The following is a 223,038-nucleotide window of genomic DNA, read 5'->3' as shown; positions in this document are numbered from 1 at the left end:
ACCACCAAGATGATTGTTTTAAAATTATCTTGTTAAATTTTTATTTAAAAACTTTCATTATTCTGTACGAAGGCGAGATGAGACAATGCCCCGACCACCAGCCGGCTGGGAAACAGAGGAGTAGCTGGTGCTCTATATTTTTAGTAGCTTCCATTGCAGTGCATAGGAGCTACAGAAACATCATAGCACAGCAAGCTATGCTGTTCCCGAGTTATTTAGGGTGACCATACGTCCTCTTTTTCCTGGGTATGTGCGCTCTCCAGGACCTAGAAAAAATTGTCCGGATGGGATTTATAAATTCTCTAGAGGGGGGGGGGGGGGGGGGGGCACCATAATCTGCAGTGTGATTAGTGCAGAAGGGGCCAGAGCTCAGCAGTGGAGAGAAGTGATAAGGACCTGAGATGATGTCACCATCATGTGTGAGTTGTTTTCTGATATCCCATAATAATGGCCTGGACATGCTGGGAGTTGTAGTCCTCTCCTCTTATACTACCTTTCTGAATTGTCCTCTGATATCCAGTTATAATGGCCTGGACATGTTGGGAATTGTAGTTCTCTCTCTTAGTAAAGGCAAGACAACCCTTTTAAGACAATCATTTATTTTAAGAAAAATATATATTTTGTTTCCTATTCTTCCTGGCACTATGGGGCTGATGGAAATGGCCAAGCCAGTGCTCGGCAATTTTTGTCACTCCCATAGAAATGAATGTAGAGTGGCTGCGCACGTGCAGTCCGCCCTCCGGCACTTTGCGGGCTCCATTCAAAAGATAGGTGTGGGACCCACACCTTTTAAACATTGGGGACATATCCTAACGATATGCCCCCAATGTCCAAGATGGGACAAACCCTTTAAGTAAACCTTTCTTTTATTCCTTTCCCGACCGCCCTACGTAAATTTACATGGCAGCGGGGCATTTAAAAATGGCTGCCACGAGTGCCATAAACGCCAGGTGTCTAGATACCCGGCACTAATGTCTGTGACTTTAAACCCTTCAGATGCCCTAAATCCCAGAAGCGTGTGCTTCCGGCTGCCCCCCGGCGAGGCTCGAGGGAGCCGGAGCGTGTATGCGGCAGCCCCGTCGTCCTGTGTGACAGGAGACTGCTGTATTAGTCTCTTTGGAGCCCCTGCCTGTGGCAGGGCTCCATAGGAACATAATAAAGTACTCATAGACTCCACAGCAAAACAGAAACAAAAATCAATATAGGCGAATTGCCTTTTTTTTTTTTTATTGTTCACAAGAAATTAAATAAAAAGTGATTAAAAAGTCATACACACCCCAAAATGGTATTGAATAGTACAGATTGGCCCGCAAAAAATGAGCCTTCACAAAGCTCCGTACACATAACTACAAAAAAATCATAGGGGTCAGAATATGGCGATGAAAAGAGAAAATAAATAAATAATTTCAACGTTTTTTTTCCCGTATTAAAACGCAAGAACAACTATACATACAGTCGTGAAAAAATTAGGACACCCTTTGAAAGCATGTGGTTTTTTGTAACATTTTTAATAAAAGGTTATTTCATCTCCGTTTCAACAATACAGAGAGATTAAAGTAATCCAACTAAACAAAGAAAACTGAAGAAAAGTCTTTTCAAGATCTTCTGTAAATGTCATTCTACAAAAATGCCTATTCTAACTGAGGAAAAAGATAGGACACCCTCACATGTATTCCCTCTTAAATTGGCTCAGATCTCACACAGGTATATCACACCAGGTGCACATAATTAGTAGATCGTTACTCTGCATGTTGAATGAGGCTTGCCCTATTTAAACCTCAGACATTTAGTTTGGTGTGCTCCTGACTGTTCAAGTGAGAGTGAGCACCATGGTGAGAGCAAAAGAGCTGTCAGAGGACTTCAGAAAAAAGATTGTAGCAGCCTATGAGTCTGGGAAGGGATTTAAAAAGATCTCAAAAGATTTTGAAATCAGCCATTCCACTGTCCGGAAGATAGTCTACAAGTGGAGGGCTTTCAAAACAACTGCCAACATGCCCAGGACTGGTCGCCCCAGCAAGTTCACCCCAAGAGCAGACCGCAAGATGCTAAAAGAGGTCTCCAAAAACCCTAAAGTGTAATCTCGAGAACTACAGCAGGCTCTGGCTACTGTTGATGTAGAAGTACATGCCTCTACAATCAGAAAGAGACTGTACAAGTTTAACTTGCATGGGAGGTGTGCAAGGAGGAAACCTTTGCTTTCCAAGAGAAACATCGAGGCCAGACTGACATTTGCCAGAGATAAAGTTGACAAAGACCAGGACTTCTGGAATAATGTTCTTTGGACAGATGAGTCCAAAATTGAATTATTTGGACACAACAGCAGAGGACATGTTTGGCGTAAACCAAACACAGCATTCCAAGAAAAGAACCTCATACCAACTGTGAAGCATGGAGGTGGAAGTGTCATGGTTTGGGGCTGCTTTCCTGCAGCAGGACCTGGTCAGCTCACCATCATAGAATCCACGATGAATTCTACTGTGTATCAGAAGGTGCTTGAAGAACATGTGAGACCATCAGTTAGAAAATTAAAGCTGAAGCGGAACTGGACCATGCAACATGACAATGACCCAAAACATACTAGTAAATCAACCAAAGATTGGCTGAAAAAGAAGAAATGGAGAGTCCTGGAATGGCCAAGTCAAAGTCCAGATTTGAATCCCATTGAGATGCTGTGGGGTGACTTGAAAAGGGCTGTACGTGCAAGAAACCCCTCAAACATCTCACAGCTGAAAAAGTTCTGCATTGAAGAGTGGGGTAAAATTTCCTCAGACCGATGTCGAAGACTGGTAGATGGCTACAAGAACCGTCTCACTGCAGTTATTTCAGCCAAAGGAGGTAACACTCGCTATTAGGGGCAAGGGTGTCCTATCTTTTTCCTCAGTTAGAATAGGCATTTTTGTAGAATGACATTTACAGAAGATCTTGAAAAGACTTTTCTTCAGTTTTCTTTGTTTAGTCGGATTACTTTAATCTCTCTGTATTGTTGAAACGGAGATGAAATAACCTTTTATTAAAAATGTTACAAAAAACCACATGCTTTCAAAGGGTGTCCTAATTTTTTCACATGACTGTATGTGGTCTCGTCCTAATTGTACTGACCTGGAGAATTAAAGTAACAGGTTTTACCTCATGAAATGGGATAAAAAAAAACACTCTGGCATGTTTTGTTTTTTTATAATTCCACCCCATTTGGATTTTTTTTTTTCCTGCTTCCCACCACATTTTATGCAACTGTAAATGGTGCCATTAGAAAGTGCAAACTCTGGCCAGGTTATGAAAATGCTAGGCTTTGCAGCGCTGTTTCCATAACTCTCATAACAGAGAATGGAAAAGCCACAAACTGAAACTGCGGCCACCCCCAGCCAGCACTCACTCAGGTGATTCCCATCTTGTCCGTGTAATGCTGACATGGGAATAACCCTTTAAGGATGCATTCACACAGCTGTTAAAAACGGATAAATTGTCCGTTTTCTGGCCGTCTATTTGTTTTTTTAACGGCCGTTTTGCATCCCTTTTTAATAGTTCTTAAAAACAGATGAATTTTATTGGCTTTTTATTTATTTTTTATCTCAAGCCCTGCAGTGGCCTCAGTATACATTATGCCCCCCCCCCCCCCCTCCAGTGCTCTGTGTATATATCACCCCCACCCACTGTATTTCATGGCCCCCTTTAGTGCCCCCCTGTATATTTTATGGTCTCCTTTATGCCCCCATATATAGCTTATGGCTCAACACCCCCCACCCCACCCATGATAGTACCGACAAAAAAAAAAGGCAAACACACACAAACATGCCAGGACCTGACTCTCCCGGCGTGATCATGTGACATCACGACACTTGGAGCTTCACGTCCTGCTGCCTCCAGTGCGGAGCAAGTGTTCCTGGTATGTTCGTGTGTTTTTGTTTATTTTTATTTTGTGTTCCCAGCTTGCCTGTGGTGATTTTTTATTTATTTTTTACTTAGCATATTCGTTAGACGGGTGCACGTCTGTCTAAACAGCGGTTAGAAACGGGGCCATTGATTTTGATGGGGTCCGTCTGGCCAACAATAGGACACTATTGTAGGCCTAGCTCAACTAAATGTAACAATACATTTCACTTAGTGATCCGTTGCTTTATTCTAAAGAAACAGTATTTTTAATCTATATGCAAATGAGCAGTTAAGTGCACCAAGGGTGGGCCCAAGCCACTATGTGCACCCTTGCTTCCTTGGCCAGCCGCTCCCTCTCCATGATTGACAGGGTCAGATGAGATGACTATGCAGGAACCTGTCCCTGCCAATCAAGAGGGAGGGGCAAGAGTGCACATAGCTGCTCATTAGCATATGTATTAAAAGTACTTATTCTCCAGAATGAAGCAATGGATCACTAAGTAAAGGACATCATTATATCCAGCTGAGCTAGCCTTACCGTGGATTTCCTGGTGAGAGACTCCATGTGACGATCATGCTTGTGTAGTGTGCCATCTAGTGGTTATCAAATGTCCTTTCAACACAACATGGAAAATCAGGACCACCATGGAACCCCAGGACGGGAAAGTCTTGATTGGTGTCACAAAAGCAACATAGACTAATAAAATCTGTTGTCAGCCATGACTGTTAATGATAGGTTTATATGATTATATCCGGACATGTGCACAAAATATCCATAAAACAATCGTCCATTGCTACAAAGGTGACCCCAAGAAAGCTTAAAGGGGTTGAACCAGGACATAGGCTCCCCTTCACTCATTTAGCCTGTATGAGTGGAGCATCAGAGTATTTCTTGCTCCAATGCTCCCCCTTGCCCTGCGTTGCATATCGCATGACAAGGGCTGTTTGTGGCTTCCGCCTAGCAGTGATCCCGTTGACGTCACGGTCACTAATGGGCGGTCTTTAGGTCTGCCCTAGACTGTAAAACAGTCTAGGCAGCGCTAAAGCCTGCTCATTTGTGCCAGTGACATCACTGGGCTCAGCGCTAGGCGGAAACCTACTCCTAGCATTCCTATGGGAAACCCGGTACGTCACTAGTAGTCAAGAAAAAGCCCTTGCGATGCAGTGCAGGGCAAAGGGGAGCATCGGAGCAAGAAATGAAGGGCTAATGCACACTAAAGTATTTTGTTTCCGTGTCTGTTCCGTTATTTTTGCGGCCTGTATGCAGAACCATTCACTTTTATTGGGTCTGCAAAAAAAACTGAAATGACTGTGTGCATTCCGTATGTCCGCATGGCCATTCCGCAAAAAAAAGATAGAACATGTCCTATTCTTGTGTGATTTGCGGACGAGGATAGGCATTGTAACAATGGATCCACAAAAAAAAACGGATGTCACACGGACGTATTTTTTGCGGACACGGTCGTGGCATGAGCCGTAAATGAGTGAAGGGGAGCTTATGTCTGGATTTAGCTCTGGACCTGGACAACCCCTTTAAACTTGTGCCCACAATTCATCATTACCATGAAATGTACCACAAAGTAACAGCGAATTACATCAGACGCAATGTTTCCATTAATAACAAGCCTCAAAAATCTTCCCACATAACAGTGTTTCAAATTGCATTTTAATTAATTCTAAATTTTAATAAAAACTGTGGGATCAAGACTGATTTGATTTACTCTTGCTTCTTGCGGGATCTAAAATTAACTACTACAGGCAAATCTTCATCGAGCAAGCATTGTTGTGACCTTAATCAGAGGTCAGAGATTGTAACCCTTAATTCTAGGCTTCAGTAGGAGATCCATTAATCAGATAGACATTGATGGCACTGACACACAGCTCCAAATCCTCTGCTTCCCTTTACACAGTGATAAAGGCTATGGACACTGCGGAATGCATTTTCTTTTAATTAGGCCTCATGCACGCGGCCGCGTTCCACTGCCGAGAGCGGTCCGTGATATCCCGGCCTGGCATCCTGCTGACAGCAAGAGTGCACGGCGTCATTGGTTGCTATGACGCCGTGCGCTTCATGCCGCCGCTGCACTACAGTATAGATTATACAAGTGTATTACTGTAGTGCAGCGGCGGCATGAAGCGCATGGCGTCATAGCAACCAATGACGCCGTGCGCTCTTGCTGTCAGCAGGATGCCAGGCCGGGATATCACGGACCGCTCTCGGCAGTGGAACGCGGCCGTGTGCATGAGGCCTTACACTGTTCTTTTTTTTTGGATTAAAAATCAAACATTTTTTTCAATAGGTTTTTATTGAAAATGTTCAATCCTTTGTCTTTTTTCACATATATTCCAGGCAGCTCTTTCTCACTTACATTTCACTGTGAAGGAAAGGGCAGCCTGAAATATACAGTGGATATAAAAAGTCTACACACCCCTGTTAAAATGTCAGGTTTCTGTGCTGTAAAAAAATGAGACAAAGATAAATCATTTCAGAACTTTTTCCACCTTTAATGTAACCTATAAACTGAATTGAACTCAATTGAAAAACAAACTGAAATCTTTTAGGTAGAGGGAAGAAAAATATAAAAATAAAAAAAATATGGTTGCATAAGTGTGCACACCCTTAAACTAATACTTTGCTGAAGCACCTTTTGATTGTATTACAGCACTCAGTCTTTTTGGGTATTAGTCTATCAGCATGGCACATTTTGACTTGGCAAGATTTGCCCACTCTTCTTTGCAAAAACACTCCAAATCTGTCAGATTGCGAGGGCATCTCCTGTGCACAGCCCTCTTCAGATCACCCCACAGATTTTCTATCCGATCGATCACCCCACAGATTTTCAATCGGATTCAGGTCTGGGCTCTGGCTGGGCCATTCCAAAACTTTAATCTTCTTCTGGTGAAGCCATTCCTTTGTTGATTTGGATGTATGCTTTGGGTCGTTGTCATGCTGAAAGATGAAGTTCCTCTTCATGTTCAGCTTTCTAGCAGAAGCCTGAAGGTTTTGTGCCAATATTGACTGGTATTTGGAACTGTTTATATAAGGCCCCAGTTCCAGCTGACGAAAAACAGCCCCTTGGCATGATGCTGCCACCACCATGCTTCACTGTGGGTATGGTGTTCTTTTGGTGATGTGCAGTGTTGTTTTTGCGTCAAACATATCATTTGGAATTATGGCCAAAAAGTTCAACCTTGGTTTCATCAGACCATAACACCTTTTCCCACATGCTTTTGGGAGACTTCAGATGTGATTTTGCAAAATGTAGCCTGGCTTGGATGTTTTTCTTCATAAGAAAAGGCTTTCGTCTTGCCACTCTACCCCATAGCCCTGACATATGAAGAATACGGGAGATTGTTGTCACATGGACCACACAGCCAGTACTTGCCAGATATTCCTGCAGCTTCTTTAATGTTGCTGTAGGCCTCTTGGTCGCCTCCCAGACCAGTTTTCTTCTCGTCTTTTCATCAATTTTGGAGGGACGTCCAGTTCTTGGTAATGTCACTGTTGTGCCATATTTTCTCCACTTGATGACTGTATATAATTTTTAGCAAAATTTTTTTAAAATTTTTTTGTGTGTAGGTGAATCCAAAGATTAGCTCATTCATTAAGGCACTTGGGGGAGAGATTTATCAAAACTAGTGTAAAGAAACCATAGCAACCAATCACAGTCCGCCTTTCATTTTACAGAGCTTCTTTGGAAAATGAAAGGTGGAATCTGATTGGTTGCTATGGGAAATTAGGCCAGTTTTTCTTTGCTCCAGTTTTGATAAATGTTCCTTTTGGTGTTTAAAGGGAACCTGTCACCAGGATTTTGGGTATAGAGCTGGGGACATGGGCTGCTAGATGGCCGCTAGCACATCTGCAATATCCAGTCCCCATAGCTCTGTGTGCTTTTATGTAAAAAAAAAAAAGATTTGATCCATATGCAAATGAACCTGATATCAGTCCTGTGTCCGGAGATGAGTCCAATTTTATGAGAGCAGCACCGCCCCGCGTCCTCTGCATGCGTAGTTCATTCCCTGTGCTGATGCCAGCACAGGGAATGAACATGATGCCGACACTGCGCATGCGCTAGCTCGCGCATCGCAAGATTTCGGCGCTCCAGCTCTGTGACGTCGGCCAGCAAGGAGGAGATTCGAAGGACGCGGGGCGGTGCTGCTCTCAGAAAATTGGACTCATCTCCGGACACAGGACTCACATCAGGTTCATTTGCATATGGATCAAATCGTTTTTTTTACACAATAAAAGCACACAGAGCTATGGGGACTGGGTATTGCGGATGGGCTAGTGGCCATCTAGCAGCCCATGTCCCCAGCTCTATACCCAAAATCCTGGTGACAGGTTCCCTTTATGGGATGTAATGGATGATGATACAGTTTCATACTGTGGCGCAGGTGGCAGTATTTTATGCTGCACTGTGGTATTTGGTTCTGCTGGGGAGGTATTTTGTGCTGCACCACGGTACTGCTAGCATTTTCCCTGCCTTCTTGTGTTGTCCCGCCTTCTTTTAATAAGGACCCGCCTACAACATGAGGCTACTTTTAGTTTTTTTCCCAGAGCTACTTTCAGTTCCCGGTCCTCCCCTGGATGGAATAACAGAGCACGTTACAGTAAACCTTCCACCAAGACAATGAAATAGGCCAGGAGTTCAGACGAGAGCAGCCTCTGTCTTCTGCAGCCTTTGTGTATTCTCATACAATACAGGCTGTTTGGTCTTGTTCAGTGCAAAATCCATCAGACAAGCTCTTTGACAGCTCGTTCTGTAGCCCTTCTTTCCTCTCTCCTGAACACAAATCGCTGACATTTTAACAACCAAATAAAATACCAGTCAAAAGCGATGTCGGCTGTTGAAACATTCAGGGGATCAGAGAGGGTCTACAGACCGAGCAGTCAGAAAGCTTAGATACATTTCACATGGAGCAGGACTGAGCAGCCAAAAAATACATTCATCTTAATATAAAATGCCCCCAAAAAATGACCATAGCTTTTAAGTGTAGGTATGAAGAGTTGCCTCATCATAAATAACCCTTTCACATAGGAGCCGCTGCCAAACAGCTCATTTTTTATGCTGGAAACCAGCCAGATGTGACAAATCCATGGCATGCATTGGTCGAAATATGCCATTCCGTGCGTTGGGGTCTGCAATTTGCAGTCACCAACGCATGGGCACCATCCATGTGGTTGCCGCAGACAGATGCAGATCTATTCAATTTGAATGGGTCCGTGATCAGTCCCCATGGCAAAAAAATAAAATAGAACATGTGGAAGCAGAGAGAGAAACCCCACGGAAGCACACCATAGTGCTTCCGTGGGGTACCGTGACTCGGTTCCGCACCGCTCAAGTGAATGGGTCCTCATCTGTGATACGGTGTGCACACGGCCGGTGCCCATATATTGCAGACCTGCTGTTCGAGGGCCGCAATATGGGCATGGCTGGCCAACGGCCGTGTGCATGAGACCTAATCCGCATGAAACGTGGACTTCAGTGGGAATTTTGGTGTGCATCTTGAGACGAGTCCCACAGGGTATATTTACCATAACTTTGTCTGTGACCTTAGCCTTAGGTTCCACAATCTCTCTGCATCAAGCCTGCACCGGTATCACACCGTATATATGTCAACATACAGAATATGCATACTCCACACCGCAATATGTATGGATCATATAGCTTCCGTGTGACATCAGTCTTTTATTTGCCTTACAAATCCCAAATACGGAACATCACAATGTTGATCACTATCAACTACATTATGTGTCACCCCCAATTCCTCATAGATTGTAAGCTCTTGCGAGCAGGGCCCTGACATCTAGGGTTTCTGTTGTATATTAGTTACTTTTGTTTTGTACATGAATCCTATAAATTTGTAAAGCACGGAAAATATGACGCTATAGAAATAAATATTATTATTATCAGGCAGAGGCAGATACATTCATACTTAAATACTCTGTGTGGACTTAAAGGGTTTTTTCAAGTGTTTAATACTGAGGGCCTATCATCAGTATGTGATCAGTGGGGGTCCCACACCCTAACAGAAGCATTTCTGCTGAACCCAGTAAAAACACAAATGTGAAAGTAGCCTTAACCACCCAGCCTCTTTAAACAGGCATTTTATATCTATAAAATGGTTAAAAGTATCTATCTATCTAATATCTATCTATCTAGCTATTTAATATCTATCTATCTATCTATCTAGTCTATCTATCCATCATATATCTATTACCTGTCCATATGGGCACTTCCTTTTTTTATTTTTTATTACCAGTGTCTTAAAATTCCATTAAAGCCATTTTGTAATATCAATGAGACAGTGGATGCCATTAAAATGAATATGTCCGATATGTAACTTGTTTCCCAGCAATTGAAGAGGTTTAGTGCTGGATTATGTGATATTCTGCTGAGCAGAGTCCTATGAGGGAACGCTCCATTAGATAATGCTGGTAAAGTTCTTTTAAATTCAAATGAGTTCAGAGTAGAAGCTTCTTAAATCATAAAGTATTCAGATTCTCACTGTCATAAATATAGCGTTATCTATCAATGCCAGGGCATGAGACATTTAATCTATTCTTTGGTTATGTGGGCTGAGATTTACCATTTGCTCCTTAAATATCCCTCATGGTTTAGTCTCCAGAGCAGGTGGCTTAATAGCAAAAATGCAGCAATGTAAAGATGTAGCCACATGTGATTTTTCACTTTTTTCTGACATAACTTGCACCAGAAAGCTGATAAACCACTCAATGTGAATATAACCTAAGACTGCATTCACACTGGTGTCTTACAACTTCATCTAAGAGCCATATGTGCAGCACTAAAAACAGGTCAGATTGCGGTACCGCAGAACAGGGTAACTGCAAAGGGTAAATTGTAGTATTATTAAGGAAAATTTTCTAATTTAGGGCTAATGCACACAAACGTATTTTCTTTCCGTGTCCGTTCCGTTTCTTTTGCGGACCATATGTGGAACCATTCACTTCAATGTGTCCCCCCCCCCCAAAAAAACCCAGAAGTTACCGTATGTCCTTATTTCCGTTCCGCAATAAAATAGAACATGTCCTATTATTGTCCGCATTACGGACAAGGATAGTACTGTTCTATGAAGGACCAGCTGTTCCGTACCACAAAATACGGAATGCACAAGGATGTTTTTTGCGGACCACAAAATACATACGGTCGTGTGCATATCTCATACAATTGTATGGATAAGTCAGGGTTAACACCTTGACTCAACCCCCTAAGATTGTCATGAGATGGACCTGGGTCCACCCCCTGCCCAGGGAGAGAGAGTTGTTCTGTGCTAGCTGAGGAAGAGAAAGGACCTACATGTGCTTACTCCTCAGAACTAGGCCTGAGCTCAGAGAATCATCACCTCTGAGGTTTCTAGAGCTAAAGAACAACTGCTGCATTAAAGGGAATCTGTCATCTACTTCCACGGTATTTAACTAATGCCTGTGCAATGTAGGTCAGTCTACCATCATTAAAACGAAACTTTTGTCAGGGTTATTCATCTTTTTTAAATCTAAAAAATCAACTTTTCGGTATGCTAATGAGGGTCAAAGTGCCCGGGGGGGGAGATCAACAGTTCCAGGAGCCCGAGCCCATCTCCTCCAAGTGCACAAGCTTGCATCCAGCAAGAGCCCAAGCCCATCTCCTTCAAGAGCCCAAGCCCACCCCTTCACTTGTTCCCAGTACCTGCTCTTGCATCTTCCAGTCCGCCCCCTCCTCTGCAACATCTGTGACATGGTAGACCCAGGAAGTGTTGAAATCTAGTAGAGATATTCCTGGGAAACCCTTGCTGTATGTGAGCGTTATGCTTCTGAAAAATGCCACTTGGAAGCTCTGCCATTAGAGGACATGTAGCCGCCGGATGTCCTGCTCATATCTCTGACCTGTTATTGTCCCTCGTATAATACTACTAGAGGTGACTAACTGTCGTATGCGATGGCTCCCAGATCATCACACCAGCAGTTGGGGCAGGGTGTAGCTCTACAGCAAAGGCCGGATGGAAGCGCTCACCATGAGGCCTTCATACTCAAAGCTGACCATTGTGGGATCCTAAATAGAACCTGGATCCATCACTAAAGATGATATGGCTCCAGTCCATAGCAGACCAGGTTTATCATTCACGACAACACTGCAAATGAAGGCGATGGTGACTGACTGTCCATGGCAGAGCATGTAAAAGGGCTCCAGGACACCTGGAAATGGTCCTGGCAGAGACAGGGGTGTGAAATTAAGGTGGCACCTGTGTCTGGGTGGTGGACAACAAAACTGTGGGAGCTGCTTGTGCTTGTCACTGGATCAAATGATCCTCTCTACTGGTGGTCTGTCTGAGTCGTGTGGAGCCTTTTCACTGTGTGTAACCATTTCCCCCAACACCAGCTAGTTATTCAATAAAATCTATCTGTATAGCGCCACCTGATGTTTGTTCTTTTTCTTATTTCTTTGTCTTGCTCACTTAGAAGGCCGCACATGCTCCGTTTCATCCTTCAACTGCCTCCTGTGCTGTGATAGGTAGAGCTGAGACACGCCCCCTGAGCTGTGATAGGGAGAGCTGAGACACGCCCCCTCAGCTGCAGCAGAAAAGACACGCCCCCTGAGCTGTCAGCTTGATATAAATCTAGCAGAGCAATGAATGGGGAGATCTCTGGATCCATGTGAGGTACAGGGCTGGACTCCCCTGCATAACGGAAACGGGACGGATCCGTTTTGCAGCCCATAGACTTCTATTATGACACAATGAATAGCGGAAGGCCTCTAAAGGCATTCCGTTATGCATTCCGTCATAGAATCCATAACGCAATTCTGCTTTTACCACCAAACGAAGCGTGAACGAATTTCAAAATATGAAATTCGCTAATCTCTAGTGATAGGTAAGAGAGCGGCAGCAGAAAGAAAACACCTCCTAAGCTGTAATGGGGAGAGCGCTGCATCAGAAAGGACATGCCCCTGAGCTGTGATAGGTAGGGGAGCTACAGCAGGAAGGACAAACCCTCTGATAAAGGGCGCCCCCTCTGAGCTGCCAGCTATAAATAATTCTAGAAGAACAATGAATGGTGAGATCTCTGGATCCATGGGAGGTACAGGGCTGGTTCTAGCTTTGTTAGAAATAGACTGTCATTTACTAAATGATGTCTGATTTTTTTCATTTTCTTGCATTAATCATGGGATGAGCCCTTTAAGTCTTCATAGAACTGACTGAAGGGAGGGAATAGACCTGTTTGGACTGTGAAACTGGATGGTGTGCACTACCTCTGTGTGCCTGTGTGTTACTCTAGTGACTATACCGATCAGATGTTGTAAGATGAATATTCACATTATGTCTTCTTGTCGTTACCTTTCATGCTAATAACTAGAGAGCATTTGCAAATCTTGCATTCGCTGTAAATGCTGAAATCTACATCAAAGGTCTGCGTGTCTGATGGTTCTCCACGTTGCGGAGCGGAGCAGAGCGCTATTTTTATGTCAGCAAATAATGAAGGCAGGCAGACACCCAGGACTGTTTAGCCTGGAGATTCTCTGATGTGGCAAATCTGACAGATATATGCCCTAAACTCCTGTCCCGTGTCCCTGTCTCAGCTGCTCTGTTGCAGGATATCAAACAGCTGTCATCTAGCACCGAAAGCAATGCCGGCAATGTCTGTAGCTTCTAGGGAAGGAGCTGCTGAACTACAGTCACTTTTCCAGATCTCGGGCTCTTTCATCACGTCTCCACAAGCCCTTTGTAATTTATTCGCGGGGAAAATGATGAATTTATTTAAAATAATAATAATGCAAAATCTCAACAGGTTAAAAAGGAACGAATAGAATTAGAGTCTACATAAATGTGTAAATTGGTTACATCAACCTACAAAACAGTAAGGGGAGATTCACACAACCAATGAATTATATTGTAAAACTGGAGCTGCCTGCAGCCACCACTAGGGGGAGCTTTCTGCATTATACTCAATGAGACCTTTGTAAATCAGGATTCAGCACCCATTATGCTCCCCCTAGGGGCAGCTGCGGTTAGCCACAATTTTATGATATTATTTTGGTTGGAGGGCTGTATCAGGAAAAAACTGACTTCTCCTTCCTTAAATTTAAATCACACAAATTTAAGTTAAACACAATTTTGTACCAAAAACCCAAGTTATGTTGCAAAGTGGACACTCACTTCAAAGGGGTAGTCTCACTACAAGAAGTGGCATTTATCATTTAGACAAAGTTAATGCAAGGCACTTACTGATGTCTTGTAATTGTCCATATTCACTCCTTTGCTGGCTTGATTCATTTTCCCATCTCATCATACACTTCTCTTATCCATGGTTACTTACGACCACCCTCCAATCCATCAGCGGTGGTCATGATTGCACACTATAGGAAAAAATGCTGACCTATGTGCGCTCAATCGAGCAAAGGAGTGAATATGGACAATCACAGTACATTAGTAAGTGCCTTGTATTAACTTTGTCTAAATGATAAATGCTACTTTATGAGACTACCCCTTTAAAGTGAGTGTCCACTTTGCAACATCTCTTTGGTTTTCAGTACAAATTGTGTTCTGAATAAATTTAACGGTCACATGAACATTGCAGCCAATCACTAATTGTGGGGAGACCTGGGACCTGCAGGGCCAGCGGGACAGCCTGAGCCCAACGGTGGGAATCGGGTGAGTATGATCACTATGGCGGGGCCAGCCTCGCTGTGGGGTCTGTATAGAACATCATAAAAGTGAACAACCTCTCAAAGAAAGTGACCCAGCATTTTGCTAAGAGGATCTGTCAGTAGACTATGCTGCCCTCAGGACAGCAAAGACTGGTGACAGATTCCATCTAACACCTGAAAGATACAAAAAAAAATATAGAAATCCAGTGAAGAAACTAATAAAAAAAAATACCCTACATATTTGCCACTGCTCAAAATGTCCAAACTTTTATGGAGCATTATCACTACTGGATGTACTGTAGGTGGCACTATTACTATTGAGGGCAGTATTGAAGCACTTTTATTATGCGGGACTATCTGTATAGCACTGTTATTTCTGCAGTATAGTATTTGAGGGCATCGTGGAGTACAGCTGACGCAGTATTATGGATGGCAGCAGGATAACTTTGCGGTCTATGAAGAGGAAGATGATAGAAAGATAAGATGCCGAACCCAGTCATTTAACCCCTCTGATGCCTCTTTCAATAGCGACCATGGTATCTGTGGGGATAGGCCTTCCGATCAGAGCCTCTGTGGCAAAATCACTGCGTTATGATCAGTTGCTATGACAACCTGGGGCCTTGTGGAGGTTCCAAGGCAGACATGGTTCGGCAGGCAGTCATTTGGAATCCTATAGACTGCAATAGTATTCTATTGCAGTCTATGTCGAACAAGCAGTCACATGTTCAAGTCCCCTAAGGGGGATAAAAGTTACTGTGTATAAAGTTGAAAAATAAAATAAAAAATTCTAATCACACCATTTTATTTACAAAAATAAACATAATAGGCATCTTAAAATGCCAAAATAATAAAATATAAAAATATTTTTCCTGTGTGGAGAAAGCCGTAATGGGGGAAAAAAAAAAGAGAATTCGTCATTTGCCTTTTTTTTTGGGTGACCTTGTCCACCCCTCACCTCCATCCCCCCCCCCCGAAAAATAAAAATAAAAAAAGCAATCAATTCAACCCGCAAAAAAACACCTCATACAGCTCTGTGGACTGAAAAATAAAAACGTAATGTTTGTCAGAATATGGCAATGTAAAGGAAATTTTGATTTTTTTCAAAGTTTTTTTTAAAACAAAATAAAAACTGTAGAAATCTGGTATCACCGTAATCGTACTGACCCGCAAAATAAGGATGTCATGTCATTTTTAGAGCACAGTGAATGTTGCAATATCAAAACTCAAGTAAAATCTTGGTGAAATTTTTTTCCCGTTTTCCATTACAAGATACGGTAATTTAAACGATGCCATGAAAAATACAACTTGTCCTGCGTAACATAAGCCCTTATATGGCTGTGTGAATGGAAAATTAAAAAAGCTATGGCTCTTGCAATGTGAGGGGGGAAAAAAAACCTGCTGAAATAAAAATGTGCCTGTCCTTAAGGGGTTCACACCACTCCAGCAGTGACTGAGACGTATACTGCTATGGGAAAACGCATGGCTGCTGGTGGTAACAAACTGCCCTGTAGGATTTGTAAATTGGCCTGAAACTTTTTTACTTTTTAGCGACAAATGGCTGCTGATGTTTGTATACGCACACTGCTTGGAGTCATGTGTTCCTTCTTCTTCATCTGAGAAATTGCCATATTGATAAAAGATAAAAGAATTGTAGTTTGCCCCGCTTTTTTTTTAATTCGATTTGCTCATCTCCTATTACAACGGTCAGTAATTTTTTTATTTATTTTTGACCATGGTATATTCCCTCTATAAGGCCTCATGCACACAACTGTATGTATTGTGTGGATGACATTGATGTGACACCCGTGTTGCATCAGTTTTCTTTTGCGGATCCATTGTAACAATGCCTGTCCTTCTTCGCAAAATGGACAAGTTCTAGCTTTTTTGCTGAACGGACACACGGACCTACAGACACGAAGTGAACACGGAGTCATTTCTGTTTTTTCCAAGCCCCATTGAATTGAATGGTTCCGCATACGGACCTGTAAAAAAACGGAAAAGAAATACGATCATGTGAATAAGCCCCAAGTAACATGGAGGTGGCACAAAACAAGGCAAAGGGGACATATGTTACCCAGTTTATTTGGAGGGCGGTGTTCAATCTAAGTGCATATGTCGGGGGTACACTGTACAGTAGAGTTAATAATAAGCGTGCTAATTATAAAGTCCTCGCTGATAACGTGCAGTGGGAGCTAATTTAGTTCTTTTTTTTCCATTTGCTTGTCCAGAAGCCGAGGACTGCGGGCGACCTCCACATCTCTGATAGTGGATACAAGTGCACTGGGCGATCAGTGCTGGGAAGTTAGGGGAGTGTCAGCCGGAGGATGATAAACTCAATGGGACTCTCTATTTTTAACCTCCTGTTCTTTCCTCCTGCTCGTGTCATCAGGGCTGGCTGAGCCTTCTCCTCAATGATTTCAAATATCCCTGGTCACTACTTTTACAAGTGGTCGTGGTAGAGAGGAAGGGGGCCTTTAAATCTCAGATCTTTTCTGGAGAGTTTGCAGGTTTTCTCTTTGGGACATCATGCCTGGCGAAGGGAATCCAACCGGACAGCTATCAACCACCACCGTCAGTTCTGTGGCCATCCAAGCCGGGGAATGTAGAATTGTGATTGCTATTCTCAAGGTAAGCGCTGTAGGGTTAACCCTTTCTATGCTGCACATCATCATTGCCTATTATCTGCAAGCTCTGGAGGAAGGGGTTACATTACCCTATAAATACTTACTGCTCGTGACCTTCACCAGCAATGAAGCAGTTAATGCATGTTATGGCCGCACGCTGGCCTAGCAACCGTATCGCCTCTGCTGGTATTTTTAAGGTGTTGTATTTTTTATTTTTTTTGAAGAGTATTCAGATAGTTATGTATGGTGCGTCACGTAGTATTATTAACCTTTAGCGTCTTGGTACCACTGATGTCACGGGGTGAACTTGCACATGGCTGCGTAGAACTTCACGTATACTTTTCTTCTGCCCTGGGGTTGGCAGCTTTTTCCTAAACCAATCAATGAATGATTTTCATGTTACAGCACATTTAATAAAAGCCTGCATACAAATAACAATATTTTACTATTCCGTATATTTTTCCTCTATTTTTGGTGATGGATATCCCGTTTAGGGCTCATGCACACAAACGTATTTTCTTTCCATGTCCGTTCCGTTTTTGTTTTTTTTGCGGACCGTATGCGGAACCATTCATTTTAATGGGTCCACAAAAAAAACGGAAGGTACTCTGTTTCCGTATTTACGTCCCGCAAAAAAAAGAACATGTCCTATTATAGTCCGCATTACAGACAAGGATAGGACTGTTCTATTAGGGGCCAGCTGTTCCGTTCCGCAAAATACACAATGCACACAGGAATTTCTTTCTCTGTCTAAAAGAAAAAAAACGGATCTCAGACGGAAATGGCTCAAACAGATACCTAATGTGCAACAGGAACAGGATCCTGTGAAAAAACTGATCCTGTGCATAAAGCCTCTTTCCCACGGGCGTGTGCCCCCCGTTGCCGTATTGCGGACCGCATTTGCGGATCCGCAATACACGGGTGCCGGGGGCATTCCGCATCACGGATTGCGGACCCATTCACTTCAATCGGTCCGCAAATCCGGAGATGCGGAATGGTGCGGAACGGACCCACGGAACGGAACCCTACGGAAGCACTACGGAGTGCTTCCGTGGGGTTTCGTCCCGTACTTCCGTTCCCCAAAAAGATAGAGCATGTCCTATCTTTTTGTGATTTGCTGCGGCTGCCCCACGGACTGTGCTCGTGCATTGCCACCCGCATTTTGCGCACACGCCCGTGGGAAAGAGGCGTAAGGGCTCATGCACACGACCGCGGCTCTGATGCGGACCCATTTTTTCAATGCGGCTACAAAAGATGCGGACAGCACTCTGTGTGCTGTCCGCATCTGTTGTTCCGTTCCTTGGCCTCACAAAAAAAAAAATCAAACATGTCCTATCCTTGCCCGTTTTATGGACAAGAATAGGCATTTCTATTATGGGCGGCCTGTTCCGTTCTGCAAATTGTGGAGCGCACGCGGACAGTATCTGTGTTTTGCAGAATCGCAAATTTGCAGACTGCAAAACACGGCGCGATCGTGTGCATGAGCATAATTGATGCACAGGATTCATTTTTTATTTTTTTTACAGGATCCTGTTTTTTTCTTTCTGTTCTTCTGATGGAAGAGAAACGGAGATGTGAACTCTCCCTCATATGTATTTCCGGACATTTGATTTCACGTAACTGTTTTGATGTTCATCTGTTACATGTATGCAATGTAATACCCAAACTACAATACATGTATATACACACAGGGGATAAGCAACTGTATATCAGACCACATGTCACACAATATTACCTCTAGAGGGAAGTCCTTGAGTTGCAAATCCTGCAAGCTGGATAGTAACACAGGTAGATACAGCGGTTGTGACGCAGCTTTCTAAGGGTACGACCAAAGCCAAAACCGGGAGTGAATTCATAAAAGTAGAGAAGTGGTATCTGTCCATACTGCCTCTCCTTTTATGATCCACTCCATATTCTGACTACCAAAACTGCATGCAGAAACCTGACCGTGAGGCCGTATCTTTACAGCACGGAACCCCCTAGATACGCAGATATGGAATGGATACTAAAAGTGTGGCTCCTGCTGCTCAGGTGAATGAGAAAGCTTGGTAACAACACTTGAAGTGGTGGCCATGTTGGGTGTCACTACAGAAGAAACTGCTGAACAGGACACGTCAGGAATTACGATAGCTGGGGATGGAGATGGCTCTTTCCAGTGGTGGACGACATTTTAGGGCTTATTATTGCGTGTGGCAGCCGCATAGGGATCGCGGCCTCATTCACTTGAATGGGTCCGCGATCCCTCCGTTCCGCAAAAAGATAGCGCAAGCTCTATCATTTTGCGGTCTGGAAGCACGGAACGGAACCTCAGCAATCACTCTGTAGTGCTACCGTAGTGTTCTATTCCATGGTTCCATTCCACATCTCCGGATTTACGGACCTATTGAAATGAATAGGTCCGCATCCGTGATGCGGAATGCCCACGGAACGGGACCCGTGTATTGCGGATCTGCAAATGCGGTACGCAATACGGGCACAGGCTTCACACGGTCGTGTGAATAAGCCCTTAAGGTGTGTATTCACACATCAGTGATTTAGCACGGTCCGTGGGTCAGTGTTTTTCACCCTGCTCTATTTTGTCCGTGTTCACGGATCCATCACGTCCATTATAGGCTATGGGTCCGTGAAAACCACGGATGCAACACGGATGCCATTCGTGTTGCATCTGTGTTTCACGGATCATTAAGAAGAGACCCTTTGAAAATTATTTTTTAGCTGTTCAGTGTCAGTAAAACACGGATGCAACACGGACCCAACACGGATCCTTCACGGACAGCTTCATGGATGCATCACTGACCACCTGCTCACGGATTTGAGCACGGACATGCTGGAAGTTGTAGTTTCACAGCAGCTGGAGTGCCGAAGGTTGCTGATCCCTGTTTTACGCAGACCGATGTATTAGGCCAGGCATGCTCAACCTGCGGCCCTCCAGCTGTTGCAAAACTACAACTCCCAGCATGCCTGAACAGCCTACAGCTATCAGCCTACAGCAGGGCATGGTGGGAGTTGTAGTGTTACATCAGCTGGAGGGCCGTAGGTTGAGCATCCCTGTATTAGGCAATTATCTTAAATGAACCAAACTTTCCTGATAATTGCCTGATGGTCAGCGGAGATGACAGCAGCATATACATGCATCTGTGACCTCCACTGTACGAGGACGAGCGATTGCTACAATTATTGCTTGTCCCCTTTGAAAATCCTTGTTCCTGAGCGGCAGATCCCTGTTTACATAGCACGGTCGGGTGCACAGAAATGAAGATCTAAGGCCGGGATCAGCAACTTTCAGCACTCCAGCTGTTGTGAAACTACAATTCCCAGCATGCTCCATTCATTTTTATGGGAGTTTTGGAGAAGAGCAGAGTAAGTATGCATGCTGGGAGTTGTAGTTTCACAACACCTGGAGTGCCGGAGGTTTCCTACCCCTGATCTAAGGTGTCGACTGAAAGACAGGATCACCAAATAAACAGGAGTTTGCTTGTACATCGGGTGATCCCCGACACCTTTTACGTAGGCCAATTATTGGGAACAAGCGTTTCTTCAAACCCTCATAATTAGGGCTCGTTCACGTGTGCCGTATTGCAGACTGCATTTGTGGATCCGCAATACATGGGCACCGTTCCGTGTGCATTTCACATCACGGATGTGGACCCATTCACTTCAATGGGTCCGCAAATCCAGAGATGCGGAACGGAAGCACGGAACAGAACACTACAGAAGCACTACGGAGTGCTTTCTGGGGTTCCGTTCCGTGCCTCCGCACCGCAAAAAGATAGAACATGCTCTATCTTTTTGCGGAATGGAGAGCTCGCGGACCCATTCAAGTGAATGGGTCCACGATCCCCATGCGGCTGGGCCACGGTTGGTGCCCGTGCATTGGGGACCACAATTTGCAGTCCACAGCACGGGCTTCACACGAGCCCTTAGCCCGATTATCGGCCTGTGTAAAAGCACCTTAATGCGCAAATCTACAGCAATGCACAGACCACACTAAGCCAACATGCAAGCACTCCATGTGCCACCTTGGCGTTCCTACATAGGGCATTCAGGCAACATTTCTAGAAGAGAGTACAGCATGTGATGGAGCTGATGTCTTAGGCCCCTTTCACACGGGCGTTGCGGGAAAATGTGCGGGTGCGTTACGGGAACACCCGCGATTTTTCTGCGCGAGTGCAAAACATTGTAATGCGCTTTGCACTCGCGTGAAAAATATCGCGCATGTTTGGTACCCAAACCCGAACTTCTTCACAGAAGTTCGGGCTTGGGATCGGTGTTCTGTAGATTGTATTATTTTCCCTTATAACATGGTTATAAGGGAAAATAATAGCATTTTGAATAAAGAATGCATAGTACAATAGGGCTGGAGGGGTTAAAAAAATAAATAAAATTATTTAACTCACCTTAGTCCACTTGTTCGCGTAGCCTGGCACCTCGTCTGTCTCCTTTGCTGAACAGGACCTGGGGTGAGCATTAATTACATGAACAGGACCTGTAATGACGTCACTCTGGTCATCACATGGTCCGTCACATGATCTTTTACCATGGTGATGGATCATGTGATGGAACATGTGATGACCGGAGTGACGTCACCACAGGTCCTGTTCATGTAATTAATGCTCACCCCAGGTCCTGTTCAGCAAAGGAGACAGACGAGGTGCCAGGCTACGCGAACAAGTGGACTAAGGTGAGTTAAATAATTTTTTTTTTTTTTTTAACCCCTCCAGCCCTATTGTACTATGCATTCTTTATTCAAAATGCTATTATTTTCCCTTATAACCATGTTATAAGGGAAAATAATAATGATCGGGTCTCCACCCCGATCGTCTCCTAGCAACCGTGGGTGAAAAATCACAGCACATCCGCACTTGCTTGCACGCCTAAGCACGCCTCTCCTCCGCTCATACACTATGCCCTCAGCAGCGCCGTTGCTTTGCCCCTGCTATGTCACTAGCAGCCAATAACCCTGCCTACCCTATCCCTTCAGCATAGCCAACAGGTGCAGTGTCGAACACTGCCTGCGCCTGCGTTCTTCCAGTTCAAATGAGTGCATCAGCTTCAACTGTTTCACCGGGTATGTGCTGAAAACGTCACTGGACAGTCCATGGCCACTCATTGCAGAAACTTCCTGCAAAGTGGATTCAGCTGAACACAAAAAAAAAAAAAATTAATCGAGTTTACAAAATTTGGTTACATGCACATAAATGTATTTTGTTTCCATGTCTGTTCCGTTTTTTTTTTTTGCGGATAGGATACAGATCAATTAATTTCTATGGTTCTGCAAAAAATGCTGTCCGCATCTTTATGTCCGTTCTGTAGCCCCATAGCCTCGCAAAAAATATAGAGCATGTCCTATTCTTAACCATTTTGCGGACAAGTATAAGCATTTTACAATGGATCCGCAAAAACAAAAACGATGCAATATGGAGGCCAAAAGGAAATAATCTGTACATACGGTACATACGGTCATGTGAATGTAGCCTTCACCCTGCTTTCACACCTGAGCGTTTCTCAAACGCGCGTTTTACGCGCGTTTTTATGCGCGTTTTTTGTAATAGTAAACGCGCGTTTGACGCGCATTTGTGTGATTGACTGCAGTGTCCTATGGCCACAAACGCGCGTCAAAACGCCCCAAAGAAGCTCAAGTACTTGATTATGCGTCGGGCGTTTTACAGCGCGATCGTACGCGCTGTAAAACGCCCAGGTGAGAACCATTCCCATAGGGAAGCATTGGTTTTCATGTGTTGAGCGTTTTACAGCGCGTTTGAACGCGCTGTAAAACGCTCAGGTGTGAACTTATGGTCATTGCCGTTCTGTCCTAGAAACAAGTGCTGATGCCTGGAGTGTCAGGTGCTGGATGAAAGGGACATTTCTGTAATTGGGCAGACAAAATGGAAATCTCCCATTCATTTAAAACCCGTCATCCACCCCCCCCCCCCCCCCACTCCCGTGGGTATTTTTGTAGCCTGAGATCCTTGCTTAGAACGAGTTACAACGGTGAAAATGTCTAGAACAGACCCACGCTGCAAACAGCTGCAGCAAGACATAGCAAGGGAGGCAGTGACTATTTTAAGTGAGAATGGAATGTCTTAAAATAGTGTTTTCCCTGCTATATCTGTGGGCTAAGGCTAGGTCTACACGACGGCGACGACGACATTTGTCGCACGACACATAGGGCACAACTACACTGCGACATTGACAATTTTTATAATGATAGTATATGGTGTTGCACTGCAACATGCGACATGCTGCTACGCGACAGTCGCAAAAAAAACATTCCGAATGGATTTTTTGCGACTGTTGCAGTCGCAGCATGTCCCAGTGCGACACCATAGACTATCATTATATAAATTGTTGCGCGACATTGGTGCGGCATCAATGACGTCGTGTAGACCTAGCCTAAAACTTACAGCAGTCGACTCATTTAAAAAACAGACGATAACTACTGCTCCTAGTGATGTCTGCAAGAGAGTTCTACCTGCTTTTCCTATGTTGTCATCGGATAGCAGTAGCACTCATATACAGTGCGGCAGACAAAAGCAATGTGGTAAAAAATAGGAATACTGGAAACGAATTGCAATGTATTTTATTAGGGTTCCTACACTATTTTACCACTTTAAAAATTTGAGAATAAAATCTTGGCTTTTTTTTCGACCACCTGCATTTTTTTGCCACATTTTGTGGGTTTTTTCTGGGTGTTTGTTTTTGCAAACCATGGGGGTCATTTACTAAGCTGAAATACACCTAAATTAGGTGTATTTCAGGCGCAGATGGCGACACAATGGTTAGTTGCGCCGCTATCTGCGACTTCTACCCTCTTGCGCCAGTTCTAAAATTGTGGGCGTCTTGGCCAGTCTCATTCATCATTTTCTACACCTCGAAAATGGTCTAAATGTAAGACAGCTCAGAATCTGCCTTACATTTAGAATTGAAACAGGATCCGCCGAAGTTATGGACAGGTCAGCGCCTCTTCATATAACTCCGACGGATCCACCGCCAGGTATCAGGCTTTATTAAGACCGGCGTCTAAAACACCAGTCTTAATAAATGTGCCCCCATGTGTTTTGCCCACTTGCATTTCTTCATGGTATTTTTCATCTATAAAGGAGCTGATGTCAAAATGCTTGAAAAAATACCAATAGTTCCAGCGGGCTGAGTTTTTGAACAAAAAAAAAAGCAAGAAAGACAAAGGACACCCCCCCTCCCCAATTAACAAAAATGCCGGTGGCACAAAAGTGTTTGTGTGCTTTGTGTTTCTAACATCTGAAGCTGGTGGTTTTTTCTAGCAAAAATCCTGGAAAAAAAGCAGGGGCAAAAAAAACGCCACTAAAGATGAAGTACAAAAAAGCGCCAGCAAACACATACCGAGTGATGTACTAAGATATCTCCAGCAGTCCCATAGAGAATGAATGGAGTGGCCTGCTGCTCCATCAGGATGGAAACATGGGACCCCTGGTCTCAGAATTGGTGGATGTCCCAGTGGTTAGACCCCCACTGATAAGTTGGTTATCCCCTAGCCTGTGGATAGGGGATAACTTTCATACTTAGCTTAAGTCACTGTGAAATGTGAGTGAGGATATATTATACAGTGGATATAAAAAGTCTACACACCCCTGTTAAAATGTCAGGTTTTTGTGATGTAAAAAAATGAGACAAAGATAAATCATTTTAGAACTTTTTCCACCTTTAATGTGACCTATAAACTGTACAACTCAATTGAAAAACAAAACTGAAATGTTTTAGGTAGCGGGAAGTAAAAATATAAAAATAAAATAATATGGTTGCATAAGTGTGCATACCCTTAAACTAATACTTTGTTGAAGCACCTTTTGATTTTATTACAGAACGGTAATGGCACATTTTGACTTGGCCAGATTTGCCCACTCTTCTTTGCAAAAACATTTCAAATCTGTCAGATTGTGAAGGCATCTCCTGTGCACAGCCCTCTTCAGATCACCCCACAGATTTTCAATCGGATTCAGGTCTGGGCTCTGGCTGGGCCATTCCAAAACTTTAATCTTCTTCTGGTGAAGTCATTCCTTTGTTGATTTGGATGTATGCTTTGGGTCGTTGTGATGCTGAAAGATGAAGTTCCTCTTCATGTTCAGCTTTCTAGCAGAAGCCTGAAAGTTTTGTGCCAATATTGACTGATATCTGGAACTGTTCATAATTCCCTCTAGCTTAACTAAGGCCCCAGTTCCAGCTGAGGAAGAACAGCCCCAAAGCATGATGCTGCCACCACCATGCTTCACTGTGGGTATGGTGTTCTTTTGGTGATGTGCAGTGTTGTTTTTGCGCCAAACATATATTGGTTTCATCAGACCATAACACCTTTTCCCACATGCTTTTGGGAGACTTCAGATGTGTTTTTGCAAAATGTAACCTGGCTTGGATGTTTTTCTTCGTAAGAAAAGGCTTTCGTCTTGCCACTCTACCCCATAGCCCAGACATATGAAGAATACAGGAGATTGTTGTCACATGTACCACACAGTCAGTACTTGCCAGATATTCCTGCAGCTCCTTTAATGTTACTGTAGGCCTCTTGGTAGCCTCCCAGACCAGTTTTCTTCTCGTCTTTCCATCAATTTTGGAGGGACGTCCAGTTCTTGGTAATGTCACTGTTGTGCCATCTTTTCTCCATTTGATGATGACGGTCTTCACTGTGTTGCATGGTATATCTAATGCCTTGGAAATTCTTTTGTACCCTTCTCCTGACTGATACCTTTTAACAATGAGATCCCTCTGATGCTTTGAAAGCTCTCTGTGGACCATGGCTTTTGCTGTGGGATACGACTAAGAAAATTTCAGAAAAGACAAACTAGAGCAGCTGAACTTTATTTGGGGTTAAACAGAGGCACTTTAAATGATGTCAGGTGTATGCTGACTCCTATTTAAGGCCCCTTTCCCACGGGCCGCAATGCACGAGCACAGTCCGTGGGGAAGCCGCAGCGGATCTCGGACCCATTCACTTAGTACGGGACGAAACCCCGCGAAAGCACTCCGTTCATTCTGTGGTAACGTTCCGCACCATTCCGCATCTCCGGATTTCCGGACCCATTGAAGTGAATGGGTCAGCATCTGTGATGCGGAATGCCCACGGAACGGCGCCCGTGGAAAAGAGGTCTTAACATGATTTTGAATGTGATTGCTTAATTCTGAACACAGCTACATCCCCAGTTATAAGAGGGTGTGCACACTTATGCAACCACATTATTTATTTATTTTGTTTTCTTCCCTCCGCCTAAAAGATTTTTGTTAGTTTTTCAATTGAGTGGTACAATTTATAGGTCACATTAAAGGTGGAAAAAGTTCTGAAATGATTTATCTTTGTCTCATTTTTTTACAGCACAGAAACCTGACATTTTAACAGGGGTGTGTAAACTTTTTATGTCCACTGTACATGAGTGCATGGTATTATATCTATGCAGTTGAGTACTTCTCTATAATGACTTCTATGCTGCTGCTGCTCCTCTTAGCAATATTGTTATTCAGCAGAATCTCCTGTTGTTTTTGTTCTGCATATGGGAGACATCATAGCAGCAAGTCTCCTCACAGTATCTCAGGGAAAATGACCAGAGAAACAGGCTAAAAGTATAGAATATAAGTCATGTAATGGTCGGGTATAGTGTTCTTCCTGATATACACACTCACACAATAACTTACTCTAATAGTCATGGAAAAGACAGTGAACTTTCTAAATAGTCTTAATGAAAAATGTCTTATTTTGGTACTGTAGAGTCTGAGCAGCTCATTCAAATAGCTTAGAGAGGAGCAAATCTTTTAAAAATTTTATTCACCGATTCGCCGAATTTTAATGAAAAAATATGGTTTGATCCGAATATATTCGCGCCGAGTTTGGTTAAAAAATTTCCTGGCTGCAGAGAGCCTTTACAGTGGTGCCTTGCAGTAACACGCATAGGGTGTCTGCTTTGGTAGTGAAATAATACTGTGAGTCCATATGACATGCAGATGACAGGAGTCACTCTTAGAATCACTGCACACTTCATTTATTTGGGCAGTCACTGTGCCAAAACTGACCAAATAACTCAAGTATGAATTCAGCCTTACAGGTCAATGTTAGTGCTAAGAAGAAGCGAACTCCTTTTACACCGTCGTCAGCTGATTCCACATAGATGTCTACAGAACCTGTTCTATTAAACGCTTATACAAGTACAGCCCCCCGACAAGTTTGTGTTGACATCACTGATTATTTTGCCCTTCCTCTGATCCATCAGAACAGTAACCCACAAAAAACTGATCCTGTTTGTGGAGCATCCGCCTTCACTCGGTCAGCATTTGGTCAGTAATCCATCAGTATTGCTAATGCCAAAAAAAACAGGAGTGGATCCAAAACAGAGATGACACGTGAACTGAACATTTGCATGTCTTTTGTGTTTTGTACCCACTCCTGCTTATGGCTACCAAATCATAAGCCAATTTTGATTGGACCATACAGGCCTTACAGCTGCTACACAGAGAAGATCGGTTGTGCCTGTCATTTTTCCTTCCTTCTGACAGATCAGGAGAAGGGTCAAATAAATGATGATGTCAGCCAAGCCAAAAAGGCTAAATAGTGGCCCAGTCATGAATTGAGGAGGGTGGGAACAGCGTGAGAAGTCCACAGAGTGGCCCTATGACATAGTGGTGAGGTGGCGGCAGCATAAGGAGGCCACAGAGTGGCAAGGTGACATAGTGTGGAGGTGGCGGCAGCATCAGGAGGCCACAGAGTGGCAATGTGACATATTGTGGAGGAAGCAGCATCAGGGAACTATAGTGGCAAGGTGACATATTGTGGAGGTAGCAGCTTCAAGAGACCACAGAGTGACCCAGTGACAGAGTGTGGAGGTGGGTGGCAAAAACAGTACCCGCTGAGGATGGTGGGTATAAGAAGGAGCACTTGGCATCAGTAGCTGAGGCAGGTAGCCAGAAGAAACCTGTCTCTTTTGTCAAAGTGTTGGTGTGACACCATGGATGATCTAGTCTGATGCATCAGGCATTTGTGGGTGGAAATCCTGGCTGATCCACGCCTGATTCATCTTGACAAAAGGTCAGTCTCTTCACATTTAGGGTGGACAGGCGAGTTCTCTTTGGGGTAACTATGGCTTCCGCCACACTAAACACCCTCTCTGATGCCACACTACTGGCTGGGCAGGACAGCTCTTCCAGGGCAAACTTGGCCAGTTGCGGCCACAAATCCAGTTTGGCTTTCCAGTAGTCCAGCGGATCTTCAATGGCGGCTGGCAGGGTGCACTCCAAGTATGCCACCACCTACTGGTTCAGGTTCTGCTCTATGTCTAGCTGCTGGTGAGTAGTTTCATCACTACGCGGGTGAAGAAAGCTGCTCATCAGCGACTCTAGACTCAGGCTGCTGCTGATGGAGCTGGTACTGATCCTGCCACCCCACCCCTCCCCAGCAGCCATGGCAGTGGAACGTGAACACAGAGGGTCCCCCCGGTCAGACCTGCGAGAGGATGGACAATGGAGCAGATAGGCAGCGGCCAGCTGACTACATAGGATGTCTCTATAGTAGTTCAGTTTGTCCTTCCTCTCAGCGGGTGTAATAAAGGCCCCCATTTTGGATCGGTAGCGAGGGTCCAACAAGGTGGAGAGCCAGAAGTCATCCCTCTGCTGAATGGTGACAATTCAGCTGTCACTACGCAAGCAAGTGAGCATGTAGCGGGCCATTTGCGCAAGTGACGGTGTGTCTGGGTCCTCTGCCTCGTCTTCCTCATCGCCCTGTAGCTCCTCCGGCTGCTCCTGCTCCTCCTGTCCCGTCACCTGTGTAGAAAAACCACCCATTTCGGTACACATTGCTTGTGCCCCAATGTCCTCCTCCTCCAGTTCAGCCCCCACAGGCTTATGTGGCTGTGAGATGTAGGCGTCATGTCTCCAGTCCCCTGACCAGCCGGATTTACCATCATCTGTTCCAGGACATGAAGCAGTGGAATGCTGTTGTTCATCCCGTACTCCTGGCGACTGACAACGTTGCCTCCTCAAAGGGCCTGAGCAAACGCCAGGTGTCACGCATGAGCTGCCACTGACTGACATCGAAGTTACACAGGGGAGTACTCCTGTCCGCTTGGATCATCAAGAAATCGTTGATGGCCTTTCTCTGTTCGCATAGTCGGTCCAACATATGGAGGGTGGAATTCCAACGGGTGGAAACGTCGCATATCAGCCTATGTTGGTGGATGCCGTTCTGCCGCTGCAGCTCAAGGAGGGTGTGCTTTGCGGTGTACGAGTGGCTGAAGTGCATGCAAAGTTTTCTCGCCGATTTTAGGATGTCTTTCAGATGGGTGGAAGACTTCAGGAACCGCTTGACAACCAGATTAAACACGTGTGCCATGCAGGGCGCATGGTTAAGCCCTCCTTGACGCAGCACCCACACCATGTTCATCCCATTGTCAGTCACCATGGTTCAGATTTTGAGTTGTCGTGGAGAAAGCCAGAACTTAATTTCTTGCTGAAGGACACGGAGCAGTACCTCCCCTGTGTGACTCAGGGCGCCCAGGCAAACCAGGTGCAGAACAGCGTGAGAGTGATGAGAGGGGTCGCACATGGCTTGCATACACTACATGCCTCCAACATAATTCTTGGAATGCTACATGAAAATAATGTATTTGCTGTAAATCGCGAGAGGAGCATAGTTGGAGACATTGACTTCACAAGAGATACAGAGCCACCTCTATTTGCTTCCCGCTGTTTACTGCTCCTGAATTAAAATTGGGGCAACCGGCTTCAGCTTCCTCTGATGTGTATGCCTACAGAGTCCTTTTGTTATGGCTTTGCACAGGGAGCAAGAATGTTACGCACAATTCTGATGGAATTCCTGATCTTAAGAAATTGGACTTGGACTCCAAAGCAGAGGCTCTCCTGTCATGTTCTGTGTGCTGTGGAGATCGAAATCAGACAGAGCAGATAAAAACAAATGATTTTTTTAACTTAGGCCTCTTTCGCACTTGCGTTGTCCGGATCCGGCGTGTACTCCACTTGCCGGAGGTACACACCGGATCCGGAAAAACGCAAGTGTACTGAAAGCATTTGAAGACGGATCCGTCTTCAAAATGCTTTCAGTGTTACTATGGCAGCCAGGACGCTATTAAAGTCCTGGTTGCCATAGTAGGAGCGGGGAGCGGGGGAGCGGCATACTTACAGTCCGCGCGGCTCCCGGGGCGCTCCAGAATGACGTCAGAGCGCCCCATGCGCATGGATGACGTGCCATGTGATCATGTCATCCATGCGCCTGGGGCGCCCTGACGTCACTCTGGAGCGTCCCGGCAGCCATGGTAACCATTGAGAAAAAGCTAAACGTCGTATCCGGCAATGCGCCGAAACGACGTTTAGCTTAAGGCTGGATCCGGATCAATGCCTTTCAATGGGCATTAATTCCGGATCCGGCCTTGCGGCAAGTCTTCAGGATTTTTGGCCGGAGCAAAAAGCGCAGCATGCTGCGGTATTTTCTCCGGCCAAAAAACGTTCTGTTCCGGAACTGAAGACATCCTGATGCATCCTGAACGGATTTCACTCCATTCAGAATGCATTAGGATAAAACTGATCAGGATTCTTCCGGCATAGAGCCCCGACGACGGAACTCTATGCCGGAAGAAAAGAACGCAGGTGTGAAAGAGCCCTTACTGAAGCTGCTTGATTTAATTGTGAATAGATGGTAAAGGCAAAGTCTGCTGGTGTGTTGTCATTAGCATCTTCATTATGTTTACTGCAGGACCCACGATGATGTAATTTGGTCCATACAGCAAAAGTAAGTATACAATCATCCATCAATTTTCCCCAAAAAACATGTTTGAAATAAAAAATTTCACCAATGAAAGAATAATAAAATTTGGTTCATACAGAACAAAGTCTACTATCACCCATCAATTTTCCCCAAAAAAGCCTGTTTCACTTAAAAAAGGTCACTACATAATTCGGTCCATACCGCAAAAAGGGCTTTAGCACATATAACTGCACCGCTGAACGGCAAATAGGCCCTTATTTTTTTTCCACTTTTCCACTACACACGGCTTTTCAACATATAAGTGCAACACTGAACGGTGCATATATTTTTGTTTAGCCACTAATACACGCCAAACAGGGATTTAGAATATAGCACTGCACCGCACAAGGGCAAATATATTTTTCTTTTGCCACTAATACAAGGGTAAATAAGATGCACTGTAGAAATATTTCCTTGTAATAAACCCTGTTAATGGCTGTATCAAACAGCACTTGCACCCCAATAATAAGAACGGTTCTGCTGGAATGAGAGAGCTGTGTAATGGCAATTTGGATCCCCAGTCAGTGCAGCAAGGTGTAATAGGATTGTTCCTATTACCCAGGCTGTAAACTACCCTACTAAACCCTGTTCTACATCAATGCTGTGGAGTAATTCCTCTCTATCCTTTCCCTGCACTTTTAAATCGTTTTTTCACCACAATCAAGTCTTTTCTATCACTGTCCCTAGCGCCTGCTGACGTCTCTCCCTGCACTAAGTTTGCTGCTAAATGGCAGAATCCAAGATGGCTGAGGCTATTTATAGGGCTGTGACATCACAGGGCTGGCTGACTGCTGATTGGCTGCATGCATGGCTTTATGGGGGATCCCGCCTTCCCAGAGTTCCTTGCTCCATGTCCTCACAAGTGTAGCAGCCATTTTAGCGTGAGGAAATTCAGCTTTGATTCGCGTATCTCTAATTACTGTCCTGCAGCACACTACTCCCATTTCTGACATCTCTGCTCTACCTTATCTTCCTCTTAGTCTTGATTCCAGCAAGGAGAAGGGAGGAGTTGTACACAACAGCTCAGAGTCTTGGGGTGAGGGACAGCATCCACCTTTTCTGGGAGAGAGGATCATATAGGTTGTACCATATTGGAATGTACTGTAGATAGGGAAGAAAGTGCACAGGACGAACTACAGAGTTAACTGGAAATTATACAATCCTCGGAATCAGTTTCTGTCAGCATAAGGAAAAAGAGATCCCTCATGGGCTGGAGCTGTGGGAATCAGTCTATGAATGAAGGTGTATTCGTACATGACATCTAGTGAAAGCAGCAGTATTGTGGACACACAGTCCTCATGTCCTGCATTCATTACTGGGAGGGAAAATCTGAAACCAGGAGCAGGTTTCACATTGAATATCAATGGGTCTGAAAATGAATTATGAAATAGACTGCATGCTGAAATTCAGTGCAACCTTTTCAAATCAGGGTAACCTGAACTTTTCCTGCCAGAGATGTCTATAACCTTTAAAGCTCTATTCTCTAACCCTTTTTTGGTTTATGTTCCCAAATCTCCCAATGTGTGTGCAGAACATTTTTACAATTATATATCATACAGATGCTCACAACACCCTTAGACACATTACAGCAATGTTAGCATTTCTTTGCAGGATGCCTCTTCTGAAGAGTGTAGTTCACTATGCTTTTCTGTAAAGCAGAAAAAAGTATGCAGTCCCATATCCCCTGAACATATGTCAAAGGGCACTCTAAAATAGAGCAGTCAGTGGGTGCCTATTCCACAACGTGATTTAAACACAGGCTCAGGCTGGGTTCACACCTGAGCGTTTTACAGCGCGTTCCTACGCGCTGTAAAACGCTCAACAGGCAAGAACCAATGATTCCCTATGGGAATGGTTCACACCTGAGCGTTTTACAGCTCGTATGATCGCGCTGTAAAACGCCCGACGCCCCAAGAAGTACATGAGCTTCTTTAGGGCTTCTTGTCGCGCGTTCCCATACATAGACTTCAGCGGGAACGCGCGACAATGGGCGTTCACTTGTTCTGGAGCCGCGTATGTGAGACGCCCGGAGAATCGGGCATACAGAGAGCTCCATCGCGAGCGCTCAGGTGTGAACCTAGCGTAACTCGTTGCTCTGTCTGTTCTGATTCTCACAGAAAAGAAGATTGGCGGTAAGGTTCTTCACCCTTAACCCCTTCAAGACCAAGCTAGTTTTTACCTTCAGGACCTGGCCATTTTTAGCAAATCTGACATGTGTCACTTCATGTGGTAATAACTTTAAAACGCTTTTACTTATCCAGGCCATTCTGAGATTTTTTCTCGTCACATATTGTACTTCATGACAGTGGTAAAATTGAGTCACAAAATTTCTTTTGTATTTATAAAAAAATACCAAATTTACCAAAAATGTAGAAAAATTAGCAAATTTCCAAATTTCAATTTCTCTATTTTTATAATAGAATAGTAATACCTCCAAAAATAGTTATTACTTTACATTCCCATATGTCTACTTCATGTTTGGATCATTTTGTGAATGCCATTTTATTTTTGGGGGACGTTAGAAGGCTTAGAAGTTTAGAAGCAAATCTTGAAAATTTTCAGAAAATTTTCAAAACCCACTTTTTAAGGGCCAGTTCAGGTCTGAAGTCACTTTGTGAGGCTTACATAATATAAACCACCCAAAAATGACCCCATTTTAGAAACTACACCCCTCAAGGTTTTCAAAACTGATTTTACAAACTTTGTTAACCCTTTAAGTGTTCCACAAGAATTAATGGAAAATGGAGATGAGATTTCAGAATTTTACTTTTTTGGCAGATTTTCCATTTTAATCCATTTTTTTCAGTAACAAAGCAAGGTTTAACAGCCAAACAAAACTCGATATTTATTACACTGATTCTGTAGATTACAGAAACACCCCATTTGTGATCGTAAACTGCTGTACGGGCACAAGGCAGGGCGCAGAAGGAAAGGAATGCCATATGGTTTTTGGAGGGCCATGTCACATTTGAAGACCCCCTGATGCACCCCTAGAAACTCTAAAAAAATGACTATTTTGGAAACTACGGGATAAGGTGGCAGTTTTGTTGGTATCATTTTAGGGTACATATGATTTTTGGTTGCTCTATATTGCAAGGTAACAAAAAATTGCTGTTTTGGCATAATTTTTTTTTTTGTTAATTACAATGTTCATCTGACAGGTTAGATCATGTGGTATTTTTATAGAGCAGGTTGTTACAGAGGCGACAATACCAAATATGACTACTTTTTTTGTTGTTTGTTTCAGTTTTACATAATAAAGCATTTTTGAAAAAAAATATTTTTTAGTGTCTCCATATTAAGCCACAGTTTTTTTTTTTGGGCGACTGTCTTATGTAGGGTCTCATTTTTTACGGGATGAGATGACGGTTTTATTGGTACAATTTTGGAGTGTGTATGACTTTTTAATTGCTTGGTATTACACTTTGTGATTTAAGGTGACAAAAAATGGCTTTTTTGACAACGTTTATATTTTATTTTTTTACGGTGTTCACCTGAGGGGTTAGGTCATGTGATATTTTTATACAGCAGGTGATTATGGATTCGGCGATACCTAATATGTATACTTTTTTTTTATTTATTAAAGTTTTACACCATAACAGCATTTTTGAAACAAAGGAAATCATGTTTTAGTGTCTCCATATTCTGAGAGCCATAGTGTTTTTATTGTTTGGGCGATTGTCTTAGGTAGGGTCTCATTTTTTGCGGGATGAGATGACTGATAGATTGGTATGATTTTGGGGTGCGTATGACTTTTTGATCGCTTGGTTTTACACTTTTTGTGATGTAAGGTGACAAAAAAATTGTCACCTGTGTTCACCTGAGGGGTTAAATCATGTGATATTTTTATAGAGCAGGTCGTTATGGATGTGTCAATACCTAATATGTGTACTTTTTTTATTTGTTAAAGTTTTATACACTAATATTTTTGAAACAAAAAAAAACATGTTTTAGTGTCTCCACAGTCTGAGAGCCATATTTATTTTTATTTTTTGGGCGATTGTTTTAGGCAGGGGCTTTTTTTTTTGCGGGATGCGTTGGCGGTTAGATTGGTACTATTTTGGGGGGCATACGCCTATTGGTGTTGCACTTTTAGTGATGTAAGGTGAGAAAAATGAGTTTTTTTTAGCACAGTTTTTATTTAACTTTTTTCACAGTGTTCACCTGAGGGGTCAGGTCATGAGATATTTTTATGGAGCCAGTCTATACAGATGCGGCGATTATTATTTTGGAAACTTTTTTTTTTTACTTGAACTTTTTTTTTTTTCTTATTACTTTATTTTGCTTTTTATATTTGTCTCACTGTGGGACTTCACCTTTTCAGGGTTTGATCCCTGTTTCAATTCAGTACAATACATTCTGTATTGTACTGAATTGAACTGTCAGCGTCTCATCGACCCCCTGCCAGCGCAGCGTGGGGGGTGATGGAGTCAGAGGGAGCCCCCTCCCTCTGTATACCCCACACGTGCTGTGGTCAGTGCTGACCGCCGCACGTGAAACAGTTAATCCGCCTGGCATCACCGCACACACCGATGCCGGCGGATGCAGCCGGCTATCAGTAGCAGCCGGGCCCGTGCTGCCGATCGGGCGGGTGAAGCTCCTGCACCCGCCAGATCCCATCACGTACATGGACGTGAAGATGCGACAAGGAGCCACATTTGCTCACGTACATGTACGTGATAATGCAGAAAGGTTTTTTTTCTGAGTGCAGTTTTGGGAGCCAAAATCAGAAGTGGATCATAAGAGGAGAGAAAGTATAGAGGACAAATACAACGTCTCCACTTTTTTAAAGTCATTCCAGGTTTTGGCTCCCAAAACTGCATGCAAAAACATGACCGAGTCCCACAAGTAAATATGGATTTTTCAGGTTGAATTCCCAGGTCATAGTTAGTGTTCATCGCCAATATTTTAATCGCAAATTTTTTTCACGAATATCTGCACTTCGAGAATTTGCAAAGATGTAGAATATAGTGCTATATATTCGTAATCGCAAATATTCTAGATTTTTTTTTCAGCAGAACCCTCACTGCTTCTTGCTTGTGGGCCAATGAGAAGGCTGCAATATCCTTGTCTGAGCTTAGCAACATGTAGCGGTCAGAGGAGGGAGAGACCGCAAGGCAGGATTCAAGTACAGTACAGTGGACAAGGAGACTGAAGCAAAAGCCGGCTTTATTAAAGAACCAGATATAACTGCCGGAAAATCGGATTAACAGTATGAACAGGTTTACACAGATTGCAAGAACACGCGTTAGAATAAATGCGTTCCACAGTATACACATCAGAGTCCAGGCTACACTCAGCTAATATACTCCTATCTAGCCCTGCTACCCAGGGGACGCTTCTACAGCGCACTGACTAAGTCCCTGACTCTATAACCTATCACAGACAAGCACCGGTGCCACTCACAGTTCTGCAGATTCTCCTTGATCCCATAAGATGCAGTCTGGATCCAGGTCCGGTCGCTTGCTTGTCTGTCTTTCTCTCTCTGGTTACAGCAGATGCAGATCTTCTTCAGCTCTGGCAGGAAGGATCTGGCTTGTAGGATCTGGCTTGTAGTGGTCTCTGACACACGGTCCCAATCCTCTGGCACACACTGTGCAGTCTCTTTCTCTGGGTCACAGCTGCAGCACTTCAGTTCAGAGTCTATCTTGGCCTGTCTCCAGCACAGCCAGCTTATCAGGACTCCATCAGTCAGGCTCCATGTCCCATCACTAGCCTTTACTTGGCTCCTAACATGGCAGCCATCCTCTCCCACCTCTAGCCAGGACTCAAACCCCGGGAACTTCTGGCTCCTCCTACCTCTTGTGTATCTCAGAAACAGTTCAGCTTCCTCTTTCTCAGAGCCACAGTGACCTCTAGTGTCTGAAATAAGTCATTGCAGTCATGTGCACCATATTGTAGATATCTGTGGAAAGAACAGTTATTCTAGGGGCTGACCCTTACAAACATTCCTAGCATCCAATAGGAAAGTTGCCTACCCCTTACTATATAAGAAATTCTACAGCAGCCATTTTCTGCTGTTTTTTGCAGTTCTGAGAGAGAGAGAGAGAGAGCAGTGACATTGCTGTGTTCTGTGCTTTTCTGAGTCATCTGGAGCCTTATTCAATTACATTAGATAGTTAGTTAGCTCATATACACTACAGACCAAAAGTTTGGACACACCTTCTCATTCAGAGTTTTCTTTATTTTCATGACTATGAAAATTGTAGATTCACACTGAAGGCATCAAAACTATGAATTAACACATGTGGAATTATATACATAACAAAAAAGTGTGAAACAACTGAAAATATGTCATATTCTAGGTTGTTCAAAGTAGCCACCTTTTGCTTTAATTACTGCTTTGCACACTCTTGGCATTCTCTTGATGAGCTTCAAGAGGTAGTCACCTGAAATGGTCTTCCAACAGTCTTGAAGGAGTTCCCAGAGATGCTTAGCACTTGTTGGCCCTTTTGCCTTCACTCTGCGGTCCGGCTCACCCCAAACCATTTTGATGCCTTCAGTGTGAATCTACAATTTTCATAGTCATGAAAATAAATAAACTCTTTGAATGAGAAGGTGTGTCCAAACTTTTGGTCTGTACTGTATATAATACAGATAGTTAGTGGGAGATAGTCAGTGTAGGTTAGATCCTGATATAGTGTAGCTGATTCCAGAGCAGGGTGTTAGGTAGTGTGATAGGAATTACTGTGCTGTGCATTTTCTCCAGTCTCAGGAAACTTCTAGCAGCTTGAAAATTGTAGCAAAAGTGCCACGCCTGTATTGCACACTCAATACGCGCATATTGCATTGCCGATTTTCGTAATCAAGAAAATAATGACTGGAGATCACGAATTCTAGAATTTGCGAATTTATGGCAAATATTAGGCCAAAAATTCGCGAAATATCGCGAAAACGAATATTACCTATGCTGCTCATCACTAGTCATAGTCCCCAGAGTAGTTCCAATTGGCAGCAGGCTTTGGGGTGAAGCTCCTGCACACAACCATATCCATTTTTGCAGTCCGCAAATTATGGATCCACAATTTTTTGTTTTACTCCTTGAGAAATGTACTATACTTATACAAAATAGACCAGAATTGGACATATTCTATTTTTTTGTGAGGTTGCGGAACGGACTTCCGGTTTGTCCGCATCTCTTTCTGCCCCATTGAGATGAATGTGTCCGCATATGATCCACAATAAAAGCGGATGGGATGTGGACCAAAATCATGGTCATATGCATGAGCCCTCAGAGTCAGAGTCCAAACACAATAACCTGGTGCTTCTTGGGAAGGAACGGTTCCTTCCCAATAATTGCCTCCTCAGTCGGCGCATCTAAACATTGTCAAGGTCAACCTATTTCTTTTAGTAAAAGCCAGCATGTCCACATTAGTCCCTTCTGCTTTACCTGTTGTATGTAAAAGCACTAAACAGTTTAAAACGCAATTAAATTATACAATATACAACAACAAAAATGTTAAATTATCAACCATGTAACAACTGTATAGTATATTCGCAAAGCTTTTTGGGAGCTCAGCAAGTGTTGTAATCACATTTCATTGGAGAATGTGCACATTTGATGACATATTAGTAGCCAGTTAATAGACTCGTTACTATGAGATGCCTGATGAAGCATAAGATTCAGTAGCGGAGTCCCATTAGTGTTTAGTCTTGAGTTAGTGCTATTACTATTCAGTGGTAATCCTTTCATGAACAGACCTTTCCCTCTAATTATTTATTTACACCGTCTCCTTTCCTCTAGTGCTTCAGTTTATACCACACGCACAGACTGCCGTCTAATACTGTTTTGATACATGAGTTGATGGAGAAACCATTCCTCATTTGCAAAGCAATAGTATAAATTGAGCAATAAAGAGAAATAGATCCATAATATCAGTATACAGCCAACAAACAAAACAATAAAGCATTACCACTCCTACGCCCTGCTTCTATCTGTGTATGCTAATATATGTCATCTTGTGTATTTATTTCAGGTCCTTTACACTGTGCATTTCTAATGTCTGCAACTGTTATGTTTATGTGTAATGTGCCTGGTTCACCAGCAGGTGGCAATCCATTCTAACCACCCCCCTTCTTTGTGGAGGAGTGGGTGTGTCCCATTTCCTGGAGGAAGGTTGGGGACCGGTGAGAGTTAGTCTAGCTGACCCCCTGCCAAGGGAGCCCCTTTTCTTAAAAGGGTTCTCATTACCTTTGCTGCTATTCTTTTCTACCCCATGTGGATTACAAAAGACATTGTGCCTTATGTGGATTACAGATAATGACATTACTATTTCCCGTGGATTACAAAGGACTTTTGCACTTCATGTTCCAGTTTGGTGCATTTCATCTGCCAGCACTAAAAAAAAAGGACTCAAATGTGATTTAATTGCATTATTTAATTGCATTGCAGTGTATTTGCACTATTTCCGCCGTAACCTTTTCAAGTTTTCAGCAACGTTTAAAGTATTGTGCCCATTGTGTGTATTCCTTTACAGGTCCTGCAATGTGATTGTATGCAGCTTATTTGGATCTTTGCACTTAATCTTGTTAGCCAGATAGTTAGCACCTTACTCTAGCTCATATGGACTGCCTCTGAGGATGTTAATACACGTTACAAGTAGATTTTACACTTTCAAGGGTAGACCCGCTGCTAATGTGTGTTTAGAGGGAATAACACTCATGGAGATATGGGAGAGAATCGGCTCTTCCTCCTAGTCTGTCAATGTCCTAAGGCCTTGTGCACCGCCTTAAAGGGAGTCTGTCAGCAGATTTACCCCTTTTTAACAGTTGCCATACCGCTGTAGCCGCTAAACAGATGATTAACACGGTACCTTTATATGCTTTGGTGGACTTTTAAATATGCCAAAAACGAACTTTGATGAGGGCTCGCAAGTGCCCAGGGCGGAGTCCATCGGGTTGGAGCCCAGGCAGCTCTGCCTCTTCGGCTCTTATCCCCGCCCAGCCTCCTCCTCTGCTCGCCTATCTGTTGTCTCTCCCCCTCAGCGAGACTGACGCGATGACGTCCTTGGTCGGGGCATGCGCATAAGCTACTGCGATGCCGTGTCAGCAATGGGCATGGCAGTGCGCATGCCCCGGCCAAGGAAGTCATCGCGTCGGCGCGGGATCTCGCTGAGGGGGAGAGACAACAGATAGGCGAGCAGAGGAGGAGGCTGGGCGGCGATAAGAGCCGAAGAGGCAGAGCTGCCTGGGCTCCAACCCGGTGGACTCCGCCCTGGGCACTTGCGAGCCCTCATCAAAGTTCGTTTTTGGCATATTTAAAAGTCCACCAAAGCATATAAAGGTACTGTGTTAATCATCTGTTTTGCGGCTACAGCGGTATGGCAACTGTTAAAAAGGGGTAAATCTGCTGACAGACTCCCTTTAAGGAAAATTTTGTAGCTACCTGTTAGTCATCAAGGTGACCCTGTGAAAAGCTATTTATAGACCTTGGTGCTTGGAAGGGAATACAGGATAAAGCCACCCTTCTATTTGCGGGCGTCTCATAGCATTGTGGAGGGATTACAGTACATGACACCGCCATGCTCCATATACAACTATGGCCACGTCATGGAGTATTTGAGCGCTTTGTGCAGTCTTGTTGGTTCACTGACTATTACCGAGAGGACAAACTGTGAATAGACACCCTACTCATAAGGGCAGGAACCTAGTGGTAGCTGTTGCTATGTCAGTCTATATATGTATGTAATTGTCCACATTCCCAGGCAGCACTTTAACTTTTCCTTGGATACCCTTAGAGCACCTCCTAAGCACAAGCCAAGGGTGTCTTGGTTTTAAGTAAGGGGGAATGTACCGCCCGAGTGTAGCCTTACCACTCCTATGCCCTGCTTCTATCTGTGTATGCTAATATATGTCATCTTGTGTATTTATTTCAGGTCCTATACACTGTGCATTTCTAATGTTTGCAACTGTTATGTTTACGTGTAATGTGCCTGGTTCACCAGCAGGTGGCATAAAACACGGCAGAGCTATGCTAAGGTAGAATGGAGCTTTCCATTCCATTCTAACACCCCGCCCCCCCTTTGTGGAGGAGTGGGCGAGTCCCATTTCCTGCAGGAAGGGTGGGGACCAGTGAGAGTTAGTCTAGCTTCCCCCCTGCCAAGGGAGGGTGTGCTGGGCCAGAGCACCCTAAGTTCTGCTGGACATGGAGGCCAAAGCTTGAAGCCTCAGGAGCCAGGAGGAGGGTTCCCTGGCCAAACATAGAGTCAGACTATCAAGTGCTGTGCAGCATAAAGAAAAAGCAAAGTCATACAGTCAGCTTGTCTGTGCAGTAGAGCCAGAGAGCAAGAGATGTAGCAGAAACAAGTTTGCCTGCCAGAGTTTTAATGCTAAAGCCTGCTGGGACCAAGACAAAGTTGGAAGATTATGTCTGATAAAAGTTTACTCAAGTAAAGCTGCTTTTTAACTGCATCTTAAGGTCTGGACTCAAGTTATTCTTTTATCCCTTTAATTATTCCCCCTATTTGTTTGCTTCTGAGCCAAAGCCTGGGGTCCATCCGAATCCAGGTAGGAGCACGTAACACATTTTAAAAGGACATTTTAGGCCGCACTATACCACTCGGCATTCCCTACGTCTGGGTCACATCTAAAAGGGCCCTAGGGGGAGGCCGCCCGTTGCACAGTCAATGAACCTAAATTGGCATATGTGTAAATCGTATACATATGGCAGACCTTGTCGGGGACAGTGTGACAAGGTGAAGAAAGGCAAAGAAATTAGGTGTAACAGAGACACATCATTGGGGCACATTACATTCTGCTGTTTAGGGGGATTGGATCCATAACGAACCTGTAGCATAAAACTTGTCCACAAGGGAAGAGATCTTATTGTTCAGCCAGTTCCATGAGATCAACATCCACATCAAATACTGTGTTTAGCTATAAAATGCTAAAGTATATCCCTAATTTAATATAACTTGATGTGGAGATGTTCCTCATGATGCGTTAAAACCTGTTTTGTTTTATTTTTACTTTTTTGCTCCAAACCTTCTTTAGATTGTATTATGTTTAAGGCCTGATTCATACATACGTAAGCCATGTGTCCCCAGGCACCTGGATTGCTGCGCGGACCCATTTACTTAAATGGGTCCGTGATCCGCAATATACAACAAAAGATAGGACATGTCCTATCTTTTGCGGTGCGGAGGCACAGACCTAAAATCCAAATTAAGCCCTTTCAAGTGCTTCCATGGGCTTCCAGTCTGTGCCTCCACTCCGTATCTTGCAGATTGTGGACCCATTGAAGTCAAGGGGTTTTCATCCTTAATACTGAATTTGCACTACTGGTGCCCGTATATTGAGGTTACGCCATTTACAGTCCACAATACAGGCATGGACGGCTTACGGTCGTGTGAATGGGCCCTAACCTAAAGCCTAACAGGAGACGTTAGCAGAGACTATGCATCTCAATGAAGCTTAGAGACTCTGGGACTAGATAATAGCATGGCTGGTGTAATCTACAGTAGCTACTTCATAAAAATTACAGAAAATTAACCATTAATAAAATATGTTGTTTCTACATATGGTAAAATAAAGTGGATCTATTTTTACAGAGTGGAGAACTAGTCCAGTTGCAGGTGGGAGAAGCTGTACCAAATTTACTAGAGATTGGGGAAAGCCACGATGAAGCCAAGAAACTGCTTCAAGACCACAGTGCACTTCTCTACAAAATCAAGGTAAGAGGACATGACAGAAGTATTCATTGACCCAAGTTCAAGTTGCTTTAATGCTTGTTCTCGATATTCACATTGTCATGTTTTTCTGTGGTCTTTGGGTTAAGGAATAGTGGATGTAGATGATGAAAAGAAGCAGGAACCTCCTATGTTCTGTAAACAGAGTAATCTGGTGCAGAGTTGGACTTGAATACCAGAGTATTAGAGGATTCTCTACTGAGTCCAGACTGACGTAATAATGTTGAGACCAAAAAGTCAAGAAGAGGTGAAACATTTGGAGCTGACTTTAGAGAAAATCACTGGAAACGAATGTCCATTACTTTAGAGATGGAGGGTGAGCCCTTAGAATAAGTTTCTCTGGCTGGCACAAGGAACTCGAAACCAACATTGGTATAGGCCAGTGATGGCTAAACTCCGGCACTCCAGCTGTGGTAAAACTACGACTCCCAAGATGTATAATTGCTTGGCTGTTCTCAGAACTCTATAGGAATGTCACGGTGAGGAGTGGGGGAAACCCCTCACCGTGCGATGTTAAAGGAATAGGGAAGCTGCTAGGCCAGGACGACAGGATCAGGGAGCAGGTCACCTCCTAGCGCGTCCCTAATTCTGACCCTGACTCCTAACCGTTTGAGCCGACCCAGATGGTAGGAGGGCTCATACTCCGGAACCTCGGGTCCCTACTAGCCCTCAGGAAATCCCTGGACTAGGAGCAGGGTAAGATGACCCATTCCTCCAGATCACGGACGAACAGGAGTATCAACTGGCCAAGCTGCAAGGAAAGGATAACATATACAGCATATGGAAATGGCAGGTAAGTGAAACCAGTTCCACACCTACCTACCACAGACACACTGACTGGAACCCGTGCACAAGTGCTGATGTCCACACTCACATAAAAGGACACCGCACACAACACAAATCACACAGGAAACCAGAACCATAGCTGCAATAAGGATAGACACCACACAAACGTAAACTTAACATCCATACATTTGTTTTATGACCACAAGGGTGGCCCTCACTGAGTACCCCTCAGCTTCAGGTCTCCAGCGGAAGCTAAATAGCCCAAGCGGCCACACCCACTCACACACACTAGGAGGGAGTTAACCCTTGCAACACCAGAGAGGGTAAGGAAGCCACTTAAAGGGAAATGCACACACACTAAACCCCGTGCACACCAAACAGACAAAGTGCACACCTACAAAGACAGGTTGCCAGGTGCAACCGCATGCATTTGACAGCAAGCCGCCTAGCAACCAGCTCAGGCTGCTATACTGCCAATAACATCACGTTGCCAGTGGCAACCACACGTGAGGCAACAAACTCAACGCCCTCACCTGCGGTACACAACCAACCTAACCGCTGGCAACTGCATGCGGCTCAAAGAGTCACGACCATAGGCTGTGACAAGGAATGAATGGAGCATGCTGGGAGTCGTAGTTTCACCACAGCTGTAGTGCCGGAGGTTAGCCATCACTGGTATAGGCTCACAAAGACTCGTAATGTGATTAATTGTAAGTATATCCTTTATAGTGTAGGAGAGTCCCCGGAATAATAATGGACGGACGATACGTGCCACCAGAGGTCCTGGCCTCGGTGGAGTAAGAACCGGATCATTGCGGTTACAGCGGCGAATGCTGCTGGCGCAGCGTGTCCGGGCCGGTTCTTACTGGGATCAGGTAAAGAGTGGGGGGGTGCCTGTTCCCGACGGCCAGCCCAGGTTTTTGGTGGAGCTGGGCCTTTAAAGAACCCAGCCTGCTGATGATGGGGGTGGGGTGTGTCTTGCTGTGCTGGAGATTTCCAGAGACAGAGTGAGTGCTGATGAAGGAGAGTCTGGGCGCAGCACACATTGAAGGATAGCCCTGGGACCTGTGGTGCTACAAGCCGAAGGGGTTCTGGCCTGAGGGAGACAAAGGCAGATAGCCTAGAAGCCTGCAGAACTGCTGTGGTCTGTCCAAAACAAGGTGACTCAAACCTGCTGTTTATTTTCTATGGAAGGACTTTTGTTCTATGCACTATGTGGATATGCACCTGTGTGGTCTGCACATTGCCTGTTATGCCGTTGGTGTGAATAAAGTCACAGTGTATCACAAAGACTGTCTATGATTGCCTCAATACTGCCGCCGCTACCGTAGCCTACCACGAGCACATCCCCACAATAGATATTAAGAACACCTTTAAGCTGCTTCAGTCGCCTAATCTGGGATCTGTAGTACGTGGTATGAAGATTTAGGAGACAAAAATAATCATGGGTGGAACTATAGCCGTAGCAGCCATAGCACTTGCTATTGGGCCCAGAGGTTGGCGACTGGGGCCCAGTCAGATTTGAGAACATTTGGCGTCATTTATCAAACTGGTGTAAAGTAGAACTGGCTTAGTTGCCCATAGCAACCAATCAGATTCCACCTTTTATTTTTCACAGCTTCTTTGGAAAATGAAAGGTGGAATCTAATTGGTTGCTATGGGAAACTAGGCCAGTTCTACTTTACACCAGTTTGATAAATGACCCCAATTGTACCTTTTTGTGGGAAATAACAATGTGGGATTCGGATATATGGTGCTATTATACCTTTAATTATTGCTATTTATGCTGCTGGTTTAATTTTCTTACACTAGGTGGTGGGGGCCCCATCTTATTTTGCTATGGTGTTCTACGAATTATAGTTACACCCCGAAAATAATACATCCTTTTGGTGAAAAGCTGAAAATAATGTAGAATGAAGGTACAGGGGTCAGCAACCTCTGATACTCCAGCTGTTGCCAAACTACAACTCCCAGCATGCTACATTCACTAACATGGGAGATGTGAAAAGAGCTTAGCAAGTGTGCATGCTGGGAAGAAAAAAAAAAAAAAAAAAAAAAAATATTCTAGTTAATTAATTAACTGTGTCCCAGTCTTTCCATAAGTTACTCCACTTTAAGTAGGATCCTCTTTGTTTATGAAGTATCTTCTCGTAGCTTTTCACTTTCTCAACTAAATTCAACCAGTTATTACAGTCTGGGGCGGAAGAGGAGAACCAAGCTCTAGAAATGAGTAATCTAGCCAGGAAGATCACTTTAATCAAGAGGTGGCTTTTTGTGAACTGGTAATTAACTTCAGATAGGTCTCCTAGGACCCATATCTTGGGGGACATAGGGACAGAAATTTTAAGTTTACGCGCGAGGTTTTTTTGGACCAAACTCCAATACCTGCTCACCATTGGGCAATCCCAGAACATATGTAAGTGATCTGCCTCGGAGTCACCACAACGTGGGCATTCGGAGGAGACCCTGAGTCCTCTTCTATATAGCCATAAGGGTGTCACATAAATTTTGTGCAAAATATTAAATTGTACAACAATGTGGTTGAAATTGTGTGAAACCAGCTTTAAGCTTTCCCCTATCTTATCCCAATTTGGATGACCCACCTCTGCAAGGAGAGAGGACCAAGCTCTCTGCCCTGGAGAGAGAACATCCAAAAATAAATTATCCATTAAGTGTCTATAACAGTATGATAATTTAATTCTCGTGACAATTTTCCTACAAACTAAATCGTGTAAAAAAATTTTTTTTTTTTTTTTTTATTCCTGCAAGGTTGGGAGGGTGGGTGGGGTGAGAGAGGGGTCTACTTTATTTGTCTGGCTTGCTCTATATGTATTGCACTGGGGAAGAATGTGAAGATATATTTGAGCACATGAGGATCTCTGGGAATGTGGAGGATGGGGGGATTTCCGGTATTAAAACAAGGGTTGCAACCTTTGTTTATTCAGAAGGCTACATATATCTGCTTACCAGGTTCCGGATCCTGCGATCCTCCTCAGCTAGAGTCCTCCATTTGAATTTTAAAATATTTACACAAGTATGGATATTTCTATGCAATTATTGTTAATTAAGTCCATAGACCAGATTTGACGGACTGATGGACTATAAATTATTAGCTATGTATTTTGGTTATTTATTTTGTATTAAAACAATAAAAAAAAATAATAAAAAAAAAAGTGTGCATGCTGGGTGTTGTAGTTTCACAACAGCTGAAGTGCCAAAGTTTGCTGATCCCTGCTGTACCATATCCTAAAATAGCAGTTAGTTGCAAGAAAGCTAATAAATGGCATAAACAGGCCATGCTATGGTAGGACTGCAGGCATTCCTTACTTGTATCAGCTGGTGATTGGTAAACCAAGGATTTCAGGTGTATTTCTGCAGGAAAGCTGGTGCTGTCTTACAAGATCGCTGCAGAAACCAAGCTTCTTCATAGGAAATGTTCAGCCACGTGCTACGTTCCCCAGTGATATTGGAAGATTGGTAGGTTTTTCAGAAGACAGACTAAAAGCCAGATGACTTCTTTAAAACGGGGTTGTCTTGATGAGACAACCCCTTTGAGTAAAAGCAGGTTCATTTTTCAGAATTTGGAGAAGTGGCCACAAGTGCAGCTCCTCTGTATTGGTATGAATAGGTTTTCTATAGATGTGTGTGCTTTTATATAATATACAATCTTGAGCTAGCTGTAGATAATGCTCTCACTAATGTTATTCTTACTGACCACCGCTAGAATGACTCTTCATCATGCATCCATCATGGTCATATACACAGCTGAGTCACATTATTATGAACCCTTCCTACTTTTGGCGTGAAGGAAGTCACACGTGTGGTGAGCTGGCTTGGTGGGTATATAAGGTGTGTGCTAGGCTGTCATGGGTAAAAGGAGTGATTTATCAGAGCTGCAAAAAGGGATGATTACTGTCTTTCGGGCCAAGAGTGGCAGTAGTTCTGAAACTGCGCAGCTTGTGAACTGTTCCCATGCTGCTGTGGTGAAAGTGTATTGTGAGTGGACAAATGGCACCATTACCAATAAGTGATGTGGAAAGTTTGGAGTACCACCTGCCACTGATGTGAGAGGTGAATGTCAGCTACTAAGGTGTGCGAGGGCGGCCCAACACACTACAGTAGAGCAGCTCTCTGCCAAAATGAACTAGGGGCTCCAAAGAAGACGGATGTCACTGGCAGAAAAGACATTAATTATTGGGATAGTATCAGAATTGGACCTCTGCTGATCAACAAAAGGTCACATTTTATGCTTCATCGAACAGTTGGACATTGGCATGTCAGACGAGAAACATCAGAGAACAAACTCCCATTGCTGGAAGAACACAAGCTGGTGGTGGCAGTGTTATGGTCTGGGGAATATTTTCGAGGCATTTTCTCGGCCCACTCCTCCATGTGGAAGACACTCTCAACCGATTTGGGAATCCATTCTTGCAGATCACATACACCCATACATGCTGATGGGAACTTCCAGCAAGACAATGCTGCATGTCACACTTCTAGAAATGTCCAACATTGGTTGGAAGAGCATGACCAAATCTTCCAAGTACTACCCTGGACCACTATTCCCCCAGATTTGAACCCAATTGAGTACCTGTGGGTCCACCTTGATCATGGTGTTGTCACCACCAGACATCTGAAAAGCTCTGACAGACGTTCTTCAGAATCTCCTACTTGAGGTTTCTTTTGTTTTGCTTTCGTTTCCTCATCTCGTTAGCCTCTCTCAGCTGTCATGTAGTTGCACTGATTGCATCCCTTTAAATCCCTTCCCATACTGCATCACTTTGCGGTTTATACAACTTCCTGGAGTGTGTGCATGCTGGATGCTACTACTGAGTCTTCTACAGATAAGTTTGTTCATTCATTTGTGTTTTCCTGTTTGCTGGATCCTAGGTGACCCTGACTCCCTCCGTATTAAGTGTAGGAAGCCGGTGGTCGTGTCCCCTTACTATTATAGGGTGTTCAGGTGTCATACAGTCGAGGAACGAGGATTTGCAATCATCTACCATAGAGATTGTTGCATAGGCTGACCAGTAAGGGAGAGAGCCAGGTCTGTTACAGGGCTTACCCTTTGGTTCCTTAGCTTTGGATCCAGTCAGTCGGATCTTCATTTTGTGTCTTCTAGTTTCTGTACACCTTCCGTGACAGGTGTTCGCTCTATGGATCCTCCCCATGCTCCCTCCAGAAGTTGTGGGGTGCTCTGCAGTCAGCATGACTCGAGATACCTCTGACAACCTACCAGGACTTTATTGAGTCACTCCGAGCCCATCTAGCTGTTGTCCATGCTGCACACAATGGTTACTCTGGATATTAGCTGGTGGTCATAATAATGTGACCTTAAACACATGCATTTATAGATTATGTTCACCATTGATTTATGGTGCTCCTGGGAGCTGTGCCCCAGTTCTACACATGCAGTATTTACCTGTCCATGAACAATATCAGAAAAGTGAAGCCCAAGCCACTTCCAAGGGAAGACAGTGCTTAGTTCTTACCAGCTATGATCTTTTTATTGTGAGCTACGTCCTACAAAATATTTGTTCTTACTCTGTTATTTTTATCCAGCACTGAATTCCAAAGGCTTGGTGACATTATGAAGATTAATTATAAGACCAGCGAGACTTGAATTTTCACATCCACTCCACCGCTGTCTATTATTCTGTAGACTAATATAAAGTTTAAGAAGATGTGGACAAAAGAGTGGTTTCCCATGACAAGCAGTCAGTGAAAACCTGTTCTCTTTCCTGCCCTGCTTCTCACACAGGGTATTGTATATTAGGAAGTTTCTGCAAGAAAACTTCTAAAAAGGGGTTCTCCAATGTCTTAAAATACTTGTCACAGAGTTCAATATGTGGAAAAGTGTAATATACTTATCTTTTAGATTCTATGATGATATGTTGTACAGGACATATGACCGCTGCAGCCAGTCACCAGGGACAGCAGTAAGTAACATCATTATACACAGCACATCATTGCTCTATCCAGTGTGATACATCATTGCACAGGACTAGAAGATTTGTCACAAATCCCTATAAATTAGGTATATTCAGGCCACTCTGCCTTAGGGTAGGGCCACATGGAGTGGCCGTGCTGCCTTTCATGTAATAATGAAGACCACACTATATAATCAGTCTTCATTATCAATGGCTGTGTGGCACCTTTAATGCACCTTTAAACAGGGCCTGTACCCACTTCTCCAACCTCAGCACTCTTCTGCCCTACAGGTGGGAGCCCTTCTGCCATCTGCTTTTCCTCCTTTTCCACATCATATAATATCAATCACAATAAAAATCTATTAAAAAGCAAAATTTAGCCACCTAACATAGGCCTAACTAACTGGACAAAGTCCTCAAAAATAAAAATACAGCCACAAAATGGGATATTTTTAAAAGCATCCTAAAATCTAATTGTGAGCGGTACATACCATATGGGAATAAAAGGTTAAGGAACAAGAAAAAAACAATGTGGATAAATAGAATTGTAAAGAAAGCAATAAATGACAAAAAGAAAGCATTTAAATCACTAAAACAGGAGAGGAGCGAGAAAGCACTGAAAAACTATATAAAAAAAATGAAATATGTAAAAGACAAATAAAAGCAGCCAAACTAGAGACCTTGAGATTAATTGGCAAAGAGAGTAAAACTAACCCTAAAATGTTCTTCAATTATATAAATGGTAAAAAGTATAAATCTGAAGGTGTCAGCCCTTTACAGAGTAATGAGGGGGGAGTTGCAGAGAGCAATGAGGAGAAAACAAAGCTATTAAATCTTTTCTCCACTGTATTCACTGAGGAAAATAAACTGTTAGATGAAATGCAGGATGTAAAAGTAAAATTAAAAGTGCCCTGTCTGACCCTGGAAGAAGAACAGCGGCGTCTTAAAAAGACAAATCACCAGAACCAGATGGCATACACCCCCATATTCTAAGAAAATTAAGTAATGTCATAGCCAGACCCTTATTTCTGATATTTAAGGACTCTATACCGACAGGGAGTGTTCCACAGGATTAGCGTATAGCAAATGTGGTGCGAATATTCAAAAAGGGTCCAAAAACAGAGACTGGAAACTATAAGCCAGTAAGTTTAACATCTGTCGTGGGTAAACTGCTTGAAGGTTTTCTAAGAGATGCTATCTTGGAGTACCTCAATGAAAATAAGCAAATAACGCCATATCGGCATGGCTTCATGAGGGATCGGTCATCATGTCAAACTAATTTAATCAGTTTCTATGAGGAGGTAAGTTCTAGACTTGACCGCGGCGAATCAATGGATGTCGTATATCTGAACTTCTCCAAAGCATTTGACACTGTACCACATAAAATGTTAGTATATCAAATGAGAATATTTGGACTGGGAAAAAATGTCTGTATGTGGGTAAGTAGCTGGCTCAGTAATAGAAAACAGAGGGTGGTTATTAATGGCACACACTCAGATTGGGTCACTGTCACTAGTGGGGTACTACAGGGGTCAGTATTGGGCCCTATTTTCTTCAATATATTTCTTAATGATCTTGTAGAAGGCTTGCACAGTAAAATATAAATTTTTGCAGATGACACCAAACTGTGTAAAGTAATTAACACGGAAGAGAACAGTATACTGCTACAGAGGGATCTGGATAGATTGGAGGCTTGGGCAGATAAGTGGCAGATGAGGTTTAACACTGACAAATGTAAGGTTATGCACATGGGAAGGAATAATGCAAGTCACCAGTACATACTAAATGGTAAAACACTGGGTAACACTGACATGGAAAAGGACCTAGGAATTTAAGTGAACCGCAAACTAAGCTGTAGAAACCAGTATCAGGCATCTGCTGCCAAGGCCAATAAGATAATGGGTTGCATCAAAAGGGGCATAGATGCCCGTGATGAGAACTAGTGTTGAGCGTGAATATTCGAATAGCGAATATCGCAACTTCGCTTATTCGCAAATATTTTGAATATAGTGCTATATATTCGCTATGTCGAATATTCGTAATTTTTTAACATCTGAAAACATGATTCCTCCCTGCTTCTTTCTTGTGGGCCAATGAGTCATTGGCCCACAAGCAAGTTAAACAAGAAGGAATCATGTTTTCATATGGAAAAAAAAGACGAATATTCTAAATAACGAATATATTGGCTATATTGCTATAGCTTTTGTTTTTTAAATATTCTTCATATTCTAAAACAAGAATATATAGCAATATAGCGAATATTCGTAAAATACACATATAGACTGCAATTTAGCTAAAATAGTGCTATAGTATTTTTTTTTAATAGTGTAAATTATTTCCAAATCTCATGTTCAGAAGAGAAAAAAAAATGAGACTAATTTTTTTTATAGCATTATATTAGCTAAATTACAGTCTATATGTGTATTTTACAAATATTCGCTATATTGCTATAACTTCGTTTTTTAGAATATTCGTCATATAGCGATATAGCGAATATTCGTAAAATACATAGCCATTAGCCAACCAATAGTAACGTTGCCTTAGACAGTTAAAATTGCAATACGCAAAAAATTAAATCGCATATTATTCGCGATAAATAGAATAATGACGACTATTCGATTTCGATGAATATAAGACAAATATTAAATCGAATATTCGCTAAATATCGCGAAATAGAATATGGCACCTCCCGCTCATCACTAATGAGAACATAGTCCTGCCACTACAAATCACTAGTCAGACCACACATGGAGTACTGTATACAGTTCTGGGCTCCTGTGAACAAGGCAGACATAGCAGAGCTGGAGAGGGTTCAGAGGAGAGCAACTAAACTGGAATGGGTTGACTACAGTACCCTGAAAGATTATCAAAATTAGAGTTATTCACTTTAGAAAAAAGACAACTGAGGGGAGATCTAATAACTATGTATAAATACAAACCGGATTCCAAAAAAGTTGGGACACTATACAAATCGTGAATAAAAACTGAATGCAATGATGTGGAGGTGCCAACTTCTAATTTTTTATTTAGAATAGAACATAAATCACGGAACAAAAGTTTAAACTGAGAAAATGTACCATTTTAAGGGAAAAATATGTTGAATCAGAATTTCATGGTGTCAACAAATCCCCAAAAAGTTGGGACAAGGCCATTTTCACCACTGTGTGGCATCTCCCCTTCTTCTTACAACACTCAACAGTTGTCTTGTGACCGAGGAGACCAGTTTCTCAAGTTTAGAAATAGGAATGCTCTCCCATTCTTGTCTAATACAGGCCTCTAACTGTTCAATCGTCTTGGGCCTTCTTTGTTGCACCTTCCTCTTTATGATGCTCCAAATGTTCTCTATAGGTGAAAGATCTGGACTGCAGACTGGCCATTTCAGTACCCGGATCCTTCTCCTACGCAGCCATGATGTTGTGATTGATGCAGAATGTGGTCTGGCATTATCTTGTTGAAAAATGCAGGGTCTTCCCTGAAAGAGATGATGTCTGGATGGGAGCATATGTTGTTCTAGAACCTGAATATATTTTTCTGCATTGATGGCGCCTTTCCAGACATGCAAGCTGCCCATGCCACACGCACTCATGCAACCCCATACCATCAGAGATGCAGGCTTCTGAACTGAGTGTTGATAACAACTTGGGTTGTCCTTGTCCTCTTTGGTCCGGATGACATGGCGTCCCAGATTTCCAAAAAGAACTTCGAATCGTGACTCGTCTGACCACAGAACAGTCTTCCATTTTGCCACACTCCATTTTAAATGATCCCTGGCCCAGTGAAAACGCCTGAGCTTGTGGATCTTGCTTAGAAATAGCTTCTTCTTTGCACTGTAGAGTTTCAGCTGGCAACAGCGGATGGCACGGTGGATTGTGTTTACTGACAATGGTTTCTGGAAGTATTCCTGAGCCCATTCTGTGATTTCCTTTTCAGTAGCATTCCTGTTTGTGGTGCAGTGTCGTTTAAGGGCCCGGAGATCACGGACATCCAGTATGGTTGTACGGCCTTGACCCTTACGCACAGAGATTGTTCCAGATTCTCTGAATATTCGGATGATGTTATGCACAGTTGATGATGATAGATGCAAAGTCTTTGCAATTTTTCGCTGGGTAACACCTTTCTGATATTGCTCCACTATCTTTCTGCGCAACATTGTGGGAATTGGTGATCCTCTACCCATCTTGGCTTCTGAGAGACACTGCCACTCTGAGAAGCTCTTTTTATACCCAATCATGTTGCCAATTGACCTAATTAGTGTTAATTGGTCTTCCAGCTCTTAGTTATGCTCAAATTTACTTTTTCCAGCCTCTTATTGCTACTTGTCCCAACTTTTTGGGGATTTGTTGACACCGTGAAAATTTGAATCAACGTATTTTTCCTTTTAAAATGATACATTTACTCGGATTAAACGTTTGATCTGTCATCTACGTTCTATTACAAATAAAATATTGACATTTGCCATCTCCACATCATTGCATTCAGTTTTTATTCACAATTTGTTTAGTGTCCCAGCTTTTTTGGAATCCGGTTTGTATATCAGGGGTCAGTACAGAGATCTCTCCCATCGTCTATTTATCCCCAGGACTGTGACTGTGACGAGGAGACATCCTCTGCATCTGGAGGAAAGGAGGTTTGTACACAAACATAGAAGAGGATTCTTTACGGTAAGAGCAGTGAGACTATGGGACTCTATGCCTGAGGAGGTGGTGAGGGTGAGTACACTAAGAGAGTTCAAGAGGGGCCTGGATGTATTTCTAGAGTGTAATAATATTACAGGCTATAGCTACTAGAGAGGGGTTGTTAATCCAGGGAGTTATTCTGATTGCCTGATTGGAGTCAGGAAATATTTTTTTTACCCTAAAATGAGGAAATTGGCTTTTACCTCACCGTTTTTTTGTTTTTTTTTTGCCTTCCTCTGGTTCAACTTGCTGGATAACATGCTGAAATTGGATGGACAAATGTCTTTTTTCAGCCTTATAAACTATGTTACTATGTTAATAATATGTAATCAGGAACATCCAGCTCCTCCTGTCTCTGCATCTTGCTGACATTTCTAGGACATGGAGACTTTGACCAATTATTTGGAAGAAGTAAAGCCAGCAAAAGATGAGGATGAGGTCATCATTAAGATCTGGCCCCCCCTAAGGGGTGCAGACCGGATGGTATTGGTTGGCACGCTGGCACTGGAATGATAAAGGCTTCTATCTTATTGGTATTGGATTACATATCTTAGTTTATGGCTGATGTAGGAATAAGACCCTCCAATATAAAAGAGCCACAATTGGTACAATATGTGCAACACCGTACCTAGAATCACCAAATATTCAAACACACACATATAATGTAAAGTCATAATTTATTGATGCAATTTAATACAATACTCAATGAAAAACCATGATGAATTTTTATTTTATTTTTTGCAGCAATACATGAAGCGCCATGACAAAAGTATTCTCCCTTCTCCCCATAGATACACCTGGTCATATGTTAACTATATCTCACATGGGTGTATAATATAATCAATATGCAGTGGTTACAATAATCAGTCATATACCACACTGAACATACTCCACACTAATACTGCCCATGGTATTGAAAAATACAATAAAAGAAGGCAACCCAAACTATTACAAGAAACCAAGTCACAATGATATATCCCAATTGGGCAAAAGGTTATTACATGTGTAGTACAATCCCATAAAGGTAATGTAGATAGTTATAATAGCATGGATATCACATACAGACCGCGGACCTGGAGAGGACACCAAAACCCGACGCGCGTTTTCGCTGACGCTTCATCTTGGGGGGCTCCCAAGGTGAAGCGTCAGCGAAACGCACGTCGGGGTTTGGTGTCCTCTCCAGGTCCGCCGTCTGTATGTGATATCCATGCCTTTATAACTATCTACGTTACCTTTATGTTTTTCATTAAGGATTGTATTAAATTGCATCAATAATGACTCTACATTATATGTGTGTGTTTGAATATTTGGTGATTCTAATGTAGGAATAAGTAAATCTATATATATATATATATATATATATATATAAAGAAGGATGTATGTATGTGTGTGTGTGTGTATGTGTGTGTATTTTCCATGATCACTCAAAAACGCAACCATCGATTTCTCTTCATATCCCAACTGCCATACACACGGTCACATGTCCCTTATCAACCAATAGAAGCTCGCAGGCCTTTAGTCTCTACATACACACAGTTTTACTCCAGGTTTCCTTAACAACCCAGCCATTTTTCTTCACTGCTGTAGGTCATCTTTAGGCTAAGGCTACACGACGACAATAAATAATAAATTCATATGAAATAAAAAGAGATGCTAAAAATGGTAAAACTGCTCATCAATGACAGCACCAGTCTCCAGCTGGAAGAAAGTGGAGCCAAAAACTGCATTTCAGGAAGTAAGAGTGTTTCATTCATATTGATGTGGAGTGACATAGTGCAGGGCTGACAGTCTGTTTTGGGAAATGTTATATTTTAAGGAAACATATCCGCTTAGAATTGATGCTTTTTGACATAGTGGAAAAGGAGCTGCCAACTTTATGAACACGTGAAGGCTGTATCATCTGCCTGTCTATAGATAATAAGGAATTGGGGATTTTGTGAGAACTGCTTCCTCATGGTCTCGGATCCTCGTCAGAATCCCAATGCAAAAGCCAATAAATAAAAAGCAGGATCTGGGACACTGGTCACAAGAAAGGGAATTTAAAGGGGTTGTCCCATAAATTATATTCTACAATTTTGAAACCAGCACCTGGATCTGGATACTTTTGTAATTGCATGTAATTAAAAATGTACGGTCGTGGCCAAAAGTTTTGAGAATGACACAAATATTAGTTTTCACAAAGTTTGCTGCAAAACTGCTTTTAGATCTTTGTTTCAGTTGTTTCTGTGATGTAGTGAAATATAATTACACGCACTTCATAGGTTTCAAAGGCTTTTATCGACAATTACATGACATTTATGCAAAGAGTCAGTATTTGCAGTGTTGGCCCTTCTTTTTCAGGACCTCGACTGGACATGCTCTCAATCAACTTCTGGACCAATTCCTGACTGATAACAACCCATTCTTTCATAATCACTTCTTGGAGTTTGTCACAATTAGTGGGTTTTTGTTTGTCCACCCGCCTCTTGAGGATTGACCACAAGTTCTCAATGGGATTAAGATCTGGTGAGTTTCCAGGCCATGGACCCAAAATGTCAACGTTTTGGTCCCCGAGCCACTTAGTTATCACTTTTGCCTTATGGCACGGTGCTCCATCGTGCTGGAAAATGCATTGTACTTCACCAAACTGTTGTTGGATTGTTGGAAGAAGTTGCTGTTGGAGGGTGTTTTGGTACCATTTTTTATTCATGGCTGTGTTTTTGGGCTAAATTGTGAGTGAGCCCACTCCCTTGGATGAGAAGCAACCCCACACATGAATGGTCTCAGGATGCTTTACTGTTTGCATGACTCAGGACTGATGGTAGCGCTCACCTTTTCTTCTCTGGACAGGCCTTTTTCCTGATGCCCCAAACAATCGGAAAGAGGCTTCATCGTAGAATTTGACTTTGCCCCAGTCCTCAGCAGTCCATTCACCATATTTTCTGCAGAAGATCAATCTGTCCCTGATGTTTTTTTTGGAGATAAGTGGTTTCTTTGCTGCCCTTCTTGACACCAGGCCATCTTCCAAAAGTCTTCGCCTCACTGTGCATGCAGATGCGCTCACACCTGCCTGCTGCCATTCCTGAGCAAGCTCTGCACTGGTGGCACTCCGATCCCGCAGCTGAATCCTCTTTAGGAGACGATCCTGGCACTTGCTGGACTTTCTTGGACGCCCTGAAGCCTTCTTAACAAGAATTGAACCTCTTTCCTTGAAGTTCTTGATGATCCTATAAATTGTTGATTGAGGTGCAATCTTAGTAGCCACAATATCCTTGCCTGTGAAGCCATTTTTATACAACACAATGATGGCTGCACGCGTTTCTTTGCAGGTCACCATGGTTAACAATAGAAGAACAATGATTTCACGCATCACCCTCCTTTTAACAGGTCAAGTCTGCCATTTTAACCCAATCAGCCTGACATAATGATCTCCAGCCTTGTGCTCGTCAACATTCTCACCTGAGTTAACAAGACGATTACTGAAATGATCTCAGCAGGTCCTTTAATGACAGCAATGAAATGCAGTGGAAAGATTTTTTGGGGATTAAGTTAATTTTCATGGCAAAGAAGGACTATGCAATTCATCTGATCACTCTTCATAATATTCTGGAGTATATGCAAATTGCTATTATAAAAACTTAAGCAGCAACTATTCCAATTTTCAATATTTATGTAATTCTCAAAACTTTTGGCCACGACTGTATTATAGCTGCTAAGTTATTCAATGAAATCTATCTGTATAGCGCCACCTGCTGGTGGCTCTTTTTTGATTTTTTTTGTCCTGCTCACTGAGATGGAAGAACATGCTCAGTTCTTCAAAAAAAAGGGGGTCAGTCAACACATCCCAATGTGCAGGGGCACGTTGCTATGGCTGAAAACAACATTGTAAAACAAAACATGCAATGCAACAGCTCTCTGTAAACCAAATAAAGTACAAAAATGCATTATAATTGCTAATGCTAATTAGAGATGCTTGGCAAATCATTTTGTACAAAATTTATTTGAGCCCGTCTGCCGCACGTCAAGGCGATCTCTGTAAGACGGGTTGCTATTCCTAACACTAAATTCTACCTGTTATGTGCCATGACGGCTATCATACAATTCAGGGAGTGCAGGTTCCACATGCATGCTGGGCCTGCTTTAATTTCTGTCATCTTTGGTGCCAAAGTGGCCTCTACTATATCCAAGGAATGCAGGTACCAACATGCATGCTGAGCCCACTCCACACCACTCCTGGTGCCAAATGGCCACCTAAGAATGCAATGAGAGTCCACCATATACCTCTCCTGGTGCCAAATGGCTTCCAGTGAATAAGGGAGAGCAGGCTAAGCTATATACTCACACTGATTAAAATCAGCCTATGGGGCAGACAGGCTGGTCAGGAGTGCATGACTGAAGTGTCAGCCACACCTCCAGTACAAACTGCAAAGAAAAAGGGGGTCAGTCAGCACATCCCAATGCACAGGTGCACGTTGCTATGGCTGAAAACAACACTGTAAAACAAAACATACGATGCAGAAGCTCTCTGCAAACCAAATAAAGTACAAAAATGCATAATAATTGCTAGTACAAAATTATTTGAGCCTGTCTGACGCACGTAAAGGCGATCTCTGTAAGACGGGTTCCTAACACATTTGGCACCAGGAGTGGTGTGGAGTGGGCTCGGCATGCATGTTGGTACCTGCATTCCTTGGATATAATGGAGGTCACTTTGGCACCAAAGATGACAGAAATTAAAGCAGGCCCAGCATGCATGTGGAACCTGCACTCCCTGAATTGTATGGTAGCCGTCATGGCACATAACAGGTAGAATTTAGTGTTAGGAACCCGTCTTACAGAGATCGCCTTGACGTGTGGCAGACGGGCTCAAAGGATTTTGTACAAATTGATTTGCCAAGCATCTCTAATTTATAAGTATAGCACTAGCAATTATTATGCATTTTTGTACTTTATTTGGTTTGCAGAGAGCTGTTGCATTGCATGTTTTGTTTTACAGTTCTATACTTCAACTGGCACTAGCTGCAACAAGTAAGACACGTTTCTGAGGAAGTGCACGCTCCTAAACTGCTAGCTGAAATAAATCTAGCAGAGCAATTTCAGCAATCAATATCTAATAAGTTAATTAGATATTCTAACTAGGATTTATGGGAAATAAATGAATTTATTTTTTTATTTTTTTGTATAACTTTAATGGTGATCAGACTCCTTCGATTCCACTGGTCAGCAGAATAATGGCCACTTGTTTAACCATGCAAAGTGACTTGTGGTATGCCTGGTACCGCAGCTCAGACCTCAGGATCAGTGTTTTAGTCCTTGTTGTGACCATCTATACATTTCTGCATAAATTTGACCTAAAACTACATAAGATTTTCACACAGGTCCTAAAAGTAAATAAAGATAGCCAAATCAAATATTAGACATGGTCATGTATTGATTGCTCATGTCTGTAAATAGCAAAAGTATGTATGTGAACCTTTAGAATTAGCAGATAATCTGAAGGTAAAATTAGTCCAGACATGTTTTTAATCAATAGGATGATAATAAGGTGTGAGTGGGCAACCTGTTCTATTTAAAGGGATTATCTGGGGTTTTTGATATTGATGACCTATCTTCAGGGTTTGAGGTCTGGCACCCCCGACATTCAGCTGTTTTAAGAGGCTGCAGTGCTCTGTGAGGCCATGGGCCCAAGCTGCCATACTAAGCACAGCAACAATCCAATGGACAGCACGCTGCTTGGTAAGCTGTGAGGAGGCTGAAACATTCACATGAGCTCTGGTAAGAGTGGCAGCCTCTCTTTAAGCAGTGGATTGGTGGGGGTGCCAGGGTCAGATCGCCTCCGATCTGATATTAATGACTTATTTTGAATATAGGCCATCAATATCAAAATGCTGGATTACCCCTTTAAAGAACAGGAATCTATCAAAGTCTGATCTTCAAAACACATTTGCAAAAGTGTATCATGGCACAAACAAAGGAGATTTCTGAGGACCTCATAAGAAGAGTCATTGATGCTCATCAGGCCACAAAGGAACCCATGGTAACCTCTAAGCAACTAAAGTCCTTTGTCATATTAGCTAATGTTAATGTTCATGAGTCCACCATCAGGAGGACACTGAACAACAAAGGTGTACAAGGCAGCATAGCAAGGAGAAAGCAGCTACCCTTAAAAAAGAAAATGGTTGCTGCCCATCTGCAGGTTTGCTAAAGACAAAGAAGAATACAGTTGAAGTATTGGAATGGCCAAGTCAAAGTCCTGTCCTTCATCCAACAGAAATGTTGTTGAAGGACCTGAGGCAAACAGTTCATGGGAGGAAACCCACCAACAAAACAGAGTTAAAGCTAAAATTCCTCCAAGCAGATGTGCAGGGCTAATCAAGAGTTACCAGAAACGTTTAGTTGCAGTTATTGTTTCACAAGAGGGTCACACCGGATACTGAAAGGAAAGGGTCACATACTTTTGCCACTCACAGACATGTGATATTGGATCATTTTCTTAAATAAATTAAAACAATTATATTTTTGACTCATTTGTTGGATTTCGTTATCTTTATCTACTTTTAGGGCTTGTGTAAAAATCTGATATAGTTTTAGGTCAGATTTGTGCAGAAATCGAAAGAATTCTGAAGGGTTCACAAACTTTCAAGCACCACTGTATAGCATGTAGTGGATCTCTCCACATTATACCATAACCAGAACAGAATTGTCAGGTATGAGGCTGCTAGAGAACCTCATAAAAGTGGCCAAAAGGGACAGTGGGAGTAGATGTATGTCCCCAGGGTTAGACAATGATGAACAGAGAATGTGTATCTCTGAGGGATGATTATTCTTGTTGCAAAGCCAGGAAGCTTCTGGTGATCGTTTTCATTAGTGTTCTAGAAGCCTCATACCTGTCTATAGGAACTATATTTTATTCCTTTGCATTCAAGGCTTAACATCCTGTATATGAAGCACTGCGCAACAGACTGTGAACCTAGCCAATAGGGCCAGCTCAACTACTGCACTCCTCCCAGGAATAAAATGTCAAACATTGGTTCGGGCAAAATGTCTCCAAGTCCAAATATATCAATATCACATGCCTAATTTTTAGCAAAACAAACTCCAACCACATAAAAGGTCCAAAAATATTATTTATGTTCACAGATATAAAATTGCATGTAATCATATTTTCAAATCCACATGGCACCTTAAAACTCTCCCGATAAACTAAAGTTTAGCCTGATAGTCGGCTTCTTTCAGGACATGACATCCTTGCCATGGAAGTATATATTTTTTTTAAAGGGTGATGCCGGAATTGATGTAAAAAAATGAAAATCAGACATACTGTATAGTAGATGACAATATCTTTCTAACAAAGCTAGAACAGCCCTGTGCCTCATGGGTCCACATTCACTGCTCCAACTGCTCTACTAGATTATCTTCAGCCAGCTCGGGGGGTCCTTTCTGCTGCGGCTCTCTCCCTGTAACTGTCACAGCTTCTAACAGAACATATGACTGGTGGCAGTTAAAGATTTAAACTGAGCATGTTCGACCAGCTCAGTGAGAAGGCCCAAAAAATAAGAAAAAGCAGGTGGCGCTATACAGATACATTTTATTGAATAGCTCACTGGATATTTTTAATTACATGCAATTGCGAAAGTATTCAGATCCAGGTGCTAGTTTGAAAAATGTAGACTCCTTTAAGTCCCAAATTACATTATACAGTCATGTGAAAAAATTAGGACACCCTTTGAAAGCATGTGGTTTTTTGTAACATTTTTAATAAAAGGTTATTTCATCTCCGTTTCAACAATACAGAGAGATTAAAGTAATCCAACTAAACAAAGAAAACTGAAGAAAAGTCTTTTCAAGATCTTCTGTAAATGTCATTCTACAAAAATGCCTATTCTAACTGAGGAAAAAGATAGGACACCCTCACATGTATTCCCTCTTAAATTGGCTCAGATCTCACACAGGTATATCACACCAGGTGCACATAATTAGTAGATCGTTACTCTGCATGTTGAATGAGGCTTGCCCTATTTAAACCTCAGACATTTAGTTTGGTGTGCTCCTGACTGTTGAAGTGAGAGTGAGCACCATGGTGAGAGCAAAAGAGCTGTCAGAGGACTTCAGAAAAAAGATTGTAGCAGCCTATGAGTCTGGGAAGGGATTTAAAAAGATCTCAAAAGATTTTGAAATCAACCATTCCACTGTCCGGAAGATAGTCTACAAGTGGAGGGCTTTCAAAACAACTGCCAACATGCCCAGGACTGGTCGCCCCAGCAAGTTCACCCCAAGAGCAGACCGCAAGATGCTAAAAGAGGTCTCCAAAAACCCTAAAGTGTCATCTCGAGAACTACAGCAGGCTCTGGCTACTGTTGATGTAGAAGTACATGCCTCTACAATCAGAAAGAGACTGTACAAGTTTAACTTGCATGGGAGGTGTGCAAGGAGGAAACCTTTGCTTTCCAAGAGAAATATCGAGGCCAGACTGACATTTGCCAGAGATAAAGTTGACAAAGACCAGGACTTCTGGAATAATGTTCTTTGGACAGATGAGTCCAAAATTGAATTATTTGGACACAACAGCAGAGGACATGTTTGGCTTAAACCAAACACAGCATTCCAAGAAAAGAACCTCATACCAACTGTGAAGCATGGAGGTGGAAGTGTCATGGTTTGGGGCTGCTTTGCTGCAGCAGGACCTGGTCAGCTCACCATCATAGAATCCACGATGAATTCTACTGTGTATCAGAAGGTGCTTGAAGAACATGTGAGACCATCAGTTAGAAAATTAAAGCTGAAGCGGAACTGGACCATGCAACATGACAATGACCCAAAACATACTAGTAAATCAACCAAAGATTGGCTGAAAAAGAAGAAATGGAGAGTCCTGGAATGGCCAAGTCAAAGTCCAGATTTGAATCCCATTGAGATGCTGTGGGGTGACTTGAAAAGGGCTGTACGTGCAAGAAACCCCTCAAACATCTCACAGCTGAAAAAGTTCTGCATTGAGGAGTGGGGTAAAATTTCCTCAGACCGATGTCGAAGACTGGTAGATGGCTACAAGAACCGTCTCACTGCAGTTATTTCAGCCAAAGGAGGTAACACTCGCTATTAGGGGCAAGGGTGTCCTATCTTTTTCCTCAGTTAGAATAGGCATTTTTGTAGAATGACATTTACAGAAGATCTTGAAAAGACTTTTCTTCAGTTTTCTTTGTTTAGTCGGATTATTTTAATCTCTCTGTATTGTTGAAACGGAGATGAAATAACCTTTTATTAAAAATGTTACAAAAAACCACATGCTTTCAAAGGGTGTCCTAATTTTTTCACATGACTGTACATATATTACTGCATTATCAAATTGCTAAAAAACCCTTCTAAGGCAAGTTTTTCATGCCCCAGCAGAAGTCGGATATTAAGAAAAAATTTGAGTTGGACAGAATGTTTTAAAATGTCAAAGATTTTGTGTATGGAATTATTTTGAAGTCCCTAGAAATTATCAGTTCAGTTTTTGTATGAACTTTAAACACATAAACCATTTTAAAAAAATGTATCCCAACTTACAGCACAGTAAAATAAACCACTTGATTTTTGGATCCACACAGATAAAAATCTTAATTACAAGATTTCTTTAATATCATTATTCTCACACGCTCAGAGTGAAGTGTCAGGTGGGATGAAAGAACTACAAATAATTTCATAATCACATTATCGTTGTTCTTTCATGTAGATCTGCAAATGTATCAGACTTCATGCTATTTCTTTCAAGTTTTTAGGAGCTGAAATCTTCTTTGAAAATACCTAGTTATCTGCTGTTTGGAGGAAATGTTAAGTACATTGCAGTCTATGATTGACTTGGGATTAAAGTATGTTGTAATACAATTGTAGCAAATAAAAAAATCTGTGGGACTTAATAAGATGTATTACAGTAAAACGCGGCTGCAGCAGGTTTTGCTGGATACCGGAGAAGTATTACAAGTATAGCACCAGTTACATACTAAATAACCATTTTTTCTCGTCTTCAAATTGAAGTGGACATCCTCTTTTCAGCACAGCATAGATATTATCTGTAAAATGCCTCCTGCACATGACTGTAAGTATTTTGTGGTCTGAAAACCGTGGATCCACAAAATACGGATACCGCAATTTCTGCGGGCCCCATTGTCAAAATGCCTATTCTTGTCAGCAAAACACACATGATAAGAACATGTTTTTTTTTTTTTTGCAGGATAGACATGTGGACATACAGATTCGGACAGCATACAATGTGCTGTGCACATTTTTTGGGGTTCCATTAAAAACATTAAGTCCAGATCCAAACCTTAAAAAATGCTGACTGGATGCAGAAAAAATTCAGTTTTGTGCACGAGGCATATGTTGCAAATATACAAATGCATTGCTTTGATCATGTTGCTCATCCTGAGGAACATCATGCTCATATTTTGTCCTGATTCTGTCTGCTGCTCATCCTGAATCTCCTTGTCCTCCCTGCATGTGCATAGTTTGCTTCAGCACTAGAATTGTATGGGAAATATTAAATGCTGCACAAATATACTTTTTTTTTCTAGTGGCCCTTCTGGCACTTGAGGTGTGGTTTTCGGCCACATGCTCTGGATTGGGCATTTTCCCCTCATTTTCTTGCATTTTTGTCACTAAGATATCCATTTTTAATTTATTTTTTGCCCTGTTGAAAAAAACGCGAGTGGCAATGTGTGTTGGTGTCTTTAATGGTATTTTTGTATGGTGTTTTTACTGCTCAACAAAAGAAATGACATTACAGGGGAAACATACTTTCCTTAAAAAAAAAAACAAAAAAAAACCAGGAGGCATACAAAAGTGCCATTAAAATTGCCAGGTGGTAAAATACACAATGAGCAAAAAAGCCACAAAAACACTTAAAAATCACTGCAAAAACCATGACTCTATATCTATTTTCTGCTCTAATGCTCTGTGATTTCCAACAAGAGCATACACAGATTTCATAGAACCTCATAGCAAAACATATTACGGGGCCCCCAAAGCCCATTTTATGGCTCATTCACATGACCATAGTGTTTTGCGGTCCGCAAACTGCGGATCCGCAAAGCACCGATACCGGCCCGTGTGCGTTTCACATTTTGCGGACTGCACATGGCCGGCACTATGATAGAAAAGGCCTATTCTTGTCCGCACTGCATAAGATGAGTATTCCGATCCCAACCATGAATGACTGAGATAAGAATATACCTTTGGGCTATGCCTTCTTGGAGACCATGGCTCTTTTTCTTGTCTCTTTTTTTGAATTTTGGCTAAAAGCTGATGTAAACTTTATTTTTTTTAAATATGGGCAATACAAATTTTCCTGTTTTTAGTTTTAAGCGCATACTGTAAATGTGTCCCCTCTCCCAACGACTCCTGACTGCGTATAGTGTCAGGATGTAGGCGTGCACTATGACTGATGTGTGCGTTGTCAGGTCACGGTGTGGAGCCGGCAGAAGACCAGGGAGCGGTGAGTGCAGGAAAAGCACGTCATCCGGAGAAGGAGTGGTAAGTTCATTTTTTTGTTTTATGTCTGATCAGAGGTCTGATACAGATTGGGGGTCTGATAAAGTTTGGGGGTCTGATACAGATTGGAGGTCTGATCTCAGGTTTAATAAAGATTGGGGGTCTGATGAAGACTGGGGGTCTGAGCTGAGGTCTGATGAAAAATTTTAAAAAAATCTGATTTTCCTTCTCTAAAACCCAGGTGCATCTTATAAAGTGAAAAATATTCGTCTCCCAGTAATATGAACAATATAATTTTCACTTTGAGGATTTATAAATTCATCCATATAATTCAGCATCGTTCATAATCCAAAGTAGTCCTGCAGCCATCCACCAGCTGCTGAGGGTTCGGCCTTATTTTAACTGGATGACGGTGTTATTGTAGCCGTCTTGTTATCTGTGGTCACCACATTCTTCATATATCTTTACAAGCTCTGCAACTTGTCATAGTAAAGGCCATGATGATTACATTAGTGCTATGTAGTGTCTGAAATGTAGCTATGTGGAATATTGATGGGTTGGCACAACACACTATTACTGGCTGTGAAAATCAAACCCTTCAGCCTTACGCCTGCAGATAAATAATGACAGACTTTTAGCAGGTGGTTGGTCCAGTGATTTTTTTTTTATTGTTAAGGGAAAAACTGTACTGAAAACATGAGTTTTAGTTAGAAGGCTCCTTCCACCAGCTGATCACAGGACGTCCTGCTGTTGTGACTCCCCAGTGACCAGCTGTAACCTGTAGGGGGCAGGCAAGTGTTCAAATGCAGCCCCACCGAGGGGCATATACAAAACTCATAGAGCTCTATGGCGAAAGTTACTGGGAGGGCCATCTTCCACTGATAGCCCTGACAAACTTACAAACAAATCTTTGTAAGAGAGCTTTGTTCATACTGATGAACCATCTGACATTTTCCAAGAATTTTTAAGTAGAAAAATTGAGAATTAAAAAACAACAACTTTTTTTTAGCAAATTATTCACCCTCCATGATATGCTGAAGCTCACCAATTTTGGAACAGGTACAGATATGGCACTTAAAAATGAAAAAAAAAGTAGATCCAGCTTCCAATAAAAGTGATGACCTTTATTCCTCCAAGCAGTAAAATCCATTGAACACAATGTACAAATAACGTCTACGCGTTTCGGATCATAGAACGTGTAGATCCTAAGTAAGGATCTTGACTCCTTGATCTGAAACGCGTAGACGTTGTTTGTATGTTGTGTTCAAATGGATTTTACTGCTTGGAGGAATAAAGGTCATCACTTTTATTGGAAGCTGGATGTACTTTTTTTTTATTTTTAAGTTGCCTTGTTTTCCCGGTCCCAGGCCTCTCCGTGCTTCCAAAGTGATAAGCAGGTGAGCACTGCTGAATTTCTGTAGATAAGACGCTATTTTCAATGTACTTGTATCACATAACTGGTACTCCATACAGCTCTGAATGACCTGCTTCCCTTCACATGGGATCAAAGAGGGTCTGCCTGTAGCCACCACTAGGGGGAACATATAAAGTTAGACAGTTACCATTGAACCCAATGTAAGATGTAAAATAGGCACGGGGCTCTTCCCAATGGTGACTGCAGAAAAAATGTTGACCTCTGTGGAAGATCTATGTCAGGAACCAAAAAAGAGTCTGTGTGAGTTCTTACCATGGATGGTATGGTCTACGTTTTTGGTGAGGACGTCCCCACCACAGGGAAAATATGGGATCACACAGTGTCCACTGAGATCAAGTGCCGAGACCCATTCAACAAGATGTGTATTTTGGAGTCACACTGCTCTCCAGCTAATAGAATGCTCATTTTGTATATATGGACAAGAATTCATTTCCATTGTTTTCTTTCTCTGTAGGCTTTGGAAGACAATGTATGGGATTTGTTATGTGAAGCAGACAAGACAGCAGAACAAAATAAAGACCAAAGCCAAGTATATGACGCTATGGCACTGACCCTAAAGGAGGCATGGGACGCCCTCATCCTCGTGCTTGAGAGAAGGAGAGCTTTATTGCAGATGGCGGCCGAGTTCTTTGGTATTGCACTACAGGTTTGTGCTTGACAGATAAATGAGTTCATATCATAGACCCAATATAAAATGCATTGTGCCTTAATATTTTTTCCGAAGGAAAGGAACATTTTCATGAATCAGAACTTAAAGGAGACTAAACTGATAAAAGGCATGAAACGTCCTTTATTGGACATTAACCAATTCAGGTCCAGGGTATTTTAGGACCAAATACATTTGTGTTGGTCCCATGTTCATATGTGCCTACATTGATGAGATTAATTATGTTTTAATATATGCAAATGAGCCTTTAGTAGCAATGAGGGCGTTGCCATAACACCTAGAGGCTCCGCTCTCTCTGCAACTGCTGTGCCCTCTCCACTTTGATTGACAGGGCCGGGTATTGAAAACGTCATCATATCTGGCCCTTGTCAATCAAAGTGCAGAGAGTGTGGTAGTTGTAGAGAGAGCAGAGACTCTAGGTGTAACGGTAACGCCCCCGTTGCTCCTAGAGGCTCATTTGCATATATTAAAATAGTATTTTTTCTCAGCAATGTGGACACATATGTACATGGGACCAACACACATGTCTTCAGCTGCCAAGTGCACATGTAACAGGTCAGATAGTTTCATAACTACAAATCTGAGAGATGCCCTTTAACAGCTATGACTATTTTAGTTGTTGGGCTAGTGATGTCATTATTATGGAATTTTTTTCATGGCCTCTGCAGGTTTCTTTCTATATCATTTTATATACATAATCTGCCTGATTTTTTCTTTAGAATATTTAGGTTTATAGCTTGAAAAATTTTGAAAAATATGTTTTTTTTGGTAATCATATAGTGTTACTCTGTAACAGACTTTGTTTTTATCATATTGAAATAATTTTGATATTACACGTGTATTATGGGGTAATTGGGTTAGTACTAACATTGAGACAATGGGAGATTTTTGTGAAGACCGGCATGTGGTATGCTAGTCTTGATATCCCCTGCACTTCAGTCTTCATTTACGCCAAAAAACTGATGTATAAGATGATAAATGTGCTTGATGGGCCCATCCTCCTCCCCACCCTCGCCATGCCCCCCCTTGGAAAGGGTCCGAATAGCAGAGAATGCCATGTGCAACTACATTTAGGGCTCATGCACACGACCGTTTGAAATGAATGGTTCCGTATACGGTCTGCAAAAATAAACAGAACGGATAAGGAAAGAAAATATGTCCATGTGCATGAGCCCTTACACACAGTGGTGTTTAAAAACAGAGGTATGCGCACTAAATAGAGTGCAAGAAAAGTCTGTGCAAACGTGCCTTCAATCAGTGGATACTCATCCTCAGGTATATAGGGAATGCTAAATAAAAATTTATTGGGCCGCTCACTAGGAGTGGTTTGGACTGGAGCACTGCTGGCCTTTTACCAATGGCGTTAACAATAATCTATACATCCACAAAATATGCCCACCTCACAGTTCAAGCAACAAGATTTATTTTCTGTACCTTACATCCATACTGTTCTGGAAACAGTGGTAAGTATTAGTGATGAGCGGCAGGGGTCATATTCGAATTCGCGATATTTCGTGAATATTTTGTAGAATATTTGTCGAATATTTGCAAATTCGAATATTCGTTATATTCTACGATTTTTTTACTCGAAAAATCGGCAAGGTAATGATCGTGTATTATGCGAATTTTCGTAATGCAAATTTTTCAACTTACAACTATTAGACAAAGAAGAATATAGCACTATATTAGCTAAATTGCTCTATATTCGTTTTTTTTTTCGAATATTCGCTATATTTCTATAACTTTGTTTTTTCGAATATTCCTAATATTCTAAAACAAGAATATATAGCGAATATTCGAAAGAAAACTAATCTAGCGCAATTTAGCTAATATAGTGCTATAATCTTCTTTGTCTAATAGTTGTAAGTTGAAAATTCACAATAAAAGTTTGCATTACAAAAATTTGCATTACGAAAATTCGCAAACAACACTACTCCTAAAGTCAAATATACTGCAGCCTTCACATTGGCCCACAAGCTCGAAGCAGGGAGGGATCATGTGTACTGATTAAAAAAAAAATCCAATATTCAAAATTGCAAATATATATCACTATATTCGAAATATTCGCAAATTTTTATAGCAAATTTTCGAAGTACTTATATTCGCGATAAAAATTTGTAATTCGAATATTCGTGATCAACACTAGTAAGTATATCTTTTATTAGCACATTTAGGGGACTTCGGACAACCACTAACACGTCACCTAGCTTCATTACCCTTCTACCCACCAGCAGTGTACACGGGAATGCAGCAGACCAGAAGCAGGTTTCCATCCATAGTCAAATCATAAACTTCAGCTGCTCATGAAGTCAGAAAAGTAAATCCAAAGAGGATAACCATAGAAACAAACTTGTCAGTCCTGGGTCTCATTTCAGAATCTTGGAATATTTTGATGTTGTTAATTCTTCGGCTGTGCTGCTGAAGGTTACTTCACCTCCAGATGAAATCCTTAGGGTCCCGCAGCAGGGCAATCCCTTTAGAGCAGGGATGCTCAACCTGCGGCTCTCCAGCTGTTGTAAAACTACAACTCCCACCATGCCCTGTTGTAGGCTGATAGCTGTAGGCTGTCTGGGCATGCTGGGAGTTGTAGTTTTGCAACAGCTGGAGGGCCGCAGGTTGGGCATCCCTGCTTTAGAGAAAAGCAATGGCACAAGACTAAGGGGTTATGCACACGAACATACTTTTTTCTGTGTCCGTTCAGTTTTTTTTTTGCAGCCCGTATGTGTAACCATTCACTTCAATGGGTCCGCAAAGAAAACGTAAATGACGGTATGGCCGTTCCGCAAAAAAAAAAAAAATAGAACATGTCCTATTATTGTCCACATTACGGACTATTCTATTAGGGGCCGGCTGTTCTGTTCCACAAAATATGGAATGCACACCTCCAATATCCATGTATTGCGGATCTGCAATTTGCGGACCTCAAAACATCCAACGGGCGTATGCATGATCTGTCATAGTGAAGCACCATGAATTCAAGATTCAAAACATGCAGGATTTATTGGACTTACAAGATAAATTCAATATCATCAATTAAAAACAGCAACCCAACTCTTTCAAGTCTTGGAGATCGCCCAACTCGAGTTTCACTTTCTTTTGTGATTTCAAAATGATATCCAGGATTAGCGAGTTTCTTGGTCTGATTATCTTCTTTGTATTTATTTGAGCAGCGCAAGTTTATTATTGGATTGCAGTGGTGACATCACATTGACAACATTTGCCCTGCTGGGGCCAGTAGTTGGCTGCTACGGTCACATATGTTGATGTGATATCTTCTCTGCAGTCAAGGTCTGCAGCGAGAACTGAAGTGGCAGAGCCGGATCTAATAGGTATTTATACTTTTATTATTTTATTACGTTATCCACCGTGGTCCATTTTTTGTTGAAACTGGACATCCCCTTTAAGCTTTTTTTTTTTTGCATAGAATTGGAAATCCTCCCTTAAAGGAACAACATTATAAACCACAGTGATCATGAATTAGGCAGCATATCCTTTGACTACAGCATCTATGACTTTTAATGTGGTTGCCTAATTAATTAACTTAGATGACATAATAAATTTTTAGTTGCTTGTACAAAAATATGCTAGACTAGTGGATTTTTTTTAAGAGAAGAGGTGTCCACCATTCAACTAGATAATTTCATCTTTTGCCAGATACTACTTTATGGTTTTGTCACGGCGGACAGGATATCAGATACACAGAAAAGTAAACAAACAAGTTTCTAGCGAGAAGCTGAGGATAACTGTCACCTCCTGGCAAATCCCTACCAGCTCTCCCTATACTGCTATGCCCACGTTTAGACCCTTAAGGTGGGAATAATGTGTCCTCGTGCCTGGGCTGAAAATACCCTAAAATCCCTAAGATGGTGAAAGGGGAATAGAGGCAGCCTGCTCCCTCAGAACCTGGAGGGGACAGGCGTCTCTCTAACAGCCTAGACAGCAAACCACCAGATAACAAAAACCCAGGAACAGCCAATCCTTCCTTCCTTGCTTTCACAGAGACAGTCAGAAGCTATAACCCGCACGGAACACTGGGAGTGGGTGTAATTTAAACCAATGACCCCACCCAGTGCACCTGAAGGGAGGCGGATCTAGCTCGACTCCAAAACAAAACAAAAGACTAGACACGTGCTGCTAATCTGGAAGACCTCCGCACGTAGCCCGAGCAGGGCATGACAGGTTTCTGTATTTTTAGATATTTACAAAGATTTCGGGTAATAAATGGGTTATTATAAAAATTAACTGCTTGCATCAGGGATAACATTTTGTAACAATATGTGCAATGCATCTAATACATATATATAACATTTATTGTGGGCTTGGAACGTGAGGATTTATTCTTGCTGTGAAAAATGTACAGTCGTGGCCAAAAGTTTTGAGAATGACGCAAATATTAGTTTTCACAAAGTTTGCTGCTAAACTGCTTTTAGATCTTTGTTTCAGTTGTTTCTGTGATGTAGTGAAATATAATTACACGCACTTCATACATTTCAAAGGCTTTTATCAACAATTACATGACATTTATGCAAAGAGTCAGTATTTGCAGTGTTGGCCCTTCTTTTTCAGGACCTCTGCAATTCGACTGAGCATGCTCTCAATCAACTTCTGGGCCAATTTCTGACTGATAGCAACCCATTCTTTCATAATCACTTCTTGGAGTTTGTCAGAATTAGTGGGTTTTTGTTTGTCCACCCGCCTCTTGAGGATTGACCACAAGTTCTCAATGGGATTAAGATCTGGGGAGTTTCCAGGCCATGGACCCAAAATTTCAAACGTTTTGGTCCCAGAGCCACTTAGTTATCACTTTTGCCTTATGGCACGGTGCTCCATCGTGCTGGAAAATGCATTGTTCTTCACCAAACTGTTGTTGGATTGTTGGAAGAATTTGCTGTTGGAGGGTGTTTTGGTACCATTCTTTATTCATGGCTGTGTTTTTTGGCAAAATTGTGAGTGAGCCCACTCCCTTGGATGAGAAGCAACCCCACACATGAATGGTCTCAGGATGCTTTACTGTTGGCATGACTCAGGACTGATGGTAGCGCTCACCTTTTCTTCTCCGGACAAGCCTTTTTCCTGATGCTCCAAACAATCGGAAAGAGGCTTCATAGGAGAATATGACTTTGCCCCAGTCCTCAGCAGTCCATTCACCATATTTTCTGCAGAAGATCAATCTGTCCCTGATGTTTTTTTTTTTAGAGAAGTGGCTTCTTTGCTGCCCTTCTTGACACCAGGCCATCTTCCAAAAGTCTTCGCCTCACTGTGCGTGCAGATGCGCTCACACCTGCCTGCTGCCATTCCTGAGCAAGCTCTGCACTGGTGGCACTCCGATCCCGCAGCTGAATCCTCTTTAGGAGACGATCCTGGTGCTTGCTGGACTTTCTTGGACGCCCTGAAGCCTTCTTAACAAGAATTGAACCTCTTTCCTTGAAGTTCTTGATGATCCTATAAATTGTTGATTGAGGTGCAATCTTAGTAGCCACAATATCCTTGCTTGTGAAGCCATTTTTATGCAACGCAATGATGGCTGCACGTGTTTCTTTGCAGGTCACCATGGTTAACAATGGAAGAACAATGATTTCAAGCATCACCCTCCTTTTAACAGGTCAAGTCTGCCATTTTAACCCAATCAGCCTGACATAATGATCTCGAGCCTTGTGCTCGTTAACATTCTCACCTGAGAGACGATTACTGAAATGATCTCAGCAGGTCCTTTAATGACAGCAATGAAATGCAGTGGGATTAAGTTAATTTTCATGGCAAAGAAGGACTATGCAATTTATCTGATCACTCTTCATAACATTCTGGAGTATATGCAAATTGTTATTATAAAAACTTAAGCAGCAACTTTTCCAATTTCCAATATTTATGTAATTCTCAAAACTTTTGGCCACGACTGTACTTCCATATCAATAGCAATTTTATGTACAATGAAAAACTGCCTACCAGGGGGCGCCGTGATACTCTCTTTGTACTGGATTTGGGCTGGATTTTTGTTACATGCAGCGTAGGCTTAAATGATCAGAAGATTAAAGTTTAGGAAGTTTTTTGATCTCCTAAAGCTATTACTAATTAACCTAATTGTGTGTTTCTAATAGTTTGTACCTTTTTTAATCAGTCGCCTGTTCATGCTGTTTTCTTTTACCTTTAGTTTTCTGATGCCATTAATACTGCAGAGACTTTTCTTCAGAACACGCCAGATACTGCTGATTCTACTGTAAAAAATCTTGAGCAGCTTCAACAGCATACAAAGGGCAAGTATTTAATGGGCACATGTATCACAGGTCCTGAATACAGTGAATTCAAAAATATATGGGGCCGGGGCCAGGCCCAGGCTATACTATTATGTGGGTCCAATTTTACATGGAGGTTTTGATTTAAAAAATAAATAAATAATATATATATATCTATCACATAGTCCATCACAGGGCACAGACCTGTAGAGAACTCCATGCATCAGAAGATAGAGCACATGCTCATGGCATTACTGTGTGCATGAAGCCTTCAGAGTCCAATTGACCTACTTAAACATTGGCTCAGCTCAATATATTTATAAGGAGGATAAGTGGGGGTCAGAGTCCCCTTGCTATGTTTATCCAGCCTTTCATGGTTCTGTCATGACACTAATGTGAGCACACCCTCACTAAACCAGGTGCACATGCTGTGGATAAAATCTGCAGGAAAGTCCAAACTAGCCTTAATCAGTTCTGATGTTTTCCACTAAATATCAATGTAGTTTATCCTATTCATTTCCCTGTAAGAACTTAAAGACTACGGACACCTTTGGGGGCGTTTGTTATGATTGTATTTTACTCATTTTAGGCTAAAAAATTTTAGTCGCCAGATAGCTAGCAGGGGACACCGCAGCTATTACATGCAGCATGGGGAAGAGCGATCGCTATGCCATCTCTTGTCCCCATGTAGGACAGCGGGTGTGCCGGTAATAACACAGCACGATCTGCCGCCAGCAAATCCAGATCTTTCAGCATCTGTCCAAACGAGCTTGTTTTGCTCGTTCATTGTACAATCAGAGGCAGTATTACACTGCCAGATGATTGCTAACGAGCCTTCATAGGAACGCTTGTTATCGATTATCGGGCAGAAAATCTGCCTATCTAATATACCCTTTATTTAAGCCATATTCCTATCAATTTGATAAGAATTGAGCTATAATGAGTGCTTATCAGGTCAGCAGATCAGAGATAAGTGGTAAACAGGAGCTGTCAGAATGGGATTTAAAGATAACAGAAACCGACAGCTTGCAAACAGACTGATTGTTAATCCTGTTTCCCAAAAACAGCTGAACATTTTTTTAAAGTCTAATTAAAAAATGATTTTTAGCCCAAAATAAGTAAAATGCAATCATAAAATAAGTGCCCAGAAGGTGTTCACGGTCTTTAAATGGGTATTCCCATCTCGGAAATTCATGAAATATCTACAGGATATCTACAGCCACAAATGACTGAGGTGCAGATCCCACCTCTGGAACCCGCTCCTGGAGAGGTGGCCAAACATGCGAGGCTCTCTCCATTCACTAAATAGCACTTCTATAAACAGCCGAGTGCTCTGATTCTGCTATTCTCTGAAGTGCTATTGAAGTGAATGGGGAGAGGCATGCATGTGCGGCCACCTCTCTATTCCTGTCCAAGCTCAACAGAGCCTGGAGTGACTACTACACGATGGATGGAGCTGCGTAGCCCCCCCCCCCCCAAGAAAAATGTGCAAAGGAAGACTAAATATCAATTATTTTCTAGCTTTGCATTGATATTTTCCTGCTCACTCGATGACTAGTCAGATTTACCAATCAATAGTCTTGGAAAGCTGAGTAAGGACCCTTGTAGAATTCTTCAGAAACAGAGCTAACTAGGAAATTAGAAGAAGTAACAGGAATAGCTCACTCCTATGCGATAAGGACCAGGTGCTCTAGGCCAGAAAACTGTATCACCCGTACAGAAGAAAATATTGAAAATAAATAAATTGGACTGGCACTCTGTATGTGTGGTATAATACGGATAAAAATAGAATAAAATGCAATATAAAGTGATCACACAATTAAATTCCCAAAAACTCAAATTACAATAAAATCACCAAAATACATGATTATAAAACTCGATATAAAGATCGATATAAAAATAGGGTCTGTGGTTTAAAATAAACTGAAAAACTGCAACAGCAATGATGTATGATAGTTCATAGAAATAGTACAATAATATTGGGTTCTTGTGGTCAAATAAATCCAATAATATTCCTTTGCATGAGGTTCCTTTAATAGGAAAAAAGCAGGTTAAATGTCCTTCCTCTCAAAGAGTGTATGTATAGAGAGGAATACCGCTTGATTGTGCAGTTGTGAGTCCTGTCCGCAATTGGAAGAGGGCTTTATAAAAAATCGGTTCCCAAGATAGCTTTAGTCGCAACCCAATTCAGTGGGTAAATAAAGTGCTGTGTGCTCTGAGGTAGAAAAAATGAATCTTACCTTGGCCCAGATGATAGTTCAAAGTAGGGATTGATACCGCGTACCTGACTTTTATTCCTCTGTGATGTACACAGTCCCGGGTTGTTTAAGTCAACGCCGAAGTCGCGTGGTCTGTGGCGTGCTTCTGACTTAGTTCGTAGCGAGGTATCGTGGGAACTGATGGCCGGACTGTTCGTATCCCAGAACGCCCACGCCTCACGTGATCTGTGACGTACCTCTAGTCCGTGACTATAGCGAGGTATCGCGGGAACCGTACTCGGCGGTTTCTATATAAAAAGATTTTTCCACTGGAGTGCTCCAATTTTTAAAGAAGAATATTCACAGACTTTGTGTCATCTGTAAAAAGGCCTTGGTCGAAGTGGGAGCTATTTAAAAATTGGAGCAGTGGAAAAATCTTTCTATATAGAAACCGCCGAGTACGGTTCCCACGATACCTCGCTATAGTCACGGACTAGAGGTACGTCACAGATCACGTGAGGCGTTCTGGGATACGAACAGTCCGGCCATCAGTTCCCACGATACCTCGCTACGAACTAAGTCAGAAGCACGCCACAGACCACGCGACTTCGGCGTTGACTTAAACAACGCGGGACTGTGTACATCATAGGGGAATAAAAGTCAGGTACGCGGTATCAATCCCTACTTTGAACTATCATCTGGGCCAAGGTAAGATTAATTTTTTCTACCTCAGAGCACACAGTACTTTATTTACCCACTGAATTGGGTTGCGACTAAAGCTATCTTGGGAACCGATTTTTTATAAAGCCCTTTTCCAATTGCGGACAGGACTCACAACTGCACAATCAAGCGGTATTCCTCTCTATACATACACTCTTTGAGAGGAAGGACATTTAACCTGCTTTTTTCCTATTAAAGGAACCTCATGCAAAGGAATATTATTGGATTTATTTGACCACAAGAACCCAATATTATTGTACTATTTCTATGAACTATCATACATCATTGCTGTTGCAGTTTTTCAGTTTATTTTAAACCACAGACCCTATTTTTATATCGATCTTTATATCGAGTTTTATAATCATGTATTTTGGTGATTTTATTGTAATTTGAGTTTTTGTGAATTAAATTGTGTGATCACTTTATATTGCATTTTATTCTATTTTTATCCGTATTATACCACACATACAGAGTGCCAGTCCAATTTATTTATTTATTTATTAACTAGGAAATTACTTGCATGGAATATTTAACAACCTGACAAAGAAGTATCTTTACTAGTCATTTTATTTATCAATCACTTTTGCTATGTTATATGGAAATGGCCCTTCTTTATTACTGACCTAGATTCACTTTCATTGATTCAGCTCTCCTGACACAGTCTTTGGCCTTGCTAAATAAAAGCCAGGAACTGACTGAATTCATACAGCAATCTAAAGCTCACCGGCCAGTGGTAAATTGTGACACCATGAAAGGAGCCCGGAGCAGCTGCTCCAAAGTGGAAGGACTACTGGAATCTCTACAAGACAGGAGGCGGCAGCTGGACAGGCAGATGAGACAACACCGACAAAGACTGGAGCAGGTCCTGAGCGTTAGTCAGTGGCACCAGCAGGAGGACAAGGTAACATGGCGAGACAATAAACTAGACACCTGTTACTCCAGGTCACAGCTGTGGAGATAGCATCAGGGCACAATGTTGTTTCATGGGAAGCAAAGAGAATATTTACCCATCTGTGGGCCTGGTCATCTCCCTGCACAGTGGCATGTGAGAGGCCTTCAAAAGATCACCATCTGGTGTGTCTGTGTGCTTGGCCGGCAACATGGCATAACTTCTACATTTCAGACAGTAGTTGGGATTTACAGGACACGTAATGTACATTGTATTGTGAGAGAAGAAATCAGGAAAATGATAAATTATCTAATAAAGAGAAGGTTGGAAGTTATTTATTTATTTACCGGTATATATATAATTTATTTTTAAATTTATTATAATCATATGAATATCTTGCGGATAGTGACTATATACCTTCACGATTAGGCCCCATGCACACAACCATATCCATTTTGAGGTCCACAAATTATGGATCATTGCATCCACATTTTTTGCAGACCCATTGACTTCAAGGGGTCAACTGTCCGCATTTTGCATACAAGAATAAGACATGCAGAACGGATGTACAGATGCGGAAAGCATACGGATCATCCGTATGTCCGTTCCGCAAAAAAATTGACTATGTCCGCAAAATGCAGACCAAGGACCCATTGAAAACAAGGAGTCGGCAAATAAAATGCAGACGGCATATAGATCCCACACATATTTTGTGGATCTGCAATTTGCAAACAGAAAATGGAAACGGTCATGTGCATGGGGTCTAAATTATATTAGAAAAACAATGGTGGGCAGTAACCCTCACATCCCCTTCTTACGTCAAATTAACATTTATTGTCTTTGAATGCCCAGATGTCGCCCCCTCCCCCGTGTAGTAAAGGGCTAGCAGGCAACTCTACAGAGTGGCAGTGCCAGACCCTGCTAGTATTGCTTAGCACCTGGAAACATTTTCTTGGCTGCTATTTGCAGAAGGGCTGGATGGGGAAAATGTGGATCTTTTCTCTGTCCTGCCATCAAAGGAATGGCTAGACACGTTTTGGGACTGTGGCAGTCCCTTCTTCAGGGTATATAAAGCACTCTGCCGAATACATATAATTCCTTTGACGACAGCATCGGAGAAAAACGTCCATATTCACCCTGTACAGCCCTGTACAATTCTGGTCTTCAGATCCAAAAATGGATTTTTGGCTGGAGCTGAACCAAGGAGGCTATACAGTATATGTTCATATTGATCGGTTGGTGAGTGTGATTGTATATACCAGGCATGGCCAACCTGAGGCTCTCCAGCTGTTGTAAAACTACAATTCCCACCATGCCCTGCTGTAGGCTGATAGCTGTTGGCAGTCTGGGCATCCTGGGAGTTGTAGTTTTGCAACATCTGGAGAGCCTCAGGTTGGCCATCCCTGGTATATACCTTACACCAGTGTTGGGCTGGGATGCCTAGGGCCCACCCATAAAACTCATTCTGGGGGCCCACTGTACAGCGACATGCAAATATTACCTGCCCACACAGAGGGAAACAGCAACAAGGTGCTACAAAATGATTGATTATGGGGGTCCCTGCAACAACTTCAAAAGGTGGTTCCCAGGGAAGAGAATATACTGGTTGGCCTGCCTCTTTTTCTAGAGGCCATCTTAACCTTCCAGTGCGCCTATAATAATAAACTGGATCGTCTACCCAGTTTCTTATATTAATGTCGGTTATTTGAGATTCTGTGCTGGTGGACTGGGGGCCCACCTTTCTTAGGGGCCCACCGGGGGATTCCCCTGTCGGCCAGTCCAAGCCTGCCTTACACTTACAATGAAATAATTAGACTCCTGAACATGAAGCGCTCTTCTCTCTTTTGATCTGCAGGAGGAGGAGATGGCGTGCATCAGTGCTGGCCATTTGTACTGTACTGGCAAGTGACATGGCAAGTCTTGTCACAGGGCCTTATACTGTTGCCATGCTGGCACTAACCTGTATGTAATTGACGTTCACTTTAGGCAGGTCATTGTCACATAACTGCAGATCAAACTCTGAGAGTTTGCAGAATGGCACTGTAGTAAGAGCAGCTGTTATTCATCCCAGCAGCTTGAAATAAGTGCCTACGAGGCACGATGCAAAAGGTCTACGCTGCCAAAATGGAGACTGGATAGACTTCATCATTTGTTTCCAATCTAGTTTTATCTTCAGTTAGACAAGTACCAATGTGGTAAAGAAAAAGCAGGAGATAATTATTATACTATATACTGCCACTTTGCTACCCTCCTAGTATGAGGTCGTTATACATGGCTGTCAATTTAAAGGCTATGTACTCCTTTGGGGGCAATTTTGTTTTTATTGCATTTTACTAATTTTGGGCTAAAATATTTTCAATTGGTCTTTATTAGAAATATTCAGCCGTTTTGTTAGAAAGGGTTAACTGTTTGTCTAGCTGTGTGAATCATACTTTAAATTTTACATTGTGCCATCTAATAAACCTTGTCTCTAAATTACTAAAAGGTCATAAATGCTTATTTAAGCCATCTTCTTGTCGGTAAGATAAGAATTAAGCTATAATGAGTGTTTATAAGGGCAAAGATTAGAGATAATGGAGCCATCAGCTGAGCTGCCTGATGGAACAGAATTAACATTCACAGACTGCTAATAGAGAAACTCAAGGCTGCACAGAGACAGGGGTTCAACATTTTTAATAAAGGCCAATTGAATAAAAAAAATTTAGCTCAAAACTACTATAATGCAATAATAAAAAAGTTCCCCCAAAGGTGTACATAACCTTTAGGCATAATTACCATTTGTAGTGATATGATTTTAGCATTACATTGAACAGTATTGGTATCATACTAGTCATAGACATCTGTCGTCTGAATGATCATCTGCTTTGTCTATGGATTACACATCTGTAAATTAACAGTGATGATGAACCATTATTACGGGTAACCAGTAATGAGTCCTTTGTTGAGGCAGGTTTCAGATGAGCGTAATATGGGCAGATTTTTGTGGTCCTTTAAAGGGCTCATGTCTGTGGCCATTTTGTTTTTGTTGCAGCCCCGTATGCGGAACAATTCACTTCAATGGGGCTGCAAAAAATGGAAATTACTCCATGTGCATTCCGTGTCCGTATGTCCGTTCCGCAAAAAAATAAAACATGTCCTGTTATTGTCCGTATTACAGACGAGGATAGGACTGTTCTTTTATGGGCTAGCCGTTCTGCAATTTGCGGACTGCAAAACAACGGTTGTGTGCATGAGCCCTATGATCGTAAATCCCAGCCTGATCTATCCTAGGCTGTCATTGGGCCCAAAGTTGGGTTGGGACTTGGAGCTGACATCAGTATTAACCTTGACTAAAAGCGATCTCTGTGTTTATTGCTGAATGGAGAAATCCTGACTGATGACAGTAAATTAACTTTTTCCATAGGTTACTGGCTGGCTGAGGAAGCATATAGACTTATATCTAACAGATGTTCAGCTCGGGGCATCACTGACAGAAAATGAGGAGCTGTTTCACAAGCACAAACAGCTTGAACTTGACTCCAAGGTAAGGTCATGATATAATTATGCATTAATAACACCCTTATTACAGTGCACCTAGTTCAATGTGCAGTAAGCCCCTGAGGAGGAGGAGCAGAAGATGGGAATGGTAGTAGCTATAAGGGTGATGAGTAACGGTGTACTGCCTTGGGATCGGTGCATTGAAAAGTCATATAAGGAATCGGGCCAGAAGTAGAAGAATAAAAGTCCCTCCTTACTAAGTGCAAAATAGAAGTTGTAGAGTACATCCAGTAATACAATGCGATTTCCCTTCCCAGATGATAAGGTATGGTGGCTGGCAAAGTGGCAAATAATGGCACCTCTGGTATGCTATCTTGCTGATGTCTCCCTCATGAACTTCTGGCTAACAGCTGTAAGCTGGCACTTGTGGCTTTAGGTGTTGACTGCGTAATGCAGGCCTTTATGAGTTGGTCTGGCCTGGATGTGATCTAGGTGAAGGGTGTCTGGCCATAGTCCCTCACCTGCAGCAGGGTCTGTATAGCTATGGTTACTGGAAACTCTGTGGACTGTAATGCTGTAGCCCTTTCAGAATATCTGCAGTTTTTGTCTTTGAAGTCTCTCACAGATGAGTTGGTTCTCTGGTCCCTAAGTCTCTAGGAGAACTTGGCAGCTGAAGGCATCTATGTTGGTCCCATGTTCATATGTGTCCACATTGCTGAGAAAAATAATGTTTACGTATTTGCAAATGAGCCTCCAAAGAGCAACGTTGGCATTTATGATGTGGCAGTTACAGAGAGGGCAGAGCCTCTAGGAGTAATGTCAACGCCCCTGTTGCTCTTAGAGGCTTATTTGCATATATTAACCTCTTAGTGACCACCAATATGCCTTTTTACAGCTTTCACTAAGGGGCCTTTTTACGGCAGCCTGGTCTAAGCGCTGCATGAGTCCCCAGTGCAGCAGAGAGTGGGGGGCTCGACTCTCACATGAGAGCCGTGCTCCTCCTCCAACAGCCCGGGCCGGCAGGAGTGCCGATCCGGGCTGTTTAACCCCTTACATGCTGCGGGCAATGGCGCCCCACCGCATCTAAGCGGTGACAGAGGGAGCGGACTCCCTCGCACTTGTGGGATGCCAATGTGTGTAAAGGCTGGCTGGTACCTGGTATAGGGCCCAAGCCTGCCTTCAGTGTTTTCAAGCAGGCTGCGTCTGACATTAAAATGCAATGCACTATAGGGATAGTGCTTCGTATTTTAAAAGCAATCAAGCTATTGCCTGTTATATTCCCCTTGTGGGGAATACATACATCTACATAGACGGAAAAATAAAAAAAGTTATAGCTCTTGAAAGGCGATGATGAAAACAGGAAGAAAAACATTTGGTCAGTAAGGCCCAAAACTAAATGAAGAATTGGGGCTGCACAATGTAAGTTCAGTATCTAAGGTCCCTTTCACACGAGCGAGTGAACGCATAGCACCCGCACTGAAACTTTACAAACAACATCTCTTAGCAACCATCAGTGAAAAACGCACTGCATCCGCACTTGCTTCCCGATGCAATGCGTTTTTCTCGCAGCCCCATAGAAGTGAAAAACGCAGAAGATAGAACATGCTGCGTTTTTCACTTCTATGGGGCTGCGTGAAAAACGCATTGCATCCGGAAGCAAGTGCGGAGGCAGTGCATTTTTCACTGATGGTTGCTAAGAGATGTTGTTTGTAAACCTTCAGTTTTTTATCATGCGTGTGAAAAACGCATTAAAATGCATTGCATCCGCGCAGAAAAAACTGAACAACTAAACGCAATCGCAGACAAAACTGACTGAACTTGCTTGCAAAATGGTGCGAGTTTCACTGTAGGCCTAAGGCTACATGCATGCGCACGATCGTTGTTTCCGTGTCCGTTCCGTTTTTTTTTGCGGATAGGATGCGGACCCATTCATGTCAATGGGTCTGCAAAAAACGCTGACAGCTCACCGTGTGCTGTCCGCATCAGTATGTCCGTTCCGTTGCTCCACAGAAAAAATAGTGCATGTCCTATTTTTTTCTAGTTTGCGGACAAGGATAGGCATTATTACAATGGATCCGCAAAAAAAACGGATCCGCAAAAAAAAAACTGATGCCATACAGAACGTCACCCGTTTTTTTTTTTTTGCGGATCCGCATTTTGCGGAGCGCAAAACACATCCAGTCATGTTCATGTAGCCTAATTCACATGATAATTTTGTTTAGCAACGGGTAATGCCTGAGAATTCTAACAAGACAAATATGAATAACACAAAAAGTATCTAAATATTACATCAATAAGCTAAAGAATGAAATTACTTTGTAATGTGTGATTGCTGGAGGCACAATACATCTCATTGATGCCAGCCTGCTATTTGCACATACTGTGTCCCAGACTGTGTGCCAGTACTGCCATCTGCTGGCTGTCTTATATATTTCTATCTGCTTTTATAATATATCTTTCCTTATAGTGAGTACATTTTACAGTTTTCTGGAATGCGTGTTGCCAAACTTCCCCCACCGATGCACGTTAATGTATCCCGCTGTTTATTGTTATATTTCATAAACTATATTTGCATGAATAATAGACTATGTTCACGCATCATTTTTGTCTACATTCGGTATGCTATATGTATTATTAGGATATACTCCCAGCACACTATATAGAGCAGACATGTCCACTGGGTATAATAGGCCTGATATATGCCTTCTGAGATGGTATGTGTCGGCTTACCTTTTTTTTTCACTTATACTGTACATATATGTTTAACCCCTTCAGGACCAGCCATTTTTCACCTTAGGGACCCAGTCTAATTTTGCAGTGTGTCACTTTATGTGGTTATTTTACTTATCCAAGCCATTTCGAGACTGTTTTCCTCCTCCGCCCATACAATCAGAATATACATGTGCTGAAAAGGTCCAGAAGAGATTAAAGGGGTTTTCCAGGATTTTGATATTGATAGCCTATTCTTAGGATAGGTCATTCATATCTGATGGGTGGGGTTCAGACTCCCGGCATGCCTGCTAATCAACTGCTTAAAGAGGCTTGGTAAGGGAGGAGGCCATAGTTCTCTCCGAAACTCCATGGGCATTTCAAATTGCTGACTGGCGGGGATGCTGGGATGCTTTATGACCTATCTTGAGTATAAGCCATCAAAATCAAAATACTGGCCACTAACCCCTTTAAAAAATATATATTTTCTGTTTCTATAGAGTTGGCTCTTCTTGAGGGGGTCAGATGTACTTTACCCCATTGTTTGGGTCTTTACCTGTTTTTGTGCTGTGCAAACTTCATATAATAACTGCTGAGTGTATTTCCTGTAGCTGTAATATTTCAGATAAGTTACTAATTCCACAGTTTGTGTAAAGATTAGACAGTTCCAAATACCTTATCAGAAAAATGAGCCCATTTCCAGTAGTAAACGCACATGATAAAGCTTTATTGTGAATGAAAACCACGAGATAAGAGGAGATAATGGTGTAACCCGAGACAAGGTAAACCTATTTTTTTTTTTTTACAAGCTAGCAAAAAGTAATGAATGTTCATGAAACAAGTAATGAATGTTCAGGAAATAAGCCTTAATTGTATTAAGGTATAATAAACATATAAAATATGCACATGTTCCATGTCTCTTTCTCTCTCTGTCTCTCTGTTACATATATATATATATATTTTTATATATATATACAGTTGCAAGAAAAAGTATGTGAACCCTTTGGAATGATTATTTTCCCATCCATTCCAAGACTTTACCGATGCGCAGCCATTATTGGCATCGGATCAGGAAGAGGAGGTATCAAAGGTCGCCACCCAGAAGTCTGACAACAGTACCCAGATCAGCCCACGGAGGATGGTCCCCGCTGTTGCTGCCTACTCCGAGATCTCAAATGTCAATGGTGGTGAAGGTCACGAATCCGATGATGATGTGTCGATGGACGTCATGTGGGTGCCCACAAGAGAGGAAGATCAGGGGAGTTCAGAGGGAGAGATGGAGCAGCAGTTAGGGAGGAGAAGGAGGAGAAGCAGGCAGAACTCACAGGGCACAGTAGGCAAAAAAGCAGACTGCTAATGTATCTGGAACGAGCCATCCACCATGCACGGTCACATCACGCTCCCAGGACGCCGGAAGATGGCTCCGCAGTGTGGGCGTTTTTTAACGTGTCCGCTGCTGACAATAGTGTTGCCATCTGCAGCCTGTGCTGTCGACGCATAAGTTGCGGTAAGCCCAACACTCACCTAGGAATGACTGCCTTAAGAACCCACAAAGACACACTCCCAGCGCTGCACGTCCTGCCTCTTCTCCTTCTCCTCTCTCCTCCCAGTTGTCCTCCACGCCACCTTCCACTGTGCCGTCGTCGCATTCATCTGGAAAAAGGCAGGCTTCCTTGCCCCAAATGTTCGAGCGAAAAAAGATGATGATGCCTGTGACGAATAAAACACCTCGTGCCCGCTTGACGTCAACTACGTCGAGCTCACGAGTGCGGTATTGTCCCTGGTTACCAAAAACGTAACGTTACGCCCTCCAGAGGAGCAGGTAAGGTCAGGTTGGTACAGTTTACACACACAACTCCTGTCCACGCGGGCACAAAGAGGCAACAAGCTGAGAGAGCCTTTTCACTGCCGCAGTGAAAACAGCGCTGTCTCAGCCTGGAAAATCTGCCACCAGCTTCTCGTTTGATATAAGCCTGGTCCGCTAATGGGATTATATAGGGTGAGAAACCAACCCGCGGTAGCTTATAACTAGGCCAAAACACGGACGTGGGGATTCGTGATCAAGGTACAAGATAGCACAAGATTAAATTATATATTTAATCGCCGTATGGGCACACTAGATTTAACAAAATATACACAGATAATATACACAGTGGTCTGAGGTTACAGATACGGGTTGTATGGGTACAACAGGGTTAAGCAGTGTAAAAGTCAGTTACCGGGTAAGATGAAAGTTCCTTTTGGTTGCGAGATGTTCTTTGCTGGAGTCCACATGAAAGGCCGTGATCTCAGCTAGTTACTGGGTCCCTCTTAACACATTACACAATGTGACCCTTCTTCAGAGAAAGACCGGCCCGCTTCCTGGCACAAGCCTTTTAGCCTGTAGCCGGCCCCTCCCCTCCCGGCCTCAGGGAGGGGTCCACTCCCCCTTTTTCTGGGCTGGCAGCAAATGACTCACAAAACCCTTTAGGGTTTATAGCTCCAGACCAGAGGGTCACAGGGAGATAGTTCTGGGACCAACGGACCTGCCTGGGGTCCGGCTACAAGTAGAGTCCAAACCTGGTACCGTTATTTGGTTTTTGTGGGGAGATATGGATATCCTCCCTACTGGGCACCCTAGTCTAGAGCCAGGACTACGTGGATGTTTGGCTTTGCCCCAGGATCGCATAAAAATAACCGAATTGTGCCTGGGAAGGATGGACGATTCATGATTCCTTATAACTCGCCGGCCCCAATATGTCTGCTAATCTGATTAAACTGGGGAAGGATGGGGACCCCTTACTGAAAGATCCTTCCTGTTACCTTGGCCTGGCTCCTAGCTGCTGGAAGAGGTGTGACCTTCTCCATCCTTGAAGCCCGGGCCCATGGGGCTTTCTTCCTTTCCAGCTGACACTCAGATGGCTGGGGGGTGGGAACTTATTTTGCATGTACACTGATGAACATGCCAAGAGGTGAATCAAATGACAATCAGGGCTGGGGCTTTGAAGCAGGGCCCTCCTGTGGAGTTCACTACCTTTGCTATCTGTCAGCAAATGGAGGTGTGAGGGCATGGCTGACAGTAAATATTAATCGATATTCCTCACAATACCGGATAACCCTCTTGCCTAACGGTTGACCACTGGCTTGTCAGAACTGCTAGCCCGCCAACTACTGCCATATAACCTGGTGGACTCGGAGGCCTTTAGAAAATTTGGAGCCATTGGAACACCACAATGGAAGGTCCCCGGAAGGAAATATTTCTCCCAGAAGGGCATCCAAGAGCTATATGGCCACGTTCAGCGGCAAGTGAATGTATTTCTGGCACACAGTGTCGGTGCCAAGATATATCTGACCACAGACACGTGGTCTAGCAAACAAAGGCAGGGAAGGTACATAACTTTTACTGCCCACTGGGTGAACCTTCTTACGGCCGTCAAGCATGCAACCCGTGGCACCCGTGTAGATTTGGTGTTACCATCACGGATTGCATGCAGGCCTGCCTCTTCTCCTCCTCCTCCTACTCCATCCTCCCTCTCCTCCTCGGCTGACTCCTCATTTTCCGCTGCTACCGTCTCTTCCGCTGCGCCCCCCAAGCTCCCCAGAACCTATTTGACGTTCCAGGTGAGACAATGCACTCCTTTCAGCTTTGCGGTCACAGGCCGATCAGTGGCTAATCCCGCTCGGTGCCAATCTGCTGAGCATGCTGAAACAGGGCAAAATGACACAAAATGACAAAAAAACAATCTCCCCAGAACCTGTCCTGCCGCAGAGTTCGTACAGGTAGTCGTTAACTGCACATTTCTGCTGGAGCAGCCTATCAAGCATATACAAGGTGGAGTTCCATCGCGTCGAGCAGTCACAAATCAGATAATGTCAGCAAGGCAAGCCATGGGCGGGTAAGATCTTCTAAAATGGCCAGAGATTTTCCTGGCCTGCCGCAAGACGTCCTGGACCCGGGGGTATTTGGCAACGAATTGCTGCAGGACTAAGTTCAGGATGTGTGCCATAACGACTACCTGTACGAATTCTGCGGCAGGACAGGTTCTGGGGAGATTGTTTTTTTTTCACAGCGCCAGTGGCTGCTCATGCGCGATGCATGCAGACTTCTGCGCCCATTTGATGAGATCACCAAACTGGTCAGTCACAGCCAGGGCGCCATCAGTGACATCGTACCTTACGCCTTCTTTATGGAGCGTGCATTGCGTCGTGTCATTGATCAAGCCATCGAGGAGCAGGAGCAGAAAAATGAGGAAGTTGCAATGCTGGATAAATTCCCAGTGGGGGGGGGGGGGGGGGGGGCTACTCCATCTGAGACAAGTCAACAACAGGAGTCTGAAAAGGAGTCAGAGGAGGATGGTGCAGGGGCGGAGAAGGAGCAAGAAGAGCATGCTTTAAACGTTTTTGGGATCCCTGGTGTTGTCCGTGGCTGGGGGGAGGAGAATGAGGACGACATTATCCTGGATGATGAGCAGGAGCCAGGCCACTCCACTGCTTCCAGTGTAGTGCAAATGGGGGCCTTCATGCTCCAGTGTTTGAAGAGGGACCCCGTATAAATAGAATAAAGGGCAAGGACCAGTACTGGGTGTCAATTTACTTAGACCCCAGTACAAACACAAAATGGCGGACATGTTACCACTATCACAGAGGGCTGTCAGAATGCAGCACTTCCAGGCCTTGCTTCGAGAAATGCTGCATTCTGCTTTTGTGGGCGCTGGCAGAGGAATTTCCATTCACAGAGAAACAGCTGCGGGTACCAATCCCACAGCGCAAGAGGGCGGTTTCAAGATGTGTTGGTCACTTCGGATATGAGATCATTCTTGCAGCCAACCCATCGACAGCCGTCCTCTGGATCCAGACTCAGGGAACGCCTAGATCGACAGGTGTCCGACTACATCGGGTTAACGGCCGATGTGGATGCTCTGAGAAGTGATGAACGCCTCGACTACTGGGTGTGCAGGCTTGACCTGTGGCTAGAGCTGGCACAATTTGCCATAGAACTCTTGGCTTGCCCCTTGTCCAGTGTCCTGTCCAAAAGGACGTTCAGCGCAGCAGGGGGGGTCGTGACCGATAAGCGCACTCGCCTATCTCACTACAGTGTGGACTACCTCACATTTCATAAAATGAATGAGGCATGGATCTCGGAGGAATTCAACACATGTGACGATTCAACCACGTTTGATTGAATTTCTTCATGACAGCCCACAAATATCCGCCACCAACCAGAACAAATCATGGTCCCTGTCTTAGGTAAATACAGTGGCATAAAAGGCCTTTTATGTCCGTTGAATGCCTAATTTTTGGGGCCCGTACTGGCCGACAGTTACATTTTTATCCTGTGACTGCCTAATGTACCTCCAGCCACAGAATCCAAAGTTCTGTGCTGTCAGGTGAATGCCTATTGCCTAATTTTTGGGGCCTGTACTGGCCGACAGTTAAATTTTTTATCTCTAGCCACATAATTACACCCTTGTCTCACTCCTCTGCCTCTCATTATGGTGGCGAATGAACAGCATTCACCATAAGGACCTTCTAATGTCACAGGGTCATGTTACTGTGCCCCCACCCTGTACTGTGCCCCTCACCCCGTACTGTGCCCCCTTATACCCTGCATTGTGCCCTCTTACCAAACCCTGTGCAGTGCCCCTAGTCATTCCCTGTACTGTGCCCTCTTATACTCTTTTATCCAGTCACTGTATGATGGTGTTATCCGGTCACTGTGCAGAGGTGTTATGCGGTCAATGTATGGCGGTGGTATCCAATATCTGGATGGCCATAACTGTATCCCTTTCCCTGCACACGCCATCCTTTTTTAGACCTGGCATGAGTGAAAAAAATATGCAGATTGCGGTGCTAAGGACCTTTGCGCCATAATCTGTCAGAAATACGCCTACATAGACGTATTTCTATATAATAAATGATCACCTAATTGTATTATTATTCAGGGGTAGGGCTAATATCTTTATATTATATAGATTTGAGTGTATTATACTGTGCCCTGTATTTCCCAGTAGAAAATGATCCTTGGGAAACACAGTCCTCATCCCTGACCACCAGGACCAGTTAGCGCTCTGTCAGTACATGACGGCCTCCCCTCTCCGCCACGCTGCTCCGCTGTATACTGGTGCTTATTCTGACACTAGAACTAGGTTCAGATCCTATTTTTGCCATTCATTTAGTGCATACCAAAAATGTATGCGTTAACAGATGCCTCAGACTGATGCCGTACAGTGGTGTCCGTTCACTATACAGTTCAATGGTAGAAAAAAAAATTTACTTATGCATTTTTTTTATAGACTCTGCAGGATACAAAAACGTGGAGTGCTGTAAATTTGTATACATCAAACCGATAGGAAATAAAAAATTTCTAGGCTCCAGCAGGGCACATTTTTGAGAGTTTCCCTTTAAGACGCATAAAAATTGCCCCTGAATAAAATGTATATTTTTTGTGAGAAATTTTGCCAATGATCCCCCTCTGGTATATCACTGTCCATGTTGTGGGACTATTTGTGTACTTCTAGTAAGTGCTTGCTGGCTGAAAATATAAACTGAAGGTTTTTCAGGTTTGCCTGCGATTAAAATGAATGGGGCCCGCCGCGAACTTGCGGTTCGTGAACATTTGATTGCGTTCGCGCGATCGCGTTCGCGAACCGTCCCAGCCGATGTTCGTCTCTAACTAATCACTAACATGATCAATCACTGTTTTTGGTAGAAATTATATTACTTCATGGCAAATTATTTACTAGCAGGTGTAGTAGAGTAATAGAAATCCAACAGACCCAACAGTCATGACATGCATGATGCTGCTGATTCTGTGTAATTGAATCACTAATTGAAAGGGGCATGTTCAAAATAATAGCAGTGTTGAGTTCAATTAGTGAGGTCATTCATTCTTTGAAAAACAGGTTGCAATTATTGCCCTTATTTAAGGAAGGAAGGCAGCAAATGTTGTACATGCTGGTTACAGTGCATTTCTCTCTGAAATTCTGAGGAAAATGGGTAGTTCCAGACATTGTTCAGATGAACAGCGTACCTTGATTAAAAAGTTGATTGGAGAGGGGAAAACATATAAAGAAGTGCATAAAATTATAGGCTGCTCAGCTTAAATGATAATAAATGATCTCAAATGCTTTAAAATGGCAACCAAAAACTGAACGACGTGGAAGAAAATGAAAAACGACCATTCGAATGGATAGAAGAAGAATAGCCAAAATGGCAAGGACTCAGCCAACAACCAGCTCCAGGAAGATCAAAGAAGGTCTAAAGTTACCTGTAAATACTGTTACAATTAGTAGACGCCTATGCAAAGCCAAGCTATCTGCAAGAAGCCCCCGCAAAGTCCCACTGTTGAAAAAAAGACATGTGCTGAAGAGGTTACAATTTGCCAAAGAGCACATTGACTGGCCTAAAGAGACATTTTGTGGACTGATGAAAGTAAGATTGTTCTTTTTAGGTCTAGTGGTCGGACAGTTTGTCAGATGACCCCCAAACACTGAATTCAAGCCACAGTACACTGTGAAGACAGTGAAGCATGGTGGCGCAAGCATCATAATATGGGGATGTTTCTCATACTACGGTGTTGGGCCTATTTATCGCATACCAGGGATCATGGATCAGTTTGAATACATCAGAATACTTGAGGAGGTCATGCTGCCTTTTGCTAAAGAGGAAATGCCCTTGAAATGGGTGTTCCAACAAGACAACGACACCTAACACACCAGTAAACGTGCAACATCTTGGTTCCAGACCAACAAGATTGATGTTATGGAGTGGCCAGCCCAATCCCCGGATCTTAACCCAATAGAAAACTTGTGGGGTGACATAAAAAATGCAGTTTCTGAGGCAAAACCAGGAAATAGAGAAGAACTGTGGAATGTAGTCAAATCATCCTGGACTGGAATATCTGTTCACAGGGGCCAGAAGGTTGTTGACTCCATGCAACACAGCAGTTCTGAGAAACAGTGGTTATACAACTAAATATTAGTTAAGTGATTCAAAGGAAAGCACAATCTTCAAACATTTTTCAGTTTACATAGTGAATGTTTTAGTTTGTAAAGAAGAATACAAACACTGCTATAGGAACAACACAAATTTGATAAATTTTTCTTCATGTTTTGATTTAGAATAGAATGTGTAGTGTTCCCAATGCATTTGTGTGTATTGAAACGAAAGCTATTAGAAGGATTTTAAGGGGGTTTGTCTTTAAGGGAGCCCATCGAGTACCAGCGCTGCTGTGGCGGGGACTCGATGTCTCAGAAGGCAGCCCGATGCCGTGCAGAGGCTGCCCAATGCCTTGCACTGCATCGGGAACTGCCTTCTACAGGAGTCGAGGAGATCCAGCCTCAGGCTGGGTCTCCTAGGCAACCTGTTTGTGTACTACTCACTGTAGTACACGAACAGGCAATGCATTACAATACAAATGTATTGTAATGCATTGCAGAGGGGATCAGACCCCCAAAAGTGAACATCAGAAATAAAGTAAAGAAAAAAAAAGTAAAAAAAAAATGTGTTATTTATAAAATTAATAAAGTAATAAAAAAAAGGGAAAACAAACACCCCTTTCCCCTTATTTTATAATAAAAAACTAAACCACACATATTAGGTATCAACGCGTCCGTAATGACCGGCTCTATAAATATATCACATGATCCACCCTGTCCGATAAATACCATTAAAAGAAAAGGTGCAAAAAATAATAATATATTTTTGTCACCTTACATCACAAAAAGTGCAACACCAAGTGATCAAAAAGGCGTATGCCCCCCAAAATAGTATCAATCTAACCGTCACCTCATCCAGCAAAAAATGAGCCCCTACCTAAGCCAATCTCCCAAAAAATAAAAAAACTATGGTTTAGAATATGGAGACAGTAAAACATCTTTTTTTTTGGTTTAAAAAATGCTGGTATCGCTGCATCCGTAAGAACCTGCTCTATAAAAATATCACATGAACTAACCCCTCAGGTGAACACCGTAAAAAAAAAAATTGTGTAAAAAAGCCATTTTTTGTCACCTTACATCACAAAAAGTGTAATAGCAAGCAATCAAAAAGTCATATGCACCCCAACATAGTGCCAATCAAACCGTCATCTCATCCTGCAAAAATCATACCCTACCCAAGATAATCGCCAAAAAACTGAAAAAACTATGGCTCTCAGACTATGGAGACACTAAAACATGATTTTTTTTGTTAAAAAAATGAAACCATTGTGTAAAAGTTACATAGATAAAAAAAAAAGTTGACATATTAGGTATCGCCGCGTCCATAATAACCTGCTCTATAAAAATATCACATGACCCCTCAGGTGAATGCCATAAAAAATATATAAAAACGGTGTAAAAAAAGCTATTTTTTGTCACCTTACATCACAAAAAGCGATCAAAAAGTCATACGCACCCCAAAATAGTGCCAATCAAACCGTCATCTCATCCCGAAAAAAGAATTAGCCCCTACACAAGACAGTCACCCAAAAAATAAATAAAACTATGGCTTTCAGAATGTGACGAGACTAAAGAATCTTTTTTTTTTTTTAAATGCTTTGTTATGTAAAACTGAAACAAATAGCCCAAAACAGTAGTCATATTTGGTATTTTAGAATCTGTGACAAGCTGCTCTATTAAAATACCACATGATCTAACCTTTCAGATGAATGTTGTAAATAAAAAATAAAAATGGTGCCAAAACTGCTATTTCTTGCTACCTTGCCTCACAAAAAGTGTAATATAGAGCAATGAAAAATCATATGTACCCTAAAATAGTACCAGCAAAACTGCCACCCTATCCCTTACTTTCCAAAATGGGGTTACTTTTTTGGACGTTGTACTCTAGGGGTGCATCAGGGGGGCTTCAAATGGGACATGGTGTCAAAAAACCAGTCCAGCTAAATCTGCCTTCCAAAAACCGTATGGCATTCATTTCCTTCTGCGCCCTGCCGTGTGCCCGTACAGCAGTTTACGACCACATATGGGGTGTTTCTGTAAACTACAGAATCAGGGCCATAAATATTGAGTTTTGTTTGGCTTTTAACCCTTGCTTTGTACCTGTAGAAAAAAGGATTCAAATGGAAAATCTGCCAAAAAAGTGAAATTTTGAAATGTTATCTCTATTTTACATTAATTCTTGTGGAACACCTAAAGGGTTAACAAAGTTTGTAAAATCAGTTTTGAATACCTTTAGGGGTGTAGTTTGTAAAATGGGGTAATTTTTCTATTATGTAAGCCTCACAAAGTGACTTCAGACCTGAACTGGTCCCGAAAAAGTGGGTTTTAGAAATTTTCTGAAAAATTTCTAGATTTGCTTCTAAACTTCTAAGCCTTGTAACGTCCCCCAAAAATAAAATTGCCTTCCCAAAATGATCCAAACATGAAGTAGACATATGGGGAATGTAAAATAATAACTATTTTTGGAGGTATTACTATCTATTATAAAAGTAGAGAAATATGTGACATAAAAACAATCTCAGAATGGCCTGGATAAGTAAAAGTGTTTTAAAGTTATTCACACATAAAATGACAGTGGTCAGATTTGCAAAAAATGGCCTGGTCCTTAAAGGGATTCTGTCACGAGATTTGAGGCCTATAACCTAAACATATGGCCAGGTCCCTTCCTCTACGCTGAATCCGAAACTGACCTTATTAAACGTGCCTGTGGCTCTATTAGCATATAAAACAGGTTTTCATAACCTGTCATTCATCTAACTAAGGTGCCCAAGGAGAAGGTCTCTTCATGCAGGGTGCCAGGCTGCAGCCATCTCCGTCTGGTGCCCAGCGCCGCCTTCCCACTAGAAATCGCCGCCCTCCCTTTCAATAGAGCCGCCTACCTCACCTCAGCGCCGCCTCCCTCACCTCAGCGCCGAAATTGTCCGCTCTCCTCAGCCAGATCCCGTGCGGCTGTGAGAGGATGGCTGCAATAGGGCGGTCAAGGCAGGTTTGAGCGAAGTGCGCCGGCCAGCGCACTTCGCTCAACGAGGCCGCTGCCAGGAGTCCGCACGGGCGCATCAGGTTATACCTAGTGCGCACACGCGGGATCTGGCTGAGGAGAGCAGACGATTTCGGAGGCGGCGCTGAGGTGAGGGAGGTGGCGATGAGGTGAGGTAGACGGATCTATTGAAAGGGAGGGCGGCGATTTCTAGTGGGAAGGCGGCGCTGGGCACCAGACGGAGATGGCTGCAGCTGGACACCCTGCATGAAGAGACGTCCCCTTGGGCACCTTAGTTAGGTGAATGACAGGTTATAAAAACCTGTTTTATGTGCTAATAGAGCCACAGGCACATTTAATAAGGTCAGTTTCGGATTCAGCATATTAGTAGGGACCTGGCCATATGTTTAGGTTATAGGCCTCAAATCTCGTGACAGAATCCCTTTAAGGTGAAATATTGCCATGTCCTTAAGGGGTTAAGGGAACTCGGCAGGGAAGTTGTTCCAAACATCTTGGAGATACTTATCCATCATACAATACCATCAGGGAGGTGTCTGATTAGTTCCAAATTTATTCTGCAGCAGGACATATATACTATCTTCTATATATACATTGCAATGGTGTAATATTAAGGGAACTTGCAAACAAAAGTTGTTTTAGAGAACACTCTAAAACCTTGTACTACCCAGCTCAAATCCTCACCATCCCTTCACTGTTATTTTAAAGCATACCTGAGTTAAAAAAAAAAAAAGTTTTCATAATGGCAGTGCTTTATTGTACAATCATAACTGTGAAGAAGCAGATCTTTTTTGAGGCTTCCCTTATGTCTTGTTCATTCATGTTATTCCCTGTTTTGGCAGCACGGCTAAGTGCATTTCACTCAGGGGTTGATCAGCAGGGGGCAGATCAATTCTGTGGAATCTGCCAGTACTGTACTGCTGTAATGTTTTTTCTCTTAACTTCCCACTCTGTTTGTTCAAATTAGGTGGAAGTGACATCCCTAGTGGCCATGATTTACACCTTTTTTTAGGTGGTCGCAGGCATATTTTTAAATGAAATGATTTAGAAATTTGATAGTTACATCATTCTGTATTAAATTAAATTGTGTGAAAGTACAGTGACCCTTTAACTTCTCTATTAGCATAGCTCTATGCCCTAGCTGAACATTTAGAACTCCCATATCTCTCAGCCTCAAAGGGTTAAACATAGCTTTCGCAAGACCTTTGTTTTTTGTTTTTTTATCCAAATTAAATTTGAATAATTGATGTATTTCTCTGAACCACTTTGTTGGTATTGACATCAGAGTGCACCATAAAAAATACATTGTCTTGGGAAGTAAAGTCACTCTAACGGTCTTAACCCTTGCTATCCAAGAGAGTTTATATTTATTCAGGTGAGAAATCTTACACTGCATAAACTTCAAAAGCTGTATTAGGCTTCGTTCACATCACCGTTCAGCCTTTCTGTTCTCCTGCTCTGTTTAGGAGCAGGAGAACGGAAAGGATGGATTCGGCACATAACTGAGCCAAACGGAGCCTAAGGACCCCATAGACTATAATGGGGTTCGTTATGTTTCAGCTCAGAAGATGATTTTGAAGCGGAGACAAAAGTCCTGCAGGCACAACTTTTGTCTCCGCTTCAAAATCATCTTCTGAGCGGAAACATAACGAACCCCATTATAGTCTATGGGGTCCTTAGGCTCCGTTTGGCTCAGTTATGTGCCGAATCCATCCTTTCCGTTCTCCTGCTCCTAAACAGAGCAGGAGAACAGAAAGGCTGAACGGTGATGTGAACGAAGCCTTAGATTTTTTCCATCTACAGTTGAGACCAGAAGTTTACATGCACTATATAAAAAGACACACATGCATGTTTTTACCAATATCTGACATAAAACCAGAAAAACCTTTCCTGTTTTTGGTTAATTAGGATTACCATAATTATTATTATTATTATTATTTGCCAAATCCCTGAATAATGAGAGAATGTTTTAAGACATTTTTATTACTTTCTGCAATGTCAAAAGTTTACACTAAGATTACTAGTGATGAACGGCAGGGGCAATATTCTAATTCGCAATATTTTGCAAACATTTGGGCGGATATTCATCATAAATTCATGGATTCTCGAATTCACGATTATTTTCTTGATTGCGAAAATCGGCAATGTAATATACGCGTATTGCGTGCGCAATACAGGTGTGGGTCACTTTTGCTGCATAGCAAAGTTAACCTAAGGCTACGTCTACACAACGACATTTGTCACGCAACATTTTGTTGCACTAATGTCGCACGACAATTTTTATAATGGCAGTCTGTGGTGTCCCACTGCAACATGCAACATGCTGCGACTGCGACGCAACAGTCGCAGAAAATCCATTCAAGATGGATTTTCCTGCGACTGTTGCATTGCAGTCGCAGCATGTTGCATGTTGCAGAGCGACACCATAGACTGCCATTATAAAAATTGTCGCGCGACATTAGTGCAACAAAATGTTGCGCTACAAATGTTGCAGTGTAATTGTGCCCTGTCGCGCAACTTATTGTCGCGCGACAAATGTCGTTGTGCAGACGTAGCCTTATAGAATGTAATCCCCCTCAAACTTCCTAATGATATAAGTGGTTTTCAGGGGCGTAACTACCATAGCGGCAGACCATGCGACTGCTATGGAGCCCAGGGCAAGAGGGGGCTCAGTTGGGATCATCTCCTCTTCTACTGGGGGTAAAAACTTGGTTAGGACTTTACCCTCTAAGGAACAACTTTTAGCAAATGAAGCAGTGGAAAAAATGGCATTGAAAGGGGTTTTGGCGGAAACCTTACTGTCCTGTCTGGGGGGGCCTGGTTTGATCCTTGCTATGGAGCCCTTACTTCTCTATGTACGCCGCTGGTGGTTGTTCACATGTAATTATTATATCATCCATGTATAGCCCTATAGTATATTCTTTATTGCGTATTTTAACCCCTGAGATGTGTTGATTGCGCCTAACTGATTTAGCTAATGGATCCATTAAAAATGAGCCGGAAAAGGCTCATTGGAATCATTTATGGTTATAACAGCAGATGAGTTAGAGTATATAGACAGTATAGCTTTCATAATGGCACCAGAAAAGCCAAATGTATTTAAAGGGCTTCTGTCACCCCACAAAAGTCATATATTTTTTTTTTGGCTAGTTACATTCCTTATAGCGCGATATATGAGAATATAATGTTGTCACTTACTTTCATGCGGCCGTTTCTTGAGAAAACAAAGTTTTATAATGTGCAAATCCGGTCTCTACCAGCAAGTAGGGCGTCTACTTGCTGGTAGCCGCTGCAGAAAACCGCCCCCTCGTCGTGTTGATTGACAGGGCCAGCCGTGATCTACTGCTCCGGCCGGCCCTGTCAGTATTTCAAAAATCGCGCGCCTCTGTTCATTCGGCGCAGGCGCTCTGAGATGAGGAGGCTCGTCTCCTCAGAACTCCCTCAGTGCGCCTGCGCCGATGACGTCTTCTCTTTCGGTGATGTCATCGGCACAGGCGCACTGAGGGAGTTCTGAGGAGACGAGCCTCCTCATCTCAGAGCGCCTGCGCCGAATGAACAGAGGCGCGCGATTTTTGAAATACTGACAGGGCCGGCCGGAGGAGGAGATCACGGCTGGCCCTGTCAATCAACACGACGAGGGGGCGGTTTTCTGTGGCGGCTACCAGCAAGTAGACGCCCTACTTGCTGGTAGAGACCGGATTTGCATATTATAAAACTTTGTTTTCTCAAGAAACGGCCGCATGAAAGTAAGTGACAACATTATATTCTCATATATCGCGCTATAAGGAATGTAACTAGCCCAAAAAAAAAATATGACTTTTGTGGGGTGACAGAAGCCCTTTAAATGTTTGTTCTATAAAACCCCAGTGATCCTATCAAACGCCTTCTCATCATCTAACGATAGTAAAACACAGGGGATATTATTATTTTTTTAATAATATGTTGCAGGTTACCTAGCTGTCTGGTTGCATCTCTAGCCTGTCTCCTTTAATGAAACAATCCTTCATATGGTCACCTAAATGATCATTTCTAGGCAGCAGATCATGCTTTCTAAACAGCGATCTGCTGCCCAAAAAATGCAGCTGTATAAGGAGAGGTGATCGCTGTAGCCATGGCCCGTCCTCATGCTGTGGAGATAATTGCTGCACGTAAATGTTTCACCCCCACTAAAGAGCAACCAATTGTCGAGGAGGAACGCTTTCTTCCCGACAATCGTGTGCTCGATTGCTGCAAGTAACCTTGGGCGGAATGGGAACTTAAAGGGGTTCTCTGGGAATTGAAAACACTTAAATATTACTTTAGTATAAATATATTCCCAAATACATTTCATCAGCTATAATGGTTCATTTTGTCTAGGGAGCAATCATTAGGAGAAATAAAATGGCCGCCGTCCTATTAGTATACACACAACCTGTCCTAATCACACAGCAGGACAAGTTAGGCTGGGTTCACACAGGCTTCACGTTTTGGCTCAGGATGCGCCCCGGGTGCATAGTGGCAAACCCGCGCGAGTAGGTACGCAATTTCAGTCAGTTTTGACTGCGATTGCGTTCCGTTGTACAGTTTTTATTGCGCGGGTGCAATGCGTTTTGCACGCACGTGATAAAAAACTGAATGTGGTACCCAGACCCAAACTTCTTCACTGAAGTTCAGGTTTGGGTTCGGTGTTGTGTAGATGTAATTATTTTCCCTTATAACATGGTTATAAGGGAAAATAATAGCACATTTTAATACAGAATGCTTAGTAGAAGGTCAATTGAAGGTTAAAAAAAAAATAAAAAAATGAACTCGCCTCCTCCAATTGATCACGTAGCTGCCGGTCTCCTGTTCTTTCTTCAGGACCTGTCAAAGGACCTGTGGTGATGTCACTTAGCTCCTCACATGGTCCATCACCATGGTGATGGATCATGTGATGCATCATGTGATGAGCACAGTGATGTCACCACAGGTCCTGAAGAAAGAACAGGAGACTGGCAGCTACGCGATCAATTGGAGGAGGTGAGTTAATTTTTATTTATTTTTTTAACCCTCAATTGACCTTCTACTAACCATTCTGTATTAAAGAATGCTATTATTTTTCCTTCTAACCATGTTATAAGGGAGAATAATACAGTAAATAGACTTTCATCTTAGCAACCATGAGTGAAAATTGCACCGCATCCGCACTTGCTTGCGGATGCTTGCGATTTTCACGCAGCCCCATTCACTTCTATGGGGCCTGCGTTGTGTGAAAAACGCACAATATAGAGCATGCTGCGATTTTCACGCAACGCATTTCATTTTTTTATGAAATACACAGCTACAGTGAATCTGCAGGAAGGTGAGATCAAATTTTTTAAAATTGATTATTAATGGCTGCACAGTTTATCTACTTTTTTCATTTGTTTATATAGTACTTAGGCTACATTCACACGTCAGTATTTTTCTATATCCCGAATTTCGGTCAGTTTTTTGCGGATCCGTTGTTCCTGAAAATGTTTCCGTATGTCATCCGTATGTCATCCGTTTTTTTGCGGATCCAAAAAAAACGGAAACATGTATACATTTCACAAAGCAAATAAAGTTGTTTGGATTTCTTTGAAAAATAAAAAAAAATAAAAAAGTGAATAAGTGATTTCTGTGGGCAGGATTTAATTTCCAGGAACGGATTCCGCATAAAACGCATGACATACGTAATGACATACGAATGTCATCCGTTTTTTGCGGAACCATTGACTTTGTATTGTACCAGGATCCGATTTTTGCGGAAAAGAATAGGACAAGTTTTATATTTAATCGGACATGCGGAACGGAACAACGGAAACGGACAGCACACATTGTGTTGTCCGATTTTTTTCAGGACCCATTGAAAATGAATGGGTCCAGAACTGGTCCTGATCTGTTCCGCAAAAAACTGAACAGATCAGGAAAGAAACAACGGACGTGTGAATGGACCCTTATATAGTTGACAGGGATTGTCGTTACTCAGTTACTCAGTTTTGCAGGTAGTGGCCCTGATCACTACGTAGGGACTGTCTCAACCTAAATTACTGAAATCTGGTTTTATTTTTTATTTTATTTTTTCATTTGTTTTTTTAAAGGAGCAGACTTCAACTTTCCAAAAGCTAAATGCCGAGGCTAATCATCTGTCAGCCATGAAGGACTGCCCAGATATAGAAAAGCTAAACAATTCTTATGAAAAATTGAATGCACTTCATGCAGAATACTGGAAACGGATGGACCGGAGACAAGCTCTATTACTGGAAGCCAATCACTTCTTTAAATGCGTTAACAAGGTAAGCAGACTGGAAATGTGGTGCTTGGCATGCAGATCTAGTAATGGAAATGCTTTCGGTACAGTAGCTGCATAGCAAATGCTGGAAGTTTTATAATAACTGTGTGATGTGAAGTTATATAAAGTTATGAAATAAATCTTGCTACAGTTCCTCTTCTAGTGAACCATGCCATCATTCAATACAGCCAAGAGGAATGATATAACCTAGAGTCCCCAACATTTTCATGGACGCAGGTTCCCTTTAAAATGTCCAAATTTCCCCAAGATTAATATCTTAGGGGATCAACACAAAAAAAAAAATATCTGTACTGCCAAAATCCAAAATGTGCTCCAGTCTTTTGAAGTCTTATGGTGGTCCCAGCCAGTAGATTAATTACACTAATAGCACCCATTTTCATGGTATAAACATACAATAATGGTTTTAGAAATGTTTGGCCTTGAAAGAGAAAAAGAAAGAAAGGAACAATATAGATTTTTTCCATGAGTCTAGGGCGGAGTATCATCCATGCCAGAATAGTGTCCCTTTACACCAGAGAGTTTTTGATAATTGGGGGTAGGATGGATATTGTTATGCAATAATGCTCTAATATTCCATGGGGTGGGCAAAGTTTCCTCGGTAGATCAGAGTAAAATGATGTCCTATGCATTTACTCTAGAAAGATGATGGCTTAAGCATGCCACATTATAGCATCGTACGTTGGGGAAGCCAGTCCCCCCCACCTGATCCCGACTCAGCTTTAATTAAGCCAGCGAAATGTGTGGACGTGCCCCTCTCCATATTAACCTGGAGAAAGCTGACTCCAGGCCGCTGATATGTAAGTGTTTGAGTAGCAGTGGGATGTTCCGAAGGGAATAGAGTAGTTTAGACATGCTCATCATTTTGATGAGGTGGCAATGACCATGTAAGGATAGCAGAAGGGTTTGCCATTGTTCTAATTGCCCTTTTATCTTTTTGAGCAATGGTGGGTAGTTAAGGTTGTATAAGGAGTGTGGAGCTTTCCCTGTCTTAACCCCTAAATAGGTGAGGTGAGTCTGTGTAGTCGCAAACTGTGATTTTCAAGGGCTAGTAGCTATACGATCCCCTCTTGTCGACAATGGAAGCAGTTTACATTTAGAGATGTTAACTTTGTACCCTAAGTACGAGCCAAATTGAACTAGCTCCCTAATGATGGGGCCCACTGCTTTCCCAAGGGGAAACGGGATAATATCATACGCAAATGGTCTTTCTATTCCCCACCTGTATCCCTTCCAACAGAGTCAAGTCACAAAAAAATCTAGCCAGTGGCTCAATAGCCAAATTAAATAGTAAGGGGGACAGTGGGCATCCCTGTCTGTGTCATGGAACCATGAACCAGACGTACAACAAGAGATAAGTGGAAATAAGAAGGCTTTATTGAAAATCAAGCTGTAAGCAAAAGTCCAAACGGATGGCTAAACCGAAGCAGGGTCTTGCGTAGACAGAGGTCAGGAACCAGAAGGGTAGTCAGACGAAGCCTGGATCAGGAACCAGCAGGGTAGTCAGACGAAGCCAGGATCAGGAACCAACGGGGTAGTCAGACGAGGCCAGGATCAGGAACTAGAAGCAGCAGCAGTCTTAGAAGCATGTGAACACAGGAGGACCAAGCAAGGAACTGAAGCCACAGACCTCCTATATATATGAGCTAGGCATCCAGCTCCTCCCAGTGGGAAGGAGAAGCCGCAGGGTGGGAGGCTACAAGAAACCCAGAAACCAAGATGGCCGCCAGCACATGTCAAACGAAGGAGAACAGTAAGAAGGTAGGACCATGACAGTACCTCCCCCTCAAGGGCCCCTCCTCCGCGGAGTAAGGAACGGTTTCTGAGGGAAGCGTGCGTGGAAGGCTCGGAGCAAAGCAGGAGCATGGACATCTGCGGAGGGAACCCAGGAACGCTCCTCTGGACCATAACCACGCCAATGGACCAAAAACTGCAACCGACCGCGGACCAGGCGTGAGTCCAGGATATTGCTCACCTCATATTCCTCACGATTGCCCACTTGGACCGGACGGGGCCGAGGAACCGAGGAAGTGAAACGATTACACACCAATGGCTTCAGCAGGGAGACATGAAACACGTTGGAGATCCGCATGCCAGGAGGAAGCGCAAGGGCATAGGCTACCGGGTTTACCCTGCGAAGCACTCGGAAGGGACCAACAAAGCGAGGCGCCAGCTTGGGAGTGGGCACTCGAAGGTTGAGGTTGCGGGTGTACAACCATACACGGTCTCCGACCTGGTAGGAAGGAGCGGGCGCTCGTCTGCGATCAGCCTGGAGTCTCTGGCGCTGCGCAGAGACCTCAAGGGACCTCTGGATCTGTACCCAAGAAGCACGTAGGACGGAAAGGTGATCCTCCACAGCCGGAATATCCTGGGGAGAGAATACCTCCGGTAACACGGCAGGTTGGAACCCATAATTGGCCATGAAGGGAGACGTCCCAGAGGAAGAGTTCACCGCCGTGTTCCTGGCAAACTCAGCCCAAGGCAGGAGGTCAACCCAATTGTCTTGGTGATCGGAGACATAGCAACGAAGGAATTGCTCCAAGGCCTGATTGGATCGTTCTGCGGCCCCATTGGACTGAGGGTGGTAGGCCGAGGAGAAAGAGAGATGAATCCCCAACTGGGAGCAAAAGGCGCGCCAGAACCTGGACACAAACTGACTCCCCCGATCCGACACAATCTCCTTGGGCAAACCGTGCAACCGGAAGACCTCCCTGGCGAAAATCGTGGCCAACTCTTGTGCAGAGGGTAACTTCTTGAGAGGAACACAGTGGCACATTTTGGGAAACCGATCCACAATCATGAGAATGACCGTATGGCCTCGGGATGCAGGGAGGTCCACAATGAAATCCATCCCCAGGTGTGACCATGGGCGCTCCCCGGTGGCTATGGGTTGCAAAAGGCCCAACGGAAGGTGCCGAGGGGACTTACTCTGGGCACAAACGGAGCATGCCGCTACATATGCGGCGATGTCGGAACGTAGAGAAGGCCACCAGAACAGACGTGAAACAGCCCAGGACAGCTGATTCTTTCCAGGATGTCCCGCGGCCTTGGAGTTATGGTAGGTTCGCAACAACCGAGTGCGCAACTCCTCAGGCACAAAACACCTGCCGTTGGGTCTCCCAGAGGGAGCACCAGATTGAGCCGCCAAAATCTGCTCACCCAGGGGAGAGGTCAGGCTGGTGCGAATGGCGGCCAGGATCTGATTCGGAGGTATGACCGAAGTCGAAATCGACTCCTCCCCGGACAGCTCGGAGTACTGCCGTGATAAGGCATCCGCTCTGATGTTCTTGGAACCGGGTAGGTAGGAGACCACGTAATTAAAACGTGACAAGAACAGAGCCCATCTGGCCTGACGTGCTGTCAATCTCTTGGCCTCAGAAAGGTAGGTCAGATTCTTGTGGTCCGTCAGGATGAGAACCGGAACCATCGAACCCTCGAGCAAGTGCCTCCATTCTTTAAGGGCCTGCACGATGGCCAATAACTCCCTGTCACCAATCTGATAGTTGCACTCCGCGGAAGACAGTTTCCGGGAGTAAAACCCACAAGGAAGCAGAGGACCCTCTGGTGTTCTACGCTGAGACAGAAGGGCGCCTACTCCCGTCTCAGACGCGTCCACCTCGAGGACAAAGGGCAACCCAGGGTTGGGATGCGACAGAATCGGAGCCGACACAAAGGCGGACTTTAGAGCCTCAAAAGCTCGGATGGCCTCGAGCGGCCAGACCTGGAAATTACTGCCCTTCCTGGTCAGATCCGTGAGAGGCTTGGCTAGCATGGAAAAGTCCCTGATGAACTTCCGATAATAATTGGCGAAGCCCAAAAAGCGCTGCAGGGCACGGAGACCACTGGGCTGGGGCCACTGTAAGACAGCCGAAACCTTCTCAGGATCCATGGAGAACCCCTCAGCGGAAATGATGTAACCTAAGAAGGTTACCTGGGATTGGTGAAATTCGCATTTCTCAAGCTTACCGAACAGCCTGTTCTCTCGTAACCGTTGCAACACTCGTCTGACATCCATAATGTGGGCCTCCATGGATTCAGAATATACCAAGATGTCATCCAAATAGACCACCACACACTGCTGCAACAGGTCACGGAAAACATCGTTGATGAATTCCTGGAAGACTGCGGGCGCATTGCACAACCCAAAGGGCATAACCAAGGATTCATAATGACCGGTCCTGGTATTAAACGCGGTCTTCCACTCATCGCCCGCCTTGATCCTTACCAGGTTATATGCCGCCCTCAGGTCGAGTTTGGTAAAGACCGTGGCCCCTTTGAGGCGATCGAACAGCTCGGAAATCAAGGGTATCGGGTAAGTGTTCTTGATCGTGATGCGATTGAGACCCCTGTAATCGATGCAAGGCCTCAACTCACCGCCCTTCTTTTTCACAAAGAAAAATCCAGCCCCTGCCGGGGACGAGGATTTGCGAATGTGTCCGCGTGAAAGCGCCTCCCTCACGTACTCCTCCATGGCCTCATTCTCCGCTACCGACAGTGGATAGACTTTGCCACGAGGAGGAACGGCACCAGATTGTAACTCTATGGCACAATCGTATGGGCGGTGCGGAGGTAGGGCAACCGCGCGCACCTTATCGAATACATCCCGGTACTCTTCGTATTCAGGAGGCAACAGAGAGTCCGAGGAAGTACACAGCAACTTGACAGGCCCATGGATGCAACTAGCCCCACACTGCGGTGACCACGAGAGGATCTCGGCCGATCTCCAATCGAAAGTCGGATTATGCTTCTGGAGCCAGGGGTACCCCAAGACCACCGAGTAGTGTGGAGACGAAATCACCTGGAGACAGACCGACTCTCTGTGAACGGCACCAATGGCTATCCCCACTGGAAGGGTCTCATGAGTCACGTGTGGCGGCAGAAGGGGTCTGCCGTCTATTGCCTCAAGAGCCAGTGGGGAACCTCGAGGCTGCAGAGGAATGGAATTGGCGGCAGCGAACACACTATCAATGAACAAACCACCAGCACCAGAGTCCACCAACGCCTGGGTCGTCACCGAGCCCCCGACCCAGGAGAGGACAACAGTGATCAGTGGTTTGTCAACACGGGAAACCGGGGACGAGGAGACTCCACCCAAGATCTGCCCCCGACAGGATCTCAGGTGCGAGCGTTTCCCGGACGGTTCGGACATGCCAACCGAAAATGCCCACCGAGACCACAGTACATGCATCGGCCCTCGCGTCTCCGGAGTACCCTCTCCCCCTCGGACAGGCGAGCAAACCCCAGCTGCATGGGTTCACCCCCAGACAAGTCATCCCCAGGAGGCGTGGGAGGAGAGGGAGGCACGGGTGGGACAGCAAACGTAGGCGCCAATCTGTTAGAAGACCTCCGCAGGCTCTCCTTAAAGGAAGGTCTCTCCCTGAGTCTGGTGTCAATCAAAATCAGGAAAGAAATAAGAGACTCGAGCTCCACTGGTAGGTCCTTAGCTGCAACCTCATCCTTCAAGGCATCCGAGAGACCATGAGAGAAAGCAGCGACCAGAGCCTCATTATTCCAGCCCACCTCTGCTGCCAGGGTACGAAACTCAATGGCGTATTCAGCTACGGATCATGAACCCTGTCTGATGGACATAAGGAGCTTCGCAGCAGAGGCAGCACGAGCCGGCACATCGAATACCTTCCGAAGAGAAGCAACAAAACCGGAAAACTCGGCAACCACCGGATTGTTGTTCTCCCATAAAGGGCTGGCCCAGGCCAAGGCCTTGTCCGAGAGCAGCGAGATCAAGAAGCCCACCTTTGATCTCTCAGTAGGAAAGGCATGTGGCAGCAACTCGAAATAAATGCCCACCTGGTTAAGGAAACCTCGGCACTGAGTTGGCTCTCCCCCAAAGCGCTGTGGAAGGGGGGCAGAACCGATCATACCCCGAGACACCGCAGGCGCAGCAACAGGTGTTGGGGTAGACTCTGGCGCAACAACCGGAGCGGCAGTAGGAGCGGGCCCAGGAGCGACAACCGACCCATCGGCAACGGAAGCGAAATGAGCCGTGCGTTCAAGCAGGGTTTGCAACGCCACAGCGAACCGACCCAACAGGTGATCCTGCTGATCAAGTCTGGCAACCAGCGTAGGTAGCGAGGATGGCCCTGTACCGTCAGAATTCATGGCTTGGTCCTAATGTCATGGAACCATGAACCAGACGTACAACAAGAGATAAGTGGAAATAAGAAGGCTTTATTGAAAATCAAGCTGTAAGCAAAAGTCCAAACGGATGGCTAAACCGAAGCAGGGTCTTGCGTAGACAGAGGTCAGGAACCAGAAGGGTAGTCAGACGAAGCCTGGATCAGGAACCAGCAGGGTAGTCAGATGAAGCCAGGATCAGGAACCAACGGGGTAGTCAGACGAGGCCAGGATCAGGAACCAGAAGCAGCAGCAGTCTTAGAAGCATGTGAACACAGGAGGACCAAGCAAGGAACTGAAGCCACAGACCTCCTATATATATGAGCTAGGCATCCAGCTCCTCCCAGTGGGAAGGAGAAGCCGCAGGGTGGGAGGCTACAAGAAACCCAGAAACCAAGATGGCCGCCAGCACATGTCAAACGAAGGAGAACAGTAAGAAGGTAAGACCATGACAGTCTGGTCCCTTTTTTCAGACAAAATAGGGCAGATAAACGACCTGGAGACCTGGAGTATATATCCAGGCCCTAGGGTTCTTATAAACCCCCAAAAGATATGTCCGAAAAGCCCCACAAATCCCAAATCTGTCTAGAATGGTCTCCACTCGTTGCTCCGTGAATTAGGGTGAACTCTGTCCAACACAGTTAATACTGAACTTACATTACTCACTGCCGACCGGCCTTGGACAAATCCCATCTGGGCGGGTGCTATCAGACTCGGCAGGATGACCACCAATCTGTCTGCACGAATCTTAAGGTATCTTTACAAGAGGCAATTATCGTGTAAATTATCATTAAATTGAGTGAAACTGCAAGATTATCGAGCAGTGTAAAAGCAATGAATCGTTTGTGTGGGGACAAAATCATCGTTAACAATTGTATACGTGTAAACAGGAATCGTTCACTGCATGCATGATTACAGAAGATTACAACCTGGGTGTGTTTAATCAAGCCACTCAAGTTATCGCTTTGTGTAAATGCAACGGTCTGCTTTAAAAATGATGAAATATGTGATCGAAATTACGATTTTCGAATGATAAACGCTGTGTCATTGTTGAAATGTTCAGAACACCAAGAAATGACTCGTTTGACACTGAATCGTACCTATCATCTACTTGTGTAAAGGTACCTTAAGACAGAATTTTGGTATCTACGGTAGGACCTAGGACAGTAGGACCCAGGGTCTAGAGCAGGGTTTCTCAACTCTGGTCCTCGGGACCCACCTAACAGTCATGTTTTCAGGATTTCCTTACTATTGAGCAGGTGATATAATTAGTGTCCATGCATCAGGACTTACCACAGGTATTCATTCTGTGGGATATTCTCAAATCCTGACCGGTAGGTGGGTCCCGAGGACCAGAATTGAGAAACCCTGGTCTAGAGGATCCTTTCCAGGATTAGGCAGTAATTTGATGTGGGTTGTGTTAGTCCTGTCCAGGGGCTCCTCACCTTTGCATCGAAAAGAGATAAGAGGGGGGAGTAACTTCCTCATCCATGGCCTTGCAGAATTCGCTGATAAAGCCATCTGGACCGAGGGCTTTGGCATTTCCCAGAGACCTTATCACTCGTACTATCTCATCTCCATTTAAGAAGGCCAACTGTTCAGGTGAAATGCTAGGAAGTGATATATCCTTCAGCAATGTGTCCACTGGCATCTGCAGTCCCCCATATCTGTAAACCTGCTTGTGGTAGGAAGCTAATAAGGCGTTTTTGGCCTTTGGATCAATTTTTACTGTGCCTCTATTTTTGCTATGTGGTGAAATGGCTTTCTACCTTTTGCCAAGTTTGCCAGGAGTTTACCGGATTTGTTTCCAAACCTTTGGAGCTGAGCCCTTAGAGTGGTCTTATAAAATGTCTCTTTTTCTGCTACCCATCTGTCAAATTCCTTCCTCGCACTTTGCCACGCTAGTTTGTGGGAGGGGGTAGGGCCACTTGGAAAAAGCGCAAAAGACTGCCTGACCTTATGGCTGACAATGTCTTACTGCTTATGTGCCATCCTTTTCCTATTGAGCACATATGCTAAAATACGTCCCCTCAGGACTGCCTTGGCCATTTCCCAATAAAGCCCCGGTTTCTGCCTATGACCCTCGTTGTGGCCTGTGTACTCCAACCGCCAACCTTACAAAATTCCTTGTCTGTGGTGAGATAGGAGGGGAACCTCCACAGATAATCAGAGCCCCTAGGAAAGAAGTCTCACAAGTCAAGGAGTACTGGAACGTGGTCCGAGATAACCATGTCATCATAATCAGTTGACTCCACCCTGGGCTGTAGAAGGGGGGTAATGAATAAGTAATACATGCGACCAGGAATTCTGTGAATGCGAATAAAAGGAGTAACTACGTTCATCCGGGTGGAACATATGCAGACATCAATTAAGCCCATTGAGCTAAGTAGTGGAGGCAGAACCTTATCCCCTTGCCTCTGGTTGTGCCTAGTAGCCTGATAGTGTCACCTATCCTCTCCCCTGTTCACCACTGTATTAAAATCTCCCATCACTATTTTAAATGATGTCTGGACTGCAAGAAGAAGATCTTCCAATTCTCTAAAAAAAAAGGGGTGATTGTATAGACTAATCTGGTCTCCCTGAATCTCGATGGCTAGCTGAATCCATCTGTCTTAGTCATTGTTGGTAATTCACGTGATTTTACAAGGAACTTACTTATGAATCAATATGAGCACACCTGTTTTGCGGTCGGTCGACGGGGAACTAAATACCTGCCTTAACTATCCTCGCAACTGACCTAGGCAGAATAGTGAGAAATTCCTCTATGAGGATACTAAGAGAACCCGAGGCCGCCCAACTCTCAATCCCAACCAACAGAAAACAGTGCAAATAACGAGAGCAAACTCTTTCACTGAACTCCCTACCCTAGCTTCATGGACTTCACTTTTTTGGGGTTAAACCTACTCCAGACTAACCCTAACCCAGTGCCCTCTAATACAAAATAGAACTATACTGCCAAGTGAGGATACCCCTCCCCCTTCCTTAGCCTAAGGAGTCCTCAATACAACCAGCCAATGCTACGGGTCTGCTCCCTGTTATGTGTGCCCTCATTTTGGCAGGCTCCCACCACCCTTAATAAGATGCATAAGAATTAAAGGATAGTAAGTAATGTCCATTGATGGTGCCAGGTGACTTGCTAGGTTTCCCCGCCCTCGGGGTTCATTGGCTTCAGGGCTGCGTGTGTCCTTGACCACAGCATGCTGTGATTTCACCACCTCTGACCACGACAGACCTGGAGAAGACCTTTGGATGCCTTCTTTCTTGGTCCTCTGAGGTTCAGGTGACTTCTCCCGTTGGTCTGGATCTAGGGTCAGAAGAAATTACTCGACTGCTTGTGGCGTCTGGAAGTTCAGGGGTGGTCACCCGCGGATTTTTTTTTTTTTTATCGACGCGTTTATAATTTTTGTGACATTGGAGGAGCTTGGACAAATTAGCCTTGATTGTAATTCTCTACATTTGACAGTTCACATTAAAAGCTGTTAAAGCGTTCATATCCACATTTTGAGTTACAGACATCTATCACATCTGCATGGGTCATTCTGGTTTTCCAATGTATCTGTAAATGTTGGCTGTACATAATTTTTGGATAAGTTGTCCAGAAATCAAAGAGTGTATCGGAACAAAAAACATAACAGTAACAGGAATGTAGTAACGTAAGAAGGTCAGAAGATGGAGCCCTGACTTTAAGGAAATGTGTCACTAAAAATGTTTTCTGCTAGTTAAATCCAGATAGTAACAAATATCCTTTTTATCTAATCTTTATTCATTTTTATTTTCTGATTGCACTTTTTTAATTCTATTTTCTGAACATGACTATGGGGGTGGCCATCTTGCTGAGCTGTTCTTAACAGTATTTACACAGCATTAGAAAAGTTGCTTTACAGCAGCCCCATGGTCCATAGACACAATAGTCAGGAGGGGACCTCATTGACTTCTATGGGAGAGTTTTCTAGGCATGCTCTGTGACCTGTGCAAAGGTCATTGTACAAGGAAATAATAGATAAGATGTGACAATTGCCTATTGTAAATGGTGGATACTGTCTTATCTGTCATTCTAATTATGCCTGTAATGATATCACCTATGTGTATAGATAAGCAGATAACTGCAGTAAAGTGATCTGTACAGACCAAAAAATGGCTCCTGTTATTAGGCTTAGTGGCCAGTGCGAAAACACTGGATTTTAAAGTTTTTATTTAAATATAGATTTTGAAATGGAAAATTAAAAATAACATCATCAAATATTCTTTAAAAATATGTTAAACATAAAAACATGATGTAAACAATAAGCCATTTTCTGATGACACATTTCCTTTAATAATGCCTAACAGTCCAGTGGTCTTGGCTCTTCTAAGAAACTTGTATGTTGATTGTGATCTCTATAGGCATCCCCAGCCCACTCCATTACAATATGTACATAGACTGGACCTCCGAACAAACACCATACATCAAAATACAGTCACAACTATGCTCATACACTATGCTTCATATTAAGGCCTTATGCACATGACAGTATGTATTTTGAGGTCCACTAAATATAGTTACTGGTCGTGTGCATGGCGCAATTTTCATTATCAAAATGCCCCATTTAGATGAACGGGGTAGTCACAGAAATGTCTGCAGTAAATCTGCTGTGTGTGAAAATATCCAAATCGTACCATGTATAGTGCATTTTTTGTTTCAAAAAGTTATCTCTTTCTCTGTAAACATATATCTCCAACAAGAAATTAAAACATAAGCAAAACATAATAAAAAGGGTTGTCTGAGATAATTAAAAGTCTCCGACAGGCTCCGCCAGTACTGTCAAATGATGGTATTCTTACCTCTTTCTCTGGTACTGTTCTCTTTACCGCCGGTCCTCCTGTCACTGCTTGATCTGTCTTCTTCTTTTTTAAATCAGATGATTTTTATTGCTTTTACAAAATTTTTGTTATACAAAAACAACAATAGAAACCCTCCCCCCCTCAACCAAAGGCACAGTTACTGCGATGATGCATATCATAGTCCATATCAGTAATCGACAAGTCCATCCAAAAGAATCATAATATAGTCTCCTACACCATCTTATAGGACATCCGAACGCTCTCACATTTCAAAATCATTCCAACTAACATATCACTCCACGCGCACCTTACATACCCCCATTCGTACCTCACCCCACTCACATACACCCAACCCCCTCACTTCTGACCCGCCAGCTCTCCTTCCATTAACATACATTAGGACGATTCAAAGTGAGAGATCCACGAGGACCAGATTGCCTCAATTTTTTTTGCTGAGTTCCTCCGTAAATACACATATTCCTCCAGCCGGACCAGAGTATGCACCCTATCTATCACTTCCTGAACCACGGGGGCTAACTCATCTATCCAATGAGCCGCTATGCATTTCCTTGCTTGATATAAAATTCTCATTACCGCTATTTTCTTTTTCATCATGTTCCTAGGTACTTTCACTAATCCCAATAGACACGTCAGTGAGCTAGCCTCCAATCTAATGCTAAACACCCTATTGATAAGTTCCACTACTCCATCCCAGTACCTCCTTAAGCGCGAGCAATTCCACATGAGGTGAATCAAGTCTGCACTCGCAAAATTACAGCGTGGGCATACATCATCCACCCTATACCCCATTTTAAACAACAGTACAGGTGTTCTATAAACTCTATGTAAGAGATATATCTGAGATAGTCTATAGCAGTGTTTCCCAACCAGTGTGCCTCCAGCTGTTGCAAAACTACAACTCCCAGCATGCCCACACAGCCAAAGGCTGTCCAGGCATGCTGGGAGTTGTAGTTTTGCAACAGCTGGAGGCACACTGGTTGGGAAACACTGGTCTATAGGACTCACTTAGTGACAACGTTGGTACATCACTGAGGATTTCTTTCCATTGCTCCTCCATTAATTCCCCAACATCTCCCTTCCATTTTTCATACAATTTCAGCGGGTTGGACTTGTCAACTTCCTCCCTGATTGTGTTATAGTAGAGGGATATCACTCAGCTAGTAGTCCCTGCCCGCACTGTATAATCAACAATAGGACACCTAGCTGCCTGCTGGATCTTCCCCTTCTTTTCCTGCGTCTGGATAGTGTGTCTCAACTGCAAGTAGACATAAAAGTACCTGTGCGGAATGTTAAATTCCTGCCTCAGATCCTCGAAGCTCTTCAGTGTCTTGTCTGAAAATAATTGAGCCATCTTGCCCAGCCCGTATTGCCCCCACTGTTGCACTCCGCTAATCTTATCTAGTTCAGAATATAGAAAATTAGGCCATATAGGTGTATGAGTGCTATACCCTACAATATTCGCTCTCTCTTTTGCTTTCCACCATATTTTATGCATCAATCGTAGCAGTGGGTATTGAGTACAACGGGAATGAAACGCACTCTCCTCCAGGGCCGACAATAGACACGAATGATGCAATAAGTGCTGGACAATACGCCCCGCACTATTCAATTTGGGTTCATCTCCCCATCCTCTGAAATGCTGCAATTGGGCTGCAATATAATAAGACCAAGGATCCGGCACCGCCAAGCCCCCTTGCGTTTTGGGCCGCTGTAAGGTTGAAAGTTTAATCCTAGGGACACCTCCCCTCCATATTAAATCTCTGAATATTGCGTTAACGGTGTTAAAAAACCGAAGCGGAATCCATATTGGTGCATTATGTAAAAGGTATAGAAGTTTCGGCATTAATATCATTTTTACAAGGTTAACTCGACCAATCACAGATAAAGGTAATTTGCTCCAGGCCTGTACTTTCCTCCTAAATTCAGTGAGCAGTGGATTCAGATTCAATCGTTCATAATCGTCTAAATTTGCAGTTACCCACACCCCCAAATATTTTGTAGACGCCACCACCTGCAACCCTCCCGTGTCTGGAGGGGCCCCACTGTAACTACTCCCTAAGGGTAGAAGGGCAGATTTTGACCAATTAATTACCAACCCAGACACATTACCAAAGTGGTTTATGATCGCCATTGCAGCAGGTAGAGAATGAGCCCAGTCATCCAAAAATAAAAGCAGGTCATCGGCATACAAAGCCACTTTTTCTACTCTAGATCCATATGAAAGTCCTTTAACCGCTTCCGCCATTCTCAGCGCTTCCGCCAAGGGCTCCACCGCCACCGCGAAAAGAAGCGGCGACAGTGGACACCCTTGTCTAGTACCCCTAAACAGCGGGAAGGGGTCCGAGAGATCCCTGTTAACCCTCACCACCGCTCTAGGGCATGCATATAATAATTGAACCCATGCAATAAATTCAGCTCCAAAACCCATTTTCTTAAGCACCAACCATAAATAACGCCATTCCACGCTATCAAACGCTTTGGCCGCATCAAGAGATGCGACCGCCACGGTCGAGGCGTGAACCTGGGTCGCTTGTATGTTTAGAAAGAGGCGTCTAACATTCACTGCAGTTGACATATTGGGCATAAATCCTGCCTGGTCCTGACAAATCAATGTGGTAATTACCGCGTTCAAGCGATTTGCTAATACTTTCGCTAAAAGTTTGACATCTACTGGAAGCAAGGAAATGGGCCGATGTGATTCAGGTTCAAGTACATCCTTACCCGGTTTAGGTAGGAGCACAATGACTGCGTCATTCATGGACTCCGGGAGCCTACCCCGCTGCTTGGTGTCATTAAACACCTCTACCAATTGGGGAAGAAGAACACTGGAGTACCGTTTATATATTTCAGCTGGTAAACCGTCTTTACCTGGGGCTTTATTATTGGACATCGAACCTAAAGCTACCTCAAGTTCTTGAACAGTAATTGGACTATCCAACAACACCCTATGCTCGCTTGCTAAGGAGCATCATTTTAATGGTTGTAAAAAGCGGACAATCTCCTCATCCATAACTGTCAGCTTAGAACGGTATAGTGTAGAATAAAATGAATACATGACCTGGAGCAAATGTGACGACTCAGTTTGAACCACACCACTCGAATCCCTTAAGGCTGCAATGTATGTAGGTTGTGACTGAGCTCTAGATAATAATGCCAAAAGTCTACCGGCCCTCTCTCCTACCTCATAGAAGGATTGCTTTTGAAAAAATCTTTTGTTTTTCGCTTGAGACAGCAGCCGCTCATTTAGTCGCTGCTGAGATTCCTTCCATTTTTCTTTAGCACCCTGTAGTGGATGTAAAATATACTCCGCTTCTGCCACCTCCACTTCCATAATCAGCTTTTTCGTGTGTGCCCTAGTTTCGTTTTTTTTCCTATTAATTTCCACTATAAGCAATCCCCTCAAAAACGCTTTCATAGTCTCCCACACCATTGATTTGGTTGCGGACGGTAAATTAATTTGGAAAAACTCCCCGAGTTTTTCACCAATCCCGCCAGCATCCGGCAGGAGAGGTAGCCAATACGGATTAAACTTCCAACCCCCACTACTTCGGTTTCTGGTCATACGAAGGTCTAACACTGCCAACACCGGAGAATGATCAGAGATCCTGCATGGTAAATACTGTATCTCCCCTACATATCGCCCTATATGGGCGTTACCAAGAATGAGATCAATTCTGGATAGAGAGTTATATGTGCTAGAGCAGCAAGAGAACTGGCTCACTGGGTTTCTTAACCTCCAAAAATCTAGCATCATAGCTTCTTGCATCAGAACTCCAAAAGATGTCATTCCGGTCACATGAGAAGTATGACCTGCCCCCATTCTATCCATATTGTGATCAATGACGTTGTTGAAGTCTCCCATTAAAAGAACAGGAACCTCAGGAACGTCTGCTATAAACAGTAGTATATCTCTAAGTACCACTGGCGAATATGGTGGCGGGATATACACTCCCACTAGTATACATGTTGTTGCAAATATCACACAGTGTATACATACATATCTACCTTCTCTATCTACCTTTTGGGATAAGCATGTAAATGCAATTGATCTATGTATCAGAAGGCTCACCCCCCTAGCAAAAGATGAAAAAGTGGAATGAAAACAGTGTCCAGCCCAGCCAGGGGTAAGCACTTTAGTCTGGTCTGAGGTAAGGTGAGTCTCCTGCACACAGCAGATCAATGGTTGGTACTGGTTCAGGCAGTCCATAACTGCTCGTCTTTTAACTGCATCCTTAATCCCCCTTATATTCCAGCTAAGCACATTAACCCTCCCCGCCATATTTAAGCATCCAAATAAGGTTACGCCCGGCGTCCCTCCTACTTGCGTCCGGAGAGCAAATATAATAACAAGTCCTATCATACACAGACAGTAGACTACTACCTGCCTCCTCATATCCAGTGCGTGCAATAAGATTGAACAGAACATTACCCTCCCCCTCCCCCCCCCAACATTCCTTACTGAACATTCAATTCACTACCCCAACCAGCGACCAACCCAATAACGGGTCCCACTAAAACACCTAGATAAGGCCCGTGGGAATCAACACACAACCCGCTTCCGGACTCAGTCGAGTGCACAACACTAACTACCTAGCCCGGGAGTAGGGCAGGGCTTCCTCCTCCATTTCTCCTCGGACCGTTACAGGAAAATCATTGATACATCTGCACCAAAGGTCTCCCTTAGCCAGGACTCAAAGAATTCTGTTGGATTTCCACCTTCCACTTTCTCCGGTGCCCCCACCACCCGCACATTGTTTCTGCGGGAACGGTTTTCAAGATCGTCCTGCTTTGCAGCAATAGTGTCCAGTCTTAGTGAATGGTCTCTCACAGTATTAGCCAGGGGTGACACGGCGTCCTCCATTTCACCCACGCGCCCCTCCAATGCAGTCGTGCGGTCTGCCAGCTTCCTCATATCATGTCTCACTATGGAGATATCTTCCTTAATGGCCCCCACTTGCATGGTTAACGTGTTCAGCGACTTGCCACACCTAGCAATGGCCTGCATAACGTCTTTAAGGGTCGGTTCCTCTGAATCAGAGTCTTGAGTCTCAGAGGGCAAGCAGTCTCTTGCGGAGGCCAACGCGCCAAATCTATTTGATCGGGCCGGCAGAGTGCTATCCGATCCAGGCCCTTCAGCATCAGAGTCCATGTCAGATACTTCCTCATTTGCTGCTACTATTTTAGGTGTACCTTTCCCTGAGGCTGCGTTCGAGAGCCTGGCGTACTTCTCCAGCTTGGCAGCAGCGTCTTTCTGAAGAGCCGTGACGCGGCCTGACCGCCCTGGAGTGGCATCGGCGCCATCTTGGCTGTCCTTCTCCGGCGCTCTCTGCTCCTTCCTGCGGGTCATATCGGCCTGTTTCAGTCCTCCCCACAGTTCGGGTGAGTGTTCTAAAGTTCGCCTACTAAGGTATCGGCAGGATAAGCTGCGAACCAGGAGACTTTACAGGATAAACTATCCGAGGTGCCGGAGGAGCTCTGCACCGCGCGTCCACTCACATCCTCCGCTAGGCCACCCCCCCCGCTCGATATGTCTTCAGTGATATACTGCTGAGGACATCGAATGGCTGCAGTGGTCACTTGCCGTATACCTGTATATCACTGCTGCAGTCTGTGAACAAGCAGCAGGAGGAACAGAATGGTGGCACAGAGAAAAGCGGTGGAGAAGGAGGTGAGCATACCATCATTTTTTTTTTTTTTTTTACACCATTCAGGGTCTAAGATTTTTAATTATCTCCTACAACCTCTTTAACAGCAATGTCCCCCGTCTGAACTGAAAAAGATGACAAAGTAATGAAGAAAATACCACTCTCTTCCTAAAAAACTCTCGCCTTCTACTCAGGCTACGTCAAGCATATCTTCTTACTTCATCATTATGTATGAAATGAAACCACATCCCAATTTTTCTCCAACTCTTCACTCCTATCTAATCTAATGGCCTCTATTTACCCCACAAATATTATCCATACCATTGATTGTATTGAGAGATTATTGTTTTCCTAGTGTTTGGCTGAATAGACATTGGAAACCATAGAAATATATTGTAGTAATTCGTGTTTTTTTTTGTTGACCATCCACATTGCTTTAAAGGGGTTGTTTGATTTTCTAATATCGATGACTTATCCTCAACATAGGTCAGCAACGTTCGATCGGCTATTCAAATGACTTGGACAAAGCAGTTGTAATAATTCTGCACCGTCGTTACAATGTTGACGGATTGCAGGTAAACAGTGAAGGAGACGCAGCACTTAAACAAGTGCTTCGACCCCTTCAAACTGCTGATCAGCAGGGGTGCCAGGAGTCGAACCCGCGCCAATCTGATATTGATGACCTATCCTGAGGGCAGCTCATCAATAACAGAAAACTGGACAACACCTTTAAGGCAAATAACAAAAATTGAGTGGGCAATGTTCAAATCTCCTCCCAAAAACATCTCTCATAATATTGGATATCTTCTTCCAAAATGTTTGTACCACTGGACAGGTTCTCTGTATATAAATCATGGCTCCTTTCTCTCCTCCACACCCTTTGAAACATTTTTGAGATGTTAGAGGTGCCCTATGGATAGATGCTACGTGGTATGGTGCTGAATTTACTAGTCCTAATATCAACAAATCAAATGTGCAGGTCCTGACTCTGTGAACTTTCTCCACCAGTCTCTGAAGTACCTGGTATTTTACTATTTTTTTGAAATACGGTGCACAAATGTTAGAGTTTCAATGTCAAATCCATCTTTGCTACATATGTATAAATTGGGGGACATGTGGTTTTCATCAGTCTCATGATAATAATCCATGGGATTCTCTATGGTGGTCGCAAGGTCATTGACATCTCAACTGGATGCATTTTACAGGCTTTTGACAAGCTTGGAAGCATGGAGTCTTACCTGAAACACCAGAAGACGCGAACTCTTAGTGAGCTTGAACCCGCAACAAAGCAAAGGGAAGCTGAAGCTGAGATCCAGAGGTGTACTTCTGAGGCTTTCCACAAGGGGCAGGCTCTTCTCAAGAAATCACCTTTCAGGTCATTATGTTTCTTTCTTTGTAAAATATTGATAATGTGCGAACATGATGGGTGAAAGTTACATGACAAGGATGACTGATTCCAATATGGACATTTTATTTTTAATTGTAGCCTATGTAGAAAATGAGAGCATACAAGGGGTTAGATATATAGAAAACAGGACCTAGTCTGTACAGTACATATAATCTACCAATGCCTAAACCTACAAAGTAAAGTTATTAAAGGGGTTGTCTTATAAAATCAAAACCCTTATCTAAAGAAAGCCAGCCTGGGCATCAGCTGATCACCACAAGTGGCAATTACATAAGCTCCCACTGGGAAACTTCAACATGTTAATGTCTATAGCAGTGGTTCTCAACCTGCGGTACATGTACCCCAAGGGGTACACACTGGAGGTTGATGGGGTATGCAGGACTGCCCTGGCAGCCAGCAATGTTTCATTGATGCTTGCTGGGGCCTCTTGATATTCAACTGTATAGCCATCCTCGGACAGTGATACAGTTAAATGCTTCAGCGGGGCACCGGAGCGGTCTCCCGACCCTGCCATTCACACTGAAGAGATCCAAGGAAAATAAAGGGGAGGTGGTGCTGCTGTATACCCAATGCCAATGACATGATCAATATATGCTTTATTAGTTGTAGAACAACGCGTTTATGAAACCGGAAGAAGGGGACAGTTTGTCCTTGAAACGTGTTGTTCTACAACTAATAAAGTATATATTCATAATTTTATCAGTGTTGGGTATATAGCAATGCTGCCTCCCTTTCTTTTGCTTGGATCTCTTCAGTGTAACTCCAGGCCAGGCTCAGACTTGACAGGATGGCATGCAGCAGTGGACCCATTTACTATTCAGGCCTAAAAAGGCGTTTCGCCCTGAGCGCAACAATCCAAGGTGAACAGCCCCTTGTCACTTACTACTGTATTACACTATACAGCCCTACTCATGATGCGCTTCTATCTCTTCCTTTTATGACCTGCCGTTCACTGAAGCCTAGTGACTGTAGCCTATTAGAGGCCGGGGTAGGTGGCACAATGACATCGTCATCACCATGCCGCCTGAGCGGGGCTGCAGGCAGTTCAGGAAGAGGCCTATATCATCCTGCAGGGGGCATTTTCTGTACATGCACACATGATAAGGGGGCTTTTTTTCTCTACTGGCACACATTATAAGGGGTCATTTTAGGGGGCTTTTTTTCTACTGGCAAGACAAGGGCTTTTTTATTAGCATTTTTACTTCTAGGCCGAGGCTTCCGCCTAGCAGTGTTGCCGGTAATGTCACCGCCACTAATGTGCGGGCTTTAGCACTGCCCTAGCCTCCATCTATCAGAGACCCGGTACGTCACCGGATCTGCAGAAAAAGCCCTTGCCCTGCACAGGGCAAGGGAGAGCATTGGAGCATGAAATACTCTGATGCTCATCTCAAAGAGGCTGCCTGGGTGAAGAAGGGGATATGTCCAGGTTAGGCTCTGCGGTTTGCGGCTTTTACCTTATCCGGCGGGCAGCGGGCGGCGGTGCCATCGGGTCCCCATGCGGCTGTAGGGGGAACCCGATGGCATGAAAGGCATCGCGATGTCTAAGGAAGGCATTGTGCTGCCTTCCAGTGATGAACCTGTGAGATCCAGCCCCCTGGATCTCACAGGCCGGAAGCTGTATGAGTAATACACACAGTATTACTCATACAGCCAATGCATTCCAATACAGAAGTATTGGAATGCATTGTAAAAGGGATTAGACCCCCAAAAGTTCAAGTCCCAAATGGGACAAAAAAAAAGTTGAAAAAATATTGTTTTCCCCCCCAAAAATTAAAAGTTTTAAGTAAAAATAAACAAAAACTTCATTTTCCCCAAATAAAGTTAAATTTTTTTTGTAAAAAATAGGAAAAAAAAATGTATACATATTAGGTAACGCCGCGTCCGTATAAACCTCTATAAACATATCACATGACCTAACCCCTCAGATAACCACCTTAAAAAATAAAAACTGTGCTAAACTTACCTTACATCACAAAAAGTACAACAGCAAGCGATCACCTCATCCCGCAAAAAATGAGCCCCTACCTGAGACAATCGCCCAAAAAATAAAAAAAACTATGGCTCTCAGAATATGGAGACACTAAAACATGATTTTTTTTTGTTTCAAAAATGATATTATTGTGTAAAACTTACATAAATAAATAAAAAGTATACATATTGACCGGCTCTATAAAAATATCACATGACCTAACCCCTCAGATGAACACCGCAAAAAATAAAAACTGTGCTAAATAAACCATTTTTTGTCTCCTTACATCACAAAAAGTGTAATAGCAAGCGATCAAAAAGTCATATGCACCCCAAAATAGTGTCAATAAACCGTCATCTCATCCCACAAAAATCATACCCTACCCAAAGTAATTGCCCAAAAACTGAAAAAAATTATGGCTCTCAGACTATGGAAACACTAAAACATGATTTTTTTTGTTTTAAAAAAGAAATCATTGTGTAAAACTTACATAAATAAAAAAAAGTATACATATTAGGTATCACCGCATCCGTGACAACCTGGTCTATAAAAATATCACATGATCTAACCTGTCAGATGAATGTTGTAAATAACAAAAAATTTAAAACGGTGCCAAAACAGCTATTTCTTGTTACCTTGCCTCACAAAAAGTGTAATATAGAGCAACCAAAAATCATATGTACCCTAAACTAGTACCAACAAAACTGCCACCCTATCCCGTAGTTTCTAAAATGGGGTCACTTTTTTGGAGTTTCTACTCTAGGGGTGCATCAGGGGGGCTTCAAATGGGACATGGTGTCAAAAAAACCAGTCCAGCAAAATCTGCCTTCCAAAAACCGTATAACATTCCTTTCCTTCTGCGCCCTGCCGTGTGCCTGTACAGCGGTTTACGACCACATATGGGGTGTTTCTGTAAACTACAGAATCAGGGCCATAAATATTGAGTTTGGTTTGGCTGTTAACGCTTGCTTTGTAACTGGGAAAAAAATATTAAAATGGAAAATCTGCCAAAAAAGTGAAATTTTGAAATTGTATCTCTATTTTCCATTAATTCTTGTGGAACACCTAAAGGGTTAACGACGTTTGTAAAATCAGTTTTGAATACCTTGAGGGGTGTATTTTCTTAGATGGGGTCACTTTTATGGAGTTTCTACTCTTGGGGTGCATCAGGGGGGCTTCAAATGGGACATGGTGTAAAAAAAAAACAGTCCAGCAAAACCTGCCTTCCAAAAACCGTATGGCATTTTTTGCCTTCTGCGCCCTGCCGTGTGCCCGTACAGCGGTTTACGACCACATATGGGGTGTTTCTGTAAACTACAGAATCAGGGCCATAAATATTGAGTTTGGTTTGGCTGTTAACCCTTGCTTTGTAACTGGCAAAAAATTATTAAAATTGAAAATCTGCCAAAAAAGTGAAATTTTGAAATTGTATCTCTATTTTCCATTAATTCTTGTGGAACACCTAAAGGGTTAACGATGTTTGTAAAAACTGTTTTGAATACCTTGAGGGGTTTAGTTTCTAGAATGGTCATTTTTGGGTGGTTTCTATTATGTAAGCCTCACAAAGTGACTTTAGACCTGAACTGGTCCCTAACAATTGGGTTTTTGAAAATTTCTAAAATAAATTCAAGATTTGCTTCAAAACTTCTAAGCCCTTGTAACATCCCCAAAAAATAAAATATCATTCCCAAAATGATCCAAACATGAAGTAGACATATGGGGAATGTAAAGTAATAACTATTTTTTGAGGTTTTACTATGTATTATAAAAGTAGAGAAATTGAAACTTGGAAATTTGCAATTTTTTTAATTTTTTTTACAATTTTTGGTAAATTTGGTATTTTTTTATAAATAAAAATGATTTTTTTTCCTTCATTTTACCAGAAGTACAATATGTGACGAAAAACAATCTCAGAATGGCCTGGATAAGTCAAAGTGTTTTAAAGTTATCAGCACTTAACGCGACACTGGTCAGATTTGCAAAAAATGGCAAAGTCCTTAAGGTGAAATAGGGCTGAGTCCTTAAGGGGTTGAACAGCTGATCAGCAGGGCTGGAGGGAGTCAGACCCTCAGCATTCTAAAATTGATGGTAAGTAGGGATGAGCGAACTCGAACTGTATAGTTCGGGTTCGTACCGAATTTTGGGGTGTCCGTGACACGGACCCGAACCCGGACATTTTCGTAAAAGTCCGGGTTCGGGTTCGGTGTTCGTCGCTTTCTTGGCGCTTTTGTGACGCTTTCTTGGCGCTTTTTGAAAGGCTGCAAAGCAGCCAATCAACAAGCGTCATACTACTTGCCCCAAGAGGCCATCACAGCCATGCCTACTATTGGCATGGCTGTGATTGGCCAGAGCACCATGTGACCCAGCCTCTATTTAAGCTGGAGTCACATAGCGCCGCCCGTCACTCTGCTCTGATTAGCGTAGGGAGAGGTTGCGGCTGCGACAGTAGGGCGAGATTAGGCAGATTAACTCCTCCAAAGGACTTGATTAACTGATCGATCTGCAGCTGTGGATCATTGAGCTGCTGATCCTCAATTGCTCACTGTTTTTAGGCTGCCCAGACCGTTTGTCAGTCACATTTTTCTGGGGTGATCGGCGGCCATTTTGTGTCTTGTGGTGCGCCAGCACAAGCTGCGACCAAGTGCATTTAACCCTCAATGGTGTGGTTGTTTTTTGGCTAAAGCCTACATCAGGGTGAAGCTGTCACACCAAGTGCATTTAACCAGCAATAGTCTGTTCATTTTTTGGCCATATACAAAATCAGGGGCAAGCTGCGCCTGTCACCAAGTGCATTTAACCCTCAATGGTGTGGTTGTTTTTTGGCTAAAGCCTACATCAGGGTGAAGCTGTCACACCAAGTGCATTTAACCAGCAATAGTCTGTTCATTTTTTGGCCATATACAAAATCAGGGGCAAGCTGCGCCTGTCACCAAGTGCATTTAACCCTCAATGGTGTGGTTGTTTTTTGGCTAAAGCCTACATCAGGGTGAAGCTGTCACACCAAGTGCATTTAACCAGCAATAGTCTGTTCATTTTTTGGCCATATACAAAATCAGGGGCAAGCTGCGCCTGTCACCAAGTGCATTTAACCCTCAATGGTGTGGTTGTTTTTTGGCTAAAGCCTACATCAGGGTGAAGCTGTCACACCAAGTGCATTTAACCAGCAATAGTCTGTTCATTTTTTGGCCATATACAAAATCAGGGGCAAGCTGCGCCTGTCACCAAGTGCATTTAACCCTCAATGGTGTGGTTGTTTTCTGGCTAAAGCCTACATCAGGGTGAAGCTGTCACACCAAGTGCATTTAACCAGCAATAGTCTGTTTATTTTTTGGCCATATACTACATCAGGGGCAAGCTGCGCCCGTCACCAAGTGCATTTAACCCTCAGTAGTGTGGTTGGTCAAGCTGTGACACCAAGTGCATTTAACCAGCAATAGTCTGTTCATTTTTTGGCCATATACTACATCAGGGGCAAGCTGCGCCCGTCACCAAGTGCATTTAACCAGCAATAGTGTGGTTATTTTTTGGCCATATCCCAGTCTAATTCTGTCACTAAATCCATACCGGTCACCCAGCGCCTAAATACTAGGCCTCAAATTTATATCCCGCTAAATCTCTCGTTACCGCTGTCCTGTTGTAGCTGGGAAAGTTATTTAGTGTCCGTCAAAGCACATTTTTTGTTCTGGGTTGAAGTACAATTCCCAATTTAGCAATTTCATAATTTAGTGGTTTCTGCTATATCAGAGCTATTTGAAATCTATCCCTAAAAGGGTATATAATATTCAAGGTGCACATTGGGTCATTCAGAATAACTTCACACACACCCGCTACTGTGTATTTTCAAGTCTAATTCTGTCACTAAACCCATACCTGTCACCCAGCGCCTAAATACTAGGCCTCAAATTTATATCCTGCTAAATCTCTCGTTACCGCTGTCCTGTTGTAGCTGGGAAAGTTATTTAGTGTCCGTCAAAGCACATTTTTTGTTCTGGGTTGAAGTACAATTCCCAATTTAGCAATTTCATAATTTAGTGGTTTCTGCTATATCAGAGCTATTTGAAATCTATCCCTAAAAGGGTATATAATATTCAAGGTGCACATTGGGTCATTCAGAATAACTTCACACACACCCGCTACTGTGTATTTCAAGTCTAATTCTGTCACTAAACCCATACCTGTCACCCAGCGCCTAAATACTAGGCCTCAAATTTATATCCTGCTAAATCTCTCGTTACCGCTGTACTGTTGTTGCTGGGCAAGATATTTAGTGTCCGTCAAAGCACATTTTTTGTTCTGGGTTGAAATACAATTCCCAATTTAGCAATTTCATAATTTAGTGGTTTCTGCTATATCAGAGCTATTTGAAATCTATCCCTAAAAGGGTATATAATATTCAAGGTGCACATTGGGTCATTCAGAATAACTTCACACACACCCGCTACTGTGTATTTCCAAGTCTAATTCTGTCACTAAACCCATACCTGTCACCCAGCGCCTAAATACTAGGCCTCAAATTTATATCCTGCTAAATCTCTCGTTACCGCTGTACTGTTGTTGCTGGGCAAGATATTTAGTGTCCGTCAAAGCACATTTTTTGTTCTGGGTTGAAATACAATTCCCAATTTAGCAATTTCATAATTTAGTGGTTTCTGCTATATCAGAGCTATTTGAAATCTATCCCTAAAAGGGTATATAATATTCAAGGTGCACATTGGGTCATTCAGAATAACTTCACACACACCCGCTACTGTGTATTTCCAAGTCTAATTCTGTCACTAAACCCATACCTGTCACCCAGCGCCTAAATACTAGGCCTCAAATTTATATCCTGCTAAATCTCTCGTTACCGCTGTACTGTTGTTGCTGGGCAAGATATTTAGTGTCCGTCAAAGCACATTTTTTGTTCTGGGTTGAAATACAATTCCCAATTTAGCAATTTCATAATTTAGTGGTTTCTGCTATATCAGAGCTATTTGAAATCTATCCCTAAAAGGGTATATAATATTCAAGGTGCACATTGGGTCATTCAGAATAACTTCACACACACCCGCTACTGTGTATTTCCAAGTCTAATTCTGTCACTAAACCCATACCTGTCACCCAGCGCCTAAATACTAGGCCTCAAATTTATATCCTGCTAAATCTCTCGTTACCGCTGTACTGTTGTTGCTGGGCAAGATATTTAGTGTCCGTCAAAGCACATTTTTTGTTCTGGGTTGAAATACAATTCCCAATTTAGCAATTTCATAATTTAGTGGTTCCTGCTATATCAGAGCTATTTGAAATCTATCCCAAAAGGGTATATAATATTCAAGGTGCACATAGGGTCATTCAGAATAACTTCACACACACCCGCTACTGTGTATTTCCAAGTCTAATTCTGTCACTAAACCCATACCTGTCACCCAGCGCCTAAATACTAGGCCTCAAATTTATATCCTGCTAAATCTCTCGTTACCGCTGTACTGTTGTTGCTGGGCAAGATATTTAGTGTCCGTCAAAGCACATTTTTTGTTCTGGGTTGAAATACAATTCCCAATTTAGCAATTTCATAATTTAGTGGTTCCTGCTATATCAGAGCTATTTGAAATCTATCCCAAAAAGGGTATATAATATTCAAGGTGCACATAGGGTCATTCAGAATAACTTCACACACACGCTTCTGTGCATTTCCAAGTCTAATTCTGTCACTAAATCCATACCGGTCACCCAGCGCCTAAATACTAGGCCTCAAATTTATATCCCGCTGAATTTGAATACAATACATTGGGCCAAATAATATATTTGTTGTTGTGGTGAACCATAACAATGAGAAAAACATCTAGTAAGGGACGCGGACGTGGACATGGTCGTGGTGGTGTTAGTGGACCCTCTGGTGCTGGGAGAGGACGTGGCCGTTCTGCCACATCCACACGTCCTAGTGTACCAACTACCTCAGGTCCCAGTAGCCGCCAGAATTTACAGCGATATATGGTGGGGCCCAATGCCGTTCTAAGGATGGTAAGGCCTGAGCAGGTACAGGCATTAGTCAATTGGGTGGCCGACAGTGGATCCAGCACGTTCACATTATCTCCCACCCAGTCTTCTGCAGAAAGCGCACAGATGGCGCCTGAAAACCAACCCCATCAGTCTGTCACATCACCCCCATGCATACCAGGGAAACTGTCTCAGCCTCAAGTTATGCAGCAGTCTCTTATGCTGTTTGAAGACTCCGCTGGCAGGGTTTCCCAAGGGCATCCACCTAGCCCTTCCCCAGCGGTGAAAGACATAGAATGCACTGACGCACAACCACTTATGTTTCCTGATGATGAGGACATGGGAATACCACCTCAGCATGTCTCTGATGATGACGAAACACAGGTGCCAACTGCTGCGTCTTTCTGCAGTGTGCAGACTGAACAGGAGGTCAGGGATCAAGACTGGGTGGAAGACGATGCAGGGGACGATGAGGTCCTAGACCCCACATGGAATGAAGGTCGTGCCACTGACTTTCACAGTTCGGAGGAAGAGGCAGTGGTGAGACCGAGCCAACAGCGTAGCAAAAGAGGGAGCAGTGGGCAAAAGCAGAACACCCGCCGCCAAGAGACTCCGCCTGCTACTGACCGCCGCCATCTGGGACCGAGCACCCCAAAGGCAGCTTCAAGGAGTTCCCTGGCATGGCACTTCTTCAAACAATGTGCTGACGACAAGACCCGAGTGGTTTGCACGCTGTGCCATCAGAGCCTGAAGCGAGGCATTAACGTTCTGAACCTGAGCACAACCTGCATGACCAGGCACCTGCATGCAAAGCATGAACTGCAGTGGAGTAAACACCTTAAAACCAAGGAAGTCACTCAGGCTCCCCCTGCTACCTCTTCTGCTGCTGCCGCCTCGGCCTATTCTGCTGCTGCCGCCTCGGCCTCTTCCTCCGCCTCTGGAGGAACGTTGGCACCTGCCGCCCAGCAAACAGGGGATGTACCACCAACACCACCACCACCACCTCCGTCACCAAGCGTCTCAACCATGTCACACGCCAGCGTTCAGCTCTCCATCTCACAAACATTTGATAGAAAGCGTAAATTCCCACCTAGCCACCCTCGATCCCTGGCCCTGAATGCCAGCATTTCTAAACTACTGGCCTATGAAATGCTGTCATTTAGGCTGGTGGACACAGACAGCTTCAAACAGCTCATGTCGCTTGCTGTCCCACAGTATGTTGTTCCCAGCCGGCACTACTTCTCCAAGAGAGCCGTGCCTTCCCTGCACAACCAAGTATCCGATAAAATCAAGTGTGCACTGCGCAACGCCATCTGTAGCAAGGTCCACCTAACCACAGATACGTGGACCAGTAAGCACGGCCAGGGACGCTATATCTCCCTAACTGCACACTGGGTAAATGTAGTGGCAGCTGGGCCCCAGGCGGAGAGCTGTTTGGCGCACGTCCTTCCGCCGCCAAGGATCGCAGGGCAACATTCTTTGCCTCCTGTTGCCACCTCCTCCTTCTCGGCTTCCTCCTCCTCTTCTTCCACCTGCTCATCCAGTCAGCCACACACCTTCACCACCAACTTCAGCACAGCCCGGGGTAAACGTCAGCAGGCCATTCTGAAACTCATATGTTTGGGGGACAGGCCCCACACCGCACAGGAGTTGTGGCGGGGTATTGAACAACAGACCGACGAGTGGTTGCTGCCGGTGAGCCTCAAGCCCGGCCTGGTGGTGTGTGATAATGGGCGAAATCTCGTTGCAGCTCTGGGACTAGCCAATTTGACGCACATCCCTTGCTTGGCGCATGTGCTGAATTTGGTGGTGCAGAAGTTCATTCACAACTACCCCGACATGTCAGAGCTGCTGCATAAAGTGCGGGCCGTCTGTTCGCGCTTCCGGCGTTCACATCCTGCCGCTGCTCGCCTGTCTGCGCTACAGCGTAACTTCGGCCTTCCCGCTCACCGCCTCATATGCGACGTGCCCACCAGGTGGAACTCCACCTTGCACATGCTGGACAGACTGTGCGAGCAGCAGCAGGCCATAGTGGAGTTTCAGCTGCAGCACGCACGGGTCAGTCGCACTACAGAACAGCACCACTTCACCACCAATGACTGGGCCTCCATGCGAGACCTGTGTGCCCTGTTGCGCTGTTTCGAGTACTCCACCAACATGGCCAGTGGCGATGACACCGTTATCAGCGTTACAATACCACTTCTATGTCTCCTTGAGAAAACACTTAGGGCGATGATGGAAGAGGAGGTGGCCCAGGAGGAGGAGGAGGAGGAGGAGGAAGAGGGGTCATTTTTAGCACTTTCAGGCCAGTCTCTTCGAAGTGACTCAGAGGGAGGTTTTTGGCAACAGCAGAGGCCAGGTACAAATGTGGCCAGCCAGGGCCCACTACTGGAGGACGAGGAGGACGAGGATGAGGAGGAGGTGGAGGAGGATGAGGATGAAGCATGGTCACAGCGGGGTGGCACCCAACGCAGCTCGGGTCCATCACTGGTGCGTGGCTGGGGGGAAAGGCAGGACGATGACGATACGCCTCCCACAGAGGACAGCTTGTCCTTACCCCTGGGCAGCCTGGCACACATGAGCGACTACATGCTGCAGTGCCTGCGCAACGACAGCAGAGTTGCCCACATTTTAACCTGTGCGGACTACTGGGTTGCCACCCTGCTGGATCCACGCTACAAAGACAATGTGCCCACCTTACTTCCTGCACTGGAGCGTGATAGGAAGATGCGCGAGTACAAGCGCACGTTGGTAGACGCGCTACTGAGAGCATTCCCAAATGTCACAGGGGAACAAGTGGAAGCCCAAGGCCAAGGCAGAGGAGGAGCAAGAGGTCGCCAAGGCAGCTGTGTCACGGCCAGCTCCTCTGAGGGCAGGGTTAGCATGGCAGAGATGTGGAAAACTTTTGTCAACACGCCACAGCTAACTGCACCACCACCTGATACGCAACGTGTTAGCAGGAGGCAACATTTCACTAACATGGTGGAACAGTACGTGTGCACACCCCTCCACGTACTGACTGATGGTTCGGCCCCATTCAACTTCTGGGTCTCTAAATTGTCCACGTGGCCAGAGCTAGCCTTTTATGCCTTGGAGGTGCTGGCCTGCCCGGCAGCCAGCGTTTTGTCTGAACGTGTATTCAGCACGGCAGGGGGCGTCATTACAGACAAACGCAGCCGCCTGTCTACAGCCAATGTGGACAAGCTGACGTTCATAAAAATGAACCAGGCATGGATCCCACAGGACCTGTCCGTCCCTTGTCCAGATTAGACATTAACTACCTCCCCATAACCATATATTATTGGACTCCAGGGCACTTCCTCATTCAATCCTATTTTTATTTTCATTTTACCATTATATTGCAAGGCTACCCAAAGTTGAATGAACCTCTCCTCTGCCTGTGTGCTAGGCCTAAATATATGCCAATGGATTGTTGCAGTGGTGGCTGACGTGAAGCCTCATTCTCTGCTATGACATGCAGACTGATTCTCTGGTGACATGAAGCCAGATTGTCTGTTACGGGACCTCTCTCCTCTGCCTGGGTGCTGGGCCTGAATTTATGACAATGGACTGTTGCAGTGGTGGGTGACGTGAAGCCTGATTCTCTGCTATGACATGCAGACTGATTCTCTGGTGACATGAAGCCAGATCCTCTGTTACGGGACCTCTCTCCTCTGCCTGGGTGCTGGGCCTAAATTTATGAAAATGGACTGTTGCAGTGGTGGGTGACGTGAAGCCTCATTCTCTGCTATGACATGCAGACTGATTCTCTGCTGACATGAAGCCAGATCGTCTGTTACGGGACCTCTCTCCTCTGCCTGGGTGCTGGGCCTAAATTTATGAAAATGGACTCTTACAGTGGTGGGTGACGTGAAGCCTGATTCTCTGCTATGACATGAAGACTGATTCTCTGCTGACATGAAGCCAGATCCTCTGTTACGGGACCTCTCTCCTCTGCCTGGATGCTGGGCCTAAATATCTGACAATGGACTGTTGCATTGGTGGCTGACGTGAAGCCTGATTCTCTGCTATGATATGAAGACTGATTCTCTGCTGACATGAAGCCAGATTGTCTGTTACGGGACCTCTCTCCTCTGCCTGTGTGCTAGGCCTAAATATATGCCAATGGATTGTTGCAGTGGTGGCTGACGTGAAGCCTGATTCTCTGCTATGACATGCAGACTGATTCTCTGGTGACATGAAGCCAGATCCTCTGTTACGGGACCTCTCTCCTCTGCCTGGGTGCTGGGCCTAAATTTATGAAAATGGACTGTTGCAGTGGTGGGTGACGTGAAGCCTGATTCTCTGCTATGACATGAAGACTGATTCTCTGCTGACATGAAGCCAGATCCTCTGTTACGGGACCTCTCTCCTCTGCCTGGGTGCTGGGCCTAAATATCTGACAATGGACTGTTGCATTGGTGGCTGACGTGAAGCCTGATTCTCTGCTATGATATGAAGACTGATTCTCTGCTGACATGAAGCCAGATTGTCTGTTACGGGACCTCTCTCCTCTGCCTGTGTGCTAGGCCTAAATATATGCCAATGGATTGTTGCAGTGGTGGCTGACGTGAAGCCTGATTCTCTGCTATGACATGCAGACTGATTCTCTGGTGACATGAAGCCAGATCCTCTGTTACGGGACCTCTCTCCTCTGCCTGGGTGCTGGGCCTAAATTTATGAAAATGGACTGTTGCAGTGGTGGGTGACGTGAAGCCTGATTCTCTGCTATGACATGCAGACTGATTCTCTGGTGACATGAAGCCAGATCCTCTGTTACGGGACCTCTCTCCTCTGCCTGGGTGCTGGGCCTAAATTTATGAAAATGGACTGTTGCAGTGGTGGGTGACGTGAAGCCTCATTCTCTGCTATGACATGCAGACTGATTCTCTGCTGACATGAAGCCAGATCGTCTGTTACGGGACCTCTCTCCTCTGCCTGGGTGCTGGGCCTAAATTTATGAAAATGGACTCTTACAGTGGTGGGTGACGTGAAGCCTGATTCTCTGCTATGACATGAAGACTGATTCTCTGCTGACATGAAGCCAGATCCTCTGTTACGGGACCTCTCTCCTCTGCCTGGGTGCTGGGCCTAAATATCTGACAATGGACTGTTGCATTGGTGGCTGACGTGAAGCCTGATTCTCTGCTATGATATGAAGACTGATTCTCTGCTGACATGAAGCCAGATTGTCTGTTACGGGACCTCTCTCCTCTGCCTGTGTGCTAGGCCTAAATATATGCCAATGGATTGTTGCAGTGGTGGCTGACGTGAAGCCTGATTCTCTGCTATGACATGCAGACTGATTCTCTGGTGACATGAAGCCAGATCCTCTGTTACGGGACCTCTCTCCTCTGCCTGGGTGCTGGGCCTAAATTTATGAAAATGGACTGTTGCAGTGGTGGGTGACGTGAAGCCTGATTCTCTGCTATGACATGCAGACTGATTCTCTGGTGACATGAAGCCAGATCCTCTGTTACGGGACCTCTCTCCTCTGCCTGGGTGCTGGGCCTAAATTTATGAAAATGGACTGTTGCAGTGGTGGGTGACGTGAAGCCTCATTCTCTGCTATGACATGCAGACTGATTCTCTGCTGACATGAAGCCAGATTGTCTGTTACGGGACCTCTCTCCTCTGCCTGGGTGCTGGGCCTGAATTTATGACAATGGACTGTTGCAGTGGTGGCTGACGTGAAGCCTGATTCTCTGCTATGATATGAAGACTGATTCTCTGCTGACATGAAGCCAGATTGTCTGTTACGGGACCTCTCTCCTCTGCCTGGGTGCCGGGGCCTAAATATCTGAGAATGGACTGTTCCAGTGGTGGGTAACGGGAAGCCAGATTCTCTGCTATGATATGAAGACTGATTCTCTGCTGACATGAAGCCAGATTGTCTGTTACGGGACCTCTCTCCTCTGCCTGGGTGCTGGGCCTAAATTTATGAAAATGGACTATTACAGTGGTGGGTGACGTGAAGCCTGATTCTCTGCTATGACATGAAGACTGATTCTCTGCTGACATGAAGCCAGATTGTCTGTTACGGGACCTCTCTCCTCTGCCTGGGTGCCGGGGCCTAAATATCTGAGAATGGACTGTTCCAGTGGTGGGTGACGGGAAGCCAGATTCTCTGCTATGGAACCTCTCTCCAATTGATTTTGGTTAATTTTTATTTATTTAATTTTTATTTTAATTAATTTCCCTATCCACATTTGTTTGCAGGGGATTTACCTACATGTTGCTGCCTTTTGCAGCCCTCTAGCCCTTTCCTGGGCTGTTTTACAGCCGTTTTAGTGCCGAAAAGTTCGGGTCCCCATTGACTTCAATGGGGTTCGGGTTCGGGACGAAGTTCGGATCGGGTTCGGATCCCGAACCCGAACATTTCCGGGATGTTCGGCCGAACTTCTCGAACCCGAACATCCAGGTGTTCGCTCAACTCTAATGGTAAGCCATTGTTACCCGAATCCTGGACAACCCCTTTAACTTTAAGGAGTGTTGCAGCTGACTAAGGGGCCATAGGCCCTCAAAAACTATCCTAATGCTGGAATGGTCAGTTGACCCACTACCATTGTGTAGGTATATTGCAGTTTGAAAGGTACAAGTGAAGAAGCTTTTTTTTTTTGTCAATGAAGTGACGACTGGTAAAGTGTATCCATAGTGTTGATGAGAAGGTGGGGTACATGGCGTGGCCATATCCTGCTGACAGTACAGAAGTGGTGAGAGCAGCACATGAAGCTCCTGCTCCTGTCAGTTCACTGTTATGACAGGCAGCACAAATACCACATCGCCTCCATGAACTGTAATGTCAATTAGTATACAGTGACAAACAAGCTCCAGGACAGTCAATACCTCCAGGACGTGGCAAACAGGAGAATTATTCTCACAAAACTGTGTTTTACACACGAAGGTCAATAAACCAAAAGCTAAAATGTGACTTGTGTAATAGATTGGGAATGCAGATGAACTAACGTTATTAGTTTTTCAGCTTATTTATGGTGTATATTTAGGGTATGGCCATGCGATCAGGTTTCCTGATGCAGTTTTAGAAGCCTAAATCAGGAGTGGATCGTAAAAGGAGAGAAAAGATAAAGGACAAATACAGCTTCTCCTCTCCTTCTTATTTCACTTCTGTTTTGGCTTCCAAAACTGCATCAGGAAATCTGATCACGTGGCCGTATCCTAACACAAGCTTTTTAAATATTGTGTTAGTTAAATCATGAATAATCAGTTAACAGATCCTTCAGTTCTATAGAAGAACTCTGCTGCTAAACTAATAAAACAAAAACACTACCTGGATGAACCCTTAAAGTGCTCATTCGGTCGAGAGCTATCTGTCCTGACAACACAGCCCCTAAACATGCATTTTCAGCCAAGCATGTATGTATTTTCAGTGGGGTGAGATGAGAAATCCCAGCGTATAACCTATTCAGGACATAAAAGGGCTTTCCGAGATTTCAGAACTGTCGCACCCCAACTGATAAGTCATCAGTTAAAAAATCTCAGAAAACCTCTTTAACATCTCTAAGCTGGGGCGTAAATACCATAGCGGCAGACCATGTGACTGCTATGGGGGCCCAGGGCAAGAGGGGGCCCAGTCTTAGTTGGGATCATCTCCTCTTCTACTGGAGGTAAAAACTTGGTCAGGACTCTACCCTCTAAATGAACAACTTTTAGCAAATGAGGCAGTGGAAAAATAGTCCAAAGGTCATTGAAAAGGGTTTAGGCAGAAACCCTTCTGTCCTGTCTGGGGGGCCTGGTTTGATCCTTGCTGTGGGGCCCTTACTTCTCTATGTACCCCACAGCCTCTAAAGCTTAATAGGATATCTGGTGGTTATTAATTCCAGGGTCAGTTCCAAATTATCTTCTCCTAGACCTGTATTATCAGGCCTTTTTCACATATTTCCATTTTCTGCCCTTTATGTGTCATACATATTCCACAGATGCTGCTCAGCTGAAAATTAATTTCCATAGAATCTCCTATCAGTGGTCAGTGAAAAAACGGACTGCAAACGGACAGATGGGTCTGTGTGCTGTCCATGATTTTCATAGACCCATAGACTCGAGTGGGCATGCTTGATCTGCAACCTGGATCAAAATAGTGCATGCTTCCACATTTTTTTTTTGAACTATGGACCATAAAAATTTGCAAATGTGAACTAGTCTATTATTTTACATGGATCAGTATGCTGTCTGCAGAAAATGGCAAACTACCATGGAAAACGGAAATGTGAACAAGGCCTAAAGGTCCCATTATTCTGTTAGAGCTTGGGCCACCAGAGGATCCTCTGATACTTTGGTGGACCAGTCTAACCCTGAGACAGCCACTATCAAACTCCTCAGGTGGTGGATTATCCCCTGGAGAACAAAAGGATCAAGCTACATGTGGCAAGCAAGTGACAGCTCATCCAAACCATATCCCTGGAAGCTGTGCATCTTTCTACAACAACATCTAAAAAGTCATCAGTGATTTTGTAAAACATACACCCAATTAAAAGGGTGCCTATATTTTTCAATAAACAAATCTGAAATAAGTCAGATGAGTTTTGATGTCAAGGCTTTACGTCTGCAGTGTTTTAGGGCTGGGTTTGCCAACTAAACATAAGTTCTCAAATAGTGAAACTTTTTGCCATTAAACAGATAAATAGATATAATACCCATTTCATTAGTGAACTTTTTAAGGGTAAATTCAGAAGCGCTGTAAAAATCTTTAGCCGATCTTGTTCAACATTTTGCTGCAGATTTAGCCCTTGGCATTAAAAAAGAGAAATCCGCAGGAAAGAGTTTGTAATGAATTGAAAACATACGGGTATAGGCATACAGTGAATTTGAAAATCTGAAGTACGTCCCCGGACTCACAGTAGTAAAATTCATGAAATTGTTGCAGATATTCCGCACATAATCTGTTTAAAAAATCTGACACCCAGAACCCTAAATGAACCACTGATCTCAGTAGCCATAGCCATCTGAAAAAACATATTGGGTGGAAGCTAGAAACAGATAACTCTACCCACACTATTCTGGGAGCTATGCTGCAGTACCCCGGCTCGGCCATACACAGTGGACGTAGCTGTCTGCTTCATCCACTGTTTTTTTCCGGTGCCAGTGGCTGCTGAGAATAGCCAATTAATGGCCCCCTTCCCCGATTTGATATTGATGACATCAGTATTTAGAGCTCAGATTAATAATTTTAATATTTTTTTTGTTAAAAATGGAACCAGTTGGATATTTCTTCCTAGTGAACAGTTATTTTTTTATTACTGCTTGTTCCAATTTTGTATTCATCACCTTTCAATGTCATTATGACATGATTATAATTATACAAAATTTTCCAAATGATTAAAAGAATTCTGATTAATTATAGCTGCCCATTTTTGTAGCATAGACATCATGAGGACTGCTAAATTGGCGGAAAAAAGAAGGTCTTTGCATAACGTGGATGTGTCAAGTTTCTAATAATGCGTTTTAATGTACTGCAATTAAACATTTAGCACTGAGATTAGCACTGTGTTAGTTTGTTTCATCGGCTCTCGTGAGAAGAGCACTCCACTGCTTCTGCTCTTCCCACTTTGGGATTAAATAGGATTTCATCAAGAGCAACCAGTTTATTTAATTATTGAGATAAAATATTATTACTGTAACCATTAACCGTTATATTAACATCTGGCTTGGAGCTACTTTTTTACATAAAATCTTGTGAAATTAAATATCCAGATTTTTGCTTTAATTAACTGAATTATTCCTGCTGGCAGCGGTAATGATATGAGAATACAAAGCAGAGAAGAAACTTCTAAATTTTAAACCTTTTGTGTTCAGCATCAGCAGGGCTTAGACTATTACTAGAACCTGTAGTCTGTTTTCCATGGGCGGGGGGGACGGGGGTTCTGTATGTTCAATAGATAGCCCTTCTTGAAGATTTCTTTGGCCTCAATTACTTGCCACTAGGATCTATTTCTTATTTCATATTTAATTAATGCAACAAAAATTACAATAACATTTTGACTAATTTGCACAAGCGTTAAATGGCGCATTTCTGCTCCAGCCAAAAATCCCAGCCCGAACATCAGTCTAATGCTCTAATTACCCACACTAACAGCATCACAGAGATCTAGGGTGCAGTCAGTTTGGGCCATTAGACCTGCTGTCAGACCAGGACACTGAACTGGAATACAGGGACAGAAATGCGCCCATGTTACGCTCATATATCAATAGAAGGCATAATTCCTGATGCTGGTCACAAAAGCTAGCACATGTGATCACAACTATAGAATGAGCGAAGTTACGAAAAATCGATTCGGCTGCTTTGCCGAATTTCAAAAAGAAATTTGATTAATTACAAATTGATTCCAAATTTCATGACGGGAGCAATGACATCATTGAACCCCTCAGGTGTTGCATTCATCGCTGATCAAGATGGCCGCAACGGCCTCTTCACGAGCAAATGGTTGAGGTCAGTATGTTTATTTTATTTTTTTCTGCCATTTCAGGAAAAAGTGATTCGTTACCATAAAGCGCGAGGAAAGTCGGCTTTGTGGCGAATCTAATTTTTCTAATTTGGATCTAAGTCATTTTGTTTCACTTCAATTCACTCAACACTACTCACAACCTTACTATGAGCATGCAGGCTTATGTTTATGGCATATACAGTCATGTCCATAAATATTGGAACATCGACACAATTCTAACATTTTTGGCTCTATACACCACAACAATGGATTTGAAATGAAACAAGATGTGCTTTAACTGCAGACTGTCAGCTTTAATTTGAGGGTATTTACATCCAAATCAGGTGAACGGTGCAGGAATTACAACAGTTTGCATATGTGCCTCCCACTTGTTAAGGAACCAAAAGTAATGGGATAGTTGGCTTCTCAGCTGTTCCATGGCCAGGTGTGTGTTATTCCCTCATTATCCCAATTACAATGAGCAGATAAAAGGGCCAGAGTTCATTTCAAGTGTGCTATTTGCATTTGGAATCTGTTGCTGTCAACTCTCAAGATGAGATCCAAAGAACTGTCACTATCAGTGAAGCAAGCCATCATTAGGCTGAAAAAACAAAACAAACCCATCAGAGAGATAGCAAACACATTAGGCCAAAACAACTGTTTGCAACATTCTTAAAAAGAAGGAACGCACCGGTGAGCTCAGCAACACCAAAAGACCCTGAAGATCACGGAAAACAACTGTGGTGGATGACCGAATAATTCTTTCCCTGGTGAAGAAAACACCCTTCACAACAGTTGGCCAGATCAAGAACACTCTCCAGGAGGTAGGTGTATGTGTGTCAAAGTCAACAATCAAGAGAAGACTTCACCAGAGTGAATACACCACAAGATGTAAACCATTGGTGAGCCTCAAAAACAGGAAGGTCAGATTAGAGTTTGCCAAACGACATCTAAAAAAGCCTTCACAGTTCTGGAACAACATCCTATGGACAGATGAGACCAAGATCAACTTGTACCATAGTGATGGGAAGAGAAGAGTATGGAGCAGGAAAGGAACTGCATACCACCTCATCAGTGAAGCATGGTGGTGGTAGTGTCATGGCGTGGGCATGTATGGCTGCCAATGGAACTGGTTCTCTTGTATTTATTGATGATGTGACTGCTGACAAAAGCAGCAGGATGAATTCTGAAGTGTTTCGGGCAATATTATCTGCTCATATTCAGCCAAATGCTTCAGAACTCGTTGGACAGCGCTTCACAGTGCAGATGGACAATGACCCAAAGCATACTGCAAAAGCAACCAAAGAGTTTTTTAAGGGAAAGAAGTGGAATGTTATGCAATGGCCAAGTCAATCACCTGACCTGAATCCGATTGAGCATGCATTTCACTTGCTGAAGACAAAACTTAAGGGAAAATGCCCCAAGAACAAGCATGAACAGAAGACAGTTGCAGTAGAGGCCTGGCAGAGCATCACCAGGGATGAAACCCAGCGTCTGGTGATGTCTATGCGTTCCAGACTTCAGGCTGTAATTGACTGCAAAGGGTTTGCAACCAAGTATTAAAAAGTGAAAGTTTGATTATTATTCTGTCCCATTACTTTTGGTTCCTTAACAAGTGGGAGGCAGATATGCAAACTGTTGTAATTCCTACACCATTCACCTGATTTGGATGTAAATATCCTCAAATTAAAGCTGACAGTCTGCAGTTAAAGCACATCTTGTTTGTTTCATTTCAAATCCATTGTGGTGGTGTATAGAGCAAAAAATGTTAGAATTGTGTCGATGTCCCAATATTTATGGACCTGACTGTATGTTTATTTCAGCAAGAAGAAGGCAGCCGTTTATCTCCCATTCCAACATGGTCAATCCTTTTATCTAATGGAAGAAATAGAATATAAATGCCACATATAATATGAAATGAGGGACCTGAATGGCTGTACCTATTTTCACAATTAAGACATTTCCAGCTTTTGCAGATTAGTGAGAACATTCCCCCCATATCACAACTATAGGTGTACAGATTTTTTATTTATTTATTTTATGCACTTATATAGCGCTACTATATTCCGCAGCACTTTACAGACATTAGCATCCAACTGTCCCCAAAGGGGCCCCCATCTAAGTTCCCTATCAGTATGTCTTTGGAGTGTGGGGGGAAATCGGAGTACCCGGAGGAAACCCACCGAAACACGGGGAGAACATACACACTCCATGCAGATGTTGTCCTTGGTTGGATTCAAACCCAGGACCTGATAAGTGAAGATATGGGTATTAATTTGGTTAGGTCTTCACTTACTGACTGCTGACTTTAACCTGACTAACAAATCAAGATCATGGCAGGACTACATAGTTAGAAATGGATGGGCTTGTTTTTACAGCTTTCTTAAAGGGAATGTGTCATCAGAAAATGACCTATTGTTTAAATCAAATTTTTAGGTTTAACATATTTTTAAAGAATTTTTGCTGAGGTTATTTTAAATTTTCCACGTCAAATATCTATATTTAAGGAATCAATTGTATTGCGCTATCATCTGGTAAGTTCCACTATCCTTTACTCTTGCACCCCCCAACCCTCCCCCATAGAACCGTAAGTGACGTGACCTGTCTCTTTACTGTCCTTGTCTCCGATGGTGCTGTGCTGAATGCTTCTCCTTTGCGGCAGTATTAATCCAGAGTAATGGGATAAGTGTGTACGGTTTAATTCACGGCTATACTAAAAGCCTGAACTCCATCAGAACACTTTCATGCCTTCACTACTAGAGCTACAGGTACCGACAAGGACCATATAGTCCAAAGAATTTTGGAAAAAAAAGAATATGCAAAAAGGGAGTCTGTTTGGCACATGTCAGGCGACACTACAACACAGGGCATGTATTGGGAAGGAGCGTTCTCCCTCCCAATAATCACCACGAATGTCATCCCCTATTAAAGGACATTTAGGTTTTGTCATATCATTTGTGAAGACTGTTCATTGTATGCGCTGGGAAAGTTAGGGAGTGCACTCAACGCATCATTAGGGCCCTATTCACCAAGAGTTTGCAAAAAACGGTGTCTGTTTGGCAAGTGTTTTTTTTTTTACTGTGGGGCCTTATCAGTGACATATGTCACATACTTCATAACCTTCCAGTTAAAGACTTAAATGTTATGTGAATAGAGCATTACACAGCTTTGATGATGATTTTTATGCTTTTTCTTTTTTTTTTTTACCCCCAAATCTGGGAAAAGTATATACTTTTCCTCTCCTTGGAACCACTACATTTTTATGGCTTTAAAAAATTGGTCTGTGTGAACTGCAATAGGTGAGACAGACTTGAAAATACCTTTTTTTTTATTAAATACAATTTTATGCATGAAAAAGACATGCACAATATTATTAGAAATTGCACTGTGTGAACTAGACCTAATACTTGTAATCTTCATAAATTAGTACAACATTTAATGATGGCCTGACTTATGTAATTCTATTATTAAAAGTGAAATATTAAACACCCGGGGAGTGCTCGGACATTAGTTATTGCAGTTCTTGGAGTCTTGACGTCTTCTAGGTAATGTTATTCTGATCTCATGTTTATTATCTTGGCTATTATCCAAAGCAATGGAGGTGCTAACAGCTGTATGGTTCATATTTAGCCCTGGGATGACTGGAATTCAGGAAATGATTGGATACCTTCAGAAAAGAGTAGACCAGCTACTCGGCCAGTGCCCTGTACCTGTGGAAAATTCCCTCAAGCAACAGGAGATCATGGCGTCATTAGAGGATCATCTTAGAAAGGTACTACGCGCAGCATTTACAACCACAGCAACTAATGTACAGTGTGCACAGGAGGTAAATTACTAGGAAAGTGCTCACTATACTTGGGAAGATGTATATATTTAAAATTGTGCATGCATTCAGGGGGGCATTGAGGGTGTTAATTGCACCATTTGAACCCCTTGCCCAAGGTTCATCCCCCCCCTTCCTCCCCACATACTCAAACACAAAAGGCCAGATAAGTACAGTTTGGTGGTGGTTTTTATGTTTTTTTATTTTTTATTTTAGCCAAAAAGAATAAAAGTATGATAATTAATAAGGGTTAAATATATGTCTACCATTGGTACCCTTGGAGAGAAGGAGTCAAGCCCTGGTTGGTCCCATCTTCTTTACCATAGGCTTAACTATAGCCATAGCACTTGCTATGGTGCCCAGAGGTTGGGGCGGGCAATCAGGTGCAAGAACATTATACCTTTTTAAGGGGAATACCAATCTGGTAACTTTGCTACGATCTAGGTTTTCTGATATATTGCGCTATTATACATACCTTTAAATATTGCTTCTAATGCTGCTATTTTAATTTTCTTATACTAAATGGCGGAGCCCCATCTTATGTCATCATGGGGATCTATAAATAATAATTATGGCCCGTGCTTTACTATTAAGTGGCTGCTACAGGTCCTTTGGAGAGATGTGTCCAGTCGTGGCAAGGGGAGATTGGCCCAAGGTATATAGTAAGGGCATCGAGTGGGGAAACTCCACCAGGCAAAACACGCCACAATAATGGAGCACCCAATTTGATCTTTTCTATGCCCCCCCTCTCCCCTTATTATATGCATGTCAATGATGCTAAGGCTTAGCATTGTCTAGTACAATATTACAATATACAGTATATTTTTTGCTTTGTAGATATCTGCATGGATACAGAATATAAATGCAGATTTGGAAAGACACAGCAATCCAGACAGTATCGGTGAATGTGAGGACGTGCGGTATAAACTTGGAGAACTGGCTAAACAAACGAAGGTGAAACAATGCCTAACACACAGTAACTGTAAACTGAGTGCACTATATGTTACACTGGCAAATACCTAAATACTATTTCAATAAGAAAGAAAGAAATTCTTGTAAAGTTTAGTTTTATTTTATTTTTTTCTGATTTTTAAAAGGAAGCATCTAAATGTATGGCATCTACGGCACAACTCATTAGGGAGGTAACACAGACGGGACCCTCAGGAGGTGAAGCGTTTTCTGGCCAGTCACGAGTTCTGGATGAAGAACTGAAAGCTCTGGATCAGAGCATTGAAGAGAAACTAGAAGTTATAAATGTCTACATTGCTTTTATCAAGTCTTCAGAACAGGTAAATGAAGTGTGGAAGGGTAAAAACATAAAATGGAATAAAGCTATTTTGCAGGGAAGTAGCTAAGCTTTTCATCACCTGGTGCAAAAGTTCAGTTTACTGCCTTTGCACCGTGTTTAAATTCTTTAGCCAAGACACATTGGCTTGTTGACGCCCACCCTGGCACCCAGTGTCGGACTGGGTTGTCTAGGGCCCAGCATATGGATACATCCAAATATTACCTGCTCACACAGCAGCGAGACCCTACAGGATGATTGATTATGGGGTCCCTGCAGCAAATTTGAGAAGGAAGGTCTCTGGGAAAGGAGGACACTGGCTGTCCTGCCTCTGTACTGTACCTAGAAGTCATCTCAGCCAGTTTATTATTCTACCCAGTTCTTAAATGAAATTAGGCTGGCTGTTGTGTGCCACTTGTGCAGAGGCTGGAAGACAAGGGGCACACCTTGCTCAGAGGTTTACCGAGGAATTCACCTGTACCCCTGTGGGCCAGTCCGGCCTGCTGGCACCCATCACCTGGGGCAAGCATCTACCAGCTCCCTCCCAGTTCTGCCAGTGCTTTACTGATAACATTACAAGGTGGATATGTCCTTAAATACATTCATTGAATATACTATACCATATAGATCTCCTTATACTTACTTTAAAGTACTATTTGATATATAGTGCCATTATTTCCTCTAAACTAGGAAACCCAGGAACATTAAAGGGGTACTCTGGTTAGAGAAAGTTATCCCCTATCGACAGGATAGGGATAACTTTTAGATCAGTTGAGGCAGGGGCGTAAGCTAAAGGCTCATGGGCCCTGGTGCAAGAGTTCAGCTTGGGCCCCTCTTCCCTCAGTGCTTTGTGGTCAGGAACAGGGAGGCATATAGCCTTTGTGCTGCCTGAAGCAAAAATTTAAACAGCACCCCCTCCCATACCAAATTCTTGACCTAACCCTTTCCCTCCAGCCAGAGGTGTAACTTGTCCAGCATGCACTTTCTATAAAACTGGTGTCTTCTTATGTGGCACAAAGGTCTATGGGCCCCCTCAGGCTCCTGGGCCCGGTAGCGACTGCTACCTCTGCACCCCCTATAGCTACACCCCTGATTGGAGGTCCTTCCTCTGGGACCCCCTTTGATCACAAGAATGAGTGCCCCATACCCTGTGTATCTCATTTCTAAGAGAGCGGCAGAGATAGCCAAGTACATCGCTCCTACAGAAATGAATGTAATGTAAAATGTTGTTAATTTCCCTGTCCAGTTTTCAGCTAAATTTTACCACAATAAAAAAAATATTTTTATAAAAATTAAAGCCCATCCTTGGTATATAGTGAACAAAATTTTAATTTATTAATGTTATGATATTACTAGACTTTGCATACTGGATTGCTAAAGGGGCCATTTATCATTTGCGGTTGGTTTTGTGTCAGTTTTATGTCTGTTGTTGCTTTGTGTGTCTGCGCCTTAATAATATATGTGGCGTGAGTGTAATGTGGTTTACACCTATATGTGTAAACAGGGCTGGGACAAGGTCCACCACCAACAGAGGCTGAGCTACCCAAGTGCGCCCCCCCCCCATCTACCCCCCCAGACATTTAGATGTTATTTATTCCTGCAGCTCTAATGCTCTGATGATCACTGATCAGTAGATGACACAAGTCAAGCCCCCCCCACGCCATTTAGATATGTATGTTTGTTATTAATCATCATCCACCCCAACCCCCCCCCCCCCCCCCTTCCCTGGGGCATTCCTTGTAATTTTACCCCATCCAGCACCCCATCAGACCTCAGATCAGAAGGAAAAGAATATTATCTTTATTTAAAAACTATCTTACTTCACTGCCCGGCAGACTCTCACGCTCTATCCCTGCTGGGGCCTGGGCTGGGTCGTGACACACTGTACTGCTGCCCGCGCTGCTCCTGGTCTCCAGAGGGCGCACATGTGACCTGACTGCGTACAGCGCGTCAGGTCAAAGTGCGCGCTGTACGCAGCCAGTCAGGCAAGCGACTGAGCAGAGACCAGAGCAGCGGAGCGGCCGAGCCAGGAGGCGGAGCGGGGAGGGAGCATGTAAGTCAGTGCCAAGTGCTCACTACTCCCTCCGTCCTCCAGTGCGGCCGGCAGCCTGGCAGGCGCGGCAGCAGCAGCAACGTGGTCAGTGGCCTGCCTGCCGCCCAGAGCCTGGGGAGCTGGCTTGCGCCCTGAGGCTGGAGCCTCCCCAGCCTCTGTGTCGGCCTGGCCCTGTGTGTAAATGTACACCAGGGGGTTGCCTGGTGAGGGTTGGGATCTTTTTGCGACTTAGGCTACTTTCACACTAGTGTTTTGGCTTTCCGTTTGTGAGATCCATTCAGGGCTCTCACAAGCGGTCCAAAATGGATCAGTTTTGCCCTAATGCATTCTGAATGGAAAAGGATTCGCTCACAATGCATCAGTTTGCCTCCGTTCCGTCTCCATTCCGCTTTGGAGGCGGACACTAAAACGCTGCCTGCAGCATTTTGGTGTCCGTCTGACGAAACTGAGCCAAACGGATCCGTCCTGACACACAATGTAAGTCAATGGGGACAGATCCGTTTTCTCTGACACAATCTGGCACAATAGAAAACGGATCCGACCTCTATTGACTTTCAATGGTGTTCAAGACGGATCCGTCTTGGCTATGTTAAAGATAATACAAATGGATCCGTTCTGAACGGATGCATGCGGTTGTATTATCTGAACAGATCCATCTGTGCAGATCCATGACGGATCTGCACCAAACGCGAGTGTGAAAGTAGCCTAAATGTGTCATAATCCATGTTTAATCTCACTTTTAGCTCATAAACATAGACCCCTTTGAATAGTGGCCCGGTATACCAAATGTCGCAAAATTTGACCAAATGACACCGAAAATGCAACATTCGACATGAAATGAGACAATTTAAGCCAAAAAAGCTGATTTCATAAATGTCCCCCAAAATGTGTTATATATCAGTAAGGGTCTATTCACACTGGCCTTATTTGATGTGTATGTTACGTGTACACACTGGAAAATGATCTCAGAGCATACAGTGAACGTATTTATATACCTCAATGAGTATTAGGAATGCCAAAAGAAAGGATACTTGGCATCTGCCTGGTATGTAGTCAGGGGCCACATAAATATGTGCAAATACTTTATTCTTACAATGTCATTTTTTTTACTGTTGGATTTATAGGGGTAGAAGAATATTAGAAATATTGCTGTTTAAAAAAAAAAACACAACAAAACACTGTAATGCCTGTCCATTGGCGGTTCCTGGTATGGCCGCTTATCTGAAGTCAACTGAACAGGACTGAGATGCAATATCAGACACAGTCTGTGGATAAGTGTGGCGCTGTTTCTGAAAAATCCCTTGTCAACTCCTTTGGCTTTCTCTGTTTCGCTCTTTCATTGTCTATATGCCTAACAAAGCCGTGTCTTTTTAATGTATCCAGCTGGATTCCCACATCCAACACCTAAAAGAACAATATACACCAAAGCCAGATGAAGTATCCACAGCCACGCTGGAGACAGCAGACAGGCAGATTCAGAGCGTCCTGGATGAGCTTTTCTCTGTTCAAGATATGGGACAAAATTGTTTGAACATTATAAAAATGGTAAGGATGTAAGGTGTTTTATAGATGTCCAATATATGCTGGACAAACGGTCTATGCTGTAAAACTAAAAAGTGGCATAGTCAGCAAATCTTCTTGAAAATGAAATATATAGTTTGGAGGGCACTCAATTATCTGATGTTGCACAGAATCACCAAATATATAATATATGTAAATAATTTAATCCAAAATAACACTTTAAAATAATTTATATAAAAATGGGAAAATAAAACACAGACAAGATGAAAATGTCAAAATAACTAAATGATATCCATATGGCATATAATATGCCGCCTCATAATAGGGGGGCAGCAATTTGTCTATATTTTATGGGGATGCAAATCTACAATACATAACAAGAAAAACAAACGCCCTTATTATTTGATCAACACTAAAGAAATAACACTGTAACAATGACTATAATAGCAATAAGGTCTCCTGCAATACTGTTCATAAATATCAGAAAAATAAAAACACTTCAATTGATGTTTAGCCAGCTAGTATAAGGTGATGATAATGACCAGATGTCCAATTTGGGCCTTCAAACTATATATATTTCATTTTCTTGTTGTTTGACCGACAGTGGGTGTGTTGTGGAGAGTGCACAATAGACTATAGATTTGGGTGGGTAGAGCCACTGTGACGGTCCTAATATTGTTACACTTCTTGCTGCTTCGAATGTCCTGATGTCACTTTGAAACTATTAGTATGCTTGACACACCATTGTATTGTAATAAAAAAAAAAGGATCTGTCAACAGCAGTTTGGTGACAGTTTCAAAGCAACGTCATCAGGACACTTAAAGCAGCAAAAAATTTTTTTACGAAGATATATATTATCAGAATGCTACTCAGATTCAAAGCAACATCAGGACATTTGAAGAGGGTGAGTCACCATGATCACGTCACCTGACTATACTATGCTGAATCCGATTGGTCGGAGCCCTCACTGCAGCTCCAGTCTTTACAATTATTAGGAACCCAGTACATCTTTGATGTGGTTGATGTGTCTGCACTTTACACCTACAATCTGCCTAAAAAGTAGCAAAAATTGGCACAAATTTGAAGCAGTTTGGCACAACTATAATTTCTATGCATTATTCTGACATGCAAAGGGGTGGAGCAACACTTGAAAAGGGGCATGGTCTCATAGCGCTGTTTTGTGCTAAAATTGTACCGCAATTCTGTTGTCAAATTCTGTCTTAAAGTAAGCCGTCCAATATTTGTTGTGGAGTAAGAAAAAAATGTCTGTGGCTGCACCACATTTACCATCCAGCCTTAGCCCCTGTGATAAATCTGGTGCAGGTCTAGACAGCAGAAGTTTAAACCATCTATAGGATTAATAAATCTAGGCTAATTAAAAAAAAATTAAAAAAAAATCCCAGTTTATGTGGCAGTATTTCATTCAGTTTTTGAGCCATATCCAAGGGCCTATATGTCTCCTTCCTGCTGGGTTTACTTCTGACTTTGGCTCTAAAAACTGCAATGGCATGTGAGAAACCAACTTTAGACTATTTTGCTGAAATGAAATGGATGTGGCAGATGCTAAACTGGCATTTTAGAAATCCTTTCAGAAAGTGGCCAACCCCTTTAAAAGAACACAATACATAGAAAAAGCGTAAAAAAGGTAAAAAAAAAATTTGCCAGCACCTCATCCCTTCACTTATATAATGTGGTCTTATTTCTGTCTCATATTACTGAGAAATATACTGCGCAAAGAAATTTTCTGGTGGACTGCCATGACCTAAAACTATATGCAATCACAACTTTACTATATTATGCGCAGTACAGGAAAGAGGCTTGCCGGCAGTTCTTTTCTGCAATTCAAGCCTCTTTCATGTACTGCGCCAGTGCTGGATACTGTAGCGCACGGCACAGCGTGAAGTTAGGAAAAGTCAGAGCCAGGCTTGCTTACGTTTACACTGCCTGACCCTGTCAATCAAAGCAGCAGTTGCAGAGAGAGCTGAACCTCTAGGTGTAACAGTAACTCCCGTGTTGCTCCTAGATGCTAATTTGCATATATTAAAACAAAATTTTTCTCATATGAGAACATGGGACCAACACAGATGCCTTTAGCTGCCAAGCGCATATGCAACAGGTCAGGGACTAACACAGATGCCTTCAGCTGCCAAGCACACATGCAACAGGTCAGGAAACAACACATATGCCTTCATCTGCAGAGCGCACATGCAACAGGTCAGCCAGTTTCATAGGTACAAACCTGCTGACACAGGCTCTTTAACCCCTTCAGTACCAAACCATTTTTCACCTTAAAGGGATTCTGTCACCTCGTTTTAGGTTATAGAGATGCGGACATGCACGGCTAGATCGCTGCTAGCATGTCCGCAATATACCGGTCCTATAGGGCTGTGTGCTTTTATTTTGTTTAAAAAAAGATTTTAGAGATATGTAAATAAGTCTTGTAAGTTGCCCAAGAGGCTGTACGAACCTTCCTGGTGCCCAGCCACGCCCCCCTGTGAAGGAGCCCAGCACCGCCTATGTCCTCCGAATCTCCTTTATGTCTACTTTATGTTCGCATCACTTTGTATATGTCATTTTATTTTTTTAGGACGTTAGAAGGCTTAGAAGTTTAGAAGCAATTTTTCAAATTTTCAAAAAAATTTGCAAAACCATTTTTGTGAACACCAATTCAGTTATAAACTGAATTTGAGGGGCTTAGGTAATGGAAACCACCCATAAATGACCCCAGGCCTGTGTGCCAGAGATACAGAGGTATATACCTCATTAGGAAGCCACAATATATTGTAGCCAGTAATTATCTAGCAAATGTACCTGGGGAAACTGTTGGGGGTTTAGTGATAGTGTCTTTGCTTTAGACACTCTCACTTATTTAACCCATGCGGTGGTGAAGTTGCATATGCGGGCTTATCCAGTTACCCCACTAGCTCCCAGACACACTGCTGGTTCCCTGATTGGTACATTGTCCGAGGATCAGGTTTGAGTGTTTGACGTCACACTCTCACCATACATCAGTGGGATCCTGGACGTAATTGGATTTTAGTTGAATTATCCAATTATTATAAGGACTATTAATAAAAGTTATATTTTAGCGACAGCCAGTTCTAATAGTTAATCGCATACGCCTTTTTGATCATTTGGTGTTGCATTTTTAGTGATGTAAGGTGACAAAAATTTTTTTTTATGTTTTTATTTTATTTTTTGACGGTGTTCATCTGAGGGGTTCGGTCATGTGATATTTTTATAGAGCCGGTCGATACGGACATGTAGATACCTAATATGTCTACTTTTCTTTTTTCCCTATTTAAAAAAAAAAAAATTACTTTATTTTGGGAAAAGGATGCTTTTTTTTTTTGCTTGAAACTTTTAAATGTTTTTTTTTTTTTTACATTTTTTTAACTTCCTTTTTCACTAAATTTTTTTGTCCCACTCTGGGACTTCAACTTTTGAGGGTCTTATCCCCTTTACAATGCATCACAATGTATCTGACCTGAACCCCATAAAGAATCTATGGGGCATTGCCAAGAGAAAGATGAGAGACATGAGACCGAACAATGCAGAAGAGCTGAAGCTATTGAAGCATCCTGATCTTCCATAACACCTCAGCAGTGATAGCATCCATGCCACGCCGCATTGAGGCAGTCATTGATGCAAAAGGGGCCCAAGCCAAGTACTGAGTACATATGCATGATTATACTTTTCAGAGGTCCATCCTTTTTTTTATTGATTTCATGTTATATTCTAATTTTCTGAGATTGTGAATTTGGGGTTTTCATAAGCTGTAAGCCATAATCATCGAAATTATAAAAAATAAGGGCTTGACATATCTCGCTTTGCATGTAATGAGTCTGTCTCATATATTAGTTTCACCTTTTAAATTGCATTACTGAAATAAATAAACTTTTGCACGATATTTGAATTTTTTGAGTTTCACCTTTTAGTAGATTTATTATGATAAATGTTATTTGAATGAGACTTATCTATTTGATGTAAGAATATCATCAAGTGAAGCTGAGAGCATAAATTTCCATTACCATCAAATCAATGCATTCTTATATGGCTTACAGATGAACAAGAACACGATTCTGAAGGACAAACACGTCCAAAAGGTGGAGAAGACAATGGCCTATTTAAATAAGGAAAAAGCTGAGATAACAAACTTGTGGTCAACCTGGAGACAACATGTCAATCAAATAAACTCTTCTAAGCACCAATGGAGAACTATTAAAGATCAGCTGAAATTGGTATGAAACAGAATAATGTAGAATATGGATGTTTTCTAGTATAAACTCTTTCATAAAGTGTCATATTAAAAAAAGATATTTACATATAGCTTTTTACAAAATTACATTTGGGCAAATACTTCAGCTCTTGTGCTTTAAGAGGGTATTCACCTTACACATATACAGTATAGTATATTCCCAGGATATGCAATTATTGTCTGATGTGTGTCCCGCATCTATCTCAATACCCCCAACCTCTGCCCCATCTGGTGAGGAACCATCAGCCACCACTCAGGAGGAGATTTGATGAAGAGGGGTAGGATTGAGCGAATCCAAGTATCCGAAGCGGACTTCGATCCAAATTTCAGGGAAAGTTTTATCCGCCGCGAAGCCGAATTTCCTTGTGCTTCTTGATAGCTAATCAATTTCCCCTGAAATGGCAGTAAAAACAACTAAACATACTCACCTCATCCATTTAAGCGGGAGGAGCCCGCAGTCGCCATCTTGATTGAAGATCCCACTCAAAATCTCATGCACAGTGATGTATGACATCGGCCAGCGCGATGACATCATCGGCCAACTTCGCACTCAAATGGATAAGGTGAGTATTATTTTTTTTACGGATTAACCCCTGAAAGCTCTCACTATTATTCTCAGATGCTGCGGTCAGCGATGAACGCACCATCTGAGGGGTTCAATGACGGGGTGGTGGTGCAATCGCTGTTCCCTATCATTGCGCCTGTTACAGAGAAATGCACTTCATGACAAAGTAATGCTTGTGACTTTTTCCATTTACTTCTGTGGGAGTTACTGAAAGGGGGGTCTAAACGTGGGACCTACATCTATCAGACATTTATGACATATGCTATGGAAATACCATAAATGTTTAAGGCTAAAATACTCCTTTTTTTCTCCTCTGATTCCATTCTATTACCATTTTCAGGTGGCAGAACAAATAAGAAATATTTTCTTTGGCTTACCCTAGATTGTTGAAAGGTTTACTGACATATGTCTGTCCACCTATACTGTTACATGGATGTAGTATGTACATAGATATTAACTTACCTCTTTCTGACTGCATGAACTTGCATATGTCACCTACCACAATCTCCACCACTCCTCCCATGATGGGCATGGGGGTGAAGTTCACAAGATCAACTGGAAATTATGATGCAGCTTTAAACAGAGTCTTATAAATCGTATATCTACATTTTACTGAGGAACTGCAAAATTTGGTTTTCTGGCATTGTGCTGATGGGTACATTTTCTATAACTGTGTCATATTTCCTGCAAATAAGACAATAGGCTAAATATATTTTAATATGGTTCCTTATTATAGCCTCCATTTTTGTATAGGAGGGCTCCATATATATGGCTCCATATTTTGAAATTTTGTCACAGAAACATTGGCGAAGAAAATTTTTACAGATTCATCAGTCCATTTCAAAGATAGGGCAATGTAATTTCAGAAACTCTGGGGATGATTCTTGCATTCTTATTTTTTAGGCTAATAGCAGATTACAGGAACTGGAGAAGGATCTTCAGCCTCTGTCTTCACTTATTCAAGGAAATGACACCCAAAATATTGTTAATGCACAAGAAAATCTGTATAACATCAAGGCAAAGTTCCAGGTAAGGCTAACTCTACATACTATGTGTGTGCTCTGAAAATCAGTTCAGGTCAGTGTCAAATATTTCTAGAAGCCGAAGGAAAGAAACACAAAGATAAAATGGCATCCTGATCCTTCGATATTGGTAAAGTTTTACATTGTTGCTACTGTATGCAAAATTAGAGGTACTGTATACTTTGAGGTGGACCTAAATGTTTCTCTAGGATTCTAGGCTTTTTGAAAATGTGGAATTGTTGGGAATTAATTTGACAGTAAACCAGTGTCAGGCAGTTGCTTCCAAGGTCAATAAGGTTATTGGGTACATTAAAAGGGACATAGATGCATGTGACAAAAATATAGTCTTGCTACTTTATAATTCATTAGTCAAACCACACATTAAGTATTGTGTAAAATTTTGGGCTCCTGTGCACAAGAATACATAGCAGAACTTTAGCTGGTTCAAAGGTGGGCACGTAAAGTAATAATTAGAATGGATGGACTACAGTAAAGATGATCAAAATTTGGATTATTTAGATCTAATAACCATGTATAAGTATATCAAAGGTCATTACAGAGATCTCTCCCATGATCTATTTTATCCATGACTGTGAGTCTGACGAGGGGACATCCTCTGCGTCTGGAGGAAAGAAGGTTTGTACTTAAACATAGAAAAAGAATTTTACTGTTAGAGCAGTGAGACTATGGAACTCTCTGGAAGGAACTCACTAAAAGAGCTCAAGAAAAGCCTGGATGTATTTCTTGAGTGTAATAATATTACAAGTTATAGTTATTAGAATTCTGGAGAAAGGGCATTGATCCAAGGAGTTATTCTGATTTCCTGATTGGAGTTCCTAAAAATTAGGAAAATTGGCTTGTATTTCATTGAGTTTTTTTGCCTTCCTCTGGGTCAACTTTGCAGAGTAATAGACTGAACTGGATGGAATGATGTATTTTTTTCAGCCTTACAAACTGTTACAACTTTCTCAGGCCAATAGTTCTTCCATATTTAACATTTTATAAACTCTTTGAAGCCATTGTGCCAATGAGGAGGAATAGTACTAGTGATTGAGACCTGCAAATGAAAACTAAAGGTGGGTGCTCATAGAGTGCTCGTGGTTAAGGTATGAAACATGAAGAATCTATAGCACTTCCAACTGAAGATTTTTTTACAATGCTTTATAAAATCCAGGGTATAAGTATATACGTTCTATAGCCACTTATAAAGATCTGGACTTTTGTGGCTCTTTGAATAGCAGGAGAGGACGGTATTAAAACCCACAGATAAACTGTTAATAAAAGTCAAACATGACCAATACGTCTGCTAGATCTTTATAAGTGGTGTGGGGATTCGCTCTGGTAGTTAGGACCAGTGGATGCAGTATAGAGGCAAAGTACACAGTTCTTTAATCAAACAGCGGTGTTTATTCACACATTGGTGTATAACAAAATGCAGATAATGTGTATCACAAAACGAAGGTGGCTTGGTGTTTGTTCACACACAAGGAAAGAACCATAAACAATAAAAGTCACCTTTTCTCCTGGGTGTTAATTCACACCCTGTTAGCAGTTCAGCCTCATCAAGTCCATAGTCGGCCTGTGCGCCTTTAGCAGGGCCTGAGTCCTCCAGCCCGGCTGAAACCTCAAACCCCAGCACAGCCCTCAGTTCACAGCACACAGACTCCTTAGCTCCACTGTCAGAGAGAGGTAAATCCACCACACCTGGCAGTGCTGGATGGTTTTTATGCCTGTCAAAACCCGGCCTGGAACATGGGGAGTAGTCACCCACCCAGCACTTTGACTACTCCCAGTAAGAGCCATCCAGGATCAGCTATGACAGCCATGCTAAATCTCAAGGTGTCAATTAGCAATAGCTGCTGCTGACACATAAAATACTGGCTCTTACTTCACCAAGGCCAGGAACCTCGCTGGCACATACCTTCCATCCACGATGATTCCAGGTACCTTCTTACAGTGGCTATAGAACATATATACCTACCTAGATATAACTTGCTTTGTGTATATATGTTATATATATATATATATATATATATATATATATATATATGTAAAAACACAGAATTTATTGAAGCATTGTGAAAAATTCTTCAGTTGGAAGTGCCAAAGATTCTTCAAGTTTAATGAGGAGGATGAGGCTTGGATCCATTTAAAAGAAATCAAAGTTTTGGCTGCTGACAACAAATCAAATACAGTTTGGGTATGTTTCGGCATGGAAGGGAGGCGAATAATATTGATGGCGTGAGAGTTGTATTGGTAGCAGATTTTCTGAATAAGGGATGTAACTTTAGACCCCAAAAAAATTACTGCAACAAACTGACAGATGTAATTTTTACAGATATTGTGGAACTCAGTAAATATGTAAATCATATGTTTATCTTTTCTGCCGTTTATGACCGTTACCAGTTCCCTTGTGTCTTACCACCACACTATGCCATGCATCTGACGGCATCTCCCATCAGGCCATGTTGTGTGCATCATGTTTTCTATTTAGGGAATGTAATTCAGATAGACAATCTTTACTTGCTTGCTCACTAAAAATAGACCTAGAAAAATAACTGTCCCATGAAGAATCCATATCTAGAATTCCTAAGTATCGTTATAGATTAGCAGTATCCAACCTCTGGCATTCGAGCTGTTACAAAACTGCAACTCTTAAGGTGGCCATACACATTAGATAGAAGTTAGTTGATTGTTGAGCAATCATCTGGTGATCCTTCGTTTTGCAGACATGGCCATACATTTTTTAGTCCATATCAAGCTTACATTTGTTCAAACTGGCCATACATGTTTAATGAAACCAGGAGATGAATAAAAGATCTTTCTGGGAATGTTCTTTCAAAAAAAGTTCTTTCATTGATAATTGATCTTTCTTCGAATTAAAGGTCTTCCAGATTAAAAATCTTTTCACCAGACAAATTATCGTTTCGGTTGAAATTACCTATTGTGATTAGGGATGAGCGAATCGACTTCGGAGGAAGCATCGGAAGTTGATGAGCATAAAACTTTGTTTCAATACTGTACGGAGCAGGAGCTCCATACAGTATTCGAATGTATTGGCTCCGATGAGCCGAAGTTATTACTCTGTGAAGTATTGCGAGACTTTGCATAATAACTTTATAAATTGATTTCTACTGTTAAAAAAACATTTCCCGAACTTGGGTTCGGTTCCAAGGTACCTGCAAATGACAACCAAAGTTTTATGTCCATCTAGGCAATGTATGTAGTTGTAAATTCTTATGGTTGTCTCACCAGAAACTCAATGATGAAATGGAGCAAGCTGTAAAGATCTCTGAGCTTCTCACTCGAGAAGGAATGAATGTAAAAACAGGGAAGGTTCAAGACCTTGCACAGTATCAGCAAAGATTGAAGGACACTATCATGGAATATGAAGAATTTTTTATCAAAATTGTGTCATTTCATAGAATGAAGGCAGAAGTAAGTAGTCAAATTCAAAACTACATGCCATGTCTTTCTTCTATTTCCTCTCAGCTATTTTCATAGAAAATTATTTAAAACTCTGTGTGATGAAACAATAAAGCTTGATAGCTTAATTCTATGATCTTAACAAGACTTGTAGACAATACCATATTGCCATGGAATCCTAGTTTTAAGGTACCCATACACATTAGACAAAAGTTGATTAAAACTGGTGATTTTAACCAAAACAATTGTCCATACTTCATACTATACTACTTCCATAATGCAATCTCTTAAGGTCCCTTTACATGGGATGACAAAGCAGCAGATTATTGGGAAGGAGGCATTCTTTCCTGGAAACATGCAGCAATCTCCTCCAGAGTATTGGGGGGATTGATCGCTAATGCCATCGATCTTCCCCATACTAACTCGTTGTTTACTGACAGCAGATCGTTTTTACACAGAACGATCTGCTGCCAGAAAACAATTTTTATGTACGCACAAACTATCAGATTACCAGATGATTGATTGTTTTGCTTATCATCGTGTAATCAGCATTACATTCACACTGCCAGATAATCACTTATGAGCGTTAGCCTTTAGCTATAAGATTCACGGCCCTTGTAAAGGGCCTTTTACCAAAGCACCAAACGTTGTACATTGAAATGTACACAACTTCAGGAACACCATGTGCTGCCACACAGGCACTGTGCTTACAATTTCATGCATGGCCCCTGGTTTTCTTGGACTTTTTATTCACTCTATCCTTGCTATAGCTTAAATCAGCTCTACATGCATTGGATGAAAGGAATTTTCCAGGCTACTGACATTGGTGACCTATCCCTACCCATCAGCTACCTCCTGCAGCCTCCGGCGGTGGAACTAGCGATGTGAATGGAATGGGAAGGACAGCTTCATTCAAAGTGTAGTGGACATGTTGGGTTACTGCAGTTCAGCTCCAATGGAAGCTAAGCTGCAGTAACCCAGAATGGCCACTACACTTTGGACGGAGCTGTCTAATTCCTTCTCCATTTAAAACTCTAGTACCAGTGCAAGACGCTGCAGGGAACAGCTCATCAGAGGGGGTGCGAGATGTTAGACCCTCACCAGTCAGATATAAATGATTTTTTTTTTAGGAGAGGTCATCAATATCAGGAGCCTGGAAAACCCCATTTAATGGTGATCTTCTGCTTATACACATAATCTATTCTGTCTTTTCTTTTTCCTATTTCTTTACTACTCAGCTCACAAACTTTTTTGAACTGTTACCTATTCAGGGTGTTCATTTTACAAAAGCTTTAGGCATTATTTTTCACCAGCTTTGGGGGATTATGTTCCATTATATTTTGTTGAAAATGAAAGAAAGAAGAAAGTATCAAAAATACAAAATAAATTAGCTATTTTCTTAATAAATGAATGTAAAATAAAAATATTAACTAGATGGTGTCGTTTCGGAAGAAACCACAGGATGTTGGCTTGAAAACGCTAGAAATATTAGCAAAGTCTGTTTAACCTGGTTTATTAAAATTTGAACCCAAGTCACCCAATGACTGACTGTGTCAAATTTGAGTGTGGCGGCAAATACAATTTTTCCATATAAAACTAATGGCTGAAATGTGATTTGCCTTTGGCTTTAAAACTGTGAGAATGGCAGTATTTGAAAGTTTTACATTGAAGTCAATAGGTGAACTCTGATTGGCTGTTAAGGCTCCACCTACTTTTCCTACATATTTTTTTTCATAATTGTGAACCACAGTCACCCAGTGACTAACACTTTAAAGTTTGGGAATTAAGGCATTTAACTTGTAAAAATGGCACCAGTTTTATTTTTTTCCATAGAAAATCAATGAGTGAAATTTGATTGGTGTTTCCACTTTTTCTAACCTTGAAGTGGAAACACCCAATGACCACGTTTGTGATATTTGAAGTACATGACATCAATAATGTGAGAATGGCAGCATTTTTTATTTTTCCCATTTATATCAATCAAAGAAATCTGATTGGTTGTTTTTGGTCCCGCCCACTTTTCAGAATTTTAATCCCAGTCCTCCAGTGACCAACTGTGCCAAGTTTGAGGACCCTGCCATTAACAGTCTAAGAGCAGCGGCAGTTTAAAATTTTCCCATGGCTGAAATTTGATCGTCGATTGTAGACTCCGCCCACTTTTCATACATTTTAACTCGAGTCAACCAGTGACCCACGGTGCCAAGTTTGGGTATTCTAGCCTAAATAATGTGAGAATGACAGTTTTTAAATTTTCTCATTGAAGTCAATAGGGAAACTCTGGTTGTGTGTGGCTCCACCCACTTTTTAGAGTCCCCAACATGTGACAGAAATTTTCAGGTTGACCGCATGACTAAGTGACCCAAGTTTGGTGAGTTTAACTTCAAAGCAATGAAAGTCTATGGCAAAAAGTGGGGTTTTCGGTAGGGATCGACCGATTATCGGATTTACCGATATTATCGGCCGATATTCCGGATTTTGAACACTATCGGTATCGGCATCTATTTTGCCGATATTCCGATAGTGTATGGGGAACACAGATCGCGCTGCTGACAGCGCTCTCCGTGTTCCCCTTAGCAGCACAGGGGAGAAGGAGCAGTGTCTCCTCCCCCTGTGCTGCTGCTGCCACTGCCGCCAATGAGAGGACAGGGGACAGGAGGAGGGGAGGAGCTATGGGCACTGCTCCACCAATGAAGATTAATCTATCATTCATTCATATACAGGAGGCGGGAGCTGCAGAATCACATAGCCGGCTCCCGACCTCTATGAGCTGTAGCTGCGATCTGCGGTAGTTAACTCCTCAGGTGCCGCGGATCGCAGCTACTGCTCATAGAGGTCGGGAGCCGGCTATGTGATCCTGCAGCCAGCTCCCGCCTCCTGTATATGAAATTAAGCTTCATTGGTGGCGCAGTGAGCCCCCCCAAGCCCCCCAGTATCAGACATTGGTGGCGCAGTGCGCCCCCCCCCCAGTATTAAGCATTGGTGGCGCAGTGCGCCCCCCTCCCCCCCAGTATTAAAGCAGTGGTGGCGCATAGGGCCCCCCACCCCAGTCGCAGTGCGCCCCTCCACAGGATCCCCTCTACCTTGCTCCTCCGATCGGAGCCCCAGCAGTGTAATGCTGGGGCTCCGATCGGTTACCATGGCAGCCAGGACGCTATTGAAGCCCTGGCTGCCATGATAAGCTCCATGCTGCTGTGTGCACAGAGCACACAGCAGCAGGGACAGTGTGAGCTCCTATTCACCCTGATAGATCTCTATCAGGGTGAATAGGACAAGGGTTCTAGTCCCTAAGGGGGCTAAAAGTTAGTTTAAAAAAAAAAAAGTTACAAAAAAATAATAAAAACACCAAAATATAAATGAAAAAGAAAGATTTACAAAAAAAAAAGACACATTAACAATAAACATTAATTTTCAGCAGATTTGTGGGAATTTTAATTTTTTTTTCAAAAATGAAAATTCCCAGAATATCGGTATAAATTATCGGCTATCGGCCTGAAAGTTCACAAATTATCGGTATCGGCCCTAAAAAATCAATATCGGTCGATCCCTAGTTTTCGGGAGGGTTAGATCGGTTAACAAAGCACAAGCAACCTATTTGAGTATGTGCCAAACAAGTGTGCAAAATTTGGTAATTGTACTCCAAAAACTGTGGGAGGAGTAGCGTATAGAAAATATCTAAATTCTCATTGGCCGTTGCTAGCAATGCCCACTTTGGGGTGTCCCCTCAAAATATACCCTTTTATTCGGGTTGACACCAACAATATGTGCGATTCACACCAGACATCCCAAGAATATTGCTGAACTGAAACAGTTCTGTAGAGAGGAATGGTCAAGAATTACTCCTGACCGTTGTGCACGTCTGATCTGCAACTACAGGAAATGTTTGGTTGAAGTTATTGCTGCCAAAGGAGGTTCAATCAGTTATTAAATCCAAGGGTTCACATACTTTTTCCACCTGCACTGTTAATGTTTACATGGTGTGTTCAATAAAAACATGGTAACATTAAATTCTTTGTGTGTTATTAGTTTAAGCAGACTGTGATTGTCTATTGTTGTGACTTAGATGAAGATCAGATCACATTTTATGACCAATTTGTGCAGAAATCCATATAATTCCAAAGGGTTCACATACTTTTTCTTGCAACTGTATGTGTGGTTGGGGGGGGGGGGGGGCAGGCACATTCTTTGCACAGGGGCACTCTGCTGCCTGTGTCCGCCCCTGGTGACATCAGAGCGGGTGTTTAGTGTGGCGGGGGCCATAGTTACCCCAAGGAAAACTCCCCTGTCCACCCAAAATGTGGTGAGGCTGACCTTTGTCAAGATGAATCCGGCATGGATCAGCCAGGATTTCCACCCCCAATGCCTGATGCATCAGATTAGATCATCCATGCTGCCTCACCCAAACCTTGACAAAAGAGACCGGTTTCTTCTGGCTACCTGCCTCAGCACTATTCTGATTCCACACATCTAAAGCCAAGTGCTCCTTCCTACAGCCACCATCATCAGCAGATACTGTTAATGCCACCCACCTCCACACTCACTGGGTCACTTCTACTAATCTGTCAAAAGGAAGGAAAAATGAGACACACAATGGATCCTGTCTGTGTAGAAGCTGTAAGGCCTGTATGGTCCCATCAGAATTGCCAAAAGCAGGAGTGGGTACAAAACACAGAAGACAAAGCAAATATTCCATTCACGTGTCATCTCTGTTTTGGATCCACTCCTGTTTTTTTTAGCATTGGCAATACTGATGGATTATTGACCAAATGCTGACCGAGTGAAGGCGGATGCTCCACAGACAGGATCCATTTTTGGGGGGTTATTGTTCTGATGGATCAGAGGAAGGACAAAATAATCAGTGATGTCAACACAAACTTACTGCTGACACCCTCTCTGTTAGAGGGCTCTACTTGTATAAGCGTTTAATAGAACAGGTTCTGTAGACATCTATGTGGAGTCAGCTGACGACGGTGTAAAATAAATGCGCTCTTTCACGCTATATGAGGATCTTGGGCCTCTGCACAGTTCTTTATACCAGATGCTAACATTGACCTGTAAGGCTGAGTTCACACTTGAGTTATTTGGTCAGTTGACCAGTGACTGCCCAAATAAGTGAAGTGTGCAGTGATTCTAAGAGCGACGCCTGTCATCTGCATGTCATACTGACTCACAGTATTGTTTCACTGCCAGAGCAGACTCCATATGTGTGTTACTGCAAGGCACAGTGTTCTTCACCACTATACAGGCTCTCTGCAGCCAGGAAATAGCTGTTTTTAACGTGATTCGCCACAAACTAATTAGGATCGAATAGAATCTTTTCGGAAAATTCTACGAACCGATCAAATTTAATTTTCAATTCGCTCATTTCTAGTTGTAATTCTTTTATGCTTTTTTTTTTTTGATTAGCTGAATATTCTGAAGACAGAGTTGGAGCAATCGACACGTACCTGTGCCATGCCTGATAACCAGCCAGTAAAAAAGCAGGAGCAGCAAGCAAATATACAGAGTTTATATAACATCATCCTTAACTTGGGAGCGCAAATCATTTCTACAGCACAACATTTTGTAAGTAAGATTTTGCTTTGTATGAGTTTACTGTTATTTTATTTGCTCATCCCAAAATACTCTAAGGCTGAGTTCACACGGGCGAGTTTTCCACGCGGGTGCAATGCGTGAGGTGAACGCATTGCACCCGCACTGAATCCGGACCCATTTACTTCTATGAGGCTGTGCACATGAGCGGTGATTTTCACTCATTACGTATGCGTTGCGTGAAAATCGCAGCATGCTCTGTATTTTTTCACGCAACGCAGGCCCTATAGAAGTGAATGGGGCTGAGTGAAAATCGCAAGTATCCGCAATCAAGTGCGAATGCGGTGCGATTTTCACGCACGGTTGCTAGGTGACAGTCTATTTACTGTATTATTTTCCTTTATAACATGGTTATAAGGGAAAATTATAGCATTGTTTAATACAGAATGCTTAGTAGGTGGTCAATTGAGGGTTAAAAATTAAAAAATTATTAACTCACCTTCTCCTCTTGATCGCGTAGCTGCCGGTCTCTTCTGACTTCTTTAATCGTAAGCTCCCGGCTAAAGGACCTGTGGTGACGTCAGATCACATGGTCCAATCACATGGTGATTGGACCATGTGATCTGACGTCACCACAGGTCCTTTAGCCGGGAGCTCATGATTAAAGAAGTAAGAAGAGACCGGCAGCTACGCGATCAAGAGGAGAAGGTGAGTTATTATTATTTTTTTAACCCTCAATTGACCACCTACTAAGCATTCTGTATTAAAGAATGCTATTTTCCCTTATACCATGTTATAAGGGAAAATAATAACATCTACACAGCACCGATCCCAAACCTAAACTTCAGTGAAGAAGTTCGGGTCTGGGTACCACAGTCAGTTTTTTATCACGCGCGTGCAAAAAACTGAACAACGGAACGCAATCGGAGTCAAAACTGACTGTAATTCGGTACCTACTTGCGCGGGTTTGCCGCAGTACACCCGGGACGCATCCTGAACATATCCGTCACGCCCGTGTGAACTCAGCCTAAGGATTTTTTTTGTACATGGCTGCATCACAAATCAGGGTTGTATGGATTCTTAATCTGGTGCCTCCTTCTGATAAATCTGCAATGTAAGAATGCTTTCAAACACAGAAGTTTTTAATACTTTATTTTTTATTAATTAGCAAAATGCAAAGTGAATGAACAAGAGAGAAATCTAAATGAATATTTGGTGTGACCCCCCTTTACCTTCAAAACATCATCAGTTGATTTGGGGAATTTATCACCATTTAGAGCTATATCTATTCTATACATTCTTTTTTCAGAAGTACATTACTATATCCTTACATGACCTTCAGCACCAAATTAAGGACTTGGAACGTGATGGCATGACCTGGAACACCAATGTTAAAAACCTGGAAGTAAATGTATCAGGCAATCTACACGGCATATCGCTAGAGGAGGTCAATGAGGTAGGTTGAAAACAAGTGCCGTTATCAGACGTGCCAGACAGTGTGTTAGGGACCACCCAATAACATGATGTAAAAAAGAACAGGGGGGGGGGGGGGGAAATAATCAATGCAGTTGATCTTCTGGCATACTTGGATTAATCACTTGAAGACCAGACCATTTACCCCTCTTTTTGACCTGGTGTGCTTTTCATTTATTTTAGTACACAAGCCTTTGAAAGACATTTCTTTCCATTCTGTTATGTAAATATTTTTTGTTGCCTTTTTTATGTAATTTTTATTTTAGCATTTTTTAAAATTATTTTTCTTACTGGGAAATGTAAAAAAATAAATAAAAGAAAAAAATAGTTTGAGCAACTAAAATACTTTTTTAAATAATTTCCCCTTTCCGTAACAGCTGTTTTGATATATGGGAATATTTAGTTTATCATTGCCGGGGGCAGGTCTTGAAGCTGCGGTGTGGCGTTTGGTACCTTTTTTTAAATCTTTTTTTAGTTTTATTAAAAAAAATTTTTATATTTTGTGCCCCTCCCCATAAGGCCAAACAAAACCTATGCTGATCATTTATCATTACCTTTTTTTTTTTTTTTTGCTGATTTCTCCAGTAAAGGGAGACATATTAGCCCCAATTACCGAGAATACAGCCCCAAAAAAGGCTGTAAAGGATTTATTGTCTCACTGCAGAGCTGATCTGGGTCTGCTAAGGCACAGCAGCTCATGCAGATACAGTGCCAGTCTAAATGTAAGACAGCATCCGATCTGTTTTACATTTAGGCCTCTTTCCCACGAACGTATTCGTTCCGTGGCCATATCGCGGGCCGTATGTGGCGGTTCCGCAATACACGGGTCACCAGCCCTGTGCATTCCACATCACGGATGTGGACCCATTCACTTGAATGGGTCCGCAAATCCGGAGATGCGGTGTGGAACTTGTTCTATCTTTTCGCGGAACGGACAGATCACGGACCCCATTCAAGGGAATGGGTCGGCGATCTGCATGCGGCTGCCACTCGGTCAGTGCCCGTGCATTGTGGACCACAATTTGCGGTCCGCAGCACAGGCCCGGCCAGCACACGGCTGTGTGAAAGAGGCCTTATACCTTTTTCTATGCCTAAAACAGGCATAGAAAATGATGAATGAGATGGGCCTACCAGCCCATCCCCTTCCCCACCCACACAGACGTTGCGCTGTAATCTGCCCCTGATATAAGCCTAATTTAGGCGTATTTTAGAATGATAAATAACCCCCCGAATGTCTATTAATTATGGACCTATCTATAACTGAAGGGGGGCCCCCTGAGGTGGAGTAGCAGCACTGCTTGCAATAAGTGGCCTGAAGCTGTGAAGTTAAACTACAATATTTTTTGTGCCTGCAGTAACTACTGGGGGTGATGCTTCTTTCTTGTTCTACATCTAGTATTGAATTCAGTAGGAGCTCTTTAACTATGTCTGTAGTCAGTTCCCCTCAGGTGGCTGCAGGCAGTCAATTCTTTTTCTCGAAGCATAAGGGTTTAGTAGTTTTGGTTTTAGACAATTTTCATAAATCTGCCCCCATTATGTAGTAACCCCAAACTCACTAGGGAGTTTACTATTACTATGAACTCTTTATTTGACCCCTAAGCCACCATATGTAAAAACATGTATAAAGTTGGCAAAATGAGGGGAAACTCCATTGTGGGGACCAACAAATCCCCTTGCATATGGCCTTTTTTGATTTTTATGCAGAAAAAACAAGGTGGGTGGGTTCTCCATTTAGATCATCCCATATATAATACTACTATTCTTCCTTTGGTTGCTACTGAAGTTAAAGTTGTTATGCTGCTGTTTACATTTCTACAGTTTGGTTTACTGTCAACAAGGTGGAGGCCCATTCCCATCTTTTATAGGCTCTCATAAATATTAGATACACCCCTGCATGGTACATGACGTGTGCCAAAATAATTATGGGGGTTATTTATTAAGCTGAAATCTGCCTATATTAGGCGTATTTCAGGCGCAGATTGCGGCACAACAGCTAGTTGCACCACAATCTGCTACTTCTCCCCGCTCACCCCAGGTAAAAAAAAGTGGGCATGGAGTGAGCAGAGAAGAGGCATGCCCATCTCATTTACCATTTTCTATGCCTGTAGAAAAAGGTCTAAATGTAAGACAGCTAGGAAGCTGTCTTACATTTGGTACTGGCGCAAGATTCTGCCTTTCTTGTATAGCTTTATCCTGTCTAAATTTAGGACAGTATTAATTAATCTGTCGGCGGACTTATAGTCTCGTTGGAAAATGTTTCGAAATGTTAGTTGCTGTGCACGTCCAGCTGTCCCTGTCACCACAGTGTATGCTACTTCCCTGCAGCCTATGACTGCCCATGCCTGAAAAGCAACCAATGCTTGTCTTGCAGAGAAGACATTTTTGCCACCATTAGAGGCTGTAGAAAAGGCACAATAGGCAGGATGTGCCACATTTATCCAGAAAGTCTCAAATCTTAATGAATCAGGCGAACCCTAGACATGTATGTTGATAGTGAGTTATACCATAGTTGTTGTGCTTTTGCAACTTCTTTTGTGACTTTAAAAAAAAAAGTCACAATGAAGAGCTTTCTAGAAATGTATTAACATACTATACCAGGTATGGCCAACCTGCGGCTCTCCAGCTGTTGCAAAACTACAACTCCCAGCATGCCTAGACTGCCTACAGCTATCAGCATACAGCAGGGCATGGTGGGAATTGTAGTTTTACAACAGCTGGAGAGCCGCAGGTTGGCCAGCCCTGTACTATACCATGCACGCTTTTATACCACATTTTAGTGGTGAGGGTGAAGCAAAATGAGAAAAAAAGTCACAAAGCTTGGGTCTAAGTTTGTGACTTTCGTGCACCAGAAAACTGATGTATAAACTTGATACCTTTTCCTGTAGCGCAATTTTGAGACTGCATGGCAAATCCAATCTGGCAGCTTCAGTCCTTATTCAGCCCAAGAGGTAGGTAGACCCTGCTTTTGTAGAGTAGGCTCTAACAAAATTAGGTGGATCAGAGTTCTGAACAATGTGAGCCAGTCTACTGGCCTCTTTAATCCAATTTACCCAGGGTAGGTAAGGTGGCTCCTAAAGGGCTTCTCCTGGTTTTAACCATTAATAGGATAGGTCATCAATACCACATTGGTGAGTGTCGTCATCGCACACTCCTGCCGATCAGCAGTTTGGGAGTAGCTCTGGCACTGGAAATGGGCGCTAGACCTACACATCTCTGTGTTTTATGTAGTGAACTGAGCTGATTAATAAGGTGCTGCTCATGAATGGAAGTAGTGCTGCAGTCAACATTTCTATCCACAATGGAGATGTGCATTTCTTGGAAAACCCCATTAAGCATTTAATTCTTCCAGAACAACGAGGATGTGCAACAATGTAACTGTCCGGGGACAATACAGGAGCAATGATTGTTGCATGCAAATGCAGCTAACGACATTCCCAATCACTGCCTGCTTTATTGGACCAGTTTGCCACACATCTGGCAATGGAAACAGATCCTTAGGGTCCATTCGCACGTCCTTAAGTATTTTGCGGATCCGGATGTGCACATGGCCGGCACTATAATAGAAAATGCCTATTCTTGTCCGCTATTGCAGAAAAAAATAGGACATGTTCTATTTTTTTGCGGAGCCGCGGACCAGAAGTTCGGGGCTGCGGAACAGAAGTGTCCGCATCTTTTCTCGCCCCATTAAAAAAAATGAATGGATCCGCAACCGTTCCGCACCATTCAACGGAAGTCTGAATGGAGCCTTACAGACAAGGGAGGAAATGTGTATCCTTTTATAGGCTCAAAGAACTCTGGTTAATACATGTTTAATTTTATTAGTTAAAAATTACGTTTCTCCTACTAAAGGAAAGTAGCAAAATATAAAAAATTCTACATATATAACATTAACATGTATACTATTAACTGTAATAATTAGAGATGAGCGAAGTGTTGAAAAATTCAATTTAGCTGCTTCGCTGAATTTTACTAAATAATTTGCTTTGTGATGAATTACTTCGTCACAAAGCGCATTTCTTTGTAAAAAGTGGGTGCCATGACAGGGAGCGGCGATTGAAGCATCTGATAGCAATAATCAGGTGTAGAATAAAAAAAAAAATGCAATCATACCTCCTCCATTTGCTCATGACAGGCCGGCCGCCTCAATTTTGATTGAAGATCTGGCGCGAAATTTCATGTGGCCCGTGATGATGTCATCATGCAGGCCAGCGTGGTAACATCATAAGTCACCACGCACGGGATTTCATGTGAGATCTTCAAGCAAGATGGCGGCGGCTGGCCCATCACAAGCAAATGAATGAGGTGATTTTTTCGTTTGTTTTTTACACCATTTCAGGGCAAATCGATTCATTACCGCGAAGCATGAGAAAATTTGGCTTTGCAGCTAATCAAATTTTCCCTGAAATTCGGATCAATGCTAGTAATAATCCATATCCATATGGTAAAATGTTATTAAGGCCCCACAGTGAAAGGTGTAACAAAAAAATCCCAATCTACAATTGTCGAATTGCTGTTTTTTTAAATTGATTCTCAAAAAAAAATAAAAAATATCAATTGCAACACCAAAATGATTTTATGCAAAATGCAACTTGCCTTACAGAAATAGGCCACCGTGACTGATAATGTGAAGGGTGATAACATAAGGCTCTATGAGATGCATTACCATTCTTAGCAAAATAGCTGTTTATATAACAAGGGCATCACATACTTTTCTTGCACGGGGGCTCTATGCCGTCTACGTCCACCCTTGCTCCAAATATACCCATATGAACAAGCCTATAACAGGAATCGCAAAGCGTATCAGTAACAACTCTGGGAAATATATAGGACACTAGATGTAAATGTAACTTGTCTGCACCAGTAACCTCTGTTTCCTTGCCTACAAATTCCTCCGAGTGCAGATAAAGGATATTTTGGGCAGTCTGCCTCAGTGATGCTTGTGTAACATAGATTTTATTTGCATAACATATTTTTTCTAGAACAGAGTCATAGCTTGGCTTTTTTTTACCTGGAGCCAAGAACCAATGGGCTGACCTACCCATCGGTGGCAGATATCAGCTGTATCATACAGGCTTGGGTCGGATAATAGCGACTGTGTAATCTAAGGTGGGGGGGCGTCACCAGCACACTAGCAATGTGAAGGAAGGGTACTTTTGGGGTGTCATGTCAGGGGTCTAATGGCGACCACTGGGTCTGCCATTTATGTACACCACTTAAGCCCTAACAGAGGATAAAGTATCACAGTGTATTATAGGAATGATCAAGCTCATAAAAGTTTCCGAGTGAGACTAAAATTGAAAGTAACAAAAAAAAAAACAAGCACAAAAAAAGTTAAGTTACTCTTTAAATTGTTATCTCCGTGAACTAAACTATCATGCTATTTCACCCACAAGTGAATGTTGTAACTAGAGATGAGTGAATTATATGAGAGTGCAATGAGAGGGAGCTGCGATAGAGCTGCTCCCCGTCATTGTACCCTCAGATGCCGCGTTCATACATGATTGCGGCATCTGAGTGTAAAAACAGTGTAAAATTAACATTAAAAAAAAAGTTTAATCAAACTTACCGCCTCCATTTGCTCTCGATGGGCCGGCCGCCGCCATCTTGCTTAAAGATCTGGCGCAAATTCTTGCGCAAAGCAAGATGACATCATCACGCTGGCCGGGGTGGTGACGTCATACGTCACCACGCACGGGATTTCGGCCGAGATCATCAATCAAGATGGCGGCTGGCGACCCGTCACGAGCAAATGGAGGATAAGTATGAATTTTTTTTTTTACAGTATTTCAGGTTAAATTAATTTGCTAACACGAAGCACAAGGAAATTCGGCTTCACGGCAAATTAAATTTATCCTGAAATTCGGATCGAATTCCACTTCATGGGATTCGATTTGCTCATCTATAGTTGTAGCAAATGAGATATGCCAAAATTGCTTTTTTTGGTCTCTTCGCCTTCCAAAAACAAAGGAATAAAAAGTTAACCAAAAAGTCATATGTATACCAGTGAAGCAATGAAAACAATCTATATTGTAGCAACGGAGCAGTGTAACAGCTGTAATTACATAGCACTTCTACTACAATGTAGACGGCATGCAAGCAAACATGGAACAATATGGTGTTAACTAGAATTCGGACACTGTTGTGGTTTCTATTTAGCACAGTGATGCACCAGGTACTGTCCTTCTCTACTTTACATCTTAAAGGAACATTCTAGGAAAAGCTAATGGTATGACTGATGCAGGGCTGAAGAGGTCCTGCACTATGCCTTTGTCTCTGGGTTACATTTTGGGGTTCTTGATTGAAATCTCATTGATTAAGTTAAACCTCTGTTAGAGAAACTAAGAAAAATCACATAAAAGGGGGTTTGCTACTTTTTTTATACTGATGACCTATCCTCAAGGTAGATCATCATAATCTGATCAGTAGGGGTTCAGCACCCCAGGACCCCCACCAGTCAGCTGGTTGAGGAAACTGCAGAGCTTACCTCCTCACAGCTTACCAAGCACAGCGCCGTACATTGTATAGCGGCTGTACTTGGTATCGCAACCTAGCTGCACCTAGGCCGTGTGACCAATCAACGTGTTGTCACTGGCTTAGGGTAAGCTGCCCAGAGGCTGTGGCCTCACAGGAGTGCCGTGGCCTTCTCAAACAGCTGATCGCCGGGGGTCCTGCATTTCCGACCACACCGATCAGATACTGATGACCTATCCAGATGAAAGGTCATCATTCTAAAAAAAAAAAGTCTTTAAACAACTTCTCAAGTTCAACTTTTTCCTGCAATTATAAAATTAATATATGATACTGCCTATAAATCTACTACACTTTTTGACCAGCAACTTTTTGAATAATGAAAGATTACCGACGTACTAGATGTACAGTACTAGATGTTTCGGGATTATGCTGCTCTGTCATAAAACTGCTAATGGTGTGCAAGTGAAAATTATAAGTACTGTATATCTGTGAGACGATTCATGACAAGATCCCTGTGATGGTAGAGAGAGAATGTGAAATCAGAACTCCAGGTCTCAGAGAAAAAGTCTCATGTGTCAGAGTTGCTTGCAGCTGCTCTCCCCTGTCTGACAGCAATCTAAAAACTCTAAAGCCTTTTCCTCCTGCTCCCATTTCTGCCCTATAGCATGTGTACAAACAAATCCATCTCCCCTGATCTTTTTTAAGTGGCTCCATGCTAAGTATATCACCTTAAAACTTTTCACCAGCTACTTTTATGTTCTGACTGGGAGTATTCGTTATTGACCAAAGGGATCATTTCTGTCATGGCCGTTCTGCTGTATAGGGGTCCTGGATGACTAGTCCTCATTATCCATACATTATCTTCTATACTTACATGTAAACGAGTCATAGATCATAGATGTAAACATGTTTACCAAATAATTTTTGATCAATGTTCAAAATTATATAAGTGAGTAAAATAAATAAATAACTAAATTATTTCGAATTGATGAGAACCCCAGAGACAATATGAGTATCAGTATACTGAATGTGCCTTCAAGGTAAATTATTGTTCAGTGTCCAACATGTCCAGTTAATTTTTAAATTGGGTGGGCCATGAAAAGTAGGGAATCTTAAGGGTGTTGGCCCATCTGGCAATGATGGCATATCACTAGTGTACACCATTAACATCAGATAGTTACAGGTCCAACCACTGGGAGATCAGGACAAGCGCGGCCATCTCTCTATCCACTGCTATGGGATTGCGAGAAATAGCCGATCCAGCTCTATTTTCAGGACTCCCATGGTGGTGAACAGAGGAGGGTCGTGCATTCTCAGCTGCTCTCTGTCCTCTTCAGGGGTGCCGTTCCAGAGACTGAAGCGGTTCCAGACATGGGACCAGCACCTATCTGACATTAATGGCATATCCTAGTAATATACCATCAATATCTCAAATGGGATTACTCCTTTAAATGGGTATTAAGGTTTTCTGCGTCGTTTTTCTTCACGGTACTCCGATTTCCTCCCACACATCAAAACTATACTTATAGGTTCATTTGGAATTTAGACTGTGAGATCCAATGGAGACCATGAGCGATGACAATCTAGGTGCGGCACTGCAGAATACAATACATTGATGCTATGGAAAACCAATGAAAAAAATGCAGAAAGATAAAAAAAATTGCCTTTTTTTTTTTTTTATAAAACAACTTTAAAAAGAAGCCAAAGAAATTCAAATGCATCCACAATGCCCCACGAGGATGAGAATGGATTCTTAGACACTGGTTTGAATGGAAAGAAACATTTATTTCTATTTACTGCATGTGCCAAGTTTAATCAATGTGTTTGATGTTTGTATTGAAAATATTTTAAGATCTTATGAGGAGGAACTAAAAAAATTATTTTACCTTACTGTATCTTAGCTTAACAGGAAATTGTTTATCCTTTTAGCTGAAAGAGTCATTTAAGGATCTGAAGAAAAAATTTAATAACTTGAAATTCAACTATACAAAAAAAGCCGATAAAGGACGGAATCTGAAAGTAATTAAGAACCAGATACAGCAAGTTGAAATGTATGCAGAGAAAATTCAGGTATTTTCAGCTGCCAGTATACATATTATTGTGCTGCATGTAGATATTTAGTTATCTTGTTTCATATAATATATGGACAAAATAAGTGGGCATGTGTATAGAGAAGTTATAAAAAATTGCAAAAATAGCTATGACTATAATCTACTATAATTACATAGCAAATCTGACTTTCTGTGAGATAGGCATAAAACTACTGCTCTTGAAGTGGTTGTCACATTTCAGTAAATGGCATTTATCGTGTAGAGAAAGTTGTAACGGATCTCCTAGCACCCCGACCGGGTACCTCCGTTAATGGATGCTCCCAGTGCCTCCCGGGGACTCCAAGCACTCCGCTCGACACCGATACCACCACAGGAACCAGGAACAGGAACAGCTCTTACAAGAGCTAGTAGTAATAGCCAGGAGAGTATACACGTATAGCAATCCCCACAAACATGAGACGAGGCTCTATGTTGAATGTAAAAAAAGCAACACTTTATTGAGGGCTACCCGCCCGTATTTATGCAGGTCCCCATCTGGTTGACACGCCCCTAGGGGACCAGAAGGAAGATTGCGACACAGGACAGATACAACACATCCCCACAATGCATCATGGTTTCCTCCTCTTTGTCCTGGAGACAACCGAGGAGCAATCCAATTATCTCTCAGGACAAAGGGAAATCACCAATACACATGTGGAGACAACAGGACAGACATCACCATTTAAACACATAATGGCACAATGGGACAATAGAACAATGGGACAATAGAAACACACCCAGCATATTCCTCCCCTCTGTCTATCCACTCAACTATCTCCCAAGCTGACAAGTTACACTTATTATAAATTGTTACAACTTTGTGAGTTTACATTGTCCATACATATAACTTACATCAATTTAACCAGTATAACCTGGGGACAAACCTATCCAAAAGTATCTCAAAGGGCCGTAATCCTGGGGCAGTAGGCTGGCAAACAGCCCCCTCCAAAACACAGTGGCGAGGTTGGTTTCGTCACAAAAGTTAATACAAGGCAGTGGTCGTGCTTGCACACTACAGTGGTCCCTCAAGGTACAATATTAATTGGTTCCAGGACGACCATTGTATGTTGAAACCGATGTAAGTTGAGTAATCGGTTCCAAAGCCCTAAAATTTCATCCAAGATAAGAGAAAATTAAGATTTATGAAAAATAAGCAGATTACTAAGACAGATAAAACTGTCAACTAATTCAGCTATTTTACCAGAGAAGTGACCTTGATTGGTTGGATCTGAGTCTGAAACATTATATGTTAAGTCTGGTTTCAACTTACAATGGGTCAGAAAAGACCATTGTATGTTGAAAATATTGTATCCCGAGGCCATTGTATCTTAAGGGATTACTGTAAAGGAAAATGTGCCAGCCTATGCATACTTCTGTGGTCCCAGGAACCAGTGAGCCCGTCACCGTTTCCTATAGTGTGCAAGCACGACCACCACTGATGGATTGCAGAATGGTCATAACCCCTGGATACGAGCAGTGTATAATGTGATGGAAAAATGAATCAAGCCAGCAGAGAAGACAATAAGGACAATCACAATACATTAGTAAGTGCTTGTATTAACTTTCTCTACATCATAAATGCTATTTGCTGAAGTGAGACAACCATTTCAGAGCAATAGTTTTATGCCTATCTCACACAAATTTGGCAGTGTATAATGTGATGGAAAAATGAATCAAGCCAGCAAAGGAAACAATATGGATAATAATAATACATTAGTAAATGCCTTGGATTAACTTTGTCTACATGATGAATGCCATTTACTAAAGTGAGACAACCCCTTTTAATTCTTAGTTCTGAAGTTCCAGATTTGGGTTACATTCATAGTACATTAGGGAATTTTTAGCACTGGCTAAATAAAATTGTTATATTTATTAGTCCTGTAGATGGAGTGAACAAGTTCCTAACTGCCTCCGCATCAGAGGAGGTGAGAGCTGCATTTACTTGAAGCAACCATCTCCTTTCTATAGGGACTAGCAGTTGCTACAGTGATCTCTTGTCCCCACAGAGAATCATTGTCTCTGGGCAGAAGATCACTGTTTACATGTGCTGCCCGATAGACATGTTTGTCCATTGGGTGATTGTCGACATTCTTTACACATCCCAATTATCATAAATGAGAGTTTCCCAATAATTGACTATCGAGCTGTGTAAAAGGACCTTTAGACAGGCAGTTTAGACATCCACAAGATTTATCACAGCGGCTCATTCTAGATGATAAATTTGGTGGAGGACTAAATCCTAGAGCAGGACTAAATACTAGATCAAATGACCCTGGGAGGCGCCCTGGCTGGCAGGCTTTCCTATAATGCATTGCAGTTAGTGTCACCTCCAATCAGGAGGAATTATATTGACTTGCCTATTAGGCATTATGTAAGGTCCCAAGTAGAGACACCCTTCTGAGCTTAGTCACTGATATGATAGGACTGTCTATCACAGTCACAGCAATTAGGCATAATACATCCAGTTTAGGGTCTTCCAGGGACAGTGTTAGGAATTAGGTATATTTAGTTAGGTAGATTAAATGACTTGATAGAAAGACAGGTTTTAGCACTAGGGACAGAAAAAGGTGAGTTAGTTTATTCTGTGTGTTACATGACTTAAACTGTTAAAATATATACTGACTCTACTACGCTGCTCATCAGCTTTTAAAGAGACAGTACTCTTTTTTTTTTTTTATGTGCACGAACCAGCTAGCTGCTGAATTAATGTAAAAAAAAATAATAAAAAAATTTGGCCGATATTTTAAGTATCAAAGTTACACTGGACACTGTACAGTTCCACTTTTTTTCTCAAAAGCTGTTGCATATGTTCTAGAGTTAATAAGTGTACAATAGGCTATTTTCCAGCACCACCGGTAGCAATATTTTGGCTGCAGATATTGCAAATTTTCTAAAGTTAATTATTGTATAAAATACAATTTATGCATTTACAATAAACTTATTTTCCAGCATCACCAGCAGCAAATGTTTTGGCTGCAGACATTGTGCAATTGCGCCTTTTTTCTATTGCAAATTTTCTAAAGTATATTTTACTGTGTGATCAGAAGGGTGTATTGTATATTAGTAACGCTCTCTGCATTTAAGAGTTTGAAAAGGGGGAAGAGAGAAAGCATATATAAAAAAAGAGAAAGACAAGAGCGAAAAAATATGGGAGTCATTTATTATTGTTTTTACGCCACTTTTTGCTGTATTTCTGTTGCTGATTTTGTCACAAAGGTGTTTTGCGGCACTTTCTGCGACTTTACCTCACTCCCACCACTTTCCGAGGCAGCGGAAAAAGGGGGCGGGGAAGAGGGACAGCTGGGCCAGTCTCATTCATAATTTTCCATGCCAGTTTACGGAGCGGAGGTCTTAAGATACGCCAGCAAGGTTGCTGGCATAGTTTAAAGCTGGTTGCACAGCCGGTGGCACCAAGAGCCAAATTTATTCAGAGGTTCATCCGCCGCCAGCACAGGGGAATTATTAAGTCTTATAAATGACCCCCTATGAGTCCTAGGAGACACACATTTTCAGGCCAATTAGGGTACGTTTGATTTGGGTCAAATTTATTTGTACCTGAATCAAATCTTCTGTCCAATTTTTTTAAATCTGACCCAAAACAATTGTCAAGAGATTCAGTCACCTCCAGCAGATACTTTTTCTAACTTTATACCAAGTATTGGTTGGCTCACAGAACTCTATACCAGAATTGTGGTGCAACGGTGGCACAAAATGTGACACCTTAGGCCACACACCCTTTCTCACTAAGCCATGCCCCCTTTTTTGAGCTAGATGCAGAGGATTTTCCCAAAACTAGATGCGTCAAATGGTGCCAATTTGCACAACATTTTTGGTGCAGTTTATGACGCGGTCTCGCTGTACTCATGTTAGCCAATCTGGGCATTGTCTATATTGGGACATTTTAATGTGGGAGCAGAGAAAAAGATTAGAGAGCTGTGAGGAAAACAAATTCCCAGCTGTTGCTCTGCAGGATATGTCACTATTGCCACTCCATTCACAGACTATAGGCTTCAAGAAGTCTGATGAAGATACCTGCAGGTCTTGTAAAGCTTTATGTATTCCCACAGCTCTGCAAGCTCATCATTCTTACTTATAAGGACTGATGCCAATATTATGATATAGCGAATATCTCTGATATATGATATCTAAAGTGATTTTGTGATCTGGTTTAGAAACACCATGTTCAGATACCCTATTAGGTAATGCTGATTTATTAGACTCTGTTTAGGATGCTCTTCTCATAGCCAGAGCAAAGAGTGAATACCTAGAGCTGAGATGCCCAACATGCGGGCCTCCAGCTGTTGCAAAACTACAACTCCCAGTATGCCTGGACAACCTAAAGCTATTAGGGCATGCTGGGAACTGTAGTTTTGCAACAGCTGGAGGGCCGCAGGTTGGGCATCCCTGAGCTAGAGCATCTGGTGGACCATTACACAGATGGTTCATAGAGTTTAATGGGAACTGTGTAGTACCTAATTTCTCCTATAGTGGTGCTGCAGGGGAATTCAATAGTTGCTGTTGCATTGCCCAGCAGATTACAGATGATCACTGAGGGGCGGGAAAATCAGAGATCAGCTTATTGTCTGTACAGCCTTCTAAAAATCCAGCATTGCCCAAAGCAGAGCACCCCTTTTAAAAATGTTACCTACTAATATAAAATTTCCCTTTGCCCTCTAAATGTTGCCGTCTTATGCTTCACATTAACATTGCCAGCACCTAGAGAATACAATTGATTAATCAGAAGGTCTTTCTTCATAATCTGTGCATGTAGGTTTACCAACAAAGCAGCTATGAGAAGGACGATATACATAGTGATCCCCCATGTGTTTCATAAGCACATAGGAGGATATTTATAAAAGGGGTTATCCCCCGAAAAATATTCTACAGTTTTCAATCCAGCACCTGGATCTGAATACTTTTGTAATTGGATGTAATAAAAAATTTGGTATAGCCACTGAGTTATTTAATTAAATGTATCTGTATAGCGCCACCTGCTTTTTGTTCTTTTTCTTATTTCTTTGTCCTGCTCACTGGGAAGGCCGCACATGCTCCGTTTCATCCTTCAACTGCCTCCTGAGCTGTGATAGGTAGAGCTGAGACACGCCCCCTTAGCTGCAGCAGAAAAGACACTCCCCTTGAGCTGTCAGCTTGATATAAATCTAGCAGAGCAATGAATGGGGAGATCTCTGGATCCATGTGAGGTACAGGGCTGGTTCTAGCTGTGTTAGAAAGAGGATGTCATGTGCTATATGATGTCTGATTTTAATTTTTTACATTATTCATGGGATAACCCCTTTAAGACTGGCGTTAACCTCTGTCCCGCTGGCATGAAAGGCTTTACAATTATTAAAGGGAGTCTGTCAGCAGATTTACCCCTTTTTAACAGTTGCCATACCGCTGTAGCCGCAAAACAGATGATTAACACAGTACCTTTATATGCTTTGGTGGACTTTTAAATATGCCAAAAACGAACTTTGATGAGGGCTCGCAAGTGCCCAGGGCGGAGTCCACCGGGTTGGAGCCCAGGCAGCTCTGCCTCTTCGGCTCTTATCCCCGCCCAGCCTCCTCCTCTGCTCGCCTATCTATTGTCTCTCCCCCTCAGCGAGATCCCGCGCTGACGCGATGACTTCCTTGGTCGGGGCATGCGCATAAGCTACTGCGATGCCGTGTCAGCAATGGGCATGGCAGTGCGCATGCCCCGACCAAGGAAGTTATCTCATCGGCGCGGGATCTCGCTGAGGGGGAGAGACAACAGATAGGCGAGCAGAGGAGGAGGCTGGGCGGGGATAAGAGCCGAAGAGGCAGAGCTGCCTGGGCTCCAACCCGGTGGACTCCGCCCTGGGCACTTGCGAGCCCTCATCAAAGTTCGTTTTTGGCATATTTAAAAGTCCACCAAAGCATATAAAGGTACTGTGTTAATCATCTGTTTTGCGGCTACAGCGGTATGGCAACTGTTAAAAAGGGGTAAATCTGCTGACAGACTCCCTTTAAGAGGAGCACATCTCTTAATATTTTTGGCACATTATTGCAGGTCCATGCTGCAGAACTGAAATCTATACCAGCAAGGGAGCTAGTATAGATTTCAGGTATAATTTACGCTAGTTTCCTGGCACAAGTTCCAATCCCTACCCCGCTATGCCTAATTTTTGAAAAAGTGGTGAATGGTAGCAAAACCCTGAAAAGTTGCAATTTTATATGCATGGGGTTGACAAATGTGAGCAATAGTCTTGTCCTAGATGTTTTACATCAGTTAACATGTTCAGTCCTACATGTATGTTAAATGGCCATAGTTGTATTTTGACATAACATGACTACAAGAAGTCAGATGAAGTGATAGGCAAGTATACATTGGGAGTAGTGTTAAACGAATCGAAGCCAAACAAACTGACTTCGATCCGAATGTCAGGAAAAATTTTATTTGGCGCAAACCGTGTTAACAAATCTATTTTTCCTGAAATGGTGGCAAAAAAATGTCATGCTTGGCTAGCGTGATGACATCATCACGGCCTCTCTGAGAGAGAAAATGGATGCGGTGAGTATGTTTTTTTTAACCGTATTAACCCCTGAAAGGCCTTATTTTTAATCTCAGATGCCGCGATCAGAAATGAACGTGGCATCTAAGGGGATCCTTGGGGGGGCTGTGTGATCGCCCGCTACATACAAAGGAATACGCTTTGTGACAAAGTAGTTAGTCACAAATCTAATTTCTTTGTGAAATTCGTCGAAATAGCCGTATAGAATTTTTCATAACTTTACTCATGGAGCAACTGGACATATAGCTCATAAGGAAAGCCATGCTGTAACTCGTATTGTAGCACAGATAATACACTGTGCCGTACAGCTCCCATAACCTGTTGTGTACTCATTCTGAATTTCATATGAATTTGGATCCTTCTAAATGCATGCATCCTATGACACAATATATCCCCTCTCACATGTGCTCAGTGTTTTGCACCCAATTTATGAAAAATAAATTTCCTCTTTAAGTATCCAACTTGATCATTAGGAATTGCTTTGGAGATGCTCCAAAAGTATGTCGTCTTGCATGAAAACATATCTATTTGGATGATAGTAATTTCCATAACTGGTGCAATGCTTTATTTATACATAGATTATATTTTCATTTACTCCATTTATGTTTGAAGGCTTTAAAGAAGAAAATTGATAATTTAGAAAGGAAGATGTCAACAAGTAATGTTTCTCAGCAAATGAACAAAGAAGATATTGTTCAGCAGTCAATTAGTGATCTGCAGACGCATATGAATGAATTTAGTGGCGTGGTGAAAGATTACAAAGTGTACCTTGAAATGGCTGAAGACCTACAACATTTAATGGAGGAGGTAATTACTTCTGCTTTGTTTCATCTGAATAGAGGTAATGGTATAGTGTGATGTTGGAAATATGCCAAATCACACATCAATTTATTTGTACTGCTTCATCAGTTGATAAGAATAGTATTAGCAGTAGTTGCCCACTGCCTAATGACCCTCAGACTGTTCTGTCCTGGAGACTCCGTCAGTGTCCTGTTGACTGGCCCCTGCCTTAGACTAGGGGGCCCTCTTAGTGATAAACTGGATAGTGTATTAAATAAGCTACCCAGTTTTTCATATGGAGGCATAGGCTGGTTGAGGTGCTGTGTGTTGCCTATGTATATGTAGTGTAGTCAGTGTGCTGTGCCATGTGTCACTTGTGCAGGGGATGAGGGACTAGGGGCCCACCCTGGCTGTGCCCACCAGGGAATTCACCTGCTCCTCTGTTAGCTAGTCCAAACCAGAGTATTAGTATATGTAGCAGCAGAACATTTTAAAATGAGGCCAGGTACAAAGACCGGGTTCTCTAAGTTATGTTCAGTAGAAAATGAGTCTCGACAAACTTAAGTGAAGGAACTTTGACTTGGTCTGGGGACTATCACAACTGCTACATTACTGCTGTAAACGTATCTTCAATACTATCTATTACCTTGGGTAACATACAGTAAATTTGTATAGCTATGAGCCTGATGCTTGGGTCCATTTATTATTTAAAGGGCACTTGTGTTGGTCCCATGTTTATATGTACCTGCTTTGCTAAGAAAAATGAAGTTGTAATATACGCAAATGAGCCTCTAGGAGCAACAGAGGCTTTGCCATTACACCTAGAGGGTCTGATTTCTCTGCAGGTATGATGATGTTTTCACTGCCTGGCTCTGTCAATCAAAGTGGTGGAGAGGCACAGAGTTGTAAAGAGAATTGAGCCCTTTTCACGGTGAAGGAGTCAGCAACAGAATGGAAATTGTGGCCAAGTATTAGTTAGGATGCCACCTGCTCATGTCATTTACATTAAGTCCTAAGTAGTGTTGAGCGAGCATGCTCGGCCGAACTGCTGTTTGGCTCGAGCATCGCTATGCTCGGCACATTGCAGTGCTCGGCCGAATACTGTGGGTGCTCGAGTACAATTTAATACAATGAAAGTCAATGGGAGACCCGAGCATCAAACCAGGCACCCCCTGCTCTGAAGAAGTGAGGGTGTCTAGTTCACAAAAAAAAGGTTAGAAATTGATGGAAACCCCATCAAAATGGTTTGGTAACAGCATTAAGAGGAGGGCTGGATGCGTCTTGGACTCCTATTATCATGGATAGATTGTTGGCTTCCACATAACTGGCTTTTGGCATATAGCCTTTGTGTGGTTGTCTATTGTATGTCATAGATAATAGGAGTCCAAGACGCATCCAGCCATCCTCTTAATGCTGTTTCCAAACCATTTTGATGGGTTTTCCATCAATTTCTAGCCTTTTTTTGTGAACTAGACACCCTCTTCTCTTCCGAGCAGGGGGTGCCTGGGGTTCTCCCATTGACTACCATTATGCTCGGGTGCATGGTAGAGCACTCGAGCATACCGATATGTTCGGCCAGAGCACTGAGGACACGAGCACTTTGGTGCTTGATCAACACTAGTCCTAAGGCATCTAACTTTAACTGTTTAACCCCCCCTTCACCCCAACAATGCTGTTTTTATTCAACGGGATCTTAATGTTTTTTAGATAGTTCCTATCTTCTTTAGGATCACTTATTTTAAGCAGTTTACATTGTTTTCTCTTTGTTTTTTGTCAAGAGTCACTTTTGGTGTGAAGAAGCTTGTGCCACAGTGGTCAGAGTGGGACGTTATTCTGCAGAATGTAAAACAAAGGAATCCATAGAGGTTCTCCTGAAGCAGTTTAACAAGTTTGTGGAACCCACTGTCCCACAACAAGAAGAAAGAATCCAGCAAATGACTAATATTGCAAAGCACCTTTATGGTGAGGACTTTACCTATTGTTTGTTGTTCCCAGTGCTGTAGAACACCATTACTCCGCATTACACATACTGTTTGAAGTGAGAGTGGCTTGATGACAGTAGGTCTTGGTTTGAGCAGATCAACAGAGAAGGATCTTATGGTTCATGGTTATTTTACCAAAGTTCTCAATACACTTAGGTATGGGCTACATTAAACTCTGTTGGTTGATTCATACCATACGCTGTTCCCAGGGCTGTAGTACTAATGGAATCTGGATTAGCCCCATTATTTGATGTAGGATGATTTTGATAGACTAGGTCTTGGTTTGGGTGTATCAGAGGCAAGAATATTTTGGTCTATTGTTTGCTTTTGGAAATATGATTAAAGCTTCATGCACATAACCATATTACTAAGTTATACATGGGTTCCACACCTAAATTCTCATCAAATCTGCTGAAATTCCTCTTCCAGCATATAGGCTGAATGTCCATGGCAGCCCTTAGGTAAAGTTTAAAAAGTTCTGAAATTTAAATATTGATGACCTGCCCTCATAGGAAGTCATCAATACCATATCAGTGAGGGTCTGAGACCTGGCACCCCCATTGATCAGCTGTTGGAAGATGCCACAGAATTCCCCTCTTTCCTGGCCTTTGGCATCACATCCATTGGTCACATATCCTTTGTGCATCTCAGTCGCATTCAAGTGAATGGGATAGAGCTGCACTATCAAGTGCAGCCCCTCTACAATGCCTGGTACTGTGCTTGATACACTGTGAAGAAGCAGCAGAGCTTGCTTGAGTGCCACAGAACCTTCAAATAGCTGATTGTCAGGGGTCATGGGTTCCGACAGTCACATCACCAACAATCAGATATTTATGACCTATCCTGAGGATAGGTCATCATGAATTCCCCAAATAAACCTTTAAAGGGAACCTGTCATCAACTTTATGCTGACCGTACTGAGGGCAGAATAAAGTAGTGACAGAAATGCTGATTTCAGTGGTGTCACACATCAGCTAAAAAAGTGGTTGCTGAGAAACAGCATCATAATCATTGCAGCCCAGGCCCTGAAAAGAGTCAAATGTACCTGAGAAGAGTCCTGGTTATTCATAATCTCCTGCTCTCCCGCCCATCTGCTGATGATTGCAGTTTTCTCCTAGAGAGAAAGGGAGACAACTAAGTAGAAGACGGTCAGTCATCAGCAGGTGGGCAGGAAGAGCAGGAATTCATGAAAAACCATGACTCTTCTCAGATAGATTTGATTCTTATTAAGGCCTGGGCTGCAATGATTATGATGCTGGTTCTCAGCAACCACTTACTTTTAGCTGATGTGTGACACACCGCTGAAATCAGCATTTCTGTCACTACTCTATACTGCCCTCAGTACGGTCAGCATAAAGTTGATGACAGGTTCCCTTTAAGTCAAGCTTAAATTGCATATAAGTTACTTGATTGGGCACACTACTGCAAAGTACAAAAAAATTAGCTTAACTTTATATTTAGGCACACAATTTGGTTTAAGCTTCCACATTACATAGCAACAAACACAGGAGTGTATCTATAGGGGGTGGAGAGGTAGCAGTCGCTAATGGGCCCCGGAGCCTGAGGGGGCTCAAAGACCCTTGTGTCACATAAGAAGACACCAGTATTATAGAAAGTCCTTGATCGTCACATCTCTGGCTGGAGGGAAGGGGTAAGGTTGAGAATTTAGCTTGGTGTGCCCCAAGCTGAACTCTTGCACTAGGGCCCATGAGCCTTTAGCTACGCCCCTGAACAAACAAGACAACAATTAAATCTAGAGGAATTAAGGCCGTGCTCGTAAGAGCTTACAATCCATGAGGAGATAGGGGAGACACAAAAGGTAAAAAAGCTTGTATTAAGTAGATATAAAGCTGCATAAGCCAGTCACCAGCTGATATGTGTAGTGCTTCTGAGTGCATGGGGTGTGGTGGATACAGTTGGATGATGATCAGGCTCTGAAGGTTCAGGGGAGTGGGGATGAATGTAGAAGAGTTAGATTAGGGGATGTGAGGCCACTGTACTTATACTGTATAGGCAACTAGTGCAATGATGGGCACAGGGTGGAGTCATCGGGGTAGAGGTTAGATAGATAGATGAGCCTGGCTGCTGCATTTAGGGTGGATTGAAAATGGGAGAGACCAATTAGCAGTGAGTTTATTATAGAAATGCTTAAAGGGGTTTTCCAAGATTATTTATCTGATGACCTAGCCTCTGGATAGCTCATCAGTATCTGATTATGGGGGTCCAACACCTGGGATCCCCAACAATCAGTTGTTTTGAGATTATCGCTAACAATTGTTCCTACTAATGCTTGTTAATGATAATGTGCCCGATGTTCAGGTAGAGTAAAGTCCCTCAAGAAACAGTTTGAAGACCTTCAAGTCTTTTATACTTTTTTGTAAGTGACAATGCTCACACCTAAATGTTTTGGTTTTAGGAGCAGACGATGGAATGAAATATGTTGAGAAGACTTTGCTAAAACACAAGGAAGCCATTATCTCTGTGAATGATTTATGTACCTATTTAAAGGAACTAGAAGAGAAATTGCAGGTATATATGAGGAGCCAATGTTGTTTTCTGAGCATCCCATGAATGTATACCATGATAGTCTGTACTATAGAATATATAAAAAATTTGTGATTGCTTTTGTTCATTCAATTAGCAAAATAATATGCTTACGTAAAAAATGTAAAATCCAAAAATATTAAATAATTGGTTGTATTTTTGTTAACTGTAAATATTTTCTTTCCTTGAAGGAGCCTCAGAAAGTGCCCGTAATTTCCAGAAGCGGTGAAACTGGAGAAACGGTTGATCTGCCAGTAACTTCCAAAGACGGTAGTATGCAAGCAGATACAGACTTTCAGCCTGAAATGCTAGCAGAAGAAGCTGTATCGGGGGATGAATATGAATGCATATCCCCTGATGACATCTCCTTGCCTCCGCTTGCTGAGACTCCTGAATCCAACCTCCCCCAGTCAGAGACAGAGCAGGATGAACAACCTTGCTACAGCTCACACAGCATGCATGTCAGCTCCTACAGCATGCAAATGCACATAAACACAAGTGGCAAAAGGGCAACGGACAGTTTTGATTTCTTAACACCTGCCACTTACACTGATCTGCCAAGAAAGGAAAAGACTTCTAGTTACACAGAGAGATTCTATTCACCCACTGTTGGATGTAAAGTAGAGTCTCCTTTCTCCCACCATTCGACAATAGTCAATGAAACCCGCTATTCTCTAAGCACTTCCCCTGCCAGAACAAAACCCATTCACCACATGTTGAACGAGGTGCATGAAACTCATTTGCAGAGATGTTCTGTTTACGAAAACACGGAAAAAACAGAACATTTGCATGCCTCAGATAACACTGCTAGAACTATAGATAGGGCGCATGCTACCCCAGATGAATTCTCTGGTCTCATGCTACAGTTAGACCCTGCCACAAGCTGCCAGAGGCATATGGTTACCCAAGAGGCGATTAGAAGTGTTTCAGAAAAACACAACAGTGTTAGTCTAGCAGGTCAAAGTCCTGCCTTCTCCAAGCAGCTGAATAATGTCACAGTTAAGGAAGGTTCTCCAGTTACTTTGGAAGTAGAAGTTACTGGATATCCGGAGCCTACTCTAACATGGTGGGTAGCCTATAATGAAGATAAAATATAGACTAACTTATTTTTGTATTCTTATCTTCTTATTTTGTGTGCACTAGGATCAGCAGATTGTGTTTGACCTAAATGTCCATCTTTGGTGGTTTTAAAACCGTTCCTCAGGGAACTTAAGCCATTTAGATAAAATTGTTTAAATTTCATATACGTAAGGCATCACATTATAGTGGTTAGTTAAGGCCACATGCACATGGTGCTTATTACGCACAGATTTTCATGTGGAAACCTCCATAATACAAAATAATACAGTATACCACCTAAGTAGATGAGCTTTTTCAAATTTCATCTACAAAATGAAAATGGAAATGCAAAGGGTGATTGCTGGGGCAAATCCTTGTCAAAATGTGTGACAAACAGGGGTGGACTAGGAACTTAATGTGGCCCTGGAAAAAAAGCCTAAACGTGTCCCCATATTGTGGGCTGGTCCAAATTGACAGAAGGCGGGCAACAGAAGTAGGCAGGGACAATACAAGCATATGTGTCTAACACAAGTAGGCAGGGTCAATAATACCATAGTGCACCACAAAATACTGTCCCAGCAAAACCAAATACCATAGTGAAGCACAATATACTGCCCCAGAAGCTGTCCATTTGTGGTGGTTATCAGTAGCTGCCATGTTCTGTCCTCCTCCAGTGGCCTCTAATTAAAATATGGAACAAGGGGCTTAGAAGGTGAGATGCAAAGTAAATACAAAGAATAAATAATAACATATCTAAGAGGCTGAAACTACTTTGGGCTCTTGATGTATATGAAGCTCCCTGAAGACCAATTTGAAGACCACTGTACCAGTACTAAAGCATGGTTCCCTTTTTTATATCATACATACAGAGTATTTAAACATTAACTCAGGTTGGTCATAGCCCGGTTCCTCATCTATTGTTCCTCTTCTAACACTACATTCCACAGTGCCATTTAACTTGAAAAGAGCCCATATTGTGTGTTTGTGCCCAGGGATATCTCTACAGAATACATGTTTTTGGCAGGATACTAAACCATTTCACTAGTAAACTTGAGCTTTTGTTTTTGTGTGCTTTGTGCAATACATCAAAATGTACTTTGGGTTTTGTCCATCAGGTTGCTTGTAACCTGTGAGATGTTCAGTCCATGAATTACCCTCTTTTATGGAAACTAACGTTCTTGTAACTATGTAAGGATGGCACTAAAGCAATATTTGTAAAAGCCACCACTATCAAAACTAGAAACTACTTGGAATGTAATACGTAGATTTTTAACAAAATGTGTTAATAAATATGATATCTGTAATAAATGGGTTTTCAGCAAACGTAAGCAGTAAACTTGTCATAATATAGGTGTTTTTTTTTTACAATAAGATAGCCATAGGTGTGAAGAGTATTCCCTCATGATGGTAGTTTCACACTACATTCGCAGAAAGGCTCATTCCCGATAATTGACATGTGTAAACAAAAGTGCCTTCATTCACCCGATAAACAAATGCTTGTTCATCGGATGTTCATGTCTTGTATAAACAAGATCACAGATCTGAAAAATAAGTGTAGATGATTGCTTCTTGTAAATACAGCTGCCAGATGACCAGGCAGTTACAAGGAAAAATGTGTTCATTCCCAATAATTGCCTGCTAAATTGGTAAATGTAAAATGACCTTACCACTGACAAGTGAGAAAATTTTGTGAATGATAGGTCCCAACCAATAGAGAGAGATTTTTACATTTTTGTAATCTTTAAATCTATGGCCAGATTGAGAGTGCAATCATCTAAGGCTACTTTCACACTCACGTTTTGGGCGGATTTGTCATGAATCTGCAAAAACGGATGCGTTACAATAATACAACCGCATGCATCCATCATGAACTCCATTGAAAGTCAAAGGGAGACGGATCCATTTTCTATTGTGCCAGATTGTGTCAGAGAAAACGGATTCATCCCTATTGACTTACATTGTGCGCCAGGGTGGATCCGTTTGGCTCAGTTTCTTCAAGCGGACACCAAAACGCTGCAGGCAAACTGATGCATTCTGAGCGGATCTTTTTCTATTCAGAATGCATCAGGGCAAAACTGATCTGTTTTGGACCGCCTGTGAGAGCCCTGAACGGATCTCACAAACAGAAAGACAAAACGCGAGTGTGAAAATAGCCTAAATGGGGAAAGTGGATCAAGTGATCCAATGTATGTGTAAAGTGACCTATGCAAAGGTGAAGGGCATTTACCAAGAGACTGTTATGCTATGATTGATCTATGGGAGGATATCATGTGCAATGGTGCATGCTTGATTTTTTTTCTCAGAGATCCTCTATGAAATTAGAAGTACATGGAAATATAGCCTGGGCACAAAAATGCTATGGCTACCATATTACTATACTGCGCAATTGATATCTATGTGTTAGTTGCTACATTCATATGTTTTACCAAAAGTGTAAATACCTCAAATTTTGAAATGTTTGGCTGCAAACAGTTAAGAATGCTATAACTTGTTACCCACGCAAACTTGTCTCATTATAATTACTTAGGAAGAACATTTCCATCATTGTCCTCTATGCTCATATCATGAAGTATGCTCTCCCTTGATAATTCTTTTGATTATCCATGCCTTCTTCACAACTCGAGAACTAGAAGAATCAAAGTTGATGACAATCTACTCTTAATAAAAAAATCTGAAAAACAATACTTTAGACTGTGTTCACACTGGTGTCATGAGTTCCACTTTTACAGGATCCATGATGGATATGACAGCTCCATTTGGACCAATTTGTAACAGGTCCTAAGAGGCTCTGATGGACCCCATTAACCTCAGGTTTCTATTTTGTTACTGGGAGAAATAATGAAGTAGATCACTTTGTTCAGCCCATATGGGGCAAAGTAAACCGGAACAATATCATTAGTTCAGTGGCCTCGAGTTGGCCAATATTTGTAAATTACCATCAAACTACTTAAGTAAATGTAGACTTCACACAAGTGCTTATCTCAAGGATCTTCAACTGTGGGAGAGGATGGAAGAGGGAGAGTGTCAGTGTTTGTCTACATCTGTGATAACATATATGTGTATGGATATATCCTGCAACACTGTTTGTTGCCTGAGCCTTTTCCTGGGACAATGATCTGGAACGAATATATATTCCTAGGAATGGAACTTTCATAATCAGCATGTACAAAATACCTTTTTAAAAGCACATTTTATTTTCTGGCCCATTACAAAGGTCCATGATGTGAATTCCAGTGAGGATAATTTTCTCACCTGTGGCTGTAGTTGTGAGTTATCCACTCTCTTCTGATCCACGCTGCGTCATGGGGCTGACATTCTGACTATCCAAATTACATAGGGGCACCACACCACGCCCACAATTTTAGAACTGAAGTGAGCCGGCAAAGTCGCAGAAAGCCGCACAACTAATCATTGGCTGCCATCTGCATCTGCGTATTTCAGCTTAGTAAATGACCCCCATAGTGTCTTATGTGTGGACAGGAAGTCAGTTTCTCCGTTCATTCTTGAGACTGACATCAAGGCTCTCACAGGAATGAACAGAAGCTGACTTCCTGTCCACACATAGGGCACTGTGTCATTTGGGAATGATTTGCATGACACAGAAAATATTTCCCAACAACAGCCAAAGATTATCTTCACTATAATTAACATTATGTACCTTTGTAAAGGACTCGCTTCTCCAATGAGTACACTGATATATCATTATATATCAGTGTTGTTTTGGGAACATCTCCTAGCCAAGTTTTATGGCGTTATTCATGGCCAAGAATTCTCAAGATCCAAGTATAGGAGGCAAAAAGAAAAGGGAAACAGGTCCACGTTAGGTTTTAAAAAATACCTCATTAAAAGGACTGTTGGAGGAATCCGGGAGTATTTCAAACCAAGTTCAAAACATCCAACCGCCCAGATTATTCATCATCATCTATACAAAATTATCAAGCTTAACTTTCATTCTGAATTGCTTCATCCAAAGATTGTATGCAGTTGGTGTGCATTGCTATGATGGAAAGACTCTAGTAGTCTGCCGAGTACTTATTTATATGTTAATGGCCCTCACACCATCTTGCTACTTTAGGCTCTGTGCATTAATGGAGTTTGGTGGGGTTTCCATGAGGCTTTCCAGTATGTTTTATGGCAAGAATGACACAGTCTGTCTGCAGAACTAATTCTGGATCATCCAAAGAAACCTTAGCAACCCTGTTAAAGTCTATGGGAGAGTGTACCTACTGCAACTGTCCTTACTCTGTTATAAAGTGAAGCTATGACACTAGTGTGAACAGAGCCTTAGTGACGTATTTACTTCTGATACTCATGAAGATCTGCACTAAAAATACAATTTGCTGAGTGTTGCATAAATCTACAGTACATATTCTCTGTCACCAATTCATTCTTTCCAAAATGTCTGACACAACAGGATTATTACAAAATAAGGTAAATTTAAATATCTAACATTTAGATGATGCAAACAGACTAGACACTCTAAAGATGCACCAGATTTAAAACAGTCGCTGACGCTGGATGATAAATCCGACATAACTTCAGACAGTCTAGCCTAAAGGCCGCTTTACGCCGTCCGATTCTCAGCCAGATAATCTCTAACAAGTTTTCATAGGAATGCTCATTAGCGATTATCTGGCGGTGTAAAGGTGCCGCCAATTACATGATGAACAAGTGAAACGCTAATTTATCGGGTAATCACATCTTTCATGTAGACACCTAAATCGTCATTTGCAGGCAGAAAATTGTGGTCTTGTTACGGTCCCTCAGGTGACTGATATCAGGAAATCAAGGAGATTGGCTGAGCATGGAGTAATCTAACAGCCTTCTTGATTTCTCTTGATTAAGTGTTGATAGGGTTAATGACCACTTCCTTTTTCTCAGCTGTTGCCCAGTGGTCATCACTTCTACCCTTTATAGTCTGACCCCACCCTTCTAACTATGCGTTAGATAGCTTCATATGGCTTTGGCTGAGCTGGTGTGAGGTCGTCTTTGGTGTTCCTGTTCTGCCATCTCTACAGAAGTTAAGTGTCGCGTTTGTTTGCATTTTTTATATTCCCTGTTGTTGTATCTGGGCCTAAGACAGAGACTTCCATTCGTCCATCTGGGGAGGAATGGGTTGTCTCTGGTCCTAAACCTATTCCAGGGCCTTATAGGGAAATCAGGGCCTAGGTATACTGCATATATTTATTCCTACCTTCAAGGTCTATTCATATTGATAGGTAGTCAAGGCCCGGATTAGGGTTGTCTAGGAGGTGACCTGTTTCTTCCCTAGTTTTCAGGCCAAGTTACCCCATCCCCCACACACTGATCGTGACAGGTGTCTAAATATCACTCTCATGCTGGCAAACAATGATTCTGTATGAGGACGAACGATGGCATTAGCGATTGCTCCTCCCCATACTATGGAGGAGATCAGAATTTACATGCAGCAGTCATCTCCACTGAGCAGGAGATTACCAGAAGGAACGCTTTTTTCCTGAAAATCACCAGCTGAATTGTCGTGTAAAGGGACCTTACGTTTATTCCACCTATAAGGTGGCTTACATTGTGGAAGAATTTTGTGCCTGAGTCTTAAAGGGAATCTATCACCATGATGTTGGATTATTATCTGCAGTATTACATGGGTAGTGCTGCACATAAGAAGCCCAGATCACTATTCATTTTATTTTCCTACTGCCTCCCATTCTCCACCTGTTAGGGTTTAATGCTACTTTGAAATGCATTGTTGGGACTGCTGTGCATGCGCACATGGGTCCTCCCCATCTTGTTAGCACAGTGCAGAAATCTGGACTTTCAGCGCAGCTTAGAGTGCTGACAGTAGGGAACAGGGGCAGTGGGAAATAAAAAATGGCAATCTGGACTTATGTGCAGTACTGCAATACTCATGTATTACTGCAGATAATAGTCCAGAATCGTGGGGACAGATTCCCTATAAGTCACTCAGCTCATTCCTCTTTTCACAAAGCTTTGCTCCCTTTTTGGAACAGCCAAAAAATGTCGAATACACTTCGTAAATGTGGCCCTCGGCCTGTTAGTGTGAGCCAGAATTCTTGTGCATTTGCAATAATAAATCTGTAATGCTGCATTTTATATTAGTCTCTCCTGTCTTTTTCGATGGTAATTCTATTAATTATATACTTTTGTGGTAATTATATTACTAGTCTTTCAGTGGTCAGTTTAACTATATAGACCAGATTACCAGCACTATAAGCGTATTATGACAAGATGGGCAAGCAGCTTATATAAAAACTTTCTTTTGACAGCACTCAAGGTTTAAAAATCAACAAGGGGGACATGCACCATGTATAGATCAGGAGTACTTCATGACACCAGAGATGACTTCCAGATAAAGTAAGGTTGTGGATAGCTAAGCAGATTTAAGCTGCCCAAACTCAACATGGCAACGAATGGTCAAATCTATAAATGTACTATACTCATTATACCAGGGATGCCCAACCTGCGGCCCTCCAGCTGTTGCAAAACTACAACTCCCAGCATGCCTGGAAAGCCTACAGCCGAGCATGGTTGGAGTTGGAGTTTTACAACAGCTGGAGGGCCACAGGTTGAGCATCCCTGCATTATACCAAATCACTCCTGAAGAAAGCTTAGGCTGATTATGGTATATTGTTATTTAGTGAAGTCTACCTAATTCAGGAGCTCATTGTAGAAATCAGAGACAAAAAAAAAGGAGAAAGGGATCCATAGCAGAGATCAGACTGTCCATTCCAGGACAGAAGGGTCCCCGTTTACTACATTTCGTGAGTCTTAGACCAATTCCCAAGGAGAGTTTTATGAAGGTCCTTACCACCTAATAGCAAAGGGGATGGGATGTACCCAGACTGGCACCTATTCTACAAAGGCCCCATAGCAGCTTCATGGGGTTCCTCTATAGTACATTATACCCTTAGCAATAACACAGAAGATGATGATAACCTTTCATGGCCAAACAGACAAATCATCTTCTTACTCAGTTAGTGATACAAAACCTATCCTCCTATCCTAGTCAAACAAGTCACATTTAGTAATATTCCCATTCCAATGCACCTGCCAACCCAAGATTGTACTTATAGATGTTCTATTCCTAATGTCCTATAGTAATTGTAATGACACCTGATTCATTGAATCTAGCACAATTCCCTAAGACAAATGAGGTCCAGTCTTCTTTTCTTTTTTAAAAGACAGCCAATTTTCATACTCTTTTTCCAGAAGAGCATTGCATGGCCTATAAGACTTCGTACACCTACTAGGTGCTCTCCACAAGGAGAAATAGTACTCCCCCCCATCGCTAATTTAAATAAAGTGCAAGTATGAACCTAAGTAAAGCCATTTCTAACATTATTATTACATAAGCTGGGCAAATTTCCTGCCCATAATCAACATTTTTAATAATCCTTTCAAAATCAAGATCGAGAACCAGATTTCAGGGGTGTTGGTCTAGTCAACTCCCATGTCGCTGCCATAAACCAGCAATAGAGTATGCAGCCTAAACCTGCTTAGCGCAGTGTGTCACCGTATTTCAGTCCCTGTATACTCACCATTGCCTAATCCAGCACAGTCCTGTTCAGATTTACATACATAGATTTTATGTGATGCATAATATACTTAGTATTGCATGCAAATATACAAGAAATGGTCGATGCACTAAGAATTCACACATCGCCACTGCTGCACAAGTCTTTATGATAATATTAACATGACACGTTTATCTGCAGGGTAAGAAAAATCTAAAATTTACGTAAATAGTTTTGTATTTCACTGATTGCTGCTTTATGAACCTGCTACAATTAACAACTTTCTGCTTTAGGTACAGAAAGAATAAGGGACATTCTACAGGTTATGAGCTTGTCGACCAGGAAAAGCAACACAATACGCAGGAGGTGTCGAAGGAGGAAACTGGCCAATTAATAGCTTGCACCTCAGTCCATAAAGCATCCGTCACTTCCATCAGTGATGCCAAGCTGGCAGAAAGGCGACTACCATGGGTTTCAGATGTTGATTGGATAACACTGGTTGTCATCTATATCTGTGTGTCTGTCGTGTATTGGTTATTGTGTTAGCATGTGCACTGCTTGACAATAATTTTAGAAACTTTATTTTTATTTTTATCAAACTCTATTAAAGGGAATCTGTCACCACTATATAGCCATATACAGCACTTACATGGCGCTGTAGCACACCTATACAGGATTCTAATGGTACTTTTGTTATTTTCTTTAGACATCCAGAAGCAGGAAAACCGGCGTTTATTTCATATGCAAATGAGCACTCGCAAGTGCCCAGGGGCGGTGTTCCGTGTGTAGGTGCCCAGGCTGCCCTGCCTTTTTAACCGTGCAATGCCCATTTTGGGTACGGCATCAGTTCAACTAGTGCACATGCGCCAGCCGGCGAAGCAGTGTGCAGGCGCGGGATCTCGGCCAGACCTAGCGATGATACAAGGGAATAGGAGGGCGGGCAAATAAAAAGGCTGGGGGAGGAGTAACGGTTAAAAAGGCAGAGCAGCCTGGGCACCTACACACGGTCACCGCCCCTGGGCACTTGCGAGCGCTTATTTGCATATGAAATAAACGTAGTTTTTCCTGCTTCTGGATGTCTAAAGAAAATAACAAAGGTACCATTAGATCATGTATAGGTGTGCTACAGCGCCGTGTAAGTGCTGTATATGGTCATATAGTGGTGACAGGCTCCCTTTAACTTATTTTTTTCTTTAAAAAGGTAATTCATCTTCTGGGGGTCTTTTGGCAGACCCCCACTCCTAGCCAGACCTGCAGAGAGTATCATACGTACCTGCTTCCCCCACTGGGTCCTAGCTCCCTTTCTTTCCTGCCTCCTCTGCATTGCTCGGGTCACCCACTGTCGACATCCAGTTTGACTCCATTGTGACCAATTAATGTGACGCAAGCAGGTCACCACAGGAGTGACAGATTGCATGTTGACAGCTACCTGAGCACTGCAGCTTTGGTGGGGGACCAAGGGAGACAAGACCGAGCGGCAGGGAGCCAGTAAGTATGCTTCCCTCTGCAGCTCAGGCCATGAGGAGTAAGTGCAGGGTCTGCCAAAAGACCCCCAGAAGATGAACAACCCCTTTAAAGGTGGCCTATAACCTCAAAAAAATAGTGAAGTAGCTCACAGTGTGAGCAATATATATATATATATTTTTTTTTTCAAATTAGGCACATCCATGTGCCACTGGTCACTAGGGTCCCCCACTTCTACATGCTATCATAGAATGACATGAGATCTCTCTTTTAAGGGGTTGGAAATCCCCTTTAAAGTAAAGCATATGATCACTTTTAGTATGATCACCTATTTTTTTTATTTATATAAATAATTTCCCTTTGCAAATACAGTGCTAGTACAGTACATTATATTTTAGAACTTATCACATCTTGATAGTGTTTCCACAGCCTGTATTATAATCCAGAGCTGCATTCACAGATCTTCAGAGCTGAAATCTCTTGAGGGATTTGCATTCAGGGACAAAAAAGATGTTGAGTATCTTTACAAATGCAGTACTAGTATGGTACAATATATTGTATCACATACATCTCGATCATGTTTTAAAGTCTGTATTATGGTCCAGAGCTGCATTCACAAATCTTCAGAGCTGAAATCTCTTGAGGGATTTGCATTCAGGGACAAAAAAGATGTTGAGTATCTTTACAAATGCAGTACTAGTATGGTACAATATATTGTATCACATACATCTTGATCATGTTTTACAGCCTGTATTATGGTCCAGAGCTGCATTCACAGTTCTTCAGAGCTGAAATCTCCTGGTTTTGCATGAATCGACATGTAACTTTTACTCTATGTAACATCATTACTTCTATTTTTGTTAGCCATTAAAAGGTATCAAACCTGCAATACTCTTATTTTTTTTTCTCTTATAAGAGCACTAAAGTACTTTTACTCCAAGCACCACACAGTAATCTGATATAGAAATACTATCTCTACCACTCCGACACAGTTGCTTGAATAACCTGTTGTGTCTGTCAATAAGCTTATTAACTTTTTCCCTTAATTGTGAGGCAGTAGAAACAAAGCAGTTACTTTATGAACTTGTTCAGCCTTTTGTGGAACAAAATAATATTTAGATAATAATATAACTGTATATATAGTAGTTTGAGATGTGAATATGCACTTATATCATACCCATATCATGTAAGCTGTACACTATGCCTCATGTCACTTGCCTATTTACATATAGTTTTGTATTTATTTCTAAGATTAAATGGTCAAACGACCTATAGCCTTTAGAAGATGAAATTCCTTGCAATGTCAAGGACGTAAAATGATGTTTGAAGGTCATACAGGTATCAATTGTCAGCAAAAAGATCAAACTACATGTTCCAAACATGAGATTGCACATTTTGCATGATTCAATGTGCACATTTCCCTGTGGAAAGGCTGTGGATGGAATATATGCCACATTAGCGCTGCATCCCCTAAGGGGGGTCAAACTATCCAATCTACGGTATTTTCAAACCATGTAATTGACATGCCTCTTACGTGAAGACTGAGCATAAACTTTATATTACTCTCTGCAGAGCCCACTGTGTTTCTATGACTGTGACACTGTGACACTATGAAAAATAATTGTCCAGGTAAATTGTATCCATTTATTGCTCCAGAGAAGTAATATATGCTAACAGTCTGGTAGCAGCTCACCACTGATGCCTCCATATATATTTAAATGTGGCCAAGCTAAACAATTGTGATAATGTGGGAATCGCTGGTGTAAATTGTATGATTTGTTTGCCTACGATGAATGGATATTTAAAGGGAACCTGTCACTTTAAATCTGGTGTCTGATCTGCAGGCAGCATGTTATAGAGCTGGAGCAGTAGCCATCGCTCATCCCCATACAGTCGAGGTGATCACTGGATGTAAATGCAGCTCTCTCCTCCGCTGACGAGTAGGCAATTGTCAGGAAAGAACGCTTCCTTCCCAACAATAGGGCCATACAAACCGTTAGAGTTGCTTGAAGGGGAACCTGTCATGTTACACATGGTGCTTGAGCTGCATGGAGCATTTTATAGAGCAGGAGACGCTGAGCAGACTAATGTATAGTTTTACAGAAAAAGATTCAGGACAAGTTGCATTTTACTCATTTAAATCTCTGCTCATTCTTGGCTTTGAAGTCCAGCAGGCGGTCCTATCAGTGATTGACAGCCTTCCCTCTATGACTGTCTATACAGAGATATCTGTCAATCACTGATAGGACCGCCTCCTGGACTTCAAAACCAAGAATGAGCAGAGATTTAAATGAGTAAAAATGCAACTTGTCCTGAATCATTTCCTGTAAAACGATGCATCAGTCTGCTCAGCGTCTCCTGCTCTATAAAATGCTCCATGCAGCTCAAGCACCATGTGTAACATGACAGGTTCCCCTTCAAGCAACTCTAACGGTTTGTATGGCCCTATTGTTGGGAAGGAAGCATTCTTTCCTGACAATTGCCTACTCGTCAGTGGAGGAGAGAGCTGCATTTACATCCAGTGATCACCTCGACTGTATGGGGATGAGCGATGGCTACTGCCATCACTTGTCCCCAGACAGATTAATTGTTTCTGGGCTGCAGATCCCTGTTTAGACAAAATGATCTGCTGCCCAGTAACGATGATTTAGGTGTCCACATGACAGAACGCTTCACCCAATGAATGAGCGTATCGCTTGTTTATTGGGTGATGTGCGGCAGCTTTACATGGGTAGATTATCGGGAACGAACGTCCGTATAAACATTTGTCCCTGATAATCTGCCTGACAATCGGGCTGTGTAAACCCACCGTAACACTAAAGTCATTCACGTGTAAAAAAAACTGCCTTTGAATACCTGCTAATATTAGTTGCATTTATGTATCTAATTGTTCCCGGAGGTGATCAAAACTGCAGATATGTCAGATGAATTAGTGATCATGGATATGCAGTATACTTAAAAAAAAAAGGACATAGGTCGAATGCCTTGTAAGTTTTATTTTACGAAAGATGAGTGGAAATTTGCTTACATGTGAAACAAAAAAAAACAAGCAGTATGTATATATATATTATATATATATATTAGGATTCAGGTTAGAAAACCGGGTTGCAGTTGTATTCTTTTCGTCATTTACAATGTCTTCCCAAAACATATCCAGGGTTTTGTCAGTCAGAATTGTGCAAGAAAAATGAAAATACAGTGCAACACAGTAATTGGACCGGAGAAACTCGTTTATCTCAAGACTTACAATACACCTCAAGGTGAAAACCTATTCAACAGATAACATTAAACACATTTATTAGGATTTTATGTCAGTTTTTCACCTTCATAAAAAATTGGAATATTTTGGAGCAAGTCCTGGTTTGCCACAAGATTTGTGATTCCCCCTCTTCAATACCCTCACAACTAAAAAGTGGGAAAGGGGTGGGTGGGAGGGAGCAACCTTAGGACCTTTGCATTCCAAGACACTAAAACATTTACACCAGAAAACTGGTGCACATTACACCCGAAATCTGTTTGTAAATGACCCCCTATAGGTTTAGTTTCTCTATAATCAATCTGTTTCAGGGTAAACTTTGTGGCTAATTGCAAATGTAATTAAAAAAATATTCTACAGCAGTAAAATAATATTGTTCCACAGCAATTATGTAACCACTGGAATAAACAAAGATAACAAAATATAAAAATGTAAAAAAGAATAAAAAAATAAATCAAATACCGCATTTTATCAAATCCATTGGCCCTTTATCGGTAAGAGGAGACCAATGAGACACAGCAAGACTGACTAGCAAGGTGACAGTATGTATAAACACAGTAGAGACCGAGGCAGTGGAAAAGTGTCCTTCATGGTGAAAAATATAGAATTAGCCATTAGATTATGACTGAAAAACGGAAGTAAGAGTGCCAGTGTAAAGTGAGGCTGAGAAGAGAAATGGTGCTAAAAAAGTACAAGATGTACAGGTAGAACTTACTAGGAGAGAATATATGGACAGTAAAGTAAACATTTACAGTATATTGTGAGGTATAAATCATGGTTTGAATGGCTCAGTGTAAAAATCATGGTGTCTGTGAAAATTTATAAAAAAACGTATTGACATAAAAAATCATGGTGTCTGTGGCTTTAAATATGTAATTGTAATTTAAACCTGGGTCAAAACCATTTAAATGGAAATTAACCAAGAACTTGGAAATTCTGATGCACTATAATTGTGCCAGTTTATTGCATTCATTTGTTGGATGAGCGTACTGTGGAATATGTCTACAATGGAAATTGAGTTGTTACTATTTAATGGACCATATGAAGAACAAAAATGCTGTACATTAAAAATAAGCTATATTTTGCCAAAAGTGTCCTGTGTCTTATTTACTGGAGAAGGATAAGACAGCAGCTACACCAAAAGTATTTTTGCCTTTTTTCTTCAGGTGGCTCCAAATGAAATCTGTGCAAATATATAAAAATCTGTACCCATATATAGAAAGTTGTTGCTAGTGTTGGGTGAAGCGAAGCATTAGAAGCGGAATTTAGTCCGAAGTTTAGGAAAACTTTGATTTGCAATAAATTTCGAATTTGCGCTTCATGGCAACAAGTCAGTTTTTCTTAAAATGTCGGCTGCACGTGTTACAAAGTGAAAGTAAGGAGCCCAGGAACGTGAAATGCCGTACAGCCAGCCAATTCGCAGATGGCCATCCCCTGTGATATCACAGCCCTATAAAAGCCTCATCCCACGCGGTCTTCACCATTGTCCTGTGAGCTGAGCTTAGAGAGAGACGTGAGAAGCACTCATGCGCTAGGTACAGTGTTGCTGAAAATGATTAATAGAAGAATATTGGAGAAGGGAGACTGCAGGGAGAGTGCAGGAATAGAGCAGGAAAACTGCAGGGAGAATGCAGGGACAGTGCAGGGAGAGTACAGGGATAGAGCAGGGAGACTTATTCCGCATCAGATTTATTTACTTATTCCTACATCAGTTGTAAATGTAATTCAATACTGATAAGATGGAAACCTTTATTATTCCAGTGCCTAGCGTGCCAACCAATACCATCCAGTCTGCACCCCTTAAGGGGGGGCAGGTCTTAAAGGGATTCTGTCATGACATATTAGCCCTATAACCGAAACATATGGCCAGGTCCGTACAAATAACATGAATCCGAAACTGTACTTATTAAATCTGCCTGTAGCTCTATTAGCACATAAAACAGGTTTTTATAACCAGTCAATCGCCTACCTAAGTTTCCCAAGGGGACGTCAGTTAATACAGGGTGCCCGGACGTCTGGTACCCAGCGCCTCCTTCCCAGTCATATTCGCCGCCTTCCTCACCTCAGCCGGGCTTATGCGCACTTCGCTCAACATAGCCGCTGCCAGGAGCCCGCGGCGCATCGGCTGAGCATAGTGCGCAGGCGCCGGATGTAGCAGAGGGCCGGCCGGATCTGGCGGAGGCGGCGCTGAGGTGAGGAAGGCAGCGATTATGACTAGGAAGGAGGCGCTGGGCACCAGACGGCTGGGCACCCTGTATTAACTGACGTCCCCTTGGGCGATTGACCGGTTATAAAAACCTGTTTTATGTGCTAATAGAGCCACAGGCAGATTTAATAAGGACAGTTTCGGATTCATGTTATTTGTACAGCCCTGGCCATATGTTTAGGTTATAGGGCTAAAATGTCATGACAGAATCCCTTTAATGATGACCATTCTCATCTTTTGCTGGCTTTACATATTCCAAATCATCCTTCAAAGTCTCCATGTCCTAGAAAAGTCAGCAAGATGCAGAGAGGAGGAGCTGGATGTTCCTGATGACTTATTCTCATCGCTATTAGATGATGTGGAAAAGGAGGAAAAATAGATGGTAGAAGAAGGGCTCCCACCTGTAGGGCGGGAGAGCGCTGAGGTTGGAGAGGTGGGTATGCCAGAGCTGATTAATATTCTGTGTTTACTGTCAAATAACCTGCAGGAGATTGCAGGCAAGAGAAGCAAAAATATGTATATTGTCCCCCCACCTAACCAGCCAAACCTCATACCAGCAACAGCCCCTGTTTAAATGAGCATTAAAGGTGCTGTGTGGATAAGTATTAGATCGGTGGGGATCCCAGTGGTAGGACCCCCAGTGATCATGAGAACAGGGGCCCCGTACCTCCTGCAGCCCTCCTGAAATGAAAGGAGTGGCCAGTCGCACATGCGCATGGCCGCTCCATTCGTCTCTATGGGAATTCCGGAGATTCTCTGGAATTGCCTTAGAAATGAATTTAGAGGTAGGACCCCCGCCGATCTAATAGTTATCCCCTATCCTATGGATAGGGGACAACTTTAAACAGCCGGAATACCCCTTTAAAAGTGCAATGGTAACTACAGCAGAACTGAAAAGGGTTAACACAATGGGTTCTGGAAAGTGTACTCAGTACAACTGAGCAAGGATATCTAGTTCCTGTGGATAAAGAATCTTAAAATGTCATCCTCTATATCTCACTGAAGCATGTCAGGCATTTGGCATTAAACAGCTGCCCACTGTGCTGACTAATGCGCTTATAAGATATCAAACACAGGCATGGAAATAAATGGAAGCAGAACATACTGTGTATAGCGAGGAAACGAAACTGGAAGCAGTTACATAAAAAAGGCCATTTTGTGCTAGTCATTTATGTCATATACCTACCGAGCTATAGCGTACCAACCCAGGGGAAAAGTTATGATACTGAGTTTTTAGTATGCTTTCATAGATTGTAACCAGGTGCCTCATAAATGACTTAAAGGGGGCCAGTCATCTGCTTTATGCTGCCTTCAGGCGTGCTGAAGTCAACAGTATGGGGCTTGTCTGCTAAAGTAAGTAAACTAAGAACGGTTTAGGCTACTTTCACACTAGCGTTTTTTGCGAATTCGTCATGGATTTGCAAAAACGCTTCTGCTACAATAATACAACCTCCTGCATCCGTCATGAATGGATCCGGTTGTATTATGTCTTCTATAGCCATGACGGATTCGTCTTGAACACCATTGAAAGTCAATGGGGGACGTATACGTTTTTATATTGTGCCCAATTGTGACAGAGAAAACGAATACGTCCCGATTGACTTATATTGTGTGCCAGGACGGATCCGTTTGGCTCAGTTTCGCCAGGCGGACAGCAAAACGCTACAATCAGCGTTTCAGTGTCCGCCTCCAAAGCAGAATGGTGACTGAACGGAGGCAAACTGATGCATTCTGAGCGGATCCATTCAGAATGCATTTGAGAGCCCTGAACGGATCTCACAAACAGAAAGCCAAAACGTTAGTGTGAAAGTAGCCTTACAGTTTAAGGGCTCATGCACACAAGCTTGTGTGCCCCGTGCCCGTATTATGGACTGCAAATAGTGCGTCTGTAGTATACGTGCACCGGCCGTGTGCACTCTGTATCACGGAGGCGGACCCATTGACTTGAATAAGTCTTGAATCCTCAAGATACTTAGTGGCTTCGATGAGATTTTGGTCCGTGCCTCCGCAGCACAAAAAAAGAGAAGAAAATGTCCTATTTTTTGGAGGGTTCGGACTGTCTCTTGCGGATCGCGAACCCATTCAAGTCAATGGGTCCACAACCACAAATGGCGTGCACACGGACGGAGCCCATGCATTGCTGGCCACTATTTGCTGTCCGCAGCACGGACATGGGGCACAAACATTCGTGTGCATGAGCCCTAATGCTGGTGCAGTGCTCTGAAGAAAAGACGTATGCTTCCAGACAAGAGTGTGGCTTATCATGAGTTTCCTTTCTCCCCACCCACCTGCCGATAATTGACAGTTCTCTCTTCAGTTCTCTCTCTAGGAGAAAACGGTCAACCATTAGCAAGTGGGTGGAGAAATGGCGAACTTATGAATAAGCCGGACCCTTCTATAGCAGAGCTTGACTCTTCTCTGGCACATGTTAGTGGTATTATACTGTAAACTCTCAGCAGCTCTTAGCCAATAAGTGACAGACCATTGATTTCAGCAAGGCTGTCTAAATTTTATGCTTCCCTCAGTTAGCACAGCTTAAGGGTCTATTCACACATCCGCAAAATAAGTCCGGATCTGTTCCGCAACATTGCGGAACGGATGTGGACCTATTCATTTTCAATGGGGCCTGAAAAGATGCGGACCGTACACAGTGTGCTGTCCGCATCCGCACTTCAGTTCCGCAAAAAATAGAACATGTCCTATTCTTTTCCGCAGACACGGACAAGAAAGGGCATTTCTATTATAGTGCCGACCATGTGCGGTCCGCCAAATGCAGAATGCACATGGCTGGTGTCCGTGTTTTGCGGATTTGCAATTTGCGGACCGCAAAACACTTGCGGACGTGTGAATGGGCCCTTAAGAACATGACATGACCCATAATATTATCCATCTACTTGAGGGTCACTTAGGTGAAGGCCTAAGAGCTTGATTTTTGTGTGAACTATTGCTGTAGATTAGGGTATCTACTTGGGACTCACCAGCCAGAAGATGATGATGCCTGGGCCTGGGCTTCACTAATGGTTGAAGTCCATGACAAATAAAAAAAATATATATATATTTAGATATATCTTTTATTTTTCTCCTGAACCTATTACAGCATTAATACAGTGGATCTAAAAAGTCTACACACCCCTGTTAAAATGTCAGGTTTCTGTGATGTAAAAGAATTAGACAAAGATAAATCATTTCAGAACTTTTTCCACCTTTAATGTGACCTATAAACTGTACCCATCTAGTAGCCTGTACACGGAGGATATGGGATGTAGGACCGCTGAGGGAGAGACACACATCTGCTCAAACTCAGTGAGTTTTCCTGTCAGGGTGTGAGTCTTGTTCAAAGAGAAGTAGAAATGCTGGAGTTGCAGATACTCAAAGGAGTTACGGGTTGATGGGGTCGGGGTTTCAAGTATTTGGGACAGAGGTTTCAGTGCGGAGCCTGAGAGTACATGCTAGAACCTGATCGGGCGGGTTCTCGTGCCCTGGAGGAAGGGTCGGGATAAATGTCCTGGAGGAAATCTGGGGTGGTCAGTTACCAATACCAAAGGGCCTTTGGGGTCAATCAGTGGTATGGATGCTAAAATTGCAAGGGTGTGGTGGGTGGTAAAGGACAGTTGCGATGGTGTAGGGCGCAGAGAGCCCACCAGCCATGGGAGGACTGTTATGGAACACTGTGAAGAGTCCCGTGCAATTTGCACCCAGGATTTGGATGTGTCAGTACGTGTCATGTCAAATAATCGAGCATAAGCAGTAGAGTGGTAATAAAGTCGACAGTCTGGGAGACCCACCCCTCCAGCTTCCTTAGTGCGGGTCATTATTTCCCATTTTAATTGCGGCCGACCGGGTGCCCACACAAATTGCGTGAAACATCTACGAAGTTGAGACCAGAATGTGGATGGGATGCGAAGGGGGATAGTCTGTAAGAGGTAGAGTAGTTTTGGTAACAGGGTCATTTTTAAAATACCATACTAATCCTACCAAACCAAGAGAAATCTCGTCTGCGCCAACCATCTAGATCTTTTTAGAACTGTTGGAGGAGAAGTGCGAAGTTTAGTTTGTGGAACCATGAGAGATCAGTGGTAATTTTAATTCCAAGATATTTTATTCCATTTGGTCAGGGCCGTCTTTAATATTGATTGGACCCTGGGCAAAAATGTACTTGGGTCCCTGGATCCCGCCTTCCCACACCTTAGCAGGCAATCACGGCCTCCACCACAACACACACAAAACATCTACACATCTGGTAGAGTCCAGTGAATGACTGTAAATACTTCCAGTTCTGAAGACTCCAGCGGCTCAGGATCAGTGCTCTGGGCAGCTGGGCTCAGGCTGAAAGTGGGCACCGCTCTGCAGGAAGGAGACCGGGCCTCGGCCCTAGTGTTACAGTGCACCCCAGCACCCCACAGTATGCAGTATAGCACCCTATAGTATACAGCACCACACAGTATGCAGTTTAGCACCCCACACTATACAGTACCCCACAGTATATAGTATAGCAGCCCACAGTATACAGCACCCCACAGTATACAACAGTATACAGTAGAGCAGTATAGCACCTCACCGTATACAGCACCCCAAACTATACATGATACAGCACCCCACACTATACAGTACAGCAGTATAGCACTCCACACTATACATCACCCACAGTATACAGTATACAGACCCCCACAGTATACAGTACAACACTCCACAGTATACAGGCCCCCACACTATACAGCCCCCCCAGTATACAGGCCCCCCCCCAGTATACAGCCCCCACACAGTATACAGGCCCCACACAGTATACAGGCCCCCCCCTACAATATACAGCCCCCTCCCACAGTATACAGGCCCCCCACAGTATACAGCCCCCCCCCCACAGTATACAGCCCCCCCCCACAGTATACAGGCCCCCCTCCCACAGTATACAGGTCCCCCCTCCCACAGTATACAGGCCCCCCCTCCCACAGTATACAGGCCCCACACAGTATACAGGCCCCACACAGTATACAGGCCCCACACAGTATACAGGCCCCCACAGTATACAGTACAACACTCCACAGTATACAGGCCCCCACACTATACAGCCCCCCCCAGTATACAGGCCCCCCCCAGTATACAGCCCCCACACAGTATACAGGCCCCACACAGTATACAGCCCCCCCTACAATATACAGCCCCCTCCCACAGTATACAGGCCCCCCCCCCACAGTATACAGGCCCCCCCCCACAGTATACAGGCCCCCCCTCCCACAGTATACAGGTCCCCCCTCCCACAGTATACAGGCCCCCCCTCCCACAGTATACAGGCCCCACACAGTATACAGGCCCAACACAGTATACAGGCCCCACACAGTATTCAGGCCCCACACAGTATTCAGGCCCCACACAGTATTCAGGCCCCACACAGTATTCAGGCCCCACACAGTATTCAGGCCCCACACAGTATACAGCCCCACACAGTATACAGCCCCACACAGTATACAGGCCCACACAGTATACAGCCCCCCACAGTATACAGCCCCACACAGTATACAGGCCCCACACAGTATACAGGCCCCCCCCCCCACAGTATACAGGCCCCCCCTCCCACAGTATACAGGTCCCCCCTCCCACAGTATACAGGCCCCCCCTCCCACAGTATACAGGCCCCACACAGTATACAGGCCCCACACAGTATACAGGCCCCACACAGTATACAGGCCCCACACAGTATACAGGCCCCACACAGTATTCAGGCCCCACACAGTATTCAGGCCCCAAACAGTATTCAGGCCCCACACAGTATACAGCCCCACACAGTATACAGCCCCACACAGTATACAGGCCCACACAGTATACAGCCCCACACAGTATACAGCCCCACACAGTATACAGCCCCACACAGTATACAGGCCCACACAGTATACAGCCCCACACCGTATACAGCCCCACACAGTATACAGCCCCACACAGTATACAGGCCCCACACAGTATACAGCCCCACACAGTATACAGCCCCACACAGTATACAGGCCCACACAGTATACAGGCCCCACACAGTATACAGGCCCCACACAGTATACAGCCCCACACAGTATACAGGCCACACACAGTATACAGGCCCCACACAGTATACAGACCCACACAGTATACAGGCCCCACACAGTATACAGCCCCCCCACACAGTATACAGCACCCCACTATACAGTAGTTTACAGTATATTAGCATAACAGCCCCTGAGTGTCACCTTTTTCTGATATAATCTTCCCCAAAAAAAGCTCCACAGTTAAGGCAAACTTCACCTGCAACACTCAAGGACCTGTGATGACCTCATAGCCATGTGACCAGTAATGTTGCTAGGTTACTGGTCACATGGTGATGATGTCATTAAGGTCCTAGATCACATTCACAGCTCTAACACAGTACGATGCCGGGACTCACCCCCTGTGAAGCTGACAGCCTGACACCCGGGGCAGTGGCTAGCAGGGCTCAAGAGGCAGCTGCCTTGGGCCCCCCAGGAGCAACTGGGCCCGGGGCAGCTGCCCCTTTTGCCCCTTGGTAAAGACGGCCCTGCATTTGGTGGCCAAGCAAAGGAAAAAGAGGCTTTAAGGGAGGAGGTCAGAATGTCTGGTAAGGAGACGTTTAGGGCCTCTGATTTGGACATATTAATTTTAAAATTGGACCAAGCGCCAAAAAGAGATATCTCTCAAAGCAAAGATGGCAAAGAAATGCGTGGATTGGTTATGTAAAGAAGGAGATCATCAGCAAACGCCACACATTTATATTCGTGCGATCCGATCTTTATTCCTGAGATATCTGGATTGGCACGAATGGAGGCCATTAGGTGCTCCATGACCAAGACATATAGCAAGGGGGATAATGGGCATCCCTGCCGTGTCTCATTGTGGATTGGGAAGGGGGGGGGGGAGAGCACCATTAATTTTAACTCGAGCTGTGAGGTGTTGGTATAGTGTTAGGATCTTTGACAGGAATATCGGGCCTATACCTATGTGTGAAAGAACAGTATGGATGGCGTGCCAAGATATCCGGTCAAAGGCCTTTTCTGCAACTAAGGAAAGAATCATGAGGGGGATCTTTTTTTATTTAGCATAATGGATAATGTCTAGGGTTTTGGGAGTGTTATCCCTGGCCTCCCTCACCGGCACAAACCCAACCTGGTCATTGCAGATCAATGAAGGTAGGTAAGTATTCAATCTATTCGCCATTAATTTGGCAAAGATCTTAAGATCTACATCTTTCCAGGGATGAAAGTGATATGGGCCTCAGTGGCCTACGCCGGGAAGGGAAGCCCAGGAGACACCACATTGAAGACCTGGAGCAGAATAGCAGAAAGAGCAGAAGTGAAAAACTTGTAAAATCTAGCTGTGAACCCATCAGAGACAGGGCTTTTGCCACCTGGTAGAGACTTGAGAACTATTTGAAGTTCAGTGTCTGTGAATGGGGTCTCCAAACTGGAAGAGTCAAGTGTAGATAATTTGGGAAGTAGAAGAAGGGGATCAGGGGAATTAACCATTCATTGTAAAGATGTTTGGGGTAAGTCATAGAGCTGTGAGTAAAAGGAATGAAAGGTGGCCGCAACGTCCATGGTGGTGTGTACCATACGGTCCTGAAAATTGTTGACAGCGGGAATGTGGGAGAAGGCTAGTTTTCCCCGTAGAGCTCTTGCCAACATACGTCCACTTTTGTTTCCATATTCATAGAATTTACTCCTGCATATTTGTATCATGCGTTTATAGGATACCTCCAAGAGGCGTTTGGCTTAGATGCGCGCATTCTGGAGGTCATGAAGAGTTTGCAGGGTAAGTGCTCGTTTGTGGACAAATTCTAGGGAAGTAACTCTTTGCAGTGCGAGTTTAAGGGAATGGGCTTTTGCCTTCTTGAGACGGGAGCCATGTTTAATGAGAACACCTCGGAGAACACATTTCAGGGCCTCCCACTGGACCGAAAGCGGGGTGGTATCCTCTTTGTGATCTGACAAAAAGTTTGTTATACAACTTGTAAGGTCAGCAGCACAACCTGTGTCAAGAAGGAGAGTTTCATTCAACCGCCATGTCCATTCCTGTCTGGTAAGACAGGGGAGATTTAGGGAGTAGTATATGGGGGCATGGTCTGACCAAAAAATGTTTCCTATTTGTGTGGAATCCAGCCAGGATAAGGCCGGTTGCTGAATAAGAATGTGGTCAATACAGCTATAAGAATCATGAGAGGCAGAGTAAAAGGTATAATCTTTGTCAGCTGGGTGTTGGACAGGGTCGTCCTGATGACACAGGAGCAGGTGGAAGGAGAGATGGCTAGGGTTCCAAATCCACCGGTGGCAGGTCAAGCTATTGTAGAAAGTGGGGAAGATCTGAAGGGTCACAGAGGGTGACAATCTGTTCCTTGGGACCCGCAAGTAGAGCAAAAGGGTAACCCCAACGGTAAGGAATGTCGCGATCTTTGAGGAGGTTCAAGAGCGGGCGCAGGGCAGGGCGTTGTGCCAAGGTGTGAAGGGAAAGGTCCTGTAGTAAGATGAAGGGGGTCCCTTCATAAGACAGAAAGGACATCTGTCAAGCTTTAAGCAGGATCTGTCCCTTGATGGCGTAGAAATGAATTCTGCAAATGACATCACTTGGTTTCAAGGGGTCAGGGTTGGGGCGTCTCAGAGCTCTGTGAGCCCTGTCGATTTCGATGTTAGAGCTTGGCGGTCGTCCCAGGAGACCATTGAAGATTTTTGCAATTGTGGGTAGGAGAACCCCCTGCGTTATTGACTCAGGGAGGCCTCTGATCCGTAGATTATTGCGATGGCTTTGATTTTCAATGTCATCTAGATCAGTGTTTTTCAACCTTTTTTGTGCAAAGGCACACTTTTTTCATGAAAAAAAGCACGAGGCACACCACCATTGGAAAATGTAAAAAATAATTAAACTCTGTGCCTATATTGACTATATATAAAGTAATTCTCTTGAATAGGAATCAAATAAACACAAAGAAATTATTTTATAATTACTTTATTATGAAATAATAAAGTATTTTATAATTGTTCATATTTCTGTTTACTTACTCAGTGCGAAACCTGGGCCTGTTTGGCTGAACACAAAGCTAATATTCTGGCAGGAATCGAAGATAGACACACACGTAGCTCTTCGTCAACAGCTCTCAGTCTCTCTCTGTCTTTAGTTTTTATAGCAGTCAGGCTTGAAAAGCTCATCTCACACAGATATGTTGTGGAAAATGGGAGCAATGTCAAAATAGCTTTGTTTGCCAGAACAGGGAACTCCTTGGCAGTATCCAACCAAAAACTGTCCAAAGGTAGATCAGCAAATCTTAGCTTGAAACCACGATTTTATCTCAGTTCAGTAAGTTCCTCCTGCTCCTGTAAAGTCATGTAAACTGATGCTGAGCTATAAGGGTCCCTAACCCAATCAAGGCATTCAGTGGAGACTGAAGAGAAATAAAATTACATCTTCTGCTCAAGAGTTTTTAAATGTTTAACTATTATCTCACACAGTGCAGCAGTGTGAACACCTTGCCATTACTTGGTGAGTGTGAACATTTCAAGATTGCCACTTTCCACGTGTTGATGCCAGAGTTGCACCTTTGAACGGAATCCATTTATTTTATCTGTACTTGTAAGCAGGTTTTCATTTCGGCCTTGCATTTGTGTGTTCAGTTCATTCAGATGATGAAAAATATCTGCCAGGTATGCCAGCCTTGCACACCACTCATCACTTGGAAGCAGCTTTGCGTAATCGGACCTCTCATTTGTCAGAAACACTTTAAGTTCCTCCCGCAGCTCATACACACGAACCAAGACCTTGCCACGTGACTACCACCGGACCTCTGTATGAAACAGCAAGGTTTTATGCTTCGCTCCCATCTCCTCACACAAAGCTGCAAATATGCGACTTTTCACGGGTCGTGACTTTACAAAGTTTACCATGCGCACAACATCATCCAACACAGGAACTAGGTCGGCTGGTAAAGTCTTGGCTACGAGGGCCTCACGGTGTAAAAAACAATGCGTAACAATCACATCTGGATTTCTTTCCTTCACTCTGCTTACAAAGCCTTTGGTGCAGGGGATGAAAGCCGCTGAAAGGACTGTGGTGATCCCTGAAGGGCTGCAGCTACAGAGGAGGCTGCGGTCTGTGCATCTGGTGAAGCGGTGCCACACTGGCATGGATGGGATCCGTCCCACGAGGAACCCGTGGACCAGTGCGGGGACGCCGCCAGGGATGGCCCAGGAGAGTGGGAAGGGAAATAGAGGGGCTCCTGCGACAGGTGTGGGGGAGAGGTCGCGTTCTGTGGTTGACTCAGGGTCCCCCCAGTCATCACTCCAGAGCTAATCCAGGCAAGTGTGGTCCCCATGGGATAAGGGGTGCTCCCAGAAGGGCCCCACGTGACCATCTGGAGCGCATAACCAGGGGGGTCTGGTGGGTGTCCCTGCTACTGGGTAAAATGATGCTGCAGATTGTCTGAGGGCTTTGGGTCCCAGAATGGTAGGGTGAGAGCGGCTGAGGAGACCTCTGTGGTAGGGGGGATCACCTGCACTGGCCTGCATCGCTGAAAGCTGTGGGGACAGCGCAGCGACTGTCAGGGATTCCCGCTGGTAAAGAGATGCAGGCTCAGAGCGCGGCCCAGGGATGACATCTTCAAGACTGCAAAGCTGCTGGCCTTGAGCCGGGGAGGTGCGCAGGGTCGGCATAGATGCAGACCGGGATCTGCGCCGGTGCGGTGAGGGGTGAGGAGACCCAGGTGCAGCTGGAGGCACTGCAGGCGCGCACATGTCAGGGCCAGTGGTGCCATTTTGCAGGTTCTTGGTGCGCTCGTTCATGTCAGGACCCGGTGCAGTGGGCTGTTTGGCAAAGAGCCTCAGTAAGTCCCCTTGGGAGGATGCCAGGGGAGCCACGGAGCGGGCTCTACCCCTTTTTGACACTTTGCCCATCGGTGGTGGATGGCTGGAGAATGTTTTCTCTGGAGCTGTGGAGGAGCTCGCACCACAAGCGTCTTCACTCTTGCATGGCTGGCCACGCCCCCCGTTGTGCCATCTTTTCTCCACTTGATGATGACTGTCTTCACTGTGTTCCATGGTATATCTAATGCCTTGGAAATTCCTTTGTACCCTTCTCCTGACTGATACCTTTTAACAAGGAGATCCCTCTGATGCTTTGGAAGCTCTCTGTGGACCATGGCTTTTGCTGTGGGATGCGACTCAGAAAATTTCAGGAAAGACCAACTAGAGCAGCTGAACTTTATTTAGGGTTAATAAGAGGCACTGTAAATGAGGGCAGGTGTATGCTGACTCCTATTTAACATGATTTTGAATGTGATTGCTTAATTCTGAACACAGCTACATCACCAGTTATAAGAGGGTGTGCACACTTATGCAACCACATTATTTTAGTTTTTTTCTTCCCTCTACCTAAAAGATTTGAGTTTGTTTTTCAATTGAGTTGTACAGTTTATAGGTCTCATTTTTTTACAGCACAGAAACCTAACATTTTAATAGGGGTGTGTAGACTTTTTGTGTCCACTGTATATACAAAGAAGAAAAAAGAAATGGATCGCACATCCACCTGCTATGCTTTAATCTCATCCCTGCTACTTATCAGAAAACAGCGCTAAATAGCGCATATGTACCTCCTCCTATGCTACATGCTGAATGAGGCATGAGTGTACGGGGGCGGCGCCAATCCGGCAAGCGGCGGGACCCAGCAGCCAAACAGCACCCCTGCTGCCTGACTAATGCCTCATCTAGCATGTAGCATAGGAGGCGGTACACATGCGCTATTTAGCGCTGTTTTCTGATAAGTAGCAGGGATGAGATCAAAGCATAGCAGGTGGATGTGCGATCCATTTATTTTTTTCTTCCTTGTATATATCATGGCATTAACATAAGCACAAGAAAGCTAAATCACAGATTGTTCATGAAATGTCTATTTATTGGGAATGATCAAAGTATGAAAAATCCACACACACACACACACCACCTCAGGAACTGAGGGATGCCATTGGTCTCTTACAGTTTGAGAAGCACCGCTACATAGTATAAGTAAGTTTCTTAATATGTTTAAAAGAAGAACATTATTTTAGAAACCTCCATGGCACTGCTCCTGCATGGAGAAAGTCTTCAGACATCAGAATGGCATCTGTCAAGAGATGGGATATATTGGGCAGTAAGTGAACAGTCAGTTCTCGAAGTTCATAACAATAATAATATTTATATATATAGCGCCATATTGTAATTCCAAGTGGTCACAGCACTCAACAGTAGCCTGGCTTATCTAAGGGTGCACGTCAGGGTTGTGTTCCTTGCTCCACCTCAGGAACCACACTTGTAGTATTTATACCAATAGACAGCACTCCAATTGGTTCATGTGATAATTAGTATATTTTATTCAGCCCGACATAATGATGCACAATGTACAATTATGGCAACGTTTCGGGCTAAATGGTAACCCTTCATCAGGCCAGGATCTGACCACACATAGGGAAGCCAGCGCCGGTTATATTTAATGCATATTTAATGTCCAGGTATGCCCCTGAGTGCCCCTTCATATCCTGGATGTCACTTACCTAGGAACTTGAGATGGAGACTGTCCAGGGAATAGCACAGCATTCAGAGGTGATGGAAGGCCTCCCCTTCCTAATAGCAGCAGTGCGCGTAACTGGCCTGGAGTAAACTGATTGGTAGATGCGGTGGAGCACCCGTTCAATCCGGCAATCTCCACCAGTCAGCAGTTCAGAGGAAAAGGAGAATGGCTCTCCTCTGGAATGAACCCCGGCTAAGGGCTGGTGGCATTCAGTTTCACTGAATGCTTCACTTCCGCCGCCGCCCACCCTGCCCCGCACTACAGCATACCTTACTGCCCCCTGCCCCGCACTACAGCATACCTCACTGCCGCCGCCCACCCTGCCTCACACTACAGCATGCCTCACTGTCCCTGCCACACCCCGGCAATACAGCATGCCTCACTCTTCCTGCCAAACCCCCCTCCCCCCGCACTACAGCATGCCTCACTGTCCCTGCTGCCCACCCCACACTACAGCATGCCTCACTGTCGCCTGCCACGCACTACAGCATACCTCACTGCTGCCGCCCACCCTGCCTCACACTACAGCATGCCTCGCTGCCCCTGCCACCCACCCTGCACTACAGCATACCTCACTGCTACCGCCCACCCAGCCTCACACTACAGCATGCCTCACTGCTACCGTTCACCCAGCCTCACACTACAGCATGCCTCACTGTCCCTGCCGCCCACCCCGCACTAACATGCCTCACTGTCCCTGCCACCCACCCCGCACTACAGCATGCCTCACTGTCTCTGCCGCTCGTCCCTCTCTACAACATGCCTCACTGTCCTTGTCACTCGCCCCGCACTACAGCATGTCTTACTGTCCCTGCCTTCCACCCTGCACTACAGCATGCCTCACTGCTACCGCCAGCCCAGCCTCACACTACAGCATGCCTCACTGCCGCCGACCCTGCACTACAGCATGCCTCACTGTCCCTGCAGCCCCCCCGCACTACAGCATTCCTCACTGCTACCGCCCGCCCAGCCTCACACTACAGCATGCCTCACTGCCGCCGACCCTGCTCTACAGCATGCTTCAAGTGGCCCGTAATTTTTACCTACCCTCGGTGCGTTCACAGCAACTCTAAGTGTGAAATTTGCCTACCCTGTCGTTGTGTGCCGACACACCTCCTTCTCAGCCACTCTTGTGGAGAGCAGCGAGACACACCTCCTTCCAAACCTTCCGATGCAGCTACGTCACAACAGGAAGTGAGGAGGGTAGCAAAATTTCACGGGTAGCAAAAAATAACGGAACACCGGCTTAAAAGACAGGATGAGCTCCTGAGTCCCGGATCCCTCCCTCCTGCCTGGTTAATTAGTTGGCCCAGGAATTGCAGTTTAAAGTGCAGCTGTCCGCCCGCTTGCTCCCACGGACGTTCAGCTGAACTGAAGCACTGAAGGAGGGGGCCCCTTAGATGATGGGAGCCCTGGGCAATTGCCCAGTTCCCCCATCCCCTCCACCAACGCCGGCCCTGGGTTCGTGTACAAAACAAAAGTAACTGGCTAATATATAACTCAAACATAGGAGTCAGGGTTCGCAAGAGCTTACAATATGAAAAAATGGGCAAGTGAATAAATCTGAGAAGATATGACAAGGGTCAAATTGTGATGGCTAGACACCAAATTTAGAGTATCTCCAAAATGGCAGGTCTGCCAGGAGGAATGGGCAAGTGTATGGATCTGATCAAATTAGACAAGGATCAAATTGTGATAGCTAGACGCCAAGGTCAGAGTATCTCCAAAATGGCAGGTCTGTTGGGGTGTTGCCAGAATGCAGTGGTTAATATCTATCAGACGTGGTCCAAGGAAGGGCATCCTGTGAACCGGCAACAATGTATCGGAATCTCAGGGCTCATTTATGTGTTGGGGGAGATGGTTAGCCAATGTGGTCCAAGAGCTACTGTAGCACAAATTGGTGAAAACGTTAATACTGGCTATTAGAAAAAAGGAGTCGGAACACACAGTGCATCACAGCCTTCTGTCTACTGGGCGGTATAGTCACAGACCAGCCAGAGTGCCGATGAAGCTGGCCTGGTCTGGTGAATCGCGTTTTCATTTACATCATGATGATTACTGGGTGCTTGTGCATTGCTTACATCAGGGATGCTCAACCTGCGGCCCTCCAGCTGTTGTAAAACTACAACTCCCACCATGCCCTGCTGTAGGCTGATAGATGTAGGCTGTCCGGGAATGATCGGGAATGATGGGAGTTGTAGTTTTGCAACAGCTGAAGGGCCACAGGTTGAGCATGCCTGGCTTACATGATGAAGAGATGGCACCAAGATGTACAGTGGGAGTAAGACAAGCCGGTGAAACCAGAGTAAGGCAATGTTCTGATTGGAACCCTGAGGTCCTAGCGGTCATGTAGATGTAACTGTGGCTCTTACCACCTACAGTACCTAAACATTGTCGCAGACCAAGTACACAAATTCACTAGCTCATGGTCAGGGATAACTGGGATAGATCACATTTATCCTGCTTGTACTCAGTGGTACATGGTATCTACTGAAGTCTGCATTTTTGATGCTCTATACAGGCATGCTCAACCTGCGGCCCTCCAGCTGTTGCAAAACTACAACTCCCAGCATGCCTAAACAGCCTACAGCAGGGCATGGTGGGAGTTGTAGTTTTACAACAGCTGGAGGGCCGCAGGTTGAGCATCCCTCCCCTATATGGTGGCTCTATAATCTGCATGGCACGGCACGCTTTCAATCTATAGTGATGAAAGCGGTTCACCTTGAAGATGAGCGAGGCCAGGAACTGTATAGATTGTGATTAGTGCAATTCTGTTCACCCGTTAAAGGGAACCTGTCACATTGAACATGAGTCTGAGCTGCAGGCAGCATGTTATAGAGCAGGAGGAGATGAGCAGATCGATATATAGTTTTATGGGGAAAAGAGTCAGGATAAGTTGTATTTTATTCATATAAATTCCTGCTCATTCTGGACTTTGAAGTCAGGGAGGCGGTCCTATCAGTGATTGACAGCCTTCCCTCTATGACTGTGTATACAGAGAGAGCTGTCAGTCACTTATATGCCCGCAATGTAGCAGGGCAGAACTAAAGACTGATGCAGCAGCGCTGAACTGAAGACCAGCGTCGCAGGGTTTAATTGATGTAACAGAGTAAGGGCTCATGCACACAACTATTGGTGTTTTGTGGTCTGTAAATTGCGGATCTGGAAACACGGATACATATTTTGCAGAACGGCCAGCGCCTAATAGAAAAGTCCTATCCTTGACCGTAATGCAGACAATATTAGGACGTTCTATTTTTTTTGCGGCATGGCCATGTGGATATACAGACACAGAATGCACACAGAGTCATTTCCGTTTTTTGTGGCCTCATTGAAGTGAATGGTTCTGCATACGGGCCGCAAAAAAAGGGACCGGAAAAAAAATATGTGCATGAGCCCTTAAACTGATGTAGCAGAGTTGAACTGAAGTAATGTAGCGCTGGAATGGAAGGAAGACAGGTAACTAACCTGACTGAGATAGCCGAAGGACTGGAATGAGGCAGTGCATGGCACTGTCTCTGGAACAGGAGAGTACTATCTATATTCTGCAAGTCAATCTGTCAGTGACAAATTTTTGTGACCTTGTAAATGTTAACAGGCAAAGTACAGTTAGAAATAGCTTTTATGGCCCCTTAGGTAACTGTTCTGAAGAGTAGGGGTCTAAAGTGTAACATCATCGCCACAATTGCTGCTAGGGTTTTATTTTAAAAGGAAACATGTTTACAAGGGCAAAACAAAAGTATAGTAACAATATAAAGTATATTTGGATAAAACAACAATGCATCTTCTTGTATGATCAAAGATTAAGTTCCAACAATGTACTTTGAATATGGGTAAGGGTATAAAGGTAATTTAAAAGAAAAAATTTCATAGCGGTGCTTCGTGTCCTTCGCCAGCCCACTATTCAGGATGGGCATAAATGCTGCATTACTCACCTAGCTCTCCTCCACCTTCCTGGAGCAGGGACGGCCGCTGTACTCCTGTGTCCCACATTGAAGGCCGCAGCCAATACCAGGCTGCTTCTCCTCCCTTAGGACATGCGCGTATCCCAGCTCTTAAAGCCCCAGTGTCCGATTGTTTTAAATCTCTGCCAACCAATGGCTGGTCTTCTTTGGGTATTTAAAGCACCTTCTCCTATGAGAGGGTGCCTGAGCTTTAGGTTCCTACCTTCCCTAGTTTCCAGTTAAGGTATGCTTTTCTGTTAGACTGCATTAGTACCAAACTCTGCCTGTTTATCAACTCTGAATCTCCGCCGCCTGCCCTGATTTATGCCTGATTATCGTATTGACTCTCTGCTGTCTGGCCTCACTTAAGATTGTTTTAAGAATATGCATAAATTCTACCTGCCCTGACCTTGGATTCTTTTACAGATACGCATGAACCCTTCCTGCCCTGACCTTGATCGATTTCTGACTTTGAGTATTGATTGATCGGTTGGTTCTTCGCACCATTGTCTCTCAACCCCCCGGAGTCAGCTGCCAACTACACTGGGACTATTTCAAGAGGTAGCAGCCTGGAGGTTCCCCTGTTGCCAAGGCCATATCATTGTATAGGAGTTAAAAAAGACCTTTCATGGGTCCAGACATTATAAACTAAGTATCAGGATACGTAGGGCATAGTGCAGGGATCTAACTGTGCTTACAATTTTTTCTACGCGCAGCTCTGTTCGCCCGCTTTGGCCCCTGTTTTATTCTCCCGCCTGGTATGCTAATTTTAGCATCGGGCGTCTCCTTTTTCCTGGCTGTAGTGCTGTCCAATCGCAGCGGAGAGCGTCACAGCCAGGGAGAAGGTGAGTTTAGTTTTTTATTCTCCCTGGCTTTGATGCTCTCTTTTGAGATTGGACAGCTTAGGCTACTTTCACACTAGCGTTCGGGCGGATCCGTTCTGAACGGATCCGCTCATAATAATGCAGACGGAGGCTCCGTTCAGAACGGATCCGTCTGCATTATTTTTAGCATATAACAGCTAAGTGTGAAAATAGCCTAGTACGGATCCGTCCAGACTTTCAATGTAAAGTCAATGGGGGACGGATCCGCTTGAAGATTGAGCCACATTGTGGCATCTTCAAACGGATCCGTCCCCATTGACTTACATTGAAAGTCTGGACGGATCCGCACGCCTCCGCACGGCCAGGCGGACACCCGAACGCTGCAAGCAGCGTTCAGCTGTCCGCCTGTCCGTGCGGAGGCGAGCGGAGCGGAGGCTGAACGCCGCCAGACTGATGCAGTCTGAGCGGATCCGCTCCATTCAGACTGCATCAGGGCTGGACGGCTGCGTTCGGGTCCGCTCGTGAGCTCCTTCAAACGGAGCTCACGAGCGGACCAGCGAACGCTAGTGTGAAAGCAGCCTTACAGCCAGGAATGAAGGAGACGCCCACGGAGAAAGACTCAGTCTCCTCCTCATTGCTCCGATGCTAAAATTAGCATACCAGGCGGAAGAATACAACGGGGGCCACAGCGGGCGAATGGAGCTGCACCCAGAAAAAATAGTAAGTGCAGTTAGATCCATGCACTATGCCCTTCGTATCCTGATACTTAGTTTATAATGTTTGGACCCATGAAAGGTCCTCTTTAAAAATTGAAAACCAGGGGACTTCTAGGACAATGCCCTTAGGAGAAGCCCAAAGCCAAACCAGTTAGTTGGCGCAGTGGGTCCACTCCTACCGTCTGTCACAAGAGTATAAGGAACTTAGGAATGTTGAGAAACATTGCTCCAGAACACGTCCATGTAGTGGACACTCTTCTCTCTGTTTAATTTGCTCATGGTATCAGTTTCAGTATATTTTAAACAAATGACATCAAAGTACTCCTAAGGCTATGACCATACATCATGCAGCCTATTAAAAGCACAACATGAACACAGTGAAAGGATCTGAAAGTATGCCCAGAAACATAGCGTTTGTTTCCTGAGGTACACAAATGACAGGTAGACAACCAACAAAAGATTCTAGAGGACCGCCTGTGCTTATTGAAATGCTAGCTAACATATACTTTAATGGGCAAGATAAAATGTTTTTCTTTCCCTTACTGAACGGTTGTTGCTGGAACAAAAAGAGATGAGTGAATGTCTTGAAATTCATTCCTTTTTCCATTCCTATTCTACTTCTAACAAATCGGGTGGCAGATTTGATTTGAGTATGAATAAATTCGACCAGAATCGAAAGTGCTCAGATTCAGGGCCGGTCCTTGTTTACATGGCACAATACACACCTCAGCAATCATTATATGGTATTAAACACACTAAGCATCAATAGTAGCATCAATTTTAAAATCTAGCTTAATTTTATGGAGAAAAGAATGCATAGCTAATACTTAAAGGTGTTATCCCATCTGACGCATTTATGGCATATTGATAGGATATGCCATAAATGTATGATGGTGCAAGACCCACCTCTGGGAGCTGCTCCTATGTCAAGAATGGAGCCCTGAAGTGAAAGGAGAGCAAGTCGCATATTTGCTAGCTTGGCTATTTTCAGAAGTTCCATATTAGTGAATGGATTAGTACTACCAAGCTTATTATATAAATACCTCACAAGGAATAAGCACTGTACCTAAATACAGCACCAGAACCAAGCACAGTAGATAAATCCAGAACCAAGATCATTACATAAACACAGCACCAGGACCAAGCACAGTACATAAGTACACCACAGAACAAGGCACAGTACATAAATGCAGAACCAAGCTCATTAAACAAATACATCAGCAGGACCGAGCAAAATACATAAAAGCAGCATTAGAAAAATAAACTCAGTACATATATACAGCACCAGAACTAAGTATGGTACATGAATACAGCACCAGAACCAGGCTCATTACATAAATAGTGCCCAAGAACCAAGTTCATTATATAAGTACACCACCAGAGCCAAGCAGGGTACATACAGTATATACATCACCACCAGCTCAAAAACAACCCAATACTGATACCATTGACCTGAACAGGTGTAAAGATAGGTTAGGAGTTGTAGTTTCATAAAAGAGTTTCATTTTTCTGTACATACAGCACTGATCAGGCAGAGTTATTCTTTTTACGTATTTTTCCATCCGGTTCAGACCACAATGACTTCTCTCTGTCTCGCAGAGTTTTGCAGACCAGATATCTTCAGATACTTGCTTTACCAACACATCTGCACCCTATAAACTACACTGAACAAGGCACACCTGTGCAATATTCATGCTGTCTAATCAGCACCTTGATATGCCACACCTGTGAGGTGGGATGGATTATCTCGGCAAAGGAGAAGCGCTCACTAACACAGAATTAAACATATTTGTGAACAATATTTGAGAGTAATGGGTCTTTTGTGTATTTCAGATCTTTGAGTTCAGCTCATGCAAAATGGGAGCAAAACCAAAAGTGTTGCGTTTATATTTTTGTTCAGTGTAATAACACAAACTCCTCTTAGTTCTGCATGCTGTTTCCAGAATATAATAGCAATATACACTGTGCCCCTGAATCCAATCATGTATTTTTTATTATTATTAATTAATTTTCAAATACAAACCGGATTCTCAAAAAGTTAGGACACTATACAAATCGTGAATAAAAACTGAATGCAATGATGTGGAGGTGCCAACTTCTAATATTTTATTCATAATAGAACATAAATCACGGAACAAAAGTTTAAACTGAGAAAATGTACCATTTTAAGGGAAAAATATGTTGAATCAGAATTTCATGGTGGCAACAAATCCCCAAAAAGCTGGGACAAGGCCATTTTCACCACTGTGTGGCCTCTCCCCTTCTTCTTACAACACTCAACAGACGTCTGGGGACCGAGGAGACCAGTTTCTCAAGTTTAGAAATAGGAATGCTCTCCCATTCTTGTCTAATACAGGCCTCTAACTGTTCAATGGTCTTGGGCCTTCTTTGTTGCACCTTCCTCTTTATGATGCGCCAAATGTTCTCTATAGGTGAAAGATCTGGACTGCAGACTGGCCATTTCAGTACCCGGATCCTTCTCCTACGCAGCCATGATGTTGTGATTGATGCAGAATGTGGTCTGGCATTATCTTGTTGAAAAATGCAGGGTCTTCCCTGAAAGAGATGACGTCTGGATGGGAGCAGATGTTGTTCTAGAACCTGAATATATTTTTCTGCATTGATGGTGCCTTTCCAGACATGCAAGCTGCCCATGCCACACGCACTCATGCAACCCCATACCATCAGAGATGCAGGCTTCTGAACTGAGCGTTGATAACAACTTGGGTTGTCCTTGTCCTCTTTGGTCCGGATGACATGGCGTCCTAGATTTCCAAAAAGAACTTTGAATCGTGACTCGTCTGACCACAGAACAGTCTTCCATTTTGCCACACTCCATTTTAAATGATCCCTGGCCCAGTGAAAACGCCTGAGCTTGTGGATCTTGCTTAGAAATGGCTTCTTCTTTGCACTGTAGAGTTTCAGCTGGCAACGGCGGATGGCACGGTGGATTGTGTTCACTGACAATGGTTTCTGGAAGTATTCCTGAGCCCATTCTGTGATTTCCTTTACAGTAGCATTCCTGTTTGTGGTGCAGTGTCGTTTAAGGGCCCGGAGATCACGGGCATCCAGTATGGTTTTACGGCCTTGACCCTTACGCACAGAGATTGTTCCAGATTCTCTGAATCTTCGGATGATGTTATGCACAGTTGATGATGATAGATGCAAAGTCTTTGCAATTTTTCGCTGGGTAACACCTTTCTGATATTGCTCCACTATCTTTCTGCGCAACATTGTGGGAATTGGTGATCCTCTACCCATCTTGGCTTCTGAGAGACACTGCCACTCTGAGAAGCTCTTTTTATACCCAATCATGTTGCCAATTGACCTAATTAGTGTTAATTGGTCTTCCAGCTCTTCGTTATGCTCAAATTTACTTTTTCCAGCCTCTTATTGCTACTTTTCCCAACTTTTGGGGGATTTGTTGACACCGTGAAAATTTGAATCAACGTATTTTTCCTTTAAAATGATACGTTTGATCTGTCATCTACGTTCTATTACATATAAAATATTGACATTTGCCATCTCCACATCATTGCATTCAGTTTTTATTCACAATTTGTTTAGTGTCCCAACTTTTTGGGAATCTGGTTGTCACAATTGAAATACATATTTTTAGCATGCCAAAACCCAACCCATCTACAACCCATGGAGAATACAATCATGTCACAAGCTATGTCCCATGAAAATAATGTATCACACAAGCAGTGCCCTTAATAGTAGTAACCCCTATAGATATTGCCCCACACTCTGTGACCCATGTATATAGTCTCATGCTCTGTGCTCCCTGTATATAGTGCCAAATATGTTGGGCCCACTGTATATAGTGCAGGTTAAGTGCCCTCTTTATATTGTGTCTTCCTCTGTGCGCCCTATAATGCCTAATGCTCTGTGTGCCCCTATAGTGCACCTCATGCTTTGTGATATATATAAGAATGCTCTGTTATTGCCCCACAGGTATGCCCCATTAGTGCTCCCAGCACAGCAGAGGGGACCATTTGGTGCTCCCGACAGGAGACACGCCCTGGTTTGTTGCAAAGGTCACACACCCCTAAGGCTGAACATGCTTATATTAGCCTGAAAAGTTGTGTATGACACTCTGAGGTCTCCCAGGACTGTATCCAGCCCCTATCAAGGATCTTTAATGCCTAGACAGCATTAGCAATGTCAAAGGGACAGTGATATGTATCTCTTTGGGTAAACAGATGGCAGCTGGTGATAACATACACACTGGACTATCAGCTTTTATATTTTACTTAAAACACTGTACAAAAATTATCCCATTTTGGTGGCAGATGCCTTCTTCTTTGTCTTCTGTCGCCATTGTGAGAGATTTGTCCAAATCGAACTACAAAATATTTAGATTTGGCAGGAATATGACTTTTTGAGAAATTCAAGTTGAATACGTTTTGTCTCTACTAACAATTATCCAACAGATTTTACAAGACATTTTGTTTAATGTTTTTCATGAAATATTTTATTAACAACTAGCTGATGACCCTGTGTTGCTCGGTATTTATCTATTGCAATTGTATATTAAATAACAGTGACTTTCACAATGGCCGCCCTTTTAACGGTGAACGCCCCTTTAACAGTGACTTTCACAGTGACCGCCCCTTTAACAGGGACTTTCACAGTGGCTTCCCCATTAACAGTGACAGCCCCTTTAGCAGTCACTTTCACAGTGGCTGCCCCTTTAACAGTGACCGCCCCTTTAACAGTGACCTCCTCTTTAACAGTGACTTTCACAGTGACCGCTCCTTTAACAGTGACTTTCACAGTGACCGCCCCTTTAACAGTGATTTTCACAGTGACTCTGTCATGGAACCATGAACCAGACGTACAACAAGAGATAAGTGGAAAATAAGAAGGTTTTATTGAAGAGCAAGCCGTAAGCAAAGTCCGAACGGATGGCTAAACCGAAGCAGGGTCTTGCGGAGACAGAGGTCAGGAACCAGAAGGGTAGTCAGACGAAGCCAGGAACAGGAACCAACGGGGTAGTCAGACGAAGCCGGAATCAGGAACCAACGGGGTAGTCAGACGAAGCCGGAATCAGGAACCAACGGGGTAGTCAGACGAGGCCAGGATCAGGAACCAGAAGCAGCAGCAGTCTTGGAAGCATGTGAACACAGGAGGACCAAGCAAGGAACTGAAGCCACAGACCTCCTATATATATGAGCTAGGCATCCAGCTCCTCCCAGTGGGAAGGAGGAGCCGCAGGGTGGGAGGCTACAAGAAAACCCAGAAACCAAGATGGCCGCCAGCACATGTCAAACGAAGGGAACAGCAAGAAGGTAAGACCATGACAGTACCTCCCCCTCAAGGGCCCCTCCTCCGCGGAGTAAGGAACGGTTTCTGAGGGAAGCGTGCGTGGAAGGCTCGGAGCAAGACAGGAGCATGGACATCTGCGGAGGGAACCCAGGAACGCTCCTCTGGACCATAACCACGCCAATGGACCAAAAACTGCACCCGGCCGCGGACCAGGCGTGAGTCCAGGATATTGCTCACCTCATACTCCTCACGATTGCCCACTTGGACCGGACGAGGCCGAGGAATCGAGGAAGTAAAACGATTACACACCAGTGGCTTCAACAGGGAGACATGAAACACGTTGGAGATCCGCATGCCAGGAGGAAGCGCAAGGGCATAGGCTACCGGGTTTACCCTGCGAAGCACTCGGAAGGGACCAACAAAGCGAGGCGCCAGCTTGGGAGTGGGCACTCGAAGGTTGAGGTTGCGGGTGGACAACCATACGCGGTCTCCGACCTGGTAGGAAGGAGCGGGCGCTCGTCTGCGATCAGCCTGGAGTTTCTGGCGCTGCGCAGAGACCTCAAGGGACCTCTGGATCTGTACCCAAGAAGCACGTAGGACGGAAAGGTGATCCTCCACAGCCGGAATATCCTGGGGAGAGAATACCTCCGGTAACACGGCAGGTTGGAACCCATAATTGGCCATGAAGGGAGACGTCCCAGAGGAAGAGTTCACCGCCGTGTTCCTGGCAAACTCAGCCCAAGGCAGGAGGTCAACCCAATTGTCTTGGTGATCGGAGACATAGCAACGAAGGAATTGCTCCAAGGCCTGATTGGATCGTTCTGCGGCCCCATTGGACTGAGGGTGGTAGGCCGAGGAGAAAGAGAGATGAATCCCCAACTGGGAGCAAAAGGCGCGCCAGAACCTGGACACAAACTGACTCCCCCGATCCGACACAATCTCCTTGGGCAAACCGTGCAACCGGAAGACCTCCCTGGCAAAAATCGAGGCCAACTCTTGTGCAGAGGGTAACTTCTTGAGAGGAACACAGTGGCACATTTTGGAAAACCGATCCACAATCATGAGAATGACCGTATGGCCTCGGGATGCAGGGAGGTCCACAATGAAATCCATCCCCAGGTGTGACCATGGACGCTCCCCGGTGGCTATGGGTTGCAAAAGGCCCAACGGAAGGTGCCGAGGGGACTTACTCTGGGCACAAACGGAGCATGCCGCTACATATGCGGCGATGTCGGAACGTAGAGAAGGCCACCAGAACAGACGTGAAACCGCCCAGGACAGCTGATTCTTTCCAGGGTGCCCCGCGGCCTTGGAGTTATGGTAGGTTCGCAACAACCGAGTGCGCAACTCCTCAGGCACAAAACATCTGCCGTTGGGTCTCCCAGAGGGAGCACCAGATTGAGCCGCCAAAATCTGCTCACCCAGAGGAGAAGTCAGGCTGGTGCGAATAGCGGCCAGGATCTGATTCGGGGGTATGACCGTAGTCGGAATCGACTCCTCCCCGGACAGCT

General features: G+C 43.2%; 1 protein-coding gene across 1 annotated transcript; it reads left to right on the top strand.

Annotated features, from left to right (window-relative positions):
- Nucleotides 1-16,789: 16,789 nt before the first annotated feature.
- On the top strand, nucleotides 16,790-191,908 carry CCDC141 (coiled-coil domain containing 141). Its single transcript, XM_044304919.1, has 24 exons — nucleotides 16,790-17,141; nucleotides 42,455-42,577; nucleotides 67,319-67,510; nucleotides 73,680-73,782; nucleotides 77,327-77,580; nucleotides 80,972-81,091; nucleotides 100,746-100,940; nucleotides 118,779-118,948; nucleotides 140,996-141,137; nucleotides 142,026-142,142; nucleotides 142,286-142,477; nucleotides 145,910-146,071; nucleotides 150,113-150,289; nucleotides 151,775-151,900; nucleotides 155,149-155,331; nucleotides 160,723-160,881; nucleotides 162,158-162,304; nucleotides 170,722-170,862; nucleotides 178,028-178,222; nucleotides 179,974-180,157; nucleotides 182,594-182,706; nucleotides 182,913-183,787; nucleotides 190,044-190,131; nucleotides 191,585-191,908. The coding sequence occupies exons 1-23, from the start codon at nucleotides 17,040-17,042 to the stop codon at nucleotides 190,087-190,089; spliced, it is 4,218 nt and encodes a 1,405-aa protein (XP_044160854.1). The 5' UTR covers nucleotides 16,790-17,039; the 3' UTR covers nucleotides 190,090-190,131; nucleotides 191,585-191,908.
- Nucleotides 191,909-223,038: the final 31,130 nt, after the last annotated feature.

Source organism: Bufo gargarizans, chromosome 8, assembly GCF_014858855.1.
Source record: "Bufo gargarizans isolate SCDJY-AF-19 chromosome 8, ASM1485885v1, whole genome shotgun sequence".
In the NCBI taxonomy this organism is placed as follows: Eukaryota; Metazoa; Chordata; class Amphibia; order Anura; family Bufonidae; genus Bufo; species Bufo gargarizans.
The sequence above is the reverse complement of the archived record's forward strand: the minus strand, read 5'-3'. Positions and strand labels throughout refer to the sequence as shown.

Bases quoted from the DNA above. Each gene is read 5' to 3' on its own strand.
- CCDC141 (XM_044304919.1), top strand. From the start codon at position 17,040: ATGCCTGGCGAAGGGAATCCAACCGGACAGCTATCAACCACCACCGTC. The intron at 17,142-42,454 runs GTAAGCGCTGTA...CTATTTTTACAG, and splicing joins TTGTGATTGCTATTCTCAAG to AGTGGAGAACTAGTCCAGTT. The intron at 151,901-155,148 runs GTAAGGCTAACT...TTGTCTCACCAG, and splicing joins ACATCAAGGCAAAGTTCCAG to AAACTCAATGATGAAATGGA.